This window comes from Hesperophylax consimilis, chromosome 2 (assembly GCF_061612785.1).
Source record: "Hesperophylax consimilis isolate HC1 chromosome 2, BYU_Hcon_1.0, whole genome shotgun sequence".
Lineage (NCBI taxonomy): Eukaryota > Metazoa > Arthropoda > Insecta > Trichoptera > Limnephilidae > Hesperophylax > Hesperophylax consimilis.
Genome location: NC_142837.1, coordinates 44,633,646 through 44,863,212, shown reverse-complemented (window position 1 = coordinate 44,863,212; position 229,567 = coordinate 44,633,646). Strand labels below are relative to the sequence as shown.

Genomic DNA, 229,567 nt, shown 5'->3' with positions numbered 1-229,567 from the left:
ATATTGAAAGTTTCACTTATTAAATACACTTTTAACTGAATATTAATATTGACAATGTTCACTTAGTTTTAGTTTTAGAAAGTTGTAAATTTGTATTAGAACTTGTAGCCACTTAATGGCTTGTTATATTGAAAGTTTCACCAATTAAATACACTTTTTCACACAACTGAATATTAATATTGAGCTAAAAATTGAATGTGCTTTCTGTGTCACTATGTTTTGCTTACTGAAATGTTTTGTTCTACTGTAAGCCGCTGTCCTGTACAACTGGCAGTGTATACACGGTGTCCGGAAACTCGTAGTACAAGCGGGAAACTGGAGAATCTACACCACATGGGGAACCCAAATAAACATAAAGTTTTTTGATTTGAGCATTTTCACCAAAAAAAAAACAAAATAAATATTTTTCGGCTGTTTCAGGGTTAAAATTTTTTCGTCATTCGATCTGAGACGCCGCACACTGGGGCAAGAGTGATGAAAAACGCCCTTTATTCACAGGGACGTTTTTAAGAGAAAATTTGAATGTGGAAAGGAAGGTTATAAAAAAAACAAAAAATTTAAGTACATAATATATGTAAACTTTACTATTTACATATTATATATACACGAGTTAAATAAATAAATAACAATAAAAAATCAATTCTCTTTATCCGACTTGTTTGAGTCAAAATCACTATCATCATCACCATCATCAACACTACCATCATCACGATCATCATCATAATCGTAATCGTCACTATCATCATCATCATCCTGAGTACTTGAATAACTTTCACCTGTCGGCTGTAATGGTGGAGCCATTAGCAGTTCTACCGCTTCTTTGGGGAGTGTGGTAAAATTTTTTTTGGCTGCTTCCTTTTGCTCGTTATCAGAAGATCTGATGACAAAAACAACAAATTGAAAACATATTTTATAATTCCTTAGAATTGAGTGTACGTATTACATCACCCTGAGCGAAGACCAAACGCTTAATGGTAAGATTGAGCAACTGCAAATCAACATGAACTGAAGTATCACTAACATTGATTTTTGCAGTCACTGGGTAACATTCCTTTTTTGCGGCCTGTACAATTTTATAAGACGGATATAGTTTTGGAGCGTTTGATCTTATGACAATGTATTGGTGTCGAGATAATCCCGCTTCCACTACGAGTGCTACAGCATCCTCTCCTGACATTGTAACTGTTGAAAGAGAATTTCTATAAGCTTTTAAATATTTACTGGGACTTGATGAATCCGATAAAATATCAGTGATTGCTATAGACGCCTCTTTCTGTCCTGTAGCTCTAAGTTCCATTTGTAAGGCATAAACTAATTCAGTTAGAGGAGTAGACTTTCTCAAATCCAGAGTCTTTTGTCGTTTCATTCGTTTTGTACACTGATCAAAGGTAATTTTCAGGCGACCGGGACCACCGCGTTTTAGTGTAAGATTAGGGAAAGAAATTGATGAATCCAGCCATATTTTATTTTTCTCCAGAAATCTTACTTCAATCCGGTGCGCTGCTACCCATCGTGAATAGTGTTCCGATTTGAAGCGATTTATCCTTCTCGAAATATGTTTTCTGGGATCACCGATGCATCCTGTCCTCAACTCCATTTCCTTTTGCAGCGAATTTAGCTGATCTGGAATGTGTTCGTGTCCAGAGTTCTTCATTATTGTGAATAATTGTCGTCTTGTCATGAATAAGGTATCAGAATTCACACCTGTGTGAAAAAAGAAAATTAATAAATTTCTCCACTCGGTTCACGTAGTGCTGTATTTGTCACGAAGCATAAAAAACCGCTGAATTGCGTTGTGCTATATCTGTCACCAACTGACACAACGTCATGTCTCTCAGAAAACGCATTCTATCTTTTTTCTATTATGACCAGACATATCGTATAAACAGTTTTAGGAAGGGAGACCATGAAGTTTTATCTTTGAGTTACACTTTACCACTTTAACACCTTACGTCCAAAAATTGGAAATTGAATGTCGGTAACGATTATTTTGAAATAATTCTCTATTCTGACAGGTTTTGTAACTAACATGATATTAAATTGTCTGATCCTGAGTTTTAAAAAAAACTGTTCATTTTAATTATAGCTACCGACCACATTAAAATAATTAATTACTTAAAAAAGTGTACATATGTGCACGATTTTAAAAGGGATTCGTAAATAACAATAGTTATTGATCCTAAAAGTGTTTGAATGTAAGCCCGGAGGTACCCGGAGCTCAACTAATCTTTAAAACAATATCATTTTTTTAAAAATCACGACTATATTTTTGTATATATTTGATATACAATTTTATCTATCAAAATAATTAATTATGTTCAAAATATAATATGAAAAAATAAGATAAATACCTGAACATGATGGTTCCATACTCACTTTTGGGATTTGTTATAGGTGTCTTCGGAAATAAATACTTGAACTTGAGGTTTATGCTGGCACTTGTAAACGACGTATTATCTGCACGATTGTTCGCTCTCTACTGAGCGGTGTCACAGGTAGAAGGGTATGGTCAAGGGTTTCTACCTGCTATATAATAATGCTACAACTATCGAGATACCTCGAAACAAATGAAGCGACATCGTATTATTGAATTTATTTTTTTTGTTTATTGTATCAACTTCTGGTATTTGGCCCCAGTGTGCGCCGACGCAACGGATAGGAATTATTATTAGCATAGGTAGGTACTCAAAATATGTAGCGATGTTCCGATCTCCAATTCAAAACACAAACACGTCACATAAATTATTTAAAATGTTCACCGTTAACTTCCAAGCACAGTTGGGTCCGTCTGATAATTGATTTTTGAACTATTTGAATCATGTTGGAGTTAATTTTTACCTCGTCGAAGGCATCGATGATAAGTCTCAAAATCAAAACATTAAAAACGTACAACTGTTTTCAAACACGTCGAACGCATCGATTATAACTTAAAGTATCACTATCAAAACAATAATAACGCGTATTAAAACACACAAATTTCGACCACAATTCGCTTTTATGTTTAAATTAACGAGAAAACTTCTTAAAGCAAAATGCAATGTAAACAATGTATAAACAATCACATAAATACGGCCACCTTCGGCGTAAACCAACACTGACCTACTTACGATTTAACAGATGATTTTTCACAAAAACGGCGCTCTACAAATTATCCAATTATTATTATTAAATGGGACATCTGCTTATCGTGCGTCTCTTTCCTTCATATGTTAGTAGAACCCAGAATACTAGAGAAAGCTATATTTTGCGAATATGTCAGAGATAGGTATATGAATATTAGAACAACAGATGTTTTAACCCTGCAGAGCAGAAATATTTTATGGTTACACCGGATTAAATTAAGGGTGATATCAAAATAATGCTTTAAATCCGGGTTTCTTTATTAGTTTTACTTTTAAATAGTTTTAATTAGTTGGGTACTTTGATCTTCAGTAATAATTTATAAGAATTTGATAAAAAAAAAAATCAACTTCTCACTCGATTTACTCGAAAACGAAAGCTCAAATCAAAAAAAAATATACTACAAAAACGACTCCAAATATGATGTAGATTCTCCAGTTTCCCGCTTGTACTACGAGTTTCCGGACACCGTGTATAGTGTGGTTCCGACGAAATTATTAATAAATTCTTGGTTACTAGATAAAATAACAATCGTTCACAATCAATTTAATGCTTTTTTTGTGGAAAAGAGTTGATAAGTCTAAAATTCAATTAAAAAAGTTACATTTCAGTTGTGTCTGGTTATACTGTCTTAATTTTTTTTGTTTTTTCATTTATTTATTCACAAATTCTAAAATTTCTTTTTTACTAAATATTTAGGTCACGACAACGATGTAATAACATTAAATTGATTTTTTACCATGGGATCTCTGAATTGTTCCCACAATCAGTTCCAATTTTGAAAATTTAAAGTTCATCCTTATTAGGGACAGACGTTCGGTACAATGTTTTTTTAAATACGTAGATCGGAAAGATAATTTGAAAATAATGTTGATAAAAAGCAAAACAAATAATGTGAACAGGAACAGTATAATATTGAACCTAAAATTGTTTGCTTGTATTCATAAATGTCACTGTTTACACATTTGTCAAAGTTTACATAATACTTTCATTGTTCTTAATTGGTTGGGTACCGTCGGTGTGGGTGAAGAGAATCATGTGGGGTGAAGTGGACCGCCGAGCGTGCATTGTCTTGCGAATGTTATAGCTCCGTTAACCGAAGTGATACCCCCTGCTTTTTTCCTTACATGTCTCGACAATATTAGGCTTACATACGTAGCTATCAATTGTCTTGTGTGTCCGCGTGAAATATTTCAATTAAATTTTGGGTATGTACATACTGCACATCAGAATGTCAAGAGAATATTCTGTTCTAAACCCAATTATATTGTGCACTTATAACTTAGGTAAGCACCAAAAAGTATTTGATGCATTAAATTGCTTTTAGAAATAGTGCATCATTTATAAAAAAACTGATTTTTCAGGAGTTGTACAGACCATGCCATGAACGTATAAGAAATATTTAGGAGGTCGAAAATGTTGCGCCATGGTTCCTGTGTTATTATTTTTTTGTGAATTTGTCAACTTATGTTTTATCTGTCATGTGGCATTACTACCGCCATCTATGGAGATATCTTAAAACTACATAAACTGAATGACAATAACTTAGATCTACATACTCCACCGACATCTGTTGGGCGATATTGAAACTACAACCAAATATCAAAGGTCAAACCATTTACAATCTTTCTTTATTACTATCCTATCATCATCAGTTTTTTAAGGAAGGACTTCAGAGTCCCTCTTCCTTAAAAAAACTAATATTTCGTTATAGAATCAGTTAATCAGCATTAGAAAAACCTCGTAAAGTGGTACCACTTCACCCCCGCCAATATTGCTGATATAGTAGGTACTTTTGTACCATCAACTAAAGTAAATCATTAGTTAAGGTTAAACGCAACGCTCGTTGTATTCTACGTGTTCACAGATGGCGTTAATTAATTAATTTTGTTTAAATACGCTTTTGCAAGGTATTGCTTTACAATATTAAGACAAATCATTTGTTTGCGCCCTCATATACGCAATATGAATATGAATCAATAGTTTTGTTCATTTAAAGACTTAATTCTTTCGAGAAAGGCACACAAATACAATATTTTACCGATGATTCAATCCAATATTGTATTTGTATGCCTTTCTCGATAGAATTGAGTTTTTATATGGACAAAACTATTTATTCATGTTCATATTGCGTATATGAGGGCGCAAACAAATAATTTGTCTTAATACTGTAAAGCAATACCTTGCAAAAGCGTATTTAAACAAAATTAATTAATTAACGCCATCTGTGAACACGTAGAATACAACGAGCGTTGCGTTTAACCTTAAGTAATCGAAGTAATCTGTATAATTATACGTAAGTGGCTCCTTATTATTTATGGTAATCATTAAGTAAATATCATCAATGATATCATTAATTGCTACATACAAAGCAGTGATTATGAATGTTCATTGTAACACAACTGATATCACTCTGCTGTCATAAGTAATTAGGCAAATGGGAATTTGCAAAAGTCACATTCTGATATACTTTTTACAATAATAGGTAAAAGGTCTTGTATATCAGAATGTGACCTTTGCAAATTCCCAGGTGCCTTTTTGCTTATGACGGCAGTATTGGTATCGCAGCCAAAGTTGATGCAAATACAGTACTTAGAAATGCTTTTATTTTGTTTTTACATAAGCTCCACACAGGAAACATATGTCATCTTGGGTATGCTGTGTGGAGGGTCTTTTTAAGGAAATAAAGGTGAGGAAGTTCTGGAAAGGAAACAGGTACGAGGGGTGGGTAGGAATCTGAGGGTCAGTGTATTCAGGAGTAAAGGAAGTATGAATCCATTTCTCCGACTGAGGTGCGGGTCGATAGAGTCATAATGCTGCAATAGTGTTGAAGCCAATACTTTTATGTAAGTGAACTCTATTATTAAGAAAATCATTTTTTTATAATGCCACTTCATTGTGAATTTCGACAGATTTAAATAATATCTATCTACAAATTTTTTTCTAATAGTTACCGCTGCTCGTAAATAGATGGCAATAAGTGCAAAATTCTAAAACAGAATACTTTCTATAGCTACTAGTCAACAGGTGGCAATAAGTACATAAATCAAAAATAAATAACTACTCACCGCTACCTGCTAACAGATGGCAAAACTTACAAATTCTAAATATTGAATGATAATCTGGAAACATGGATAAAGAAAATAAAACTCCTAAAATAAAAAATACTGACCAATTTACAAAATCATGTATGACCCCAAGATATCTAAACCAGCAAGAGGAGGGAATGTCTTATGATTCTGACAATATTGGCGAGGATGAAGAAAAAGTATCAACGCTAGAGGCATATAAGGTAAATAATGCCCTGACAAACGCCAGAATAATAATACATTCTTTAAAGGCAACGATCACAGAAGGTAAAGGAAAAATAATAATATGGCAAAAAGAAAAAATCAATGAAGGTATGGACTCATTATTCGATATAATAGCCCATTTAGTGGCCGAAAACAAAAAAATTAACGGTGAACTAAAAATATTGCAGCCGATATCAAATAATTTAACAAAAAATATAATCGAAGTTAAAAAAATTATATAGGAAAATAATTCTTTGTTTATAAACATGAACACTAAAAACGAAGAAATAAAGAAAGACATAAAAAAATGATGTTGTAATAATCAAACCAAAAAATAAAGAGCAAGAAAATAAGGACCCTAAAAATGAAATAGATGTTAATATTGATCCTGAAAACCTTGGAATTACTGGAATGAGAAATTTTAAGGAAGGGGGATTATAGTTTAGTTTAAAAATGCCACAGATGTTAACAAAATGCATGATGAAGTGATTGCCAAACTTGGAGATAAATATGATGTAAAAATACCACTATGTAGCAAGAAAACCGTCGGTCAAAATTGTCGGCTCAACTGAAAAATATAGCAGTGAAGATATTGAAATAAAAATAAAAACACAAAATGAACATATTTTTAAAAAAAATTCAAAAATTTCGGTAACATATATTAAAGAAATCAAAAAGCAATGCAATCAAATTAATTACATCATCTATGCTGACGTCGATGGAAATACATACCAAAGGTGTTAAAAAAGAAATAATAAATACATATTGTATGGAACAGATGTTGAATATATTAGAATATCGGCATTATGAGATGGTTTGAATGCAATGGCTTCAAGCACAAAGCAAAAATTGCAAAAATGAGAAATCATGTTCAAAATGTGCCAAGCCCCATTATATTAAAGATTGCCATGAAGATCATGAAAATATAACATGTGTGAAATGCAAAAAGGCGAATGATCGACTGAAACTAAACCCGGACGTAAAACACTCGGTATGGAGCAAGGAATGTCCAGTCTACGTACGAAAACTGGAACAAGAAAACAAGGCGATTGATTTTTTAGAGTAAATACAAATCATATTACCATATTTAGCCTAAAAATTTCAAGTCTACTAGCAAATCACGAAGGAGTGGCAGTTTTACTTAAAGATTATGGATAAACAAAACACAGCAGTTCAAGACCAAAAGGTAGGAGACAAATAACATATAGAGATAAGAAATTATATAGTAAAGACAAAATTTGTATGGAAATGTATGAAATGAAATGGAGCAGTGAAGACGGAAGAAATTTAAATGAAAAAACAGACGAATTAATTGAAAATCTGAAAACAGCAGTAAACAAGCTTATGCCAATGACTAAGATTGCCATAGGAGACACAAATAAATGGTATTCGAAATCCCTATGCCAACTTCAAAAACAAAGAAATGCAGCATATAAAGCTTGCTTTTAAATAAACAAATAGTAGCAATAACAGATAATAAATAAATAATATGTATATATTAAAGGTTTAAAACAATTACTTAACCCCAGGCACGTCAAGATGCAAAACAAAACTGGGTTGCCATGAGGGGTGACTCTGTTACCTCACGCATTTTATCATTTTAATGCCATTTTTTACAATTATTTGCAAATTAGTCTTACAGCTTACTAATTAAATTCTTACACACCAGTTCAACGTTGGTATGGCAAAGCCAGACTTAAGCCTGGTTTAAGGTCGTTTTAACCATACAAACGCAGGTCAAGTCAAGTCTTTCTCCGTTCTGACCTTACGCACTGCGTTATATTTAAACCGTTAAGTAAGGGGATTAATGTTTTTTTTTTAATAATTATTATAATAAAGTTAAATAACTAACTAATATAGTATATGTAAGATAATAAAGTTGATTAACATAACATAATATAGTTAATTCTATTAAAAAACCTCTCCATTTTTCAATAAACATGGCCTCCGGCTAATGACTGGGGTATAGCTGACTTACCGGGCAGCAAAAGACGGCGGGTCACATTACTTTAACCCCTGTCGTAGCTTTGGTAATAGCACGAACAAGTGAGATGCAGGAAACAACTGAGGTATGGTTTCAGCACGCAAGAAATATTATTTGTCGCAACGAATGAAATCTACTTATTTATAAAAATAAATCTGCTTTAGTAAATTTATTTTGTTGATTAACCGTCTTAAAATAATTATGTTTTGACAACCCAAAGAAGTCAAATACAGAACGGCCTGTTTTATAGAATTATATAAATAGAAGGCATCCGTGGTCGAGGGGTAAGGCTCTCGACTAGCAATCCGAAGGTCGCGGGTTCAATTCCCGGCGTGTGCAAGTAAATTTTATTTGATGAATTTGTGTTATTTCACAATTTATTAATTTAAAATAATATATTGGTGTCCGGAAACTCGTAGTACAAGTGGGAAACTGGAGAATCTACACCACATGGGGAACCCAAATAAACATAAAGTTTTTTGATTTGAGCATATTCACAAAAAAAAACCAAAAAAATATATTTTTCGGCTATTTTAGGGTTAAAGTTTTTTCTGGTGTTTAGGGTTGAACAACAGATGTTTTAACCCTGCAGAGCAGAAATATTTTATGATTACACCGGATTAAATGAAGGGTGATTTCAAAATAATGCTTCAAATCCGAGTTTCTTCATTTGTTTTACTTTCAAATAGTTTTAATTAGTTGGGTACTTTGATCTTCAGTAATAATTTATAAGAATTTGATATAAAAAAAAAAAAAATCAACTTCTAACTCGATTTACTCGATAACGAAAGCTCAAATCAAAAAAAAAATACTACAAAATCGACTCCAAATGTAATGTAGATTCACCAGTTTCCCGCTTGTACTACGAGTTTCCGGACACCCTGTATAATATACTTGTGACAGAGTGGAAGATACTCTCAGTATCACCCTGGAGTAAGACCACTGTTCAGAATTGAAATTCTGAATAGCCAGGTACTCCCCCACCCTCCTCTTTCCCATCTCTTTCCCCTTCCCTCTACTTTAAGCCTCACAACATACTCCAATGGTGGGGATGCCATATACTCACTGGCTCCAGATGGTTGGGAGAAGGTGGGACTCTTGTGCGGTACAAAAAAAAATCAAAGATAGTATGCACGTTCTGTGAAAGTCTTAATCATGTTCTGTTACTATTCAAGTATTGTGAAACAACTGGCGTCTGATGAAATAATAACAGAATTTGAATTTTTGTTTGAAACAACCCGTCCTTAGTAAATTTAGATACATATATTATTCAAATACTGAAAAGTTATCTACTACTTCATTATTAATTTTAAACATATTGTAACAATTTCCATAGTCTGTCACTCATTCATCGGACATCTTTTATAATTTGACTATCTGACAGCATAAAATCAAGTTCTATAATTCGCCGGTATTCGTGTATGTCAAATTCAGTAGTCCGCCGCGTGTTGCCTAGACTTGAGCGCTAAGCCTAGTACACTTACTATAGTTATCTTACTCTTTCACACTCAGTTACTATACCGTCGTCTAGCTTGCTAGAGTTGACCATTTTACCAGTCAACAGGGCTCATTATTTTTTTATTTATTTTATTTTACGCCTAGAGGGCTTTTACATATATACATAAAGGCAGTACAATTTGACATGAGAAAGAAATAAACATACATAAATGAATTAAAAATAAAAGCAATAAAAATTTAAAGTACAGTGAAAAATAATAACAATAAAGTTGCAATAAAAAAAATTCATACAAGATATAAAATTACAGCAACAAAAATTTAAAGTACCGTGATCAGAGAATCACAACATTATTGTTACGGTATTGGTTCGGTATTGGTTTTGCATAGTACGAAACCGATGTACCGGGGAATTAGCTTGTTGCAGGAGTTCGGAACTGTTGGATATTCAACCTGACTCCTTACTAGTGATGTGTAAATAAGTTTTAATGTTTTAATGTTGGTAAAATCTTTAGCCACTCTTAGTACAAAATCTAACATTTTTAAACCCTTCTTTGAAATATTTTCAATGTGAGGTATGAAGCTAAGTTTGGTTTCGAAAGTAACACCTAAGCCATTAATTTCGGAAACAGATTCGAGAAAGATGTTGATTGAGTAATTGAAATAAATCAGATTTCTTATTTTAAAAAATCTCATAGTAATGCATTTATTAACATTAAGGTATAGCTTGTTATCGCTACACGACTCAACTAATTTTGACAAGTTTGCTGAGAGAATATAACAGTCGTCCAGTCTTCAAATTGCTTTAAAAAGTTTCGAATCATCTGCGAACATAAGTAAGTCAATGCCTTTAAAAATATTACAAATGTCGTTCACAAAAAAGATAAATAATACAGGTCAAATGTGGGAACCTTGCGGAAGACCACTGGATGCAAAAAAAATCATAAGATGATTCCCCATTTAGTTTAACACTTAAGTTTTCTGTTTGAAAGATAGCTTATAAACCAATGCAACATATTTCCAAAAACTTCAGCTGTAAACAGTTTTTCTACGAGAATAGCGTGACAAACCTTGTCGAACGCTTTGCTGAAGTCCGTGTAAATTGAGTCAACTTGAAGCTTCTTCGCCATTGCATCGGAAATGAAATTTTGATATAGAATGTGGTTAGTTAGTGTTGATTTTCCGGTTATAAAACCGTGCTGTTCAGGACATATACTATCTTTAAATGAACCAATTATTTTATCCAGGATAAGCTTCTCAAAGAGTTTTGGAATTGCTGATAGTATGCATATCGGTCTATAATTAGTTACTTCGTTTTTATCCCCTTTCTTGAAGATGGGTGTTACATAAAAATGTTTTCATAGATCAGAAAATATAGCTTTCGATAAAGAATGACTAAAGAGTGTGTACAGGGGATAAGCAAGAACGGTGACACACTGCTGTAAGAGTAATGGTGGAATGTTGTCAGGACCAGCATTTTTATTGGGATCAAGAAGTTTAATAATTTCGTTTAGTGCGATGTGCACATGTGACAGGTTTATATTGAAACTGGGAGTATAGTTAGGTAAGGAGAAGTGTTTGGGTTGACTTTTATCATCAACGTTCTTGAAGAAATGTTGGTTGTTGTTATGTTGGTTTAGGAAATTTCTGTTAGTCCTCTGTATTTTAACAACTGCCGGATGTGCTTCTGTCAGTTCGTTCTGCAACTTTTTTGTTTGAATAAGTTTACAAAATGGAATTGTGTCGCAAGAGAAAACACGACAACTTAACTTCAAACCAAATATGGAAATTTTACGAAAGATTGATAGCGGTGTTTCATTTTTACGAAATGGTAGCGGATTAGTGAAGGAGTACTGTGTTTGAATGCTTAAAAAAGGTCGTACGTTATGAAATCACTTATCACACCATTTATACGGTGTTTAAAATCATCAATCGATTTCTGATTTTTAAAACTAAAGTCGGCATCTTCTTGCTTGAGTTTAACAAGTGCTTCTATATCGACCAAATCATCTCCTTCTCTCATTAAATAGCTTACAGATATAATTGTTAAAAAGAGGCCGTATTGTGAGATGTCTTTGATTTGTTGATCAAAGATGTGTCGCGGATAGAGGAGCGCGATGTCACAGTTGAGTCGCTGCAGAGAAAGTGAGAGGGAGCTGTAGTACAGGTCCAGCAGTTCCTGGTAGTGCTCCTTCCTCAGGCTTTGCTCCGTGGCGCAGAACATCAGGTGGCTCAGGTCCACTATCGGGGAGCAGTGCTTCACCATCTGCCAGTCCACAAAGCGCAGCTCTGAAGGAAGACCATTCTGCAAAGAAATACATTCATCAGTGTCAGATTTATTCATAAAACAACATAGATTTTGTGACTGTCAAATATTGGTTAGCTGTGCTAAAGACAGATGGCACTAGTCAGTGGCGAAACTATAGGGTGGCAGGGCTGGCAAAATGCCACGGGCCCCGCGGGGACCGATATATATCAACAAATTCTAGGGCTTTTTTTAAGAGCTCAGTGTCATTTAAATTTTGCAAAGTGGCAGGTTGCAAAACACTGAAATTGAAACAATTTCATTCATTGGAAGGAAACGTGATTTCCCGCGGTGGCCGGGGCCTCGGTCCCCGCGGGGCCGCAAGCTCAGAAGTCAGAAGTAACCTAAAATTTTTAACAAAATTTAGTAAAAATTATAAATTTTATATAAGTAGGACATAAAATCAACTAAAGTTAGACACAACTAAATTTAAATCTAAATTTTAACTAAATTTCCCACTAGATGACGTCTAGCAATAATTAGTATATTATTATTATTTATAATTATTTGTTATCCTTTATGCTATGCATAAAACCTTGTCTTATAAACATTAGTTTATCATCAAAAATAATAATATTTGACAAGTCAAAATATTTCACCAACAAATGTAGATGTAATATGTCTCAACGCCATCTAGTGGGAAATTTAGCACTAACAAAGCCTTTCCTACAAAAATAAAGTTGGTTGTTTACAGGTGAAAAAAATAAAGTAAGCAGTAATAGGCCACTTGCATGGATTTCATAACGACTTGGAAAAAATCGTGTGGATAGATCTTTTTACTAAGATTACGAAAATGTTAGTAAAATTTTGTAGAAATGTACATTTATTTTTATTTTTAAATAAATAAATCCATTATTTGGGCTCGTGTCGTCACTACATGAAAATGTCCCGTCTACTGAAAATATTCCTATTAATTTTGTAAAATTCCACACTGATTTAATTTTTTTATATGGCATCACTTTGATTTCAGGCGAATTTTTGAATTCGTTCACTAGATTTATTGTTTGTTCTCTGCGAACTTTTCATTTGGTTTGAATTTTTGACAGATGTGAAGAGAACCCCGTAAAATTTAGATGTCGGTACGTGTTTTAGAGGTATAATGGTTATGGTGCTGATTTTATCAAAATCAAATTTTATAATATTCTTATTATTATTATAATTTACAAGTACAAGTATATTACATTGGATTTATTAATATAGACGTTGTACATTATAATGATTTATGATCAATAAGATGGATCAAGGAAAAAAATATTTATGAGATGTAATATTTTTGGTATGCCTCGTTATTCTGCTGTGTCATTCGCGTGGAAAACGTTCTTTTTTTTAAAATGATTTTCGGCTATGTAATCATTGTTTTTTCTCACCTATAAAATTATGTCCCGTCTTTCCGGTTTATAAAAAAAGGTCTGATTTTTCGGATTGAAATTTTCAAAAAATCCCCAGGGTTTCAAAAATACGATTAAAAAAATAATAATAGTACAGAATGTCTTAGAATATTTTCCTTAACCGGAAATTTTTTTTTAAAAATATGATGCAAGTGGCCTATTGTTGATTGAGGTACTAGTACATATTGAATTATTTGGCGGGTTGGAAATAAGCTGACATACCTCAGTGGTTCAGAGCACCTGACCGGACATCAGAAGGCACGGGTTCAATTCCCGTTGGCGGCATTTATTTTTACTCGGGAGATATTTTCAATTTGTATTGATATTTCACCCAACTACCAACTAATTATTGGTTTGTTGAAGTCCAAAAAGCGCTAACGAAAACAATTCTGTTAAATTGCAAATCGGATGAAAGAAATGAAGCTTTATCAATCAAGAAGAAGACCGAGAACTACAGTTTTATTATGTTATTGGTTTTCCATTGCAAAATTCTACAAACTATCGATGCAGCCTCTAAAGCACTTCAGTCCAAAGCCATCGATCTTTCAAATGCCTTAAAACATTTGAAAATTTGTCTGGAAGAATTGGAAAGATATCGACATGAATTTGAAAATTTAAAAAAGGAAGCAAGTAGTGTAGCAGAAAAGTGGTCCATCAACCCTCAATTTTCCAAAAACCCGTCAGAGGAAGGTGGAACGCCATTTTGACAAACTTTGCGAAGATTAGCGTCTCCAAGATCCGGAAAGGTTGTTTAAAGTGAACATATTTTATCGAGTATTGGACATCATTATTAATCAACTGAAATCGTGTTTCCTTCCAAAGAATGAAATTTTTAACAATTTCAGTGTTTTGCAACCTGCCACTTTGCAAAATTTAAATGACACTGATCTCTTAAAAAATCTCTAGAATTTGTTGATATACATATATATAAAAAAGACATCATTTGCATCACAAAATCATTTGCAAGGGAAATTCTCAGTTTTCGGTCAACCTTCAGAGACGAAATAGAGAAGGCTTCGTGTATTAGAGAACTTGCTGATTTATTAATAATAAATAATCATTTTATGTCATGCAGCTTTCCTGAAGTATGCACTGCATTAATGTTATTTGTTACAATTCCTGTGACTATAGCTAGTGCCGAAAGGTCATTTTCGAAACTAAAACTAATAAAAACATATTTAAGAAACTCATTAGGACAAGACAGGCTACGTAACTCGGCTATTCTGTCTATTGAAAATTCAATAGCCCGATCTTTAAACTTTGATGACGTTATTGATACTTTTGCGGAACCAAAAGCTCGCAAAAAATAATTTTATTAATAAATATCTTGTAAAGACTAAATTGTTTTTTCATCATATTTACATATGTAATACCTATGCTTTTGAAAATAAAAATGCACACAATATTAGTAATACTGTTGGGTAACTTCTTAAGTTATTTTAAAAAAATCAATTACAATGCGACTGTGATTTTTACTGGGGGAGGCCCCCATCCAATGAATTTGCCACGGGCCCCCGAAAGTATAGTTTCGCCACTGGCACTAGTAGTATTAATTCAGAGCTACCGATATTACAGAGAACTACAGGGTTATGTTATATACTATAGCTCCTCAAGGTCAATCAGAGAAACGTTCATACTTTCGTAGAATACAGACGTGAGTGGTTTATTTATGGTACAGATATTAACCCACATTAACCTCTTGGCTGTCAGCTTTCATTATAAATCACTTCTAATAAAAGGATAACAGTGTTTTATATATTTTTAGAGTTTTATTGAAGAGCAATCCAAGATTCTGGGAGATTTTTTATGTAGGAATCACACAAGAGTTCCAACTGCTCCCAAACATCTGGAGCCAGTTATGGCATCCCCAATGGGGGTATACGTTGTGAAGCTGACGGTAGTGGGAAGGGGAAGACGAAGGTGGGGAAGTACCTGGCTATTCAAACGACTATGGTCAACAAACATGGCTAAAGCCATTTCAAGCAACATTTCGAATGGTGGTCTCGCCGGGGCGATACTGAACATGCCGCAAACATACTATTCATTATTTAAAATGAATAAATTTGTGAAATAACGCAAATTAATCGAATAAAATTTTCTTATGCACGTTGAGATTTGAACCAGCGATCTTCGGATTTGTAGCCAAGGACCTTAACCACGGAAGCCAGGAAGGAGATTATAAACAATCAAAAAAGTCGAGACAAGGTTCCCACTCACTTTATATTTGAAGATAACATTATTGGACCAGAAGTCTCCGTGACACATCACATTGTATGGATCACATGTTTTATTATTTGAGGCAATATAAATTTTGTCATAAAAACTGGTTGCAGAATTCTCCATCTTCTCCCGGAGAAGCGGATCGTCGATGTACTGCAAGGATTGTCCTATTGTTGTATTCATATAAAATTTTAAATTTTGCGAATAAGTCTGGTCCTTTTCAATGTCAGTAGATAATTCCTCATAGAGTTGAGGACTGTGTGTCTTGAGGGCAAAGGACAAGCTGTGGAAGTAAGCAATGTGCCTCATAACCAGCCTCATGTGATCTATGTCCAGAGCTTTCTTTCTGCTGAACATTTTGAATCCTTGATGAACCATATCGTCCATCATAATGAATTCATTCCACTCCGTTAAGCTGGTTTTGAAGCACTCGATGAAATGGAATCTCTGACCCTCTGGAAGGCTGTGTGCTTTCTGTACTTCCCTCAAGGCCGGCAGCATCAAATTATATGCGTGCACCTCACGACAGTAAAACTGCCTGATAGGAATTCTTTCTCTTATCGCTTTAAAAGTTGGCGGTGATTTGATAAACAGATGTTTGGATATTTTTTCTCCATGTTTATTTTTACCCGTAATACTGAGTTCAGTCATTTCCCCCAAATAGTTATTTCCTTTCTCTTTATCATCTTGAATTATAATTTTTGAATCGGTAATTTCTTCTTTGTTTATCAGTTCAATAATGGCTGCCTTTTGGTCTTCCCCTAGCCTTTCTTCAAAATCTCCCCAAACAGAAGTCATTGTTTTTAATGTTTACTGTTAGTTCACTTTACAAAACGAAAACCTTTAAAACTGAGCACCAAACTGGAACTTGGAAAGCACCAGTCCAGTCTGTGCTAGTGAGAGACTGAGTGTGATCTGAATGAGCTGGGAGATATAATCAACTATGGGTATTGGTGTAATGGTGAAAGCTATGTGTACATATTGTGTAGAGCAGGGCTTATCAACATTGTGGAAATGTATATTTTTATTGGTAGAGTTTTTTTTGCATAGTGCTTTTTGAGTGTTTTAGATTACAAATATCATCAATAATAATACATAATAATAATAAGTGTTTTATTATCTTATTTTTTTGCAACAAATAGATGTAATGATATCCTCACTGGGATCTCCCGTGCTGAGGATTTCTTAATTAAAAAAAATTTAAAAAAATTTTATTTAAATATTTTTAAAATTTAGTAGTATGGATAATATAAAGTAATTATAAATAAATTAAATGATGTTTTTTCTGAAATAATCATACATATTTTAATGTTTTTTTTTGTTCAGTTGAGAGTTTGTATTTGGTGTCAGTATAAATATTATCTGTTTCTGATCCCCTATGATTTATTTATATCCAGATTTTTATTTGAGATATCTAAATGTTAAAATATTGTTGAGAGTTTTGAATGAGAGTGGGATTTTATTACAGAGTTTAGTACCATAGTATAGGAAGCTTTTTTGCCCAAATGTTGTATTTGTATTTGCTTGTTGGATATGTTTTTGACCCTGAGATCTAGTGTTTCTAAAATGTGTGTTAATTGTGATTTCTTGTGTTTTGTATTTATGAATGTAAAGGAGTATTGTTTTAGAATAGAGATGTTTTAAATGACATGATGTTAAGTTTGTTGAAGATTTCATCAGTGCTAGTTCTTACAGAGACTTTCAGAATAGTTTTCATTATGTCTTATTGGGTTTTAATGAGTGATTTTAGGATATTGTCATTTTCACTGCCCCATTCGATGATACCGTATTCTGCCGTATTGAATAAAGAAGAACAAGATATGTCATGTGGGCGTATTTTGTGTAAGAATGATGATTCTCTGCTTAAATTTCATATGCTAAACTCTGTTTTACCATCATTATGAAATTCAAATCGGATAGCGATATACAATGTCAGTCAAGAGTAAGAAAAACAGAAGGCATGCTAAAGGTGTGCTAAAACCAAAAGGCACTAAGTCAGTGGCCATATTAGTTTCCATTCAAATATAAATGGAAGGCATTTCTAGAGTTCAATTCAATTCAACTTTTTAATTAAATTTAAAAAAAAAATTATGCTTTTTTAACTTTTGACAGGCCAAGATGCCAAACAAAATGTCTGTAACCAAGTGGGTCTTCCGACGAATCCATGATTTTTCTGTCTTATGGACTTTTAAACTATAGAAATCCCAATAATTCAGTCAATTATTAATATTTACTTATGTATTTGAGCAGGAATATGTAAAATACTAAAATGATATGTCAAGTATTTAAGCTCATATAAGGAGGATCGTAATTTTGGGTACTACATGCCTAAATACATTTGTTAAATACATAGTTAACTCTTTGCACGCGGCCGTATCAACTGTTGTTACGGCAAAAAGTCTATACTCACACGCGGCTGTATCAACAGTTGATACGGAAACTTTGACGGCCGATATTCCAGCGCTCTTTCGTCATAAATGTATTCCTTGCTCACTTGGACATTCGTAGAACTATTACGATGCTGACATCTACAAGAATTTCTCAAAAATAAAATTGTATTTCATAAAAAAAGATCGATAGTCAAGTGCGCCTCTTCGCGCCTTTTAGTCCTTTAGTTTACATTTTTGTCAACGGATGGCGTTAGTACTAGTATGTCATTCACAACTTTTCATAACTAAGAATGATAAGTGATCATGGTGTCCCACTTATGTCTATCAACGCACTGGCCTAAGTACACACACGCCGAGAGTGGTTTATTTATGACGCCGAGTGAATGGCAGGACCACATTCAAAAGATACGGTACGTCTTTGTATGAAATTTTATGTTTTTGTTTTTATAAACATCTAAGAGTGTTGACACGCGAGGATTTGTTTTCATATTGTGGAGAATAATCTGTTCTGTCTATATAGTCCAATAAATCATGCCAGAATGCTATAATTTGACATTTAATTGAGTGCATAGGTATTTGAAAAGATGTACCGCGTACGGGTATAGATAAAACGGAGCAAATTAACGCGTTCAAAAGGTTAAATACATTTGTTAAGAAAAATTCTTACATAAGTAAAGATAGTGGGTAAATCAACTATGCTGAACATTTCGATATCTGAATTGATCCTGCACATTAGCAAGATTTCTTTCTCCACCGGCATGACCATTGGCAAGTTAGTCCTGCAGACTGGGGATAACCCGATGGTTATCTCTGTCACTGATAAAATTGGAAACCAAATGAGAGAATGAATGCACTGAAGAATCAGTCCGAAGACTTGTTCAGATGTGTACATCCCTTCTGAGCAAGAAGATGGTCCATTGTTCATTCCGGGCATACCCGGTAAAGAATTTCGGTAGGATATAGGAGTCATGGGTAGTAGAACTAGGATGAACTCCCTCTCATGTAGAGAAATCTGAGTTGTTCTATGATAAGTTTTTTAATTTTTTTTTATATTAACTCCACACAGGAGGCCCTGAAGAAAATAATTTCCCTCAGGGCCTATGTCATCTTTGGGGATGCTGTGTGGAGGGTCTTTTTGTGGAGAGGAAGGAGTGAACATGGGTCTTGAAGAGTCCCATGTTGTAGGAGGGAGGAAACACAGAGGCCGGCAGTTCGTTCCACAGCCGAGCTGTTGAACTTAAGAACGAATCGTAGAAGCGACCCGTTCTCATGTGACAAATGTCAACTGTGTACAAATGTTGGGCGCGCGTTTGGCATGTATCCCGACTACGCACCGGTGCCGAAGGGATCAATGACGCTAGTTCCTCAGAGCATCTTCTATTGTAATACCGATAGAACAAGGACAGTATACCTACCTGACGCCTGTGCTTTAAAGATTGCAGTCCGTTTGTTAAGATTGGGGAATCTATCAAACGGACCGCCCGTTTTTGCACAGAGTCAAGGGTTTTTTTCAGGTATTTAGGGGCTCCGGACCAGAGATGGCTGCCAAATTCGACAGTAGGGCGCACTTGCGATTTGTACAGGGTCAGCAATTGTGTACTATTAAAGTATCTGCAGGCCCTGTACAGTACGCCCAGTTTCTGAGAGGCCAACTTTACTCTGGCTTCGATGGAGCCCCCGTACCTGAGCTGGTCACTTATAGTTACACCAAGCATATCAATGGAAGGCCTGTTCGGAAGATTGCTTCCGTTGAAGGAGACTAGATTATCATTTGGATCCCTTTTAGACGTAATCAGAAAGGATTGGGTCTTTGAAACATTTAATTCGACCAGATTATTTTTACCCCAGGAGGAAATACTCTCGAGATAACCGTCCATTCTCTGCTTCAAAGCCCTCCGAGCCGTTGGAGTTTTATATAAGTATGGATACAGGGAAAGGAGGTAATGTAAAAGGAGTGCAAATATGCAGATACAAATTATTTTAAAAACAATTCATATCAAATTATAACGAGGAGCATCTTTTTCTCGGGGTGTCTCTGGAGAAACAAAATAATGTATTTTAATAGCTATTTCTTTCAAATTAAATTTCACAAACTCGTTGTGTTCATTTGGCGGTCATCTTAAATGATCATTACTGTAATATCTACAGTATACAAGCTCACTATGGCACTAGTTTAATCTATTAGATTACCCGTAGTTGGCGTTAGCTGTCGAGAATAATAGAACAATAAATAAGTTGGCAATCTCAAAATCAGGGTCCAGATTATTCCAACGGTCCGCTAATTATAATATCAGTGCTCATTGTAAATTTATCACAAAATGTCCAAAGTGTTTTGTTGACTAAGAGTGTTTGTGAGATAATCCCGGAGATACAACAATTATTACATGAAAATTTGGTTTTGAGGTTAGTTTATATATTATATATATTGAATTGGATTAGTTTATATATTATACATTTGACCGGTCGGTGGCTGAGTAGGCATCGAGTATAGGTCCCACCCAGGCGTCGTGTGTTCAAGCAAGCAACATTGTAGTAGGAGATTTTCAAATATTGTCAGGTTATTCGCAACCTGGGAATGTTTGTCTTTCTTTTAAAAAATAAAATAAAAATATCTGTATATTAATTTGAAATAAATACATATTTTGTTTCTGGAGACTGAAGTTGTTACTTACGAGATACTCCTCGTTGTTATTAAACTGATTTTTAATATAATTTGTGCGTTTTAAGAATGCCCAGCATCAAGTTTTTAATTTTAGCTTGATGGTCCGCTATTCTAGAAGGCATTTTTTTAAACTGTCTGTTTGAAGGAAGCAAATACTTTGGGGTGTGACATTATACTATTTTAAATAAAAAAACACAATTTTCATTGAATCAATAAATGCCATGCAGTATTCGCTAATCTCAAGCTTCTTCGTAGCTTATTATATTAACTAAACATAATTACACACTCAATGGTTCTCTTGAGATTAAAAAAGAAAGAAAAAAGTTTTAGTAAAGCATATTTATAAAACATGTTGAGAACCTCTGATGTAGTTTTGACATATCATGCAAGTTATCACGTAAGTTGGTCATTAGTTAAATTGCCCCAAGTCATTCTAGCCAGAAACCTTTGCACCTAGGTATTTATTGAAATAGTAAACAAACAATAAAAATATATTCCTAGAACTGAATATTTGGTGGTATTTTTTGTATGGTTTGTTTCTCTTTGGATCTCACGGTTTAATATTTTATTTTGAGCACTCTTTTTATAGTTTTTCTGTTTATGTTTTAATAAAAGACATCATTAAAAAAGGGAATTTTATTAATTCAACAATGCCACTAAACTGGCGTTCTGCCAAAATTCTGAACTGTCTCAATGTCATGGCTTCAAACACTTGGCACAAATGTTTTTCAAGGATTTTTATTTAAAAAATGGCACAGTATTTGAGATAAAATAAATATTCGTCAGTATTACGTTCTCGAGTGTTTTCCTCGTCTACTAACCTAACTAACCGCACGCAATTTACCGTAGGGGTAGACAGAGAGGACGGACCGCCAAACAACTCGGTCTTGGCACACACTTTTGCCTCATTCACATTCATACATCGTCTCATACATACTCTTCTATTATTCTGACTCTTGACATGGCCCGACTCGAGTATCTGATTCACTTGATTGTGCCATGTCATCTCGGGCGTCCCCGACTTCTGCTTTGCATCATATATTCACCATTCACATTTGCATCATCTCCTTTCTTCGCTCTACATGCCCAAACCATCTAAGTGTCCCTTTCTTAATCTTATTCATTACGCTTACACCAGCCTTTCATTCTTTGCGGATCTCCACATTTCTCACACAATCATACATGGTTTTACCATAATTCCTTATCTAATTAAATAACCTATTTTCTGTTATACTTTCTACAGAATTGCCTTTCCTCCATCGATGCTATATTTAGATGAGATACAAAGTGAAAAATTGGTTTCACTTAGTTGGGTTCTATTCCACCTCTTTAGTTGACCTTCAACCATTGACCCATACACTAAACTAAATAAATAATAATAATATTTGGAAGATTTGTATAGCGCCGTTTTTGTGCAAAATCACCTCAAGGGCGCTAAAAAATTACAGATATAATTTTTTTTTCTCAAATTGCAGTCGGAACTTTTGATTTGATTTGAGGTGTACATTTCAATTCTGTTGTGGTTAACTTCTGGATTTGAATATAAAGCGTGGTGTTTTCTCTTTCCAACATCGTTTGCATCATATTTCTCATGATATTACTAGGGAGGTACCACAATTTTGATTAGACCATTTGAGCTGTTCCTGATAATATCTATCTGTTCCCAAAACCGAACAAACTAGCCATATAAAATTTTCAAGTAACAAGCTTTCTCCATACTTTGAATAGTTGGCCAAGAACACCCTTGAAGGATGTACAATACAATGAACTCAGAACAATAATTATTATTGTTAGTAAAAACAATTACAATAAATTGTTGAAATGTTTACAAACCGGAGATTTGTAGTCATGCAATTCTGCAAGGTAATGTTAATTCTATTTAACCCTTAAATGATATCATGGGTCTATGGGACCCACGCCGAAACTCCCCCCTCTGCCTCTCTCATTATATTCACCACTGAGCCCCGCGCATCTCAGTACCATCCTACATTCTGATTGAAATAGCGCAGGAGCACAGCACCGTCACATAAGTAGAAAGTCTATTTACGACAGCCATATGGGTCCCTGAGACCTATTGCGTTATTTACATATTTATTACTGTTTATATTTTTCCAGCTTAATTTTGAAGATGCGGCAAAAAAAAACCCAGACCAAGTACTTTAAATACCATATTTACCCCAAAAATAGACACTGCTTTGGCTATTGTTGGAGGAACCGTAAAACAATGTAATTGAAGATTCAATCTCAGATCGTGCAAGATGTGTTTCATTTAATGCAAAAAGTATGGGTAACTTTACCTATTGTCATTATTTTTATGTTCAAAGTTTTTAAAATTTTATTATTATTTTTATTGTAACCCACGAGAGTCCCAACTCTTCCCAACCGTCAGTATCCAGTGAGACTATAGCATACCCTGTTGGGGTATGTTATGAGGCTGGAGGTATTGGGGATGATAAGGAGATGGGAAGAGGAAGGTGGGGAAGTACCTGGCGAATCAGATCTGGTCACCAAACACGGCCAAAGCCATTTCAATCAACGTTTCAATTCTGAATGGTGGTCTTACTTCAGGGTGATATAATGATTATTGTAAACATTTGTGATTGATAATTGAAAATTAAAACACACACACACATGCATATAAACTATAACTTTCACTTTAAGTATTTTTTGGGAAGGCTAACAGAGATATTGAAAGAAGGGTAAATGCAGGTAACTCCATTAATGGAGGACTGAACGCAGTTGGCGTTAACAAAAAATTGTCCAAAGAAGCGAAGTTAGCAGTCCACAATGGAGTTCTGGTACCTACCCTGATGTATGGAAGTGAGGCATGGAACTGGTAGAGAAAGGATGAAAGTAGATTGAATGCTGTTGAAATGAGATCCCTGAGGCGTATGTGTAGTAAAACCATGTATGATCATGTGAGAAATGTGGAGATCCGCAAAGAGTGCAAGGCTGATATAAGCGTAATGAGTAAGATTAAGAAAGGGACGCTTAGATGGGCATGTAGAGCGAATGAGCGAAGAAAGGAGAATATATGATGAGAAAGCGAATGGTACCAGAAGTCGGGGAAGCCCGAGGAAGACATGGCACGGTCAAGTGAATCAGATACTCGAGTGGGCGATGTCAAGTGTCATAATATATATGAGATGATGTAATGAGGCAAGAAGTGTGTGCCAAGACTGAGTTCTCGCTACCTATCCCTGCGGGGAAACGGCGTGATGGTTAGTTAGTTAGTTAGTTTAGAAAAATATGCGTCCCCAGGACCCACAACGTTTCTTATGTAAGATTTGTTCACTACGTCACTTAAGGGTTAAGCATCATACGAATATGTATACAACCAACATTTTGTATACACAATAGTTAAATATCATATAAATTTCTAACATATTCAAACAGAGTAAGTAAATACATAGATTTCTTAGCTTCAGTTTTCATAGTTTGTTCTGTTAATTATTATAAATTTACTTGCGTATATTTGTCTTGGCTACGGTAGCTTCGTAAGTGATAATAATTTTAATGTGTTTTCCCTCATCTCATGTAATGAAGATAACATTATTTGCACAGTAGTCTCTTTGACGTATTGTTCACATAATATAGGATTTGAGCAGTATGAGTTTGAGTTTTTGCAGTCATCAAGAATTTGTGACCATCAGAATAATCAATATATGCTTAATCGATTTTGATATTTATAGATATTTTCTTTTTCACTTGAGAGCGAAGACCAAACTGCGGAGGTAGGTCTCATAGACTTACAAAACCTCTCCGCTGAACATTGTCCTAATTAGTTTCGTACATACGTGTCGCCCAACGTCAAGAAATCTGAACTAGCAAGTAAGTTAACCGCTTGAAATCCACGGATATCAACATTTTTATCCGTAGAAGTTCGGCGTAACACCAGCGGATACGTTAGCGGCTCAATCGTACTTGACTCGTTTTTATGGTACAGTTGATACCACTTAATTGGTACACTGGTTTACCGGGAGAGCCTGTTATTTGGGTCAAAACCTAAGGAACAGAAACCAAATAAAGAATAATAATAATAATAATACTTGGATGACTTTTATAGCGCCGTTTTTGTGCAAAAACACCTCAAGGGCGCTGTACAAACTTATAATACATTTCTACAGTGATCTATGTTATTACTTAACTATTTATGGAGAAAATATACAGTACAATACTTACCTGGTAGGTCACTTGAGATTAACACTTAATTAAAATTATCTAATTGTTTATCGGCGAAATTTAGATACAGGATTTAGGATTTAATTAAAAAATTGAATATAACTGGACTTTCTCTTAGGATTGGTATATTTAATTTAAGGGTACGACAGCTTAAAAAGGTAAGTTTTTAGTTTAGACCTGAATTCTGTTGGACTTGTTATGGATCTTAGTTCCGGAAGGAGTTTATTCCAAGCCTTCGGCCCAGATACTCCGAAAGCGCGATCACCAAACTTAGTTGGCTTGCGCATAGGTTCTATCAGTCTGCCTACAGCTGCTGATGTTGCTGATCTAAGCGTTGACTGCCTCAGACCAGTGTTTTCCGGGAAGCATAGTTCAGAGATGTAGGGTGGGGCCATTTCATTGATGGATTTAAACACCATCCAGCACAGTTTGTATTGGATTCTTTCAGGGCACTTGAGCCAGTGAAGGTTACGAAGGTGTTCTGAAATGTGCGAATATTTTGAAACCCCGGTTATGAGCCGTGCTGCTGCATTAAACACTGATTGAAGTTTGTCAATTTGATATTTTGGAAGGCTAATATACTAAGAAACTAATATACTTCAATTATCTAGGACACCATTCTGTTTCAATGATGCAAAACATGTCTCAGTAAAAGAATTTCAGTTAAGGAGGGCAGGAAGGTGGTACGCGGCGCGGGTGAGGGTACGAGATGCGCAGCATTACAGAGTTTTGGGTTCATTGGGCATTAATTTGGTAGACTTCACCCATATGGACTCTTCGCCGTCCGCCGACATTTGTCAGTGTTCAGTTCGGCACGACACTGCCGTGCGTGTAAGAAGTCACTTTTTGTGTTAATGTTATATGTAATACTTTAATTTTTATTTTAAAATTTGTATCCGTTTTCAATTATTACATTTTTTTAAATTCATATGTACCTACTATAGTTAGTATTTTTCGATACCTACATAATTAAATACTTTTCCCTAAATTTTATAAACTTTTAAACACATTCGAGAGAACTGTAAATGAACACTGAAAAAAATGTAAATTTTTTTTTTTTTTTTACCTATGTTAAAATATTTGGGACAGCCGCTTATTTGGGACAAAAGTTAGGCCCGTTGTGTCCCAATTAAGCGGAATAAAATGTATTTTGAACCTTAAAAAATACTCCTAACTAAAATTTTTTTTTTTCTTGGCAAGGAAATAAAAATATTATTCGGTCTTCAACAACAAAACAACTTTTGTCACTTATCTCTGAAAAAGTACTTCGCAATAGTGAAAACAACATTGACCTTGTGACGGACTTCTCGTGTTTGTTTATGTCATATTATGCCATGTATTTATTTAGATTATTAAGGTTTACGAATATTTTTATGTGTATACTAGCGGAAGTTGTTGTGTTCGCACAAACAGGACTCCAACTCGTTGTGGAAGGAGTTTTATAAATAATTGGTTCTTTAATATTAATCAGTGATTTATTAATGTCACCAATATAATACGCGGAATACTCCGCGTATTATATTGGTGACTCGCTAGTCGACCTAACTAGTAGCTGGTTAATTGAAATCTGGGCCTGTGATTGTCTCCGAGCCTTCACACTGGCCATGGCGACTACTGGCCACTGGCTCCATCTTGCGGACTTCCCCACAAGCTCTATGCACTGCCATCTGTGCGTGCATCTACAAAGCTTCCTAACAGAAGTCAAAAAATTGATTTCCCTGAAGTGGCTATTCTAGGAAAACTATTTATGCATTAAACATAAATTGTTGATAAATATATATCTGGTAAGGCAGTACAATTTAAAAAAACTGAAATTACTGTCAGCTAGCACACGGCGCTCAAAATGCCAATGTACAGCCGGCAAGTGAGAGGGTTATTTGGCGGAATCTCGGCATCCCAGTGCTAATAAAAAATTCATGAACATTAATGGGGAGGCCTGAATACACTAGCGATGGGTCGTGACTCATTTTATTAAGAGTGAACTACTCCAAAATAAATTTGACTTACTTACTTCAATTTCACTCAGACCGAGTCGAGTTTATTTTGGTTTTTAAATTCCATCAAGGAATATAGTGACAGGCTCATTAGGGCAGGAAGTACTAATATAATGGATTACTTATTGAAGAATAAGTTAGATAAAATATTCAAAGGTCAAGATTGAAATGCCATTAATTCACATAACAACACTCATTGATTCAAACCAAGGACAAATGTTAACAGGAAGGGTATTCAATATTTATTTTAATAATATATATTTTTTTTTTAATCAAATTCTTATAAATTATTACTGAAGATCAAAGTACCCAACTAATTAAAACTATTTGAAAGTAAAACAAATGAAGAAACTCGGATTTGAAGCATTATTTTGAAATCACCCTTCATTTAACCCGGTGTAATCATAAAATATTTCTGCTCTGCAGGGTTAAAACATCTGTTATTCAACCCTAAACACCAGAAAAAACTTTAACCCTAAAATAGCCGAAAAATATTTTTTTTTGTTTTTTTTTTTGTGAAAATGCTCAAATCAAAAAACTTTATATTTATTTTGGTTCCCCAAAGGTGGTGTAGATTCTCCAGTTTCCCGCTTGTACTACGAGTTTCCGGACACCGTGTATATACCTATATTACATTGAGGGTTACAACCATCAAAAGTAAGTAAAGAAAAGCTGTTGTAATAAAAAATGAATTTATTTATTTATTTATTGATAATATATTACAAAATAATAACAATATAATATTTTTTTCCTGTAATATTCAAAAATCTGTTAGTGAAAAAATAAGAAAATACACAGATTTAGGAAATGAAATAAAAAGAATTTGGCATTCTCAGACTATAAAAATATTACCATTCGTTATTTCGGCTACTGGCATTATACCTAGCTCTCTAATTAAAAATTTAGGCGTATTAGATCTATCAAAAAATTTATATATAAAGATGCAAAAGTCGGTCATTTTGAATATATGTAGGATAACAAAAGATTTTTTAAATATTTATGTTGAGGGATCAGTAGGATTTATAGGCCCTGTTAGAAGTTCTACCGAGCCGAACCCTCTGATATGAAAATATCTGGAGACGGTGAATTTTTTTTCCCATTTGATATCTGGTGATTTGACGTGTTGTTGTTCTTGTATTGTTTTGTATTTATTTTTACTTATATAATGCACTTACATAGTGTTGATTGACTAGCTGATCATTTGTGGAAAAGTGAGTGGAAGGGTTAAGTTTTTCCTTTGGGGAAGACTTAACCCGGACAACTAAATCGGAAGTTTAAAAAAAAAAGAAATTAGTTTTTTAGATCTTCATACAATAGTATATGCTAGTGCTATTACTGTTTGTAATAAGTTAGGAATTAAATTATCATCCTCTGATGATAGATCATATAGTTATAGTAAACCAGAATATCAGATCAGATTAGAAAATTATGTAGTATTTTTATAGCTCATAACTCAGAAATGCACAAAATAATTTGCAAGGCAGATAGAAACAGAGATAGAGACGAGAATGCCAACATTTTTATAAATCTTAAAATCTTAAAAAAAACTCATTTCGGGAAAGACAACATTATTTAACATAAATAAAATAAAACAAACTTATTTCTTAAAAGAAAATTAATTTAAAAGGGAGTTCAATGAACAGTGTACATAGATTTTAAAACAGATTTGACAGACTTAACACAGTTAAATGGAAAATATTTCATAAATACATTGAAAGAAATAAACAATATAATCTTTTTGTTGGTAAATTTATTTAGAATATAGCGTTTTAGAAAAATTGAACAGGTGTCCCATGTAAATAAAAATCGGATATGTTTATCCGAGACACTTTCTTCCGTGAGCATGTTGGAAGCACTGCAGTATCTGGGGAGGTCAAATATCATGCTGGCACTGTTGGTGGACTCTCTCGCTGCAGCAGCTGGTCCAGTTTCTTCACCACCTAGGATTCTTGCTGCAGAGTCTCCATCTTCTATCTTCGTCGAACGTCGCAGCGGTGCTGCCAAGGTCTGGTATCTATGTGAGGAAATTGTGTCAGTGCTTTATTAGCAGCAGACACATACCTGGACGGATGACAAACCTCGTGCTGGCGCTTTTTGTTGGACGCGTATGACTCTCTCGCTGCAGCAGCTGGTCCAGTCTCTTCACCACCTAGGATTCTTGCTGCAGAGTCTCCATCTTCTATCTTCGTGTCACCTGTTCCTGTATTTCATTTTACTTAACTTAACTTCACTTTCTTTTTGTAATACCTGCATCAACTGTAAAGCACCCCTGAGGTGATGTCTCACAAAAGCGGCGCTATACAAATTATCCATGAAATAAATAGGCGTTGTAGCCTTTCCATGCTGTTCTTCTTAAAGTTGGCCAAAACCTTGCACATATCAAAGGATGTACAAAACGTTAGGAATGACATTCTTTTTACATGTGAGCTGCAAAGCTGGAACCTTCTATCGAGCGCTCGTCTTTGCCAGTCGATGTCATCTACGTCCGTCAGCTTACTGTTGAAGATGTGCCCTAGGTACTTTGTTTCTTCTACTACTATCAGAAGCTCACATCTCAGGAAAGCTGAAACATTCAATCTATCAACACACTTCGGGCGGGAAAGGTAGTTTTACCTGTTCGGTCGAATCATGCTTAACGCCGGGAAGGGTAGTTCTACCTTTTGCGCTGGCCTCATTGCAATGGCAGAAAAGAAGGAATTATTTAATGTTTTTATATGAATAATATATACCAATCTCTTTGTAAAAGTCCCAACAATAAGTACATAATTATCAAATCGTAAATCTTCCTTTATATTTATCTTTGTGCCTTTCGTTTACATCGGCATTCCAACAAAAGGTTAGTATATTATTTGTTATTGTAATAATTCAATTCCTGGAATGAGGGCTTTTATGACCGTGAAACCTGATTCGAATCTCTTTCTCTGTTCCGCCCCACTCAACTCCTATGTGCAAGTGAGCGAGAGATGTTGGGCGTATTTAACACATTGTAGTCGGGCTCTTCAAACAATAGACTCTAGCCTATAGCGGGTGTTTTTCGCGATTAGCTCAAAAATATATCGCTTTCTTAAAATTGACACAATTTCTAAACCAAATAATATTTTCGATTGAAATTTTCAAAGAAATCATACATGACATTTGATCATAAAAAATAAATTATAATTGCTTTGATTACATCATAATTTCACCACATTTCAAAGCTGAATAAATTCATTCAATTAAGCAGTAAATAGCATTCAATATTCAATATTTGAAAATTCCATGTAAAAGATATTATGTTTATTCATATCATATAGTTATATAATAAATAATAATATATATTTGCCATGCCCGCAATTTTACAATCGCTGGATGTGTGAAATCTGATCGCGTAAATATTAAACAGTGTCGCCTAAGGCCGAAGGCGAACACTCAATAACTCATAAGTTTAATTGCTTCTTGTCAAAAAAGTTGCGGTTGCCTCGCCTAATTGAAGAGCCCATTCCACTTATGAATGATAGTATTTATTCTTTCAAGGAATCAGTACACTTCATATGTTGATAATCCATCACACACTATAAGTGCACACTATAAGTACACTTCATTGTCACTATCATTGGCTTGTAAAGACATTTTTGTAGGGATAAAGTCCTATACAATGCTAATATATTCAATTATTTTACAAGCAATAATTATTAGATTGAAACACTCATCCACATTGAAAAATCTCCTGATAAAAGATACATGACGCCAATGGGACTTGAACCCGTGTCCTTTCGATTTCCGGTCGACAGCTCTTGTATCTTTTATCAGGAGATTTTTCAATGTGGACGAGTGTTTCAATCTAATAATTATTGCTTGTAAAATAATTGTTACCCTTTGTGCTATGCATAAAAAATCTTGTATTAAGCATTAGTTTACCAAAAAAAATAATAACTAATATATTAAAATAATAAAATACCAAACAGTAAACAAAACAGTGCGAGCGGTATGAAAAATAGTCCAAAACGTGAAATGACTCAAACTAAACTGGAGATTGAGATCGCATAAAAGCTCTAGATTTGTGGCGACGCCTTTACAAGCGGCACACTAGCCAATCCGGACAAGGCATCTCAAATAACGTGGACAGACTGTCGCCTAGCACCCAGGTAGCAAATTACCCTTCAAGGCGTTTTATTTCACGCTGATAACAAACCCGTATAATGCCGTTTCCCGCCAAAAACCGACAGTCGACAAAAACGGCATTTGCCGTGTCCCGCAGTTGACCGATAGTCCGCGAAAAACGGCAAATGCCGTGTCCCGACGACAATGTGTTAAAGAAAGCTGGTATGGGCAAATACTGATAGACGGACCGTAATAAACATATTACAAGGTTAACCCTTTCGTCCTGGAAAGAAAAAAATCACATTGGATCCGAAGCGGGGTCACTCAGTCCCCCAATTTGTTTTGCTTATTAAAAGGTGTTAATGACATAATTCGATGAAATTTGTATTGGTTATAATTAGAGGGAAGTATATATTACATATTTCAGTAGTCATTATCAAAATCGTTTCATAAATAAAGTCATAATTAATGTTCTAATGAATTTAGACCATAACGCATATGTTTTCAAAGAAAACAGAGAAGGCGGGTACGTAGCAAGCATCGCGCCTCGTTTCCGAATCTCGACTGCCGATTGGCGATTAAGCGTCGACGTGGGTGGCTAGTTTCTTGCATAGGGTGGTCTGTAAATGATGGATATATTTTTTAAGTTTTAAAAACCTAGCACTACTAAACTAGGTGCGGATGTTATTTCGAATATTATGTGAATATTTAGATGTAAGTGAAGATTATAATTCCTAATTTATTATTTTATATAGTATATTTACATTTAGGGTTAAATCGTAGTGTTTGCCTTACCAAAAATAATGGGTTCGTTTGTGTGTCGAGGGGTTCGAGATAAAACGAATTTTTGGAAAATAGTGAAAAATAAGGTATTTTTAAAACTTAAACGTGAAGTAAATTATTTTTCTATTGTAACCTCAGATATTCCTGTTGATTTTTCTATGTGAAAACACCACAACAGTCCCAACTGCTCCTAATCATCTGGAACCAGTGAGACTATGGCATTCCCAAATGGGGTATGTTGGAGTAATAAAACTTCTAACTTTTAGGTGTACTAAAGTGAAAATATTTCAATTATTAGTAGACCCAAAAGTCACGAGCCGCTACTGTTATGTTGTAAGGCTAAAAGTAGTGGGGAGGGTAAGGAAATGGGGAAGAGGAAGGTGGGGAAATACCTGGCTATTCAGATCTGGTCACCAAACAAGGTCAAAGTCATTTCAAGCAACATTCGAAATGAATTCTGGTCAGTAAATTGTGAAATATCACAAAGTAATCTATTAAATTTTACCTACGCACACCGGGATTTGAACCCGCGACCTCCGGTTTACTAGTCTAGAGCCTTACCCCTCGACAACGGATGCTGTAATATTTATAAAAGAAAAAATATATAATATCAAGTTGCAGGGCGGTAGATGCTTTCAGTATTGGCCTAGTAAAAGACCACCATGTAGAATCCAAACGTTGCTTGAAGTGACTTAAGTCTATATGGTTATTAGATTTGCATATGCATGTACTTCAACCTTTGTCTTTCCCATATCCTCCCCCTCCCTATCCCAACTAACTTCAGCCTCACAAAATACCCCAATTGGGGATGCCATAATTCCACTGGCTAGGACGGCTCTTGTGCGGTTTTCACACAAATGAATTAAAACGATAGAATTTTCTGATCTTATTTAAAACATTGGTAAATATGCCGTAATAAACTGCAATAAATACATGCCGACTGATTACATAAATTCTAATATTTTAAGTACAGAATAAATATTTTACAACCCTGAAATAGATATTAATTTATAAACACCATTTCATAAGTGTAAATGTACTGCTTACCAGTCTGAAGAAGCCCATAGCAGGGCGAAACTAGTCCGCTTTTACAGAGAATTATTTACCACGAAAATTTAGAGAATTAGCAACTAAAACCCAATATACAATTTAACAGAAGTTTGCGATAGACTTTTTAACCATATAGTACTTAGTTTTTATTCAAGTTCCTTCAAATTACTTAAAAATGTTAACAAAATGTGTCTCTTTCTGACCGATTTATTTTCCATGTGAGAAACAGAGACAGACCTAATTTTAATAATGTTTCTAAACATGAGAAATTTACCGGATGTACGCCAGACAGGCCGATCTTAGTCCAGCAAGCGAGCATTTTAGCATCGCAAAAGGAAATACCAGAAGTGCAGTGTATGCGACCGGGAGTTAGCCCTTTCCATAAAATGCAACTTTTACGGTCCAATACGCTCGTCTTTTACGCTCGCTGGATCGTTCTCGGTGGAGAGCGGAGAGTGGGGATGGGGACGGAGGAATTTTAGCCGATGCTACGAAGCTGAGGTGCGGGGCAGGGGACAGGAATTTTGCCGGAATTTCGTACAAACTATTTAATATCTAAGAAACTAGAAATAATATATAATTTTTTTAAATGCAGATCGATAACCAAATAGTTTTTTTAGGAATACCTAAATTATAGAGTATGTGGTGTAAAAAACAACTTAGATATAGCATAAAACTCTCGTTAGTGTATGTGTGTTCCCCCCGTCCGGTACGGGAGTGTTAATTGAGTTGCATTTCAAATAATATTCTATTTCCTTCTAGTATTTTTATAGCTTTGGTATGCTGAATTACTACGTAGAAATTTTTATAAAAATATTATAATTATTTTCGAAGATATAGCGATTTAAAACAAATTTTAAATCTCTATAATCCGCGCAGGACCTTTATTTTCGCCCGGAGCAAAAAATACTTACGAGAAATGGGCAAGTGTGCGGCTTGGATTTGATTTCCATACATATCTACAGTTTTACTCAAAGGTTGATGAAATTTTGCACACTTGACCTTCGAAAAGAGAGAAAGGTTAGGTGTTTACATGAGATTTCGAAAAACCCCTTCCACCTCCTTTTCCAATCCCATATTTTGATACTTTTTGATGAAATTTTACATACTTGACGTTCAAAATAGGAGGAAATTACTGTGTGAAACCCAGACATAAATCTATTAAGATTAATAATTACAGAAACAAATTTGTTTACTCATGAAGTTGTTTATTGATTTCAACAGAATAGAAAATTAAAAACAAATAAAGGAATAACATAATGTAATTTTACTTATTATTTTAAATTTAATTTCAGTCACAAACGACAACAATAAATACCAAAGTGAAAAATAAATACATTTAAAAAAAAAAAAAGAATTAATAAGAAAAATTATATTCTAAGTGGCCACTTTATCAGTTAGATTTACTTTATATAAGTACTGAATTATTTTTCAATAAAAATTTTGCCACTTACAATAAGCAAATTGTTACTTCAACCACAAAATGTCTTAAAATGCCTTATCATTTATCACAAATAAGTTTGGGATTATAATTGTCAGATAACATTGTTACAAACAGTTAGCAACATAAATCAATTCAATTTATTTACTGTGCGTAAATCAAATTGTTATCACAGCAAAGTAACTTTAACATAACCGTATTATGTATTATTATTACTTGCATTGACAAGCAGACGGAATAGATGTCGCAAAAAAATGTTTATTGATACTGTAGCAGACAATGTTACAGGGATTATAACCAGTTTACCTTTTAAAAGCCACTTTAGTCTGCCTTTTAAAAGCCGTCGATAGATCGCAAATGCGACAGCTGCGTGGATCAGGTTAAAGTTAGTTTTCTTCAATTCTTGAATCATCACAACTTAACACCTTTAACAAGCAAATTTTGTTAAAAATGGTATACATTAGTTACCGAATCGTCTAAAGCATAGTTTGTAACAAAAGGTGTGAATTAACAAATGAGCTTTTAAGAATGGTAATGTCTCATGATTTGATCTATTGCATTATAATTTTATTGATGCTAGAATTCTGATGCGAGATGTGTAAGGCTTGCTGCGGGCGGGTGTCGTCTAGGGCTTGCAGCGGTCGAGGAAGCGCGGGTAGAGGCAGACATCCCGGATGTGGTGGCGCCCCAGCAACCAGCAGAGCAGGCGCTCCAGGCCCAGGCCGTAGCCCCCGTGGGGACAGGAGCCCAGCTTGCGCTGGTCGGTGTACCAGTAGTAGGGCGCGGGGTCGATACCTTCCCGCTTGTAACCTGAAAAAAAAAAATTTGTAATTAATACCGAGAATGAATCCTATTCAAGAAACTGGACATAGATTGTGTGATATTAGTTTCCGTCATTGTACATAGTTGGTTCGGGTGACACGATACATCTGGTTTTGCACAATACTATTTTCATACTGATTGCCATATCGGAAACCAAATGAAAAATCTTCGCTTTACACAATCATTATATTCTTAGTATAATAGTTGCCATCGGAGAAGAAATAATATTTTGGGACGGTACTAAATCGTCCAAAAATGGCAACACCTTAAACATATCCATAGATCACAATCATGAAAGCATCTGTCACTGTGATTTGTATGATGTTTCAAGCGTTTGGTCATTATCTAATCAATGTTTTTGTTTAACCATTCGCTCTTCGCAAACCTTCATCATAATGATTTTTATAGGCGAAATTGCCTGCCTAATCTTGATGACTGCATGGCAGCAGAAATTGCCTACCGCAAATGCCAAAGCAATAGCTGTCCCAACATTTTCTATATCCAGTACTTAATAAATACAAAACTGTATGAAAATCGGTATCAAAATAGAACACGTCCATTCATCCCGAATCCTTAGGAATAGACAAACTGAATGAAAAAGCATAGGGTAAAAAATTAACTAGTCAGTTGTAAATAGAATACGAGCTTTTCTCAAGATCAGACAGAGACTTGCTTATCAAAGACAAATTGTTATACATAAAACAAATCATAGATTAATCCAGCCAGTGTTTCAAGGGCCTGGTATAACATCAACAGAAGGTCAGTTGGTGATCTGACATACCTCTGAGCAGCTCCTCGATCTCCCAGATCCTCATGGAGCCACCGACAATCTCGCCCACGCCGGGCAGCAGCACGTCCACGGACTCAGTGAGGCGCTCATCCTCCGGACAGCGGGACATGTAGAAGGACTTGATCTCGTAGGGGAAGCGGCACAGCATGATGGGCTCGTTGATCTGATCCGTCATCTTGCGCTCCGGCATCTCAGGGATATCCTGGAATTCATTACAGATTATTAATCATAGATTGTCATGGTATAACTTATTTCTTTTACAACAAAGGAAGTAATGAGATTTGATACTGTAAAGGTGGTTGCGTCCTATCAAAAGTTCTGACTTGGCCATTGAATTGAAATTTAAAGAGAGATCCATGGCGTAGGAATGAAGAGTGTAAAATTGTATTTGTAGCAGATTGAGGTCTCAATCAAATGCAAAATGTTACGACATCAATAGAGATTTTTGAGCAGGCTTTATTCAAAAGCTATTTCTTAAGAAGAACAACTGCGCGGAGTTTTTCATATAATTTTGAATATGACCCAAAATAACTGAAATTGAAAAAATATATGCAAATTTCTAGTATGGATGTGAGCTATTTTATTTATTTGAGATTTAAATTCTAAGATTAGATAATCTGATTTTTCATGATTTTGAGGCATACAGTTGCGTCAACACTAACAAAATTAGTGTCATGAAATTGGAGTTGAAGCAGAGCACTGAAAAATTGTTCTGCTCCAAATCATTTAAAGTTTAAATTGCTTTGCTCCAAATTATTTAAAGTTTAAATTGTTCTGCTCTAAATCGTTTAAAGTTTAGAGAAAAAAATATTTCACCTCTCCAAACTCATAGAACGAGCCATCCTCCTTGGTGATGTTATTGGCCTTCAGGTAGTCAATGGCCTCGGTGTACTGCATCCTCTTGAAGGGGCGCTTGGGAACCTGGAAGGTGGGGTTCAGCTCCTTGACTAGGTGCGCCAGTGGCGAGGCCAGCACGCGCTCCACCACGTCCACCACCAGGTCCTCCAGGCGGTCCAGCAGACCGTCGAAGGTGATGAAGGCGCACTCTGCTTCAACATGGCTGTATCTAAGAGTGGAAAGATGATAGATGTTAGTTAAATTAAAAAACGACCATTAAAACACATTATTCTAATGCGGACTCGAGAATACCTTGTAACCTTATTGGTGGTGTACAATGTGGCGATGTACAAAATAAACAGAACTGGAACAAGAACTGATCCTTGAGGGACATCACTGGTTACATTTCACTCAGTCGACAGCTGGTTGCCAATTCGAACTTATAATTTTCTCTCAGTGAGGAAGGATTTGATTCATTTGAGAAGTTGTCCTCTTATGGTAATACCTGGGAACAGTGAATATATCTTAATACCGGCAGACCAGTATATATCAGTATTGGGCAATACCGCAAAAGAACAATTTAACCCAAGCCTAGTAGGGACCAATAGAGTTTTGTCAGTTCAGTACTTACTCTGCCAAATGTCTCCTGGTCCTGCTCTGCTCTGCTCTGTAGCTCTGGGCGATACAGTATACATCTCCTAGGGCAGGGATCACCGTCTCCAAGTACAGCTGGGAGCTCTGCGTCAGGAAGGCCTCCTCACTACATAATTAGACACATTGTCAAAAAGATTACAAAATTGTTCATTTTAATACATTTGTAAAGGATTTTTTGAATGTTAAATTATTTATTCCCGTCGGCGGCATTATTTTTACTCAGAGACATTTTCAATTTGTATTGATATTTGAGGAGACTAATTATGGCTTATAATAATTTATTTAGTAGTAGCAACAGAGCTTGCCTTTTAAGGCCAGCTTCATTGATGCTAAATATGTCGATATCCAAATTGATTCTGTTCAATGGCAAAATTGCGCTCCCCACCGACATTACCATTGGCAAGTTAGTCCTGCAGGTGTGACGGAGATAACCATAGGGGCTATAGAAATGAATGCTCTCCATGGAGGCTGAGTTTTCAAACCATCAACGAATCAGTATGAAGGAATGTATAGCAATGTGCACAGCCCTTCTGACCCGTAGATGGTGCATTCTAAGCATACTCAAAAGGAGGTCAGTATGATGGAATTCTTCAGTAGTGACTCATAGCTAGAGACACCCATTCATAGCATTAATGATATCTTCGCGAATTAAAGCGATACATGGCTTATAAATAGCTTGCACCAACATTCAAATCTGTTGACGACACTAAATTCCTGGAAGGTGACAGCTATTTTCAAATACATCTTGTAGAGCAAGTGAGGAATGGAGTCACTGTAGACATAATTCAGCTACTCTTAGCCCTAAAAATTGTTCACAGAGAATTTGCTGAGGCAGCTCTGATGACTGTGTGGACCCCTGTGAATAGTGTTGATGCAGAAAGATTATTTAGTCGCTATAATCTTGTATTGACAGATCGTAGAACATGAAACACTCTACTGTAGAAACATGTGCCATGTTGAGTTTCAATCAATAATATGTACAATAAACAGGTTTCAAGTGATTTTGCTAATTTAATTGTTTTTCCCCTCTCGCCGAATCCCATTCCTTGACGTTATCCTATTTAGTTATAAAAACTATTTTTTCAATAATTAATGCTACATTTCTTAAAAATTAAAGCTATGAATGGGTGTCTCTACTCATAGCAAATATACAAGTTGTGATAGTTCACCTACAAGACATATAGATGGCTCTAGTGTAGATAAATTCGACTTATCCGACATCTGACGGATAAGTCTAACTATAACCTCTAAGATGGAGACAGATGGTAATATAAAATGTTAAATTTGGAAGGCAGGTCCACCACCCCGGGAACCATTTATTGGACAACCAACACGGTTCATAGAGTGAGGTTTGTCTAGGTCTTAGCGGCGGATCGGGAGAGACTGGTTGAGGGAGACCTTTTGATTTCTCCAGCCAGACTCTTTCGACCCATCGCCTTGCACCTCCGTGGGAGGATGGATTCATACATCTGTCACTCCTGAACACATTGACCCCCAGATTCTTACCGATTCCTCTCCTCCTTTTCCCTAAAAAGACCTTCCACACAGCATCCAAAAGATGACATATGCCCCCGAGGGAATTTTTTTTTCAGGCCCTCTTGTGTGGAGCTTATGTAAAAATTTACATAGTCGCCACTTCATCGTGTATACCAAATGAAGAATCGAGAACTGTGAGGTTTCGAGAATCAGACGTATTTTGATAATAGAGAGGACATTAGCCTCCAGGCCGTCCTATACACTAGTTCCTGATAATAAGAGTTTTAAGATCAATAGGAACCTATTGATAAAGACCACTATCTTCTCACCTTCTCCACTGGAACTCAGCCCAATTTTTTGCAACCCTAAGTGTAAGCTTAATATATTGATAACACATGTTACTTGTAGATTGTAGATTTTAATTCAGTATTATACAGCCCTGACGAAGCAATGGTTGTAGCGAAGCCCGGTCGGCAATAAGTATAAAAATAAAATGGTGTTTACTAAGTTATTGTTTTATTTGAAATAATATTATTAACGCGCTGGAACCACACCTACAGCAGAAACATGCATGGGAAAAATGCACCATCTCACTTGCACATCAATTCGCTTATGGGCATATTTCCTTTTATATATTTGACAAGTATTATTAATGTAGAATTTAACCAAATTCCATCACATAAAAATAATTTATTTATGAAGTTATATAATTACCCAAAGAAGTCCATCTTGAAGAGTGTGGAGCCGCCTTCCACCTGTGTCTGCACCAGCGTTGGTGGACACACCTCGGTGTAGCCGCGTGACTCAAAGTGCTCCCTCATGCAGCGCGTGACAAGTGCACGCATGCGTAGCACAGCTGACGTGTTCTCTCCACGTATCATGATGTGCCTGAATAAAAAAAAACACGGGATTATTGCATGCTTTCAAAAATTGGTTAGTGTGAAATTACAGATCGGAAAAAGATTTCATCTTCTTATGTAGTGTCTTATCTTATTGGAGGTTGGTTATAATCAGGGCAATCTTTATCCTGCAAGTAGAACTGTAATCGTACCGGTAATTAAGGTTTTGAAACCATCAGGTCTTTCATGAATTTATTCATTATTTTTATTTTAGCGCTCATAAGGTGATTTTTCACGAAAACGGCGCTATATAAATTAGCCAAATATTATTATTATTCTTTTTGAATTAATTTGTTAATTTATTCATTCATTCTTTCTTCATTCATTCTTTCATGAATTCATTTGTTAATTTATTCATTCTTTCATTTGATAATTCATTAATTCATTTGTTAATTCATTAATTCATGCACACATATGTTAATTCATTAATTCATGCACACATATGTTAATTCATTCAGGAATTGAATGAATGAATGAAGCATCTTTTTCTACTAATTTCCAATAAATCTTCATTGGATTGTCATCTTGATGGTCATCAAGTAGGTAAGTAAAGGGAGAAGACTCCATTTTGTAAACTTAATAAAGCAAAAAACTTGGCAAAACAATACAAAACAGAAACGCATGTGACAGATGCTAGAATACACAGAGGACTACCGGAAATGTCCTAAAACAACAATAACTGGTGACTGGTAAAACTGTCAGCTCTAGCAAGCTATACGGCAGTATAGCACTCAGTGTGTAAGAATATAAGATAACCCAACTCGTTGGTGTACAAAGCTTGGCACTCGAGTCTAAGCACACAGCGGACTACTGAATTTGACATATGAATACCGGCAAATTATAGAACTTGATTTTGTTCTTTCAACTAGTCAAAATAAAGATAGATTATAGTTGTACAATTGAGCAGCGAACGAGAGAGGTACATAAATATAATTAATTTAAAAAAATATATATGTACCTGTTGTCAAGCTGGACATCAGGTAATGCCTCTTCGTTGAGGATGGCATCAGCACCTCCAGGAGGAGCAGCCCCGATCAGCTCCCAGTAGTCTACAGCTAACTCGTGTCCTCCGGGGGCCTGGAAATTAATATATTTAGGTACATGAAATACATAAATTCGGTCTATAATATTATCAGAATTCAGTACCGTGCGTTTGTTGATCACTTTTCAGCAATCTCTTAACAGGGGAAATTAAGAAGAATATAAAAACTGGGATGGACACACCAGAAAAATACAATAATTTGATCAGAAATTTGAAGCATTTTTCTAATATCGTTTAGAGGTTAGGACTACCCGGATCTGGTCTAAGATTGTTTTGGTCGAGTAGCTTTGAACTCACAGTTTTTCCTTCAGGCAGCAGGTTCAGCGTACCCCATAGGTCCACCGTGGACTCGGTGGTGAGCGCCACAGCATCGTAGGTCTGGCAGAGCTGGTCGTTGAGCACGCACTGCAGGTAGCCAGTGCCGTCGCGCAGGTTGATGAACATCAGGGCGCGGCCCTGGCGTCGCAGCCGGTGCACCCAGCCCTTCACGCGGATACGCTTCCCGCGATATTCTGCGCCTGGAGATGGAATTTTAATTTAATGTGTAACATTAAATATTGCTGTGAATTGATCATGATACATAATAACGCCTTCTTCACAACAAAAATACTTTATTTAGACTAGAAGCTCTTAAAAGAAATTCAAGTATTGGAACTATACAGAAACCCGAGTAAATCTGGCTTTTAAGAAACTGAGCGTCTTGTATAGGGCTAGCGATTCTTCAATAGTGACCAGCTTCTAACCCTATACAAATCTCAAGTACGCCCGACAATTGAATTTGGGAGCCACCTCTGGGCTGAAGCCCCATAATACTAGATAAACCTACTTGATTCTGTGCAATGGAAGGCGGTCCAGCTAATTGACAATCTATTTGTTAACAGACCGATTGCCATCTCTAATGCACAGACGCAATGTGGGCATGCTGAGTCTATTCTACAGTTATTTTAATGGAGCGTGCTCTAAGGAGCTAGCAGCATCGATCCCCGGTTCATCGGTGCACATGCGTGAAACTCGACATACATGAGCGGAACACCCCTTCACAGTTGATGTGGGCTTTACGAGAATGGGCCGCAAGACATGTGGAACGAGCTACCGGCATCAGTTTTTCCACGTTCATATAATCCGGGACTCTTCAAGACCCACGTCGATAAATCCCTTCCTACAGCCCTACCTTAACCCGCCTCACAACGCTGTCCAACCGGGTGGCGACATAGTCCTCTGCCTTTACACTATACAGACAGGGGAGCGCTCTTGTGAGGTGTCACATAATTTTTTTTTTAATAAGTTGCATAGTATGGCCTGGAGGCTAACATCCTCTTTATTATGCTCTCAAAATCCCTCTGATTCTCGAAACTTCACGGTTCCCCTTATTTAGTTACCCACCACGGAGAGGCGACCCTATATACTACAGACATCTGTTGGATAAATCGATAACCTCTAAGATCTATGTATCTACACTAGAGCCATTTATGTATTGTGGCTCAAACTATCACACATTCCAACTTGAGACTAGATTTATACTCTCAAAATTTCTCTTTTGCTAGAAACCTAATTACTAGCCCACCTCGGTTCTGAATATGGAGGGGCAAACCTATCTGCACTACAGCCATATATGTATTGTAGCAAGAACTATCACAAGTATTAATATTCTTATGGAGACAGCCTGCATAAAGTCTCCTGAAAGTACTAAATCATTGCGGCATCAATTTTTTTTTAAAGAAATACAAACATTCTCTTATTACGAATAACCTAACAATATTTGGAAACTACTTATCATGTTTATAAGTGGAAAATGTTGCTGGTGATGGAGGACTTAGCAGAGGAATTGAATCCACAATGTGTGTCGGCTCAAAGGGTCTCGCTCAACTGGCCTCTCCCGATCCGGCACGCCACGCAGTTGATGGGCAGACGCATACGCCGCCAATACCAGGACAAACCTCACCCCTGCCGAGTCACCAAACGAACCACTTGGGGTGACCAATGGCAGAGGATTGGTTATCCAAAAAATTGCTCTCTTTTAATCCAGACCGCTTCAATACCTGCATTAACAAGTTCCTTATTACAGCCCTTTCCTTACCCCGCCTTGCGTTGCCCAATTGGTGGTGATTTAGTTTCCTTGGACGAGGGTTCTTGTAAGTGCGACGTAAACATTTTTTGCCTGACAGAGTGGATCATTGAACACACAACAAACTGCCCCACTTGGAAAGATATATATTTCATATGGCCAGTATGGGAATACATTCATCCTACAGATGAACCAGTTTGCTAGCGTGTAGTTATCGTGGATTTGTTTGAATGACCGAGTTGCATGCCCATATGTCTTTAGCAAGTGAAAGTGAGTTGGGATTCAATGTAATACCTAATAAATTAATTTTATCGTTCTCCTAATGACAACTGATATTAATTTGTTATTTGGTATCTGGACATTTGAAATCAGTGCAGATAAATAGATACTCATTGATATATGATATTATTGACATATAAAAATATATTAAATTTTCTACTTAATCTTATCTAATCTATATCTTTATGTGTGTACCTTTTAGACTCCAAAACTCCTCAACCGATTTCAATGAAAATTTCAAAGTTTGTTCTTTTTAGTGCCGGGAATGTTTAGAAAATGGTTTGAATGGTAGAATAAGTCGGGGACATCTGAGGAAGACATGGATATTACAAGAGCGAAGCATTGTCAGGCCTGCTAATCTTCTCTAAATAGTATAAAAGTCGCTATCCGCATCTGTCTGTTTGTGCACTTAGTTCTTCTAAACTATGAAACAGATTTTAACCTTTCCCTTACTGTGCTAAAAAAATACACGCGTTCCGGTGCTGTGTAGTCAATACACATCTCAAAATAAGCAATTTAATATCGGAAAAGTATGAATATTCATAGCTAATATGTTTATTATATTTTATATCAAAAGTGATAATAATTGTAATTTAATTGCTGAAAACATGAAAAAACCATCGGCAGATGCTAAAGAAACGTGCGAGGGGTCCACATCTAACGACGGTTCGCGGCCAACTGGCTAGCGGCGCGGCCGGCGGCTGGCACAAACACAGCTGTGCGGTCGTAGGTATCGATGGTCTAAATCAAAAACTACAACTCCAGAAGTGTGGATGTCTCATGTTCCCGCATAGCGAATTAAAGCGGGACATCAATAGCGTGTCATTTCCTCGCACACTCTTCGCGTATTAGTATCACACGGTTGATTGTATTGGTGTATTTGTTCCCGATTTTTAACAAAAAACTCTGATTTTTAATTGAATTTGAAAACTATGTAATATATTATTTTTTAATTTAGTGTATAAATGTATAACGGAGGAATACCTAAAATCTGAACCCAGAATTTATTATATTTATAGAGTTATTAAAGTTATTAGAAGGAATGTGTAGTAAATACACACCACAGATAAGGAAAGGTTAATAAGGTTTTCACTATCATTCAGAAACTTTCTTCCGAAATGCTTATACAGGGTGTATCGGCACTAACCCGACAAACTTTAACCAGCTATTCCTTAGCACATTTGGAGTAAAAAATGTTATGGGCACTTTGCTGTCCGGTAGCATTTTTTTTTCAATTAAAAACAAAAAAAATTAAAATTTCCACACTACATCACTTTTATTGGCACTGCGTTTCGTGTTCAACAGCTGTTATAAGCAAGTATGTCATAAAGCGTCTTCGCTCTTTCGCACACACTAAATAATAATAGTTAAAAATGAGACGAATGGTGCCGTGCCATTTCGTTGTGATTCTAAAAGTGCGCCAATATAGGTACACACGTGCATTATTCAACGGAATTCGAATAAAATATTTGCCAGATGGGTTTTCAAACTTTGACAAAGGATAAAACAGTGGTGACATGTGGTGAAAATATGAATAGTAAATTTTTTATTAAAAGAAAACCGGACAGCAAAGTGCACATAAGATTTTTTACTCCAAATATGCTAAGGAATAGCTGGTTAAAGTTTGTCTGGTACGTGCCGATACACCCTGTATATATATAATACATGCATATTATATTTATAGAAAGTAGAGAAAAGTCGATGTCATGTAATCAAGTCGTAAAAAAAAATATTTTCGGGCGCTTATGTTGCTAACGCTGGCTAAACCTTATAAGAATATATAAAAATTCAACCTGCGTATGTTTGTGCTTGCAAAAGTCGAAAAGTAAAACTTCATTCTTATTAGTGCCAGAAGTGTTTAGAGAGTGGTTTGAAAGGTAGAAGTAGTCGGGGACGCCCGAGGAATACTTAAAGCAATATCTCGGAATGAGATACGGAGCTGAATTAATCTCAATATTATGTAGTTTTTAACAGTTACCTTGTGGTATACAGTAGTGAATGGAGGAAGAAGTCGGAGACGCTCGAGATAGACATTAGCAATAGCCAAGTATTGGGTCCACTAGTAGTTATATTAAGAATAATGTCCCAGTGTGGGTTTATTATTTTTAAAAAGCTACAGTTTTATTCCAAGATTAATGAAATTTTGCACACTTCACCTTCAAAACAAGAGGAAGATAATCCTACAAGAAATTTCGAAAAACCACCTACATTTAATTTTTCCGCCCCTTAATAATAATAATAATATTTGGATGATTTGTATAGCGCCGTTTTTGTGCAAGATCACCTAAAGGGCGCTGTACAAATATATAATACATTTCTATGGCAAAATTTCTAAGGCAGAATTTTTATACTTCTTGATGAAATTTTGCACACTTAATGTTAAAAATGAAGAGGAAAATTATTGTCTATTTCTGGTTTCTATACATCGGCTACTTTGATTTAAAATTTACAAACTATCAAATGGCGGCCATTTGTTGATGATGAAATTTTTTAAACTATGATTTACAATTTCAATTTGAGAGGCGGGTATGGGTACCGCCGCCCCGGGAACCATTTATTGAATAACCAACACCTATGTTATAGGTCACCCAAAGTGGTTTGCTACATTTAGTGACTTGTGAGGTTTGTCTAGGTTTTGGCGACGGATGCTTCAGCCCACCGGCTGCGTGGCGGGCCAGTTCGGGAATCGGGATAGACTGGTTGAGGGAGACTTTGTACCGCAGTGGGAGGGAAGCATTCATACGTTTGTCACTCCTGGATACACTAATCCCCAGATTCCTACCCAGCCCTCATACCCTTTTCCTTCCTTTCCTTAAAAAGACACTCCACGCAGCATCTTTTAGCAGTTTTTCAGTTTAATGAAATGTAACTGCCTGCTACAGTACAGTAAGTGTATTTTTAAAGTAATGTAACTGCCTGCTACAGTACAGTAAGTGTATTTTTAAAGTAATGTAACTGCCTGCTACAGTACAGTAAGTGTATTTTTAAAGTAATGTAACTGCCTGCTACAGTACAGTAAGTGTATTTTTAAAGAAATGTAACTGCCTGCTACAGTACAGTAAGTGTATTGTTAAAGAAATGTAACTGCCTGCTACAGTACAGTAAGTGTATTGTTAAAGAAATGTAACTGCCTGCTACAGTAGAGTAAGTGTATTGTTAAAGAAATGTAACTGCCTGCTACAGTACAGTAAGTGTATTGTTAAAGAAATGTAACTGCCTGCTACAGTACAGTAAGTGTATTGTTAAAGAAATGTAACTGCCTGCTACAGTAGAGTAAGTGTATTGTTAAAGAAATGTAACTGCCTGCTACAGTACAGTAAGTGTATTGTTAAAGAAATGTAACTGCCTGCTACAGTACAGTAAGTGTATTGTTAAAGAAATGTAACTGTCTGCTACAGTACAGTAAGTGTATTGTTAAAGAAATGTAACTGCCTGCTACAGTACAGTAAGTGTATTGTTAAAGAAATGTAACTGCCTGCTACAGTACAGTAAGTGTATTTTTAAAGAAATGTAACTGCCCGCTACGGTACAGTAAGTGTATCTTTAACAATGAAGATTTTTCAATAAAGTTAGGCCAGCGCCACACTTGACGGAAATTCCGTCGCGGATCTTCCGCTGGAGTCAATCCGTTACCATACGTTGCAGCCACACTGAATATTCAGTGGCGGATTATCAGTCGACTGCCAACGCTTATACAGCGTGGTCGTAATGGATCCGATAGAAGTGATAGCTATTTATGAGGCATTAGAAGAAGAAAGAAAAAGAAAGCGTAAATATTGGGTTCATCCCATAAATACTCTTCGACTAGAAATTGGGCAATTTCATACCTTGTATATGCAACTAAGAAATTATCCAGATAAAGTATTCGAATATTATCGAATGTCCATACAATCATTTGATGTATTGCTGAATTTAACGAAGGACTATATTACCAAGCAAAATACAAAACTTAGAACGGCCATATCTCTCCCAAAGGCAAACTCTATTTTGCACTTCGATAATAAATCTTTCAGTGTCGAACATCCTGTGCATTGTTAAAGAAATGTAACTGTCTGCTACAGTACAGTAAGTGTATTGTTAAAGAAATGTAACTGCCTGCTACAGTACAGTAAGTGTATTGTTAAAGAAATGTAACTGCCTGCTACAGTACAGTAAGTGTATTTTTAAAGAAATGTAACTGCCCGCTACGGTACAGTAAGTGTATCTTTAACAATGAAGATTTTTCAATAAAGTTAGGCCAGCGCCACACTTGACGGAAATTCCGTCGCGGATCTTCCGCTGGAGTCAATCCGTTACCATACGTTGCAGCCACACTGAATATTCAGTGGCGGATTATCAGTCGACTGCCAACGCTTATACAGCGTGGTCGTAATGGATCCGATAGAAGTGATAGCTATTTATGAGGCATTAGAAGAAGAAAGAAAAAGAAAGCGTAAATATTGGGTTCATCCCATAAATACTCTTCGACTAGAAATTGGGCAATTTCATACCTTGTATATGCAACTAAGAAATTATCCAGATAAAGTATTCGAATATTATCGAATGTCCATACAATCATTTGATGTATTGCTGAATTTAACGAAGGACTATATTACCAAGCAAAATACAAAACTTAGAACGGCCATATCTCTCCCAAAGGCAAACTCTATTTTGCACTTCGATAATAAATCTTTCAGTGTCGAACATCCTGTGCATTCGTCGTCGCCGCGTGTTATCCGCCGAATGTGGCGCGATGCATACAAATACGTGGAATGCGACTTTGCCGATCTTACGCCGACGGAAGATCGGTGCGCGGAGGACGGAACAGACGCGAGTGTCGGCGGTCCGCCACGGAGCGACCGATCGTCCGCGACGGAACGACCGATCTTCCGCGTAGTGTGCCCGCTATTTGTAATTTATATGCAATTACATGTATTGGCGTTCCGTCGCGGAAGTTACGCGACGGAATTTCCGTCAAGTGTGGCGCTAGCCTTTGGTTAGGTTTTTATTTATTGTTATCAAGTTTGATATGTAGAACTCCATTTTAGTTTTTGAATTTCTTTTATATATTCAATAATATTATATTAACAGTTTTAAACAAGTTCTGCTGTGTAATTATTATTACTTGAGAGCTTTTACGTCTTATGAAGGCAGTGTGATAATAATAATTACACAGCAAAACTTATTTAAAAATAAACTGTTTTTTGTAAATTTAAAACTAATATTATTGGTCACACAAATTAAAAAACGTATTTTTCAATCAAAGCACTCTAGATCAATTAAAAGTCACAGCCAACTGCATTGTTATCATAATAGCACTGAAGCATTCAATAAGATTGATAAATAATGCAAAAGATATGCAGATTGCGGTTGTTGTGTACAAAATAACGCAAGATGAAGAAATTAGTTTTAATCTGCATGTGGTTTGACCTCACTGCATTTACAGGCAGGGAAATAGATTAAAATGTGTATATGAAATTACAAAACGAATAAAACCATAGTAAAAATGCTATAAAAATTTAATATTTTACAATAAGGTTTTTAGCGTAACTAGTTTTACATCTCTCCGCTTCGGGCTGGGTTTTAACCCTTTCGGACTGTGTGTGCATTCGAAAATACATGGAATGAAGATTTTTTTTCCTTCTTTTCCAGAGTGATAAAAAGTGGCAGTTTTCGTTTTTCAATTGCTGGTATTTTTAAGCGCTATTTTTCTTATTGAATTTTAGCTACTTAGTTTAGGCGGTAGCCATTTTCATGTGATTTTTGTGTTCGATCTCAACCAAATTGTTTTTCGTGATTTATTTTAAATGTATGTCTTGAAGGTATTTTAAATGTTTTATGTAATCTTTTAAACTGAACAAAATGTTTTTTTACACAGTATACTATTTGTCATTTTATGTGAGACAAGTCCTCTGAGACCTAATGCTCTTTCAAATTAAATTAGCAATAACTAATAACTTGAATCGAAAACTTTCAAATAACTACCAATTGTTATTGTTCGAAGAACGAACAGGGGTTGGAATAGCCGCCCTTTACAGGGCTATTCCACACAGATAAAGTATAAATTAATTATATGGCTTTGACAGGCAAATGCGGAAACACAATGCGTAAAGTTACTTCACAATCAACTTACCGGTGAAATGATGGTGAAATCTGCATAAGCCTCATCTGTCAACACTGGAACGGGATTGTCGTTCGTTATCACTCGTTATTTTAGATTAAATTGCGATAATAAATACGTATTATGATTATTCCGATAACACAACCGGGGATCGATATGTGACAGGACGAACCGTTTTTGTGCAACTGGCTCGGCTCACGGCTTTCCGTCGTTTTAGCTGACTTGTGCGAACTTAAACTACACAGTTCAAATTCTGACGATACGATTGGTTAGTACACGGCCTGTCAAAAGCAATTGGCGTTACGGAACATTCCGCCCACCAAAATACAACAACGTGTATTTTAAAGAAAATTTAGAAACAAAACGGGCAATGCTGTGGAACGTTGCGTGAACGAAGAAACAGTGAAAAGAAAGAAGAAAAAGAAGAAAAAAAATATTAATAATAATAATGAAAATGATAAGAAAGAATGCGCCGCGGAAGCGAAGATGATCAGTCACATTGACTAGGCAATGGACATAATTTGGTTAATGGTCTCGTGAGAAGAGAACCGTTCGATGTACGAACCGTAGCGATACGAACAACGCCGTCGGGGCCTGGATGACAATGTTCTCGATGTAGAGCGTCTATCACAAGAGAAGTAAGCTTAGATTCGCGAGGAAATAGGGCAGGATGTTTATACTCGAATTCGAGCCCAGATTGAGATAACCTGCCACCCACCCTGAGCACACCGTGGTCGTCAATGAAGGGATTAAGCTTCCGCATTTGTTTCGACATAAGGTTGCCCTCTTTCAAGCGTGTGATATCATCATTAAAATGTACATGTTGAGTGCGTTTAACTACTGTCAAAAGTGAAGTGTGAATTTCGGCACGGTTTAATGGAAGATACAAACGACGAGATTCTTTATTCTGTAGGTTGTATATGAATCTAAGACAGTGACCGAGAATGCGTTGGATCTTCCGAATCGAAGAAAATTTAACTAGTAATAGGTCCACCAGATTTTCGTCCTGTTGGACAAATAAAGATCGAACTCGTTCCTCAGAGTGAAGTTCAATTTCGTCGAAATTGCCATCGAACAACGGCCAAGAATCGGATGACTGGATCAGCCACGAAGGCCCCGCCCACCATAACGTGTTATCGATCAGATCGGCTGAAGATTGACCATAGAGAAGCGACATCCGCTGGATTATCTCCAGATGACACGTGATGCCAGGAAGTCCCTTCGAGGGCATCTTGAATGTGACTGACACGGTTAGCCACGAAAGTCTTCCAGCGACACGAAAGAGAACGTAACCAGGCGAGCACGATGGTTGAATCCGACCACGCAAAGGTATTGGAGATCGGAAGCAATGGTACGTATAAATCTTTGACGAATTTTAATAGATCTGCTAGAAGAACTGCCGCACACAGTTCAAGGCGAGGCAATGAAATCTTTTTTGTGGGGGTGACTCGAGACTTGGCGCAAACCAAATATATTTGGACTTTATCGTTAACATCCATGATTCGCAAGTAAACTACCGCGCCATATCCAAGTTCCGAACTATCTGAGAAGCCATGAAGTTGACACGACTCCATGTGAGGGAATGACACCCATCGAGGGATTTTGAACGACTTCAAGAGCGGTAATTGTTTAGTATAACGATCCCATTGACGAACAATTTTAACAGGGGGGGTGTCATCCCACCCAACCTTTAGAACCCACAACTTTGGTACTAGGGATTTGGCGAAAAACGTCAAAGGGCATATAAAAACGAGAGGGTCAAAAACCCGAGCGACTTCACTGAGGATAGTGCGTTTAGTGCACTCGCGATCGAGGCACAGGACTTCGAATGAAAATGTATCATGTCGTGGCTCCCACTTTAATCCCAATACCTTGAGAATGTGAGAGTTATCAACATCCATGGACACCAAGTCATTGAGGCAGTATTCCGGAGGCAGATCGGCGAGTAATTCTGGTTTGTTACTAGCCCACTTCCGCAATTCGAATTGACCTCGTTTGAACATCTCGATAACTTCGGTTTTCGTTTGTTGAGCTTGTTCCAAGCTGTTACAACCGGTGACGATGTCATCTATGTAAATATCCGAAGTTAGCACACGACGCGCTAGCAGTAAATCATAACCTTCATATTTGGTCAACTGTTTGACAGTACGACAGGCTAAAAATGGGGCAGAGGAGACACCATAGGTTACAGTGTTTAGTTGGTACTCTTGGATGGGTTCCGACGAATGAAAACGCCAAAATATTCTTTGGAAAGCACGATCTGGTTCTTGAACCAATATTTGGCGATACATTTGTCGTACATCAACAGTAAACACTACCGATGGTATACGGAATTTTAGCAAAAGCTCCAGCAGGTTCTTTTGAAGCTTTGGACCGATAAGCAAGGTATCATTTAACGAGGATCCGTTCACATCCGTCGTTGAGGCGTCGAAAACCACTCTTAACTTAGTGCTAGCGCTGCTTGGACGAAGAGTGCAATGATGAGGTATGTGATACTTTCCCTTGTGCAAATCTTTTCCAGGAACACGAGTCATGGGACCACTGTGTAAATAATCAGTCATGAAAGCAGAATATTGTTCACGTAAGGTTGGATTTGCTATGAGTTCGCGCTCGAGGGAATGGAATCTACGTAAAGCGATCTCACGCGACCCTGGAAAAGAGATATCCCTTCCCCTTTCTCGGAAAGGCAAGGATACGATGTATCTTCCCGAAGTGTCCCGTGAGTGGTCAGTGTAGTACATTTGTTCACAAAGTTGTTCCTCAGGAGTGAGGTGTGAAGACTGGGGAATGGTGTCTAACTCCCACAGTGGCTGGACCTCTTCGTGGAGCCGGTCTTCGTTAGTAACGATGAAAGAATTCGTTTCATGAGCAGTGTTCGAACCAACTGAACCTAGAAGAAGCCAACCAAATGCAGAATTGAAAGCTGATGGCTGACGTGGACCACCATTCACATTACCAGGTCTCAGAAGAGAAGAGAAAACCTCAGCACCCAGAAGAAGATCAATCGGTCCCGGTTTGTGACAGTCAGGATCGGCAAGAGGCAAGTTTCTCAACTGATGCCACGATGACTTATCTAGACGAACAGTTGGCATGTTGCCGCAGATACTAGGCAGCGTAAGTGCCTTGATGTTGAAGAGAACCCGTCCCTTAACACCGATCTCTAATTGAATGACTCCCGACGTGGTTGCGGAAGATTGGCCTAAGCCGCTAACTCTCTGAGAACTGGCTTGACGAGGGATGCCTACGAGCTCCGCAGCACGATCAGTGATGAAGTGAGCTTGACTGCCCGAATCGATCAATGCGCGAAAGGTTTGGAAACGGCCGGATGAATCGCGAATGCCAACATTGGCGGTTGACAATAGTACTATAGACTTGTCTCCTAAGTTGGTGAGGACCTGAATTTTAGAGTCGGAAGACGTCTCCTGGTCCGTAGACGTCGTGGAGTGTTGATGCTGATCTTCCAAAGAAGCGTTTTCGTCTCGATGAAGCAAAGTATGATGTTTTTGCTGACATTTTTGACATGTAAACAAAGATTTACAATCTTTAAGATAATGAGAAGAATGAAGACAATTGAAACACCAACGGTGTGATTGAACAAACTGTACGCGATCCTGAACTGACTTGAGTGCAAATACCTTGCACTTGGAAATGGAGTGGTCTTCCCCGCAACAGGAGCATTTCAGATAAGTGGTGGAGTTCGAGGACCTATTTGTTTTAGGCTGTCCTTTCTTAAGATCGCAAAGAAGCGCTGAAGTGAGTTTTTTGGCAGCCTGATTAAAGTTCCGTTCAAGAGGTTTGTCAATAGTACTGCTATCGCGAGTCGAAAAATGTAAGTCTCGTACAAGAGCTTCGCATTTGTTATAAAGAAAATCTTTGAGTTTCAAATATGAAGGCAGCTTGGTAGGAGACTGAAGTTGTTCGAATGCGCATCTTGTAGGTGAATCTAATTTCGACAGAATTAAATAACAAAGCACGAAGTCCCAATTATCTGTTGGGAGATCCAATTCTTTTAAAATTGTTAAATCCTCATTAAATACATCGAACACGCGACGGAATTCAAAAGGATCGTTGGGCGGAAAATTTAAATTTAGCATTTCCCGCCAACACGTAAATGCGAGTTCACGCGCGTTACGATAGCGCGCGATTAATCTTTGATATGCTTCAACGTAGTGAGCTCCTTGTACTGGAAATGTCCGAATTAACCCTAAAGCTTCTCCAGATAAACATGAGAACAAATACTGCATGCGTTCGATGTTGGATAAAGATTTGTTTTCATGAATCAGAGCGTTAAACATGTCGTAAAATTCGGGCCATTGCTTGACATTTCCAGAAAATATTGGAATGTTTATTTTTGGTAATTTAACGTTTGTGCACGCATTCGCGGTCTTACAATCGAGAGGCTGACTGGTTAACTCCTGGTAAATTTCGACAATTTGATAATACATCTCGTCAAAGGTTTCGCGAATTTTATCCTCATCAATTTCGTTTGTGTCATCTAAAGCTAATATTTCCGCGTGAGACGTTTCAAATTCAAGAACTATCTTTTCCAGAGTAGTATAATGCGCTAACAGTAAGTTGCACTTAGTTGCATCGTGCAAAGCGCTTTTTGCTATTTCATGTGTCTTGAGTAATCTATTATTCGCTAATGTCCGTTTCCGGCGCAATATTTGAATTGCTGGGGCCATGTTGAATAAACACGATTGGAAACGTACCCAAAAACGAAACGAAAATAAATAATAATAATATAATCTATTACAATTATATGCGTGGTAGGTCGTAAATACTCAAGAGCTAGGTACCTACCTAATTACTGTTCGAATTGATTATTATTCAAAATTTAAGAAACATTCCACAGCATTATCCGTTTTGGCATAGATAGATAATAATCTTAAAGTTCCCTGGTTTCGGCACCAAAATGTTCGAAGAACGAACAGGGGTTGGAATAGCCGCCCTTTACAGGGCTATTCCACACAGATAAAGTATAAATTAATTATATGGCTTTGACAGGCAAATGCGGAAACACAATGCGTAAAGTTACTTCACAATCATCTTACCGGTGAAATGATGGTGAAATCTGCATAAGCCTCATCTGTCAACACTGGAACGGGATTGTCGTTCGTTATCACTCGTTATTTTAGATTAAATTGCGATAATAAATACGTATTACGATTATTCCGATAACACAACCGGGGATCGATATGTGACAGGACGAACCGTTTTTGTGCAACTGGCTCGGCTCACGGCTTTCCGTCGTTTTAGCTGACTTGTGCGAACTTAAACTACACAGTTCAAATTCTGACGATACGATTGGTTAGTACATGGCCTGTCAAAAGCAATTGGCGTTACGGAACAGTTATCAAGTGTAAAATATGTTCTAACCCTACCAGTTATTCAGGTCTGAAAGGGTTAACACTATTTATTTATTTATTTATTAACGGACATCGTCCAAATTACAAAATAATAACACGAAAACAATAAAATGAAAAATACAGGAGTAGACAAAGGTACATGAAAGCAAAGACATAAGGCAGATATAATATAAGAAAATAAAGTGACAAGTCGAATCAAGTCAAGACTACGCCGTGGGTCAGGACCACGGGACACTTATAATATTCCGTCACTTGTTTAGCGACCGGCAAAAATCATTCAGACTTATTCCAAAGAAGTTAAGGTTTTGACTTGAGTTGACCAGTCTACACATTCTGGACAATGGTGAATAATATCCATAATTTGTCGAATGATGGTTGAGGAAGAGCAGTTCATTATTTCTGAGTCTGTGCGAGGGGATATTGAAGGGAATGAGTTGCTATCAAGCTATTGTTATCAAGTGTAAAACATGTTATACTCCTGCCAGTTATTCAGGCCTGAAAGGGTTAACACTATTTTTTATTATGAACAGTAGAAAGATATGGTATATTATCTCGAAATTTGATGGCTATTTAAAAGTTCCCTAGATAACAATGGAAATAACGTTGAAGGCTGAAACATTGTGCAAATTTTATGATGCCTAAGCTAGTTAACAGAATATCTCGCACAGTTTTTAACCCATAGTTTGTGCGGGGAGCAGTTTGAAACAGGATTAATAAATATTTTTACACAAAACGTGTACAAAAATATGAGGTAAATATACAACAGATAGGGACGTGGTTAATACGCACTAACATAAAAAAAAAAAATTTGCTTCAGTTAGATAATAATGAGAAGTAAGTATTTCTGTTTTCGGAAATGGAAAATAATGCATTTTAAAAAGTGGATAATTTGACATCATTTCTTATATAATTATATTAAAATAGTTTTTTTAGGGATGGTCTTTTCAAAAATTTATCTTTTAACTAAACGCAAACTAAGAACCTATTTTAGGATCATATTTGGGTTAAATAAAAGAAAAACAACTAACCTTAAAATTTGAATACCAATAACAATGGCCGCTAAGTGAAAAATCGATTTTAATTTTAACAAAATAAGTATACAAATAAATATTTTTGTACAATTTTTGTATCTATTGCACAAAAATATATATATCTATAGGACGTGCGGGATTTCACTAACCTCCCCACATCCAGGAATAAAAAATATTATTATTTTCAATTTCCGGAAACTGAATTACTTCCCATCATTATCTAACTGATTTCTATTAAAATTGCATATTAACCATGTCCCTAATTGCTGTATATTTACCAAAAATGATATGTATAAATAAATAAATAACCACATACCACTGTTTACCAACTATACAAGTTATGTGCATAAAAAAATCAATTTAGGATAGAGATAACTAGGTGAAAGCGAAGAATTGAAAAAAATCAGATTGGGATATTGGTAAAACTTAATAATTTCAAATAATAAAATAAAGTTTATACAATGACGGTCAGAAACATAGGGATTGATTACTTGCACTTACTTTTTCAGCATTTTCGTAAAAACAGGAACACACAATGCATTGAATTTCGACAGAATGGTTTTTTTTTCAAAACTGGCGGCAAGTATTTGACATAACTTGACCAATAACAAAGCTCCATCAAGTCATATATCTGAACCGATCATAATTTAGAACAGAGGGTACTGCTCCAAACATGTCAATGAAATTCATTCAGTACCTACTTACATTCAGTACCTACTTATACAACACTCAAATTCGAGAAATATGTTGTGCAAATCTTAGCCAAAACACAGCAGCTGGTAGGGAATTTAACTTGACAATGATAACTTACCTTCAACAATTTTGATATATTTAGCTTCAGGCAGATTGGGGTCCTGTTTTATAACAATCTTCTTGGCTTCCTCGATGTTCTGCAACCTTCTCTCATTGTCAGCCTCGTCCCTCAGTTTGCTTTCCTTTGCCTTCTCGTTCTCTCTGGACCAGATCTTGATGATTTTCTTCAGCTGGGACTTGGCCGTGACGTCATACTGCCCTGCGTGTTCCTTGTGGTCAGAGTAGAAGGTGGGAAATGGCTCTTTTCCCGCCTTTCTCATGGCCTGGAGAACCGTTTTGAAAGGTTTTTCCTTGGTGCCATCACCAGTCTCGTCATTGCCACGTTTATCGGAAGTGTATAGCTCCCCTAAATAAACACATAACAACGAATTAATACTCACAGAACAAACATTACAAACAAGCTAACTTGTTAATTTTATTTTTACAGAAGTTTAGTAAAGAATCGATGAAAATAATTTCACTAACCTAAAGACAATTTTGACATATCTTCTTCTGTCATTTTGCAAGTAATTACTACTTGATTAAACCGATTTTATACTTGCTGACTTTCAACAAAAACTATATATTTAGTATAAAATCGATACGCGTCAGATCGCGTATGTAATATTAAATTTAAAAAAAATATAAAAGCCGAACGAAATCTGACCGTCTGACAGATTTCAAAAACGCCGAAACTGCATTACTGAATCTGAAATCTGACGCAACGAGAGAACATGTGGCGCTAGACAGGTATAAAATTGCGTTCAAAGAACAATTTAATCGCTACGTTGTTTTTGATCCTGACCATAAATGATCTAATTCACAAAATAAAACAAATATAACGACTAATAACTCAAAATAGGTTGAGTCAGATTATAACTGTAGTAATAATAAATTATCATGAATTCTAAAAAGCAACTATAGCGACAATTTTCAACAAAATCAATTGCATCTTTAAGTACCTACCCTAGATTGATCGCTCCATTAAAGTTATTTTTGAAACGTGAACAAACAACAAATGAAAATAGCGGCGTTGATCCGTTTCAAAAATGTTCTTGGTAAATAAAATGAAAAACTTTTTATTTTGTATTCTACTACAAACAGATATAGGATTTTACTTGTCATAATTGCAACATTTGTTATTGAATCTGAAGGGCTCGCAAAGGCCTTTTGTTAAATTGATTCATTTTGTGTTTTTGTGAACTTCAATTGGGTTCAAATCGTATAGAAGTAAATTTTATTTGATTCATTTGTTTTATTTAGCAATTTAATCATGAAAAATAATATAAGTTTATAAGATAGTTGTGTTTTATGAATCTCAAATGAAAAAAAACTGTAGCAGGTGAATGAGTTTGTATATTTAGGAAGTGTGTTTACGAGACAATGTATGAATGTGAATGAGGCAAGGAGTCTGTGCGAAGACCGAATTGTTTGGTGGTCGGTCCTCTAAGCCTACCCCTGCGGGAAACAGCGTGATGGTTAGTTAGTTAAAATACGTTAAATAGTTAGTTAGTTACAAAAGGTTACGAATTCCGCTTCACGGTAAATATGAAATGTTTACTTTGAATTAATACTTGAATTTAGTTATATTATTACTAAAAGTTACTATAAATGTTGGGGAACCTTTAATAACGCCTGCTCGCGTCCCCTTTAGAGTTATATCCCAGTTTTCAAGTAGTTTGTGGGCTACGCTAGGTTTGTATAGACTGGTTTGTGATTTAATTGTAATACGATATTATGAATATAATCCAACTCTTGATATGAACATAGTCGCCGTCGGCTGCGACTACAACGGCGCCGCATACTAATTGACATATCGCGTAAGTGACTTAATAAACGAAATTAAAATTAAAAGTGCTTATTTTTCCGTCTCCCCCGACATAATAAATCATGTTTTGAATTAATAAAGCTAAATCTATTTATTTGAAAGTGAAATATTGCGTATTTACCGTGAAGCGGAATAAGAGAAAAATAATAAGATAAGGTATATTTGCGGCACATTACAGAGTGGAAGATATTCTCAGTATCACCCTGGTGAATGACCATTGTTCAGAATTGAAACGTTGCTTGAAGTGGCTTTAGCCGTCTTTGTTAAGCAGTTCTGAACAGCCAGGAACTTCCCCATATCCTTTCGCTCTCAGCCTAACTAAGCCTCTACCTTTAGCCTAACAAAATACCCCAATTGGAGTCTCACTGGCTCCAGGCGGTTGGGAGCAGTTCAGACTCTAAGGCTTGTGCAGTATTCATGTATAAAAATCAACCTGTAAAAACAAAGTTACATTACTAAAGTGAATCTATTTTTATTTGAGGATTGAACCTTCCTCCCAGGGACTAGAACTTAACTTTTAAAATGTCTTTTAAAATTTAAAAAAAATTAAAAAATTGGTCTAACTGAGGATTGAACCTTCTTCCCTAGGTATTGGAGTGAACCGCGGTAACAACTGAGCCAAATCCCGATTGGGTAGGACCAATATTTATTTTATTTATTAACTAATAATATAAATATCTTAAGTTACGTCATCCAATGTGTGTAAGCGTGATTTCAACCAATAGTTGATAGAATGCATTGTCATCTACAACGAGTCTATCTGCCGAGTTGCAGCTCGATCGGATGTCGGCAAGTGGGTTAGTGTCCACTTTCAAGATTTGCATTCATTCATTAAGGAAAACGAAATTCAAATTCAAATAGACATATTTTATAAAAAAAAACTTGTTAAACCATATAGTCCAGTCAGTGGGGGATAAAAAAGGGCTCCACCTTGCAAAAGGTTAGGTAGTAGCTATTTTCACATATGTTGTTAAGATTGGGACTCTAAAGAAAAAAAAAAGTTTTCGACCTTGGGGGGGTCGAGCTCGATCCGCCATCTTGGATTGAAGGTGCCAAAATTTGGTTTTTTCAAAATAATTATGAATTGCTTGATTTTACAACCAAATTGTTGAAGGCAAACTTAAAGACAACTAAATTACTTACATTTTTTGTACAAAGTTTTTTTTTGTAAGTCTAATAGGTAACGAGTAACAGCGATTGAAAGAAGAAAATTTTGACAAAAATTGTAAAACTCCAGTTTTCTTTATAAATTTTGTACGAACATATTACACAATATCATTTTAACATATTTCTACGTTACAATATACTTATATAGCATCATCCGTGTACTCGATGACGTTGATTTGTTATAGTGGGATCCTAGTCTACAGCTGACTTGGCAACACTGATTGAGTCCTGGTTACAGGACGTTGCCTGGATGCTCATGTCTGCAGATGTTCTTTTCGATGAAACAATGCCAGTTCAAGTTTCACAAGAACGATTTTTAGCCAATGAAAATAACAAAGTCCGTCTGATTTCGATGCTTACAAAGCAATTTATACAGGATGATTTTACAGTTAAGCAGGCTGAAGAAGATGCTGATGAGTTGATTGTCAGTACTGCGATTTCCTTGTGTTCATCATATGACGCTGTTTTCATTATTGGCGAAGACGTTGATCTCCTAGTTCTGCTGACAGCATTAGCACCACCCAAAAGTAGTATATATCTTCGCAAACCCGGGAGAGGCAAAACTTTTGAAAGACTGTGTTCCGCGAATAGTGTGAAATACAAAGAGGCGGCTGAGAATATTCTGTTTCTTCATGCCTTTAGCGGCTGCGATACAACATCGTCCTTCTTCAACCAAGGAATAACAAAATTTTGTTCGCTTGTGCAAAACGACACAAGACTCAATGCCATGATAGGAATCTTCAAACAACATGATGCAACACCAGAAGACATAGCAGTTGCAAGAACACGCTTTCTTGTTGCTTTGTACGGGGGTGACATGGATAAGGAAACCTTGGAAGAAGTCCGCTACAAACGTTTCGCAAAGTCGACAACAAAAAGCAAATTCAATCTTGCCTCTTTGTCACCAACGAACGACGCTGCACGGTACCGTGCATTTAGAACGTACCATCAAGTCCAAAAATGGTATGGAATCCAAAAAAATCCAGAAACTGGGGCTGGAAACGTGACACCAACGGGCTTGTTCCAGTAAGAATGACAAAGAAACCAGCACCCGAGACTTTATTAAAATTTATTTCATGCAATTGTAAAAAAGGATGCGGCGTTGCATGTAGCTGCACGAAAGCTGGATTGAAGTGTTCTATTGTATGTGGGTGCTGTAATGGTCAAACATGCTGAAATTCGCTAGAGGTTCACATCGATGTCGAGGACGAAGAAGAAGAGATTTTGTCAATGAAAGCCCAGAATCTCAGTATCACAGGCAATGAGTTAGATGATGACATTGGTGACGAAGACTGTTATTAAGTAACATAATTTATAGTAACATAATTCATAGTAATGTAACATAATTTCGAAATCTACCATCGCTGGTATATCTGTGGAGTAGACCTACTGGAGATACCACAATAAAAAAATGCGCCATGTTCTATACCTCATGGTGGTGTGGAAATGAGTTTACAAAATTATTATAATTATGTAATGAATAACCCGAAAAAATCACAAAGTTGGGAATTTCATCATTTTTTAGAAAAATATTCACATTTCCGCCACTGTAACTCGTTACCTATTAGACTTACAAAAAAATACCATAATACAAAATTTATCAAGAAAACTGGAGTTTTACAATTTTTGTCAAAATTTTCTTCTTTCAACCGCTGTAACTCGTTACTTATTAGACTTACAAAAAAAAACTTTCTACAAAAAATGTAGGTAATTTAGTTGTCTTTAAGTTTGCGTTCAACAATTTGGTTGTAAAAACGACCACTTCACAATTATTTTGAAAAAAACTAATTTTGGCACCTTCAATCCAAGATGGCGGGTCGAGCTCGACCCTCCCAAGGTCGAAAACTTTTTTTTTTCCTTAGAGTCCCAATCTTAACAACATATATCAAAATCGCTACTACCTAACCTTTTGCAAGGTAAAACTCCCCACTGACTGGACTAATAGTTAATTTCGTAATATAAAAGTAGGTATCTTTTTGTTGTGTTTTACAAATGACAATCATAATATTTTTGATTCTTTGGGGCTGAACTTTTCCATTCCAATGTCATTGTACATTAAAATGATTTTTCTGAGCAATCTTTCCATCACAAAATTAAAAATATATATAATGCCCTTCGATTAATTTTCTCAATAATTATGCCCTTTCAAAAGAAATTATAAACACTATGGAGAAAAAAAAGGTTTTAAAACGACATCCAAATTGGCCAACTAAACATGAAGATGAGGAAATCATTAAAATTATGAAGTAACATCTACATAACTTACAGTTAACAAACATTAAGATTTAACCGTGCCACCCCGAATACTCTCTCGCTCACACCTATGATGGCATCTCTATCTACGAACGTAGAACACAACAGATCTCCTACTGGTTACGCTAATTATAAACCAACTAATCAGTGGCCAGCCCCACACTAACCACAAAATGATGTACCACCGTCGGCCTACATAAGCGAGCCCATGGCCTTTGAACGAGCAGAGTTCCCGAGTCAGTCGTAGGCTCAAGACTTAATACTGGTAGCGAGATGTTTCATCCCTTCCTGCGAGGTCTTTGAAAAATCCTAGGCTAAAACCTGAAACTGATAGCGCGAAGTGGGGTCCCTTTCAGTAGGTTAAAGAGTATTGCAGTACTGGATTCCACCTTTCCTTTTTTAACATGTTTTAAAAAGTCTCTTGGATAAAAAAAGGCATTTTTTTATTTCTGATGAAAAATAATAATTTTATTTGTATAAAGTGTACTTATATAACATTATAAATAAAACAGGAAAATAACAATAATATTATTCATATTAAGTATGGATACAAACCACTTTGCAACAATAAATTATACATAAAACCTTTTAGAAGTGTAATAAAATAATACAACAATAATTATTATTATTCTTTGAAAATATGAAGGATTGAATAAAAGTTCTTACGTATTCTGAGAATACCAATGCAATTAATTATATTGAAGAAAGTACATTATATTTATGATAATTCTTTGATTTTATCGAATAAAGTTTGAAGGTAATCTAAATGAAACATGAAACAGAACAAGACAAAGAAAAATAAAATGGTAACGGTCTTAACTGGGAATCGAAACCAGGATCTCTGTTTTACCGGGATAATGCCTCTGGCAACTAGGCCATTGGGACCTAATTATTATATGTCGTTATTGTCGATCTCATATTTCAAATTCAGAATTAACAACATTATCTTGTTACTATCTTTTTCCCATATTTAGACAGAGATCCTGGGTTCGATTCCCAGTTTAGACTGTTAAATTTTTATTTTTCTGTATCTTGTTCTGTTTAATGTTTCATTTAGCTTTATTAGTATCACCTTCTTCTTCAATGCTAATGCTTTAATTTAAATAATTGCATAGTAGTTAAGTTTACTGACTGGAAACGTTGGAATGGTTTGTATATTTATTATAAATGTGGTCTCCTAACATAGCTTGGAATAATTTTAACGTAGGATTAATTACATAAGATTCGATGAATTCAATGCTGGGCAAGTTAAAGGCTCTTTCTGATAGAATGGTCAAATGAAAAAGAAAATATTTGAGTCGTCGACTTGCAAAACCCGCTCTGGAATTTTTCGGAAATCTGTATATGTCATGACAAACTGTTTGGAATATTTGGAATATAAAAAGATTGTAAATTTTTACTTTACTACCATACATAATATGCATTATTATCAAAAGCAATATTCCTTATTAAGAAAAACAATCTAGGAACATAAAAACCTTTTATACAAAATAGTTTGGATAATTAAAAAAGGTAAAAGAAAGGCCTATAAAAGTATTTTATTACATATTATAGGTTATAGTTCTATTAACGTGACAGTTACTAAACCGTACTTAAGTTGTAAAATGTTAATTTGGAAATGAAGGAAATAGCTATTAAATAGCACTATTTTGTATTATAATAAATTCAAAAAGTTGTTTTTTCCTGTCATTAAGTTGAACCAAAGGTTTGTTTTTTTTTTAAATGCATATTATAAACAATAGTCTTAATTTAAAAAAATAGCTAAAAGAATATACCTTTTATGCTAAATATCAACATAATTCTTTTGATTTTTTTAAGGGCGGAGACGGTTTACATGTAGTTCCCGTGAGCACTTAGGCCATAGGCCCATTGTGTTATCTCCCATTTTACCCCAATCCTTTAACAACAACCCAGTCCCTTTGATAAAGTTCACCAGGGTTGTTATTGGGTATGTGGCTATGTCTTCTGGTTCTACTGTATGTCTCCCCAGGTATCTGAGCCTAGTTCCCACCAGGGCAGGACATTGGCACCATAGGTGAATTGGAGTCTCTTCATCCTCTTCACATTTTCTGCATCTATTGGTGTTTTCCACTCCCAATATCTGCATGTGTATCCTGAGATGGCAGTGTCCCGTTAGTAGTCCTACCAGTTCCCTCAGCGAGTTTCTGTCCATATAGAGTAGTTTCTTGGTTCGTCTATGGTTTGGTCCCTTTTGATTTTGATTTTAAAGCACTTTTCGTGAATGTATAAGAACCAGCAAAAACTTCCCGAGCAGGTTTTGCAAGTCGACGACTCATTTAAAAGGATTGAAGCAAGAATGAAACTAAATCTAAAAGCAAAAATAATAAGTGGAAAATTTAGAACTGAGACAATATTATTATTTATACATTTTGTACAGAAAGTATCCACAAATATTGTAGATTTGTTCACATTTAATAATAAATTCGATAATCTCACTCTGTCTCGCAATATAACAATGTATGCATCTAGATTAGTAGCAAAGAATATTATATAAATTTACAACATTTTTATACAATTAAAACATTTATATCTAACTATCTACATTATTGGTCTACTTCAGTTCTTAACATAAGTTAATACTATTATTACTGAGGTCTTTTCAGTGAACAAATACCTGATTCATGATGAAAAACGATGCGCAAACAAAAAGCATTAACAAATTAACTGAAATCTATGATTAATACAATATAATAATTTAACGATGAAGGATGATGACTTTACTTATAAACAAATTAATGATCAATTTAAACAAAATAATGATCAATTTAAACAAAATAATGATCAATTTAAACAAAATAATTATCAATTTAAACAAAATAATGATCAATTTAAACAAATAATGATCAATTTATACAAATTTAATAGAACACTCTTAATAAACACAATGTGGAAGCATTTAGCCGATTGATGGTTGTCTTATATTGTTAAAAACAAAAAAACTTTCCCAATCAAACTAATTTCAAGATTAATTGACCAATAAAACAGTGGACAAAATTAATTTGCATCCTTACAGTTAAATTTAAACAAAAAACTTACCGTGAGAACACTGTTTACCCTGTTGTGGTCTAAAAGGAAGAAAGAAGATTTACTAAAATAATGAGTAAAAAATTATTATCCAATAATTTTGTTTCTCAAAATATATATTTTTGGAATGTTATTTATATAATATGTAGGTAGGTTCAGAGTCACTAAAGTCCCCTCGAAAGTCAACTGTTTAAAAATATTATCTATTTTAATATGGCAATTTCAAATAATATATCAAGAGTGTTACGACCTATAAATACATTTTTCTCTTTTTATTAGGTTTTCTCTTTTTCTGCACATTCATAGTTGATATAAATAAATGTGCTTGACTCAAGTGTTGGTGGGGGTTGGGGGTGGGTGGTATTGCTAGATGGCTGGGGGGTTATGACAGGGGCTCCCGGGTGGTGTTGGGCAGGAAGAGGCACATGAGACCACCACCAGCTAATAAGATAGCCACGATGAAGGTTGGTGCGGGGCAGTAGGTGTCCAGCAGGGAGGCTATTACCACATTACCGATGATGCCACCCAAACGGGCAGCCACCATGGATACGGCAACACCAGTAGCTCTGGAAAAATAAAAGATAGATTTAATTTTTTTTTTAAATGATAGAAACAAAAAAATTATTTAGTTTGAAATACTGGCGACATATTTATTGATACAAATAAAATAATTCTTGCTAAACATGTCGAATTCCACTGCTTGCAAAGGATTTCAACTTAAACATCTAATGAAGACAACTATTAAGTCGAGGGTATGCGCGAAATAGGTTTTTAGCTTGTTAGTTTGAGTTATTTTAATAATTTACGCATATTTCCTAACCTTCAAAATTAACTTTGGTTGAGAAAAAATGGAACGTTTTATGCATCTTTTACCATCTCCCACGACATAAATAGTTATTTCTTGTGGTAATTAAGTTAAAACCAAGTGCTGTTTGCATTTTTTTTTTGCGTATTAGCGTGCAGTGGAATTGGACAAGTTTATCGAATGCTTTGAAAGGCGATTCTGCAGAAAATTTAAGAATTTTGACACTATAAAATTTTTGTTTTGTGCTTTTTATATTTACCTCAAGTTGGTGGGGAACACCTCTGTGATGAGACAATCCAGGGCAGCGTTACCACAGGAGATGACGGAGCTGAACACCGCGCTGACTATCAGGTTATTGGTCTTGTTGTACACAAAGAACATACCAGCTGAGCACATACCGGCTGACAGCGTTGAGAACACTAGAAGAAATTTAGAAAAATTAGTAAATTTTATTTAATGAGACCAGTATTGCCATCTATGAGTAAATAAGATTACTAACTAGTAGGTTATTATATTTTGAGTAACATTATCCGTTATAATATTGGGGAAGTGACAGCAATTTATTATTGTTTATTTATACAGGATGAGGACAAATGAAAAAACTTCAGTTTAAACTTATTTAGTTGTCACCAATCAGAAACTTACGCAAGAAGAACTTCCTGCCGAGCCTGTCCATTCCTATGACGGCGAAGATGTTACTGGGGATGGCTGCCGCCACGGTGATGAGTGACTCCATGAAGACCGAGGAGTTGATCTCGTCGGTGCAGACGCCCAGCTGACTGTGCGAGCCCTTGGACACCACGTAGTTGGTCACCTGGCAGATGTCGGCCTCCACACCGGGGTGCATGCGCGAGTACTCGTCGAAGCGGTTGAACATCTCGGGGAACCACATCATGAGGCCGTAGTAACTAAAGAACAAAAGAAATGTTTTGTTAGTATTGTGTTCCAAAGAGGCCAACTTAAATACTAATTTTTAAGAACTTTAAACCTTTTAGCACTTCAATAACTAGGAAGTATTTACCATTCTTAAAAAATTGGTATTTAAAAAAAATTGTTAAACGTACATCATAATCCACGCGTTCATAGATGGCGTTAATTTAATTATTTTATTAAAATACACTTTTTGCAAGTTATGGTTGAAAATATTAAGAAGAATTATTTGTTTGCGCCCGCACACACGCAATATTTATATGAATAAACGGTTTTGTTCGTACGCAAACTCAATTCTAACAAAATACGACTATATACTACTTCTAATTTTTCATGTTTAATAAATTTTATATATTAAATAAATAAAATTTAATTAAGCTTAAATAAACTTAAATTTGAAATAAAAAACACAAAAGTTAGGTTAGGTTAAGTCAGTTAAGGTTTTTTATGTGTGTAATTCGAGTAGGTGTAATTTAAGTAGATGAAATATGCTCTAGGTCTCCAGTCGTTATTTTGCTAATGTGTAATTCTGGTAGTTCAAAATTGGTACTTATGAGAAATTCACGCCTGCGTAATTTTATAACGTAACCTCAAAATGAGGACGACTACAGTATAGGACTTGGGGTGTCGCATGATCAATTCAGTGCCATCAAGCAACGACAGTTTGCAAATGGCGGCGATCGCTGTTGATGCTCGTTGTAATTGCTGATTTGTTAATGTTTTGCCCCAAGCATATTAAATAAATAGACTGTCAGTATTTTAAACTCTGAAGTTTACTTAGCGGCAGCATTCTAATCGACCTTGACCTTAAAATGGGTAGCACGACAATTGATAAGTTTTAAACATATAATTACCCAATGTGGAAGGTAAAGTTGATGGTTATGGAGATGGTTGTAAAGCGCAAGATGGGCGACACGAAGAGCTGCTTGCTGTTGTCCATGATGTCAACCATCATGTTCTTGTACTTGCCCTTGACAGGCTCCTTCATCTCCATGGCCGCGGAGCGGTAAACATCATCCATGATAAGCTGGCGCACGGGGTAGCTCTCTCGGTCCTTGCCGGTGTTAGTGTAGTAGATTCCCCTGGGAGAACAAAACAACAGAATGTTAAGGCAACGGGCAACACTTTTTCTTCCTTAATCTGCCTCATAACGTGACCCAATATACATCGTCTCACGGGTCGGTAAGCTATTGATATAAACCGAATGCTACAAGACCCTGCGCAGAAAATTAAGTTCGCTATAGTAACGGTCTGCAGCGCAGTTCAGTGTGGAACTTTTTTTCGCAAGGTCTTACAGCATTTGATTTATGTCGATTGCTTACCGACCGGTAGGACGACGGGCTTAATTTAACCAGTGATTCCTAAGGGTATTGGGGACATGGAAAAATGATGAGGAAAATTATTTGTAGCAGCTTTCCACCAAACTTGTACCAAGTTTGACACAGGTAAGAAACTGACAAGAAATATAATTAATGTTTTACAATATTTTATAGTTTTAATAAAGATTATGTAGGTACTTATAAGACCCGGCGTTAACCGGGCTTTACAAAAAGTTTTTTCAATCAGATGTGGACAATAATTTATCTCATATTTTGAACATTAAGTGTTCAAAATTTCATCGCAAAGTATCAAATTCTGCTTTGTTTTTTCTGGAGAAGCGGGTGGGATGGTTTTCGAAATCTCGTGTAGTCAGTGACCTTGTTTTGAAGATCAATTGCGCAAAATTCGTCAATATCTGAATAAAATAAAATAGATTGTTTCATAAAAAAACCCACACGGGAAACTATTCTTTATACAATTAGCTAAGGTAATGTATAAGATAATAATTAATATTTGTCAACTATGGAAACTTTCTTGTTCTTTAAAGGGTTTGAGGTTTAAAGGTTTTAAAAAGTGCTTATTTTTTTAGAGTTTGCATTTCGATTCAATACAAGTGAATCGTAATGAATACATTTACAAATTGGCAAATTATCAAGTTGTTCCGGGTATGACATTTTAACATAATGCAAAATCGCATGAAATCAAGTGTTAGGAGTTTGAAAATTTGATCACAAAGAACTATTATAGCTGCTTTCATTAATTTTCAACTTTAATTCGATTTGCATGAGGACGAACGAAATCATGCACTCTTTGCTAAGAATTGGATCCCATTAAGTGTATTTAACTCCTGAAACCGTGAAGAATATATTACAAAAATATTTACTTGAAGACCTCCAGCGCCTCATCGTGACGTCCCCGTGACAGCAGGAATTTGGGGCTCTCGGGTAACAAGAGGAGCAGCGCTGCCACCAGGAAGGACGGCAGTGCGCAGATCAGCAGGAAGATGCGCCATGAGTTGTACTGGAATGTGGGTGACTCGTAACCAATCTCTGCAAATAAATAAACAAATTGTTGGTTACTGGTTGCTTTGTTATTGGTTACCCATAGATTCTACACTGGAAAACATTTATTAACTAATTTTAATACTTTTATATGACTGGACGGGGAGGCGAGTTCGCATCCTTTGGAATATGAAACTTTTAAAAACATTACCCCCTCACAGGAGGCCCTGACGAAAATGAACTAATTGACGGGGGAATGAATGTCATCTTCGGGGGCGGTCTTTAAGGAATGGAAGGAAATGATGTTCTGGGAAGTATAAAAATCAGAGGGGTGGGTAGGAATCTGGGGGTCAGTGTGTCTAGGAGTGACAGACGCATAAATCCATCCCTCCCACTGCAGTGGAAGGCGATGGATCAAGAGAGTCCGGCTGGAGAGGTGAAAGTGCAGACGCATCTGCTGCCAATACCTTGTAGTGGTACGCAACTACTTCATTCGAACGAAATTCTAGAAGTCTCGATTGTTCCAAACAAACTTCTTGGATGTTCTTTTATTTATTTGTTTGGAAAATTCTACATAGCAACCAAATTGTTCCAGAAGCTTCTTCACCTTTTAAAATGGACAGCATGAAGAAGTCAGTCAGTCATCAATCTGCCATCAGTTGACAAGGTGCTCAACGAGTGATAATCCGCGCACCTCACTTGCGCGAAGGACATTCTTCCCGGCTCTCATCATGGACTCCATCGGGACATCATCATAGCGCTTTGGCCCAGATCGCCGTTCCTGGCCAACGCTACATGGATTACAGCGCCCTGGTTCCAGCGTCTCTGACCAGCGCTTCATCCATGCACCATGACCACCACGAGGACACGTAGCATCCTCACTGGTCTACCAGCTCCCGCTCAACCGCATACAAGGTCCACCGCACCTTCGGCATTCTCGTCAGCACTGGAGTACTGATTGCCAAGATCGCCAGTGCCTGACAGTCAACGAGTCCGGTCACCAGCGCCCGGCGTCGACTCACAGACCCGCGCTTGACCAGCCATCACAGCCAGCATCCGGAGAATACAACATCAGTCCTACGCCCACTCTCATCACGGCCCTGACTCACAAAATAAACACTCTGACCTTCACAACATCTTTCATTCCGTGCCTCCTCACCAGATCTCCAAAACCTCGACAAACCTCCTAAGCCATCAAACATATCCAACCACTTGGCAGACAGGTTATCCTATGAATAGTTCCCGGGGCGGTGCAGCGGTACACATTACCCGCCCCAAGATGACTAATGTTATCAAAATATATTTTTTTCATTTTAATATTAAAATTATGTACTTAACAGAATAAAATACTACTTGCATTTCGTCGATTATCTTTAGCATAAAGTTATCTGTTCATTTCATGAGGGACTATTAATAAGTACAACTGTGTCACGAAATCAACTAAACTTCTGGGTTTTGTAAACAAATACCATGCAAAGACTTATACTGAAGATATTCAGCAGAATTTGAAGGAAACTCACCAGCGGGAATGATGACCCAGGCAAGTCCTGCCACGAACAAGTTCCCTAAAGTCCAGAAGGCGGCCATGAAACTCAACATGGACCCTCTTTTGGACTTAGGCTGGAACTCCGCAAAGTAGGACCAGATCACCGGGCCGGAGCCGCCGAGGCTAATGAAAAAAAAACATACACAATCAGCGACAGGAAAGGTTATTGCATAAAAATACCCTATAATATTAATAATACGTCCAACTCCTGTAAAATATTGGCAATATCAACAACTCTGGTCGCTATAGGCGCTAGTGTAGCATACTGAGGTTGACATTTCTTTCAATGGCGGCAAATTGAATTTATTTAGTACTTTGTGGCGGTGTTTTCCGCTCTCTAATTAATATTTTAATCAATATTGATTTAAAAAATATATAAAAATGTCCCAAAAATCAATTTCTGTGTGTGCAGTTTACGGGTGTAATAATAAATATCGTATAATATCAATTGGTTTTCACTAAAGTTTACATAAATCGAATTAATATTTATGCGCCCTTGAGGTGTTTTTGCACAAAAACGGCGCTATACAAGTCATCCAAGTATTATTATTATTTATTATTTTTGTAAATAAATTTTTGTATGAGCCAAAACAGCAGTAAGTTCGTATGTAGATTACCTATTTTTTTCGATTTCTTTAATTTATAAAGGTAAAATGAAGAATATATTTCACTTAAAATCCACTAAAATTGAATGAAAGAAAACCAAGGCGCACGACTCATGCCGCTAGGAGGCGCTAGTGAAGCATGTTACCATCAAAATGAATGGTAAATGTCAGAAGTTGGATGGGTCAGGTTATTGCAAGTCACCGTGTTTTTGTCACAGTGATTTTGTGACAATGTCTGGTTACAATTTTGATGATAGGGTGTCAAGAGGTTAACTACTTAAATTTGCACAATAATTTAAAAAAAAAAATATATATATATGTGGGAAGCATAGAATGAGGACAGTTTTTCGAGCGCGCCCATACTTCGGGGACATTTGTATAGTTTGGGGACAGGCCCAAAGTATCTGTCCCCAAACTAACACTTTGCATTATATACGCAACGCATAGATTGAAGCCAATTTTAAAATTATGCAGAAGGCATGCTTTGAGCCATACATTACTAAAATATCCATAGATGCCACTATCGTATCGTTCTCAGATTTTTGAAATTTTCTATTGTGAATTTTCGAATTAGCAAAGGCTCGGTACCTATTTACCTAATTTATGTTTGTATTCTTTTTCGCTTGCTTTTGTCGGAGAATGTCGCATTTTTAAACCCGGTGTCCGCAAATATTTTTTTTTATTTAATTGTTGGTATTATTTTTTCTCAATAGATAATAATAAAATTAACATGCTTATAATATATGCTCGTACATAATATTATGATGGTGTATTAAAAACTGTTTTTAAAATAATCTAATACAAATAATTACACATATTACGTTTGTGCAAACATTAAAAAAATACTTCAATAATTTTTAATCATATTACAGATACATGTATTTTCAAAATAAATTTATTTTCATACTTTGACAATGTGGGCTTCACCACCCGTACTAAAATTTATACTTTTTATTTTTATGTTTTTTTTCTAGTTACCTATTCAAAAGTATAAATGTACGTAAAATAATAATGAGAGGTACATACTTCATACTCTCATGTTACGTGAATAATGCAATAATAATATAACTATAAAAAAAGAATTCAGAAATCGCGGGTTCAAATTACGCCGTGCAATTTGCATAATTTCACAATATTTGTTTGTTTAAATAATACGTTAGTACCTATATGGTATATTTTTGGCAAGTTCAAGAATGGTAGATAGGTACTGTCAGTATCGCCATGTTACGTGAAAAATGCAATATTTTAAATAACTACAAAAGAGTTGTTAATTTTTTCGCCGTTGAGATTGAGATTACGATCCTTGACTACGAATTTGGAGGTCGCGGGTTCAAATTAGGGCGTGCGCAAGTAAATTTTATTTGATAAATTTCTATAATTTCACAATATTTATTAGTTTTAAATAATTCGTTCGTACCTATATGGTATATTTGCGGCAAGTTCAAGAATGGTAGATAGGTACTTTCAGTATCGCCATGTTACGTGAATGATGCAATATTTTAAATAACTACAAAATAGTTGTTCATTGTGTCGCCGTTGAGATTGAAATTACGATCCTTGACTACGAATTTGGAGGTCGCGGGTTCAAATTAGGGCGTGCGCAAGTAAATTTTATTTGATAAATTTCTATAATTTCACAATATTTATTAGTTTTAAATAATACGTTAGTACCTATACGGTATATTTTCGGCAAGTTCAAGAATGGTAGATGGGTACTTTCAGTATCGCCATGTTACGTGAAAAATGCAATATTTAAAATAACTACAAAATAGTTGTTAATTTTTTCGCCGTTGAGATTGAGATTACGATCCTTGACCACGAATTTGGAGGTCGCGGGTTCAAATTAGGGCGTGCGCAAGTAAATTTTATTTGATAAATTTCTATAATTTCACAATATTTATTAGTTTTAAATAATTCGTTCGTACCTATATGGTATATTTGCGGCAAGTTCAAGAATGGTAGATAGGTACTTTCAGTATCGCCATGTTACGTGAATGATGCAATATTTTAAATAACTACAAAATAGTTGTTCATTGTGTCGCCGTTGAGATTGAAATTACGATCCTTGACTACGAATTTGGAGGTCGCGGGTTCAAATTAGGGCGTGCGCAAGTAAATTTTATTTGATAAATTTCTATAATTTCACAATATTTATTTTGTTTAAATAATACGTTGGTACCTAAATGATATTTTTGCGGCAAGTTCAAGAATGGTAGATAGGTACTTTCAGTATCGCCATGTTACGTGAATAATGCAATATTTTAAATAAATACAAAATAGTTGTTCATTGTGTCGCCGTTGAGATTGAGATTACGATCCTTGGCTACGAATTCGGAGGTCGCGGGTTCAAATTACGGCGTGCGCAAGTAAATTTTATTTGATAAATTTGTATAATTTCACAATATTTATTTGTTTAAATAATACGTTAGTAACTATATGGTATATTTGCGGCAAGTTCAAGAATGGTAGATAGGTACTTTCAGTATCGCCATGTTACGTGAATAATGCAATATTTTAAATAACTACAAAATAGTTGTTCATTGTTTCGCCGTTGAGATTGAGATTACGATCCTTGGCTACGAATTCGGAGGTCGCGGGTTCAAATAACGGCGTGCGCAAGTAAATTTTATCTGATAAATTTGTATAATTTCACAATATTTATTTGTTTAAATAATACGTTAGTACCTTTATGGTATATTTGCGGCAAGTTCAAGAATGGTAGATAGGTACTTTCAGTATCGCCATGTTACGTGAATAATGCAATATTTTAAATAACTACAAAATAGTTGTTCATTGTTTCGCCGTTGAGATTGAGATTACGATCCTTGGCTACGAATTCGGAGGTCGCGGGTTCAAATTACGGCGTGCGCAAGTAAATTTTATTTGATAAATTTGTATAATTTCACAATACTTATTAGTTTTAAATAATTCGTTCGTACCTATGTGGTATATTTGCGGCAAGTTCAAGAATGGTAGATAGGTACTTTCAGTATCGCCATGTTACGTGAATAATGCAATATTTTAAAAACTAAAAAATAGTTGTTAATAGTATAGTGTTTGAGGTTGAGATTACGCTCCTTGGCTACGCATTTTGAGGTCGCGGATTCGAATTCCGGCGTGCGCAAGTAAATTTGATTTGAGCCTGAATTGTTGATGACTTAATGCGTTCATATGTGTTCATTCCGTGTCATGGGGAAGTATGGGAAAAGGACACGAGGTTTCCATGTCTAATGGTGGGCTCTGGCATTTTAAAATTTGTATGACCATTTTGCAACTAGAGGCGCGCGATTCGTTTCAACAGATGTGTGTATTTCATATAGTTTAGAATCAGGGTAAGGAAGGCGAGAGAAGGAGGGGAATATCGGAGTGGGGTAGGGTACGAATTATGGGGAGGGGGAAAGCGGGGAAGGTGGAAGGGTAACGCGAAAAGGAGTGACGCGGAAGGGGAACGGAGAGGGAACGGGGGTTTATGGGAAAGAACACAAAAGTTTCTATATTACATGGTGAGATCTGGCGTTTGTATAAGCATTTTACAACAGTGTGTGTATTGCATAATGTTTAGAGGCATACATGGAAGGCGGGAACGGGGAAGGCGGGGAAAGTGTAAAAGGAATTATTTATATGGCAGTCATTGTACAATAATTTTATTTAAAAAAAAATTGTTAGGTTCCAAATTTTATTAATTAAAAAATTTTGTTAGGCACGAGCTTAATGTAGATGTGTAAATAATAATGATAGATACCTATTTCTAATAATAATTATGTGACGAGAATATTGTCAAAATTGTGCCGCACAAATTATAAATCCATTTATTATTATAATTATGTCCTCTGCGTGCAAACTATATCTAAATTTTACTAAAACACAATAGCGTCATTCTCAACCGACCTTCCAGATTAGTATGGTCCTGTTTATTATCTGCCTGTATAGAATGTAAATAAATACATAATAATTGTACATTTTAACGCAATATCACGTTCGTTGGTCAAATGAATTGTACATACATATTGTCTTGTATTAGTGATCGATCAACCGGTGGATGCAATCTGCTAGCCATAAGTTGCTATAATGGTTTGCTTAATCTGTAGTTAGTAGTAAGATATTTTAGAAATACATTAGTGATATATTAAATAACATATTATAAATTTGTACAGAGCCCTTAAGGTGATTATGATTTTTCACAAAAACGGCGCTATACAAACCATCATTAGTATTATTATTATCCAACAGTTTTTTTACGCCAATACCGCACAAGATGACGTCTCCGTGGTCTAGAGGTATCGCTTTTGACTAGATATCCGGAGGTCGCGGGTTCAAATCCCGGTGTACGCAAGTAAATTTTATTTCACTAATTTGTGTTATTTCACAAATCATTGATTTAAAATAACATTTAGTATATTTGCGGCACGTTCCAGACTTGAAGATACTCTCAGTATAGCCCTGGTGAAAGACCACCATTCAGAATAGAATCGTTGCTTGAAATGGCTTTAGCCGTGTTTAGTGACCAAATCTGAATAGCCAGGTACTTTCCCACCTTCCTCTTCCACATCGCCTTCCTCTTCCCACCACCTACAGCCTCACAACATACCCCATTTTTTTTCAGAAAAATAAAATCTTCCGCACATTTTTAATTGTATTCATAGTTTGTGAAACTTTCCAAATGGATTATTAAATAAATCCAACATGAACTTGACCTCTTTAAAATCGAAAAACTTTTAATTTCATTAATTTTGTGTAAATAAATTGATTACATTTTTAGAAAACTTATTGTTCATAGATATAATAATAATAATATTTGGCTAATTTATATAGCGCCGTTTTCGTGAGAAATCACCTCAAGGGCGCTGTACAAATATATTTCTTAAGTAGTTAATACTAGAACTACCGACTTATCTCTAAGACTTATATCTAGTGACTTACGACTAAGGCCTATAACTACTATCTTAATGACATATATACGACTATGTAATAGGGCTATGTAACTAGGTACCTAGGTAACTGGGCTAAATATTGGTAGGTTACAAGATGAATTTTAATTTAATTGAAAAACTTCATAGGTAGGTGGTTAATAAGAAGTGTAAAAATTAATTCATAACAAAGTCTCAAACGATTTGCTATGAATTCACTCCGCGAACACGTGAACATGTTAACACGTATTACTGACGTGCTCCTGCCACCGCGCAGAAAAGAGACAGCTACCCAACAGTTTGTTCCATAATTTGATTGAACCCTTTCCACATATTCTCGACCGGATATATTCCAGACAGCTATCGGATTACATCGAAAAAATATATTGCTTTTAGGAAAGGGTTGTCACAACCAATGATAATTAAAATACATTTTTAATATTATTTTTAGTTAGTGGCCATATAAGATTATCGGTATTATCATTCTGTGAACCATCATTTCTATTTGTTGTATTTTAGGGAAATCAACAGGAATAAACCAGTTTTAAAATGAAAAATGTTATCCTTATCAAAACCGTAATAATTACTAGTGTTTAATTTTTTATCAAATCTTGTATTATAAAATTCTGAACAATGGCCGAGACTCGCCAGAGCTTACCAATTTAATAAAAATTCCAATTCCATCAAGATCAACCCGACAATCCAATTTATTCCATTTGCCCACATGTAGAACAAACATTAGAAAAAAAATCCCAATTCCCGGAATATGTACGCATTATAACAAAAACATTCACAGCATAGACATTTAAAAAAAAAATCTTCAAAAATGTCGAATAGAAGAAACGCGTACGATAAATTAATACGAAAGTATGAAATGTATCGGGAGCATCTTATATCCTATCATATATTCCTCTCCTTTTTCTCTAACCAAATATTAATTTTAAGATATAATAAAACTAAATCTCCAAACCAATATTAGCATTAGAAACTTTTTTGGCTTGACTGCAATTCACTTGTGTGAATACACAAGTGGATTGCAGTCGTATTGTGGGTATTTATCTCTGTATTATATATTATGTAAACTGTAAGCTGTTTGTTTCTTACAAATAAATACATATCAATTAGTTAATTACTTATCTAACTTATTTAAATATCGAATAAAATAGTTAATATTTATTCAGTTGTTAGATTTGAAGAGGTTTTAATTAAGACGTTTACACAGTAATTAACTAGGTTTGAACAGTCAGGATTCGATTGTATTCTCTTTACACTCTTTTTTCCATTAATCCGTGCAATATGCCTAATCCATATAAAGCGTCCACTTCTTTATCGTGTTCATTATAATAACTTTAGTCTTGCTTGGTGACCAGATATAAATACCTAGTCAGGAACCTTTACCGCTCCATTCCCTTCTCCTCGTACCTACAGTACCTAGTACAAGTAAATGTTCGTTTCGGGACACCGACTGGATTCTGATTTGGTAAGTACCTAGATAAACAAAATACACCAGAGATTTTTCCGAAAGGCGAAATAGCGAACCTAATTGTATTGTAAGAACTGTGGTAGGTATGCGGTCTATCTTCTTTGATCTACGAATTCGAATCAATTTACAGAATGCAACATAATTACATTCCTACCTACTTTTTACATATCTTTTCATAAATTATCATAAAGTCCAAGTAAGTAGCGACCTAGGTAGGTACCTGCCTACCGAAGTCTAAAACATCAAGATTTGATTTAACTATCGATATCAAGCAAGAAACTAAATTGTTTGTTTTGTGTATCCCTTGCCGGAAACCCTTTAGGTCTTGTGGCGTGATACATTTTAGCTCTCATTGGTTAACACTATCGCGTAGGGATATATAATAGTGCTATTCTATGGGAGTTCGATTTATATGCACCACTTAAAAATTTTCAACACTCCTGATGGAGAAAATTAATAATGTTTGTGGTAAGGTTTGGTCGAGGGGTAAGGCTCTCAACTAGCAATTCGGAGTTGCGAGTAAATTTTATTCAATTAATTTGTCATATTTCACAATCAATTCATTTGTCTTATTTCATAATCAATTCATTTAAATAATCTGTTGTGCACTTGCGGCGCATCGCATAGTGAAAGAGGCATTCTGAGTAAAACCACCGCTCACAATTGAAAAGTTGCTTTAAATAGTTTTAGCTATATTTAGTAACAAGATCTGAATAGCCAGTTATTTTTTTTAAGTTTTCTTAAGAAACTGTTTTTCACCTTCCGTACAAATTAAATTGGTGTGGCATGGAGTTATCAAAATATTGATCGATGAAAAACATGAAAAAAAAAAAAATTTCTTCCTAGTTATAATATAATAAAGCATTGTATTGGGTTTTGGACATTTTGAAGTCTGTTTCTACATTAAAAAATATATTATGTTGCCCTACGAAAAGTTGCGGTTTCGGAATTCGGTTTTGTTATCGAAATATACGAACATTCTTATCATATCTCACTGCAAATTTTTTATATATTTTTTTTAAGTGTAACATTTCGATATTTATGATATTGTGATATTTCTACGAACCATAAAAAGTGTTTTAAGGGGCGCCCACATACTTGTCTCGGCTTGGCAAGCGTCCGCAAGCTCCAACATGTTTGGCTTGGCTTGAATAGGCTTGCGATAGCTTGCCGCCGATCAGGTCCGGTTGGTATTCTGTCCACAAGGCCCGGCAAGCGTTGGTAACTTGCGCCTTGTATATGGCAATTAACCCTGAGAAGAGTACAACTCCGAGCTGTTTATAGTAAATATCGAAAAAATGAATAACTGGACAAACGATAATCATTTTTTTTTAAATTATATCAAGCAGGGTCCTATGTATGGATTTATTAATTTAAAAACATATTTAATTAATTCAAGTAAATTAGTTAATTTTTATATGAAAAGGAACAAGTCACAGAAAAATAAATAAAGTAACGGTTGAAACTGGGTCTCTCGTATATCCGGGACGAATGCATTATACCACTCTTTTTGTGTGTGAATACCGCACAAGAGTCTCAACAGCTCCAAGCCATCTGGAGCCAGTGAGACTATGGCATCCCCAATTGGGGTATGTTGTGATGCTGGAGGTAGTGGAGGAGGGGAAGATAAGTAAATGGGGAAGAGGAAGGTAGGGAAGTACCTAGCTATTTAGATCTGATCACTAAACACGGCTACAGCCATTTCAAGCAACTTTTCTGCTAGCGAGAGCACTTATTTTTAAGTTGTTTCTGACGATTTCAAATTTCAAAATTAACAATATTATCTTCAACTATTTTTTCCCATAGTTTTGGCAGCAATCTTTTTACATTATTTTCAAATTTCTTCTCAAATTATCAATAAAATTAATTTGTCTTTTTTTTGGGCAATTTCTTCGTTTAGCTTTTAAATAGAAATAGGAAAAATGACAGCTGTCACAGCTGATGTAGTTGCCTCAACGTCCGCCAAGAGCGTAGATGCCGACGTTTGGCTTGCCTACGCTTACCTAGGCTTGCGTTGCCACAAGTGTCAAGTGGCAAGTGTCTGGGCGTAGCATTCACTTTTCGTCGGGACAGTTTTTTTTCGAGCTTGTTGCCGTGAATTCAAGGTAAAATACTTTATTATTTGAGGTGATTTTTAAATTACTAAGAAAGCGGTGTAAGTGGTGTAAACAAAGTGATTTGTTTTTATTTAATTTGTTATTATTATTAGAAGTGAGTGCATATAATAAAGGCTTCGCATTTATCGTTCTCGATGGTAGTCAACGCGCATGGACTTGGCACGCGTGAATCGAATGTTACCTACAGGCTGTTTCAAAGTTCGTTCGTCGCTCAACAATATTAAAATATTTAGGTACTACTATTTCGGATTTTCTTCGCTCAACAATATTAAAATATTTAGGTACTACTATTTCGGATTTTCTTCGCTCAACAATATTAAAATATTTAGGTACTACTATTTCGGATTTTCGTCGCTCAACAATATTAAAATATTTATGTACTACTATTTCGGATTTCTTTCGGAAACTGCTTCCTTGAACCCATTATTAGAACCATTTAGCGCCCATCTTTCACAAAAACGGCGCTCTACAAATTATCCAATTATTATTATTATTTTTATTTGCCTGTGATTAATGAGGATCGTTAATTAAGCTAGTGTGTGTCGGAGTAATCGATAAATACTGAAAGCATGCCTTCCGTTCGATGTTTCCTGCTTTAATTAAGACAGTTACTATTGGCAAACTGCGTTAATTGTATCATTTTGTGGAACAATAAAAGAAATCAGTTTTAATCGAATACTAAATGTTGTTTTATTAATTTAAAACCAGGAATATTTCTGTGTCATTTATGAAAATGAGATGTAGTATATGCAGTTCTACTATAAAAGGTAAACAAAGTGTTTTTATTTTATTTAATGGTGTTACTAAGGTTAGGTAAAGAGATGCAACTCGGTAAAAAAAACTTAAGTATTTAGAAAATAAAATTGGTATAAATAGGTATTCATCAAAATTAAAAAGTAATTATGGGAATAGAGGTAAAATCTTTTTTGTTATTTGTTTTTGGGGTGTTATGCCGTTTTGAGCTAACTCATTCTTTAGCCAACGTTTCGGACAGCATTGCAGTGTCCATCATCAGGGCAGAACCAAGAATCAAGGGCAATAAATAACACATCTGCCCTGATGATGGACACTGCAATGCTGTCCGAAACGTTTGCTAAAGAAGGAGTTAGCGCAACACGGCATAACACCCCAAAAGCAAATAACAAAAATACTTTTGGCCGTGAAAATCTTAAATCATATTTGAGGTATAATCTGATTACTATAACATGACGGCCACTTTTTATAAATATTGACGTAAATAAACTAATGTGAAGTTGACAACACGCCGAAAATGTTAAATGCTAATGAGTATTGCCACGCTAAAAAAATCGTCACCAATATAATTCGTCAAATCTTCTTGTAAAAAATTTACAATCCGGCAGAATCAGTCCCCTCCCCAGAATATTTATGAGTAGGGCCGTAGATATATTTATTTTCAAATGTATTGACTTAATATTTAATATACGTAATAAGTATGCAAGGACATTTTAAGAAATAAAGGAAGTGAGAAATTAACTTTATATCTCCTAATGGAGAATAGGGAATTCTCGTGCATTTTGTAAATAATTTATTTCAATAAAGATAATTATTTTATTATGTGCCTTTTTTTTCTTTTTTTTTAAATGCATTTTCAATTTTTTGTAGTTGTTTTAAAAATTGCGTGCTATTTCGGCTCTGAAAACGGTCATGCGCCTTCTGACCGCTACGTCACAAGTGCTACGTCACACCTTTGCCGCCGCTGCCGCCATCGGTTTGCAGGATCTACTCGGGCCGGTCAACAGTGACGTCATCGTTCGCCCTTGAACGCTTGATCAATCACCGGGCGTTTTTAGCGGCATTGAAATATTTCGTTCGCGCCTGTTTTTTTTTTTTTTTTTTTTATTTTTTTTAATATTTTTATTTATTTTATAAAATACAGTATAATGTTTAAATTTACATAGTAAGAACATATTTCAATAAAAATTAACATGTTTACCTTTACAAGAGTCTAAAACTCGTGTGTAAAGGGAAAATAATAAAAACTTAACATACATATGTAAATAGAAGAAAAAAAGAATCATAAAAACATATAAAGTGAAGAAATTTTAGTTTTTTTATATAATAATTTATAAAATAATTTAGTGAGATATCATCGTCATTCTAATTCGTTAAATTATTTATTGTAGTGAAGTTAATTTTATTTTTAAATTTATTAAAATCCGGTTCTAATCTCATCTCAGTCGTTAATTTATTAAACCATACCACTCCAGTGTACGTGTAATAGTGTTGTGCAAAACTGGTATGCATTAATGGAGTCCATAAGCGACCCATTGTATTTTGCCTATTGCTCTCGACACGAACCATGGCATGGTGTGACTTCTTATACAGATCTTTGTGGATTTGAAGTAGCGTATTTTTCGTATATGTATTTTTTAGTGATGGGACTTGAAAATCTTGGAAAAGTTGTAAGGTTGGGTAGTCTGGTGGTTTTTTTTATTAAAATTTTTATTAACAGCCTTTGAGTGATTTCCAGCGGTAAAAGTGATGATTTGTAAGCTCCCCCCCACGCAACGATACCGATTTTTAAAGTCATTATAACTTTAATAAATGATTTTTGAAAATTATAAAAACTATGTATTCTTGTGTCTGAAGTGTTTCTACATATGAATAATTTATAATAAGTGATTTTTTGGTGTGAAGAGAATTCCCTATTGTGATAAAAAATATTCATCTAAATGTTACAGATTTAAAATTTAATGTGTTTTTGTTGCTGTAGGTAAATGCTTATTTTTTTTCTGAATGTTTAGTCGAATTACACATTTTTTGTCGAAATCATAAAAATATATATTTTCAATTCATAAACGTTTCCACTTCTTTAGTAAATCCTTTTTTGGTTTGCGAAGGATTACCACGCACAAGTTTCATCATGAAAAAGATTTACGGCAAAAAAATTACTTTGCGAACTCCATATATTATACTTTTGCATCAAATATGCACTCACTCATTCAAGGCTTCAGCCAATAGTGTTATACGAAAAAACTCACACAATCACAGACCAAGTTTTACTCCCCACACGATGCAATCTCTGAGAACAGGAATTGCGTAGAAAATTAGTGCGAGAAGCAACTACATTAAATGGAGCATGGGGTCTAGTATTGTATTTATTGGGTACGTACTAGGTCAGGGCTGCCTGACCAGATCTGAATAGCCAGGTAATTTCCTCTTCCCCATATCCTTCCCCTCCCCACTACCTTCAGCCGCAGAACATAACCCAATTGTGAACGCCATAGCCTCACTAGCTCCAGATGGCTGGAAGTTGAGACTCTTGTGCGGCATTCAAATATCAACTGAAAACAATACAAATAACTCCTCGATTAATATATTTTTTTATGTGAATACATCACAAGAGTCCCGAGTGCTCCCAACCGCCTGGAGCCAGTGAGACTATGGCATCCCAAATAATTGGGGTATGTTTTTATATACATATATGTGACACCTCACAAGAGCGTCCCTGCCTGTGCAGTGTACCGACAGGGGAACTATGTCACCACCCGGTTGGGCGGCGTTGTGAGGCGGATTAAGGTAGGGGCTGTAGGAAGGGATTTATTAATGCGGGCCTTGAAGAGGCTCGGATTATAGGAGGGAGGAAAAACAGATGCCGGTAGCTCGAAATTGCTCGTTGATAAGCTAAAAGTATTGGAGAGAGGAAGGAGATGTGGAAGAGAAAGGTGGGGAAGTACCTGGTCACCAAACACGGCTAAAGCCATTTCAATCAAATTTTCAATTCTGAATGATGGTATTACACCAGGGCAATACTGAGAGTACCCTCCAATCTGGAACGTATCGCAAATATACCTTACATTATTTTTAAAGATAAATTGTGAAATAATACAATGTCATATCTGCTTTGTTTCTATTATCTATGGGTAAAACCATGTAGGTGCCTACCTAACACAAAAGTTAAAATGTGTAACGGAATAAGGAAGATAGGCCATTAATCGTTGTTAGTTTGTGTGTAGTGTCGCCAACATCATATAACCTAACAATGCCCTGCATCTACACTCCTACATAGTCACCAAACGTACAACCCGTGCAGTATGGTCTAAGCTCGATGACAGTTGGCAAGCTTCCATGCCATATCTGCTTTGTTTCTATTATCTATGGGTAAAGCCATGTAGGCACCTACCTAACACATAAGTTAAAATGTGTAACGGAACAGGGAAGATAGGCCATTAATCGTTGATAGTTTGTGTGTAGTGTCGCCAAAATCATATAACCTAACAATGCCCTGCATCTACACTCCTACATAGTCACCAAACGTACAACCCGTGCAGTATGGTCTAAGCTCGATGACAGTTGGCAAGCTTCCATGCCATATCTGCTTTGTTTCTATTATCTATGGGTAAAGCCATGTAGGCACCTACCTAACACATAAGTTAAAATGTGTAACGGAACAGGGAAGATAGGCCATTAATCGTTGATAGTTTGTGTGTAGTGTCGCCAAAATCATATAACCTAACAATGCCCTGCATCTACACTCCTACATAGTCACCAAACGTACAACCCGTGCAGTATGGTCTAAGCTCGATGACAGTTGGCAAGCTTCCATGCCATATCTGCTTTGTTTCTATTATCTATGGGTAAAGCCATGTAGGCACCTACCTAACACATAAGTTAAAATGTGTAACGGAACAGGGAAGATAGGCCATTAATCGTTGATAGTTTGTGTGTAGTGTCGCCAAAATCATATAACCTAACAATGCCCTGCATCTACACTCCTACATAGTCACCAAACGTACAACCCGTGCAGTATGGTCTAAGCTCGATGACAGTTGGCAAGCTTCCATGCCATATCTGCTTTGTTTCTATTATCTATGGGTAAAGCCATGTAGGCACCTACCTAACACATAAGTTAAAATGTGTAACGGAACAGGGAAGATAGGCCATTAATCGTTGATAGTTTGTGTGTAGTGTCGCCAAAATCATATAACCTAACAATGCCCTGCATCTACACTCCTACATAGTCACCAAACGTACAACCCGTGCAGTATGGTCTAAGCTCGATGACAGTTGGCAAGCTTCCATGCCATATCTGCTTTGTTTCTATTATCTATGGGTAAAGCCATGTAGGCACCTACCTAACACATAAGTTAAAATGTGTAACGGAACAGGGAAGATAGGCCATTAATCGTTGATAGTTTGTGTGTAGTGTCGCCAAAATCATATAACCTAACAATGCCCTGCATCTACACTCCTACATAGTCACCAAACGTACAACCCGTGCAGTATGGTCTAAGCTCGATGACAGTTGGCACGCTTCCATGCCATATCCGCTTTGTTTCTATTATCTATGGGTAAAAGTTTGTTGGTACCTATAAAAAAGCTAAAATTAACAATAAGTATTAAAAATGTTTTTTTTCGATATGGATGAAATTTTTCACTCTTACCTTTCGAAAAACTCAACGAAAAAGTTTCATAATGGATTTGACTTGAAGACGAAACATTACTTTATCATAATGTACCAAATTCACAGCGCGTAAATATCTACATATTTGATATTATTATTTGTGCCATCTGGCGTAAAAAATATTAATAATTACACATTATTCCAATGGAAGTTTCCTACTTACCATAGGTCCAAAGTATGCTTTATGTACACGAAACACCTCTCTGTGAAAAGCATTATTTGAGACCACGACGGGAAATTATATATAACGCATACATTGAGGACTGTCTTCAAACTATCGTCTGTACAGAATAAAAATATGTCTTCAAAGTATGCTCTAGATGTATGTATCGATATATATTTTAAACGGTACATCATAGACGTATATAGCTGTGAGGGGGTAGTTTTAAAGGGTTGATTAAACAAAATGGCATTAAAAAAAAAGTGTATATAATGTGGCTCAAAGTATGCTTTATACAAATATATATATATATATATATATATATATATATATATATATATATATATATATAAATATAAAATGGTCGGTGAAGCATTGGATGTATACAATCATGTGAATTACATGTCACGCGCAATGTTTTGACAAGTTTATTGGCTAAAACTAAGCATTTAGGTCAAATAACGTCGAATTACCTAAATAGCAATCATATTATCAATAAATTATTCTAATTTGACGGTCTCTGAAGAACTAGGTAAAATCTACAAAATTATGCAGAATGCATTAGACACTGCCACCGCTTTGTTTAGCGAGTGCGCAGGAATTTTTGTTATTTGTTTACACAATAATTTATTCATCAGAAGACGATAAAAATAATATTTGACAGTTAACAGATCATAAGATAACTGGTTTCTTGAAATATAATAAAGTGCTATTGATTCATGAGTCACAGGTAAAAGTTTTCATAGCACTTTTTTGTGCTAATATTTAATGGTATCGTAATAAACTATGCTAATATATGATCGAAATTAAATAAAATATATTTAAGCGTAAGTAACGATAAGTTAACCTAAAAATAGGCAATGTTGTTCAGTTTGGAATCTAAACGTTAGAATCTGTCGATATCTTGTATCGCGTATAAGTGCAGTTAATTACATAACACAAGTATTAATAAACAGGGCGCTTTTCACTTATACATTTTGGGGACCCTGATTAGCCCAGGCCGTTCGATGGCTAGACCATATTTATATCCGTCTTGCTGTATCATGTCTACGGGGTTAGTTAGTATGTGAGTGTTTAGGTAATGTTAAAATTCAATTCAATTTATTATTTTAAAACATTACAAATTCATCATTTTAATGCTTTTTTAAAACACACATGAATATTAAGAGTGGCTACACTAACGATACTAATAAAGCTTGCTATAAAGGCAGTTTTAATGCTTAATATGTCGATATATTCACATCTACCGACATGACCATTGGCAAGTGAGTCCTGCAGCCTGGGTTGAGTTAGGTTAGGACCAATCTAAATTAAGTTAGGTTAGGTAGGGTTGTATGTTGTTTGGTACTTACGCAGCCCCGTTGAGAAAGCGGAAGAACATGAAGAGCGCATAGTTCTGGGAGAAGGATGACGCCACGATGCAAAGCGCGTTCATGATGGAGATTGCGATCAGCACGCGCTTGCGGCCCAACGAGTCTGCCACTGAGCCCCAACAGTAGGCGCCCACCATCATGCCGATGAAGATGATGGAGTTCAGCCATCCCTGGGGAACAAAGAGTGCACAAATGGTCATTAGTCATTCCCATTAGACGCGATACACTAATAACCTGTCACTAGTCTAGTACAGTAGTTACGCGGAACTTGTAGAAATTTTAAACAGGTTCGAAAGTTTATCTTGGCAACTGCCAATACGGGTGTTCCACAAGGTAGTATTCTTGATCCTCTCTTGTTCCTTATTTAAATGAAGTTCACTAATCCCTGGGAACAGCACATAGTCGCATTAGATGCGACATCAATATACTAAGACGTGGTGTGAGGTATTACGTTCAGTAGGTAATTATGAGAAATCTGATAAAATATAAAAAAGGTATAAAAATACCATGGCATGAACTAAAAATATTTTTTACTTCAACAACAATGTTAATACCAATCCCAATTTGTTTGTAAACTCTTTCACCATGCGTGCACAGCTTAGGTGACCGATATGCAGAAGTGTCAGATATTTTTGTTAGCACAAAAATAACTTATAAAGAAGGATTTATTCTTAAAACAGTTATTACTTTTGATTTTTTTTCTACGGTCTCATTGTAAATTTTAGTTCATTTGAACCATATTAGTATATTTAAATAGTAAACGTAATTGTTTTTTTTCCGTAGTTTTAAAGGTCTTGTACCATTAATAAATAAATATCGTAGTAACTGTCAATACGGGTGTGCCACAAGGAAGCATTATTTGCCCTCTCTTATTTCTTATTTATGTGAACGTAAACGAACTTATGACAATATGTCACATCTGAAAGTAGATAATATTGTTTGAAGCCTAGGATAATGATGTCCCTTTTGCTATTAGCGAGGTATATTAATCTAGTTTGATACTTCAGTGTCTTCTAACATGGATGTTAATGTAATGTATAATGTATTAGCAGGACTTACTTTGGTGTGTGTGTTAAGGTTGAGATCGCACTGCGCCGACGGGAGGATGAAGGACATCGAGATGACGTCCATCTCCTCCGAGGTGCTCACGAGACCACATACTCCTAGCAGGAGGTAGTGGAATTTGCCATAACCTGAAACACATTACAAACAAGCCTATTATTACAGTCGGCGTGTTGAGATTTATTTTGAACATTATCATCTTCTATGTACGCAGATATACCTACTATTAATATGAAGAGGCATTTGAGAACTTACCGGCTAATTCTATCGCCTTTTCGAAATCAGCTTTTTCGCTGTGTCCTCCCTTTTCAGGATCTTTGATCGGCTCCTTGAGCGTTGAAACAACGCCTGAAAATAACACAATACATCAATTAATAAATAAAATTTAATAATCTGAAAAAACTAAAAATGGAGAAAGGAGAAATTAAGCACATTTAAAAAAATAAAGTGTTGTCAGTTTCAGTAGCGATAAATCGGCGTATATTTGGAAAATTTGAAGTAGTTATATCAACAGAAGCCGGGTGTAAAGTAGAATTTGCCTGCCAGTAGGAGATCAATTATATTTGGATGATTTGTATTTTACGAAAAATAATCTCACGGGCGATTCATCATGTAAAGCATTGTAAGCACCTTGGCGACTTGGCAGTTCGGCGCCCGGTGCTTACTGCTCCAGTTGCGCCCGCATACGGCCGGCCCTGCCCCAAGGGACCGATTTATTTAAAATTTATTTTAAAAATTCCATCTTCGGAATAAATTTTCGAAAATGAAAACTTAAATCAAAAATGTAACTCCACTAAATCAATTCCAAATGTAGTGTACGTAGATTAGTCCACGAGTTTCCAAACACCGCGTATATTGTAAGGCCTACCTGGTAAGTAATTAAACAGTCACTTGTTTCGAGAAAGATAGCAAGACGCCATTTAAAATAACTTTTATTTTAATGAAGTATGTTAATAAATAATAATTTACAGGTTTTAAAATCATCGATAACTAAAGAAGCATGTACACGGTGAAAAATCGATTTAGGACCTCACGACAAATTAACAGGCATTATTAATAAAACATCAATCTAAGAATGTTTTATCGATTTGCTTTGATAATATATCATAACGGTGCAAATAATTTTCGTTTTAATGCAAAAATATTTGGATTTTCATGAACACGTGTTCCGAGGTCATGATAATATATTCGTTATTTACTAAAAAAATATCAGGAAACCTGTTAATTTATTCGTAATGCCTGCAATCGCGTTTTTAACCGGAATTACCAATAATTTGAAGAGATTCCTAATAATTTTGAAATTGTAATTTTTCTCAGTGTAATTAATGTAAAAATGTTATCCATAATTATTTAATTAATTTAAAAAAAATCAATATTTACTCTCCGACAGTTTTATTGGTACCGTATTCAAGGAAATAGTTGAGGTGAAAATATATTTGACAACTGGGATATCCAGTGCAAACTAAATGAAACAACTTTCTATTTCATATAATGTATTATATTTGCCGTTTCTAATAATATATTCTAATCCCAAGTAATCATAATAATTTAATTATTCTTCTTCTTTCATATGGTGGGGGGGTCAGTGGGAAGCATCTAGGTTAGTGAGCCAGTCTGGGGCCTTAGGCGTCGCCCTGTGGACCTCATCGATCCCGCTGGAGAGTGAATACAGCGGGCAATCATTCACCGCATCGCATTACCTTTGTATCATATGGGCACAGCGGCTGTGCATGGGGGGACCTTATCCTATTGATGGTGGACTACGGATTACGAGGCTATCTCTTATTGGGGTCGTGCACGAGGTGGGCATTTTCGGCGTCGGCCGAAAACACTTGCGGCAGCTTTCTTTCTTAGCAACTCACAGACGAATACTAAACTCTGTGTTTAATTGCTGAGGGAACATAATTTAACTATCAAACGTTTTTATTAGGTGAACAAAGACTTTTTAAGAAAATATTTTTTGATTGGACGAAAAAAACGGTCTAAATATTTTTAACGATATAATAAACCCTGTCCAAAAAAGTTTTTGATAAACTTGCCGAATTCACGCAAGGCGAAGCTTAATGCCAAATCACTATTTTGATTCATCTTTATAACGAATAGGTGTACCTACATTATGAATACCAAAAATATGCTTTAGATAAATTGAAGGTTTTCCTGTCGTTTCGCTTGAGTAGAATACAAATAAAATAAATAAAATATAAAATATATTTTTCAATAGAAATGTATGAACGCATAAAGGAAAACTTTAAAAAAATACAGTATTACAGCTAAGATTATCTGTGACAGTTCACTTGATTAACTTTTTTGCTTTCTCATAAAATTATTTACAAAATAAATAATAATCAGTTTTGTGCTTGAAATCGAACGTTTCTAGACTCCGTTTGTCAAGCGATTTTAATGCCTATTACCTACAATTAAGGTATACCAAGAATATACACATTTTTGGTTTGTAGCTTCCTCTACGCAATATATTTTCAAATTGCTATTGGCTCCAACTTAATACTACAAAACACAACTATTTATGCCGGGGAGAAGGTAAAAGATGTATTAAAGTTCCATTTTTTCTCAATCAAAGTTAAGTTTGAAGGTTAGAAAATACGCATAAATTATTAAAATAACCCAAACTAACAATATAAAAACCTATTTTGTGCATGTGTACTTAATCCCCCGAATTAAATAGTTGAAATCGAGTGTTGTTTATCGAGTCTTTGCATGAAACGGAATTCGAAAAATTTACCAGATTTCAGTAAATTCAATACGAAGTCACGAAGATCGAAAATTGTTTTAAACATTATGTACTTATTTATATTGTATTAAAACTAATGTTTGGAATTTGGATACATTGATCATATATCTAGGCTATTTATTGGTGTCTTGTGCATATTGCCTTTGAAGACATTCAAATTTTAAAATTGAAAGTCTCATTTAGCAAACTATCATGACAAGGATATGACAGGCAAAGTATTGATAATAATTGTATTTATTTATATATTATATAGAGTCGCACATGCGGTGGCAGATATTCTAAGCATCGCATCGAAATGGCTTTAGCCGTATGTGGTGACCATGTGTGAATAGCCTGGTACTTCCCCACCTTTCTCTTCCCCATTTCCTTCCCGTCCCTTTTACGAAATAGCCCAAACTCTTTTCATCACGGCTAAATACAATTTATTTATTATAGAACATAATTATATCGAAAAAGTCAAATTTCAACATAGATTTCAAAAAGTATTTTTTTTAAATATCAACTTTACACAGGAGGCTCCAAGGAAAATAAATTCCTCAGGTCCTATGTTATCTTTGAGTATGCTGTACGCAGGCCACGGAGGGTCTTTTTAAGAAGATGAGGACGTGAAAATGAGTCTAGAAGAAACCCACGTTGTAGAATGAAGGAAACACGAAATTTTTTCCACAGCCGAATAGCTCAAGAACGAGTCGTAGAAACGAACCGTTCTCGTGAGATAAATAATTTCAACCTATGCTTATGCATGCATGCACACATACACAACTAGAAAAAAGAGTTATGTATATGATCCAATCCTGCATAATAGCATGTCTTATTTTTTTTTTTCTTTTTTTTTTCGTTTTTCTGTTTTCTATTTTAAATTATATTTTCTATTTCCTTTTGAAATTTTGTACTGTAATCCTTCCTATTTTCAACACGTTTATATATTTAGTTCATATGTTCGCACTAGACCTCACATAACTATATTCCATTGGTCACCACGAAACAGGCAGTCGCCTAGTGTGGTGATTTAATGTATCGAATATAAATAAATGTTTTAAGGTATTATCATGTATTTTATAAATAAAAATAGGCATAAACGTTAATTGTGTTTCTCGTCCATGCACCGGTGTCGAAGAGATAAATGATACTAGTTAGGAATGTTAGGATCGTAATCTATTTGTTAGTTTTTTGTAAATATAATAAAATTAAACGTACCCGAGAGATCGACGTCTTTGGATCCGTTCTCTCTTCTATCGTCCTTCTTTACATCACAATCTGAAAATAAATAAACAAAGAACGTTTATAATGGTCTAAAAAAGCTGAAAAAATACTTCTAAGAAAATTTTGAGAAAGGCGTCCCAGTTAACTGAAAGTTCCCGAAAATTCCTGAAAATATTCTTGAAAAATAAGATGAAATTAATAACTCTAAACGAAACATGAAAGAGAACAAGAAATAGAAAAAAAAAAACAGGATCTCTTGTCTCAACCACTCGACCATTGGGATCTATTTATTAATCGTCATATTTAAAATTCAGAATTAAAAATATCATCTTGCATCAACTATCTTTTCTAAATGATCACAAAGTTTTTAATGATTTTTTTTGGAACCTAGATAGTGTCTCGGGTAAACATATTTATATGGAATACGTATTGACTTTAAACAAAAGTCTAAATGAATATTCAGGAACAACTTATTTTCAATGTTATACCCATCAATGTAATATATCATTGAAGAAGAAGATAATAATAATAAATCTAAATGAAACATGAGGCAGAACAAGACATAGAAAAATAAAAAGCGATAACAGGATTTTTTATATTATTCGTAAGGTAAATATTCAAAATCGCTAGACAGGGTTAATACGCACAATTTATATTAAAAATACTTCGTATGAGTTCAATTGTAATGAGGAGCATCTATTTCTGTCATCGGAAAAGTAAAATAATTAATTTTTAATTGCTATTTCGTTAAAATTAAAATTGACTATTCACCTGGCGGCCATGATTATGGATGTAACAGTTTTAAGAAGAATCTTGCAAAATCCTGTGATTATGGTTTGAAAATTTGATTATGGTGAATTGTTCGAATTCTCCGAAACAATCCGTAGGTATTTATAAATATTTTAGATAATTTCACAAAATACTGCTAGTAGAGCAAATCTTGGTCTTAGAAACAATAGAGTATTTTTATGAGCCAAGAATTAAATTATCTGTTCTATAAAAACTGCAAGTTAAAAATCTCCTACTAACGAATCCCTTTTCAGTTATGGTTTTATTGCAAAATGTGGCAAACGAAGTTACTTAGAAAATTATTGCAACCGAAAAAAACATCGCCAAGAAGTATGTTTTATTTTATTTTACGAAGTTCAGGCTCCAATATTTAAATGCCCTGTCCTGGCTTATACATTTTAACAACCGTAACATGGTAAAACATGCACAAAATAAAACACCTTTCCGGTTCATGGTTTTGAGTTATTTAAATTATTAAGGAGCAAACGTCACATCATGCTAACAAAATCAAACACGATCGAACAAAATTAACTTTAATGCATCTCTTATCAACTAAACAGATGATTCTTGTAGAAAATAAGTTTTTTTGTTGTACTCGTAGTTTTTATAAAATAAAATATTTGACGCAATAATATAGGGTTTTCCAATAAGAGGTGTTATTTTGTATAGCCCGCTATTTCCGTAGATGTTACTTTTGAAGCTGTCATTTTTTGACATTTATCAAGTAGAAACTAAGTCATTAATACAAAATGGAACGATACACGCTTCAACAATGCATTGAAATTATTAAAATTCACTATTATTAATTATTAGAATTCCATCGAAAAATCATCTTGAGTGATGAGGCCCATTTCGACCTCGGTGTCTTCGTCAACAAGCAAAATTGTCGCATCTGGAGCTCGGAAAACCCAAGAGTTATTTTTGAAAAACCTCTCTATCCTCAAATTGTGACTGTTTGGTGCGGTTTATGGTCCGGCGGAGTCATTGGACCTTACTTTTTCGAAAATGAGGCTGGAGCAACAGTTACGGTGAATGATTTTTTATTTCCGGAATTGGATGGTATTGATCTGGACAACGTTTACTTTTAACAAGACGATGCTACGTGCCACACAAGCAACGAAACCATTGATCTTTTACGGGAAAAGTTTATTTGAATATCAAAATAACACCTCTTATTGGAAAACCCTGTATTATGTATTTTCCGCGCCCTTGAGGTGATTTTTCACAAAAACGGCGCTATACAAAACATCAATATATTATTATTATATGATAATGTAAGTCTCACTTGGTACATAAATTTAATAAATAACAATAACCAAAACCTCTGTCATGGATGACCTCAAGTGGTTCGCTACGTTTGATGACTTAGCAGGGGTGCCCACGTTCATCGGGTGAAGTGTGTTCAGGATGCGTCTGCCCACCAACTGCGAGGGTGCCAGATCGGGAGAGGCTGATTTGGGGAGACTCTTTGTCATGTTATAAGTTATAGAAATGTGTATTTAAAAGGTTTCTTACTGTTCTGATACTTCGGACCGGGTTCAGCTTCTACCATTCTATGTAGGCGGCTTCGAAAAGGTTTTGCGTTGGCGAACGCTTAAAGGAGAAACTGTCCTTGGGGACAATTAGCGGCTGAGCAGGGGTGTGGGGGTGGGGGTGGGGCGGCTGTTGTGGGAGCTGAAACAATACACACAAAAACAAGGTTATAATTTTTTTCTCAATAATAATAATACAAGATAATTTATAATACAAGTTATGTTAAAAAAAGAGGTTGTCAACCAAGGAATAAAACTGTAGATTTGTATACAAATCAAATCCACGCCACAAACGGACGATCAACATTATATATAGGTATAAATTGCTAGACGTTCAGCAGGTAGTATTCTACTGTCAGTATTTACGACTAAACTCGTTTTAAATTGCCGAGGAAGTTTTTTTTGTGATGAAGATCAATCAATGTTGGTCGTTAGAAAAACATCTAGACCTTACCCAATCAAAATAAACTATTGCGTAGTAGATTAAATTACGCGGTATTTAACCTACATTTTTGCAAATCACAACAACAACAAATAATAAAATAAGAAGAAAAAACATCACATGCTTTCGGCGAGAATTGAAATTTTACAAAATAATTTCAGTACCTACGTAGTTGTGTTTATGGAAATTGTTTGACTTTAAATTCGTATTCATCTATAAATCTCTCAATCTAGGTATCTATCTACTATCTCCTTATATCTATGTATCTTCGAGGGGCGTCGCGTCGCGCCAGCTTGGAAGCTAGGGGGCAGCTTAATTTTTTATAGAGCTTACAGGGAAGGAACAAGAATGTAGCCAGAATAAATTAGTAATATTTACATACAAGCTAACGTGTACCCGGCGTTGTTAGGGGTTATAAACAGGGCCATCTTACCATGCTCATACTAAGTTTGGGGAGCCTTTTAATAAAACTACTTCGTGCAAGTAAATAAAATGTCTTAAAAATAACTTAGTACTTTTTAAATAATAAATAAATCAGTAGAAAAGCTGGGGCTTAGTACGCCAAAAATACTGTACTAGTGATAACAAATTAATTAAAATTAAAATCTTTGGGTAAAATTCGGTTTATGGGAGTCACTCGAATAACCGAAATTGAATAAATAAAACATGGTTTCTATGTATCGCGTACGAAATTTCAAAACCCTATAACTCAGTTAATAGTGCCGACCCCCACCTAATTCTTACAGATTCGGATTCCCCAGCCCTAAATTAGTCTAAATCAAGTTCAATTTCGGTTATTCGAGTGACTCCCATAAACCGAATTTTTTCCAAATCTTTAAATAAAGCAGCATAAGTATAAACAGACATGAATAACAGTTATAAAAAATATCAAAAGTAATTTTACGCCCATAGTTATTGGTGCACAAGATATAATTAATCATAGTTTATAAGATTTATAACATAGAAAATCATAGATGTGAATGATTTGAAGTAAAGTTCGAGGTTGTGAATTCTACGATAAACATTGATTTTTATGTACTTTCTATAAATATAAAATGCATGGATTATATATATAAACCTTCCAGAATAAATTCTCTAAATGATAATGAAAATCCTATCAAAATCCGTTGCATATTTTAGAAGAACTAAGCGAACATAAATTATTACGACTTTGTTTAATACTTTTTGTCATATCTCCTAAGCATAAACCCAAGCAACGCCGGGTTCACGTCAGATAGTTATTAATATATATTAAATCATACCTATCATCAGTTCAATATTATGTCACTAATGTTTACATCTCATAGAAATGGTGACGTTTAGTATGAATTTTTCATATTAAGGTATTAAATATAATTTTTTCGTCAAAATTAAAATTTGTTTGCGTCACAAACGACGACATCAAAATGAACGGATGTTTTACTGCGTACAATTTGATTGAGAATCAAATTAATAATTTTATATAGATTATCCGAATTATCACTTCATTATGAAAACAATTTAAGTTAAGTATTAAAATACGTGTTTTTTAAATGCATTTAAATGCACTAATCTTCATTATCGGTTATATTTTCAAAAGAGACGACAAAAGTTATAAATGGAAATTCAAACTCGATGTCAATATAAATCACAATATGATACATTGTCAGACTGTGGATATTTTATTCCCGGTCTGATCTGAATAGAGTATTGTTGTATTTGTGTAATGTAATGCTAGTGTAAAAAAATATTGCCATGTTAATAAATTATACACGCAAGTAGGTACCTATTATCTACTTAACTATTTTTATTAAATATGTTGTGTACCCGGCTTTTCTCTACTTTCTATAAATATTTATTTATTTATTTAACGCCCAGAGGGCTTTTACATGTAAGTGGTACAATTTTAATGACAGTTTTGAAACATGAGAAAGAAATAATAAAAATAAAATTACATTAAAAAAAGAATATACGCAAGAAACAAAATTAAAAATAACAAGAACATAAATTAAAATATACAGCGATTTGACTGGTTTACAAAAATATAACTTCCATTTAGGAATAGTGTTGAAATAAGTCTTTTACGTAATCCACAAAATTCGCAAGGTTAATATTAAATATATTGACATCACCTAAGTGTTGGTTTCCCATAGTGTGAAACCCCCGTTGTATTGGGGAGTTCGCAATGTAATTGCGCTTAATTGCGACATATACCATCGCGGACTTTTCTGTAAGCCTTTTTAAGATATGCAATTTCGTAGTACTGTAGTAATGTAGTGCCCGGAAATATATTTTTACGACTTGATTTTAAAACATCGAATTTTCTGACGACTTACTGTCTATAGATATAATATGCATATATGTAAACCTTTCAGAAGAAAATTTATAAATGATATTGAAAACCCTACCAAAATCAGTTCCGTAGTTTAGAAGAACCAAGTGCACAAACAGATAGAAGCGGATAGCACTAAATTATATTATTCAGAGACTAGCTGAAGTCCCTGGCGTTGCACGAATTCAGTCATATCGGTGGGAATGCAATCTTAATGTTGAAAAGAATCAATTCGGATTTAATAATATAATATTATATTTTGAATCAGTGAGGCAACCCTTGACAAGAGTACAAAATTTTATCAATCTAGGAATAAAACTGTAGATTTGTTTAAAAAAAAAAGTCATCAATCCAGACCGGAAGACTCTACTTCACTTACTTTAACCGTCGATTCCTGACATAATTTGGAGAAAAAAAAATTGGTCACCGGTGACATTTGCAATGTTTTTTTTAAAGAACAGAAAACTTTTAAAAATATTTATAAACAAAATGTCCGCTAGAATATATATACGAAACCAGTTTTTTTTAACATTTATTTTTTATTCTTATCCAAAAAATACGATATTGGCCTTTGATAGGATATTGTAAAGATGTTTATGTTTACAGCAGTGCTATTGAACCGGAACACATCTGTTTGTGAAACGATTCCGCGACGGTATGCGAAGTAAAAAAACCTCTTGCGGCCCATTTTTAATGTTAAGGCGAAGCTTAATGCCAAATAACTATTTTGATTAATCTCTATAACGAATCGGTGTACATTATGAATACCAAAAAATGCTTTAGACAAATTGAAGGTTTTCATATCGTTTCGCTCGAGTAGAATACAAATAAAAATAAATAACTCAATAAAAAATATAAATTTAAACTACTAAAAAAATATTTTTTCAATAGAAATATATGAACGTGTAAAGGAAACAACTTAAAAAAAATAAAGTATCATGGCAAAGATTATCTGTGACAGTTTTAGTGGATTTATTTTTTTGCTTTCTTATAAAATTATTTACAAAATAAATTAAAAAAAAATAGTTTTTTGTTTTAAATCGAACGTTTCTAGACTCCGTTTGGCAATCAATTTTAATGCCTATTACCTACAATATAAGTTATACCAAGAATATACACATATTTTTGGCTTGTATCTTCCCCTTAAGATGTTGACAGTGAAGAGTGACTCATTAGCAATAAAAACGTATCTCTTGGTTTGAAATAGAGACCTGATAATGTTACTGGCGCAATAAAAGGTATGTTATTGTTTACAATTATTTCCTTACTTTTCCTACAGTAAAATTGTTTGTTTTGAACCCGCGTATAAATTAACTATAGCTAAACTGTTAAAATGGCGCCCAACGTGGGGCTTGACGAAAAATAATTAAAACCACATCTTTTATACTTCTAGCGCACTTGATACACGACAACCCCCTTATTTATATTTAAAAACGAATTAGAATTAATAATTTCGCAACAATTTTAAAATAATAAACTAAATCGAATGGCTGATCTGGAGAGGCTAGGAGTATGTCGTCTGAACTAGAATGGCGAAACGAAGGAGTAATAATAATAATTTATAAGAACTGCATAGTCATCAACAAATATAGTCGAACTGTATTGTTCATCTCCCCGTCACGGGGGTGGATAGACCCGGTTCCTGCATCCAGTCAGGTAATTTTGCAATATGATATCCGATGCGGCCGTCCCACGAACCACACTTTTTATTCCCAGAGTCTTTGGAAGTATCTCCCCCCAATCTGTAGCTTCCTTGTTACAAAACGTGCGCGGCTTATGAGGTTAAACAGTAAGTTTTCTCACGGAGCCTTTGAGAAAGTGGTGGGTCTCCTCCAATGTATAGTCTCCAAGTAAAAAAAGTAAAGAAACAGGAAGCAGATACACCAAATTTGAAAGAATAAAATAATTCGAAATAATACTATGCATACTTGAAATTAGTTATCGACTCGTTCTTATTGATAAAAATGATAAATTCGAGCGTTCACACCATATTAGAGTCATTAGAGTGATTTATGGACTCGTTTAAAATCGTGCCTTTTTGCACGGCTGCATAAATATCTCCACAAAATATAATGCATATGTTAGGAATATTTCCATATTTTATAAGGGCACAAATAGCCGCTTATTGTGCAGCCGCTGTGCAGCTAGTGCAACTAGTGCAGCGTGTCCGGTATTGGCATGAATAGCTAATTGCAGTATTATAATTCGGTCCTATACATATCGCAACCTGACCTTGGTAATGTCATTGAAATGCTCCGGTTTATATTATGTGATGTTTATACCTGCGATTAACCGGTGATGTTTTTAGACCGTTCCATTATTATTAGCCAGTACTTTCGGATTATGTTTCTATGATCAGACTAGCAATTATTGTTGCTTGTTGCATTGTAAAACGAGGAAGCAACCACACGACAATAAGTCACCAACCACTCATCACACAGCAGAAAAAATATTGTTTGTATAATAACGATAGGAAGGTTGTGGGACCAATAACCCCGCGGGCAAATGTTTTATAAGCAACCTTAAGATGGCAGTGTCTCAAAGCTATAAATAAGTTCTACAAGATGAAGTATTGTCGTGATTATTTGTTGGGTTATTATGCCGTGTTGCGCTTCCTCCTACTTAAGCCAACATTTCGGACAGCGTTACAGTGTCGATCATCAAGGAAGATATGTATATTGTGATTAAATGTTTGTTTATGCATGTAAAAGTGTGATACCGCGTATTAATCTTCTGAGGCCAGGTATTTGTAGTGAAACTAGTGTGGATTTGGGCGTTTATTTTTGGCGTAGCCATCAAGAATAGAAACCCAGAACTATTAAGCTTAGACACCATCATCTCTAAGTAACGAGAAAAATCAATTTTAAAATATTGAACTGCAGTTATTGAAACCGTTGCACAGGTTGATCAAAATTGATAGAATGGGAGCAAACAACTATTTTTATGTAGTTTTTACATAACCGGTTTCTTTCTTTCAAATACGTATAATTTAGACGTGTTTGTTTCCGAAACTACAATAATATAAGTAGTTGTGTTAAAACATATGAAAAAACGAAATAAATGTTTTATGAAACGCGTTTTTTATGATAAGTACAATCTCTCAATCTTGACATAAAATGTATTTACTGTAGGTTGGTACACATTGTTATCAACGTTTAAGGAAAATCATCCCAAAATAGGACAAGACCAGCTGCTGTTAAAGCTTCAAGATAGCTTAAAATACGCTAAATTGTTAAAAATTACGCGAAAATGTAATAAAATTGTAAAAAAAAAACAGGTAAAAAATGTACATATAAATATGTATATATATACTCGTGTATATATTTTACCATAATAATCTATTTTCAATTTTCGACCTAATTACGCCATCTCTTGGACCGGTTGGTACTCATTTTAAACGATTTTTTTTGATGACGATCGATTTTTGTTAGAAAAACTGCTAAAAGCAGTTTATCGGGACTTTTTGTCTTAGATTTGTAAAGTGTGTAATATATAATAAAAATAAAAATAACGTATTTTTTTTGTTTACTTTGTAAAACAATTTTCCAAAGCGACGCAATTTTACAAGTTTAATTTATTACCCGATAAACATACGGATGCAACTCCAAAATACACAATGTTCGGTAGAACCGAAAAACTATGTTTTTTAGCAGATCTCTCTTTATTTCCACAATTATATTGAGAGATAATTGAAAGAAATATTGTATATTTTAATATTTTCGGAAGTTACGGGAGATTGGCTGAAAAAAACAGTTTTTCGGCTCTATCGAACATTTTGTATTTTGTAATTGCATCCGTATGCTTCTCGGGTGCAGAATTATAATCGGAAATACAGGGTGTTGAAATGGTGAATGAAATTTTGGCCTGCGGTGTTTTTTATGTTTTTTTTAAACCCAACCCTGACCCCAATTGTCCAATACAAACCTAACTTAACCTAACCTAACTCAACTCGGACCCTAATTTTCCAATACATACTGAAATACTTCTATTTGATAACTTATTATTTTTAAGTAATAATCATTAGCCTGAAACACCTAAAAAAATATTGAAAAATCTTCCGAGAAAAAAAATACACGCCGCTGACGGGAATTGAACCCACAGCCGTCTGATTGCTTATTGAAAATCCGCCAAATTATTCAATATGTACTGATGTTTTTTATTGAAAAATTATTGATAACTAGATTTTTAAGTTAATAATAATTATTTATTCAAAATAATACGTTATCCTTTGTGCTATGCATTTAAACATTAAACATAACATTTACTTGAATTTCACTTATCTTTTCGTCAATTGATGAACGGATGCTTATCTTGGAAGTGGAAATAATCCTACTTTCCGATATCCAATAGAGCTGAAACTCAGCAAATAGACTCATTGTTGATGACAATGCATTCTGTAAACTTTTGGTGGCAATCACGAACACACACAGAAATTTATACGTATTTTTCTGAAATTTGATGATATTACAAATTAGTTAATATACAAAATAAATGTCGGCCCTATCCGCCAGAGATTTGGCGCAGTTGATAGCGCGGTTGACTCCAGTCCCTGGGGAGGAAGGGTGAATCCTCAGTCAAACCAAACAAATAATATTGAAAGAAAAGACATTATTTTTACGGTTTGTCTTTTATAGATATTTATTTTAAAAAAATTCCACACTAAATAACCTCAGGAATCGTTTGTTACAGTCAAGTACGTCTCTCAGTGTACAAAGTTTTTTTTTTTTTTCTGCGACCTAACGAATAGCCACTGTAGTTTGAGATAATGTTATTAAGTTTATTGACTTGCCTCAAGGACATTGAATGTATGCAAAGGACGTTTCTCTAGAAATCTCGTTTCAGAAGCTGAGGTAAATAACCTCTAAGGTCCGAGAGAGCAGAGTGGACTGCTCTTTTATCTATAAGGAAATGAGTAGTTCACATTGATTTAAGAATTAAGGTTAAACCAGTTAGTTCTCGGCTCCCTACAGATGACAAGACGAACAGACGAGGTACATAGGTACTAATAATAGGTAGCTAGGTACTAAGTACCTACTAGGCACTTGGTACTGCACGCGTGGAGTGGTCAGCGATCACGTAATGCGCTCCGTATTCATTTATATTGTATTTACTAGATAAGCGTTCTGGCAGAGTACGAATCTACGAATGCGCGAGTTCTACTTGAAGCCAGTGATTCTGAGAATATAAAGTTCCTCACTATTTCATCCCCAATTGGGATATGTTGTGAAGAGGGGAAGGAGATGCAGAGGAAGGTGAGGAATAACCTGGCTATTCAGATCTGGTCATCAAACACGGCCAAAGCTATTTCAAGCAAATGAAATGATCCTCGGAGAGAAATCGATCAAACTAATAATGTTTTTGTCCGGAGTGTCTACCGACGATGCCGTGAAAATCTACTCTAGATCAAAATCACTATAAATCTTACCTCAAGACAAGTAAGTGAAGAAGCAGCGTACAAAAATATGCGCGCTGTACTGGTGTATTGTACAGACCTACAATCGAATTTAAATACTCCAAAAGAAAGAAGGAATCTTAACGACGTAAGTTATGAATAAATACTCCAAAAGAAAGAAGGAATCTTAACGACGTAAGTTATGAATAAATACTCCAAAAGAAAGAAGGAATCTTAACGACGTAAGTTATGAACAAATACTCCAAAAGAAAGAAGGAATCTTAACGACGTAAGTTATGAACAAATACTCCAAAAGAAAGAAGGAATCTTAACGACGTAAGTGATGTAGTAGTGTAAAAATATATTAGGCGTGCTGCTGGGCGTATTGGACGGACCTACGGTCGAATTTGCTCCACCTGGCCTAGAAAATTGATCTTTCCGCTGGGTTTATTTAATTTAATTCTGATAAACGTATTACTAAAATCTCAGATGTTTCTAAACGGATACTTTGAGAAGTTACAAATTCATGGTCTGGAAAAAAAAATCTGGTGCTTTCCGCTAATTTTATAGTTGAAAATCGTTTTATAAATGTTTCAAACAGTTTTTTTTAAATATTTTAATTTAAAAAACGGTATTATCGTTACAAATTTGTTGGAATTAATTAAAATGTGAGCCTCGAATTTAAGATGTTTTCATTTTTCACTTGTAGCAAACACTTTGTGAGGATACATAATTATAATAATTCAAACAAAATAACTTTGTTTGTATACCACTTTATTGTATTTATTTATAAAGAAAACAATTTAAGCCATTCTGGCATCTATAAACTTAAATGTAATGATTGCGAAGCATTCTACATTAGTAAAACTGCAAAAAATGTTCAAACGCGGGTAGTTGAGCACTTGAAATGCTTAAACAACATAGGTTTTTCGGAACTTGCAACACATTTAATAGATAAAGATCACTCATTTAATAAGCCTTCAGGTATAGATGTATTACATAGAAATGGGATAGGTCTACGCCTCAACAATTTAGAAGCACTTGAAATAAAAAAAATCCCTTAAAGTCAATAAAATCAATTTGTTAAATAAACAATTAGATTTAACAAACAGCCCCATTTTAAATATATTTTCCTTCCCTGCACCTATGTTTATCCCCTCTCTCTTACCTAAGTATTCCACCCCCACCAAAGTTGATGTTCTCTCTCCCTCTTCCAGCTTAACTAAAAGTACCCATACACCTCTGTAATTAATTTAATATGTTTTTATTAACCCTGATGAAGGTTCGGGTTGAACTGAAACCGGTTGGTTATAAATATATACAATAAAGTGGTATTCAAACAAAGTTATTTTATTTTAATTATTATAAGATATTTTAACGTTGATCGTTATTAAAATGACATCAACTATAACTACAGAGTAAAGCCACTATAAAAACCAATAATAATGACTAATTTCCCAATTATGCAGATACATTTAACAACATTATATTTGGAAGATGACATAGCATCAGCGAGCAACCAACATCTCGCTGGAACTGACAAGTAAACATAAAACGAGATAAATGTAATATGCATATTACTTTGAAATAACGCCATTGGCCTTAACCGTCGGTAACCTTGTTCGTAATAAATTATTAACAACAGTTAAAAACCAGCTGCTGTAGTTTGAAAACTTCAAGGGTTGTTATTGAAAATAACAGAGGGCACCACTTCCGCTCACAACAATCTTAAACTGTACAGATATGAAGATAATAATATATTCATCAGATTAAAAGGAGGGTATTTCTGAGTAGAGGAAGGAGTAAACACGGTTCTTGAAGGGACCCATGTTGTATGAGGGTGGAAACACAAATGCCGCAAATCGTTCCAAAAGAACCAGTCTAGAAATGACCCGTTCTCATGTGAAATGTCAACCATGTACAAATTTTGGGCGCGCCTTTGGCGTGTTTCCTTACTGTGCACCGGTGCCGAAGGGATCGATGACACTAGTTCATAGGAGCATCTTCCATTGAAATACCGGTAGAACAAGGAGAGCATTTCCACGTGAACGATGATTGTTGAGGTAAATGAATATACTAAAAAAAATAATGACAATTACTGTTTACTTCTGATTACTGATTTCGAAAATCTCTGCGTAAAGCCCGGATAACGCTGGGGATTTCAGTTAGTATACCTATATTTTCATGTTTTCTGAGCTAGAAATTTTGTAAAAAATGGTAATTTTTTCTGCGACAGTAAGATAATCACATTTTCTCCGTGACATGATCTTTAATTTGCGATGAATACCAGCAATTTATAATAATCTTGTGCTGTAGTTAAAACATTTTCACAATGGTTACATGATAACGATCAGTTCAGTCAAATTTATAAATATTAATTATTTATATGCTGTGAATTAACTATGAATTTATAAATTTAAAAAACACACACACGGAATCGTAGAGCTCAATAAATAAATCAGTAACAAGCTTATTATTATTATGTATTTATTATTAATTATTTTACCGCGGGACCGGCGTCTCTATCAAGTGAAATATTGTCACCTAATTACATTTAGTATTTTTATCAATAACTTACTTCAATTTTCGAAATACGTTTTTTTTAATTAACCCTACACAGGAGGCCTTGATGAAAATAAATTCCCTAATGCCGTACCGAGAGTCTTTTAAAGTAAAGGAGTTCTGGGCATTTTTCTAATAAAATGTGTATGTTTTTAACTGCAGGGTTTTCCAATAAGAGGTGTTATTTTGATATTCAATCGTAAAAGATCAATGGTTTCGTTGCTTGTGTGGCACGTAGCGCCGTCTTGTTGAAAGCAAACGTTGTCCAGATCAAAACCATCCAATTTCAACCATAAAAAATCATTAATCATCTCTCGATAGCGCAATCCATCCACCGTAACTGTTGCTCCAGCCTCATTTTCGAAAAAGTAAGGTCCAATGACTCCGTCGGGCCATAAACCGCACCAAACAGTCACACGTTGAGGAAAGAGAGGCTTTTCAAAAATAACTCTTGGGTTTTCCGAGCCCCAGATGCGACAATTTTGGTTGTTGACGAAGCCACCGAGGTGAAAATCACTCAAGATGATTTGCATTTGATTCACTCAAGTGAATTTTAATAATTTCAATGCGTTGTTGAAGCGTGTATCGTCCCATTTTTATTAATAGAATAGTTTCTACTTGTCAAATGTCAAAAAATAACAGCTTCAAAAGTAACATCTACCAAAATAGCGGGCTATTTAAAATAACACCTCTTATTGGAAAACCCTGTATATTTTCTATATCAGTATTTTTGGTTACAAAAAACGTAAGGTGATGTTCGCATGCATAATTTGAATACATCAAACATTATATTTTTATTTATAATAATAATTTAGGAAACCGATTTCTATCACCTTTCAAAACAGTTTTTATTTTTCAGATACGTTCAGAAATAATCCATTTATTTGAATTTTGATGGATTGAGGACTTTAAATACTCTCAGTTTCACGTATTCTAAAACTATAAAATCTGCGCCAGGTAGTTTTAAAAGCGACGAAGTTTTATAGCAGGGTAAGAAAAAATGCTTTAAAAGATTTAATTTATACCTAATTTAGAATATTTTGAAGAATTGTAAAGTTTCGTTGTTTTCATTCGACATTACGAAATTCAAATTACCGTGCCGCATCACAAGCTGTGAAATGATTTGCAAACAGACCTGGCCTCCGAAATTAATCATTACATACGTATGTGTCAAAACGTTGGGATCCTTCGGCTATTGGTTGGCGAGAGAAGCGTTTGGGGATATCCCACATACCTCCATTCTGATGAACACACAGCTAACTTTACCGGTGCATACTGGAATAATCATTACGCAAATAACCTTTTTTGTATAAGCAAATAGGCAGGTACTCTATTTTTGGTGTGCTGTGTTGAACTGTGAAAATTCCCGAGAAATCTTCTATCTTCTATCTTCTATCTTCTATCTTCTATTTTCTATCTTCTATCATCTCTTCTATCTTCTAACTCATATCTTATATTTTCTATATATTTATAAAAAGAAGAGTGTCTATGGTGGGCAACGGGCGGGTGGCGTGGATTTGATATGCATACGAATCTACAGTTTTATTCCGAGACTGATGAAATTTTGCACACTGGACCAAACAAGAGAAACGTCACTGTTTACAAGATATTTCGAAAAACTACCTAACATCCTTTTCCCACCTCTTTTTCCTCTCGTTTTTATTTTATGAAATTTTGAATACAGGCCGTTCAAAATGAGAGGATAATTACTATCTACTTGCCTGCATCTAATTTCAAAAAACTCCAAGCCCGGGCAACACCCGGGACTTCAGGTAGTTAGCTATAAAGCAGAAAATCTGTTTACGTGATACTTGAAACCAAAAAGTCTCGAATGATGAGCTTTGGCGTCATGAAATTTTCACCGCTGTTTTTTTTTTTTTTTTTTTTTAAAAGAAATACAAACATTCCCAGGTTACGAATAACCCAACAATGTTTGAAAATCTCCTACTACCACCACAGAAAGCCGAAAATGTTGCTTGTGTTGTGATGGAGGACTTAGCCAGCCGAGGAATCGAACACGTTTCTCTCTGTAATTTCCATATCAATTAACATATATTCCGCTGCTATCATCATTTACATCCTGAATTACAAAGACGAGCAATATTGGTTGGGAAAAGTAAAAAAGGTCGCTAATATATGAGATGGATTGAAGACAAGAAAACAGCATTTTCCGATGGGTGAGAGTCGCCAAAAATTGAGGCATTTGAGGGATGTATTTGACCAAAAACTTACGAAGAATAAAAAGACAAAGTCAAATATGAAAAATGTCTTGTTTTTCACCGGTTCTCTGAATTATTTTGTGTATTTTTGTTAATATATGCAATAAGCAACACTGAACACTTTACTGAGAGAAAACTGTTATACGCCGATACGAGACGTTGTATAATGTGTTCTTTATCCGTGTGGATGTTTGATGATATTTTGCAATCAACGTTATATTGGAAGAGTCAATAATGGGGAAACGCTCACTAATTGAAATGAAAAGTCGCAGAGAAGCTGCAAAAAATGATCATAAATACACTAAAAAAATAAATTAAAACCTTTGAAAAATCACTTTTCCATAATACGTTAAATGAAATTTTTGAACGAAATAGATATATTTTTGTGAAAATAAATTATTACTGGTCAATGCTTACTAATTGGAATGAAAGATCTCTGAGAAGCTGCAAAAATTATATTAAATTTATTCGAAAAATAAATTCATAGCGTCGAAAAATTTTTGCACGAATTTGATACATTTTTGGAAACGATGATTATGAAAAGTTATTACTTATCAATGCTTGCTAATTGAAATGAAAAAAATCATAGAAGATGCAAAAACGAAATTAAATTTATTCGAAAAATAAATTAATAGAGTTGAAAAATCACTTTTCCGTAGTAAGTAACTTGAATTTTGTCACGAATTTGAGACATTTTCAGAAACTGTAATAAAAATACATTATTATTGACTGATGCCTAGTAATTGAAATGAAAAAATTCAGATAATAGAATAGAATTCAAAAATGATAATAAATTTATTCGATAAATAAATTAAATAGAATATAATTAAATAGAATAGAATTAAATAGAATAGAATTCAAAAATGATAATAAATTTATTCGATAAATAAATTAAAAGCGTTGCATTTCCATAATAACTTCACTGAATTTTTGTACGAATTTGATACATTTTCAAAAACTGTGATGAATATAAATTATTACTGATGCTTACTAATTGAAATGAAAACATTCACAGAAGCCGCAAGACCTGAAAGCATTCCTGAAATTGTACAAACTGGTACGTACCAGAAATTCAACATCGGATTCGCAAAATCACACGAAAATTTTTAGGTACTCTTACAGCATTAAATAAATACGTTATAATTATTTTTGTATCCTGCTAATTATGATTTGGCGGTTGGGTACCAGATATTTAGGCATTTAAATAATAATAAAAATCATTTAAATCCGCAGTTGAAGTGCACAGAATGGACTGTGGATATTCCAGCAGCTATCATTACTCTCATTGGATTGTACGGCAAAATAATAATATGTGTCCAGTTCAACTGGCGTGTGATAAAATGTCAATTCATGATCGCATTGAAGAACTAGATACAATACATAATTCGCGCAAATAACCGCCTTCCTATGTTGTGTCCGTGGGACAATATATATTGTAATATTGGAATATGCGAAAATATGTCAAACGTCAACTTGAAACTAAAATTTTATCACTGAAGAACATAATAGTACTAACCCCTCGGTCCTAAGCCATTTTTTGACAGAAGGTCAAAGAATGTCCGCTTTGCAATAAAATCTAAATAAGTGGATTATTTCTGAACGTATCCGAAAACAGAAAACTGTTTTTGAAAAGTGATAAAATACGCTTTCAAATTTTACTATTATAAATAAACATGTAGTATTTGAAATATATTTTTTTTAATGTAAACATAAAAAAGTTTAAAAAATGCCTCATATTTCGTTTTTTTTGTAACTAATGTTACTGATAACTAAAAAAAAATAAAAAATATTCGTTATATTAGTAAAATTTATAGCAAACGTTATTGTAACCTAACTTTTTTTTATCATTTCATACAAAAATAATTAATAAAAAATTCACGAACATTCATTTTATTTTTTTCAAATTGAGTTCTGAACTTTTGGTTTCATAAAAGTGCACATTAAAATTTTTCTGTAGAAAATCTCTAGATTTGAATATAAAGCGTGGTGTTTTTTTCTTTTTAACACCGTTTAGATCATATTTCTCACCATTACAGTAAGGGAAATACAACGATTTCTATTATACCATGTGAGTTTTTCTGTGAGCTAAAGGGCTAGGCTGTTGAATTTTACCTTTGTAAGAAGTTAATTTGAGTATAGTTTCCCCTTCTGGACATTACATATTCATGTACAAGCTATTGAAAAGTTTGTAAGAATACAAAATAAATTCATACGCTTTCTATGTTTTAAAATGGGTATTCCAAAATTTTTATATATTATTAAAAATATATGCTTAAATTTTTAAAAAGAATGATTAATTTTAACTAATATTCTAAATGATGCATTTGATGATCCAGAATTACTTGCATTGATAAGCTTTCGGATAAGTCGGAATTTATTTCAGTGCAGAAATTCTGTGACTAACTACCTTGTGTATTCCTCATTGCCCAGAACACTAATGGGTGAAATAATTATGCCGAGTCAGTGGACATTTTCAATTTATCACAAAATAAATACAAACATTCTGGGACTAACTACCTTACGTATTCCTCATTGCCCAGAACACTAATGAAGTGAAATAATTGTGTAGAGCCGGTGAACAATTTCAATTTATCACAAAATAAATACAAACATTCTGGGACTAACTACCTTGTGTATTCCTCTTTGCCCAGAACACTAATGGAATGAAATAATTATTTCGAGCCGGTGGAAATCTTCAATTTGTCACAAAATAAATACAAAAATTCTGGGACTAACTACCTTGTGTATTCCTCATTGCTCAGGATACGAATGGAGTTAAATAATTATGTTGAACCGGTGGATATCTTCAATTTACCACAAAATAAATACAACAATTCTGGGACTAACTACCTTGTGTATTCCTCATTGCTCAGAAAACGAATGGAGTGAAATAATTATGTCGAAACGGTGGATATCTTCAATTTATCACAAAAAAAAAATAAAAAAAATCTGGGACTAACTACCTTGTGTATTCCTCATTGCCCAGAATACAAATGGAGTGAAATAATTATGTCGAACCGGTGGATATCTTCAATTTATCACAAAATAAATACAAAATATTGTAATCTCAAGGTTGAGAGTTTTATAAAATTTTAACATAGATCTGATAATTTCATAACAAAAAAATGCCGCGAAATTTGACACGATAATCCAAGCGATATCTCCAAACTTAGAACCCATCTCAACTACGCTTCCTTCAACCTTCCGATAGCTGATGACATCGATAATATTCAAATTTAGATACCTCAATACAAACACAATAAAAAAAGGTGCCATTATGTTTGGTTATTCGGAAAATTTTGTGAGTAATATGTACCTAGATCTTAATAATTGAAATAACACATAACATATATTATTGAAGAAGAGGAAAAATGAAACGCAACTTTTCTCGGGTGAGTCACCGCCAGGGATATATCTTGTGCTTGCCAGTGCAAGGCACTGAGGCACCGTCTGTCTCCTAATGACTTAAGCAATTATTTGTTAGTGTCAAGAATTCGACGTTTTACGCAGAATCCAAATTTACTTTGTACAACTGAGGTTAGTCAAGTTACAGGATAATAAAATGAGTGGTTTACAGACGACTGGTTGTTTATTTATTTAATAGCTGACTTCTACCCGGCGTTGCTTGCGGCCTTATACATAGTCTTCCTCGGGCGTCCTAGAACTCTTCAACCATCCACTTCCAAGTCATACATTATCCCTACACCTCTTACTTCTTTCATCACGTCTCATTTTTTCCTAAAATAATTATTTGATTAATGTTTTCATATAGATTATTTATTTATCTAGTGACACATGTTAAAAGATTATTGCTAAACTGTATGTAAGTGAAGTTGAAAATACAGTGGTATCTCGACATACGAGTGCCCCAACATAGGAGTTTTTCGAGATACGAGCCGGCGAGTGAGTTATTTTTTGCTTTGAGTTACGAATGAAATTCGAGATACGAGTTCGGTTTAAATCTCGAAGATGACATCCTCGAGAAGTTCAAATTTATAAAGGTTCTCTACCTACCAGCCAACACCACTCCTATCCTGCAGCCCATGAATCAGCAGGTGATTTCTAATTTTAAGAAGCTATACACCAAGCATCTGTTTCGGCGCTGCTTTGAAGTGACGGAGAACACAAACCTCACCCTTCGAGAGTTCTGGAAGGACTACTTTAATATCGCGATTTGCCTAAAAATTATCGATCAGGCCTGGCTGGGTGTTACAACGAGGACCTTGACCTCTGCATGGAAAAAGCTGTGGCCTGAAGCTGTAGCTGAAAGGATCTACGAAGAATTGGAACCCGGTATGTCAGTAGAGGAGGAGATTGTGTCTCTGGGGAAATCCATGGGTCTAGAGGTGGAAGAGAGAGACGTGAACGAACACACCCAGGAACTGACGACTGAGGAGATACAAGAGTTATAGTCGCAGCAGCATACGGATGTAATGCAAGAAATCGGTTTCGAGGAGTCAGAGGAGGAGGAGGTTATTTCTACAAGTGAGATAAAGGAGATCTTAGGAATGTGGGAGAGATTCACAGTTCGTGGAAAAGAAACACCCAGAAAAAGTTGCAACAGGTCGTGCATCTGATCTTTTTAATGACACTTGCCTAACTCATTTCCGGAACATTCTGAGAGGGAGGAAGAAACAAACCTCCTTGGACATGTTTTTTTCTAAACGGCCTACAGGTGAAAGCGAGAAAAATGTAGCGAAAAACGCAAAGACCAGTAAGGATATATAATTTATTTATTTACATTCTCTTTTTTTGTTTTTGTACAATAAATATTTGTCATTTATAAATACGTTTTTATTATTCAAAACCACGTAACAAAAATAACTGGGGTGACATTTTCGGGGTTGGAACGGATTAATGGTAGTCTAATTGTTTTGTATGGGGATATCTGCATCGATATACGAGTAATTCAAGATACGAGCAAGGTTGCGGAACGAATTAAACTCGTATGTCGACGTGCCACTGTACTGATGGTCAATACAGAACCGTCAAGCAGTTGAGTCGCTCTGTTGATTGGCTAGTTCTGATAGGCAGAAGTCCTCGATTTCGGAGTATAAAAAAGTGCACGGAATCTCCCACGAGTATACTTGCTAGACACAAAGAAGTTTACCTCTTTCAATATAAGTGGATTAAATATGGTTAAAAAAACGTTTGTTTAAAAATATTACCAAATTTTGAAATCGAGAATTCCTGTTAAAAACAAGGATTTATACAGGAATGAATAGAACGTATACATAGTTTATATTTCTAGGATCTGCTTTTGTTCAGAAAGGGCACAAATAATGGAGCTATAATCCAGCATACTATGCATAAACGTTCGTAGAAATGACGTGCAAACGTTTTTATTTTCCTGATTTAATATAAAACCTTTAAGATTTGAATTATTCACGAGGAACACTGAATACCGTTTCCTGAAATCATGGCTTCCTGAAAACAGTATACTAATACGAAAACGTGTCCCGGTGTGGACTTGTTTATGAAATAAATCTACAATATTAATTTTAGATTTATTTGAAGGTTCATTCATAAGAAAGTTTGTCTACACGAGTTATCGAAAAACCACCCCACCTCTTTTTCCCATCCCTTAAACTACAATTTAGATAATAAACTGTACGTTAAGCCCGGGCAATATCGGGGCTTTCAGCAAGTATTGAATAATATTATTTGGCATTTGAAATCATATACTTCCTATAAAGGTTTCAGTCTATCGACGTCCTAATCATAAAGCGAAAAAAACACGCATTTTAATGACGATAAGTAAACAAAATACTCAATTTCTAGTTCTAACTCAACCGAATCAAATTACGGCCATTCAAATATTGCCTCATCGTGCATTAACGAACACACATTTTAAGAATTACATATTTGATTTAACTTTCAGTGATAAACTACTGTTGATTTCCCATAAATAAATAAGCAATGACGTAGCAAGTACCTACGTACGTAGTTTCCGCAGGGATTAGCTGCCAACCTGTCGGTGACTTCTGAAAGCTTTTGTTTCTAGCCAATTATCACCGCAGTTTGGAAACTATCGAGATGGCCATTAAGTTAATGCGCGTTTCGCGCGAGTAAACAGTAAGAAAATTCGGGAAAACGTAATGGCGGCCGAGATATGTGTCATATCTTCACACGTACATCTCCCTTCTTTTTTATAGTCAAACAGACAGGCAAGCAGAGGCAAAGAAACGTTTTATTAGATTTAACTAATCTGAACTGTTCTTTGTAATTAATTAAGGCTAATTCTAATTACATTTCCCTGTGCACATATAACTACAAAGCAATAGCCAAAATATACTGTAATAATAGATTAATTGACTACAAAAAACATTCGCGTCTGTTTTCCTCCAGTCTGAATGCGGTTTATGGGAACACTTCAGTTATAAGGCTGCGTCTACACGTACGAAACAAATCGCGTGCCGAGACACGAAACATGGGAGAGAAACGAAGCAATCGCACACGTAGAAAGATGAGTATTAGTCATTTATTAAGAATCTCTTCAAATTATTGGTAATACAAATAACAAATAAATTAATAGGTTTCTTGCTAAACTCTTATTAAAATACAAATATATTATCACAATGTCGGAGCACGTGTTCATAAAAAATCGTGTTCATGAAATTGCGCTTTGGTTTGTAAGTGTACACACTGCGTAAGATGACGCAATACATATCATAAGCTATATAATACTAACCTGTTGTTTGTTCTTAATTGAATGATTAATGTATATATATAAATTGAAGGCCTCCGTCAAGTAAAATACCAACAAAGCCTTACAGGTAAAAAAAACTACATCAAACGATAACAGAGGAACGTACTGACTATAAGATTTTTTACTATAGTTTAATGAACTAGGTCAAACGACCCCTTTATTAAAACGGTAAGGTTGTTGATTCAAAACCCGTCGAAATGCAAACCAAAACAAGACATTGAATAATATTTTTTACACGTAAGTATTCGGCTATAAATTGCTTCCCGGGCTTGCCCGAATTTCTACAGATTTTTTGAAGTGAATAAAAATAATAATTATATATAAATAGTAATAGCTACGCAAATATCATGATGACAGAGCTCACCGATCCAGAAATTTACTGCTTGAGAAAACAGATTTAGTATTTTTATCGTTGTTGTAGTTTTATACATAGATACTAGGTGAAATCCCCGGCGTTTCACGAGTTTTGCGTATAATTTTTCGAAATCAGATGTACACAGAAATCATCTTATTTTGATCAAATTCAAATGTGCAAAATTTCTTCAAGAAGTATATATTTTATGAATCTCGGAATAAAATTTTAGATTTGGGTACAAAAAAAAACCACCCACATATATTATTTTTCTATCTATAATACAAATGAATGTTTCTTCGATTGTGATGAAACTTTAAAACTTTGTTCTGATGAGTGCCTGAAGTGTTTAGAGTGTGGTTTGAGTGATAAAAGAAGTCGAGGACGCTCGAGAAAGACTTATCGAATTATTCTCCTACTGATATATCAATCAAATTTGAGTTAAAATGAGACGTCACTGATGAACGTCAGGTGTAAGTAGAATGTATGACTTGGAAGTGAATTGATGAATAGGTCAAGGATGTCAGATAAAACATGGCACGATCAAGTGAAACAAATACTTATTTTGATAAAATAATAATATTTTCACTTTTAAAATGCACTAAATTTTCAAGTGTACTTACTCTAAACCAAGGCTGCCCAACCCCAGGCCCGCGGGCCACAATATGGCCCGCGAACGAATTATAAGTGGCCCGCGTGAACCATTTTCAAAAAACCCGCCAATCCGCTAATTTGAAAAAGTGTCGTGGGCCCGCAGTAAAACAAACAATGCAGCTTGCGCGCGGTCACCAGTGTTGCCAACGAAGGCGATTTAACGTTATTTAGGCTACTCAGAACGAGAATCAGCGACGAAAAAATCTAAAAGCACTCATTTTGAATTTTTTTTGTGGGGAATTATGTTTTATAGAAATTCTCTAACAACCCCCCCCCCTCATGGAAATAGGAACCGTCAGGTATTCAGTGGCCCGCCAGTGATTCAAAATCGTCAATTTCGCCCAACTGTTAAAAAGGTTGGGCAGCCTTGCTCTAAACCATTTAAAACCCTGGCAACGCCGGGTACACCTTAGTTAGTTTTAAATGTAAAAGTTCGCTTCTGGGTAAGCATATGATACTAAACCGGTAGCAGATTTTCCTAGACTCCCTTGAAACGGATTAAGCCGCAATCAATTGCATTTGATTTATTCGCTGCATTCATTAAGATCAAACTGTGCGTTATATCCACATATTAGAAATAAAATATATTTCTCATGCATTATTCAAACATTATATTATAATATGGCACAAGCGACGTTTTACCTACTAAAAACCAAAGCAAGAAAATCGAATCGTACCGCCCATGGTGTCTGCAGAAAACAATTATTATTATCGTTTCCTTGATGGAATTTCACTTGTTATTGCTTAGCATTTGATTGAATTTGCAATAATAGTAATTATATGCAAGTAGAAATCAAACTAAGGCATAATGTGCAATCAATTAACGAATTAACCTCTCGGGTTTAATTAATATAACAGTTATTGGATAACCAACACTACTGCCATTGGTCACCCCAAGTTGGGTCATCAGGGTTGCCCGGGATCGTGGGGTGAGGTTTGTTCAACTATTGGAGGCCGGATGCTTCTGCGAACCAACTTCTTGAAGGACCAGATCGGGAGAGATTGGTTGAACTCTCTATCTGGAATCTCTCGACCCACCGTACTGCCTTGCACTGCAGTAAGAGGGATGGATTCGTATGTTCGTCACACCTGGACACATTGACTACCAGATTCCTACCCACCCCTCTTAACGTTTTCCTTCCTAGAGTTTCCTCTCCTTCGTTTCTTTAAGGAGACCCTCCACACCTTATCTTCAAAGATGATACAGGATGATTGATTTTTGTCCTCTTTTACCCGAAGATTCGCGATACGAGCGTGGAAAACGGTGTATAATTATTTTAATTATCAGTAGTTTTTTCTACTGAAGGCAAATGGATAGACTATACCAGGGCTTCCCTAACTGTGAGTCGCGACGCCCCGGGGCGCCGCGGGATCATCCCAGGGGCGTCGTGAGGCAATCTTTATAGCGAGAATATCGTTCCATCAGCACTGCAGCGTTAAGGGTTATATTACCGTTTGCGACATCATACTTGCGTGAGACAGGTTTCTCTACAGTTGCAGTCATTAAGAATAAGTACAGATCAAAAATAAATTTAGAAGCAGAGACGAGAGTGGCGATTTCGAAACTTCAACCTCGTTTTGAGAAACTATGCTCAGAAAAGCAAGCACATCCTTCTCATTAATACCAAAGAAAAAATAGCTTTTTTATCTTTTTTGTTTGCTTCCATTTTTGTTTTATGTTGTGTTCTTTATTTTATAATAAAAAATTTAGATACTAGAGTTACTAGATACTTGGAGTTTTTCTGACAAATTGTAAATTTTATTTGATTAATTTGTGTTATTTCACAATTAATTAATTAAAATAATATATAGTATATTTGCGGCACGTTCTAGAGTGGAAGATACTACCAGTATCGCCCTGGTGTAAGACCACCATTCAGAATTGAAACGTTGCTCTAAATGGCTTTAGCCGTGTTTAGTGACTAGATCTGAATAGCCAGGTACTTCCCCACCTTCCTCTTTCCCTTCCCCACTTACCTTCAGCCTCACAACATCCCCCAATTGGGGATGCCATAGTCTCACTGGCTCCAGACGGGAGCAGTTGGGACTCTTGTGAGGTATACACTATAAAAAAAAAAAAAAATAAAAATAACTTCCCAAGGGCGTCACAGTTGAAAAAAGTTTGGGAAGCCCTGGACTATACCATTCAGCAATAATTATTCAATATCATTCGTGAGCTCAAACAAATAACTTGGCAGAATAAACACAAATAGAATCTATAATTATAATAATTCTCTTGATAATCTGACGAATTAATATACTATGCCTAGACTAGTGACGTTGAAAGAAGACAGATCTTAGAAACGAGGTCAGCGTTTTGTCAAGCTATCACAGCTTGTTGCAAATTGATAAGATATGTAAGTTCTAATTATATGAGTATTAGGTTGTTGCATAAATTCATAGCATATAAAGAAATAAATCATAAAATATTCTCTCGTAACTCAGAAGTGTGCCAATGCCTGTACATTGTAAGGGCAGGGAGCTACGTCGCCACTCGGTTAGTCAGCGTTGTAAGGCGGGCTATAGGAAGGGATATATTAATGCAGGTCTTGAAGAGGACCGGATTATATGAAGGAGGAAACATAGATACGAGCCGTCTTACTCAAAAACGAAGCGGCCCACTCTCATGAAGCCAACATGAACTGTGAGTTTCACGCACGTGCACTGGTGATCAATGCTCCTTAGAGAAGGCTCCATTAAAATCCCAGTATAATATACTCAGCTTCCCACATCACGTCTGTGCATTAGAGAAGACAATCGATTTGTTAACAATGGATTGTCAGTCAGACGGACCGCCCTCCTTTACACAGAATCAAGTAGGTGTATCAAGTAATGTGGGGCTCCAGCCCAGAGGTGGCTCCCAAATTCAATTTTTGGGCCTACTCACAGACATATGTTCATATGTCTATGGACCTACTAGAGATTTGTATAGAGTTACAAGACAACAACTGTACAAGACGTTTTTTAGTTTCTTAGAAGCCAGATTTACCCGGGCTTCTATAGAGCCCCGATCATTGATGTATTATATTAGTCTATGGCCCCGATACTTGAGCTGGCATGATCTACGATTGATTCCCATCGTTCTGTTAGGTCATGTTTTAGCTCTAGAGAGCAAAATATATAACTACCTCTGGCAGGTCTGGCCCAAAAGACGCTTCGTAAATCGTCTGCTTCGGAGATCAGCTAACCAAAGAGATAATCTACTCGTTGAAACCCTTTTGGTCGAACAAAGGGTTAAAGGAACATATTAAGTTCCTCTGGGAGTAACGTTACAATTGTAACTTTTTTCCTCAGTGAACCCAAGTGAATTTATAACACTGTCTTACTATTGTTGAACTAATATAATTACGTGTCACACTTGCAAATTAATTGTAGCCAAAGACGAATTGTGTTAGCAGTTAAAATTGTGCATTTATTTAATAATCCCGTTATAATTTGTCAAAAAGCTTTGATATCAAATATCAACTCATTAAAAAATAAATAGCGATAGTTTGTTATATCTACGCTGGATTCTATAAACCGTTTCCTTAAAATATTTGTCGTTAAGCTAAATGTATTCATAACAAATCTAGGAGCAATCCCGAGTTAATTGATCAGAAATGAAGTCAGCTGATAAAGAGGAAACCGGGTGGTGTTTTTTCCATACAAACGTATTCCTCATTTCCCTCTCTGGATTTTGACACTAGAGAAAATATTTTTTTTACATAATATGAATATTGACTGCAAGCGTGTCGGTACGTTTTGATTTTTTTGATAAGTTACTTTTTATAGGAGTTATAACCCTTCAAAAATTGTTAAAATTGCCTTTTTTAACGCCATCAACAAACGTTCAGTATACAAATAAGACGATGTATTTTTAAAAAAAGCAAAACGTACAGACATAGAATGTTTTCTTTCAATACATTTGGTAAAAAAAATCTTGGAAATCGGTTCAGTTTTGGAGTAGAAAAATGAGGACTACAAAACCTCGATTTTGACAATTTTATTTAGGTATTATCAGGCTGAGGTGCATGTGTCCCTTTCTCTCAGTATTCGGGGGTGAGGGGGGGCGGAGAGGGTTTTGTTGAATACGTATACAGTCAACGAAGTGATGTGACATTCTCAATAATTATATCGATACACTAGTCCACTAGTGTTGTCATGTCCCGAGTTATCGATGTTTTTTTAAAATTATTTTTCTGTTTGGTGACTCATCTTGAGTGTGCCAATACTTACCGAGCTTATTTACTAAATTTAATAAAGAGGACGCTTAGATGGTTTGGGCATGTAGAGCGAATGAGCGAAGATAGGAGTGTAAGGAGGATATATGATGCAAATGTGAATGGTAGCAGAAGTCGGGGACGCCCGAGGAAGACATGGCACGATCAAGTGAATCAGATACTCGAGTCGGGCCATGTCAAGAGTCAGAATAATAGAAGAGTATGTATGAGACGATGTATGAATGTGAATGAGGCAAGGAGTGTGTGCCAAGACCGAGTTGTTTGGCGGTCCGTCCTCTCTGCCTACCCCTGCGGGGAAACGGCGTGATGGTTAGTTAGTTAGTTAGTTATTGTGACAAATTTAATTTGTTTACGTCAAATAAATTAATCGAAAAAAATTGAAAAAAAAACACCTGTTACAGAGAGACCCCGAGATGATTCCGTTCCGTATTGCCGAGTTGGATATGGAACACAAAAATTAATTAAATTATTTTTTGATAACTTTTGAAGGTTGTACTCAACATAATATTATCCCTTTGTAGGACACTTTTTTTTAAGATACAACTACCGAACCAAAAAAAAACTTTTATATTTGACTATATATATTGTTCTAGATTTTTTTTTAATTATATTTTACAAGAAAATGTGTGATGGTAAGTAAGTACATACACCACTGATCGTTTGATGGAATGCTGGTACAGCGTATGTTCAGTGGTACATGCATCTACCACATGTTGTTGAATCGATTATGTTATTATAATATCATATTATACAAATGAATATTGAAATATATGTATAAGAGGCACCATATTGTTTATTGTGCTACATATTAGGTACATACACATAACTAGTTTAGTTTTTATTTAACGTTTTTAATACGTTATATTATTACAGAAAAATGCACTTTTGGGAATACCTCCTACATCATTTTGACATTTTCAATCTTCTTCAATGATCTAATATTTTTTGTTTTTAAACGCTTTATTGTAAAAAAAAATACTGTTTAACATCTACACAATGAAATTAAAACAATTTATGGTCCAGACCTTTCCCTCGCCGGTAAATTTCTTAGTATGCGACCGTCAATTATTTCTGGTAAAAGGCATTGGTGGTAGAAATTTTCTAACAGTGGAACGATTTTTTGCCAGATTTCATCGTCCCTCTCAATTTTTTCATACAGCAAACCTTTTGGACTCCACACAACAAAATAACAATAATTACGACGAGTAATATGTAACTGGCCTTGTACTTGGTAGAAGTAATTATGATTCCGTTTTAATGTTAAAGAATGGTCTTCCAATTTACAGTAATCAATTATCTTTTGTGCAATTCCCTCTTCTGGTGACATATTTGCTACACTATAAGGGCATTTAATTTCAATTATAGAATCCTCACCGATAAGGCCATCCGGACTTGCCGCTAAAAAGTTTTTGGTTTTATCGATAAATAGCCCACAAGCGGATACCTGCAAACTTGTTTTTTTTTTAAATTGCTCTATTGCTAGGCTTTCATTTTCTTTTCCATAATTTGTGGCCATAGTTCCTTTGAATTGTGAGTACAGTAAAGAGTTTAATACTCCCGTAACTGAAGTTTTTTGCCGAAGCTTATATATTTTTCCGAAGTTAGACGCCGTTATCCGCTTACGTCTTTCAATTGCCCACAGATTGTTATTGTTTTGGCCTACCGTATTCCGTTCGAGCTCTTCCTTATTCGTTGAAGATAATTCTTTGAGAAATTCCTCTTTTTTCGTTTCAAATATTTCAGGTGGCATATCTGGTTCTAATTCCAATTGACCATAATTTTCATCGGGCCCTGTAACTTTTTTTCTTTTTTCTGTCGTATTTTCATTATACTTTAGTTTTTTTTTTCGACACATTTGTGTATTCTCCTTCGAACGTCGTTTTCTCTCTATAAAGTGCTTCGTGTATTTGCCGGGACTGTGGCCTTGGATTTTCTTTTGTATTCTTGAATGGGTTGCCAATTCACTATTCCACGAAGCTACTGCTCCAAAACATCTTGCTTGGTAAGATCCTCTTGTAGTAAAATTTACCCTTTTTCCACCTATAAATTTGGCGATAACGTTGTTGAATTGCTCCACAGTGTTATTTGTCACGTCAATAATAAGACTTTCTGCATTTGCTATTAGAGACAATAAGAATTGTTGGATATCAGTCCATATTCCATAATCTCGAAGATCGCTTACTAAATTTGGATCATCAGTATACTTCTCCGGCTTGCAATAGTACGATGCACAATTTTTATGATCACCAAACACATGATTTGCGGTATTTTTTATGTCCATTTTCAATTTTTTTTATTTTATCACTTTGTACTGTGTTTTCTTGCTCTTTCCTGTAATTTACTGCTCCAACTACAGCTCTTCTCATGCGTAAAACGTTTGCTTCAACCTTTTTCCTTATATGAACTGGTACAAAGCCTTTAGCGTTGTTGGTTTTTTACATTTTGTTGCAAAAATTGCGGAGTAAGTGATTTTTGCACTCTATTTTTTGTACTATAAGGTTAGGACCATATGGCATTTGTTGCATTATTTTTTCATGATGCTGGAGTCGCCATCACCAACTAGTTTGTTAAATTTCAATCCATGCATTTCCATGCTTCTCGAGAACCCTTCTGCTATAATGTGGGCTTCCATGGCATGAGCTCGGAGCAGGCAGTCACATGCAGTCATACGCACAAGTTGCGATGTGACTGAGATGATGAGTCAACAGCAGGCGCTCTAGTTGCGAGTTGCGACATGACTTTTTTATGTGTGCAGCAACCTGTATACACGCACCCACAAGTCTCATTTACTTGTGCGTGTGCAGAAGATGAGCTCGGAGCAGGCAGTCACATGTATATAACTACGCACAAGTCGCGATGTGACTGAGGTGATGAGCGAACAGCAGGCGCTCTAGTTGCGAGTTGCGACGTGACTTTTTGTATGTTAATACCGCACAAGAGTCCGAACTGCTCCCGTCTGGAGCCAGTGAGACTGTGGATTCCCCAATTGGCGACTTAATTGGACTAGTATTACAAAACCCTGTAAGCTGATAGCTGATTTGGCCGTAACTAAGTCGCCGCGTGTATCATTATTTCTCCAGACAATTATTTTATATTATATTTAATTAATATTCTTTTTAATGAATATTATTTTTAATATTGTGAAACAACATAAATTAATTAAAATCAATTTACTTGCGCACGCCGTGATTTGAATCCGAGACCTCCGGACTCGAAGTCGAGAGCCTTACCCCTCAACTACGGAGGCAAAATAAATGTATCTACGTACATATTTGTAGTAAGTAATAATAATAATAAAGTTAAGTACAAAACAATATTAAATAATGTAGACATCACTATTTTATTACGAATATGTACCTAGGCACCTACTTAATTTTTGGAATAAATGAATAACAGTAAATGAAATAATAAGAACTGATCGCGATAATTTGACGCGAAGTCGCTATCCGGCGCGGCGCGACGTTTCGTGCTTCGAACACCTGCAGCCACGCACACACACGCATTGGGGTTCACCAATACACCGATAGCGCTTTTGCTGTCTCCGCTGAGATGAACGAAATAGAAATAATTTTTACAAATACCTATCGTTAAAATTTCTCGGCGCTCCTGCGCGCTCTTAAATGAAATTTATAACACCAATATCTAACATAGGAAATCTCTACCTATTTATAACAAGTTTCTCAATAACTCTTTCAGTTTTTAAGATAAAAAAAATTAAGATAATATCTATACATTGTTATGCCGAAACGTTATTATAAGAAATTATAAGAAATAAGAAATTCCCTCGATAGAAAAAAAATCGAAAAGTAAGCACCAAAAATTGTTAAAAACACGTTTTGTTCTGTTATTTAATAAGTTATAGGCATGAAAAAATTCATGGTGTATCTTTAAATGCAACTAAAGCATTTATCGAGAGATTTTTGCTCTTTTTCAAACAAGTGGTTTTTAATAAATATTTTCGCTTAAGGCGATGCCATACGTAGTAATGCAAAATCATGTGTTTTTGGTTTGAAAATTTGGTCGCCTAGAAATGTTTCAGATGCTTTAATTAAATACTGCGATCTTGGCCTTTAAAATAATCGAGTATTTTTTAGATAAGACTTTTTATAAGCCCAGAAAAAAATAATGTATAAGGCCTATGAAAACTGCTTTATAGTTCAAAATCTCCTTCTTACAAACCCATTTTCGGTTATGATTTTATTGTATAATGTGGCAAATTAAGTTATTTATAAAATGATCGAAAAAAAATTAAATATTTATGCTTGAACATCCACAATATAAAATAAAAGGCAGTTTTTGGCCATGTTTTTTTCTTGAATAAATCAAAACAGGCGGATGGTGTTAAGCGGGAATTTAAACCTTATCGTCTTCTACGTAAGGGTTGTTATTGATAGCGGCTCAATTTAAAATACTACACGACGTAGTGCATCGCCTTATTATCGTTTTTTTTTTATATTAACGCGCTCAACTTAACATTCGTATTAACATATTTCCCTTTCAAACTATATTTGAACGCTTACTACGGGGCCTTAACTATCAGCGAAAATAAATATCAGTCAGCAAATGAAAACGAAAATTTATTGTCACTAAATCACATTAATTACCAATCGGCTCGCTCCACATGCGATCTGATTTACCCAATAAACGAGTTGAAGAAACGACCCGTTCTCATGAAATAAACGTCAACTGTGAATGGGTGTTTCGCTCGAATTGTGAATCAATGCTGCTAGGTCCTTAGAGCAGGATTGATTGAAATACCTGTAGAACAGACTCAATATGCATACATTGCTTCGATTGCTAACAATGTTCCTATTGTTCTTCTCAAAATATTAGACATATATGTATATAATTACATAACATGTTTTCGTGAATGTACGCAAATGTTAGAAGTGGAAATAAACCCACTTCCCGACATTCGATCAAGCTGAAACTCGGCGGATAGACTCGTTGTCGATGACAATGCATTCTATCAACATATTGGTGGCAATCATGCACACACACGCGGATATATAAGCATTTCTCTGAAATTCTATGACATTACAGCAGTCAATATACGTAATAAATGTCGGTCTTATCCAATCGTTGGTATAGTCTCCAGTTCCTGGGTAGGAAGGTTCAATTCTCAGTTAAAACAAAAAAAAATTAAAAGTCATTTGAAAACAGATTTAATATGGTCATTTTTATAATTTTGTTTTCAAATGAACACAAAGTTTTTAAAAATTAAGTTCGGCAAAAATGTTAGCAGGCCACTTGTCATACGTATATTTTATTTCAACTTGGTAACCTCGAGGTTATCTGGTGAGAGTTGCTTGCAGGAATGTATTGCAAGTCCCAGTAACCTAATCATGTATTCCGTGTGAATAACCTCTTATAAATGAATATTTTTCCCAACCGTCCCAACTTCCCAAGGCTAATAAACAAGATAAATTATTTACTTTGTGAAAAAAGCTGTACGAAAAAAAGGACTCCAAAATGCAAACTTTTAGTTTGTTCATTTGTATAAGCAGTAGCGATGGGTTATGACTAATTTTATAAAGTCAGGGTACCAGCTCAATAATTTCGTACGGCTCAAAGAATCGATTGAATTGAACGACGGCTCAATTGAACGAGAGCGCGGAGCGTAGGAGCAATGAGGATACTGTGGCTCCCAATAACGACTCCCCCAGCACGGGTCCCTCGGTATGACTCCCGGCTCCCAGATCCCAGCGTATGAATGATTCTACGACTATCTCCTGATAATAAAAATTTAACCGTTCAATTGAGCCGTGGTACGGTTTACCTGGAGTCGTACGAATGCGACTCATCAAAAAGATCTAGCACAATTGTGCGGCTCACTCATGAACGACTCATTGCTAATAGGCAGCACTATCATTATAAGTAAATGGAATGTTTGTTTATAATATAAACTAATCACATAGCTTCACTCTTTATTGAAAATAATTGCAGGTGCTCAGCTATGACTTCGTTGGTTGTTTGAGAATGGTAACTGGTTAGAAGCGGTTTTTCGTGCATAGTTCATGGGTGTCTTTTTCTATATATTTTTGCCAAGGATTTTTCACGATGCACCACGTCGTGTAAAGCTTGAAATTTGGCCGCTAACAATAATACTCTTTATGTAGATGGCGATAAGGTTTAAATTCTCGCTTAATATCGTTTTGATATAACCCGTCAATTATTAGAAAACCATATTTAGTTTCAAACATCATATGCCGTTATGAATGCGTGTAACCAATATTGTACCAGAGCGACCATACATTATTAAAAGTTAGATATCTCTCATCCTGTCATGCGAACATTTGTGATTTTTTTATGTTTGCATGATTACCGATTGGAATATTGAAATATTCCTAAAATTAATGACTATTTCAATGTCACTTGGGACTTATATGAGAACATATTTAAAATACTGAAGGGTTGCAAGAAAAAAACATCGCCAACAAGTTTGTTTTTTTTTTTTTTTGCGAAGTTTAGGCATCAATATTTAAATGTCTTACTATTAATGTCTTTAAAACTTGAATTGCCACATTTACTTATTTTATTTATTTATTTATTTAATTCAAAAAACAGTTTTTACATAAAAAGCATACTCTGCACATCTCACTAGGGCATTCCTGTATCAAGATGTGCAGCTTTACAATAATATCATTAAAAAAAATACATATATGTAAATTTAAAATAATAACAACATTAAATTAAATTTAAACAAAAAAAGAAAAGTTTATGACACGGACGTTTCGAGACCGGTAGACAAAAATAAACAAAATTTTAGTAACAAATGTATGAAAAAAATGTATGAAAAAAATAAAAACAAAAAAAGTCAACAAAAGAAGCATTATTAAGTAAGTTGGCAACAATAATATTCTTCTGTTAACTAAAGTACAAGGTACCTGTGCTGGCTTATCAGACACAAGCATAGGGTAACCATACTAACAATTACAACATGGATAGTATGAATAATAGATTATAAGAAAAAATAAACATAACTAAATAAAAAAAGGTAAATAATAACCGATAGGTAAGTAGATAATATTATAATAAAAAGTAAGTAAGTAAATATTTTAGCTAGACAATAATTAAAGTAAATATTAATACGATAATTAAGTAGATAATAATAATAATAAGTAACATAATAATAAATAACCAAAAGTTATTTTAGAAGTAAATAAGTGCATGCGCAGTAAGTAAATAAGGATTGTATCGAAACAGAGCTTCCACAAGGAATTATGATTTAAGCGACAACATGGGTGATCCAAAATCATCATTCTCAGCTAGTACGGAGATTTTGACCATTTTCTTGAATGAATTTAACGAACCTATAGTTTTTATATTTCCTCCAAGCATATTATATAGCAACGGAGCTTTATATGAAAAACTCCTTTGTCCGAAGGATGTTCTGGTATACACCGGCTGATACATTAAAGAAGAACCCATTCTAGTGCTGCGCACTTGTTGAGATCTTTTAGCAGTAATAGTGTTGTTGAAAAATTTACAGAGAACCTGTATTATTTACAACTGCCTTATTGTCATAATTTTGCTTTCACTATATAATAACTTTGATGGATACATAAAATTTCTCCTATACATTATTTTTAAAATTAATTTTTGCGCAACATTCAAAGGCTCTAAGGTAGTCTTGTTACAAGAACCCCAACAGACAACATTATATGAAAGCATTGATTGAACTAGAGCATAATATACAGTTTTTAATGTAACTTTGTCCAATATGTTTCTTAGATTTTTGAAAATGTAGGCTAGCCTTCTTATTTTGTTTCTTAATGTAGTAATGTGATTGTTCCATTTTAAATTTTTATCAATAATTAAACCCAGGTATTTGATGTTGTCTACTCTTTCCAAAGATTGACAGTTACACTCCTGCACACAACAATGTATTTTTAATGAACGTTCCAAAGATGGTTGATTTACAGAGGAAATGCTAAAAGTAATATATTTAGTTTTGTTCATGTTTAAGGTTAACAAGTTTTGATCAAGCCAATTTTTGACTGCCCTTAATCCTGCCTCGCACTTAGCATACGTTTCGTTCCACGTGTCAGCAGCAAACACCAAGACAGTGTCATCTGCAAATACAATTGAAGATCCAGAAAATTTCAGTTTACAGAGGTCGTTAATATATAACAAAAATAGAATTGGACCCAGAACACTACCTTGAGGAACACCATATACAATTGATTTATTTGAGCTAATGTGATCATTAATTATTACTCTCTGTGTTCTATTTTCAAGATATGATCTGAACCAATCTAAAGATTTATTAACAATACCCATTGAACTGAGTAAGTAGTATTATAAGTATTATAAGTAGTAATTAGGAGATTTTTATATTTAAAGCAGTTTTTATAGACCTGATACTTTTCTGTGCTTATTAAAAATGCTTGATTGTTTCAAAGACCAAGATGTGTTCTACTCGCAGCATTTAATTAAAGCGTCTGAAATATTTATAAGTGATCTAATTTTCAAAGAAAAATATAAAACAAACATTACTACGCGTAATGCAAAATCATGAAATGTAACTTATTTAGTTTACTATTTAGAATAATATAAAAAAAAATTTATCAAAAATTCATAAATACTTTTTAACAGTTAAACTTTGATTAGCTTCTAAAAAAGCAAAGCCCAACAATAATATTTTTTTGTATGAGTGAGGATTGAAACTTCCTCCCCCGAAAGTGACTAAAATGAGTGAACTGCGCTATCACTTAAGCCAAATCCGAAATGGATGGTACCTAGATCTATTTTATATGTAGGAACTGCTGTAATTTTTTATAATTTCATCAAAATTTAATATTTGGTGCGTGCCACCAAATATGTTAGTGTCACCAGTGTCAATATAATGTACTGTCATCGACAACGAGTCTCTCTGAGTTTCAGCTGGCAATATTAGTGATTTCTAAACGAAAATCTGAAACAGAAAAATCAGAAAAGGATACGGTCACATCTAGGACACGAACCCAGGACCCTTGTCTTTCCGGGACACTGCTCTACCACTGAGCTAATGGGACCCTATCCCCCTCGGTCACTTTTAACTGTATCATACTTCGAATAAGAACTACCAACATTGTCTTCATTTTTTCACCGCACATTTTTATGTACCACCGCACATTTTTACATTTTTATGTATTTCACCGTTTAAAATGAGTGTTTTGTTGTGATGCAATTTTAGAAAGAGGTGTGACAAGAAACGAACGAAGATAGTATTACAGAAATGGAGAACAAAATGATCAAGACAACATATTGAGCCTTCTGCTTTGAGGTGGGAATTCTGGGAACCAAATTGTTTACGCGTTAACATCAACACTGACTTGTGCATAATTATCATTGTTTAACCCTTTACACTAATTTGTCCGGTTTCGCAAAAAAACATCCGTTAATCATAATTTTTCGCTTTAGGGAACAGCTCATATGGTCTCCATTACTGTCATAGTGAGAAATATGATCTAAACGGTGTCAGAAAGAGATAAATCTACGTTTATTGGTTTCCTGCGATTGCATTAAAATTTTTAATATTTCTTAAATTATGGGTTTGTTTATAGAAATACTAGTGGCCTGAGCAGAAATTCTCCTGCCACATACCACCTTAGTAAATAATAGTACCTAACTATAATAACTAATAGTAACTAAAGTAAAAACATTGGGATTTATAACTAGGCTAACCAGAAATTTTAACAATATAAAGTGTATTAAATTGTTATATTTTTCTTTGTAAGAAGTCAACTCGAGTACAATTCTCCTGTCTGGAACCCACATTATAATATACATGTACAAGCTGTTGAAAGAATGCAAAACAGATTCTTACGTTTTGTAAATTTTAAAATGGGTATTCCAACAATTATGTTGAACAACACTTTGTTAAATTATATGAATATGCTCAAATTGTCAGACAGAAGTATTTTCACTGACTTGGTATTTCTATATAAAATTCTAAATGATTTAGTTGATAGCCGGTATTTCTAGAATTGAAAAGCTTTCGGATTCCACAACGTATTACTTGAACTCAGGATCTATTTCAGTCCAGAGGTTCTCGGACTAACTACCATATGTATTCCTCTTTGCCCAGAATACTAATGGAGGGAAACAATTATACCAAGTCAGTGGACATCTTCAATTTATTTTTAAACAAATATAAAATGTTGTTAATGAAGCAATTCAGTTATGTACAATAAATAATGTATATTTCTTAATATTCTCATGTAAAAGCCCCGAAAAAGGGCGTAAATAAATAAATAAATAAATAGTATAGATCGTATTTTATATATACGGACTTCATTTTATATAGACCGCCTTTTATCTTGTGGCGCTGTTGTCGGATATGTTATGCTTTTGACATACATGGAATACATGCGCAAGTCACATGCATATTATTTTGACGTTTCATTTGATATAGATCATTTCAGATTATTCTTCAGTATGATAGAAAATAAATAAAAATGCGACCGGCACTGGTAAGGCGGTTGTAGGGAAGTTAAAATATGTGGTTGTATGTATTTTTGGATGAGAATTCTGAAATACTAAAAATAAAATTTCGTTAACAAAAATATATTAGATCTTGACAATAGCGCCACTTATATGGTCCAAAACTCTTTCAAGCTGGGACTAACCGCACACATTTAAAAAAAAATCATTGAAATCGGTTTGGTGGTTTCGGAGATTAGCGAGTAACACAGTGACACGCGATTTTTGTATATTTAGATGCCATTTAAATGGATTTTATTGCAAAGCGGAAACACAAAAAACTTCGCCAAACTTCTGAAAGCGTCTTTGAAATATAACGTGCAATGTGCTAGAGGCCTGATGGGTTAAATCCCATTCCTTACCACGCTCCGTCATTCTGATAACAGAACGTGTGTAGAAGATATGGGAATGACCAAGAAGAATTTCTACTGCATTTGTCACTCCATTCATATATGTGACGATAAGAAGCCTAATTTGTCTTATCTATATTTTTGCAATTTGATAAGCTAAATAATGAGATCGTTCAACGGTACACATTGCCAGGGATGTAAACATAGTAAGATAAATGATGTTTAAATGGCCCTATGATACTTTTTAAAAACATTTATTGTTATGTCACTTTTGTTTTCAGTAATGAATGAATTAAAATCTTGGAAGCGGAAATTAACCCACTTCTCGGCATCTAATCGAGCCGAAACTTAGCAAAAAGACTCGTTGTCAATGACAATGCGTTCTATAAAATTTTAGTGGCAATCACGCAAGATTACGCGGACTTGTACGCATTTCTAATATACCTACGAAATAAATTTCGGTTCTACCCATCGGCATTTGGCGAGGTTGGTATTATTGTCAACTCCAGTTCCAGGGTAAGAAGGTTCAATCCTCAGTCAAATCAATTTGTTATTTAAAATTTTTGTAAATATATTTTAAAATTTTAAATAAAGTAAAAAAAACTTTGTTCTTAACAGGTTGATATTTTATATATTTTTTTAATGTGATCCTGAATGAGTCAGTGAGACTACGTCAACCTCAATATTAGGGTATTTTGTCTAGCTGAAATGTGTAGGGAAGAGAAGAAAATGTGTAAGAGGAAGGTTGGGATGTCTACTCAGATCTGGTCACCAAACATGGCTAAAATCATTTCGTTTAACCGTACAGGGTTTTCCAATAAGAGGTGTTATTTTGATATTCAATCGTAAAAGATCAATGGTTTCGTTGCTTGTGTGGCACGTAGCGCCGTCTTGTTGAAAGCAAACGTTGTCCAGATCAATACCATCCAATTTTGGCCATAAAAAATCATTAATCATCTCTCGATAGCGCATTCCATTCACCGTAACTGTTGCTCCAGCCTTATTTTCGAAAAAGTAAGGTCAAATGACTCCGCTGGACCATAAACCGCACCAAACAGTCACACGTTGAGGATAAAGAGGCTTTTCAACAATAACTCTTGGATTTTCCGAGCCCCAGATGCGACAATTTTGCTTATTGACGAAGCCACCGAGGTGGAAATGGGCCTCATCACTCAAGATGATTTGCATTTGATTCACTCAAGAGAATTTTAATAATTTCGATGCGTTGTTGAAGCGTGAATCGTTCTATTTTTATTAATTGCGTAGTTTCTACTTGTCAAATGCCAAAAAATGGCAGCTTCAAAAGTAACATCTACCGAAATAGCTGGCAATTCAAAATAACACCTCTTATTGGAAACCCTGTAGTTATTGTAAACTAGTAAATTGTAAGACACAGAAGATTATGTGCTTTTAATGAGAAATGCACTGGGGTATGTGATACTAATGACGACGTAGGTTAGATTTGTATACAATTCTACAGTTTTATTCCAAAATTGATGAAATTCTGCACACTTGACCTTCAAAGAAAGAAGAAGGTCACTGCCAACATGACAATTTAATTTTTTTTAAACTCAGTGTAAAACCCGAGCAACGCCGGAGACCAGCTAGTTTGTTTATAATTCGTAATTTATACCACATGACATGTTTATTGGATACATCGTTGTGTACCAAATAAAAAATAAACCAGTTAACTATACCAAGTACCTTTGTTTGTTCAATATAAAAATATGTAATTATTGCGCGGCCATTTCCTCTTCTGCGAAATATGACAGCTATTGTTATTGGAAATGGGCTCCTGTCAAATACGCGATGGCGGGAAAACTCGAAACAATATGGCGTATGTTTTACTGTGATACCAGCGCAGAGATTCTCAACTGTATTGGTCGCGGAACACGGTGTAAACAAGTACCTACCCGCATAACACAAGACAAACTATTAAGGCGATGCACTACGGTCGTGTAATATTTTAAATTCATCCGCTATCAATAATAAACCTTACGTAGATGGCGATAAGGTTTAAATTCCCGCTTAACAATATCCGCCTGTTTTGATTTATGCAAGAAAAAAACATGGCCAAAAAGTGTCTTTTATTTTATTTTGTGGATGTTCAGGCATAAATACTTTTATGCCTGAATTGAATTGTTAATTTGCTGAAAAATTTTATCAAATTATTTGTAGAAGAAAGGTGGTTTAAAAGAGTAGTCATTCTCGCCATAGGCATGATCATAGGTAGATTGCCCTGCCTCTTGGAAAAAATTAAATGACTGCACTTCCTAGCTCTGGTGAAATTGTCGGGGGTAAAAACGTAATACGTTCCAGAACATCAGGATTGCAAATGTGGCCATTGAGCAGCCCATGTGCTGCTAACACCATTGCAATTTTTCTCCTAACGTATAAACGATGTAGTCCCAGCATTCCAGCGAGAAAGTCAAAGGAATACTACAGTGCGTAGTACCCAAACTCTCGCATGTAAAAGTTTGGCATAAACTTATTTTTCACTTAACTTATAACTTATAACTAATATACATATTTATTTGGGGTGCATTCAACAGATGATATGATACAAACTCACGCTCCAAATTTTTTTGTTAGGATTTAGGATGATCAATAATTGTATCTTTGCAATAATTGGAACAAGACTGAAAGGATGAAACGTTTGAGGACCGCTGTCCTGCCAGCATGTGCAACGAAGGCACCAATCAAAACAAACAACAACGAATAATTAATTTATGAGCTCAAATCCTAAATTATAGTCAAAACGAGATGATTGTAAAAATTCGAACATCCGCAAATTTTAATAAATACCTACTACTCAGTTATTAGGCTAATTATTAGGAATCTACGTACAACTCAATAAATACTGGGAATTAGTTTTAAATACATACAAAGAATAAATAAATTCGGTTTTTTCATTAATTTTTTTGAATTATAATTTTTTTAATTCAATTGAATAATTATTTACGTAGTGACTAATACAGGTTTGTAAAACCAGCAAAGCGGCCACATGGAATGCGCATGCGTCCCAGTGTGGCGATTGACAAAATATTGCCAGTGTCCAAAATTATTTATTTATTTATTATTTATTTATTATTATTACACACCCTAATGGGCTTTTACACACTACAAAGTTTAATAGTAGAGTATCACAGTTATTATAGATTCTACAAAATTAAAACAATAAAGGAAACATAATACAACGAAAAAATATTAAATGTTACAACAAAAGCATATAATAAAATAAGATACATTAGTAAAAATGATAAGAAGTCTCACATAAATAGATATTCGAAATAAAAATAAAAATATATATATTGCGGAAATTATAGATGTCTATTTGTGTCTCGATCTATAAAAGAATTGAAATAAACAATATTTATATTGATTATTTTTAAGTTGAAATATATCTCCCAGATCAGAGTATTTATTTCCGAGACTGTGAAGTCTTGGAATTGGGGAATTTTGATAAGACAGTGTCCTGGTGTTGTAAAAATAAAAGGGTAGTAAATTTCGGCAAGATCTTTTGGGTATGTGGATGCTGATTAATTGGAGTAACTCAGGACAGTCAATTTTGTAATGAAGTATTTTATGTAGTACTATTAAATCTGTGTTTATTCTTCTTTCAGGAAGTTTTAATAGGGACAATTTATCTAGTAAGTAGTTATAATCAATGTTTTCTACAGGAATATGCAATTTATAGTTTATATACTTCAAGAACTTATGTTGAATCTTTTCAATATTATCGGAATAAATATTGTAAAAGGGAGACTATAATGTAGAGTTATACTCTAGTTGGCATCTAACAAGGGTTTTGTACAACATGATAAATGTCCCTAAATTATTGAAGTCTTTTGAATTATATTATTAATAGTTCCTACAGTGAACTGCGTTTGCAGAATTAAGTTAAGTGTACCTATAGACTACGAACACACTAGAGTTTTTTAAAACTAACTAACTAAGCAATACGCTGATTCCCCACAGAGGTAGGCAGAGAGGACGGACCACCAAACAACTCTGTCTTGTCAATCACTCCTTGCCTCATTCACATTCATACGTACTCTTCTTCATTCATCTGACCCTCGTCATGGCTCGACTCAAGAATCTGATTGATCGAGCCATGTCTTCCTCAGGTGTCCCCGACGTGTATAACATTTTATTGGAACAAAATAAATCACAGCTATAACTTTTCACTCATTCCTATCGTTATATTGACAAAAGTTTTATTGGTATTACTATAAATCTTTCGGTTCACGCTGTGTGCCAATCATTCTAATTTGTAGAATCATGGTTTTTGAAAAGGCTTTTGTATAACAAAGGCGGGGAGATCGTACCTACATAGCTAAGCTGAAACAGCTTTTTGGCATTGACCTTCAGAGCTTGAGAGTCGTCAAACAAGGACAGAGATGGATGCACAAGGAAAAAAACATACATCCAAATTGCTGGCTTACTATGCACTATAATATTGTTATCTTTACTGTCGACCACTGCTTCATTCACACAATTCTTTTCTTGTTTTGTTATCTCATCTCGGTAGCAACTAATAAACAAAACGGTCTTCTGTTTATGTACAAATTAAGATAACTTTTATCTCTCGACGGCTTATCGCACAAATCCTAAGCTGTTTATTGCCAACAATGTTCGTAAATAACAGTTTAAGGCGATGCCATACGTAGTAATGCAAAATCATATGTTTTTGGTTTGAAAATTAAGTCGCCTAGAAATGTTTCAGATGCTTTAATTAAATACTGCGAGTAGAATACATCTTGGCCTTTGAAATGATCGAGTATTTTTTAGATAATTCTTTTTATAATCCCAGAAAAAAATAATGTATAAGGCCGATGAAAACTGCTTGAAAGTTCAAAATCTCCTACTTACGAACCCATTTTGGGTTATGATTTTATTGTACAATGTGGAAAATTAAGTTATTTATAAAATGATCAAAAAAAAAATAAATATTTATGCCTGAACATCCACAAAATAAAATAAAACGCACTTTTTGGCCATGTTTTTTTCTTAAATAAATCAAAACAGGCGGATGGTGTTAAGCGGGAATTTAAACCTTATCGCCTTCTACGTAAGGGTTGTTATTGATAGCGGCTCAATTTAAAATATTACACGACGTAGTGCATCGCCTTAAGTTTGTTATATAATCCTAATTTGTTCGATTTTGGGAATAAACAGCTGTTACCCGTAGAGTTAACTTTTTCGCCTTTTCGGAACAGCTCAATGGTCTCATGAAAATCGTTGTCTCCCTTACCTTCATAGTTAGAAATACGATCTAAACGGTGTTAGAAAGAGAAAACACCAAGCTTTATATTAAAATATAGAAGTTTACCACATAATGGTTAAAATGTTAACCTATATGAAACCGAACGTTTCGACTGCAATTTGAGATAAATTTTTAGAAACTTTGTGAATTTTAAATTAATTATTTTTATATGAAACACCATTCAAGTGAGGTGGCAGTAATGCTTATAATACATTTGTCTAACAAAATATGTGTTTTTTAAACTCGATTGTGGTATCTACTTTATAATGCACCAAGAAAGCGTTACAATAGATTCTAAATATAAAATATTTATTTGCGTTAATTCGTTTGTCCTCTTGCATGTTATAATTTTTTCTATGTGTTGCATTGAAAAGTCTGTCAAGCTTGTATGTACATTGTTCAATTACACCTCCACAACAGGGAGTGTTGTTCCCTACCTGTATCTCGTAATATTATTATCTTAATGACTGCACAGTTTAGCATTGTTGAATAACGGAGGTGGCGTCCTCTGTTGTTTTCGAAAATAACCGTTGAATTTTACAAACCGCGGCAGGGGGTTTTTATCTGCTAGTGTTAATAATCAGTTGCAATTGTTTGTTACAAGGCAGTTACAGCATCCCCAGTGACAATACTTGTTCCTGACTTAAGCCCGTTGAGTGCTTTGATTAATTAATAACAGGAAGACTAATTCCAGGACTTGATTGACCATCCTTTAATCCTTGTTTTGGGCCTGTTCCTTTCCGAGTATTTAGGACCTATTATTCAATTTGAGCTATCGGCGGTCACTGATTTCGACAACATATTGAATTAACTGAACTGCTAGACAAAGTAAATATATCAAATTATTCAACATGATATTTTGTACTTCATGACATTTTTGTACGTTTGATTGAAGCTATATCGAACATAATATTTTCAGTTGTGGGTTTGCCTGTCTGTCTACTGCCAGTGTAGAACTCTGGTTCAATGAACACGGATTTGTTTTTAATGTACATGATATTTTAAAAATTTAACAAGAATTAAAACAAGAGATAAAGTACCCATCTACACGGAGAAAACTTACTGGTATAAAATATTTAATATATTGCTAAATTTAAAAAAAAAATCTGGTCTAATGATTCGTTATTCTGTTAAAAATGGGACTGCAGGCCTTAAACGAATGAATTCACAAATTTCCTCACAGAGTATCAATAAAACACGAGTGTGTTGTGAAGACGGCGGAACACGTGTTCATAAAAATACTAATATTGTCGCATTAGGAAAACAACACCTGCATGAACAAATGTTGCGATATATTTTGAATAGACTCACGTTTTACCATGAAATGGATTGCCAAAACGTTTTAACAGGATTTCAATAAATCAGCCATACTCATTTCTCCGTGTATAATATTTTAACAGAAAATTGTTAATTATTACAAGCAATAATTAGTCCCCTGAAATATCAATACAAATTGAAAATATCTCCCGAGTAAAAATAAATCGCGCCGACGGGAATTGAACCCGCACCTTCTGATGTCCTGTCAGGTGCTCTGGACTACTGAGCTACGTCCGCTTATTTCAAATACGCCAAATAATTCAATATTTACTAGTAATTCAATCAACAATTACTGCTTACTATATTTTATGCGGCATTAATTTTTATTCGGGAGATATTTCAAATTTGTATGGATATTTCAGGCGACTAATTATTGCTTATAATAATTTGTTATCCTTTGTGCTATCCATAAAAAAACCTTGGTTAATCATTAAAAAAAACAAACAGTTCAAATTTAACTGACGTGTCAAGAATATAGACAATCCCGTGATTTTTTACGGGTCTGCGATAGTAGTGTTAGTAGTCGCATGATAAACTTATTTTACACAATTAAAAAAAACAATGTAAAAAGCTGAGCGAATCGTTACAAACTAACAAAACAATCCGTTGAACCGATAGATAGCGGTCAAGGTCGTAGGAACAGATCATCGCTCATTATGTAAGCGCCCTTGAGAAGATGTTTAAACTGCGCTACAAAAAGGCGACCATTATTTTTTTTTTAATACTAGTTGAGCTGGTTTCTCGAAGGAGAAATTGATCGATCCGTAATAACGAATCCAGAACCTGATCAGTGATCATCAGAGATGTGTTTTATTTCAAATAAATCCATTTCAAATGGAAATGCAAAATGGGTATTTTCCATTTTGCATTTTAAATGCTTTTCTAAAAACCATTTTGCATTTTGCATTTTAAATGCTTTTCTCAATGCATTTTCCATTTTAAATGCTTTTTTGCAACATTCTTCCTACTTTCTCCACTCATCTTTTTTTCATAAGCCCCAAATATCAGTCGTTCCTCAACCTCGCTATGAGAGATAATTTACATTTGTCAAGTTGCTCCCTGGTAGGAGCCCTGGCAATTGAGTGGTACCATTACAAAAAATACTGATTCAAATACTGAACATGGGGCCATGACGCTGTAATATTAAATGCTAGATAGCAGTTTCTATGTTTTTACGTTGGCAACATTAGTCCCGCGCAAATTTTTTGTGGTTTCATAATCTGTAGTCGTGGTGTTTTTGGATTTACCATCTCATCATGTAATATGTTTGTTCTACATTGATGTCCATTATTAAATGACAAAATTGTTTAAAAATTCTATAATTATTTTAATTGTTTCACATGAGAAACCATTTTGCATTTTCAATGCATTTTGAAAATAGGTATTTTGCATTTTGCATTTGAAATGCTTTTCTAAAACCATTTTGCATTTTGCATTTTCAAATGGAAAAGTTTTAACCCATTTCCATTTTGCATTTCAAATGGTTTTGGGTACCCATTTTGCACATCTCTGGTGATCATATATTATCATTTATTAATTTTCGGGAAATCGACAGTTTAAATTTATTTCAGTTTGTACATAAGTATTATATGGCCAAAATAAAACTAATTATGGAGTCCCTCTTTGTGACTTTACCTCTACTGCAACAGTTTAATAAGGAATAAGTAAATTAAATTTGTAAGAAAGGAATATGAATCCAAAAATTTATATAAAACTAAAAATTTACAAAACAATACATTTATAGCCATTGAAAGAGGTTGTAGATATAAATCAAATGATAATAGAAATATAAACAATAGAGACATAACAAACCATCAGAGAAATATTCTTTTATAGAACTCTTGTATTTGGTAAGTTTGCAACTGAAAACATCCACCTTGGATAATACGATTTGCAATTATTGCATAGTCTGTTCAGGCAAGAATTTTGAACGGCTACGCTAATGGCTATCTTTTTTCATACAAAACTTAATTTTTGATCTGAGGCCAAAATACCCAATCAAACTGAATGATCTTTTTTTAAATCAAAGGGTTTAACAAATATCTAGTGTTGCTCAGAATTTATTTTTGTTTGACAACTATTTATTGTAGGTCACCCCAAGTGGTTAACGTCTTTAAAAGCGTTCGGTACGTTTTTTCCAGGTATTAATTCGGGAACTGATAATGTGATTGAGATAATGAAATAACCTTCCATTTTTTTAAGGGTGTGTTTTCACAAACTATTAATACCGTTAAAATATGAGGACGATTTAAAGTTTTTTTTTTCTGATTCTGATCATTGTAAAAAAACGTGTAATTTTAGTATTTTCGTTGATTTCAAAAACGATTTGCAACCTTAAGAAACGAATCCAACTGCCTATAACGTCATTATGACGTAGATACCGCTGGTTGGTAAGACAGCTGTCACCAACCTCACCAGGCGTGACGTCAACGACGCCGAATTCAAAAATAAAAACGAACTTTTCGTTTTGGCTACAAATCGAAAATGGCACATTTTAAATCGTTATAAAAAATATTTTCACCAACGTAAAAATAAAATAAGAATGCCTTCATTAATTTTTTTCTTAATTTTAATCAAAAATTAGAAAAACAATGAAAATACCCTAAAACTAAGTAACTAACTAACCAACACGCTGTTTCCCCGCAGGGGTAGGCAGAGAGGACTAACCGCCAAACAACTCGGTCTTGGTACACACTTCTTGCCTCATTCACATTATATTAATCTGACTCCTGACATGGCTCGACTCAAGTATCTGATTCACTGCCATGTCTTCATCGTGCGCCCCCGATTTTTTCTAACATTCACATTTGCGTCATATATTCCCCTATCCCTCCTTCCTTCGTTAATTTGCTCTACATGTCAAAACCATCTAAGCGTCCCTTTCTAAACCTTACTTCTTACGCGTACGTCAGCCTTGCTATCTTTACAGATCACCACATTTCACTTAGAGATCTTATTTGTACAGCATTCAGTCTAGAGTTACAATTTAAGATTCATCATTGTGAAGCTTACGGAAGTGTTACCTGTCGATTGTTTCTACCATCAAACAATATAGGCTATATTATTACGTAAAGAGTTTTTTTTAGAGAAGTCTTTGGTGATGAATTGATGTTTATTTGCACGTTTCACTAATTGATATTGAGGTGAACAAGGCCGCCAACAAATTTTCTTTCAGCCCAAGGGCACCGCAGTAAATATATATCGCCAGGTTATATAGCACAACAGATAACACAATCAAACAAATTATTCATTTTCATTGCATTGTGACTTTTTACATGTCCAATTCGACTACGGATATAATTAAATTACCTTCACTATTTTGGGTAATTCGCAATGCAATACAAAACAAAATCTGCCTATTTTTAGACCCAGACTACTATGTCTGATAGACTGCACAGGAGTCGGCAGACATGATCCATTTTATTATTTGTATTTACATTAGCTCCACACAGGAGGCCCTGACGAAAATAATTTTCTTCAAGGCCTATGTCATCTTTGGGGACGCTGTGATGAGCGTCTTTTTAGGAAAGGAAGGATGGGAAGTTCTGGGATGGAAGAAGGTAAGAGGAGTGGGTAGGAATGCGGACGTATGAATCCATACCTTTAACTGTTTCGAGAGAGTCCTGATGGAGAGGTCAAAAGGTCTCCATCAACCAGTTTCTCCCGATCCCCCTGAAACCGGGCACCCCTGCTAAGTCACCAAACGTAGCAAACTAGTTGAGGTACATATCTCCCTTTCAAACCATATTCTTCTTCTTTTTTTAACCTATGATTTCTTTGTCACGCTAAACGTATAATAATTTCATCTTCAATAATTGAAAATTCAATTTGTTGTTTTATTTTAATTTAAATAAAATAAATCGAAATATACACCACTATTTAATAAAATAAATCGAAATATACACTACTATTTAATAAAACAAATCGAAATCTGCACCACTATTTAATAAAATAAATCGAAATATACACCACTATTTAATAAAATAATTCGAAATATACACCACTATTTAATAAAATAAATCGAAATATACACCACTATTTAATAAAAAATAATCGACACGTTTCGAAACCAATGGTTTATTTGTCAATATCAACATATCCATGCAGAAAAGGCAAAAGGGCGTAAGTTAAAAATGTTTTTAACATACATTTTTGATCAGACAATAATTCTAATTAAAACTGCATGATTAACAAGTTTTTAACTAAATTGTCTCTTACGCCCTTTTGCCTTTCCGGCGTCGATATAATGAAAATTAGTAGGAATGGACAAATAATATTCTCTAAAAAACTATTAACGATTCGAATGTTTGTGACTATTACCATTCTCGAATCTAGTCCTTTTGAATTAATGCTACCATATTGTCGGTCGGATTAAACACAACGCGTCACAGCTAAATCTGAGAAGCGTGTAGACTTTTATCAGATTTAGCATTAGTCTCAAAATAATGATTTTAAAATTAAATTATTAGAATGCCATTTTTTTATTGAGTTAACCTCTTAAAATACCGTCGGAATTAATGTGAAAACGCATGGTCATTTTTAAGGAAGGAGTGAATATGGATGGAAGAGGGAGGTAACACAGAGAACGGAAAATCACTCAACAAAACTGTTCAACTCAAGAACGAGTCGTAAAAACGTTTGGCGTGTTTATCGAGTATGCACCGGTACCGAAGGGATCTGATGCTAGTTCCTCTTAGCATTCTCCATTTAAATACCGGTAGAACAAGGACATTGCTTGACGCCTGTGCTCTAAAGATTGCAATAATTTGTAAAGAAATAATAGTCATAAAATATAATGAAAGTTAATCCGGTTCCTCATACAAAATCAAGGAGAGTTTGAGGAAAACTCAACTTTCGCAAAATTAATAGGATAATATAAAATTGATTTATGTTTTTATCGTATTTACGTTATTATTTTACGATCAGATGAAGAGATTCTATCCTGCAAGTAATGTCTGCAAGCCAAAATGCGCCGTAATTGGGTACTTAACACAAGGATTAGAGAGCTATATATATATATATATATATATGTGTTTCAAGTCTTCAACCTTTTCACGTTCAGTTTTTGTTTTAATGCGCAACGTATGAAAATATTTGAACGACAGGGTTAATTTTTAAAAACGAAACAAACCCAATATCAATCATTACTTTTTAGAGATAACGTGGAAATAAATGTGGTCGTTTTGAAAAATGGCATATATTTCTTTCTGTAGCTTAAGTCTACTATATTCAGAAGTGAACAAAGGTCATCTTAGAAAATGCGAAAAAATATTTCGATTTACAAATTTTAAAGGACTATTTTTAAGGAAACATTCGTGGATAGTTTTTTTTTGCATAATTTGAATCGTTTTCAATTTGAATCTAGTAAATATTACCAAAAAACGATCATTAAAATTTTAGAAAAATACCCTTAAGAAGGGTATAGAATTTTAACAATTCATCAAATTTAAAAGTTGAAATTCCAATTCTGTAAAACTCATATTCAAGTTCTGTTATTATTCAATCACGGGTGGGCGGTTTCACAGTAATGATAGTAAGATGATAATAGAGCTTTAAAAGGTCTCTCACAGAACTTGATTATTAACTTTGAAATTCGATGAATTGATCAAAATCTGTTGAATTTCTGTCTTTAGTACCAGACTTGCATACATAAAAATTCTTTTTTGTTATCAAGTCTAGTGTAAAGTATTTTGAGTCTGTCTATGTCACCGCGTGCTAAGAATTTATTTCAGACATTCGGTGAAACTGGTTATGAGATATCCCAATTGCCAAATGGTCGTGTTAAATGAATAATTTATTAGGTTAAGTTGTTTAATTTGCCTTCCAAGTAGTAATATCTGCTCTGCAGTGCAATTCAATCAGTACCAGGACTCCTGCGAAACCGGTATTTATTTATGTGACATATATCCTCGACCAGGAAGACGATCTCAATCATATTATTGATAATGTAGTCGGTTTCAAGGATATCAACTGGCGCCGCATTTCATGCCAACGTTTTTGTAGACCAAAATTAATTTTTCGTTTTAAGTTCAATATGTTTGCGTGATAGAATAATTGCAGAGATTATAGAAAATACCCCCTTAAAAAAGCCTCTTGATTAACGCTAACGATCCTTAAACATCCTAACTTTGACTGTCTGTGATGTTCATTATACCTTCGTGATATTATTCAAGTTGAATGAACTCAAATTTGCTATGATCTTAAGAGTCATTTTAAAAATATGAACTATTTGTGGGAAAAATAATTCAGTCGAATAAAGTAGGTATCGATCTAAAATATATATAAACATATATTTTTTTTAAATAAATAGTAACACCTAAAATTGTAATATTTTATCATTGAAGACAGCGACAATTAGCGACTTGCAAAACGAAAATTTGAATTATGAAAAGATTTGGTCGAATTTAGGAGTTGAACCCAGGACCTCGGCTTTGCCTTAGATAGCAGCCAATAAAAATATGCGTTTAGACATTAAAGATAATGTTGGTAGTTCTTAGTCGAAGTTATGATACAGTTAAATTTGACAAAAGGGGATAGGGTCGAATTAGCTTATGGGAAGGGAAAAGTCCTTTCTTTTTCTGATTTTTCTGTTTCAAATTTTTGTTTGAGAGTCGCTAATATTGTCTTCAATGATTGACAATAATTTTAATTGTATTGTTAAAAATTGTAAATTTTATATCCTATGATTCTTCACGTGGACACACGTGAAGAATCATAGGAGTTAGTTTTGCATAATTTACGATATAATAATGTCAAACAAACATAAAATATGCCATGAATAGCTTTTTTATTCTGTTTAACTGAAGGGATGAACTAAGGGGTGAGATATTATTAAAATATTTTTGTTTTAATATATTATCGTAAAACGTTTTTATGTTTTTTTTCAATATGAATCCCAACTGTTCCCAATCGTCTCGAGCCAGTGAGTCTACGGCAATCCCATTTGGGGTATGTGATGAGGCTGAAGGTAGTGTGGAGAAGGATATGGGGAAGAGGAAGGTGGTGAAGTACCTGACTATTTAGATCTGGTCACCAAACATGGTCAAATCCATTTCAAGCTACATTTCAATTCTGAATGGTGGTCTTACACCAGGGCGATACTTGGAGCATCTACCGTGTTTCGTGACCAGATCTGAATAGTCAGATATTTCCCCACGTTCCTCTCCCCGCCTCCTGACCCTCTTAATCACTTTCAGCCTCACAACATACGTAGGGAGCAGTTGGGACCTTTGTGCGGTTCCACATTAAAAAAAAATAGCCAACCAAAATAAATTTCTTATAACTCAATTCACAGCTCTACGGAAAAAATAATAAAATGTGGAAAATGCTTAATAAATTCTGTTCAAGTTCTGCCATTATTTCAGGTCTGTGAAGCAACTGGCCCAAAACTTGAACATGACTTTCAAAGAACCAAAGAATGAATTGTTCAAATTCTGTGAAATAACCTGTCCTTAGAGTTTACTTAGATAATTTTTTAAATATAAAAAATAACAAATTTTTATTTTATCGAATTCATCGTTCAATAAATTCTGCAATTTAAAATTTTTTTTTATAAATATTATTATTTGGTGGCATACCAAAATTGTGAGCCAAGTTTTATGAAATCAGTGCAAGAATGTCAATTTCTAATGAGATTGTGTTGAAAACCGTGTGACACTCATAACATAACTTACCGGTTATTGTGGGAATATTTATTAACAACTATTGGGCCAAACGCAGAGAAATCGTATTATACAGTTACCGGGATTTATATCGATATTTAGTTCCACTTGGAAAAACTATAGCAATTTTGTCGTATTATATCGATATTTTCGTACTTTTCGAAATCCCAATCGGTCATAAAATATGTACAGTTTTAAGTCATTAGTTAAAAATCTTAGCTCAAATCACTAGACATTAATTTTATTTCCTCTTAGATTGAAAGTAGGTTCTTAAATACCTACTTACTCAATTATAAGCCATTTATTTTATGTAACATTGTTTTAACTTCAATTAAGGAATTATAAAATTTTTCTAAAGAAACGTCACTATCAAAACCATTAAAACGTCCACCATCTTAAAAATGGAAACGAAAAGTATAAAAAAATTTACAGACAGACGAAATGTAAAACGTTCGAGTTAAAACAGTCGAATATGTTTTTCAATGTACGGTATGAATTCATAACACTAACTAACTAACCATCACGCCGTTTCTCACAAAACACACACTCCTTGCCTCATTCACATTCATACATACTCTTCTGTTACTCCCACTTTTGACATGGCCCGATTTAATTATCTGGTTTACTTGATCGTGCCATGCCTTCCTCGAGTCATATATTCTCTTTATACTCCTTTCTTCGTTAATTCGCTCTAAGTGTCTTTTTCTTAATCTTACTCATTTCATGATAATAAATCAATATAAAATATTAAATCATTTTTTTACCAGATTTACTTGAATTAAATTTTTATTTTATTTTATCTATTAAATAAGTGTTTTTTGATTCCAATATCAAAGTCATGGCTGTACGAAAAATTAAATAATTTAAATGTATGACAAGACAAACGAAATAAGTCATATCAATTAACCTATTTTATCATTATTTATAATAGGAAAATATTTGACCAGCTCAATGATCTGCTTATTGGTAAATAATGGATATTTGACGATTATGATATCCGTACCAATAATGGGAAGCCATCAATAGAATAATATCTGCTGACCCTACGATAAGAAATGAATTGCCTCATTGGTCAACGAACAAAACGCACGCTGCATTGTTATGAATAATTTATATGATTTATTGAACAATAGTACCTTCTACACCTAGTAAAAAAATCGACTTGAATGCAATTCTCTCGTCTGGAACCCACATTATAATATTCATGTACAAGCTATTGAAAAAATACAAAATAAGTTCTTACGTTTTCTATGTTTTAAAGTGGGCATTCCAGTAATTTTTGTTGAACTACAATAATCTTTCAAATGAAACGAAAATGCTGAAATTGGCTGACAGAATTATCTCCATCTCTAAGTAGTATAAAATAAAGTCGCTATACGCGTTTGTGTGTTTGTGCGCTTAGTTCTTCTGAACTATGCAGCAGATTTTGATATAATTTTCACTATAATTTAGAGAATTTCTTCCGGAAGGCTTACATATATGATACATGCATATTATATTTATAGAAAGTAGAGAAATGTCGATGTTTTGTAATAAGTCGTAAAAAAATATTTTGATCGCTTACATTGGTAACGTTAGCTAAACTTTAAGAGATACATTTTATATCTTAAAAAGGCTTTACAACCTCAAAACCAAAAACGCCGGGTACACGTCAGCTAGTTTCTATATAAAATTAATTAATAAAATTCTAAATTATGCATTTGATAGTCTAGAATTGCTAGCATTTATAAGCTTTCGGATTGCACTACGTAGAACTAGAAGCCGGGATTTATTTCAGTGCAGAAATTCTGGAACTAACTACCATTGTCATAATACATATAGCGGGAAATAATTATATCGAGTGAGTGGACATAATCAATTTATCACTTAACAAATACAAAAGATTATTCATATGTAAAAGGAAACTAAAATTACAACTGTCGAGGGTTCATTTAACTGTCAAAATATTTTATTATTTTTAATGATTTACATTTTATTATTAAAAAAATCTTATTTTGAATAAAAAGACCAATATTTATGAATTTATGAATAACTTTATGAATTTACAAGGTCTCAATGGGAATCGAACGTTGGATATCTGTCTAAACGGGACATCGCCTCTAACCACTCTCTACTATGAAATTATTGGTTGTTAATAAGATACGAAATAACTTAATATAACTTTATATTTGATATTTATTTTTAATTATTTAAAATAGTATAGAACTATGTCGCTATACGCGTCTGTCTGTTTGTGCGCTTAGTTCTATTAAACTACCCAACGGATTTTGATAAGGTTTTCACTATAATTTAGATAATTTCTTTCGAAAGGTTAATGTACATAATACATGCAGATTATATTTATAGAAAGTCGAGAAAAGTCGATGTTTTGTAATGTGGGCGCTTACTTTGCTAATGCTGGCTAAACCTTATGAGATACATCAAAATAATTCACTACGGAATTGTATATCGTAAAAAGACCTACAGAAAAGTCTACCAAGTTATATATTTATATCTCGAAGATAACTCCCAGCAACGCTGGGTACCCGTCAGTTAGTTTAAATAATATAATGTTCACTTTTATATCGTTTAGGTTGTCGAGGATATTGCGAGGTAATATATTTATTTATATAGAGATATATTTTTATATGTGACATTAAAACAGACTCCGCGCCGGCTAAAAATAATGAAATCAAAAGTTAATTTTGATAACATGATAGAAATTCGTCATACAATACCTAGGAGTGAAATCTTACATATAAAAAAATACTTACTGAAGAAGAAGAATTGAAGAAAGCCACTGGGAGCTTTTAGAGCTCGCGGAATTTTCCTTTTTAAGTAATATGTATACTAATTACTTAGGACAAATTATTAAAATTAATTAAACTTATATAAGAACTCTCGAATAGTTTTTAATCAGTATTTGTTATAAAAATACAATTTCGTGTCGAGAGTCATTTTTCATAAAGCGGAAAAAGCACACAGAATTTCGCGCGTTTTCACGTGAAGATTCAAAGAATCGCAAGAAAATTAATTAGCCCTTGAAGCACTGAAGTCACTTTGCAAAAAACCGACACGGCACGGTATCTCTTGAATGCAGAGCACTGTAGGTTTCAAGAGAGATTGAGTAAAGCGAACGCGACGGATCAGTTAGAGTAGAGATACATGAATCGGGCACCTGCGTACGTTACCTCGGACAGCGAATATCTGAGATGGAATGATTTGTTTAAGCCGTTATGTGTTGATTTTTAGAATAGCGCGCTTTTCCCCCTCTCTTCGCTCGAACCAATCGGAACTTCGATCTTCAAACAGATGATCACAGACACATTGTCGTAAGAGCCGGATAAACAACAACAATAAGAGTAGAGTTTTCAAATCGCGCAGCGGGAAAATCGCAACGTTTCGAAAGGCTTTACGCAACGATGTGTTAAAAACGCACACAACGCCATCGGTTCGATTTGCGAGTGTACCAAGCCAATCAAAACTTCGCAGGTAATAGAGTCAATACCATAATGTAAGGTGTTAGGTGACAGTTGGCAGGTAGTGGCTACTCTGACTCTGCGAAAGTTGGATTACGAAAATGGGTTCCACTTCTTGTAATCAACGCCAAATATTTTTGCAAATCGACGCGTGAATGCTGATTGAGAAATTGTAACTTGAGATAAATTAACACGCTACTGATAACTTTTGAAGGCTGTCGTACTTCATCTAATACTTTAGTAAGTACGTATCTTGAATTCAAGAATTGAAACGTATGTGTATGAATCGAAAATCAACACACAATAATAAGGTGACCCGCTATGTCATCAAAATGACAATTCAATACACCTCCATAAGGTGATATAAAGTCGTGAAAAGTGATGAAACAAAAATTAGGTTAAATAAGTTACATAAGTAAGATGCTTGTCCCGGACTGAAAATAACCTAACCTTGCATAATTCTTAACACCGAAACCGTAAATCTTTATTCTAGAAACAATAAATTACGATTATTGGAGTAATTTTAATCCCAACTGCTCCCAGCCGTCTGGATCCAGTGAGACTATGGCATTCCCAATTGGGGTATGTTGTGATGCTGAAGGTAGTGGGAGGTGAAGGAGATGAGGGAGAGGAAGGTGAGGAAGTACCTTGCTAATCTGGTTACCCAACACAGCCAAAGCCGTTTTAAGCAACGTTTCAACTCCAAATGGTGGTCTTGCACCCCGAGGGAGTATCTTCCACTTTGGAACGTGTCGCAAACATACTATATATATATTATTTTATATGCATTAAATAAGAAATAACATAAAGTAATTAATTAAAATGATTTGCCCACTCCAGGATTTGAATCAGCGAACTCCAATTTGCGAGTCGAGAGTCTTATGGTACGTATAAATTTGCAAACTTAAACGCGAACCGAGCCACGAATTATGTTTCGCGCCATTTGCGGTTGCTTCGTTCCTTTCCCATAAGTTGAGGTTCAGTACGGCAGTTCGGCTCGCGTATGTATACGTAGCATTACCCCTCGACAACGGAGGCCGTCAATTTCGGAGTAATCTCATCCTTTTCCCGGGGAGAGTTTAAATTATGTGGCCTTTTTCATGCATACATTAATTTTGGATTTCAGGCCAAAATAATAAACTAGACAGAATTAAAAAAAAATCAAATGGTGTTAGCAAATATCTAGTACTATTTATTTGTATTTTAAATTATAAAATATGTAGGTCACTAAAGGTCATTAAAGGTTTTCTGAGACAATTATTTGCGTTAATTATTGTAAATGTTAAAAAAAATATCTTACCCAAATAAATATGTAAACATAATTAAATAAAAATAAAGAAAAAAAAATATTGGTACGAAATTATTATTACTGTGTCATTTCTAATAAAAATTTAAGTCTATTAAAATATTTATTTTAATCATTATTGTTAAATATTTCATCAGATTTATATGGTAAGTAGGACAAAATCATTTAAAAAATAATTATCATTAAGAGGAACGGCTGCGCGACCTTTTCCATAAGAAAATTTAAATGTGAGACCAAAATATCCAACCAAACAGAAAAATTAACCAAAAAGTATACCAAATATCTTTTAAATTATAAATCATATGGACATTTAAGAAATTAAGTTTTTAATTTAAGAACCATAAAGGTAATACTAAAAATGTTGTCAGAAATAAAGTTATTTTAATTGAAAAGTAGGTAAAATGAATCTTTTATCTCTATAGTACATTATTTTGATGTGTCTCGTAAGGTTTAGTCAGCCTTATCGCCCGTAATGTAAGCGCCCAAATTACAAAACATCAACTTTTCTGTACTTTCTATAAGCATAATATATATGTAATCCTTCCAAAATAAATTCTCTAAATCAGGGCTTCCCTAACTGTGAGTCGCGACGCCCCAGGGCGCCGCGGGATCATCCCAGGGGCGTCGTGAGGCAATCTTTATAGCGTCTTCCACACGCACACTTCGGAGCGACTGTCGAGTTTACCTCACCATCAACACTTTCGACAGCAGAAGAAGAACAGTTAATAGAATTGTCCTGTGACTCCAGCCTTAAGCTGCAATATAATAAGGATAAGCTACTTGAATTTTGGAGTTCAGTTTATCAAGAATATCGTTCCATCAGCACTGCAGCGTTAAGGGTTTTATTACCGTTTGCGACATCATACTTGTGTTAGACAGGTTTCTCTGCAGTTGCAGTAATTAAGAATAAGTACAGATCAAAAATAAATTTAGAGGCAGAGACGAGAGTGGCGATTTCGAAACTTCAACCTCGTTTTGAGAAACTATGCTCAGAAAAGCAAGCACATCCTTCTCATTAATACCAAAGAAAAAAATTGCTTTTTTATCTTTTTTATTTGCTACCATTTTTTTTTTTATGTTGTGTTCTTTATTTTCTAATAAAAAATTTAGATACTATTTGGAGTTTTTCTGACAAATTGTTATTAGGTAACGGGGGGGGGGGGCGTCGCAAAAATATGCCAACTTCCCAAGGGCGTCACAGTTGAAAAAAGTTTGGGAAGCCCTGCTCCAAATGATAGTGAAAACTCTATCACAATCCGTTGAGTAGTTAAGAAGAACTAAGCGCAAAGACAGACAGACACGGACAGCGACTTAAATTTGTACTACATAGGTATATATATAATACAAGGATTTTATATTTTTAAAATGAGATAAAAGTCGATGTTGTTCCTAGAAATCACAACCTCAAAACTTTACTCATTCTCAACCCCAGATAATATAATTAATAAACAGTGAAGTTATAACAAAATGTCAGCTTTCCATGACATTATATAAAAAAAAATGAAATTCCCATTACCTAGGAGCGTCCAATGATGTTTATAGTTCAAATCTAATTAGTGCTTAAGGCTAAACACTATATACGTTATAATCTACGCGTTAATGGATGGCGTTAGTCTAATAATTTTATGAGAACACGTTTTTAAAGTTATGCTTTTAATATTAAAAGAAATTATTTGTTTGCGCCCCTACATACATATTATTAAGATGAATAAATAGTTTTGTATGTATAAAAATTCAATTTTTATTTTTCGGAATAACTTTATTGAGTAAAACCTCAAATTGTAATATTTAAATATTGAAGACAATATTAGTGATTTCTAAACGAAAATCTGAAAAAGAAAAATCAGAAAAGGAAACGGTCACATCTGGGACTCGAACCCAGGACCCTTGTCTTTCCGGGACAGTGCTCTACCAACTGAGCTAATGGGACCCTATTCCCCTCGGTCACTTTTAACTGTATCATACTTCCGGAAAGACAAGGGTCCTGGGTTCGAGTCCCAGATGTGAACGTTTCCTTTTCTGATTTTTCTGTTTCAGATTTTCGTTTAGAAATCACTAATATTGTCTTCAATATTTAAAAATTCAACTCTTTCAAGAAAGGCATTCAAATACAATATTGGATTCAATCACCGATAAAATAGTATATTTTTATGCCTTTCTTGAAAGAATTTAATTTCTCGAAAATATTTCCTCTTAATATTTTAGAGCAACCTGCAAGAAGCGTGTTACGTTTACCTTCAACCATAAGAAACTCTATCTTCCCATGAAAGGTCTATGAAGTCACTGGTAAATCAATTGCTCAACTGAGTATTTATAAAACCTTATTATTTACTGATAGTACAGAGCCATGAATAATCCAATTACAGTAGTATTATTAATTATCTTAATTGTCAAGTGTTGCAGTGATGTGACAGGATGTTTTAATTCAACTTTATAAATAACGATTACAGAAAAAAATTCGTGCCACTTTAGCTTGAGGTGTACCTTACATTACTAATTTATCGTGCGGTCGGTTGATATTAATTTATTCGTTTGTTTTAAGCGCATAGCATGTTTATTGTATTGATGTTAACTAGCCTAAAAACCTTATAGGTTAGGCTAGTTCTTTTCTTCACTTATAATGACTATATCACTTTTCAGAAGCGTTCTGATTTGTTACTGTACTGTACAAATATTAGTAAAATTTTAGATCAGCAAGTTTTCTCCGTGTATGGCAGTTTCCGAGATACAACTTTGTGTAAAACGGATTTTTTTTACTTGATTGATCAATCGCGTCTGATTTATTCACCGAGTTCCTTCAGTCTAAAACTGGTTTTTAGATTAGGCAGAATAGATTTGGAACAATTATTAAAAATGTAGACTTAGCCCTTAACTTGATTTTGTATCTTTTAAGATACACTGACTAAAATTGCTCGTTAACAAAGTCCTTCGTATTCTTTGATGTTAATCTACTGTGGTGTGGTAGACTTAAAACCCTTAACATGATTTTGTATCTTTTAAGATACACTGACTAAAATTGCTCGTAAATAAAGTCCTTCGTATTCTTTGATGTTAACCTACTGTGGTGTGGTAGACTTAAAACCCTTAACTTGATTTTGTATCTTTTAAGATACACTGACTAAAATTGCTCGCTAACAAAGTCCTTCGTATTGTTTGATGTTAATCTACTGTGATGTGGCAGACTTAAAACCCTTAACTTAATTTTGTATCTTTTAAGATACACTGACTAAAATTGCTCGTTGTCAAAGTCTTTCGAATTGTTTGATGTTAATCTACTGTGGAATCAAACTGTCTATTATGTCTGCTGTTAATTATATTTACTATGGTTAATTTATTTCTCACTCGAGCATACATGGTTTTACTACACATACGCCTCAGGGATCTGATTTCAAAAGCATTCAGTCTACTTTCATCCTTTCTCTGCCAGTTCCATGCCTCACTTCCATACATCAGGGTACGTACCAGCACTCCATTGCAGAATGCTAACTTTGCTTATTTGGACATTTTTTGTTAGCGCCAACTTTGTTCAGTCCTCCATTAATGGAGTTACCTGCATTTACCCTTCTTTCAATATCTCTTTCAGCCTTCCCTTCTCTCGTAAACATACTTCCTAAATACACAAACTCATCAACCTGCTCCAAGTATTCCTCGTTCATACCTACTGTTTTCGTTTTCTCTCTTTCAAACACCATTACTTTAGACTTACTTACATTCATCATTAAGTCATTCTGTTATTATTTATTACAATATGTAAATATTATTGAAAAACATACTAACATGCACATTAATTAGCTATCCTATGAGTTCTGGGAATGAATAAATGTGAGTGAAAATTGATATCAAATCCATAAATACTTGTTTTTGGTTTTTGGAATAACCTAATGAGTAAAACTTCTATTTGTAATATGTAATCTTTGAAGCAGAAAAATCGCCAAAAAGATTCAGTTGCATCTAAGAAACATGAAAAATCATCATTTTTCTTCAGTCAAGTCAGACCGTAGAAAACGTCTTTAAAAATCGTTTATTTTAATCTATAAATTAAGGTAATCCATTTCACACAATTTGTAAACTGTATGGATTTTAAAAAACCTTTAAATGGTACCTAACTGGACAAATAAAATATTGCAATGGCTATCGGCTAATAATGCTCACAAGTGAAACTGGTTAGCGGTGGTGCCTATTCAGAACCGGGTGTCATTTTTAAGGTTTTATGGAAACTAATCAAAGGAGATAATTGAATGATAAATATTTCTTCACGGAACTTTTCAAGAACGAACGTTGTCTAGTTGTAGCAATGACTATATAATAATTGAGTAGTAATTATAATTGATGTTAAAAATCGGATAAGATAAGATGAGAGAGAGTAAAACGTATTATAGTTAATATGAAACAATCAAATCTCTAAAATAAAGCTGGAATCTTAACGACATAAGTGATGAGGTCGTGCAAAACAATACTCGACGCACGGCCAGGAGTAACGGACGGACCTACAGTCTACTTTGCCCTAGCAGGCCTAGACAATCGACCTTTTCGCAGGGGTTATTTTGATTATTTCTGATTAACGTATTAATAAAATCTCAAATATTTCTAGAGGGATCTCTCGGTAATTACTAATTCATCGTGTACAAAAATAAAGTACAGTCGAAAAACGTTTTATAAAATTCTAATATAAAGTTTTACATAAAATATTTTAATGGCAAGGTCCTGTTTTTAATCATATTAAATAGAAATAATTTACATCCGTAAGGATCCCTCTAGTAATATTTGCGATTTTAGTAATTCGTTCATCGGAAATAATTAAAATGTGAACATCGACCAAACAACCGTTATTAGTCTTATGTCGCCCGCCAAAACCTTCAGTTACACATAAGATAAATCCCAGATCAAGGTTAGGTTTATTGATTATTATTTTTACATAAAGGTAGTACAACTTTTAAGACGACATATAATTTTGAAAAATAAGTAAAAATAATTAAAATAAAATTACAATACATAAAATACAATAACAAAAATAAAAATAATGATCAAATAGAATTACAAAAATACAACAGAAGTTTTAAGAATAATGATGGAATTCATGTTTAATGTGATCCAAAAAATTCGCCAATTATTTTATTTATTTTATTTTATTAATACAAGACTTAGAGGGTACATATGGTTTTTATGATATTTCACCCTCCATGCTAGGGATGACCCTGTGTTATGGCGGGTGAATTAAATTAAATACTTCAATATCACCTAAGTATTGGTTTCCCATGGTGTGAAGCCGATGTGTAGGGAAATAGATTGACATGTATGAGCACCGAACCGGACATCAGAAGGTGCGGGTTCAATTCCCGTCTACGACATTTATTTTTACTCGGGAGATATTTTCAATTTGTATTGATATTTCAGGCGACTAATTATTGCTTATAATTATTTGTTGAAAAATATAATCAATTTAATACATCATAATGAATAATTCCCCACATTGTAATATTTAATCATATATTATCGACTCGAAGAGTAAAAAATATTAAAATTGTCTTCCGTGTTTAAAATGATCAGTTCTTGATTTAAATCAACAAAAAATATTTGTTGTCAATCCATCTCTGTTCTTTACAGCAAAATATTCATTTGAACTTGACAAAATGGTTATGCATCTCATTTATATAATCGGTTCCAATTTCCAATGCTTAGATTTGCTGACGTTTTGCTAATTCGGGACAGATAGTAATATATTATATTATCTCAGCATTTTGTTTCCGTGACAAATGTGGGTTAGACACGGTAACGCTCAGGTTTCGACTTATCATAATCGGCTCATTACCAAAAAGGTGCACAAATCGTCGAATACAGTTTAAATACTTCAAAATCCAAGGTCAACATGACTGCATCAAGTTTAAAGGGATAACTCAAAGGACCGGTTGTTTCAAAGAATTTGAACAATTCGTCAAATTTCAAAGTTGATTTTCAAGTTCGTTTGAATAGAACAATTAATTTTAATATTTTTGTCACAAACTAACTCTGTATTACACAATATGCTTTTCAGACAGTTCTTTCTAAGTCAATCCTCTGGACTAATTCACTATGTATCCGTTTCTTAATCTTGTCTAGATAGCATACACGTTTCCCATGAGCTATCGATATTCTCATTCATAAAACGATAATATGTGGATTAACAACACATACGTCTCAGGGATCTCATTCCCATTCCATTATACTACTGACAACTACAGTAACAAAACTCAACTTTAGACTGTATTCATTTCACAGGTTCTCAATCAACTATTTAGGACGAGTTGTTTGGGAGAATTTGAACAATTCTTCAAATTTTAAAGGTGTTTTTGAAATTATGTGAAAGATTTTTTCAAGTTCTGTCATTATTTCAGTTTTTTTAAACAACTGGCTAATAATGATATAATAACAGAACTTGAGAATCTACTTTGAGATTTTATGAATTGTTCAAATTTCATGAAACAACCTTCTTTTCAACAACGTCCTTAGTATCTAACACACGAAGGTTCTGATCATGCCAAGTTTAACTGTGTTTTAACCTTCTTATATTCACTCCACACAGGAGGCCCTGAGGAAAATAATTTCCATTTTTTTGGAATAACTTAATGAGTAAAACCTCAATTTGTAATATTTAATTATCGAAGTCAATGGGACCCTATCTCTTTCGGTCATATTTAACTGTATCATACTTCGAAAAAAAACGATGAATATTGTCTTCACTTTTCTCACTGCACATTTTTATTAGCAACTATCTTTATGTAGCTACCTTTACGTTAAACTACCTTTATGTCAAGGGTCCTGGGCTCGAGTCCTAGATGTGACCGTAACTTTTTCTGTTTCAAGTACTCGCTAATATTGTCTTCGATAAGAAAATAATTTCCCTCGGGCCGTCTCTCATGTTTGGGATTCTGTTTTTTTTTTTTGTGAACCTAAGTCTACTAAGTTTTGTATGTAATTTACTTTCTGATGTCATTGTATGTGATTTATTGTTTATTGTATATTTTGTACCGTTGATTTAAAATACATGAATATATATATACCTCTAGAAAATTTGTTCTGCCATGTGGTATTGCATGACGTGGTGACGACTACGGCCGAAGTTTTCTGGCACGTATAAGCCATAGCATTCCAAGAGGAATGGACTATCAATAATTATATCGCATATTGAAAACAATGCATAACAAAAGGGCTGATATGAATGAAAATCATTATTCCTCCTGACATGCAGATATTGCCTATTTTTTTATAACACAATTTTTTTGTAGAGTCGAAAAACTACGTCATTATTTAATCACCTTCGTGTAATGTTTTAAATGAAAATATGTAATTGAAAATTTTGCAACTGTATGTTATGTTGGTAAAAACATATATACTCCTATTGTTTCAGTGTAGTAACAGATCAACTAACAATTGGATAGAGGAAGATCACGTTATATGAATCCATCTGATTTTCACGCACCATTAATTTTTAAAAAAACGACCTTAAATCGTCATTCGTTACAACCTGCTCGTACAAATGGAATCAGTTGATTCAAATATCGGTCAATGATGAAGATATACTCTAATTTGAAATATGGGCACAATTTTAAATATGAGAACAATCTAAAATATGAGCACAATACCTATCAAATGTGAGCACATTTTCAAATATGGGCAGAATTTCAATTATGAGCACAATTTCAAATATGAGTACAAATTTCAAATATGAGAAAAATTTCAAATATGAGCACAATTTAAAATATGAGCAAAATTTCAAATATGAGCACACTTTCAAATTTGAGCACAATTTCAAATATAAGCACAATTTCAAATATGAGCACAATTTCAAATATGAGCATAATTTTAAATATGAACAAATTTCAAATATGAACAAATTTGAAAAGTAGTAATGAATTATTATAGCAACTATTTAAAGAAAAATAATGATCTATCTGTCTGTGATTGTATTTCTGGTTAAATGAATTTAAGTGTCATTTTCAAAAATGGAACTCAATGTGTCAATAATTCAGACAAGCGACAAAGTACCAAGTTAGGTTATAAGTTTTTTTTCACATTCAAATTTAGCGTTGCAATGCCTGGCGATTCGTTTAAGAACGAACATTCAGATACTGTGCAGATAAGTCCCACAATGGACAGCGCTGCAAGCCTTTGCCTTAATTGTCTGGTTATTTTTAAATATTTGCTCTTAGGTGGTCAATGTACGACTATGTCATAGTTTATCCAAAGCATTCTAGAACCCTCCTGGTGCCAGAAATATGGTCACGTGGTTTGCCTCCAGCTCGTCGAAGTCTGTTAATTCTATGGGTGTTAGTGTCTAGTCTACTGCACTGGTTCATATGTATTCATCTCTGTCAGTGATGACCTTGACAAACGTCACTGAGAAACAGTATTTCGTCTTGTTTACTTCTGAAGTTCATGCGTTGATAGCTCTATTGACACTATTAAGTTCATTGTTTATCAGAAATACAAAGTTGCGACAGTGGAGTTACTGGCGGTACGCATTTAGGGCCACAAGACCCAAGCTTTGACTGTACTACAGTATGGCTAGCGCGGAATAAGGGAGTTAATTAATTAATAAATCTCTTGTGAGTAACACACTGGCAACACCACGGACGGATTTGCATTTGAATGGACCAATCAACGGCCAGTCATTGGCTGATTCATGGCGGCCAATGTGATTGGTGGATCTGAGGTCTGATAACTGATAAATAGGTACCCACACCTACCTCCACGTACAGCGGGATTCTCTTATTTATTTACTGAGAAAACTTTTAGAATGATAACGCGCACGAAAGACAAAACTAATGTGAACAAAGATTTGATAAATTATTCCTGTCAAGTATCCACTCGAGCGATTTCTGGCAAATTATGCCAAGTTTGTATAACCTTTTGAGCGATCGCTCGCTATAATGTGCCATATATTTATAGAACCTAAAAAAATGGGTTAAAAGGTAAAGTCTAGGTGGATTCATTGGATGTAAATCGCAGTGAACAGTTTGATATGTTTCTTTATTAAAATTTTGAGGACTAGCATTAATGAAATAATATGGTAAATGAATTTATATGAAATAATACTATTATATCTATGTACAATTGATCGTGTATTTTGACGGCCTCCGTTGTCGATGGTTGGCATGCGCAAATAAATAAGATTTAATTCATTTTTTTCACCAATAATTCAGTCGACGGCCGGCATAGTCCAGTGGTAACGCATTGGACTGCCATTCCGAAGGTCGCGGGTTCGAACCCGGCGTGCGCAAATAAATTTTATTTGATTAATTTGTGTTATTTCACAATTAATTAATTAAAATAATATATAGTATATTTGCGGCACGTTCCAGAGTGGTAGATACTACCAGTATCGCCCTGGTGTAAGACCACCATTCAGAATTGAAACGTTGCTCCAAATGGCTTTAGCCGTGTTTAGTGACTAGATCTGAATAGCCAGGTACTTCCCCACCTTCCTCTTTCCCTTCCCCACTTACCTTCAGCCTCACAACATCCCCCAATTGGGGATGCCATAGTCTCACTGGCTCCAGACGGGAGCAGTTGGGACTCTTGTGAGGTATTCACTATAAAAAAAAAAAAATCAATTTTTGTGGCACTTTCCAATGCGGAAGATATTCTCAGATATTGAAAAGTTGCTTGAAAAGGCTTTAGCAATGCTTGGTGACCAGATCTGAATAGCTAGGTACTGCCTCAACTTCGTTTTCCCTATCTCATTCCCCTCCCCACTGCCTCCAGTCTCACAACATACTCCATTTAGGTATGCCTTAGTCTCACTGGCTCCAGACGGTTAAGAGCAGTTGGGACTTCGCACAAAAAAAACCCTTACCAATAACACGCGTTTCAACCATCTTTGTATCGTAAACGGCTGCATCATCATAATGTTTCGACTCTAAAATATTACAATAATTTACCTACAATAATAAGCCTACATGCATATAAAAATATATTTATAGATTTGATAGTTTTAGATGCATGTGACCGTAACTTAAACACATAAAAATCATCCTATAAAATGATATTAATTTGTTAGTATCCACAGTTGAAATCAGTTGAATATGAATCCACCATCCGTCGTTTCCTGTCATTAGAAGTACACCCGCTGAAACATCATTTTCGTCTGCAAATAATATCATTGTCACTGCGATCGCATCACGATCAAGTGTGAAAATTAGTACCGACCGAGAAGTGTGTATTAGCGATGCGTCATGACTCATTTCATTACCAGCTCAAGAGTTGACTCAATTGAACGACGGCTCAATTGAACGGGAATTGAACTGAAGCTCAGAGCGTATGAGCTATGAGAATACTGCTCTCGCCCGATACGTCTCCCCCGGTACGGCTCCCCCGATGCGATTTCCAGCGTACAAATGCTCGTACGACTCTCTCCAAGGTACCATGAGAAAAATAAGATGCTAGATAGCTGTAGAGACATAATAAGTCCGGATTTCGGGCTGTCAGACGTCGTTCACGTCTCTGATTATGTAATAACAATTAATACTTAGATAATTTAAAAATATCTCCTGATAAAAAATAGTAATCGTTTAACTGAGACGTGGTATGGTTTACCAGGAGTCCGGCTCATCAAAAAGAGCTAAATCAATTGTGAGACTCGTTTTTAAACGACTCATTGCTAGTGTGTATCACTGACAACACATTTCCAAACGATATATTGGTATTAAACGATGATGAGTTCCTCGACAAAGATATTGCGACGATATGGGTTCGTGTATTTTCCAAATTTACACAACCTTATTAAAGAATGATCCCATAATAAAGTGATATTTGGGAAAATGGCTTAAAAAAGGTAACAATTTGTGTTTTCGACTTTTCTGGTAATATTATGTCAGAAACACTCACGTGACACGTGCGCGTTGTGCGCATGTGCAAAGAGCATTGTATTTTTTCAAGAGCCATCTATCGATTGAATTATAAAGCTGTTTCATAGATTATTTAATCGCCTTTTTAGGGGCTTTTACCCAGAAATAAATAAATAATATATACAAATTTAACAGCATTATACATAACTAAACTGCGTCAGTAACAATTTTTTGTATTTATTTGGTGATACATTGAAGATGTGCGCGGTATAATTGATGAACGGCAATGAGAAATACGTAGTTTGATGGTTAGTCTCAGTATTTCTGCACTGAGATAAATCTCGTCTTCTAGTACAAGGTTTTCCAATAAGAGGTGTTATTTTGATATTCAATTGTAAAAGATCAATGGTTTCGTTGCTTGTGTGGCACGTAGCGCCGCCTTGTTAAAAGTAAACGTTGTCCAAATCAATACTATCCAATTCCGGCTATAAAAAATCATTAATCATCTCTCGATGGCGCAATTCATTCACCGTAACTGTTGCTCCAGTCTCATTTTCGAAAAAGTAAGGTCCAATGACTCCGCCTGACCATAAACCTCACAAAACAGTCACACGTTGAAAATAAAGAGGCTTTTTAACAATAATTCTTGGGTTTTCAGAGCCCTAGATGTGACAATTTTGCTTGTTGACGAAGCCACCGAGGTGGAAATGGGCCTCATCACTCAAGATGATTTGCATTTGATTCACTCAAGTGAATTTTAATAATTTTAATGAGTTGTTTAAGCGTGTATCGATCCATTTTTATCAATCGCGTAGTTTTTACTTGTCAAATGTCAAAAAATGATAGCTTCAAAAGTAACATCTACCGAAATAGCGGGCTATTCAAAGTAACACCTCTTATTGGAAAACCCTGTATTACGTAGTGCAATCCGAAAGCGTAATTAACCCCATACAGAGGATCCTGAGGAAAACAATTTCTCTCAGGGCACCTTTTAGGATGCTGTGTTGAGGGTCTTCTTTCGAGAAAGATATAAGATATACGAATATATCCTTCACACTGCGACACAAGGCGATAGGTCGAGAGACCGGTTGGAGAGGTCAAAGGGTCTCCTCAAACCAGCCTCTCCCGATCTGGCATGCCACGCAGCTGGCGGGCAACAATCAGGTACAAAGTTTACTAGATATTAAGTAAGTAGTTTCTTAAGAATAGTTTTATTAATACACTTACGCACGAGTAAATGATTTTTTTATTCAAAATCAAAAGAAAGAATTCAAAAAATTATTTTATTGGACCAATGTCGGAAGCGGAATAAAATTTCACAACATTATAATATTTATGTACATGTTAAGGAAAATACAACCTCTCGGAGTTGCGGCAATCTTGTTTTTATCCAAGTCTTTTTCAGTGGGTCAATATTGACTAAGTTGCCTTGGAGAACTTCGCATAAATAAGTAGGTAGTTCCATGTTAAAATGTTTACCTCTGACAATACTCAATACTAGGAACGCGTTTCGAATGTTACCAATAATAAATCTACAATGAAATCGATAAATTTATAATATCGGATCGATAGGAGTAACTACCGATGATTTTATACTGATTTCCCGAGCACGGTAGCCCTGTTAATAGTCAGACCGATATTGATAACGCACTACTTAAGAAATAGATATATACATTCGTCAAACGTCATACAGCTACGTAAAAATAATACTAAATTGACAATGCTGAGTTGAAATACTAACCTATATTTGCATTGGCGGTCCGCATTTACATTTTGACACAAAAAGGGAATTAAGGCGATGCCATACGTAGTAATGCAAAATCATGTGTTTTTGGTTTGAAAATTTGGTCGCCTAGAAATGTTTCAGATGCTTTAATTAAATACTGAGAGTAGAATACATCTTGGCCTTTGAAATAATCGAGTATTTTTTATATAAGTATTTTTATAAGCCCAGAAAAAAATTATGTATAAGGCCTATAAAAACTGCTTTAAAGTTCAAAATCTCCTACTTACAAACCCATTTTCGGTTATGATTTTATTGTATAATGTGGAAAATTAAGTTATTTATAAAATCATCAAAAAAAAATTAAATATTTATGCCTGAACATCCACAAAATAAAATTAAAGGCACTTTTTGGCCATGTTTTTTTCTTGCATAAATCCAAACAGGCGGATGGTGTTAAGCGAGAATTTAAACCTTATCGCCATCTACGTAAGGGTTGTTATTGATAGCGGCTCAATTTAAAATATTACACGACGTAGTGCATCGCCTTAGTTATTAGAGATATTTACTTTAGTTAAATAGAGATATTTACTTGTTTTATGAAGAAATTTCGTTTATCCAATATAGCGTCATTTGCCCCGAACGGATTCAACTCGCCGCGTATACGAGTTCTTTCAATTCTAAGAGCTTCGTTATTTTAACTCCCTTCGATTAAGCCAGCAATATTAACAGTTAACGGAAGCTTATCTGAAATTATGGAGGCCGATCTAAAAGTTTTCTATCGGCCGTCGAAACATTCCTTATCAATCGTTGACCGTGCTCGCAAATATCGCCAACAGAACATAGATGACGAATTTAGTCAAAATTGTATTGATATAGGGTTTTATCGATCGTCCGTGCTATACTTCAAGGTACCAAGTACCGGGAGTACATAGAGTGCAGCGGGTTACAGATAGGCCAGGAGACCGGTACTAATTAGACTTGAACACATATCCACGTGACAGGTACGCATTGTGATTGTGTGCAGTGTATATTTGTGTGTGTGTTGTGTTATGAACGAGATGAAAAACGGAGGAAGTGTCGAAGTATTTACGGAAGTAGGGTCAACATTACTTGTATTCGGACCTTGAGTGCAGCAGAAACAGGGTTGTCAAAATGTGAAATGATTACGACAAAAAATACAAATTTTAATACCGGCTAGACTTGATTTTAACTAAGATTTGCCATTAGCGACAAAAATAGTAGTGAAGACAATAGATAATATTAAATAATGAAGAAATATGTGCATTTGGTTAAGAGGCACGGCTACACGAAGAAAAATGACTAATGAATAATTTATTAAAAATATATTCATATTATTGGTAATTCCGGTTAAAAACGAGATAGCAAACCAAAAGAAATAATTAATTAATTTTTTTTTGTAAATTACGTATATATTATCATGAAACGAAAACATATTCGGGTTTTTATAAACACGTGTTACGACATCATAAAAATATATTCGTAATTTACTAAAAGTTCGTAAGGTAATGGTCAATTCATTCGGTAGACCTGCAATCTCGTTTTAAATTGGAATTACCAATAATTTGAAAAATTCTTAATAAATTAGCGGTGGTCGTTTCTCTCTGTTTACAAAACTTAATTTTGTTGTTTAGGCCAAAATACCCAACAAAACAAATAAGACATGATATATATATTGCTTTTTTAATTTAGGCATTTAAAGACTCTGTTTTATCGTGAATTTAAGGCGACTTTACCCGACTTTAATATAAGTAATAATTCTTTGGTTTAAATCTGCAGGGTTTTGCCAAAATAAGTTAAATAAGACCGAGACGTAGGGGAAAGTGTGAAACCCAAGCACTTCCCGAAAAAGAAAATTGTTTCAAATAATTCTCAAAGGAGAGACTCATTTGGTGGTTGACAAAAATCTAACAAAGGTGGCTTAAAACAAGACAAAACACTCCAAAATAACTTTCGAGGGTGCAAACTCGGCCATCCTGACAAATTGGCAATTGTTCTTGAAGTTCTGGCAAGACCCAAAACGCATCGAGCACACCTAATTACGTAGTCAGCAGGATTAAGCTTAACGGTTCTTGTTAATCGGTACTTGACAGCTACACCAAAACTAAACGCCGAAATCCATATTAATTTAACTCGTTATTATACTAAAATATCGGCCCTGAAAAGATTAAAGTGCGCAACATGGTATCACTTCAACATACAAAACACACACTTCATCACGATCATACACACCTGCCCTGATGATGGACACTGCAACACTGTCCGAAACTTTTACCACAAATAAGGAAGCGCAACACGGCATAATAACCAAAAAATAAGTCACAATAGGAGATGTGTGGTTTTTTTTAATAGTTTGTGTGATCAATGACGCTGCCACATTTAATAAGCTACTTCAGAAATACGACTTCCCAGTAGTTTAGTAGTGGTATAATAGCAGGTACATCAGTAGGCCCCGCAGTTGCCTTGCTACGGGTTACCTAGTCGCAGTGTTTACGTGTTTCTGCCACAATAGTATTCGAGTGTGGCAGCCCTGAATAAGGTAGGAAGAGGAAACCTCGAACACACGGTGCGAAAACAAAACCGGTCTGCAAATTCCGACACCATTATTTATGTTGTAACTACACGGTGACTTGAAAAACCGTTAAGAGAAAAATGTCACAAATACGGTTTTCAAACGAATTAATATTATAATAGTGTGTTCAATTCCTCGGCTGGCTAAGTCTTCCATCACAACAAGAGCAACATTTCCGCTTACTGTGGTGCTAATAGGAGATTTTCAAACATTGTCGGGTTATTCGTAATCCGGGAATGTTTGTTTTTCTTTTAAGAAAAAAATTATGTAATTATTAAGATCTCCAACCCTGGATCTATGTCAAGACTGGATTTGATTCACACTTGAGACCGTTATCTTTCAATTTTCTGTGTCTTGTTCTGTTTCTTGTTTCCTTTAAATTTGTTAGTAGTATCTTCTTCTTTCATGCTATAATACATAGATTGGTAAAACATTCAAAGGTAAGGAACAGTTGTTCCAATAAAAATGTTGTTTTTTAATACCTACTGGAAAAATGGTTTTGATTGTTAATGTCACGTACATATTTATAAGTTTTTTTGACGCGGTTGTCTTTGATACGCACGAATATAAATTATCTTCACGTAAATTTTATGGTGCATCTTGAATATTTTTGCATAAAACTTTTGGTTATGACTAAATTTTATGTAAAATTATTCGTGTTTGTTGATTTTGAATTGTTGAGCTGTGTTAAGACAGCCTTGCATTATCCCTATATAATATATATGAATGTACTATTTACGGCTACCGGTCGTCACTTTCTTTACTCGTCTTGAATTTTAAGAGGAAGCTGCAAGCCAAAAATGTGTATATTCTTTTTTACTTTATATTATAGGTAATAGGCATTAAAATCGCTTAACAAACCGAGTCTAAAAACGTTCGATTTCAAGCACAAAACTTGTTTTTATTTATTTTATAATTAATTTTATAAGAAAACAAAAAAGTTAATCAAGATAAACTGTCACAGATAATCTAAGCTATAATACTGTATTATTTAAAAGTTGTTTCCTTTACGCGTTTATACATTTAAATTGAAAAAAAAAATTGCAGTTCACATTTATATTTTTATTTATATTTTGGAATAACTTTATTGAGTAATTTATTCTTTTTTTGTATTCTACTCAAGCGAAACGATAGGAAAACCTTCAATTTATCTAAAGTATATTTTTTTGGTATTCATAATGTAAACCAATTCGTTATAAAGATTAATCAAAATAGTGATTTAGCATTTATTAAGCTTCGCCTTAACTATGGGACAGAAATCTGTTTTTCAGAAACAAAAAAAACTTTCGGGTGATGAGAATTATTTTCTCTCTGAAATTTATAAGCTTGACTCCCCAGATTGTACATTCTGTGGTCTAGAAGTGGGAACTTTAGATCACATATTTTTTGGTTGTCCCTCTCTAAACAAATATCCTCTATTCTATCAAGCCTTATCTAAAATTGCCTCCCCTCCATTCAACATCTCGTCTCTTCTAAGTCTGAACTCGACTCCAATTTTCATTATAATTTTGAAATTTGCCTATTTAAATAAAATTAATATTTAAATTCACCTTTCATTTCTCAATAATTTTAAATGATGGCCAAGAACACCCTTGAAGGGTGAAAGCCATAAATAATGTTAAAAAAAAACGTAATTTTCCATCTGGTAAAGTGCCCAGTTTCTGGCACATGAAAGACTTCGTAGTAAGAGTTCAAAAAATAGAAGAAGATGTTTTGAAAGGAAGCAATGCAAATGTTAGAAGGAGCGCGCTAATATTGAAAATAATATATAAATATATACATATGTTGACTAATCAAAAATTTTGGCAACGCCGGGGAACACGTTTAGTATAAAATAAAACAGTCGATTTTGAAGGTTCATGTAATTTCACGCAAAGTGAAAATAAAAAATAAATATGAAACGTATTTGAATCACCCGGTTATTTTTTGCAAGAAGTCGCTTTGCACATAATAAAAGATTCATCTCTTCGTAGTAAAAATACATACCAATGTTTTCTCATGATTAAATGCAATCACCTTGACATAACACGAAGGTACAGCGAGCTAAGGAATTTATTATAATGTTTTTTGCATTAAGTTAAAGGAGTAAAAATAAAACAACACAGAAAAAAGGTGTGTGAAAACGATAATAAATATACTATAATAAAAAACATTTAAATATGTATATTTATTTCTCACATAAATTGAAAAGGGAATTTAAACCTTATCGCCATCTACATAAGAAGTGTTATTACTAGCGGCTTGATTCCAAATGTTACACGATGGTGCATCGTCTTAAGAAGTCCAGAATCAGTAAAGCAGCCGTGCACAAAAATATGCGACGCGCGACTCTGGTGTATAGGACAGACCTGCGGTTGAATTTGCCCTATCAAATCTCTAAAATAAAGCTGGAGTCTTAACGACATAAGTGATGAAGTCCCATAAAAACAATATTCGGTGCGCGGCCCGGGGTAATGACTGCCCCAGCAGGCCTAGAAAATCGATCTTTCCGCAGGGCTTATTTTAATTATTTCTGATGAACGTATTACTAAAATCTCAAATGTTTCTGTAGGGATCCCTCGGGAAGTCATTAACTCATCGTCTAGAAAAATAAAATATGGTGCTTACCGCTAATTTTATAGTTGAAAAACGTTTTATAAATTTTTTAAACCGTTTTACATAAAACATTTTAACGATTATGTCATGTTTTTATTAATCTTAGATATAAATAACTTAGGACATATATAAACATTTGAAATTTTAGTTTTTGCGTTCATCAGAAATAATTAAAATGTGAGCGTCGAGCAAACCCGCGGTATTAAAATCTCACGTCGCCTTAATATTTCATTTTATATGTGCAATATGTCACGTGACATGTTGCACAAAAGTTAGAGAAATTTAAATATTTTAAAGGATCCATGATTCATTTCGGCGACCCAATACAACCGAGGCCTTATTTATTAAAACGAAGAGCTTCATTTTCCTTTATCACTTATCACGAGGCTGTGTTTCACCGAACAGCTTTGTACACATTTCAATGGCACCAATCATTATTGTTGATTATTTTGTCGAAGTCTTTGCGAATTTCTTAGAACTGACTTGCCCAATAACTGGTTTGTACTTCCTCGAAATGTTGTCGATTTTAATAAATATAATATTTATATTTACTATCAACAATATAAAATTTCATACAAGAGTTACGTGGTGATAATTAATATAAATCTTATATAAATAAAAATGTAAATGCTCGTTTGCTAAAAATCGTTCTTCACCGATTGCTTTGAAACTTTGACACAACGTTGCATGCGTATACGCGTGTGTTTTTATATACCTATATTATATAGATGTCACATGTGACAGGTAAAAACTAGATTTTTAAAACAGAGGCATCTGTTGGACTAACATGCTTTTTGAAAAACAGCGCCATCTGTTGGACGTAAACGCAACACGCGTTATTGTTTCTCTATCTGCACAAACAGGGCAGGCTAGTATCTATATAAAAATAAATGTTTATTTTGTTGTCCCCTATATACTAAAATACAAATATTTCTGAGTTATTCGTATTAGTGTCAGGAGTGTTTAAAGCATAGTTTAGATGGTGGAAGATGTCGGGGTCGCCCGAGGAAGATTTAACGCATTATCAATATTATTATTAATATTTTTGTTAGTGAAATTTTAAATGCACTCCGGGTGAAAAATGTCAACCCCAACATCGAAGAAGTTCTCGAGCCGCCATTTCTTGGCATTAGCCATTAATCGACATGAAGTAAGCCAACCGTAGAATTTACGGCGTAAAATTATCCTTTCATTATCATCCCATAATTCTTAAGTAACCTTAGCAATGACATACCTAACCTGACCAATCTAACCATGGATCATGGTCGGCGATGTTGCTTTCGCAAAAATACGCAATAAAGAAAAACATTAGCATTTGGCGCAAGGATTTCCTTTGAGATTGAAAACTTAACACTTGTTTCCAACACACCTGACCAAGGCACTGTTGATTTCAAAAACTTTAAGTAATTAAAGGCAAGGTAATAAATAAACGTACGCATTATACGCAATTTTTGTTGTATTCATTGAAACATGAAAATAGTGCGTAACTTTTCTTTTCAATACCATAGTATTTTTTAATACACATGCCAATTATATACGAGTATACCGTATATGTGAAAACATTACTAATATAGAAACTGACATAAAATAGTTTCTGGAAAGATTTATACATTGTTTATACAGCTAAAGAAGGTTGTTTATCTGTTGTATAATTTTTCAACGAATTTCGGAATATTTCCAAGGTTTTTTTTTTGCACTATATATTTCTACTTTTTTAAGATGTCGTGAAAAAAAATACCATTTTAAGAAACTAGATAAAATTACATCTAGATTTTTGTATTTGATGTTTATAAATTAGAATATTTTTATTTCAATCATGAAAAAAGGAGAAAAAACACATCTATTTTACTCCATGCGTCAAAAATTGTAGAGAATGCGAAATTTTGAAAACACAATCCTTTTATTTGGGAAATCGGCAAGAAAACTGTGACCTTACTTTTTAATCTCGTTTATACAACCAAAAATATTATAATAATTCCCAAAAATAATTACAGAAAATCAGATTTTTAGCGCAATATAAACAATATCTATGATTTATATTTACCTACATATACTTTAATTAAAAAATATCACTTTCATAGAATTTGTATTAAATTCAAGCGGTAACAGTCAATTAACAAAATAATATACCTGAAATAACATTTTTTCACACGGGAATTTCACTTGTCATTCTGCTGATATGCGACGTTGCCAGATCTATCAAAGCCCAGGTAAAGATATTTTTTATTAGTACCAACTCGACTCTAAACTTTTACAGTCTTCATACAATGTGTAACAGAAATATCGTTTAACGGTTGTGAAGTGATTTTTTATTAAGGCTGTGTCGTGCCTTAAAAATTAGGTTTATCACTGCGAATATAGGTAATAGACATAAAGATTGCTTGGCAAACGGAATCAAGAAACGGTCAGTTTTAGCGCAAAAGTGGTTTTCAATTAATTTTGTGAATAATTTAATAAGAAAGAAAAATATTAATAAAGGAAACTGTCACAAATAATATTAGCCATTTTTATTTATTGTTATCAAGTTTAATTTGTAGAACATTTAATTTTTATTTTTTATATATTCAATAATATTGTTATTGGGTATATAAAAACAGTTTATTCAAACTGTGATAATGCCTTCAGAGGGCGAAACAGCTGTCACGCGTAATAATAATTACACAGCAGAACTTGTTTAAAAATAAACTGTTTTTATAAACTCAATAACAATATTATTGAATATATAAAAAAATAAATATATAAATTAAAAAAAAATCTTAAAAATATTAGCCATTTTAAGTTGTTTCTTATATTTACGTTCATACATTTCTAATGAAAAAAACATTATTTTGTAGTTTTCCTTATATTTTAATAGAGTCATTGATAATTTTATTTTAATTCTACTCAAGCGAAACGGTAGGAAAGGCTTCAATTTATCCAAATCATATTTTTATAAATTCATAATGTAAACGAATTTGTTGTAAAGATTTATCGAAAATGATGATTACCAATTAAGAAAATCAACAGAATGAGACAATGGAATCCCCAATCCGGGAATTTTGTGAGGCTAACGGCAGTAGACATGGGTGAAGATGGAGAAAAGGAAGTTGATTACCTGGCTATTCAGATCTGGTCACCAAACAAGTAACAAAGCTTCAATTCTTAATGGTGGTATTTTGCCAGAACGATGCTGAGAGATTCTTCCACTCAGCTCAGATGGTCAAACAGTGACGAAAATGACAAAATAAAGCACTTACAAATTGTGAATAGTTTTGTTGTTTTCTCTCTATTTTATGACTTGATGATTTCATAAGTGACAAGAACGTTTTTAGTAATGGAATGATACAAGTAAACAGGACGTTTACATAGATTTTAACACCTTGCTGGTGAAGTATTGGCTGTCGTGTTCTTATGTCCACTTACATGTTGATATAAAAATACATTCAAGGGTATCTAGAACGATAGATCGATAAAACCCTATATCAATACAATATCGACAAAATCCATCATCAATGGTCAGTTAGCGATATGACTCGTTAGAATACGATTTCGAGAGTCGGTAGACAAAATCCCTACTGTCAGCGCAGTCTCCATAATATCTGTCAATATACATACTATTTTTAAATAATTTCGTTCGTTATGCAAATTAACTGGCTTATCAATGTATGAAGGTGAACTAACGAAGCTCTTAGAATTGAAAGAAATCGTATAAACGATCCATAGACTTAATTAACTAATTAACTCATTGTTTGTGTCAAAACGTATATACGGACTGCCAATAAATATAAAAGTTAACGTTTGGATTCAAAATTGTCAATTTATTAGTATCTTTCTACTTTTACGTACCAGTTTTACTTTTAGTTTTACGTTAAATCACAGACAGATGCGCCAGTATTGCCGTCGTATAATGATTTTCCATTATATTTCATGTCAATATCGGTTTGGATATCTTCGGCGAAACCGTGCTAGTTATATTGATATAAAATGGTTGGAAGTTAAGTCTATCGATCCGATATTGTTATCAATTTTATCGTGCTAGCCACCAAGAGCGGAATAAATCTCGCATTATCTTGTAGCATATCACCATTGAAAATGGGATGGTTCTAGCTATGTTGAGTAATCCAGTATAAAATTTAATTACCTACTTTGGTACGTTCTTCTTTTCCTCCTCAATTTTTCCTCAGGCTCGCAACATTCCCTAAATGGGGATTCCTTTGTCCAAATGGTTCCGGTCTTAGTCGGGACTCTGGTGCATTATCACATAAAACGAATGCCTGATAAAAAAGACATATCCATTGGAGATACTCAACTTGTATATAAATTAACTTATTTTTAAATTCCGCACAAGAGTCCCAACTGCCCGGAGAAAACTTACTGATATGAAATATTGTTCATTTATCCAAAATTTATTAAAAATGGGACTGTAGGCCTATAATGAATGATTTGACAAATTTCATAACAAACTATCAGTAATGCACGAATATGTTATAAGGAAGTCGGAACACGTGTTCTTCAAAATAATAATAGTTTCGCATCTCGTCCATTAAATTTATTCGGACAAGCTCGAACACGTGTTCAGATATATTCTTAAGGCGATGCCATACGTAGTAATGCAAAATCATGTGTTTTTGGTTTGAAAATTTGGTCGCCTAGAAATGTTTCAGATGCTTTAATTAAATACTGCGAGTAGAATACATCTTGGCCTTTGAAATAATCGAGTATTTTTTAGATAAGTCTTTTTATAAGCCCAGAAAAAAATAATGTATAAGTCCTATGAAAACTGCTTTAAAGTTCAAAATCTCCTACTTACGAACCTATTTTCGGTTATGATTTTGTTGTATAATGTGGCGAATTAAGTCATCTATGAAATGATCGAAAAAAATTAAATATTTATGCCTGAACATCCACAAAACAAAATAAAAGGCACTTTTTGGCCATGTTTTTTTCTTGGATCAAAAACAGGAGGATGGTGTTAAGCGGGAATTTAAACCTTATCGCCATCTACGTAAGGGTTGTTATTGATAGCGGCTCAATTTAAAATATTACACGACGTAGTGCATCGCCTTAATGAGTAATATTTAGTGAGCCAGTGAGACTATAGAGTGGAAGATACTACCAGTATCGCCCTGGTGTAAGACCACCATTCAGAATTGAAACGTTGCTCCAAATGGCTTTAGCCGTGTTTAGTGACTAGATCTGAATAGCCAGGTACTTTCCACCTTCCTCTTTCCCTTCCCCACTTACCTTCATCCTCACAACATCCCCCAATTGGGGATGCCATAGTCTCACTGGCTCCAGACGGGAGCAGTTGGGACTCTTGTGAGGTATTCACTATAAAAAAAATAAAAAAAAAAATTTGGGGTATGTTGTAAGGCTGTAGGTAATAGGGAAGGGAAGGAGATGGATCTAGCTATTCAGATCTAGTCACCAAACCCGGGAAAAGCCATTTGTCAATTTCAATGGCGGTCTTAAAAACAACATTTATTTCAGTACGCCTGGATTTACCCGCGACTTCTGGATTCATAGTTCAGAGCATAACCCCTCGACCACGGAGGCGTCTGATGATTATTTATATAATTAATATGTACGATGATTAATTATTAAATACTGATAATTAATTTGCATTTAGCAACAGCGTGCACTGTTCTGAAAACTAACCTTTGAAATGCCGGGGGTAAAATATCAATCCATTGCCGGCTTACACAAAATATTATTGTTACCCTTGTTTTTTTGCAAAATTATGTTTTATTTATTTAATAATTTTCGGGAAACTGACAGTTTACATTTATTTCAGTTTGTACATAAGCATTATATAGCCAAAATAAAACCAATTATGGATTTCCTACTTGTGACTTTACCTCTACCGAGACAGCATAATAAGGAATAAGTAAATTAAAGTTGTAAAGGAATTGTAAAAAAAATTATACAAAAATCAAAGATTATACAAAACGAAAAATTTGCAAAACAATACATTTAAAGCCATGGAGAGAGGTTGTAAAATATAAATCAAATCATAATAGAAATATAAACAATAGAGACATAACATTATTCTCAAACCATCAGAGAAATATTTTTTTATGGACCTCTTGTATTTCGTTAGTTCGCAACTGAAAATATCCACCTTGGATAAAACGCTATCGTAAATTGTACCGTTTTACCAGATACGTAAAATATGTTGTATTATATAGGTTTTAATAAATATAAATTGACTGTTGTTTATTACATATTTCCCTGCAAAAAATTATGCTAGGAGCATGTTTTAAGAATCAAAACACAAAATCGAGGCGCGTGCGGTGAGTTGCTAGAAAATCCACAGTGGATTTCTTGGCACGCTAGGGTTTAAATTTGTTCTTAATGCTTTATATGAATTAGTTTATTTTATATGACAAGTAGACATATTTTATTCGAGAGATTGTTCAGAAAGGAAACTCAACAAGATGTTCGTATTTACACAGACGGTTGGGAGGAAGTTAATTCTATAATACCAATCAATACACAAGGAAATCTGTTTGGCTGAATTACCTCATAATATATTTCGTTCAAATAAAAAGCCTCGACGCTTTATTAATTAAATCTAGCATTAAATAACAATTGTAATTAGTTAATTAGCAAATCAAAATTAAAAATCCATTATTTAACATGTGCTTGCAAATTTTATTGTAATCGCTACTGCAGCCTGAATATTAGTTAAGTATATGAAATATTTAAAAAAAAAACGGTTTACGTAAATAACGAATTTTATAATAATAATTACATAATAATAACTGTTTGCGATCAGTATTTAGTAACCGTTTCAAAAAAAAATAATATATTTCGTGTTTCCGGTGAAGTGTTTGCGGACCTTGACTTTTTATGTTGATCAGAAACACGTGTTGATTTTTAGGCATGGGAACCAGGAGACTAAACTAATCCTTATTATGAGTCCCAACTTTTTTTTATGCGACACCTCAATTTGGGAGGCCGCTTTGGGTACCGCCGCTCCAGGAACCATTTATTATACAGGGTTTTCCAATAAGAGGTGTTATTTTGATATTCAATCGTAAAAGATCAATGGTTTCGTTGCTTGTGTGGCAAGTAGCGTCGTTTTGTTGAAAGTAAACGTTTTCCAGATTAATACCATCCAATTCTGGCCATAAAAAATCATTAATCATCTCTCGATAGCGCAATCCATTCACCGTAACTGTTGCTCCAGCCTCATTTTCGAAAAAGTAAGGTCCGATGACTCCGCCGGACCATAAACCGGACCAAACAGTCACACGTTGAAGATAAAGAGGCTTTTCAACAATAACTCTTGGGTTTTCCGAGCCCAATATGCGACAATTTTGCTTGTTGACGAAGCCACTGAGGTGGAAATGGGGCCTCATCAATCAAGATGATTTGCGTTTGATTCACTCAAGTGAATTTTTATAATTTCAAAGCGTTGTTGAAGCGTATATCGTTCCATTTTTATTAATGGCGTAGTTTTTACTTGTCAAACGTTAAAAAATGACAGCTTTAAAAGTAACATCTACCGAAATAGCGTGCTATTCAAAATAACATCTCTTATTGGAAAACCCTGTATAACCAATACCTCTGCCATAGGTCATCTCAAGCGGTTCCCTACGTTTGGTGATTTTTGTGTCGTGGGATCAATTTTGATAGCTCCTTACTGCAGGCTCCATTAAAAAAACTGTAGAACAGACTCAGCATGCCCAAATTGCATCTGTGTATTAGAGATGGCAATCGGTGTGTTAACAATGGATTTTCAATCATACGGACCGCCCTTCTTTGTACAGAATCAAATAGGTTCATCAAGTATTGTGGGGTGGTTCTAAAATTGAATTGTTCGGCGTACTTGAGATTTGTTTAGGATTAGTTGCTTTGACTTTTGACTTTTGAAATATTGGCATACAGAGCTCCGGGCCAAAAAGGCCCCTTTCCTTTCATCATGGTTTCAAATAATGGTTGTAGGATAAATAGATTTTATTTTGGTTGAGTTAGAGAAATATTTTTGCTAGGTTGTTACCTGCAATATGGGGGGATTTAATCATTACGAAGGATTTGTTTAGGTTTTTTATGTGTCGTTATTATATTTTCATCGTACTGTGGGAGGCAGTTGATGGACGCATTTTCATGGGTGGAAAAGGCCCGCATAAAATGTTTTCGTGAGACTTAAGATATATCTTGAAGGAAGGGAAATTCAGAGTCCCGGTGTAGTTGAAAAACCCTCATCCATTTAGGAGCTCCCAGGGCAATGCGAATGGCTTTATTTTGAAACGTTTTTAGCCTTTTTGATTGAGACTCTGAAGCGTAGGCCCAGATAGGGTTGCATAGGTTAGTTTAGGCTTCATCGTGGATTTATAAATTAGGAGTTTGTTTCTTGATGATAATTTTTTTATTTCTTTTGCATATCAGAGTTCTATTGGCTGAATTAAAAGTGTCACTGATATGATTTTAGGATTAGCTGCTGATTACTATTGAAGAATCTTCTAACCCTATTCAAGACGCACATTTTCTTGAAAAACAGATTCACTTGGGATTCTCAAGAGGCCCGATACTAACTTCCCACAACCGTCTTGACTCTTGAGCCAGAAAAACTATGGGGGTTGTAAGGTTGAAGTTAGTGTTGGAAAGAGATGGGAAGAGGAATATGGAGAAGTACCTGACTTTTCATATCTGACGCATCTATTTCATTCTCATAACATGCACTGTTTAAGGCGAAGCTTAATGCTAAATCACCATTTTGATTAAACGAACTGGTGCACATTATGAAAACCAAAAAAAAAGCTTTAGATAAATTGGTTTTCCTATCGTTTCGTTTGAGAAGAATACAAATAAAAAATAAATTACTCAATAAAAAATATCAATGTAAACTACTAAAAAATATATTTTGCAAGAGAAATGTATGAACGCGTACTGGAAACAATTTAAAAAATACAGTATTATAGCTAAGATTATCTTTGACAGTTTCAATTAATTAAATGTTTTGCTTTCTTATAAAATTATTTACAAAATAAGTAAAACCAGTTTTGTGCTTGAAATCGAACGTTTCTATACTTCGTTTGTCAAGCGATTTTAATGCCTATTACCTACGATATAAGGTATACCAAGAATATACACATTTTTGGTTTGTAGCTTCCTCTTAAGGAAGCCGTATTCTCACTGGCTCCAAATGCGATATATTTTACATGAATACTGCATAAGAGTCCCAGCTGCATCCAACCGTCTCAAGTGAGACAGTGGAATCACCAGTTGGGATATGTTGGTATCAGTGTATCATTTAGCAATGTTTCAATTCTGAATGGTGGTTTTAATACCGGGGCGATACTGAAAGTATCATACTCTCTGGAATGCGTCGCAAATTTACCAATATTATATTGAATTGATAAGTTGTAAAATAAAACAAAAAATTACAATTATTTGCGCAAATTGTGATCAGATTTGAATAGACATGGATCAGTTGGGAATTTTGTGCGAAACAATAAAAAAAAATTAAACTTATTATTTTCCTCTGCATTATTTTCGCTTTCTTGTTTGAATGGTAAATACAACCTTACGACAAGTGGAAATATTAATTGCTTGATCAAGCATATAATATTTGATATTTAAATACACCTTCAGTTTGACGTTAACGATATTATCGTGTCCAAGATTATGAAAGCATAAATAATTCAAATATAAGCCGATTGTAAAGACGTAATATCAGTGTCGCTACGAAAAATTACCGAGCCCCAGGGCAATCCTCAGAATCTTGCAAAACTAAATACAAAGAATAAGGAAAAGAATGGACAAGACAAATGATTTCAAAGGCATTGAAGATTACATGAACATATTTTATAATGGACGACCATAAACAGATACGCTGTTAAAACGAGTCAGATGAACATTTACAACACGGGGTGAATTCAAACGTTTGTTAATCCTTGACACACTGACCCCCAGATTTCTATCCACCCCTCACACCTTTTCTTTCTCAGATCTTCATATCCTTTCTTTCCTTAAAAAAACACTCTACACTGCATCCTCAAAGATGACATAGGCCCCGAGGGAAATTATTTTCATCAGGCCTCCTGTGTGGAGCCAATGTAAAAAAAAACAACAACAAAAACTTACAAAAACGCAAATTTCCAATTATTTTTAAAACAGTTTTGTTTTCCACAGCTTCATTGAAAAGTGGATTTAAATCATTATACTATGTTTATAATTTTATTGATTTGTAATTTTTTTTACAATTTTTTTTTCTGGGTATTTAAAGGCACTTGTGATACTACTGACATTTATAGCGCCCTTGAGGTGATTTCTCACGAAAACGGCGCTAAATAAAGTAGAAAAATATTATTATTATGTACCGTTTACCTCGGCGTATAAATGTTACAATAAACAGAGAAATCTTAGGACCGGTTGTTTCGGAGAATTTGAACAATCAAATTTCAACGTTCATTTACGGGTTATGTGAAAGTCCTATTCAAATTATGTTATTATATCATTATAGGCTAGTTGCTTGACAGAACTGAAATAAAAACAGAACTTAAAAATATCTTTCACGGAACTTGAAAATTAACTTTGAAATTTGAAGAATTGTTCAAGTTCTCCGAAACAACCCGTCCTTACTATTTTTTTAAATTTGAAATGTACCTTAAATCAGCTGAAAAGTGAATAAGTTGGCTTCAGAAGCCACTAGCATTATAAAACTCTCTAGTAAAGGAAATATATTTAAAAAATGTAAAAATTATCTATAAATTACAGAACCGAAAATGCGTAAACGCTACGCTGTGGAGGTTGCGATCCCAAGAGAAGAAGAAAAAAATGGCTAGAATTAATTATTATTGAACTCATTATTTTTCGATTTTTTTTTACATTAACCTCAAACTGGAGGCCCGGTAAAGGCACATGTTTGTAGGAGGGAGGAAACACAGGCCGCCAAATCGTGGTAGAAACCACTCGTTCAACTATCAACCGTCCATTTGAAGATTTTTTTATTGAAATAACTACATAACAAGAACAGCATTCATACCTGACGCTAGTGCTCAAGATTACAATCCGTTTGTTAAGTTTGGTGTGCACAAAACAAAAGGTTTTTCAAGCATTTTGGAATTCTAGACCAGAAGCGTGTATACAGATATATATACTTGTATATTTTAACTTGCCCAAGTTACCCAATCAGTCGCTACGTCACTGCGTATTCTCCCTCAACATGCCCCCATTCTCTTGTCACTCCGATTAATGCTACTGTTGGAAGATGGCTCAGTGCTTTATTGTTTTAACTAATTCCACTTGATAGAAGACACGTCCTTCGTCTAAAAATATTCACGTCGTATAACAATCTACTCTTGTCTCATGTGGTTTCATTTCCACTTGTTTTTGCTTTCATATCGTTGGAAAATGTTAGAAACGTTGAGTGTCATAATGTTATTAGAGTAAATATGTATATACTTGTCTGAAAACATCTCATAAATTACTCGAAGGTATGATTACTTAACTTTAAGATAAAGTAGAATTCTGTATTTGTCTCAGCTAAAAGTCTCTGAAATTTCTGCGTAAATTTTGTAGATCAACAATCATTTTTGGCCCAATACATTTTTTCAAAAGAAGATAATATCTTATAGACGAAACATGAAACAGAACAAGGCACAGAAAAAAAGATAACGGCTTGAACTGGGAATCGACAACACGATCTTTGTCTTACCGGGACAACGTCTTCATCTGCTCAACCATTGGGACCTAATTATTATACGTCATATTTTAACCTAGTGTCGTATATAAATATGATTTTTATTTACATGAGATACCAAAAATATCCTTATAAAGTTTAAAAAAAATTTGTTCCAATAAAAATTTTATATTAATTTTAACTTTTAGAAAGTGTCAATATTTTCAAGCCTTTAATACAAAATAGTATTGAAATCTATTTAGAGAGCTACATTGTTTGACTATTCTATTAAAACTTTAAAGAACGCTTGGAGAAAATATTTTTACTGCGTTACTATACTTGACAACAAACTCGAATCCAGCACTAAACCGGGTAGTAAAAGTAAGTACCACAACATATTTCCATTTTTAGTTTTTTTTAATCAAAACTTACACGGTGTCCGGAAACTCATAGTACAAGCTGGAAACTGATGAATCCACATCACACAGAGAACCCAAAAAAACTTTTTTTCGATCTGAGCATGACTATTTTTTTCCATTTTTTTCTGCCAATTAAGGGTTTCGCGCCTTTTAAAAGACTTGAACTGCTGATATTAACCCCCTAGCTACAGTTTTTTTTTTCAAATTTCACCTTTTATAGTTTTACAAAAAAAAACATTACCACAAAAGGTTGCTATGCAAAGCTGTCACATGGCAGCTTGTCTACAAGATCTACAATTTTTCTTAATTTAATAAACTAAGTACATCCATTCGGGTATTAGACCAACACGTCCGACGGTTGTCTCTATCATATTGTATATCGTACTACTACTGACACCTATGGAGACACCTTAAAACTACGTAAACCATGTATCCTAACTTGAAACTACACACTCTAACGTTAGTTCTTTAGTAAATTTAAATACATTTAATTTCACGGCAATGTCTATGCCTGATGAACTGTTCAACTTTCTTGTTCATCTGATTCCTATCGGGGGTTGTCTAATGTCTAACCACTTGTTTAACGTATTATAACACCAAACTATCGTATTCTAAAATGTACTCTATCTGATTACGTAGTTCTAAATATTTTAAGTATCCCTTTTCGTAAATAAGTTTGTCTGTTTTCCACGCATTGTTTAATTAATTAATTCGTAAACAGTATTTGTTGAATTTTGCACTTCTATTTATCAGTGTTGTCTTCACTTCTCGAATTGCAAATGATTTATCTATGCACCTTGGCTGATAATTTGATCTCCAGCGGCAATAAATGACCCGAGATAAGTTGGCAAAGTGACTCATGCCTTGTTTACTCCCCTCCTTCAGACGTCTCTCACCCATTTTCAGATAATGGCTGCTAATGATGCTGATAGTGTTTCTGTCAATCTTTAGCACAGGGTGGGGCAGAAGTAATAATCCGGTTTTGAGGAGGTATAAGAAACTAATAAACTTAGAGACTTAAAAATTAATAAAAAAATCTAATTAAATCAGAAAGAAAGCATTATTTGTAAATAAAAGAAATTATATTTTCAGGTGTCCTCGTTTGAGCAAATCAATATTCTTTTATTCATGATAGTGATGGTGGCAATACGAGTACGATAAAAATAATAGCTAATAAATTAATGCATATTTATAGAATGTATCGAAAGCATCTCCTATCCTTATCCTATATTCCTCTTCACTTTACCTTCTTAGTAGTTGTAAAGCAAAAGTTAAGTATTATTTCTGAAGATTTGTTTTCATTAGAAAAACATTTATCTTTATATAAAAGGCTGTTAGCCAAGCTTACAAAATAAATCTATCAGTTATGTTTATATTTAAATAAGGGTATCCTGGTATGGGTTTTGTTTTTTAAACAAATCTACAGTTTTAATTCAAAATTGATGAAATGTTGCTCACTTGATCTTCAAAACAGGAGAAAGGTCACTGTCTACGTGAGATTTCGAGAAAACCCGCATCTAATCCATTTTCCCAACCCTTGAATGCTGATTACAACAACCTCTTTATAAAGTCCGGGCAACGTCGAAGACTTCAGCTAATAAATAAATAACTAACTGCTCAGAAATTGTGGTTGTACATGGATATGAGGTGTACACCTATAAACTGTGAGAAATTGTGATTGTACATGATATTAGGTGTACACCTATAAACTGTGAGAAATTGTAATTTTACATGATATGAGGTGTACACCTATAAACTGTGAGAAATCGTGATTGTACATGATATGAGGTATACACCTATAAACTGTGAGAAATCGTGATTTTACATGATATTAGGTGTACACCTATAAACTGTGAGAAATCCATGCGATGGAATTTTCATGAAACCATCATCAAAAGAAAACAACATCATCATAACGTAAAGCTTCCATTCATCTCTCCTCGTTGTCCCAGTGATTTTAATCCGATCGAATGATCGTCTGCTTTTCATTAACAGTACATAATATTTTTAGGTGTGCGAATAGTGATTAAAATGAACTGCATAATAATTAAAAAATAAGTTAATTCAATTGGGTTAAAATCAATAATAAAACGAGGAGAGATGAAAGTTTGCAGGATAAGTAGGTGTTTGTTAGGGGAGGTACAAGTAGGTTGAAAAAATATAGCCATAATCTACAGCCGAATTATTTATTTCGAAGTAAATGTTGAAGGGTCAAATTGTTTTTGAATCCACGTTTTTGACGATAGCGCGAAACGCCGCTATTCCAGTAATATTAAACAGTTTCGACTTCTAGTAAGTTGTTGGTTTACTGATTGGATGGGGTCCTGTGCCATTTTCGGATGTTTTGCGGAGGATCTGTTAAGGTAGAAGAAATGGTGGTCGCATTTATATATTTGATAATATTGGTGTTATGAAAAAAATCAATTCTGGGCGGTAAGCCATCTGCAACTTGAAAAAACTATTTTATATGCCCCCTAAAAAAATAAGTGAATTAAAAGTAAAGCCAAACACCCTATAATATTATTTAACCTCCAACTTCTGACATTTCCCATACATTCTGATGGTAACATGCTACACCATCGCCTCCTAGCGGCATAAGTTTTGTGCCTTGGTTTTCTTTCATACATTTTAATTAATTATGTAAGCTTTAATGAGGACTGATTTATGTTATATTTATTGTAATAATAAATTATTAATTCAAATCAATTCTCGCAATTTTAACTAATCTGTCAAAGTTTTTTAGCATCCAGAAAAAACGAGTTGCAGTGTTTTTTTTGTTTGTAATTATTACACACGCAAACTGCACACATATAAACTAATTTTGGGTACATTTTTAACACTACCCACCGCCACCAAGTACTGAATAAATTCAATTTGCCGCCATTGAATTAGTCAATATGCTACGCTAGCGCCTCAAGCGACCAGAGTTGTCGATATTGCCAATATTTCACTGGAGTAGGACGTATTATTTGTACTAACTCCTCGGGCCTCAGCTATGTTCTGTCAGACAATCGGTGTATTTTCGCTTTGTAATAAAATCCAAATAAATGGATTATTTCTGAACGTACAAAAAACGTACTAAAAACAGTGAAAGGTGATAAAATACGCTCTCATATTTTATTATTAGAAATGAAAAATTCAAAAGGCTCACATAACATTTTTTATAAATGAAATTACTGATAACTAAAAAATATTAAAAAACACACTTATTTTATTAGATAAATGTATTAGGTACAAACGTTATGGTCACCTGACTTTTTTGTTGTTTCACATAAAAATATTTATTAAAAATTTAGAATTGCGATCGGTACCTTTGGTTTCATAAAGGGCAAATTTTAATTATTCTGTGGTTAGATTCTAGATTTGAATATAAAGCATGGTGTTTTCTCTTTCTAACACCGTTTAGATCATATTTCTCACCACAACAGTAAAGAAGTTACAAAGATTTCTGTGAGACCACATGAGTTGTTCGCAAAATTAAACAAATTTAATTGAATTTTAGGTAATTAATTTGGTAAAACTAATGCTGCCGAATATAAATTGGATTTTTTTTAAATTGTTGTATAACCGAGAAATTCTTCCATTTCCCGTACAGAGTGTGAAATGACAGAATAATTGAACGATTGAAGATAGAATAATAGTTTATTTAGTACCACCGAGGCATGTATTATCCATGAGTAACCACAATCATCCACATATAGTATCGAAAATTATCAACCTAATAAGTGAGACGTTAATATTTTTATTTCATTAGTACATTTAATATTGAAGTGATTACACACTGTGCATATACAAGTGACGCAAGATGACGTACACAGCGCTGTACATGAGTGGAAAAATAATGAAAATCATTGCTATTCGTGCAACTTAATTTTTTCAAGCACCTTCTGTCTGAAAAAATAAAACCACCCATTAGAATTGCATGAAATTTATTCATTATTTATGTATTTTATTCAACACTTTGAAAATTGAAATTGTAACAATCGAGGATATATTATTATTAATAATAGGTGTAATAACGTTCAATTTCGTAGATAAATAACACTTGGTGTGGCATATTTAGCTGGATAACAAACTGGTTGATTTAATATTAAAAATTTGCAACACTGGAGTAAATTATTCAGAAAATATGCAAGAACACATTTATTCCTGAAATGCTATGCATTTTAACTAGAGAAAATACATAATTTATATTGGGATGGCATCCGAGAAGATATTATATGTATTAATAATTACAGCGATCAACGCTTTCGAATCATTTAAAGACATCTTTTCTTTTTATTTTTCGGAATAACTTTATTGAGTAAAACCTCAAATTGTAATATTTAAATATTGTCTTCAATATTTACATCTTTTCTTATTTTTAAATAAAGTCTAGGACGGGTCTGTTTCAGAAAATTTTAACAATTGTTCAAATTTCAAAGTTAATTTTCAAGTTCTTTTCAATTTTGTTATTATTTCAGTTCTATCAAGTAACTGGCCTATAATGATATAATAACAGCACATTCACAGAACTCGCTAATCATCGTTTAAATTTGATGACTTATTCAAATTCTACGAAACAACCAAAAATCTAAAAATGAATGTTTTTTTGTTTGTCCCGTATGCTTTCATCCGATTTATATAAAAATTTCAAAGTTTGTTCTTATTAGTATCAGGAGTGTTTTGAATTGTAGAAGATAGAAAAAATGTCGATACAGTGTTGCTTTTTAGTAGAAACAAAAACTTATAAAAAGTAAACTTCAATTATTTACAATAACATTGTTTTCACCTTAAAACTACACCCAGTGTCCAGGTATACTGGAATTCACAACTTAAAAACTTTATTCCAAGCCTTTCATAACCCCGAGCATCGCCGAACACACGCCAGCTAGTATTTTATAAATTCGCTGAACTCTTTACGATTTTAGCACGTTGGCGGAATGGATAGGTTAAGTTCCAGGCTAATCTAAATAACTACGATTGTGTTTTGTTATTCAGTAAACAAGAAATATGTTTTAAAAAAACTCACCAAACCAGTTGATTTTTTTGCGACCTCTTGCAGGAACGGAACTTAGAGTTGTTTACTTTTGTGTTTTTGTGTTGCTACTAATTAAAATGTTTTAAATTGGTGTGGTGTGTTGAATGTGTGTTGTGTTGTGTTGTGTATGGGGGCCACTAGGGGCAGCACTCTCGTGAGAGTGATCAACTCTGGTCTCTCGATCTGGCTTTTATACTAAGGGAAGACATTGCTTGACTGCTTCTCGGTATCAGCGACTTGCTGACACACACACGACTCTTGTGCAATCAAACGCAACCGTCACAAGATTACGCGAACAAACTTCTAACAAACCAATTAAAATTACGCAGTAAATGATACACTTTACTTAAGTGCCTATGGCTGGAGTTTCTTTTTGTAACTTTCTAGACAGACAGATATCATACCCTATCTCAAATACTAAACATAATAAGAAAATTATCACCTCAGTTGGATAAGGTTCTAACTTACCATTTTAGAACATACAACAATGTGCAGATAGAACCATATGCAATCAGTTATGGCATAATAATTCATTGCCTAAGGTTCTAACTTAATTTCCCTAATGCCATTCCGAGATAGGGCCACATTCTGATGAAATCTTTTCAAATTTGTTAAAATAAAATACTGTCTGACCAAGTTCTAACATCAAGCTTCCATTTATAAGTCCTAACATCACTTTGAATCTTTTGCGATCGCAATTTTGTTTGCATTTAACAGTTGATCATTGTCACGAGTCAATTCGTCACTTTAGTTGGATAGGTTTATAAGTTCCTCTTACCATGTTCTGAGGTCTTCAAAGACGATTTCCATAATCTATTTAACATTCTGATTTCGTTCATAATCTTGTGTAAAGTAATTTAGTTAAAGATTTAATTAGAATCTGGCCCTATCTCGGAATGGCTTTGGGGAATTTTTTTAAATTAATTAAATTTAAAAAGAAAGACAAACATTCCCTGGTTACGGATAACATGACAATATTTGTAAACCTCCTACTACCACCACACTAAGCGGAAAATGTTGCTTGTGTTGTGATAGAGGACTTAGTCAGCCGAGGAATTGAACACATTACGCCTTGGTAAATAACCTCGTACCAAATGTAATTAGAATCTTACGATATGAATTATTATGCACGGAGAAAGATGATCTGTTAAAAAAGTGATAAAATGTCAATTTCCTGACAAAATATTAGTCATTCAGAATATATCGATAACACGTGTTCTTGCGTCTTCAGAAAACATTCGCTTTTAACTATGTTAATTAATTATGTTTGGAAATCTGTCAATTAATTATTTTAAAGTCTGTAGTCCCTTTTTTAACAGAAAAACGAATAATTTAAATATGATTTAAGATTTTCACGGCCAAAAGTATTTTTGTTATTTGTTTTTGGTGAATAACGAACACATCTGCCCTTATGATGGACACTGTAATGTTGTCCGAAACGTTGGCTAAAGAAGGAGTTAGCGCAATACGGCATAACACCCCAAAAACAAATAACAAAAAAAAAACGAATAATTTGATCAGATTTTTAATAAATTAACAGTGTTGTATATCAGTAAGTCTTTTCCGTATGCCCTAGCTGGCATACGATTTAATACGGTAAGTATACGTCACAAAAATTAACCTCAAAATTAAAAATCGCTAAATAGACAGTGAAAAATATCTCAGAACAAGGTAAACCGAAGTTAGAACTCTGTTCTGTTCGAAATGTCTCACTAAGAACTACGAGTAGAACTTACATCAAAGTATATCAAAAAGCACGCATCATTTCATTCTACAAAGTCACTGAAAGGTCAAATACAAATAACTTTTGGTTCTTTGATTCTAAATTAACTGTCGTTTTTCATAGTTTGTTTAAACTCGTCAATATAAACGCATATTTTCGTGTAGGGAGCGACACGCTCAAATACGTCAGACAAATTAAAATAAATGCCAAGTGATAGCACTGAGCAAAAAGTGTCACGTCATTACTCATAGTGATTTATTATTTTCTATTTGTTACATTGACATTTTGATGCTGATTCAATGAGCCTAGTGGAAGTTAGGTTTTCAGGACGAAGGTTTAATTTAAACGTCAGTTAAATTGGCTAGTTTTAACCGCTTTTCACCGACTAGAAGTCCATTAATATCTTATATTGTTCTCTCACGGGAGATTTGAGCTTCTTTCGGACTGATATGATGGTAAACACCTGAAAAGGTTTTCATAGTTATTACATTATTATATGTTTTATTTTTTGAAAAGGTTTTCATAGTTATTACATTTTTATATGTTTTATTTTTAGTTGATCGTCATATTATTAATATCAGTATTATAGCTTAAATTATTATCTACTTAAAGATTATATTTATAAACGTATGTTTACATGTGAACAGGGTATCGATTCTCCAATCCAGGCCGCTCGCAATCGCCGCACAGTGGGCTGAAAATCGCCTTTCATAGACATAGAGACTTGAATTTTCAAGGGTATTTTTTTTGGCTAGAAATGGATTCTGCTGATCATTACTATGCTATAAAATGTCGTACGAAGCAATTGCGTGTACAAATGAAGGAGTTATAATTTTTTTAAGAAAAATTTGTATGGCGCTGACATTAAAAATGAGGCTATCTCTGGAATCATAAGGTTGGCCGTTCTATCCTTACACACAGATAATACTACTATTTATTTGTATTTTTTGACATACTTCATATTGTGGCGCAAGGTGCGATTTTTTAAAAAAAATCCTAAAGTGGAAAAAAAATCTTTTTTTTGTTGATGATTCATTTTAATGCTAAAAACACCCTTGAAAATTCAAGTCTCTATGTCTATGAAAGGCGATTTTCAGCCCACTGTGCGCCGTCGACAGTACATATGACAATTGGTCGACAATCTTATTCTTGAGTCTCGTCGAAGGTACATAATTACATACGCCAAACTTCAAAAGTCATTACATACAAACAACGAGTGGGTCGAATCACTCGTTGTTCGTTATTCTTCTCTCTCCCTTATCTATTATCTGTCTCTATTTTTGCAACTTTCTCTTTCACCTGACATTCTTCGTACATCTATTAATTCCTTTAAAAGCGTTCTCAGGCCCTGGGGAAAATTATTTTATTTAGGGCCTCCTGTATCGATTAATATTAAAAAAAGATACATCTACATAATTGAACACCGATAAATATTTGAAATATGAATTGTTTTTTCTCTATACATAAAAATAATTACAATTTTATTTGTGGTAAACTATTAAAGGTAAAGACAATTCTTAGTGTTCTCTCTTTCCAAAAGGGTTTACATCGTATGTAAGGCGATGCACTACGTCGTGTAATATTTTAAATTGAGCCGTTATCAATAATAACCCTTACGTAGATAGCGATAAGGTTTAAATTCCCGCTTAACACCATCCGCCTGTTTTGATTTATGCAAGAAAAAAACATGGCCAAAAAGTGCCTTTTTTATTTTATTTTGTGGATTTTCAGGCATAAATATATAATTTTTTGTTTCGATTATTTTATAAATAACTTAATTTGCCACATTATACAGTATAATCATAACCGAAAATGGCTTTGTAAGTAGGAGATTTTGAACTTTAAAGCAGTTTTCATAGTCCTTATACATTATTTTTTTCTGGGCTTATAAAAAGACTTATCTAAAAAATACTCGATTATTTCAAAGGCCAAGATGTATTCTACTCGCAGTATTTAATTAAAGCATCTGAAACATTTCTAGGCGACCAATTTTTCAAACCAAAAACACATGATTTTGCATTACTACGTATGGCATCGCCTTTTTAGAAAATAAGATGACAGATATGGCACGACGTGACTCAACAGTTATAGGCGTTTTTCGGAATCAGACATAGGCAGTGGCCTTCTTGTTTTGAAGGTCAGATGTGCAAAATTTTACCAGTCTCGGGATAAAACTGTAGATTTGTATACAAATCAAATCCACGGCGCCCGTCAGTGTCATCACGTGGCCGGCCGCCGCAGACACTATTCTATTTCCCTTCAGTAATCATTTAAAAATTAAAAATGGAAAAAAAACACCTTTTTTATTAATGAATTTTATTTACTCAAAATATATATCCTCATATAAAAGCCATTATATAAACCCAAAATGGGACTGAATATTGATGTTGTGGTGCATAGTGTGAAAAAATAATTTAAAATTTTCTTTAGTATGAATTCCGAATTCTGGCACATAATAGCCGCCCGAGTATACTCGGGCGTGGTCCTTAAGAGGTTAATAAATTGATTATCAAATTATTATAAGCAATAAATTATTGGCTTGTAACAACCATACAAATTTTTAAAAATCTTCCGAGCAAATTAAATGCCGCTGACGGGAATTGAACCCACAGTCATCTGATAGCCGGTCAGCTGCGCTTTCCCGATTTTCAATTTGTCAACAATAATTTGTTATCCTTTGCGTTACGCATAAAATTGCATCAATTTTGGAGGTGAATATGGGTACCGCCGCCCTGCGAATCATTTATTGGGTAATGCCATAGGTCGCGCAAGTGGTCCGCTACGTTTGGTGACTTAGCAGGGATGCCCGGGTTGATGGGGTGAGGTTTGTCTACGTCTTGGCGGCTCGGGAGAGACTGGTCACTGTAGACCTTTTAACCTCTTCAGCCGAACTCTCTCGACCTATCGCCTTGCAACGCCTCCACACAGCATCCCCAAAGATGACATAGGCCCTGAGGGAAATTATTTTCTTCAGGGCCTCCTGTGTGGAGTTAATATAAATAAAAAAAGGAGGAATGAAGTCATAGACACATTGACCCCCAGATTCCTACCCACTGCTCATACCTTTTTCCTTCCCAGAGTGTTATCTCCCTCCTTTCCCTAAAAAGACCCTCCAAACAGCATCCCCGAAGATGACATTGGCCCTGAAGCATTTTTTTTCATCGGGGCCTCCTGTGTGGAGCTAATGTTAAAAATAAGCCTCGTCTTGTAAACATTAGTTTATCCTTAAAAATAAATAGATTATCCACCCAAGCGATTGTTGGCATATCATGCCAAGTGTGCCAAACGTTTTGAGCGATTTCTTACCATAATCTGCCAAATGCACAGACATAGGAATTAATAGACGAGAAGATAATGGCGAGGGGTAAAATCAACTGTTGAAGAACGAAGGGAGTGAAGCTGACTGTGATTCGTCAATAAATCAATCTGACAGTAAATAGGCATCTCGCATTATAATATCACCATTTACTTCTTAAAAGTAAAATCTGCTTTTGAATGAATAGACATTTTTACATGGGAGCGCAAATTACTCGCCACGTTATGAACAAATTTGCGAAGTCCAAATTCGGCAAAAAAATTCGGTTCTACTTTCAGAGTCGAATATTTCGTTTAAGTATTTAGTTAAGACACTTTTATAAATGTTCATAATTTACTTCCCAGCAACCAACCAGCTTTGTGTTTCGCGTCCAGACGTTTCTCGATGTGATAGTAACAACTGATTCATATTATACGATGTGAATATGCTTAAAATAAAGTAAAATAATGCTTATATACGGAATGTAATACGACAATTGGGTTTATTCTCTTTTTCACATCTATTTTTAGAAGTTTTCATAGTACAAGTCAACATTTTGCCGTGTTATTTCGTAAAATGAACCGATGATGCCTCGACCATAGTTCGCACAAGAATGATGACGTCACGTTTTCAAATTTCACTTGAGGCCATACGCGAGCACAGCCGGCTCCAATGGAACCGGTATGGGGAGTGGGGATAATACGCTTTTAATCACTTAGGGCAGGTCTACTAATATTCATATGTCTATGGCCAAATGTATAGAATCTAACAATATCTAACAATAAACGGTGAAATATATTAAATCTATTTGTTTCCGTATTAACGTTTTGAGGAATAGTAGTAAATGTATCGGACCGAATAAATTAATTCCTTCGGTCTTTTATGCGGGTAAGAATTATGACATTCTCATCTGCATGAACCAACCGGATTTATTAAAGAAAAGCACGTGTGTAAATCGTCAAGTCATGTTGTGATTACCAGTACAAAATATTCCCGATTTTTGTTTAAATGAGAACTTTGTTTACTGGCAACATCGTGTCACATTACAAAGTAGAGATTTTTATTAAAATATTGTTTATGGTTTTGCATAGTTATTATTCCATAATTATTGATTATTTTTATTTACGACATGAAATAATTAAATTATATAATGATGCAACTCGGTTATTTCCCAGAGCAAATTCTTTCATACAATTTACATACAAATTTCTTCATTAACATTATACTATAGATGGTTATCATTACAGGGGCGTACCACAATTTTTCTGATGGAGACGATTTTCCAGAATAAACTACCTCCGTAGTGTAGCCATCTACGCATTTTCCTCCTTTAAGCCCCCGTCCAACCAAATTTATACCGATTTATAACAACTTTCTTTTAAGTTTTTAAGTTCCAAAAAAAAATACATGTCATTTTTTAAGATAATATCAATACATTTGTTATACCCAAACATTAATTATATTAAATTCCCTTAATAGAAAAAAATAGCAAACTAAGCTCCAAAAATTATTTAAAGCACGTTTTGTTCTATTATTTAATATGATATATGCATGAAAAAATTCACAGTGTATCTTTAAATGCAACTAAAGAATTTGTCGAGAGGTTTTTGGTCTATTTCAAATGAGTCGTGTTTTATTAAATATTATCATCATTTTCGCTTAATTATTATCGTTTTTTTTTATTATAATCTCTCTTTCAAACCATCTTTGAACGCTTACTACGGGGCCTTAAGTGAATCTTACATATTTTTTACATTAACCGCAAGTTATATATTTTTCCTCTGAGCCTATTTCATCTGGAGAGTATTCTTAAGAATTCATGGAGAAAAATGAGTACGGCTTTTTTATCAAGATACTGTTAATAATGTGAATCATTCAGAATATTTCTGAACACGTGTTCAACGCAGGTGGCCTTTTCCGAATAAATGTAATGGACGAGATGCGAAAATATTATTATTATGAACAACACGTGTTTTATTTTTTATTTTTTTTTATTTATTATCAATATAAAATTGTTTACAGTTTTTTTTCGATATCTGTCTCACTAGGATATACCTGTGTCGAGACTCGAGACAGATGTATTGGATACATAAATTAGCATTTACATATTATTTGATGCATGCATTTAGTAACTTGACTCTAGATTCTAGACTGCCCTAATATAAACACTATTGCAAAGATCTTTACATAATAATTTGCAACGCGTTAAAATCAGTTTTACGAAGAAATAATTTTCAAATTTCATCCAAAAGTTTTTAAGACAATATTAGCCATTGCTAAACGAAAATTTGAAACAGAAAAATCAGAAAAAGGTACGGTCACATCTAGGACTTCAACCCAGGACCATTGCCTTGCCGGGGCGCTGCTCTACCAGCTGAGCCAATGAGACCCTATCTCATTCGGTCATATTTAACTGTATCCATACTTCGAATAAGAACTACCAACATTGTCTTCATTTTCTCACCGCACATATGTATTGGCTTTATGTTTGATCGCAAGATTCAACCCGAACTAAATGGAATCTAGGCAGTGTCTTAGATAAATATATATTATTTTAATTTTAATGTGCGACATCTATTGACTTTGTCTGTAAGTCTAGGATGACTATTTTATTTTTGGAATAACTTAATGAACAAAACCTCAACCTGTAATATTTATTTTTAGTGTCTTCAGTTTGGAATTTTTGTTCAATAAAAACAAAAGAAAAGTCAGAGCACGCTTCTGGTATGCAGAATAATATTATGTAAATCGACAATTATTGCTTAGAAAGAATTTGTCTCTTGTAAAGTAATCCAGAATGAATAATGGGGCAAATCACACATAACAACAATTATTTTTGTTGTTGCCGCATACATATATTATACTTACTTGCAAATTCCTGTCTTCAAACAATTATTTAATTCCTTATTACTAATTATTTATCAATCATTTTTAATTTAAACATTCCAAAAAGTCACAATGAATTATCCCAGTGCCAGAAGATGGAGAGCTTTTTAACCGATTTTTCAAAAAATATTGGTTCACATTTTTGGGCAATATTATTTGGGTAAGTTTTTAGATTTTCATGGCCAAAAGCATTTTTGTTGTTTGTTTTTGGGGTGTTATGCCGTTTTGCGCTAACTCCTTCTTTAGCCGACGTTTCGGACATCGTTGCAGTGTCCATCATCAGGGCAGATCCGGTAGATCACATATCTTCGGATCTACCGGATCTACACTGCAACGATGTCCGAAACGTCGGCTAAAGAAGGAGTTAGCGCAACACGGCATAACACCCCAAAAACAAACAATAAAAATATTATTTGGTTTTATTTTAGTATTTAGGCTAGCACACTATAACATAAGAAAGTAGAGACTGGATTATTGCAAAATAAACAGTTTTTTCTAGCCTTGTTTGTCTCTGATTTCTTCGACAATTTAGGTAAGCTATATCATAATTTTATACCTCTTCTTTGTTCATATAGTTTTGGATTGTTTGTATGTAACCTACGTTTGTCTTCCACGATCTTCCCTGGTTTAAAAAACCTATTACTGATATAAGGAGTAATGGCTACAAATAGTAAAATTTAGTCCTTTGTGATCGTTCTAGCCTAGACTGACTGTATTGTATACAGTGTATAATATATAACCTACATACATCTTCATCCAATTCACGATCATCGGCTCTTGTTTTGTGTTTCGACCTAACTCGTTATCTCATCTTCCGAACAGGTTTTCTAGCGACCTTGAGCCCTCTTGGTTCCAATTTAGTACCGCTGAATGACCACTTTCGTTCCTAATATTTTTCACGCATTTTTATTTAAAAGTCTATGTTTATGTAAAATGTCAATATAGCTATCATAAATATATAAATGTGGTTTTCTAGTAGATAATAAGACATTTTCTACAAAATTTGAACACATTTTTAACATTGTCTTTACTATTCCGTTACTTCTATATTTTATTTATAAGTTTCCACCAATACCAGATTACTAAAAATCTGAAATTTCGAGAAGAAATTCTGGGACTAACAACCATAGTACACTCTCCATTGCACAGAATTCTAATGGGGGGTAATAATGTAGATTCTTCAGCGGACATCTCAAATTTTTCACTCAATAAATACAAAGGGAACATCAGTTACGTATAAAAATATAAAATAAAATATTTAAACGTAATACAATGAATTCTACATAATTTTAGCAGCCAAGTGGGGGAGTAGGTAGTACCCAAAATTACTATCCTATACTTGACAAATCATTTTAGTATTTTACGTATTTCTGCGCAAATACATAAATTACAAAGTGATGACAAAACTTAGAATTACAATAACAGCAGGACAGGACAAAACAAGAATATTACAACTAAAAACATAATATAAAACAGGAGGCAGTTTGTGCTCAGAAATGTCATCTGAGCAGACATTTTAAAAGGTACAAGGAGTCAACCGAAACCAAACAATTAACGGAAGTATTAGAATATGGCTTATTATAAAATATCGAAAAGAAGTTTTATGAATGGTAAGATTTTTTACATAATTTTGTTTTTAAAGCCCGTTTAAATTCAGCCATATTCTGGAATTAGTAAGAGCCTATGGAATTCTATTCCTGATGAGCGGGCCTGTTACACGAAAAGAACGGTCAATAGTTAAATATTCCCATATAAAAAGCCCTAAAAAGGATGTTGAATAGTAAATAAATGTTGTCAAGTAATAGTACTAACTGATTATTTACCCGATGTGTTAAACTTGATAATTTTTTTGTTGGTCTTAATTTATCTAACAACCTTAATTTTTCAAAAAATATATGTGTATATATTTATAATTTTTTTACAGCAGCTCCACACATGAGGCCCTGAGGAAAATAATTTCCTTCAGTGCTCGTGTCATCTTTGGGGATGCGGGGTAGTGGGTCATTTCAAGGAAATGAAGGAGAGTAAGATCTGGGAATGAAAAGGTATGAGGGGTGGTTAGAAATCTGGAGGTCAGTGGGTTCCTCAACCAGTCCCTCCCGATCGGGCCCGCCATGCAGAAAGTGGGCAGACGCATCCGCCACCAACACGCAGAAAAACCTAACCCCATAAACCAATAATACTTAAGTGCAACACACTTATACACACGGATAAGAGACATGTTAAAGGAGCTGAATATTTTGACGGTGAAGCAAACTGTGTATTTGAATGTACTTATTTTTATACATAAAATTAACTTTATGTATAAAAATGATGGATGGGATGATGTCTAAGGAACTGAAAAGAAAAATAAATTACAATAACGAGATACACGGACACGGGACGAGAAATTCTAAGCAAATTAGATTGCCAACAAGAAAAAAAACATGCACCCAAAAATCTCTGATGTACCAGGCCGTTCAACTCTATAACAAAATCCCGAAGGAAATTGCTGTGATAGAAAATATTAATAAGTTCAAAAATGAATTAAGAAAATATGTCTATCTCAATTATTAATGTTTCTTTTTTTGTGACTTTAGTGAAATATTTAAAGAAAGATTATGTTTGCCAAACATTGTACATGTTTATAAAACTATTAGCACACACGAAGATGTGAGCTAACTTAAGATTAATAAATAAATAAGGTAACCCACGAGCGAACCGCTTGGGGTGATCTATGGCTGAGCTCTTGGTTATATGGTTTCCGGGACGGCGCTAACCATATCCGCCTCCCAAATTAAAGCCTATAGTGTATAGATGGCACACAAAATTATATGCAAGCTATACACTACAACATTAATATTACATACCTTAAATTAAATAAGAAATTTGACTAAGTTTAGTTTAATAATTATTTAAAAATATATTCAGTTATACCGCTGTATTTAACTGTCTACATAAAGAAAATTAATAAATTTTCTGGTTAAAAATATATAAATTTCTAATAATCTACAATACGTAACTATGAAAAAACCAATCAAAATCGTGGGACATAACAAAATGCTTCAGTTTTCAGGTATACTTGAATTCACACAATCAAAAATTTACTCCAAATCATTCATAACCCCGAACAACGCCGGGAACACGTCAGCTAGTACATAAAAACAAGGAGTCGTTAAGGTTGTAAAAAATACGTATTTTGTATGAAAATACATATATTTTATTTTTTATTTATGTACCTATGTCTATTCTTGAATACACATTTTACAAATGATTACAGTGGTTTATACTGTAGTACATAAGAAAGGTATTAATATTGTATGTTACGTGAACACCTCACTAGGAGAACCTGTGCTGGTTTTAACGTGTTTGTGATTAAGTGTGACAGATATTTATGTAACAAATAATTATAAGCAATAATTAGTCGCCTGAAATATACAGAACATTAGAAGGCACGGGTTCAATTCCCGTTGGCGGCATTTATTTTTACTCGGGAGATATTTTCAATTTGTATTAGTATTTCGGATGACTAATTATTGCCTATAATTATTTGTTACCCTTTATGCTATTCATAAAACCTTGTCTTATAAACACTAGTTTATCATTAAAAAATATTAAGTATTTATGCGTTGTAGTAGAAAGTTAGTTTTATTTTATTTTTAATTTTTTTTACACAGACATATATATTCAAACATGCAAACACACATTTCTATGTGAGTGTATGTATTGTTGGATAATTCTTGTAAAACGTGTATAAATTTTAATTTTACTTATTATATTTTGGTTATGTTTGGTTTGGAATTGTAATCTTTTGAAAAAAGTGAATATCTTGATTTTTTATCCAGGCTACGATATGTTTCTTGAGAAAGTTTGTAGAGTCAATAAATTGTTTCATAGTAATGTGCAATATGTGCATACTGTTAAAAAGTTTGGTTGCGTAGTACTGAAAGTGTCATTGTCATATTGTAGTGTATGTTATTGTTATGTAAAGACTACACGTGCTCGAGGAAATCTATATATCCAGAAGACTCGTAACGTCTGATAACAAAAAATGTGCAATGAACAATGACGATATGAGAAGTTCCAGATAAGAGCATTGAGCACCTTGACTGCGTAAATAGTTGAAAAACGTGTTCATAAAACGCTTTATACATTAATTTCATATACGCGGTGAAAGAAATATGCATATCGTGACGGTGTTATACGAATTCATTGAAATATAGATTAGTTTTTACCTTCTACACAATGACACTACAAATATTGTTATTACCCGTTATTGTCTCACAAAATTGAGAAAAAAATGTGGTTAGTAACGTACACTCTTTATGTTTCCAGAAAGTTCTTAATTTAAACGTTGTTCGTGTATTTCAAAGATAGACATTCAATATATTAGTTTGTTTTAGTTTAAAAGTTGCGGCAAATACTACATTCTACATCACATGTGTGATTGAGATGACAATGTACGCTTACTCGCTTACACTGAGACGAATATGAGAACGCAGTATGAGACGACCTACTGCCTGTAGGTTGTCCTTCTTGTACGTATGTGTTGCTACTTTCAACAAAGCTATCTCGCTTTCAATGATGTTTCATAGCTTTTACTAGTGTTTGTCGAGTAATGGAAACACTTTCTCAACAAACACGTGGGCATTTTGGCACTCATTTACGCAATTTGTTTAGGTTAAGTTAGGACTAAAACCACAAATTGAAAGTACGTCAATTAACGTGATTTTCGCTTGCCACTTGTTAGATCTTTACAACATGTCTAGTTGTAGACACCTCAAAATAGTTTACCAAGTCATTGCTACTACCTACATTCTTTTTCGGAGTGGAAAACTCTCTCAATATCGCAATTCGAGGCAACACAGGCTGTTTATTTTTCCTAGAGGCAGGACCAACCTACCAACGATCATGCTTCTTGGGAGAATGACCTCACTACTAAGCCTTTCTTCCGAAATTGACATTTTTCAATAGAATCTTAATCATTTCAAGAGCGAAATAATGGTATTTTTTAGCACCTGTCATTATTAATGTACCTATTATATTATATAATTAATGTTATTATAATTAAGCTATTAACTACAAATTGTGGAATGTAATTGGTTATATATATAAACTGTTTTTCACAATAAAAATAAAAAATAAAATTCACTCTGATTTTCTAAATTCCCCAATTCCCCGTGTAAATATGTATAACATAACGCAGCATAACACACAACTTCGTATTATCGACATTCTTAACAATAATCTTCCGACATATGAATTAATGTACCTGATACGGTCGTAAATTAATGGATGAGCATAAGTATATAATGTATCGGGAGCATTTCCTATCCCTTTCCCTATCCTATATTCCTCTTTCCTTTATTAGTTCTTCTTATTAGTTTTAAGATAAAATGAAACTCCTACCTCTAACCAACTTTAGCAAAAGAAACTTTTTCGGCCTAACCTTATTTAAAGTCAAAATAAATGACAGACGTCTGGTCTACGATTTACTCCCGACAAGACTTTTCCATGTGAAGGAGCCCGAGTCCTGCTCTCTTCAGTTTCGTATCGCGCAGTTGTTTTTGAAATATTTTTGTCGTGTACAGCTATTGCCGATTAGGCTGAAGGTTGACTTATCACCGAAAATGTTGATAAATACCTTTATCGTTTCAATGTTGACAATTTTAAGGAGGTCGTGTTAACTCTGCAGGTCGACAATGTGAAGTCGGTTACTGACTGCAATGTTTTCAGTATTATTTAATAACCAGGTCTGAGTCGTCAGATTCACCAAACCTTCATTTTACCATTTGCTTCCGTCAATATATCCATTAATAAATTTGTTCATACAACCTTTATGTCAAAACACTTGTTTCGCGTAGAGGTTATGGAAAGAAAATTCTGGCAGTGTAGAAAAATTAAATGTTTATCCCAAATCGGATAAACAAAAGTTGGGGCTTGTTAGTTTTTATAAATGTGTTATAATTTAACCACTATACTCAAATTTGGCGTGCGATTCGTTCAAGAACAAACATTCAGATCCTGTGTAGAAAAGTTCCACTGTGGACTGCGCTGCAAACCGTTGCCTTACTTTACGGAACTCTCCTTTTCTGCACAGGGGCTGGTTATTTTAATGTGTGCTTTTCGGCGTTCAATGTACGACTCATATCTGAGATTATTCAAAGCATTCTCGAACCCTCACGGTGCCAAAAATATGGTCACGTGGTTTGTTTCCAGCTCGTCAAAATGATATCCGAATTTCATGTTGGGGAAAGTCTATCTCTTCTGACGTCAGTCGCTAAAACACAATCCGTATTACTCATAATAGATAATACGGAAGGATATGAATAGGTTAGTAGAAAATGTTACTCATAATCACGTGCATGTGTAATGAGTATACCGGCCGTAATACCTCAATATTAGTGGCCGATAGATTTTTAAACCGCCCGACCCCCAGGAATAGCTACGTATTACTATCGTATTAAGATGGAGATCGCGGATTTTGTTAACAATCTGATTGATTTGAGAAATATCGATCGGTTGTGCAATGAAAATGTAAAAAAAGCAGTAATACCCATTGGCAGCACTGTCGATTTACCAAAACAAATACGGAACGCATAATCAAATTGGCCAAATTTAAAAGCAATTCAAAGAAAACCGGGTCAATGACATCGCAAATGTCATCTGAAGAAAAGTGATGTTAGCAATTAAACGCGAAATGCAAACATTACCGTGTTTTTGAGGATTGGAACAAAGTGGTGCCATCCCAAAAAAAAATTTTGCAAGAAAGTTATGATAAATAGTAAATATATATATTTTTTTTATATTATAAATTTTATTTTAACACGAGCAATAAGACTTTTTTACTTATTTAAGACTGAATTTTTTTTGCATTTTTGAGAGCATCGATCACATGAAAGGCCATGACCTCCCGTCGTAGCCATAAGTGCCCTACTGCCAGTTCTTGACCCTCAAGGTCGAAGCAAACATTTTATACCAAAAGCCACTCCAGCGTAACCTGCTATCATTGAAAAAAGTAGCCACTAAACTCATTTGTTTGTTTGATTCATTTTTCGTACATACGAGTATTAACGGTTCTTATTAATATAAATGTTCCTATGCAGTCAACATAGCTGGATTTTTGGGTACCTACGTCGATACAGACGAGTTTTTGATTCTTGGAACTGGATTTTAATCTATCGATGACTAACCAAGGCTCACTCAAAACAGTTATCGGTATACCACGATACTTAGTACGATAATTTATCGAAGAGCGAATTCTTGTGGAAATATAATACTTACGAGAGCGTAAAATAGTGTTGTTATTTATTTTAGAACTAGCTGACGTTTATCCGGAGTTGCTCGACTTTCTGTAAACACAATATGCATGTACTATATTTGTAAACCCTCAGGAAGAAATTCTCTAAATGATAGTAAAAACTCTATCAAAATCCGTTGTGTAGTTTAGAAGAACTAAGCGCACAAACAGACAAAATCGGATAGCGACTATATTTTATACTATTTAGAGATTCAACTATTATTTTTTTTATGAAACACAACAACATTGTATAAGTCACTTTTTAAATGATTTTTTCGGTAATTAAGGAATGAAAATCTTGGAAGCCGAAGTTAACTCACTTCTTGACATCCGATCGAGCTGAAACTTGGCAGATATACTCGTTGTTGATGACAATGTATCCTTTCAACTTTTTGTGGAAATCACGTACACATACACGGACGAATATGTATTTCTCTGAAATCGGATGACATTAAACCGGTTAATATATGAAAGAAATGTCGCTCCTACCCGATCGGCATTTGGCGAGGTGACTCCAGAACCTGGGTGGGGAGATTCAGTACTCATTGAAACATTTTATTTTTTTTAGTTTTAGAAGAGATGTAGTTTGTTAAAAACAAATTATTGTGATATTTGACCACTACGGGGCGATACTTGACACTAAAACTTAACACCGAAAATCACATCACTTAACTAATTTTATACTGAAGTACCGACCCTATAAGGTATCACTTCTACGAACACAAACATACACTTTACCGCTATCTAAATGTCTGTCCCGATTATGGACACTTTAAGACTGTCCGAAACAGTTAAAGAAAGACAAACGCAACAGGGTATAGTAACCCAAAAATTAAACACGATCAGTGGTGTTAGTTTTCAAAAATGTAATATACGGAATCACCAAATCGGTATTGTTGTCATATCACTTCTCTTCTACTTGATAGCGGCTCGTGACTTTTGAGTGAGATTTTCAGTTTTAATTTTAATTTCAGTTTGGCCGTGCGCTGCACCAATTTCCTACAGATCTTAATACACAACACTGGCTACAATAACATCAATACTGCCATTTTTAATATTAGTACTCCAGTACACCCAAAAATCACGAGCCGCTACTGCTTGATAGCCTATATTGGTTTAGAGCAATCATTCTCAAAGTGGTCTAAATTGACCCCTAGGGGTCGATTCAACCTGCAGGGGATCAATGAAAAAAAATTGGGGGTGTATGAGATGTAAATGGGTATCCACGAGAGAGGATCCCATTTAAGCCACATTTTTTGGGAAAGTCATTTTTTTGTGGTTTGATTTGAAAATTCTGTGAAAAAATCGTAATGTGGTCTTCGGGACAAAAAAGTTCGTGAATTTCTGGTATAGAATTGTAGAAAGAGACGTTTTTACTTTTTGGTCTGATGGTGTATTTGTATAAGCCGTTGGTTTCTTACAAATAAATAGCCGCTGGTTTCTTACAAATATAGTTGGTTTCTTACAAACAGTTCGCAGCCATCATACTTGGTTGATCTCTGCGTGAAGGACATTTTTACTCAAAGGCATCGTTTTTCAACTTGGGGTCGCGATCAAGTACAGAGGGGTCGCGATCTGTCCAAAAAATAAGTAACGTATAAGAAAAATCATTTATTTCAAGTACTAATCAATTGTTCCATATGCCTTCTTCCCAACGAACTAATAAATAAATAAATCTTTTGTATTTGTTAAAGGATGAATTGAAAATGGCCACTGACTAGGTATAATTATTTCCCTCTATAAGAATTCTAAGCAAGGAGGAACACAATTCTGAACCATGATATGCATCAAATTATTATAAGCAATAATTTGTTATCCTTTGTGCTATGCATAAAACCTTGTCTTATAAACATTAGTTTATCATTAAAAAAAAATAATAATCTAATGCATAATTTAGAATTTTACGTAGAAATAACAAGTCATTGGAAATCCTTCTGTCTGACAATTCAAACTAATCTAGTTCATTTAAAAGAGTGTTATAGTTCACAAAATTGCTGGAATAACACTTATAATACGTAAGAACGTGTTATATATTCTTTCAATAGCTTGATTACGAATATTGTAATGTGGGTTTCAGACGGAAGAATTGTACTCAAGTTGACTTCTAAACTTCTAACGTACTGTCCTGATGAAGGTTGAGTTCAACCGAAACCGGTCGACGTATATAAATTTAATAAAGTGGTTTAAAACAAAGATATTTTTTCATTTGTGTAATAATTTCAAGCCACAAAGTGTTTGCTTCCTTCGATAATTCAATATATAATAGTTTAATAACAACCTCCTAGATCACAAGGCCTGGACACTGGATCAAATCAGCCTCCTAACTTGTATAGGACCCTCCAAAAATTGTATTTTTAATTATATTTTTAAAATAACCAAAACATCTTAAGATGTTTTAATAAATAATAATAAATTGAAAAAAATATTTTGTAAAACCCAAGTTAGGAGGCTGCTTTGAATGAGTGTCCCGGCCTTGTTATCTAGGAGGTTTTTTGTAACCCTTAAATGCATACTGTTGCAAAACTGCAACATACCGTTCAAACCACCTTTAACTCTTTGGTGTATACTTAATGCATGCCGTTTTAGAATTATCAAGTTCACGGTAATATATTTTATCGAGTGGCATCACCTTTTTTTTCTTTAGCGAATGTCAAATGTCACTTTTTCTTTAACAAAGTGAAGATTCTCGAAAATTCGTTGGAGTTTAGAATTACAGTTTTGTTTTGCTGTTATTATTTTGATTTTCTTAGGTAAGTAGATACAATAATACAATACTTATATGTAATAACTCGTATTTTTCCGGTACACTTATTAGTTTTGAGAATTTTTTTTAGGTTTTTTATTTTTTTTTGTACTTAAATTGTTCATATTAATTTTTATTAAATACATGGTGTTGTAAACCTGCAACAATTTTTTTTGAGTCAAATATCATTAAAAAATTACAAAAAAATTCTTTATATTTCCTTGCATATGCATGTAAATATCTACAAAATATATTTTTTTCCAGAAAACTTAATAAAGCATGCATTTAAGGGAATACACTTAATATTATTGAAATTTATAATTAACCTAGTTATAAATCCCAACATTTGTAAGCAATTGTTAGAGATTTCCGTTATGCGGTAAACAAAGGAAAGATTTGATTGTGCTCTATATGTTACTCGTCAACATAATACAAAGTCAGCAAAGTCGTCATTGAAAGCATTCTTCGGTTGTCTTTCGAATTCAGTGCGTTATTTTCACGTTCGTAATGTAAAACTTAAATAAACGTAAAACTATGTAGTGAAGGGGTCGCGATACCTCGCGATATTTGTTTTTAAAGGGGTCGCGACACTAAAAAGGTTGAGAAACGATGCCAAAGGCAACTTACATTTAGATCGGCCAAGGCCGATGCGTCTAACAGACTGGTTGAGCCTTCTTGATTGAATGTAAAAAATACGTACAGGGCATTTTCTACGTATTAGGGTCACGTTCTACCATTGAATTATAAAAGGCGCCTAAAATATATGTTAAAAAAACTTGAAAAACCATGCAGTTTTACAATAACAAACCATGAAAAGCGCCCTTGATACTGTGTTATTATTATTATTTTTTAGTATTGTTATGAACTAATACACTGATGAACTATTCAAAGACTTAATAACACAAAAATAGGTTGCCATGTTCAAGGAGTATGTTTAGAGTAGATGATATGGTTCTTTTAGAACCGTCACTTAGCGCACTAATGAAACTACCGTAAATAAGTGAAGATTTTGCAAAAAATCATAACCTTGTATATGATACGTCCAAATCAATCGTTATGGTTTTCAAATGTAAAAACGAACCTGTAAGTATGGCTAGACGGAAGAATAGTGGATGTTAGTCGTAGCGTCAAATATCTGGGACATATTATCATAGACAACTTTAAAGACATTGAGGATGTGGAAAGATAAAGAGGAGCGATATCCATTAGAGCAGGTATGCTGTCAGGGCGTTTTCACTTTTGCAGTACAAACGTCAAAAGAATACTACTCAACGCATTCTGCACTTCGCTGTACACTGATTACACTGCATCCAAATGGCACAAGCTAAAAGTCGCTTACAATAATGCCTACTAATCCACCTACCTATATACTGCAGCGCTTTGGAAATGTTCCTGGAAGGACGAGTGCACTCTTTCAGAGCGCTTCTCTGCCACCACATGGAAAGCTTGTGGCTTTTGATTTTAGAAATTAAAAAGAAAAAAATCATAATTCTAGTGTTTTAAAGTAGTTTTTGTATTGGAAAATAAACATTCTTATATGGAAAAATATTCATGCAATGGTAAATGAACATATACGATATTTTTCTTTTTTACTTCTACCATCGTGTAGAATCACCTCCCGAAGTTAGCACACTTTAACCCCGGACACCCTGTATAATGTTGAATCCCCAGATTCCCGTTTGTAAAGCGGATTGCATTATTTTTATGCTTTCGCGCGTAACTGCATTAGGAAAAAATCCATGTCTGTACGTTTTTCTTTCTTTTTTCAAAATCTATTGTCTAGGTTGTATATTAAACGTCTGTTGATGGTGTTCAAACCAGGCAATATAAAGACTTTTTGGAGGTCCGACCATGCTGGTGGTCGATATATATATATATATATATATATATTATACAGGGTTTCCGGGGGTAAAGTGCACTAAGAGGTTATTCTACGCGACGATAGAAGTAAAAAGACAAACAACTTTTTTCCAAATAGCAACTTTTTTTCCCATACTAAAATATTTTTTCCATAGAAGAATATTTATTATCCCATACAAACAATTCAACTTTTTTTAACCTAAAAACTACCTTAAAACTTTGGAATTTCGTAAAAAGTTATTTTCTTTTCTACTTTAAAAAACCATGTAGAATCACCCTCCCTCGAAGTGAGTGCACTTTACGACCGAATACCCTGTATAAAAATATATTTGCACTAGTGTCAAAACCCAGAGCGGAAATTGAGGACTACGTTTGTGTGGACTGAACGCCGCGCCGCACAGTGGGCTGAAAATCGCCTTTCATAGACATAGAGACTTGAATTTTCAAGGGTCTTTTTTTGGCTAGAAATGGATTCTGCTGATCATCACTATGCTATAAAATTTCGTATGAAGCAATTGCGTGTACAAATGAAGGAGTTATCATTTTTTTAAGAAAAATTTGTATCGCACTGACATTAAAAATGAGGCTTCTAATCATAAGGTTGGCCATTATATCCTTACACACAGATATACTACTATTTATTTGTATTTTTTTGACATACTTCGTATTGTGGCGCAACTTGCGATTTTTTTTTTTAAATCATCAAAATTGAAAAAAAAACTTTTTTATGTTGATGATTCATTTTATTGCTTTACATTTCTACCCTTGATAATTCAAGTCTCTATGTCTATGAAAGGTGATTTTCAGCCCACTGTGCGCCGCCCCGCCAGGTTTCCTTTTAAACGACGAATGACTAAGAAAAAGAGATTCCAACGAAGCTATCAACGGAAGATCTACATAAGGTATTGATGTCTTTCTCTATTTTCAGAGTAGGTACGGTATTATCTTGTGGTATTTTATTAGTGCAGTAAGTGTTAAAATAAATGTGGTCACGAGGAAATGACGCTTGAGGAAAATGTATTTAAATAAACAAAAAATACCGGTCAGCCTTCCAAACAACTTGTTTACCGTGGGTGGAAACTGTGCGTAAGTATATAACAGAAGAGAGGGTACAACGGAGGTCTTAAAGGCTCGAATTAGTTGTATTTACATAGAAAAAAACTGTGGGCATAACATGTTTATTGTTTATATGACGATAAGTATTGTTTTGGTTTGGTATTCTTGGTGTAAGGTTCTCAGCGTAGCAGGCACAGCATAATTCAACGCATTATATGGTCCATACGGTCCGTAACCTCTTTTTCTGTTGAAAATTGCATCAGATGACGTCACATAGTTGACAATCTCGTTCACGATAGAATCCCGAGCGGTTATATATGACGTCACTGCCGATCCGGAGCGTTGAGAATCGTACGTTTTATAACATTTTTTTAAAGATCAATTTATTTATTACAATCATAGAAATAATTATAAAAAATCAATTAATAAAAATACACATTTACACGGAATCGACGTTTGTTGCTCTATATTTTTATATGAATACGAGGTGTTCGGGGGTAACTTCTTCTGAAGTTAGTGCACTTTACCCTCGGATACTCTGTGTGTGTTACTTTTAAGTATTATTTATTAATTTACGGGAAATCGACAGTTTACATTTATTTCAGTTTATACATAAGTATTATATTGCCAAAATAAAACCAATTATGGATTTCCTCCTTGTGATTTTACCTCTACTGAGACAGCATAATAAGGAATAAGTAATTTAAATTTGCAAGAAAAGAATATGAAATCAAAAATTTATACAAAACAAAAGATTATACAAAACGAAAAATTTAGCAAAAAAACATTTATCAATACATTTATAGCCATGGATAGAGGTTGTAGATATAAATCAAATCATAATAGAAATATAAACAATAGAGACATAACATTATTCACAAACCACCAGAGAAATATTATTCTATGCACCTAATTTATTCGGTAAGTTTGCAACTGAAAATATCCACCTTAGATAATACGCTATTGTAATTAATGCATAGTCTGTTCAGGCAAGAATTCTGCTTAGAGTTCATTTTGCATTGATCCACCCTGAACAAGACAGAAGAACGTGTTGAACGCGCAGGTACATTGAATTGAATCTTATTTAGCAAACCTGTTATGTAAATAACATAGGATTATTTTCTTACTTTGTAGTAAATAAGAACCTGTCAAATCTGTGATTTGTCTTGTCTATTGTTTATGCTCTGGCAATAACAGGAAGTGACTAAAATTGAAGATGGCGTCACTTCCCGGCCGTACAGAGTGGAGTGTGCGCGTCCGGTCTGGGGTCAATTATTATTTCTGGGGGTCTGAGGATCTGATCGAAAGATATTTCATGGATTTGTGATTATTACCGAAATGTTCGGTTTGTGCTTCAAGTTTAGAAGTTAAATAATATTTCCCGCGAGTGGAATTTGCCACGGGTGGCGTGGATAATGGAAAAGTATTTTGCCATGTGCGGCCGTGGAGGTAATCAGAGTTTATCCAAGTGATCGGTGGTTATTTCTGCCGATGGACTGTTTTCGCCGTGAGCATTTTGATTCGGAGCATTTTTAAGTCCCACCTCGCCTCATGGAAGGGCAACTTACGGGTTATCCGTGAAACCGGCACATGGCTGGACCTCACTGGGCCGTTGGCCAGACACATCCTGATGCTGTCGTCTACTCCTTATCTTGGCTGGTACTCACTGGGCCGATACCAGTCACATTCTGAAGCTGTCGTCTACTCCTCAACCTGGCTGGTACTCACTGGGCCGATACCAGTCACATCTGAAGCCGTCGTCCTCTAGCTACTTGGCTGATTCATCTAGTCCGCCATTCGCGGCACTCAGCGTTCGTTCCTCATAACTATATACGTTCATATTATTTTAGACAGGGTAGATAGATTCTACGTTCTGGTCGATGGGGGTAAGTTTTCACCTTTTTGTATATCTCTGTGAAATTTATCAAAATATACCTTGTTACGGTCAGTCCAAAGTTTAACCAGAATACTTTCATTTTATAACCTTGCAACTTCCTTTCAAACATCTTGTAGATGGGATATATTTTTCCCCGCCCTGAATGGAGAATTATGCTCTACCGTCGGTTGGTCGGTTTGGCGAGTTCTTTTCCAGTTCAACCACTGGAAGGGACTCTGGCGCGTTTGGTCTTTCTAAAACCAACAAAGTCAAACTTGGCCACCCACTTTTCAATCATCATGACAGTCAATAATGTACTTAAAAACCTAACACATAACCCAGCCTATTAACACAACATCGGGCTATGTAAGTATCATAACATTGGGCGTAATATCTAAACATAACATGGCTTAAACATAACAAACCTGGGCATTGAATATAATTGTGTGAACAGCGCGTAAGAGTCCCAAATGCTCCCAAGGGGGAATGTTGAGGTGGTGTTGGGATGAGTGGGGATGATAGGGGGTCGAGGGTGTTGAGGGGCGGGGAGTGGGTGGTTCAAGGGTCTGAGGTTGAAGCTTAGCATATTTTTCTTAGAAATTCTCTATTTGAAAATATTGTAACACCTTAAAAAACTTAACTTTAAAGATACTGATGCAAATGCTAATTGATTAAAAATCTGGTAAAATAATTCGTATTCCTGTTGGATAAATTGACAGGTTTCTTAACAAACTGTCGGTAAAATACGAATATGTCAGAAAACGTGTTCATAAAAATTCTAATAACTATCGCATTTCATAATTTATCGGGAAATGCACTGCTGCATGGACGTGTGTTCCGATATATCCTGAATGGACCTAATTTTATTCGGAACAAACGATGGGTTGTTTAGAAAAATTTGAACAATTCATCAAATGTCGAAGTTAAAATTCGAGTTATATCATTATTACATTATGTGCCGGTGTCACAGTACCTACTTGGATAATAACAGAGCTTTCACAGAACTTGAATATCAATGTTATTTAAATTCTGCAATACGGTTTGCATATAGAGTTACAAATAATATAAAGTTCAAATTCAAGTACTGTGAAAGTTATATTCAAGTTCTGTTATTATTTCATGATGTGCTGGTAGTTTCACAGTACCTACTTGGATAATAACAGCGCTTTCACAGAACTTGAATTTCAATGTTATTTAAATTCTGCAATAAAATTTAAACATAGAGTTTCAAATAATACAAAGTTCAAATTCAAGTACCTACTGTGAATGTTCTGTTATTATTTCATCATGGGCCGGTTGTTTCGCAATACTTGCATAATAACAGAACTTTAATAGGAATTTCACAGAACTTGAACGTGAACATGAAATTTTCATACATTATTCTGTTTAACTAGCATATCAATTGAAGGGTGGCCGGATAAATCATCAAAATGATAATACATCACATCTTTAAAAATTTATAGAAAGTCAAGGAAAGTGATGAAACAAAAACTTTATTAACTGGGTTAAGTAGATTAGGTTAGGTTAAGTTAGGTTAAAATTTTTATTTTTTCATCGTTTCTAATGACTTTATCAATTATAACAATTATATCAATTTTTAAAGGTGTGTTGAATTGTCACGTTGTTGTGTTGAGTTATCATAGAACCCAATTGAAGGCATGTTGAGAAGATTGCTAAGATTTAGTATGAACTATGAGTTAAAAAAAATAAACTATTTTACTTTCCCTCAGGAATAATTATTACTGAAATGAACTGGCTTCGTAACTTCTGTGTTAATCTCAAAGCAAATAGGTGTAAAAGACCAGGTGCTGTCTTAATGTACATACGAATTAATGATGTATATTTTTAACTCGTTCTTATCAGCAGCGGGTAAATAACGTAAAGGTTCCGCCATTTGTCTCACAGGCAATAAATATTCTTCTTTGACGATGTCATAAAAATTTCAGATATCTTTCACGACTCGCGTCAGAGTCGCAAAAAACTTACTATCTATGTTTTTGAGGTCACGATCGTGTGTACATGTATTGCTACGTATACATACGCGAGCCGAACTGAACCTAAACTTATGGGAAAGGAAAAAAGCAACCGCAAAGATCGCGAAATGCCGCTTGCAGTTGCTTCGTTACTTTCCCGTAATTCTTGGCTCAGTTCGCGTTTAGGTTCGCAAATGTATACTTACCATATTATGAACGTCACTTCAAATAACACGTGTGCAATATCGTGCTTTATAAATTATATAACTGCCGTGTTATTTTATGAGATTTTTAAATAATGTTATCGGTAAAATAATAATCTACGTTATGAACGTTTTCTTCTGTATAGGTACTAAATGTACCAGCTACAATTCATACATAATTTCTGTAGATTAGTTTTTAAACAAATTATTTTTAATTAATTTATAAAAGTCTAATATCATGATAGGCATAAATAAATAAAGATTAAAATCGAAAACTGAAAAACATTAAATATGTATTTGAATTTCATTTTCATTGCATGCAATGGAAAGCTAAAATTAACCCACTTCCTGACAACCGATCGACTTGAAACTCGGGAGGTAGACTCGTTGTCGATGACAACGCATTCTATTTTGGTGGCTATTTCTATTTCTCTCAAATCGGATGACATTACAGCAGTTAATATACGAAATAAATGTCGGTCCTACCCGATCTAGATTTGTTTCGGTTGTAAGCTCAGTTGATACCAGCACCTGGGGAGCAGGGCCGGCTGTAAGCGGGCGCAATTGGAGCAGTCCGCTCCAGGACCCAAATTACCAAAGCGCTGATAATACCTCACCGAACACATCGCCCCACAGTGGGCTGAAAATCGCCTTTCATAGACATAGAGACTTGAATTTTCAAGGGTATTTTTTTTTTTGATAGAAATAGACTGTTTTTATTTATAGTGTCAATAAAATATTGTAAACTAAGCAAAGCATACTCATATGTAAAAAATTTAAGCATTAAAATGAATCATCAACATAAAAATTATTTTTTTCTACTTTGATGATTTAAAAAAAAAAAAAAGTTGCGCCACAATACGAAGTATGTCAAAAAAAATACAAATAAATAGTAGTATATCTGTGTGTAAGGATATAATGGCCAACTTTATGATTCCAGAGATAGCCTAATTTTTAATGCCAGTGCCATACATTTTTTTCTCAAAAAAATGATAACTCCTTCATTTGTACACGCAATTGCTTCATACGAAATTTTATAGCATAGTAATGATCATCAGAATCCGTTTCTAGCCAAAAAAAATACCCTTGAAAATTCAAGTATCTATGTCTATGAAAGGCGATTTTCAGTCCACTGTGCGCCCTTGATATTATTTTCATAAAAACGGCACGACACGAAAACACATCATCCAAATATTAAGCGCGCTCTACACTCGCGGCGCGAACGGCCGCGAAGGCCGCGAAATACGAGTGTGGATCTTGTTCACGCCTTCACAATCTTCGCATTCGCGCTTCGCGCCATTCCCCGATTTTTGTCGGTTTTTTGGCCCGCGACAAAGGGTTTGCGGCGAACAAGACTGAAGCTTTGCGAGTGTGGATGGACACAGTTCACGCGCGGATCGCGGCGTATATTCACGGCGTGAATTCACGGCGCGACTTCGCGCGCGAGTGTAGAGCCAGCTATATTGATTGTATGATGATCTCTTCCTAAGTCGTCCACTGATTTTGACAAGGGCCGCCAAAATTTTACTTACGCGAGGCGCCGTTTACCTCTGGCTGGCCCTGCTGTGGATGAAGGTTCAATCCTCAATCACACCAAAATATATACATTAAATAGTTACACCCATTGTTACACCTAATAAACAAGACAAATAATAGTTCGGGTTGATTTTTTTCCGTGTGAAATTAACCGTTACGATAATATATGTCTAATTGAAATCAACCGAAACCGGTCGACCTGTATGTATAACTGAAATAAAGTAGTTTTAAACAAAGATTTTTTTTCATTTCAAAATATAAGATCAAGTATTTTTCCTCTATCTATTCTTCAACCTTTTCAATGAATTTAATAAAAAAAAAATCACAATCTATTGCTTCTATGTCTAAAAATAATGAACCTCAAAATTGGCGTTGGACTCTTTCAATGTGATTATTAACTATCCCCTAGCCAACTGGGGGAGTAGGTGGTACCCATAATTACTATTCTCCTTATATTACCTTAAATACTTGACATATCATTTTAGTATTTTACGTATTTCTGCGCTAATACTTAGTTACCATTAATTATTGACTAAATAATTGGGATTTCTATAGTTTAAAAGCCCATAAGACAGAAAAATGCATGGGGTCGTCGGAAGACCCACTTCGTTACGGTCGTTTTGTTTGACATCTTGGCCTGTCAAGAGTTTAATATAGGTCACCAAATTGTAGAGTTATCCTAGAATGCTTCTAACTCGAGATGAGAACAGAATTTTTAAGGTGTGATAATTTTTTAAATCGTTGGAAATCTTTACTAATAAAACCATCATTATATTATGTTCTGAAATAACTGTTTTGAGGCCGTGTTTTTTAAAATAATCCAATATTTTCTCAATAAATAGTCTCATAGAGCTGTAGTTTCATAAGCTACATGGCGCTGGACAGATAAAGAGGTATAGAAGTGTGTTGGGTGGTGTCAGTGTGCCATAAGTAAAATAATATTTTACTTAAATAATATTTCACTTTCTTGTAAAATATGAATCAAACGTTTTCAAATTACTTACCGAATTTTAATCTTAATATGTATCTCTGTAAATCCGGTTCAATAATAATAATAATAAAACCAGGAATCAGTAGGATTTATAGGCCCTGTTAGGAGTTCTACCGAGCCTAACCCTCTGATATGAAAATATCTGGAGTCGGTGAATTATTTTCCCATTTGATCTCTGTTGAGTTGACGTGTTGTTCTTGTATTGTTTTGTATTTATTTTGCTTAAATAATGCATAATGTTGATTGACTAGATGATCATTTGTGGAAAAGTGTGTGGAAGGGTTAAGTTTTTCCTATGGGGAAGATTTAACCCGGACATAAAAACGGAAATAAATTTGCCAATAGATAATTTTTTTTACATAAATTCCTATTTACAAAAGAGTCACTCCTCAGCTATGCATTCCGGATCTCTCCGGGAATGCAGCTGGTTTTCAGCAGTGCCTCCAATATAATAATAATAATATATACAATGGACTATACAACTTTCGCTTTGATATTAGCTCCACACTGGAGGACCTGAGGAAAATAATTTGCCTCGTGGCCTGTGTCATCTTTGGGGATGCTGGATGAAGGATTAAAGGCAATAAAAGAGAGTAAGTTCTGGGAAGGAAACAATTGTGGAGGGGTGGTTAGGAATATGGGTCATGTTTGAGAGGTCAAAGAGTCTCCCTCAACCAGTGTCTCCTACTGAGCCAGGACCCAGACAAACCTCACCTCATGAACCTAGGAACTACTGCTAAGTCACCAAACGTACCTAATCGCTTCAGATGACCTATGGGAGAGGTGTTGGTTATCCAATAGGTTCTCGGGAAGGCGGTATCAATACTCGAAATATTAATTATTGGTAATCCTATTAAAAACGGGACTGCAAGCTGCTTTCTGATAAAGTGTTCAAGTAAATTCATAATAATATTGGAACACGTGTTTACGCACCTGCGTTTGTCTTAATAATATATCACGACGAAACACGTGTACGGACATTGTGACAAAACATTGGTATTTTACTAAAAGTTTATCAGGAAACCGATCAATTCATTCGTTAATGGCCTACGATCCAGTTTTAACGGGAATACGAATAATTTGAAGAGATTCTTAATAAGTTACCAATATTTTTTTATCAGGAACTTTTCTCCGTATTCCTCTGGCTTAAAATGGATGGGGTCAGTTGGAACTCTTGTGCGGTGGTAGAAGGATAATAATACTTATTTGTGAAAATTACCTCAAGGGCGCTATGCAATTTATTTCCTAGACTCAATCCTATTACTAACTCTAGACCGAGAGACTCGACTCAGACAAACGAAATCAGTTGATTTTGTTGCGACGCACGACTAATAACAGTAGTTCACTCCAGGCTCCCATTTTAATTAATTCCGACGAATTCGTATCGATAATATGCATATATTTTTTTAGAAAAATACCTAAGTTATTTATATTTTAGTTTAATAAAAACAGTACCTTACCATTAACATATTTTATCTAAAATGGTTTGAAAACTTTATGAAACTGTAAAATTTGCGGTAAGCACTACATTTTATTTGTATAGACGATGAATTAGTAACTTCTCGAGGGATCCCTCTAGAAACGTTCATCAGAAAAAAATTAAATAAACCCCACGAAAAGATCAATTTTCTAAGCCTGCTAGGGCAAATACGACCGTAGGTCCATCCATTACGCGGGGCCGCGAGCCGAATATTTTTTTACACTTTTCATCACTTATGTTGTTAAGATTCTTACTTTCTTTTAGAGAATTGCTAAGGAAAATTCGACCGTAAGTCTGTTCAATACACCAGGGACGCGCGTTGCATATTTCTATACATGGCTTCTTCACTTACGTCGTTAAGATTCCGACTTTATTTATATAAGGATTGTCTCGTGTATTCAATTTTTCAATTTGGGAGGCGAGTATGGGTACCGCCGCCCCGGGAACCATTTAATGGATAACTAACACCTCTGCCATATGTCAACCCAAGAGGTTTGCCGCGTTTGATGACTTAGCAGGGGAGTCCGTGTTCATGGGGTGATTTTTTTTCTAGGTCTTCGCGGCGGATGCCTCTGCCCACTAACTGCGTGGTAGAGACTGCTTGACGAACACCTTATGACCTCTCTAGCAGGACTTTCTCGACCCATCGTCTTGAATCTCAATGGAAAGGATGAATCATAGCTCCGTCGCTCCTGGACAAACAGACCCCCAAATTCTTACCCACCCCTCAAACCTTTTCCTTTCTTCTCCTTCATTTCCTTGATCCCAACATCCAATGATGTCAAAGGCCCTGAGAGAAATTATTTTCTTAATGGCGTACTGTGGGCCTTATTGTATAAAAAAATCAAAATCACCCGTTATTTTTTAATATTTTTCAGAGTGTGCAATACGAAAATATGGGTTGAATCATAGAGCACTAAATATAGCTTAACATTTCGTACTTTGTCAAATAAAGCTTAAAGTGTTTACTAGTACCTACTTCGCTGATAATTCTCACACAGGAAAATTCCGAAAAATATTTATGCAAATGATAAAATAACTTGACGGGTTAAGTTAACCCAAATACATGTCGTACCAGCTTTACTTTAACAGTCTTGATTTATTTATTGATCAATGTTCCTTGCGACAGTTGTTAAGCCATTTCGTAAGTACGCACACGGCTTCGTCTGAGAACAATTGAAAAACAGGTACCGTAAAATGGAGTAACTTTTCTTAATTTTCAACGTTGAAGCTAAGCAACTTTATACAAAAAAAAAATTCTTTTTGAAAATTCTATGTCATATTTTTAGTAAGCACTGTGTATAAGGAGTCAAAAAAAATAACCGAAAACAGGGTGGTCGAATTCACCATGTTTTTTAGTTATTACAATGATAAACGAATCCCAAAAATAATTGTTAAAAAAATGCGAGTTCGAACGTTCAAGTACATAGTTATTATACAGTATGTGTATATATTATATCGATAGACAGTGATATATTTTGATATGATATGATATGATATATGATATATGTGACACGAATCTGAAATGATCAGGGCGATACTGAGAGTATCTTCACTCTGGAACGTGCAGCAATTATACTGTATATTATTTTAAAATAGTAAATTGTGAAATGACAGAAAATCAATCAAATATAATTTATTATTTTTTTTTAAACTTGACTTATATTTACAAGACATGGTTTTTATAGAAAGCGCAAAGGATGGCAAATTATTATAAACTATAATTATTTGCCTGAAACACCCATATAGTTCTCTAGTGCACCTGACCGGCAATCGAAAGGGTGCGTGTTCAATTCCCATCGGCGGCAAAAATAAATATCGAAATTAAATATAAAATCAAAAATAAATATAAAATTGAAAAATCTTTTCAGAAGAAAAATTTAATGGGTGTTTCAGGCTAATAATTATTGCTTATAATAATTCAAAAATAATTTTCTTGCGCACGCCGGGATTTGAATCCGCGACCTCCGGCTCGCTAGTAGAGAGCCTTACCCCTCGACCACGTTTGCCGTCCAAAATGTATTTTTCTTTATCTGAAAATATCTATAAAAAAACAGCTTCGCAATTCAACCGACAATATGTTTGAATACAAATATCAATCATCTAATTTAACACTTTTTCGAAGCTTCATCAGGTTGTCCAAAAAATCATTATAGAGGTGTCGTTATTGTAATATGCAGAAATCCGCGATTATTACCTACCTAATGCGCTTAATTTAACAGTTAAATGGGCTCCTATGGGTAAAGCTCCGGTCCTCGTAATAATAATTTCGTTGATGTATGTGAGCATTTGAAATTTAGTTTTTTCGTTTGTGATGTAGATAGGAGAGAGGTAAGTACTCGTAGGTAAGGTTAGTTTCTTACCCACCACGATATTATAAGAAAATAAAACAAAGTGTTAATATAATCTTGCCAAACTTTAACACGTTCGAATGATACTCGTACTGCCCAAGAGCGAAATCAATCAATCTCAAATCACATAGGTGCGTTTTGAAACTCAGCACCTATGGAAACTTCCTTAATATTTCTTAAGTTCACACAAAACATGATAGTGGCGCCAGAGCGGTAGACCTGCAACACTTGAAAATCTACTAGTTGCCTCGGTGCGCAGCACCTATGAAATTTGTTAGCAGTAAATTTTTATGGAATAGTATTTTGCAAGAAACAACATATTTTTTTCAGTGATTGTTATTAAAATAAGTTAATGATTGAAGGTGTTACTTTTTTACTGAATTGTGATTTTCGTATTTAAAACCTTTGTTTGTAACCGAAGACTTTATTTATTTTTAAATTGAATTAAAATCAAATTTAACAATATAATTATTAAGTTCTGCGAGTATTTTTTGGTTTTTCTTATCGTTACAGCTGTTTCGGCTTTCAAGGCCATTTTCAAACTGTGTCTGAAACAACTGTAACAATAACAAAAACCATAAAATACATGCAGTACTTAATAATTATATTATTAAATTTGATTTAATTAAATTTTTTTTTAAAATGGTGTTCTACGAATTAAACACAATAAATAAATAAACGAAGACTTTATATTATTTAGTTACAAACGCTATAATGAATCGAATTTATATATATATTTATATGTATAGGTTCCGTCACGGAAACTGCATGGTTTTAAAATAAAATGTGCTCGGTCAGTTTTGCATAGAAAATAGAAAGCAAAAGAAGAGTACTGAGCGTGCTAGCTAACATGCTCGCCATGAGACTCAACAAGTGAAGTCCTCCGGTGAAGAAGCAACTATTCCAAACATATTGTATGAACTATGGACAAAGTACACACAAGGTGTCATTAATACACTCCGAGTTCAGTATAACCACACATACAGGCCGCTGTTCGGCCTCCCTTGGCGATGCAGCGCCTCACAGAGGTTCGCAGAGGGAAGGGTGCTTGAGATTGCTGCTTTGATGCTCCACAGAGTAGCCGGGACGTGTCAGCGCTATCGGAGATCGGAACACGGATACTCTTGTCCAGGCCGTCGCCCAGTGGCAGGGCGCGCCTCTATACCATAGATGGAGAATTTCCCTCAAGCCACCGTAGTCGTAGTACAAGTGCCAAATATGTTTTCTTTTATTTTCAACTAAATATTATCTATTTTTTGTATTTCTTTGGCATTCACTATGTAACAATTTCTAGACATTTTTTGTTTTTAATGAGTTTTTATTATTCACAATGTACATTTGTTACGTATAAATTTTTTATAAAATTAGCGACCGGTTTCGACACGTCCGTGTCATTAACTAGCTATGTTAAAACTTATACGTTAACTAGCTATGTTAAATTTACACGTAACAAATGTACATTGTGAATAATAAAAACTCATTAAAAACAAAAAAAAAACAAAAAATATTATCTTTTTGTTTAGATGTACGCTTTTATATGGCAGACAGAGTATTGCACTCACCGCTCTATTCAGCTGAAATAAGCAAACATTATAATTATTACTTTAAAAGATTTAAATCAAAACATGGTGCATATCGGGATTTTTTGCTGGCCATTTACATTTAGGCATGATTGTAGCCGGTCCCGAATACTTTGAGTAAAATCAATTAACATTTGTCGTGGAATCCGAACGATTTCCTCCTGGATTTACGTCTTGAGTTCTTCAAGGCAGTCTGGCTTGGCAACATAATTTTTCCAAATCTGGAGATACGGCTGCCTGGAAACTGATCCTGTAAGGCAGCCATTGTATTACGCGCAGTATGCAGTTTCAAGTCAAATTCCGTTGATTTTCACAAATTCACAAATTTCGGTAAAATTTCTACGAATATCGGTAGATTTTTACCGAAATCGCATCACTGTTCCACGACATCTCGCATTTAAACTTCCCACTCTAACAAAAAAACCAAGTCCACACCATTGATGTATTATATTTAGATGAGACGTGAAGCGAAAACACAAGTTCCGCTTTTTTACCTCCAACTGACCTCCAAATCTCCCAACGTTTTAACTAAAACTAGTTGTGGTGAGAAATATGATCTAAATGGTGTTCGAAAGAGAAAACACCATGCTTTAAATTCAAATCTAGAAGTTAACCAGAGAAGAATTTAAATGTACACTTTTATGAAACCAAAGGTACTGACCGCAATTAGAAAAAAAATTAGACTTTTTGAATTTTTAATTAAATATTTTTATACGGAACGACAAAAATTGAGGTGACTTGTAATACATTTGTCTAATAAAATAGGTGTGGTTTTTTTAAATATTTTTTATCAGTATTTTAGTTACAAACAACGTAAAGTAAGCAATTTAATATTTGTATGTTTGCAATCAAAATTTTAATATTTGAAAAATAATATTCATCACCTTTTTAAAACCGTTTTTAATTCTAGTTCAGAAATATTCCATTTATTTGCAAGCGGAAATACTGACAGTTTAACAGAATAAGGCTAAGGCCTGAAGATTTAAATACCTACCTAATTTATTGTAAACCATTATATTTTATATAACTTAAAAAAAACTCAAATTCGGAACTGTCCAAAGTAACGTAACAATCTCAGTCAAAATTATTATTTTTTATTATTTAAACTCTTTTTCAAGCAGGTGGGTACCTACCATAATAATGATGACTCCAACTTGACAGCTCGTAGAAGGGTCCACGCTCGTGCGAGCTCTGGCGGGATAAAATGGCAGTATTCAACACGGCAACCATCTCGAGCCGGAACCGGAACGTACAAATTTACAGACAGATGAAATGCCAATCGGTCAAGTTAAAACAGGACTGCGCTATTCTGTCAACAACCATTCTGTTTTAACCGTATATAGAAGTGTTGCAGTCTTTAAAACAAAGACGTGTGGTGAGATTGTTGTGTATGATCTATCATTATTTCATAAGAAGGTGCTCCTAAGAACTAATTATTGATCTATTCGTCACCAGTACACAGCTAGGAGACATTTATATACCGTGCTCCACGTTCATACCGCGAAACTTTAGGGGTAATGATTAATAATAATAATAATATTGGACAATTTTTATAGCGTCGATTTTGTGAGTTATCACCTCAACAATGAGAATGCAATGAGAACTTAGCAAAAAACAATTGAGATTTTCTTTCATTGGCCCCAAAATAAAGGGTAACAACTTCAACGAATAAAGTCAATTTATTCGTTGAAGGCCTGCAATCCCGATTTTAACAGGAAAACAAATAATACGTGCAATAACGATATCAATACGTTTTTCCGTGCATAAACACATATTAATTATTATTATTATTATTGGTCAGATGTGTTGAATATGAATAAAAATTGACACTCTTCTTTAATTAATTAATTAAATAGTAAAAAAATATATTTTCGGACGCTTACATTGCTAACGCTGGTTAAACCTTACTAGATACATAAAAATAATGTACTTCGGATTTAAATATCTTTAAAAGGACTACATTAAAGTCTTAGATCGTATAAGTCTATCTCCTAAGGATAACCCCCAGCAACGCAAAGTACACGTCGGCTAGTTTATTTATTTATTTATTACACGCCCTAGTGGGCTTTTCTTAAAAAAAATAAAAGCATTTTGTATCAGAGTAAACACTTAAAAATTAATACAATAAAGAAGAATATAAACATAATGGCAAAAATGAATCCTCACGCATATAATTGAATTTAAAAGATTCACCTAAGAAAATAGTAGAAGCGGAGAAGTTATATGGGTATATAGGTCTATTTGTGTCTAGAAGAATAAATGTGATAGAATATACAACATTTATACTGATTAGTTTTCAAATGAAATATATCACCCAGATCAGAATATTTGTTTCCGAGATTGTGAAGTCTCGAAATCGGAGAATTTTGGTAAGCTAGTGTCGTGTTATTGAAGTAAAAAAGTAAGAAATGTCGGCATGATTTTATGGGAACATGGATATTGATACATTGAAGTAATTCGGGACAGTCAATTTTAAAATGTAGTATTCTTTGTAACAGTATTAAATCTGTGCTTATTCTTCATTCTGAAAGTTTCAATAGAGACATTTTATCCAAGAGGTAATTGTAATTTATGTTTTGTATAGGAATATGCAATTTATATTTTATAAACCTTAGAAACTTCCGTTGAATCTTTTCAATATTATCTGAATTAATATTGAAAAATGGAGACCATAACGTAGAGTTATACTCAAGTTGGCATCTGACAAGGGTTTTATATAACATAATAAATGTTCCTAAATTATTGAAATCTTTTGCAGCTCTCAAAACAAAGTCTTTAGGGCCTTGTTGATAATATTATTAATATGACATACAAAGGTGAGTTTACTGTCGAACATAATGCCTAGATCAATAATTTTATTAACACAAATTAAATTTACATCATTTAATGAATATTGAAAAAAAATAGATTACTTATTTTGGAAAAATGAATGAACTGGCATTTATTTATGTTTAATGCTAATTTGTTGATTGAGCACCATTCAAAAAGATATCTCAAGTTAGTTTGAAGTGTAATACAATCATTAATGTGGTTAATCTCTTTATATAATTTCATGTCATCGGCAAACAGTAGAACGTTTATATCAGTAAATACATCAACAATGTCGTTTATGAATATTATAAACAAAATGGGCCCTAAATGAGAGCCTTGCGGCACTCCACTTGTCGCCATAAATTCGTTATTATATTTTAAACAGTAATTGAAAAATGTATCCAAATGAAGAATCGCTGGTACTATGTATTTACCTAATGTATCTCACATGTTATGCATTACGAATCGCAAAAAAATCCACGATATCACAAGACAATTTTTTATTAACCCCCCAGGCTAATTTGTTCGGTTTTGGGAACAAACAGTTATTATTTGTAGAGTCAATTTGTTCACTTTTCGGAACAGCTTATAGTCTCACAGAAATCGTTGTTACCGTTATGGTTAGAAATATGAACTAAACGATGTGAAAACAATTTTCAATTATAGTAGTTTTATTTCTATTATTTCTGGACTTCAAGGGTGTTCTTGGCCATCATTTAAAATTATGGGGAAACGAAATGTGAATTTAAATATTAATTTTATTTAAATAGGCAAATTTGAAAATTATAATGAAAATTGGAGTCGAGTTCAGACTTAGAAGAGATGAGATGTTGAATGGAGGGGAGGCAGTTTTAGATAAGGCTTGATAGAAGAGAATTATAGAAGTTAACTACAAAATAATTCAAATGTATGAAACCAAAAGATCCGACTGCAATTTGAGAAAAAATAATTAAATTTTTCGTATTGTTTTATAAATTATTTTTATATGAAATGACACAAAAATGAGGTGGCAGTAATGTTTATAAAACATTTCTCTAACAAAATATGTTTTTTTTTCGTTATCAGTTATTTTAGTTCGTTCTTTGAAACAAAAGAACGTACGGTGAGCATTTTCTAAACTTTTTTATGTTTGATATAAAAATATATATATTCAAAAATTAAATGTTTATTTTTAGTTATAAAATTCAAAAGCTTATATCATCACCTTTCAAAAACAGTTATTAGTTTTCGGATACGTTCAGAAATAATCCTTTTTTTTAATTTATATTAATAGTCACAAATTCTCCGACTTTCTACTCGAAGGGTTAAAAATCTTCATTTTTTTATGAAGGGTTAAGTATCTTCATTTTTTACGAAGGGTAAAAATCTTCATATTTTACGAAGGGTTAAAAAATCTTCATTTTTTTACTAAGGGTTAAAAATCTTCCTTGTGATTTTTTCTTAGATCGTCATGAGAAATCACCCTCCATAGCTTCGCGGTATGAGCGTGGAACATGGTACAATAACCTAATAACTCAGCTATAGAATAATTTTCCGGCTATCTGTTTCCTGCATCATTAAAAATCGGTACCTTCAATACCTAGGTTCACTCCTACCTCCTCTTTTCACCTTCCACACAGCATCCCAAAAACGACAAAGGCCTCGAGAAAAAATCAGATTTAAAAAATATATATTACTAAATTTTTATGCAGGTTTTGCAAGTTCAGTTAAGAATGTTATCGCGTTATTCTTCCTACAATCGCAATTGTTTCGTGTGAATTAATAATTATTATTTTTACAGGGATTACTTTTGAAGGTTAATATAAATATAATATATCTTTCAAGATGAACATAGTACGAATAAATTTAAATAAAACATGAAACAGAACAAGACAAATAAAAAGGTAACGGTCTCAATTGGGAATCGAACCCAGGAGCTGTTTTACCGGCACAAGGTTCTAACCACTCGGTCATTGGAATAACTAATCATTATACGTTATTTTTATCGATCTCATATTTCAAATTTAGAATTAATAATATAATCTAGCAACTAATTTTTCTCATATTTTCGGCAGCAATCTTTTTTGAATGATTACAAAGTTCTAAAAAAATTATTTTTAACCTAGATAGTGTCTTGGATAAACATAGCCAGTTAGACAGATATCCTGTTTCATGTTTCGTTTATTTATTTTTTAGTATTATATTTTTGAAATTAAAAATGAATATTCATGTACCCAATACGAATAAAAATCAAATGATTTTATCAAAGACACTATCTAGGTAAAAAAACAATTCTTTAAAACATTGTAATCATTCTGATAATGTTGGTGATTCTAAATTTGAAATATTTATATTTATATTAATACCGTATATTAAAAGGTGGAGTGGTTAAAGACATTGTCCCGGTGAGACAGAAATCCCAGGTTCGATTCCCAGTTGAGAGCGTTACCTTTTTCTTTTTTTGTATCCTGTTCTGTTTCATGTTTCGTTCAGATTTATTAGTATCATCTTCTTCTTCAATAAAAATATATTATTTTAGTTAAAATGTGTAATGTATATTCCGTTTGTTAGTAAACAATAAGCCAATGGTACTTACCAATGCATATCTGAACAGGCCAGCTGGGTTGAACTCATGTGACAGTACTCTGTGTGGACTAAGCTATATTTGTTGTCATAGAATCACCAAACACATTTATGTTCACTTCGAGATATGAATTCGATTATTACGCGATCTTGAAATAATTGAGCCAGATTAACTCGATTATTTATACTGGAAGATCGAATACTATTACATGAAATAATTTGAAACTCTTTCGGTTTTTGATGTAACCACGCAGTACAACTTTGATTGGTTAATTCAGTAGTTATAACAGTGATTTTTTTCCTAAAAATCGCCAGAGTTATCGCCAATTATGTTGTGATTGATTGCCGTGAATTTTAATGGAAATAATTGGTAATTGACGATTGAAACAATTATCTGAGAAGACAACACGCACTGACACCATGGGTTAACCATTGAAGACTAACTAGAGAGCTACATATAATAGCGATTGGCAACGTGACGATTTGTTTAATACTGTTTGTACAAAGGGTCGAACTCTGTAACTAGCTCTCGTTTTTATTTTTGAATAGCTAACGTTAACCCGTTGTTGCTCGGGGTTATGAATGGTGTGTAGTAAAATTTTGAGGTTGTGACTTCTAGTGTACCTGAATTGTGCATTTTAGGTCGAAAAATATTTTTTTTTTTTTTTTTTCTTTATTGTTTGTTTTACTTGATCGTGCCATGTCTTCCACGGGCGCCCTCGACTTCTTCTGACATTCACTTACACCCCTTTCTTCGTTCATTACATACGCCAAATTTTACCACGCATGCGTATTGGATTCATTGGGTGTCACCGACTTATTATCCATTCACTAGTGTTTACCACATTGTTACTAATAAACAACTACATTATATAGACTTTTATTCGACTCCGTATCTCTTTCCAGTGCAGAGATAATGTGATAAGTCTTTTTCGGGCATTCTCGACTTCTACAATTCTACGGACAGTGCCTTTTATTTATATGGATTCCATTGAAATCCATAAGTATTAATTTCACAGACACTTATTCGTTTTACAAACAAATTATTAAAAGGAGTTTTTTTCTTCTAGTAATAACTCAGCGTATTACTTATGTAGATACCTATCCGAAACAACCTATACGAATTGTATTCTTGCCTATTTTATGCAAACGTTTTTCAATATGAAATGATTTATTATTTTTTTGTTGCTCTTTAATGAACAATTTGAATGCACAATGCACATAATGGCACAGATCTAAACTGAAACAACTCAGAATTGACAGTAAGTAAATAGATTTCTGTTAAAAGATGACTGGCAGTATCTGTGGCCAGAACTTCAAAATCAGATTGACAGTATCTTGTAATACGTAAGTATTATGAAATCCTATTGACAATATCGTGTCACACTAATATTACAATCTTATTGACAGTGTTAATTATAAATTTTAGGCATAATATTACAAAATCTGATTGACAGTGTCGTGTAACACTTATGTATGTTGCAACCTCATTGAAAGTGCTTTATTAATGCTTTATATTACAAAATCCGTTTGACAGAATCGTCTTACGCGTATGTCGAAATCCGATTACCTATCAGTATTTTGTCGCATGTGTTACAAAATCCGATTGCCAGTTTCGTGTTACACTTATGTAAGTTGCAATCTCATTGACAGTGTTAATAATACATGTTAAGCATATTACAAAATCCTATTGACAGAATCGTGATACGCGTATTTCAAAATCAGACTATCAGTATACTGTCGCATGTATTACAAAATCCGATCGACAGTGTCGTGTTACCATATATATTTCGTTACCATCTCACTGACAATGTTAATAATACATGTTTTGCATATTGCAAAATCCGCTTCCAATTATCGCGTTACGCGTACTTGAAAATCCGGAGGTCAGTATATTCTTGCATGTATTACAAAATCCGATTGAAAGTGTCATGTTACACGTATGTTTAAATCTGATTGACAGCATTGTGTTATGCGTATTTCAAAACACCATTGACGGTAACTTATAATTACACTATTTCAAAGTCCGTACAATAGTGTAGTGTTACACATATTTCAAAATACAATAATAACTATTAACAGTACGTGTCCTGTTAGGCGTATTACAAAATCCAATTGACAGTATCATGACAGCATAGAATCCCGGAGAATTATTTATCACAATCTTTCAATCGTTTATAAATAGTCACCTATTCTATATATGGCTATGATTAAATTTTACAATTTTTTGTTTTCTTTAAAAAAAATAAGGTGATTTTCGAGTCGTTGCAGTTTTAACTCGACCGTCGAATAAAAAAGTGCATTACGCCGTTGCATTGTGACGTTATTATCACTTGAGACTAATAATTGGTAACTAATTGCGTTTCCGCTAGCGTTTTGAACCTGTTTTCTGATTCCCACATAATTAATTAAGTTGTTATTAGGTATAATGATAAAATGATAAAATACGGAATAGTTTTTTGGGGAAACTCACTAAACGCCAAAGATGTTTTTATCATCCAAAAGAGGTGCCTACGAAAAATTACAAACTCTGATCACCGGGATTCATGTAGACTAATTTTTAAAAATCTTAAACTTCCGACAGTGACGGACATATATATAATGGACTTATGCCTGTTAGTACGATCATCTCCAGAAAAGTTCTCACAAAAAAACTCAACACATAAACACGCTACAAGGTTCACAGAAAACTTATTAATCCCAAAAGCAAACAAAACTATATTTCAAAAAGGACCACACTACATGGCCATTAAATTATATAACAACCTTCCACGTAGCATCAAAAAAATAACTGACATACTTAAATTTAAATCAACACTAAAAACACCTTAAATGAATACCTTGCATAAATTAAATACCTCTGTTTTTTATTTTTTATTTACATACGTTTGTTAACATGTAATTGTTGGGTTATGTAATATAATGTGTATCTATTTGTTGGGTTAGCTGGAAGAAATAGGATGTAACCTATAAGCTTATACCCTTTGTACTCTTTTTGTGCAATAAATATTTATTTGAATTTTGAATTTTTGAATAAATTGCATGGCTAATTTTTAAAACACCGTTCGCCTCCAGTTTTGTCTTAAATACTACCAAACACTAAAAAATAACTGTTTAATTTTTTATTATTGTAATACGGCACTTTATAATTTTTAATGGTTGTATGGTTAGTTGTCGTGAACTCTTTTTTGTTTATAATGATGGAGAGGTAGTTCTGGGAAAGTAAACGTTATGATGGTTGGGTGGGAATCTAGGGATCAGTGTGCCCAGGAGTGCACAGTCGAGTCTAGAGACCAGTTGGCGAGGTCAAACCAGCCTCTCTCGATCTGGCACACCACACCAGTGGGCATTCGCATTCTGAACACACCTCACCCGATGAACCCGGGCACCCCTGCTAAATTACCAATCAATCAGCTGCTCTAACCATTAAGCTACGTCGGCTTAACTACGTTGGTTATCTTAGGGGGTATTTCACTATGTCGGGCTAAATATCTGACTAGCTATCCGTTGGCTGGCTTTAAAGATCAGAATAACTTCGTTATTCAACGGCGACCGTTTCACCATTGTTTCGAGCTTCCGGATAGATAACACTCGAAATAGTCTGGCAACATCGCAAAATGTTTGCAGTTACTCCATCTACTGCCACGGCTGTCATGCGTCACAGTCCGCACACCGCGAAGTGTGCATTTTTTTGGTTATGTTATGTTGATTATCAGGTAATTTTAGATAGATTCGTGTCGAATTAATACATTGTTTCTTATTTTGAACACAATCAAATAATTCAGGATGGATCATACAAGCATTCAAATTCATTCAACAAATTTCGACTCACTTCTCAGCTGTCAAACTCGGAATGTTTTGACGCCATCTTTGATTCGAGGAATAGCGCCTAAAGTGAAGTTCGAGCACTGATTAGTCAAATCGAACTTTAACCCGAGCGTTAGCGTTATTCAGATATAGTGAAAACGAAAAAATGACTAATCCGCGGATTAGTGCTTAGTCAGAACATAATCAGAGATAGTGAAATACCCCCTTAGTGGTTAATTATTACAGCAGCTGATTGGTAATCTGAAGACTGCGCGTTCAATTCCCGTCGGCGGCGTTTATTCTTTCTAGGGAGATTTTTTCAAATTGCATGGGAGTTTCAGGTGAATAATTATTGCTTGTTATTATTTTTTTTTTAAATTGCAAACCTTGAGCGGGTGGACTGTTTTCTGACTGGCGGTTTTTTGTTTTGTAGAATTATTTCAAATTACACGGGAGTGTATATAGTAAACTTTTAGATGCAAAGAGAAACCTTAGTGTTTTCTCTTTCTAAATATGTTTATATTAAATATCTGACCAAAATAGAAAAGGAGATACAACTACTTTTGTAAGGATGGGTCATTTGGTGACAGATATAGCACTACGTGACACGAGTGGTTAAAACTGACAATTTTAAGGATATGGAACTCCAGTCGGTCATAATTAGGACTTTCAATATTTTTTTACAATAAATTAATAATTGCTGTTTTTATTGCACTTGCAAAAGTACGTGGAAGAGCTATATGCTATTTTCATTATGTGTAATAAGTTGCTTTAGGTAGATTTTACACTCATATTCTGTATCATTTAAAAAAATTAAACTATCATTTGATCATCGCGATATTATCTAATATTTAAAGGCGAGTGTCTGAGGCTGTGGGGGGGGGCAAAGTTAGATTTGAATACAATTCTACGATTTTATTCAGAAACTGATGAAAATTTGCACACTTGACCTTCAAAACAAGAGAAAGGTCTACGTGTTTGCATTTGATTTCGAAAAACCTTGTGAAAAGCCTTGGCGACTCCGAGTACTTCAATTAGTAAAATATGTATCAGAAAACAAAAGGAACGTACCTACAACTTTGAATAAGATTTGGTTCCAATATTTTCTTTCGTTTATTCAGAGATGATAACAAAAATATTGCCCGTCCACCATGTTTTATGTGTATCATTAAGAAGAAGTTTCAAGCCAAACATGTGTATATTCTTGGCATACCTTATATTGTAGGTAATAGGCATTAAAATCGCTTGACAAACGGAGTATAGAAACGTTCGATTTCAAGCACAATACTGGTTTTTTTATTTATTTTGTAAATAATTTTATAAGAAAGCAAAAAATTTAATCAACTGAAACTGTCACAGATAATAATCTTAGCTATAATACTGTATTTTTTAAGTTGTTTCCTTTACGCGTTCATACATTTCAATTGAAAAAAAAAATTAGTAGTTTATATTTATATTTTTTATTATTTTATTAACGATAGGAAAACCTTCAATTTATATGAAGTATATTTTATGGTATAATTTACACCAATTTGTTATAAAGATTAATCAAAATAGTGATTTAGCACTAAGCTTCGCCTTAAAAGCTACTAATAATGCAATTACACTTGATATTTCCAAGGTGTAATTTAAGATTCTCGTGACCAAAAGCATTTTTTTAAATATTTATCTTTTATCATGTTATTTTTCCCCCTCCTGTTTGAGCCAACGTTAATTACCGACGATAATTACCAATTGAATTATTGAAGCAATTGAAGCGATTGGCATTTGCCACTTCCCATTGACGGGGTAACGATTGGTATTTTTATCAAGCGTTTAATTGATATAAACGATTCACGGGGAAACGATAGGTATTTTTATCAAGGGTTTAATTGATATAAACGATTGACTATGAACGATTGACGGGGAAATGATAGGTATTTTTATCAAGCGTATAATTGATATAAACGATTGACGGGGAAACGATAGGTATTTTTATCAAGCGTTTAATTGATATAAACGATTGACGGGGAAACGATAGGTATTTTTATCAAGGGTTTAATTGATATAAACGATTGACGGGGAAACGATAGGTATTTTTATCAAGGGTTTAATTGATATAAACGATTGACTATGAACGATTGACGGGGAAATGATAGGTATTTTTATCAAGCGTATAATTGATATAAACGATTGACTATAAACGATTGACGGGGAAACGATAGGTATTTTCATCAAGGGTTTAATTGATATAAACGTTTGACTATAAACGATTGACGGGGAAACGATAGGTATTTTTATCAAGCGTATAATTGATATAAACGATTGACTATAAACGATTGACGGGGAAACGATAGGTATTTTTATCAAGCATTTTATTGATATAAACAATTGACTACAAACGATTGACGGGGAAACGATAGGTATTTTTATCAAGCGTTTAATTGATATAAACGATTGAATATAAACGATTGACGGGGAAACGATAGGTGTTTTTATCAAGGGTTTAATTGATATAAACGATTGACGGGGAAACGATAGGTATTTTTATCAAGGGTTTAATTGAAATAAACGACTGACTATAAACGATTGACGGGGAAACGATAGGTATTTTTATCAAGGGTTTAATTGATATAAACTTTTGACTATAAACGATTGACGGTGAAACGATAGGTATTTTTATCAAGCGTTTAATTGATATAGGGTAATTCCGGGGGAGATGGCCCTAGTAACTTTAAGACTCTATTGTGAAGAAATAATGATGAATAAAACATTTAATCGCTATAGAACATAAACTTTATTTATTAATCTTATCAAATATTAACGATAAATCACTTCAACTAATGAAAACAATATAATTTTAAACTTTTAAAAAAAACTAGGATTGGCCATCTCTCCCAGAGTGTCCGGGGGTGATGGCCATAGTGGTAGGGGGGAGATGGCCAGTACTTTTTTTGCCTTTCCCTTTGCCCTTGTGACATTTTAACTCCATTCTTTTCTTATTGCCGCAATAAGAACACATGCCCTCAAACTCGGTGCAATTTTCATGCACCCAAAGCATGCAAATATTGCATTGTATCCAATCTTCAACTAATTGTGTCCTGTAATAATTATCACCGCAACCTCTGTAATTATCTTTTTCTCTATCTTCAGATTCACTTTCAGAGGTATCGTTGAAAACGATGGGAATTTCTTCACAACTGCTATCAGACAACCTACGAATTGCTTTTCGTTTCTTAACAGTATTTTTTTTCTTAGGTCTTTCAGACTTAATTTTCGTTTTTATTATTTTTGTTTTTTTTATCTTTCTTCCCTTTTTTCCATTTCATTTTCTTTCATTTTTCGTTTTTCCATATGCTCTTCAGATGTCAAGAGAATGCTTACTTGTTTGGCTTGTTTCCGAACCTGGTTTAGTTTTACAGGCAGTGGAGATACTTCGTTCAGTAATCTAGTCGGTGTTGATTGGTCCACAGTCTGAAAGGATGTACTTGGGCCTGAATCTGAAATTGATTGGACCTGCGCTGCATGTTCGATGTTTCTGTCAATAGGTTGCTCGATGTTCTCACTAAATGCGTACTCCGGAATGGCTCCTGGATTTAATGGGAAAACTCCTGCTGCCCTGAATCCTGATATTTCATTTCCACTTGTCACTGATTTTCCCCAGGCTTGGTTTAATAAGAAGCCAAATTGTTGTCTTGTTAGACGGCGTCCGGGGTGCTGTTTCATCCATAACCTGCAGGATTCGTAGAAGAAAGTTTTCACAGACTTGAACACAGCCACATCCAGTGGCTGTAGATAGTGGGATGATGGGATGTGTGTGTGTTGACAGTAAAACGATGTCATTATCATTAGTAAACTCTAGCATTTTAACTGAGTTGCAGTGTGTAGAATGACTGTCCAGCAAAAGGTTTTCGAGGAAAGAAATGCGATTTAATCCATTCTAGAAATAGGTCAGAGGTTATATAGGCAGATTTTTTGTGACATATAAACCACTGAACCTGGAGGCAGTCCATCTTCAAATTCAGGTTTCTTCCTTTGCTCTTTCATAATATATGCAGGAGGTATAAAATTACCTTCAGCATTGCAGCAACCAATTACCGTGATCGTTTCTCCTTTTTCTGTAGACGTTGACATAGCTACAGCTTTGGAGCCTCTTTCAGCCAAAACGTGACCTGGTCGATTATTCAATTGCAACCCAGACTCGTCCATGTTGTAAATATGGCCAGGTTTATTTATTAGGTCATTATCACTGAGAATCCTCTCAAGCATTTCAAAATAGGCGTTTACTTCTGCTTTATTCATCCCT

At 34.4% G+C, this 229,567-nt stretch overlaps 3 protein-coding genes across 5 annotated transcripts; all 3 read right to left on the bottom strand.

The window, feature by feature from the left end:
* Window positions 1–9,418: 9,418 nt before the first annotated feature.
* LOC149426049 (uncharacterized) lies at window positions 9,419–16,707 on the bottom strand. The gene is made up of 2 exons (XM_089645607.1): window positions 15,763–16,707; window positions 9,419–12,157 (listed from the first exon to the last, which is right to left on the bottom strand). The coding sequence occupies exons 1-2, from the start codon at window positions 16,561–16,563 to the stop codon at window positions 11,720–11,722; spliced, it is 1,239 nt and encodes a 412-aa protein (XP_089501733.1). The 5' UTR covers window positions 16,564–16,707; the 3' UTR covers window positions 9,419–11,719.
* A 17,545-nt stretch (window positions 16,708–34,252) lies between these two features.
* On the bottom strand, window positions 34,253–57,236 carry AsnRS (asparagine--tRNA ligase). The gene is made up of 9 exons (XM_089645595.1): window positions 56,990–57,236; window positions 56,523–56,870; window positions 41,165–41,385; window positions 40,784–40,902; window positions 39,641–39,814; window positions 37,428–37,556; window positions 36,776–37,025; window positions 35,951–36,161; window positions 34,253–35,157 (listed from the first exon to the last, which is right to left on the bottom strand). Exons 1-9 carry the CDS (start codon window positions 57,021–57,023, stop codon window positions 34,973–34,975), a joined length of 1,671 nt encoding a protein of 556 aa, XP_089501721.1. The 5' UTR covers window positions 57,024–57,236; the 3' UTR covers window positions 34,253–34,972.
* Window positions 57,237–62,196: 4,960 nt separating this feature from the next.
* LOC149426047 (synaptic vesicle glycoprotein 2B-like) lies at window positions 62,197–221,893 on the bottom strand. Of its 3 annotated transcripts, none has more exons than XM_089643287.1 (12): window positions 221,489–221,893; window positions 93,787–93,945; window positions 91,477–91,536; window positions 87,786–87,878; window positions 87,528–87,661; window positions 86,448–86,638; window positions 70,373–70,521; window positions 68,735–68,900; window positions 67,386–67,613; window positions 66,247–66,509; window positions 65,861–66,020; window positions 62,197–65,362 (listed from the first exon to the last, which is right to left on the bottom strand). In XM_089643287.1, exons 2-12 carry the CDS (start codon window positions 93,821–93,823, stop codon window positions 65,179–65,181), a joined length of 1,665 nt encoding a protein of 554 aa, XP_089499413.1. In that variant the 5' UTR covers window positions 93,824–93,945; window positions 221,489–221,893; the 3' UTR covers window positions 62,197–65,178. The 3 variants fall into 3 exon arrangements, with proteins under 3 accessions (XP_089499413.1, XP_089499400.1, XP_089499406.1); XM_089643274.1 differs by lacking the exon at window positions 221,489–221,893 and adding an exon at window positions 183,262–183,446; XM_089643280.1 differs by lacking the exon at window positions 221,489–221,893 and adding an exon at window positions 146,479–146,930.
* Between the last annotated feature and the right edge of the window lie 7,674 nt (window positions 221,894–229,567).

Coding starts and splice junctions, on each gene's coding strand:
- AsnRS (XM_089645595.1), bottom strand. CDS start 57,023: ATGACAGAAGAAGATATGTCAAAATTGTCTTTAG. Junction 36,162..36,775: donor CGTTCTATGAGTTTGGAGAG/GTGAAATATTTT, acceptor AATGAATTCCAG/GATATCCCTGAGATGCCGGA. Junction 35,158..35,950: donor GATCGAGGAGCTGCTCAGAG/GTATGTCAGATC, acceptor TTTTTTTTTCAG/GTTACAAGCGGGAAGGTATC.
- LOC149426047 (XM_089643287.1), bottom strand. CDS start 93,823: ATGGTAGAAGCTGAACCCGGTCCGAAGTATCAGAACA. Junction 87,879..91,476: donor CAAAGACGTCGATCTCTCGG/GTACGTTTAATT, acceptor TGTTATTTTCAG/GCGTTGTTTCAACGCTCAAG. Junction 68,901..70,372: donor CTGGGTCATCATTCCCGCTG/GTGAGTTTCCTT, acceptor ATTTATTTGCAG/AGATTGGTTACGAGTCACCC.
- LOC149426049 (XM_089645607.1), bottom strand. CDS start 16,563: ATGACTTCTGTTTGGGGAGATTTTGAAGAAAGGCTAGGGGAAGACCAA. Junction 12,158..15,762: donor ATGTTATCTTCAAATATAAA/GTGAGTGGGAAC, acceptor ATTTCTTTGCAG/AATGGTCTTCCTTCAGAGCT.